This window comes from Cyprinus carpio, chromosome A13, assembly GCF_018340385.1.
Source record: "Cyprinus carpio isolate SPL01 chromosome A13, ASM1834038v1, whole genome shotgun sequence".
Classification (NCBI taxonomy): Eukaryota; Metazoa; Chordata; class Actinopteri; order Cypriniformes; family Cyprinidae; genus Cyprinus; species Cyprinus carpio.
The window spans coordinates 22,468,995-22,757,352 of record NC_056584.1 but is presented as its reverse complement, the minus strand read 5'-3'; the positions used below and the strand labels follow the sequence as shown (position 1 = coordinate 22,757,352).

The window sequence follows — 288,358 nt, the reverse complement described above, 5'->3', positions numbered from 1 at the left end:
AAGGAGTGGAATAAGAGGTTTTGACCTGAAATTTGAATATTCACTGAGAGATGAGGATTGATAGGTGAGTCATTTTAATGACACAGAGCTCACCAGTGCCATTAAATACTCTCATTATTTGACCTTACATCCTCACCTCTGCCTATTCTATTATTATTTTGTTAGTGAACGTTATAAATGAAAGTTCACATCTGAACCAATGGGTTGAGGTTTGCCTGGTTAGCATGAACCAGCTAACCCCTGCTGGTAGATGCCGTAAATACAGCTTTCCATTGCCAAAAAACATCTTTAGCCATTGAAGCGCTTTTAAAAGTAGCTGTGTTTTGACAGAAATAATTATATATATATAATATATATATATATTATATATATATATTATATATATATATATATATATATATTAGCAAGCAACAGTGTTGTCATTGTTGAATAAAAGCTATTAAAAATATTTTGAAATAAAAAAAATAATAAAATAAGATGATAATTTAAAAGTTCAAAATTAGAAATCTTGCTTTGGTAAATAACTGAAACAAGTTTAATATTTTAAGTAGTAAAATGACTAAAACTAATGGAAATATAAATTAATTAAGATTAAAGAGGTCATATGATGTGATTTATTTTTTTCCATTCTCTTTGGAGTGTTACAAGCTCTTGGTGCATGAAGGGGCATTACATTTCCGACGAGTGCTTGTGGTGTTCGACTAATCACAATGCACTGGGTCAGTTGGCCAATCAGAGCAGACTGCACTTGTCAGAAGAAGGGACTTTGTAGAAAACGAAGCGTTTGAGAGAGGCGGGGCATAGAGGACCTACAATAATGTACAGTATTTGAAAAATAAACATTAAAGCCTGACAACATATTCTGTTACACCAAATACACAAAATAATGATCTTTAAAAAAGCATCATATGACCCCTTTAAATAAAAATACTAAAAAACAAAAAATAAATACAAATGAAAAAATTTTAATCAACATAAAAAAAATCAACATAAACACTGAATATGTCATTATATTATAGTAGACATAATGTAACAGAGACTAACATTATAATATGTACATGTATGTCAGAAACTGAGCTGTATCCACTCAATCCACTTTGCGGTTGATGTTTCATGGTTGCTGTTTAAACAGTACAAATCTGATGGTGTCTATATTAGACATATTAAACATAAATGTAATTAATAATAAGAGCCAAACCAATTTCTGTGTTATTGTTATGAGGCTGTGAATCATGTTTTATTACAAAGGCGGACCACAGCCACTGCAAGATTATTAACAAATCCACAAAAAATGGAAAACAACAACCTTTCACCCCTAAACACAGGGAGCTGTGAGTCTCCATCACTCACTCCCCAGTGATAAATGTCATATTCTAATGAGGTGAAGAGATGTGATGTGGACCTTTATGTCTGTGAATGAGAGACTGACTGATGACTAAGCTATTCACAATGTCTGCAGCTCATCTTCTCATGCTATTCTTGGATAAAATCATTGATTTTTTTCTTTTGATGCTTTGTGCAAAGTGGACCTTATATGTTGACTGAGAACCGGTTATTCTCCATCTTATACAGAGAGAGAGTATAAACAACTCTGATTCATTCCACTACAACTTACTGAACCACATGCATTCAAGACAAGAAAGTCTAAAAATGCTCCCTAAATTATTGATGGCATGAATGAGGAGCTTTTATAACTTGAGCTGTGAGTCTTTCTTGCTGATAAACAATCCTTGATGGAATCTGCTGATTTTATTCACTTTTCCTGGCTTAAAAGTGAATAAATCAACATATTTCAGCATAAATGCATTTACATTTTCTTCACTTGTGTATTCTTAAAGTGTTAAAATACTTTGTTCCTTGTTGTGTGCAAAGACTAACTCTGGTACTTTTTGTAAAACATCTTCTGAACTTCTTGCTCAACCAATGGTGGGTTCGATTGACATCAGAGTTAGGTACATTTGGCTAGTGTGAAAGCTGTCATGTGAACGCGGTGTGCGTACCGGGGTACCAAACCTAAGACTACCTGCAGGGGGTGCCGGGAGCAAGGGTTCGAAACACAGCAAACAAGCCCAGTGTGAAAGCCACCTATAACCAAAACTATTAAAATATGTTTTTAGCAATTGAAATAAAGCTGAAATAAAACAAAATATAAATATTAAAACGTCACTAACATGAAAATTAAAATTAAAAATATAAAAAAAGCATTTCATTAAAGTGCCCTTATTATGCCATTTTGAATATTGCCTTTCATGCAGTGTGTAATATAGCTGTATGTGAATGTAAACAATCTGCAAAGTTGTAAAGCCGAAAGTGCACAATAAATAAAGATTAGGTCAAGAAGACACTGTGTCCTATGCTGTGAAAGTAAATTCATTTTATTGTCACATTTGAAAGATGACACTGCAAAGAATCAGAAGATAAAATTATTTTTTCCCCACTGTACTACAGCAGTACAACCACAATCTTTTTTTTGTGTTCCCGTCATTTTACTGATGACTGCTTCTCCAATCTCAGGGAGTTCAACACTGGATTCACAAAACGCTTGTTCTTGAAAGATGGCTCAGTATCCTGTTTATTTGAACCAGCTGGCTCTACTGAATCACAACCTGTATGTATGATAAATAATAGATGTTTATATTTTCTATCAAAATACGGAACTATGGGAATGGGCGTATCGATTCCAACACACGGTAGACCAATCACAACAGACTGGGCCATCTGACCAATAAGAGCAGAGTAGGCTCACGGAAAGGAAGGGTTTAGAGAGACTGAATCTTAGAACTGCTTCAAACTAAACATTTGAGAATTGTTGGAAAATGAGGTGATATTAAATGCATATTTTGAAAAAAATGAAAGTGATTTTTTAACTTGCATGCATGTAAACCTATAAAATATTAGGAACCTTAAAAATGGCATAATAGGGGCACTTTAATACTATAACAGGATATAAATAATACTGGAATTACACTGGCAAGCAACAATAAAATATTTCATTATATTATAGTAGATGTTTTACCAATGACTAACTTTTCACTGTCTGTTGCATCCTAAGAGGAACATTTTTTATAGAAAGGAAATTACTTAGGAAATTATTACTTCTTAACAAAGCAACTTGCGAAGAAACTATACTTGTCACGGTAGGAAATCCATTGTTTCCTCCGTGTCATGTTTTGTGTTTGTTGTTGTACTCACGTAGTCTCCATGTGCTCGTTTGGTTGATTGTTGTCACCTGTGTGTTGATTGTCTCGCTCCAGCTGTTCCTCATCTCCACTCAGCTACATATACTCACCCATCTCTCTGTCTGTTGTCAGATCCTCATTCATGTTTCCACTGCTTAGTTGGTTTTACCGTCTTCCGTGTTCGTGTGCTGGATTATATTCGTGTTGTCGTCTTCGTGTCAGTGTTCCGGTCTGTTCCTGGTTTCATCCATTGACCGTCTTCACCTTCACCTGCGACTTCACCATCCAGCTCTTCTCACGCCACCGTAGACCTTCGTTTCCATTGCCTACATTCTGGACTCTGATATCAATAAACTTCTTCTGATTGCCTGCAATTGCTTCCTCCTCTTTTACCAGCCGTCACAGTAGGATCTGACCATCATGGAAGCAGCAGGCGATCGCTCCCCATCTCATCTAGAGGAGTTTTTGCAGAGAGCCGTTGATCGCATGGATCGCCAAGACAAGGCGATAGATGAGATGGGTCGAGCTTTCCAAGCAATGGTGACGAAGGTGTCCGAGCTCGCTCTCCAGGCTCAACGACAACAAACAACCGCCACCCGCTGCGCCTCCCACGCCACCCACACCGCCGATCGTCTCCGGAGGGATTTCCCAGTCCGAACCACGCCTCCCCATCCCTGAGAAATATGCGGGTGAGCCAAAGTTTTGTCGATCTTTTCTGTCTCATTGTTCTCTGCACTTCGCCCTGCAGCCCCGCACGTTTCACACCGAGGAAATGAAGGTGGCATTCGTCTTGTCACTACTGACGGGGAGGGCTGCCCTCTGGGGGACGGCGGTGTGGGAGAACCAAGACAGCTGCTGTGCCTCGTTCCACGCCCTTTCGGAGGAGATGAGACGGGTCTTCGACCGCTCCGTCGCCGGGAGGGAGGCGGCTAGACTTCTCACGGACCTACGTCAGGAAGACAGGTCCGTAGCCGACTATTCTATTGAGTTCCGCACCCTGGCGGCGGAGTGTAAGTGGAATGAAGAGGCGCAGTGGGATCACTTCCTGCATGGGTTGGCTGACCGCATCCAACAGGAGATCCGCGCCGTCGAGCTCCCCACTTCTCTCAATGGCCTGATCGACCTCACCATCAGAGTAGACAACCGACTCGACCAAGCCGCCAGACGGAGGGGGAGAGCAGTTCTCGCGACCAGACCGGAGGCTCAGCGTCAGCGCTCAGAGGTTGCGGTCAGCCCACCGGGAGATCTTGAACCCATGCAGGTGGGGCGAGCTCGGCTCTCCCGGGAGGAGAGGATCAGGCGGAGATCCCTGGGACTATGTTTATACTGCGGCAGCCAAGAACATCACATCCAGCGCTGTCCGGTAAAAGACCAAGCCCGATAGTAAAACGGAGGCTACTATCGGGTGGGATCTCTGCCAGGAAGACCTCATCTACATCGACACTCCTTCCGGTGAGTCTACGGTGGTCCACCCACGCACTCGATCATCACGCTTTGTTGGATTCTGGGGCAGAGGGTAGTTTCATGGACTGTAAGTTGGCTACTAAACTCAACATTCCTCTCACCTCCCTCAAACACCCCATTGCACCTTTTGCACTCAACGGACACAGACTGCCAGTCATCACACAGACCACTGTACCGGTTTCTCTCATCACATCTGGCAACCATACGGAGGAGATTTCATTTTACATCACGGACTCACCTCAATCCCCCATTGTTCTAGGTCACACCTGGCTCCAGAAACACAACCCCAGGATCAATTGGCGCCTCGGATCTGTGGTTAGCTGGAGCGAGGAGTGTCATTTGTCTTGTCTTTTGTCTGCTGGTGTTAATGTTTCTGAGTCTGTTTTTCAGGGGGAAGCAGTGGATTTGGCTAACGTGCCCGCGGAGTACCACGACCTGAAGGAGGTGTTCAGTAAGTCTCGGGCTGATTCTCTTCCTCCTCATCGTCCCTATGACTGTGCGATAGAGTTATTGCCAGGAACTTCTCCGCCTAAGGGCAAGTTATGTTCTTTGTCTATTCCAGAGACGGCGGCCATGGAGAAATATATATCCAGTTCTCTAGCAACGGGGTTCATCCGCCCTTCTTCTTCTCCAGCGGGGGCGGGGTTCTTTTTTGTGGGAAAGAAGGACGGATCCTTGCGACCTTGCATTGACTACCGAGGGCTGAACAACATAACGGTAAAGAATACCTATCCTTTGCCGCTTATGTCTTCAGCTTTTGAGAGGTTGCAGGGAGCGTCCGTTTTCACTAAATTGGACTTACGTAATGCTTATCATTTGGTCCGCATCAGGGAGGGGGATGAGTGGAAGACTGCCTTTAACACCCTAGAGGCCATTTTGAGTACTGCGTGATGCCTTTCGGGCTAACGAACTCGCCGGCAGTCTTCCAAGCACTCGTTAATGACGTGTTGCGAGACATGGTCGATCTGTTCATATATGTTTACCTGGATGACATATTGATTTTTTCTTCGTCTCTCCAGGAACACGTGCAACACGTACGACGAGTGCTTCTGCGGTTGCTAGAGAATGGATTGTTTGTCAAGGCGGAGAAATGCGTTTTTCATGCACAGTCTGTTTCTTTTCTAGGACACATCATTTCGACTGAGGGTGTTCGCATGGATCCTGAGAAGGTTAAGGCTGTGGTAAATTGGCCATCCCCAGAGTCTCGCACGGCCCTGCAGAGATTTCTGGGGTTCGCCAATTTTTACCGGCGTTTCATTCGCAATTTCAGCCAACTAGCCGCGCTCCTCTGACCGCCTTGACCTCCCCTAGTTTGACGTTCAGGTGGTCAAACGCAGCCGAGGCTGCGTTTGCCAAACTGAAAAGCTGCTTTGTTTCAGCTCCCATTCTCGTCACCCCTGATCGCTCACGTCAATTCATAGTGGAGGTCGACGCGTCAGAGGTGGGAGTAGGAGCAGTGTTGTCCCAACGCGCATCCTCAGACGGAAAGGTGCATCCGTGCGCGTATTATTCTCACCGTTTATCTCCTGCAGAGGTTAATTATGACATTGGCAATCGAGAGTTGTTGGCAGTCAAACTTGCACTGGAAGAATGGCGTCACTGGCTTGAAGGGTCGGGTGTACCTTTCATTGTATGGACGGACCATAAGAATCTCGAATACATTAGAACCGCCAAAAGACTTAACTCCAGGCAGGCTCGGTGGGCATTGTTTTTCGGTCGTTTCGATTTTACACTTTCTTACTGGCCGGGTTCCAAAAACATCAAACCCGATGCTTTATCCCGTCTTTTTGAGCGTTCCGATCGTACTGCTACTCCCGAGCCCATTTTACCGGGGACCATCATTATCTCCGCGCTCAGATGGGAGGTCGAATCGAAGGTGTTGACTGCCTTAGAAGGGGTAACGCCCCCGGCTCGTTGCCCACCGAACCGATTGTTTGTGCCGGAGGGGTTACGGTCAGACGTTCTCCAGTGGGGTCATTGTTCCAGTGTTGCTTGTCACCCAGGGGTTAGTAGAACTAGGTTTCTAGTCAAGCAACGATTTTGGTGGCCTGGTATGGCTCGTGACGTCCACGACTTCGTCTTGGCTTGTTCAGTTTGCGCTATTGGTAAGACTTCCAATCGACCTCCAGATGGGTTACTCTTACCGCTGTCTGTCCCTTCGAGACCCTGGTGTCAGCAACTCTCAATTGTGGAGTACGCACACAATTCTTTACCAGTGTCATCTACGGGCATGTCTCCATTTAAGTGTAGTTTAGGGTACCAACCACCTAATTTTGTCAGTACGGAATCCGAGGTTTCGGTCCCCTCCGCACACGCACTAGTCCAGAGGTGTCACGGCACCTGGACCAGAGCTCGCAGAGCTCTGCTCCAGGCTAGGTCGCGCACCAAGGCTAAGGCCGATCGCCACCGGCTCGAAGCCTCCCCGTTACGTCGTCGGTCAAAGAGTGTGGCTTTCAACCCAGAATATTCAGATGCGTTCCGTTTCGAATAAGCTTGCTCCCAAATTTATTGGCCCGTTTTCTGTTACCAAAATCATTAATCCGGTAACAGTGCGTCTTAGCCTTCCTCCGGCGTACAGGAGGGTTCATCCCGTGTTCCATGTGTCCAAAATTAAACCGGTGATTTTTTTTCCCGTCTTAACCCGCCTGCCCCGGTTCCCCCCCCGCCTCGTATCGTTAATGGGGGGAAACCACATATTTGGTTAATCGTATTCTGGACTCTAGACGGAGGGGACGCGGATTTCAGTACTTGGTGGATTGGGAAGGTTACGGTCCGGAGGAGAGAAGGTGGGTTCCTGCTCGGGACATACTGGATCACCGCCTTATTGATGATTACAATCTACAGGTAAAGCAGGCTGGGAACGTCAGGTGACGTCCTAGGGGAGGGGGTACTGTCACGGTAGGAAATCCATTGTTTCCTCCGTGTCATGTTTTGTGTTTGTTGTTGTACTCACGTAGTCTCCATGTGCTCGTTTGGTTGATTGTTGTCACCTGTGTGTTGATTGTCTCGCTCCAGCTGTTCCTCATCTCCACTCAGCTACATATACTCACCCATCTCTCTGTCTGTTGTCAGATCCTCATTCATGTTTCCACTGCTTAGTTTGGTTTACCGTCTTCCGTGTTCGTGTGCTGGATTATATTCGTGTTGTCGTCTTCGTGTCAGTGTTCCGGTCTGTTCCTGGTTTCATCCATTGACCGTCTTCACCTTCACCTGCGACTTCACCATCCAGCTCTTCTCACGCCACCGTAGACCTTCGTTTCCATTGCCTACATTCTGGACTCTGATATCAATAAACTTCTTCTGATTGCCTGCAATTGCTTCCTCCTCTTTTACCAGCCGTCACAGTTTGTGTAGAAATTAGTTTACTTTGGATATTTTTTGTTCTTTGCAAAGCAACTTGCGAAGAAACTGGTGTCCAAAAGATCATACTTAAAATATAGCAGATGCTACATTTTGTTCATTCGAATGAATGAAACGAAAAGGTTTGTAAATCAAAGTCAATCTTAAGTTTCAAATCTTTAAATATATATATATATATATATATATATATATATATATATATATATTGTGACGTGTGTCCCCGAGCGCTCGTCAGCGTCGCCCTGGCAACACAGTGGAATCACCGGCACTAGCTCGTCACGGGCTGAGCGGCCGCACCTGCAGCTCGTTAAGCGGCGTCTACTTAAGCCGGGAAGGAAAGCAGTATGGTGAGCAATGTCTCCCGACGCAGACACTAACTCTTTCCACCTCTGTTGTAGAGAGCAGCGTGTGACCGTCAGCCCCAACCAGGAGAGCACAGCACGGGATCCACCACTCAAGGCACAGAGAGCACGAGGGAGTTGGAGCACAACGTTTTCAATAAATCCACCCTTCAGGGATTTTCTCTGTCTATCGGTTGTCGTGTAGTTCCTCACCTCGCCACAATATATATATAATTTTTAGTTTTTTTACATTGAGGTTATCTAAATAAAATGACAGGCAAATAAACCACAGCTAGTGGTGCTTGTAAAGTTTGAATGTGGAGCGATCAGTGCACAGAGATGTAATTGCTTAGATTTAATTACAGTTGTGTTTGCTTAAGGATCAGGAAGATTTCCATACCTCCTCAAGGACATCAGCCAGCTTGCTCAGTATTTCCTCTGGAAGACCTCGGAATGTCAGGACACTGTCAATCAGAGACAACTTTTGAGACAACAATTTTTTGGTGTTTGTTAATGTTATGTAACTTTAGTGTTTAATCCTTCAAACTAAGAATTTCATTATTATCCTCAGAAACTTTCAACACTATTTAATTTCATTTCCCAAACTTCATGTAATTCAGTACTTATTCTCACTGTACATTGGTTGAATTTTTAGTCTGACCATATGGTTGAAACAGCTGGTCACCATCACACATTGCAATAAACTCAGAGTTGCTCTCTGCCACGGAAACAACAATAATATCCGTCAATCACCATAATACAACATTTCAAAACATATCTGGTCATGTGTTGTGTAATGGAGTAAAAGGTTTGCATGGAGGAAAAGGTTTGGAGAAAAAGGTTTGCATCTGGCTAATATGTATACGCTGAGATAATTTGCCACAAAGCCAAGGCATTATCTACATTACGTAATAAAAGCTGTAATTTATCTAAATCTAAATAAATCATGTTTAGGATGAAATGGCAGGAGAGGCTGACTGATCCGCTGTCCTGAGGGACCGTAGATTGTCCCTGATGAGATCTGGCCATCTTTGTCTGTTGCATTAGCAAACGCACACACATTTAAAGAGAAGGGATGAGTTCATCTCTCACTGTCACGTGTCAATGATCATACATCAATAACTACTCCTGCATAAATATTTCACATCCTATCAAAAATTCAAGAGTCCATTAAAGTCTCCTATTACAGTTTAGTGTAAGACTGCAGCAGAGAAACCTAAAGGTGCTATGGATACATACAAGCAATTCTGGGCTAATCTTTGGTCTGAAAATGACAGGATTTTATTTTCTTAATCATTTAGTTTGAAAAGGCTGCTGATGAACTTTTAAGAAAGCATATTTTCCCCCGAGATTAAAAATACCGTGCCTGTAACCATCGTAGACATTGGGGGACCACTATAGGGACCAGTATTTAACAACTGTAAATAAGCCTTGCAAAGTACCATCAGATATTCAATTTTACATATACTTTTTACTTTATATATGTTATGTACTGTAATATGAATAGATTCTGATAGTATTCATCCAGTAATAAAATCACACATTTGTATTTTTTAAAATATATTATTAATAACCCAAAACTTTTCTCTTTCAGTCATATTAGATTTGTGCCAATCAAGTTACATTTAAAATGTTAAGGGGTTGAATGTTAGTTCAAAAATGGATAATAACAGCTTTTGCAGGAAAGCATCATCATTATTGTTAAGCTTTGTACCAAGAACAAATTTTCAGTAAAAAAAAATACCGATCACTATGATTTAGATTTTTCACCAAAGAAACATCAAAAATATTATAAAATGTTATATATAAATATTAAATATATTATTTACACAGCCAATGTTTTTATTATTATTATTTATTATATTTTTCATTCAGAAATAAACAGATAAATAGTGCCTATATCAGCAGAATATCATGGGATCACAAACACACATTGTTATATAATAATTCTCTCAGATTCTGGATTAGCTCAGAACTAAATATGAAACCTACATTTCATATTGGTCTATAAACCAGATCAGTAAAATGCACAAGTTCAACTCAGCGTCTAATGCATTCGCTTGCACTCCGCTTTTGTTTGTTAACGGCTGTTAGTTCAAAGCATAATTGACAAAATTAGGTATAATTATTCAGATAATAAATATAGCAGCAGGGATGGGGTAATATCATTAACATTAGATGAAACCACATTAGATGATTCATTAAAAACCATCACATTACTATTCATTCTTCTCGTGTTAATACATAAAACGCAGAGACTAAGAGAGAGAGAGAGAGAGAGATCATGAAAGGAGGAGAGGAAGGAGATCGGGTGCTATAGAGAGTTTCTGTGGTAATGAATTTCAGAATCTTCCAAGAAACTCATCTGTTCTGCCTCAGTGTCTTTAAAGTCTTTGATGAAGACTTCTTTCATCCAGTTCGGCTCAGTAGCCCAACAATGCAGAATTCTGTCTTTTTATTGTGTAAAATATACCCCATGCTCTCCTCCCTGGTTGCCATTATGCAAATTAACATGTCAGATGATAAAGTAAGAGATGCACTTCCATAACAAGACAGTTGCTCACCTTTTCAATAACTCCATATTTTCTGCATGTTTGATGAGTCCCGTCCTCATCATGATGGTCTGGAAGCACTGTCTGTCAATGGCCCATAACTTCACACTGGTCACAGCTGAAACACACATCAGAAAACATGCCATCAATATGAGCTGATCATGAAATGTTTTGTCAAATAATTGTGAATAACAATGTAATCATCTCCTTTATTCATGTCACCTACAGTGTAAGCCTAATAATAACCTAATAACTTTCTTAACTTTTAATATTGTAAAGGCTTTGTAAATAACAAATGTACAAGGATAGAATTAGAATGATTTTTTTGGGGGGGGTCCACTTAAAATTCATAACACACACGAATGCATGCATACACACACACACATACATACATACATATATACATACATACATACACAAACACACACACACACACACACACACACACACAATTTTGGGAACCCCTTGCTGAATCTGAGAAAATGTGAATAATTTAAAATAAGAGAGATCATACAAAATGAATGTTATTTTTTATTTAGTACTGTCCTGAGTAAGATATTGTACATAAAAGATGTTTACATTTAGTCCACAAGACAAAAAATAAATAAATAAATAAATAAATAAATAAATAAATAATATCTGAAGGCCTCACAGGGCCTCACACCCTCTTGTGACAGCCTTGTACAGACCCACCGTTATGAAGAAGAAGTGGAGGAGATTTCTGAAGAACTTGCTAGAATACATGTGTACACTCCATACAAGGTCAAACAGTGATGTCTTCTAAACTATTATGTACAATTGACAATGTTTGCCAGCATGGGTTGACAATATCCATACACAGTCTGGGGTTGTGTACTCTATTGGTTAAAAAACATATGACTGGAAACAATTCATGAAAAGTAAATTAATAACATCTGGTTTTGAGGACATTAAACTATTTCCTCTTGCTTTGTGTATTTAAAAGTTCTGATGTTACTTTGGTTCTGTAAATTAAATGCATTCCTGTAGCTCAAACAAAAGTGCATGGCTCTAGCAATGCCAAGGTTATGAGTTCAGTTCCCAGGGAAAGCTATGTAACAGTAAATTAATGTAATGGTGTAATGAATTTAAATGGTGCCTTAGTGCCTTCAAGAAATAGTCCATGTAGTCCTCTATCTATAATGTGAAAAAGTCATCTCGTTAGAATCAGGAGCAAAATATGCACAGATCAACCACAGTTTACAAGCAAAAACAGTCCAAAATCTTAACAAATATGTTGGTGGATTTTGATGTGAGAGAACAGGGCATGGACTTTTTCACTGAAGAAAACATTATTTTGGATTATGGACTGGTATTTCAGCCAAAAAATGTCTTAATAGATTTGTTTCTTATAAACAGGCAGCTTTTCACTTTACAAGACTTCAATTGATGACAGATTAATTGAGTCGTGTGGATTACTTGTGGACTATTGTTCTGTTTTTATCAGCCATTTGGACTCTCATTCTGACGGCACCCATTGACTGCAGCGGATCCATTGGTGAGCAAATGATATAATATTACATTTCTCCAAATCTGTTCCAAGGAAGAACAAACTCTACATCTTGGATGGCCTGACAGTGAGTTCATTTTCAGCAAATTTTCATTTTTGTAGAGAACTATTTCAAGGAAATATTTCAAATACATTTGTGATGACGTGTTTGAATCACATAAACAACATTCGAAGGTAATCAGAAATGCATGTGACCCCATCACATTTGTTTTGTAAACACAAATAACCATCCAGTTGAAAGATTTGCCCATGCATACAGCTTTAGTTTATTGAGCATGTCTGATATCAGCAGTGCTTGACAAAAATAACAGCAAGCATGTTTGTGCTAAGAATACAATTCAGGTATATTTAGAAACTAAGGTGTGCATACTTTTGTGTTTTTTTTTTTTGTTTTTTTGTTTAATTGAAGTGTAGTTTATATGGTATGTGTATTTAGTGACAAAGTCATAGACTTTCTTCTCGACAAAATGCCCCAGCAGCTGTGACAAAAGTAAGCTCAGGTCATTCATTACACATCACTAACAACACTTTTTACAGCTCTGTTTATCTTTTATTGATATAAGACGCTCTCAGTCATATTTTCAAATCTCAACAGGATCAATAGTTTTACTGAATGTTTTCGTAGTTAACTGCCCAAGGAAACCATATTGTTCTGAAAAGTGGAAAAAAGAGATAGCTGCCCAACAGAGCCAAAAGGATTGTTGTGTGTTCCTGCAGGTTTTTAGACATTGCCACAGCAGACTGGATAGGGAGGAAAAGAACTGCTGAACAGTTATTATTTTTGTTTTCTTTGCGTATAAAAAGCATTCTTGTAGCTTCGTAAAATTACAGTTGAACTACTGATGTCACATGGACTATTTTACTGATGTCCTTACTACGTTTCTGGACCTTGATCGTGGTAGTACCTTTGCTGCCTATGGGAGGGTCAAAAATTTCTCAGAATGCATCAAAAATATCTTAATTTGTGTTCCAAAGATGAACGAAGGTCTTACGGGTTTGGAACGACTTGAGGGTGAGTAATTAATGACAGAATTTTCATTTTTGGGTGAACTATCTCTTTAAACTCATACATCTCATTTTGCTTTCCATTTATAGTCTAGCATGTTTTGATTGATTTTCTTAATTACAGATATGTCTACAAATTTACAGATGTGCTAGACTGATGTTGATCCAGGTTCATCAGACTGATAACTGACAATGGATAAACATACAGTAATTCTCTCCAATACATCTATCACAACAGGTTGAATTCAAGACTGAATTCAGATTTGTGCCTGAGTCTGACTGACTTCATCGGGTCTAAGCTAAATACTTTAGACTTTCATCTGACACCTGTAGTTTTTTTCTGCCTGGAGGGAGAGAAAGAGAATAAGAGCAAATAACAAAAAGAGCAGTATAAGGCACACAATGGAGAGACAGACAGTCCTGGCAGATTTATTATGTAGTGAAAAACAGCCGTTATGCAGGCGTTGACTTTACTGTTTAAAACAAACCCACTCTCTGCTGTGTATTAAAGAGAGAGAGAGTAAAATCAGCTCCTGTTTGGATCTGTAATGACATTCAGCCCCGTGGCAGATCAGAATTCATCAGATACACACAACAACTTAACAGCATCCACCTACACAACTGCCAAACATATGTTCATGAAGACAAACATTACTTTGCTGCATTTCAAATTTACTCCATATTTACCTGAATCTAAATCCCTCATTCAAACCAGATCAAATGGGTTCAACGCTAAGGATTTGTTCTACTGGCCTGATTGGGCCAGTGGTTCGAATTATTACTTGCCTTGCCAACATTTTCACTGGTCCTGCCACAAAAAGTAAAATGGTTGCCTTTATCAATGTTTTTGATCTATGTTATCTTGTATTCTAATAAATAAGCTTATGAGCCCAGTATTATGGATACCAATGAAATTTTACAATTCTGGATTTCAATTTCGATACAACAGCAAAAACTACTAGCCTGACAAATATAAAGTTCAATCATTATTAAAGACAAGTCTACAGTCAGAAAATAAGAACAAAGGAACAAATTACAAGCAATTACACCACTGAATATATAGAAAAAAGACACAAATGAATAATGCTTTAGGATTTTATGTTTGTAGATGTTCAGGTACAGAAATTGAATAAATCACATTTAATAACATTTCCATATTCTTCACTGTGTTTCAGAGCCATTAGTTGTAACCACTGTTAGTTGTATGTATTGATAAACACACACACACACACACACACACACACACACACACACACAGCATGTGCAATGTTGGATTTGAATTAGACTGTATAATTTAACAATTTGAAGCAAAAACAGAATGGTCTTACTTTAGCTTTGTGAAATGTATGATTTATGTTGTATTTTTTTTAGATTTTATGATTAAAGAGTTTTGAGCACTGTGTAGGGACCATGTCAATGGTAACACAGTTCATGCACGGAGCACACTTCTAACGAGCTGATTATCTGAATCAGGTGTGTTAAGAGAGAAATGCAAAATATGCAGAGCTGGGGGGCGCGAGGACTGGAATTGAGAACCGCTTGTTGTTTGTCGTTTCTCCGATCACAAATGCAGACATGGTGTTATGTTTACGTGGCGCGATGCAACACAACGCGTAAAAACACAGTATAAGTCATTATAATATGTCCCCACTGGATGCAACAAATGGCTCATTTGTAATGGGTTTTATTGTTTTTGTCTTGTCACGCTGGTGTTCTGAAGGGGTGTAACATTTCCGTCACACGCTTGAGGAATTATTGTTTAGAAATAATATAATATATTATCTGTTTCTTAGTTGAGAATGAATAACTGTTAATCTAAAGAATCTCCAATACATATGTAAATATATGATATTATTTTTTTAGATATATCACCCAACCATATGTATGTTTCCTTGCAGGCCATCAACACCCAGAGATGCATCCCATCTCTGGCAAAATTATGTTCTCAATTAACATAAAGATAGAAGCTGTGTGGTCAGAGGCAACACATGTCCCAGCATGCTTTCTGATAGCACAAGTTAATATTATTCATGTGGGAGAGGAAACGTATCACTACCAAACTTGCCCTGACATGACCCTTTCTCTTCCAACCCTATACTGACAGATTCATCTCCCCCATAAAACCAGATTCACTCTCATGATACAGGCAGATTTCTAAAGGTGACAAACACTGTCCCCCACACAGTCTTTTTCATTTAAAGAGAAAACAAGAACAATCAGACAGCACTTCTTGAAGAAGATACCTGCATTTGCAAGGTAGAAGTTAAAGAGAGTTAAAGTTTTACATTAAATGATAGATTCTGAGAAACTTTGATACTGTTAACTTCATGGTGTTAATTGCCTCTCTTCACTCCCACTTTTTCATACTTTAATAGAGTTTGTGAGATTAATTAATTTTAGATAATGAAGAAGAAATAAAAAGACATTTCCAGAACACTATGTCTTATGGTCCAGAATAGACCTTTGTTCATTCAGGACTGCATGATGGAGCCACACAGGTTTCATGCTTTTAGCAGCATGTCTTCTTAAAGTGCTGTCTGTCTCAGTGAATCATTCCAGAGAAATGACAGACAGCAGAAACCTCAGGGGGAGTGAACTATTACGACTGCAAGGTAGTCTCAAAACATGGATGCACTGCAACTAGCATAAACAGTAGTATCCAATAAACAGAGCAGAGATTTCCATTTCTGCTCTTTCTCCAAAGAAATTGTGCCATCACTTCAAATTTTACAACATTTTCTCAAGGACAATTCATTTTCAATTCAACAGTAAGAAGAAAAGCAAAAAATATGCAGTCAGAGTCTGGAAATGAAAGGAGGTCGACAAACACAGGAATTTGAAAAAGATTCCAAAAAATAGCCTTGACTGTCTCTTTTTTAGAAGACGTGGCAGATGGCAGGTGAACACACACTAAAGGCTGTTTTGTTATTTTGTGGCCTATTCGAAAAACAAAAAGGATCCAATATAGCTGCAAGCAGAAATGAACCAGTCAACAATGGCACAATGTAAGACTATGCAGATATGTTTCAGTAGATTTGTTCAACACCACCGGTGGCAAATGTATGAAAAGTACTGAAGTTCAAAAGCTATGAGTGCACTCATCATTATTTAAAAACTTTTTAGAACTTCATGACCAAAAGTTATTTGCAAGCAAAACGTACCTACTTTCAGGAAATTGTGGCAATTACACATACAGAGTTTCATGCCAATATGAGCAATTTCCAAATTTGACTTCTACTTTTCTATTTTGTGTCTTTAACAGCAAAATCTTTTATGTTTTTTTTCTTCCAAAACTGTTGAACACCAAATATCCAAAGGATCCAGGCGTTTGCATAAATGATTTGAGTCCATTTTTAATTCCAAAAACATTGTATGAAGAAATAACAAAAACATAAATAAACAGGTTCATACAATAAGTATGAAGGTGTATGATTTACAACATTTAAAAAATTTTAAGTATTTATGAAGGTGTTTTGTTTACAACATTTAAAAAAATAGTGGGTAATGTTTTTTGTATTTTGTAATTGTAGTTGTGGTATAAATTTGGTTGTAATGAAATAAGTGTGATGACCCAAGATATAATGGGAAAAAATAATTTTGTTTCTATGACATTATGCAAAATGCCGATTTTAGACAGGAAGCAGCCTTCTAATCCATATTTACATTATGTTGAACAGTTGGAAAATGCAGGGGAAAAAAAGCATTTATACTTTTTTACTTGCTGTGTGTCTCAAACAAAACTCATGGATATTGCAAATGTTTGCAAATCCACTAATTATTTATTCTTTAGAAGAGCTTGTGTAGCAACCTTATAAATCTGATTCCACTAAACTGCAAGAAGCCAGCCAGTCAGATTACAACTTGTGATTTTAGTCAGTCTGTGCCATTAGTGTGTGCAGTATGCATTAGATGGTGAATTGAAATGGCACTAGGGCTGCTGGCTCATTAATATTTTTGTGAAAAACTATGAAAATATTTTAGAAAAATAAAAGTCGCGATCTTTTTCTTCAGGATGAACAGAAAGTTAAAAAGAATGGCATCTGAAATGGAAATATTCTATAACAATGCAAAAGTCTTACCTGTCACTTATATACTGAACTGATACAGCTGATCAGTTTCCTTTTCATCTAAACATGTTATAATTTGAAGGCTTACTCAGCAAATACAGATATGTGATTTATTGTGATTAATTTGAAGAACAGCATTTAATGATAATTTTGTACTGGCTTAATCAACAACTTACTTAGTTACAGTAAAGATACTGAACATCTGTGTTTTGATCTCATTCTTTTACGCCACGAACATGGATGTGTTTGCTTTAATAATGTTCTTGGACTTCCCACAGGCTTATAATGTGCTTGTTAGGGTATGTCAGTGTTTCTCTCATAATATCTGTTGAGCATCCACTTGGGTTCAATATTTACATTAGAGTATTGTGATAAAGAGCCTTCATCTAGCCTGTCCTGTAAAGTAGTGGATCTGTTCTCTGTTGCTCTGCTCTGTTGTTTATAGCTGTGAAAGGACAGGGCAGCTGTAGGGTGGGTAAGATCAGAGCAGGTCAAAACCACTTCAAGCGCTGACATATCTGTGCTGTTTTTCCCCTGTGCATTCTAATACTCTAAGCCACAGCTTCTCCAGAAGACTTATTTAAATGCAGACACCACTAGAATCCAACTACAACAAAAGGTGTGTGTTTGAAAGAAAGAGACAGGGAGAAAGACATGAATAACCACACATGCAGCTATGCAAACACTTGGATGGCAATACAAAAAGTTTTTCTGAGGAAAAGCGTTGTCTTGCCACAACTAAATTTGTAGTTCGCAAAAGATTTGAAAATTGTTTTGATTGCTTAGAAATGAAATGCAGTTATATTCAACGAGCCCCACAGTTTGCGATGTCATTCATGTCTCTAGCACAAACAACTACAGCTACATGTAAAAAGGGCTTATCCCTTTCTGGTAAGCTTGTGCATATTGTGTGAAAAATTACTAGGCTTACATGTTCATTACATTAATTAAAATATACAAAATAAGGATTGTGAAAAATGCACCATATTTTCAAAAAGAAAAAAGAAAACTGTCATAATTGCACATTGCATATCTGCAGTGCTAAACAATTTCCCACTAGGCCTCCATAAAACTGCATTACAGGAATTGAGGGACAAATTGGAATAATTGTCTATTGTAATCAACAACATGCAACAGATGATTAAAATGTGGAAAATTCCTTTACATTTACATGAATAGAACTGAAGTGAAAACTGTAATGAATATTATCCAGACTCTATTCTGAGTGAAATTAGAGATGTATTGCATTTGGCCGTGCATGGAGAGATCAGACGCATGCATGTCCCTTAATCCCAGTCCAGCTCACTTCCTGTCCCAGATGCTATCCAGACAGACAGAGAGCAGAAGAGTGCAGGAACACCATTAACACAGCCGGAGGAGGAGAGATAGAGTGGAGGGGAAAGAGGAAGGAGAAAAAGAGCCAAGCAGAGGCAAGAAGAGAATATGCATGAAGAAGATCAATGGTACAGAGGAAAAAGAAACAAAGAAAAGAATGGAAATAAATGAGAGAAGCTTGCAAATAATTCAGAAACCATACAGCACACAGCCTGTGCATATGAGGTGATCTGGTTAAAATCTGGTTAAGTTTGTTTTTTTCCCCTCACAATTCTGAGTTTACATTTCTTTTGACGTTCTTTCTCAGTATTACAAAATAAAATCTCGCAATTCTGAGTTAATATCTTGCAATTCTGACTTTTTTCCTAAGTTTGCATTTCACAATTGTGACTATTTATCTCACAATTCGGACTTACTTTCTTGCAATTGTGAGTTTATACCTCACAATTCAGACTTTCCTTTTCAGAATTGTGAGTTATAAACATATCTTGCAGTTATATCTCACTAGCAGGTTATATCTCACAATTCTGTTTATGTCACAATTCTGCATTTGTCTCAAATTGTTCTGCATTTATACATCTGAGTTTAAAAAACAGTCTTTATTGTGAGATATAAACTCAGAATTGCTATGGAAAAAGTTAGAATTGTGAGATAAAAAGTCGCAATTACCTTTTTATGATTTTATCTGGTGGCAGAAAAAGCTTACACGGTCAACATTAATTATGGATTATAAACTATGGCTATTACAGAATCAGATCTGTATTTTGGGGGCAACTTGGGACTTTTTTCTAAATGTGTAAAAGCCTAATTAAAATGTGAAATTGTTGAAAAGAGTTGTCAAGGTTTAATACCCAGGGTTAGGGGGATGTTTAAATCACAAAAAAAGCCAACAACATCCTAGAATATCCAAGCACAATTTTCCACTTATTTGTTGTCTCCTAATATTAATTCAATCTTTATATCTCTCTCAATCTGGCCTCCTGTCTATCAGTGAAATCACAGATTATCATCACAGATGGAGCAGCCGATCTCTTCCGTCATACTGAGAATGATAATCCTCAAGCTGTGCTAATCTATGTATGTAGTTGGAAAAAAAAAATCCAAAATGTCCCCTGCTTGAGAATCAAAATCAGGATCATTTTATTTATCACTGTGCTGCGCGTGTACTCACTTCTTACAGTGGCCGTCCTGGTGCAGTTATAAAGAATGGCAAGCTCTCCAAACACCTTTACTGGTCCCATAGTGCACAGCTTCAGTCCTTCTTTAGTCACTTCAACTCTTCCCTCTGAAAATAACACACCACAACTGTAAACATCACAGTAAACACTTCTAAACAATATTTATACATACTGAGATAGAGACACATTTAAAACCAGACCATAACAGTCTGAATAATGGTGAATTTCAAGACACCTGGGAAGAATATGTCACCCGTCATTTTAATCTCAAAATATATTATTATTTTTAAAAATATAAGGAAAGTGTTTTGCTATAAAAAAACAAGCGTAATAATATTTAACTGGAAATTTTGCTTTATTTAAAAAAAAAAAATGTGCAAAATCACAATGCAGAAAATTTTAAAACAGGCTTAATGCCCATGCATGTAAATAATAATATATTATTAACAATTTTTTTTTTTTTTGTTTTTTGAAAAAAAATATTGAACAAAATTACTAATAAATTATTATATGTGTGTGTGTGTGTGTGTGTGTATGTGTGTGTGTGTGTATATATATATATATATATTATAAATAAATTCATAAAAAAGTTAAAGTTAAAAGTTTAGAATGTCACCCTTAGAGATGAACAAATTTTAAAGTTCATATTAAACACATATTAAGTTTCATATCAAGCATTCTCTTAAAGAACAGTAAGTCGTCTTTAGTGTAACTGCACATTAAAATACACCTGTCTCTCTCTCTCTCTCAGAGGTGTCAACTGTAGATGGCCTGATATGATACATTGTGAGCAGAATAACAGAAAGTCAAGCAGCTTTTCTTACTTTTCAGCAGCTGATCACACAGACAGGTGATGACACAGGTGAACGACCATGTGAGATGAGAGAAAGCAGTGCAGACAAAGATATTGAAAAGGTGTGAAGGGCATATCAAAGTTGTAGAGATGAGAGATAGTGAGATATGAGAATGCAAGAGAATGAGAGAAAAGTAAAAGAGAGCTGATGACCCTTCCCTTATTATGGACTATTTAATTTATCATTAATATTCAGCTCTGGCAGAACAGGATTATGACTTTCATATGGCCCTTGACCTAATCAAACCTTTCTCTGCATTCATTATTATCATGGTCCAAAATTAACTTTTTGTCACACTTGCCAACGGTGAATGAATTAAGAAAATTTACAGGCCATAAAAATTGTATTTAACATCTGTGGATAATGGAATTATTTCAATGTTTTAACTTTGCATGCTTATGACAAGCAGCACAGCTCATTGTGTGACTCGCAGCATCACATTTCAGGATGAACCAGTCTCCATCTGTCTGCGATATTTCTGTTTTTAGTGGCTTAATGCGAGAAATATTCCATATATGTCACCACATGGAGTTCTTCAGAAAATGAAATTAGGCATTCTAGATGAACTGATAACACCATTTCCTCTGAGCTAAACGACACAACAGATGTTTTCCTGAGTAGACGCTTTATGTCTTTGATTTGAAAAACGCACATCACTTACATCAGAGAAAGTCTGTCTATCATTTTTACAGTTTGGCATAAAGCATGTAATGTTGCAGTTCCTAAAAAAGTTACTAGCCAGCTGGCAAGTCATTCTGTTTTATTTACCTCACCAAAGCCAAATTTTACTCATTTATACATTCTGCACTTTTAATTTTATTCCCTCATTATGACATCTCTAATGATTAATCAAATGAGAACAAGTACCACCTACAAATTTGTCCTTAATTTTTTTTTTTTTTCAGTCAAAGTGACACACTGGTGCCACCATGTAAGTTTCACCTCCTACCAGATGAATGCAAGAGGAAGGCTGAAACATAATGCTGCATTGCTGTTATATATAACAAAGTTTCCGTGTGCTTCACTGACTACAACTGGAGTGGTATTGATCTAGTGCACTAGCGATGCAGCTGTGGTCGTTTTGACGGGTTGAAAAGTGAAACTTAAATGACCAGATGGCATGAGGTGAAGCTGATTTTGATGTAACTTTTCAATAATTAATATAACAAAATTGTCATTTAATGAACTGGAACAGCTTACTAATAGCAGTTTTTTCTGCCCACAGAATCCCATTAACTGCTCCTGTCATTTTACGATTGTAAAAGACTGACTTGCCATTGATAAACATATTGACATATTGAACTAATGCAGTGGTTCCCAATCCTGGTCCTGGAGAACTCCCAACACTGCACATTTTTTAGATGTCTCCCTATTTAAACACACCTGATTCAACTCATCAGCTCATCAGTGAAGACTCCAAGACCTCAAATGTCTGTGTCAGATAAGAGAGATACCAAAAGCGTGCAGTGTTGGGGGTTCTCCAGGACCAGGACTGGGAACTGCTGAACTAATGTATGGATATATGAACAATAAAAATATTGACATGAACTAATGTATGGATACATGAACTAATCCTGTCTTATATATAACAGAGATTTTAGACTGCATTTTTATTATTTAAAATTAAAAAACCTTCAATATCAGGTTGACTGACCCTGCACTATGTCAAAAAACAACCAAGCAAATGGTTTCATGTATAAAAGCCAAACATATGTTCTGTTCCAATATTTACTTGGGGAAATAACCCAGAAATGGGTTGTTTTTAACCCAGCATTTTTTTAGTGTATGCCGTTCAAATGTTTGGGATTTATTTATATTTATTTATACTTTCATTCAGCAAGGACATTGCTAATAATAAGATTTATATATCAAAAAAATATATCAAAAATATATCAAAAACTACTATTTTTGGCTTATTTTAAATTGTAATAATATTATTTACAGTTTTTGCTCTGTTTTGATCAAATAAATGCAGCCTTGGTGAGCATAAGAGACTGAAAAAACACAAAAAAAATCTTAGCAACACCAAACTATAAGTACTAGTGTAAGCAAGAATACAGCAGAGAAATATGATCATTATACCAAATTCTTTAAGATCATATTAAAATAAGAGGTTAGAATATGCAAATAACTTCTCAGGTAATGTTAGGGTGTAAGATAATATTCAAAACAGGCTAAGAATTGATTAAAAAGTGACCCACAACGGGCCATAAAAAGTCTGACATAAAACTAGACTGATAATGTGAGCCATTAAAGAATTAAATATGAACACAGCTTATTACCACTGCAGGACACACTCAAACAGGACATTCATAAAGTCATAAAAGTATTTAAGCCTATAAATCTACAGCATGTACATTCATTACAAATACAGTGAAGACTGTGAGCATGAACAGGGGTCAAAGTTGTGAAGTTCAGCTCAGAGTTTGATCACACTGAAAAGCTGTTGTCGTTTTAAGTGCCTCAAATATTTTCCCCAAAGCTAAATAACCCACCACACAAGAGGAAGTAATAATGTCTGGTAGCGTGACCTCCAGTTCCTCCTCGGACAGACACAGGAAGCTATGACCCAAAGGGTCAAGCACATTGCTGTGAACAACTGATTACTTTTCGCAACATGCAATAATGTGCTTCTCTGTCAAAGAATGGAAAATTACTTGCAATGCCACACAATGCACGTACACACACTGACTGACATGTTAAGAGCCAGCAGTGTAAGGCAGGTCTCTGAACCTTCTGAGTTGCTCATATTGTTTTGCTCATTCATTTGGTTATTAAGCACTATTGTTCAGAGCAGCTCCTATTAATGCCCTACAGCCAATAATATTTTACCCATGATTCACAGAGATAAAAAGAAAAGGTAGAGTGGGAGACTGAGAGGTTTCCTTGACATGGGCTCTACTAAACAAACCATTAATATCTCAGAGACAGATGCTGAGTGATCAAACAGGCAGGGATGAAATAATGCATGAAATGAAATAAAGAGACCGGACTGCAGATAAGACCACTGAAGACAGATATTACACGTTGAGAGATTGTCTTGTGTTTACTCTGCAGGAAGAAATAGACTCTGCATGCTGTACATCTGAGTAAAACAAAACACTAAGCAGCAAATAATGCAGGGCGGGACTTGATTTTATCCACTGGGATTTAATTGGACTGAGAGAAAAGATAGTATGCTGTGCTATTATATATTGGTTTTATTATTATTTTTCCCTGCTGCTCATGGCTTTGGTTACATCAGAAAAAAAAAAAAATAGGAAAAGATTGTTGTTGTTTTTTTATATGCATTCAATTGATCAAAAGTGACAGTAGCTGCTGTCAAGACAATGGCTGCTGAAAATTCAGCTTTGCCATCACAGGAATAAATTACCTTATGTACCAAACTGTACACATAAAAATACTTATTAAAAAAATATATATATATTTATTTAGTTTATTTATTGAGTACGTGTCTCAAAAAATAGGGGGGTATCTGTTCTACTGGGATTCATCTTTTAGATAAATTCCCACACTAAAAGTTGGTAAAAGGGATTAAAAGTGAATCGTTAAAAAAAGTTTGAAAAAAAAGAAGCAAGTGAAAAAACAAGACAACTGGAGACAGAGACGTGAGGGAAGATAAACAAGTGCACACCTGTAGACCAGTGGAATAATTCATGGGACAATGTTCATTAAACTGAACCAAATTGCAAGACAGCTTCAGTTGCTCTGTCATATTGAGTGATCAGAATAAAAAGTAGCCATAACCTTCACATAGCACACGAAGTCCTATAAAAAGCAAGAGAAGTTCTACTGATATCAATGTCACATAAAAGTTCCAAGTGCTACAATATTTATTGACAGATAAACAAAAGATGACAGTAAATTTACAACCCAGTCCATCAAAGTGACAGATAATGATTATCTGTAGTATCTCTGCACACACTCTCTCTGCCAAACTTTCATGCTGGTTAACCACAGTTCTGATGTTATAAGTGATCGAAAATGTACCAACATTTTTGAGAACAGAAGAGTCACCCATCAGTGACATTCATTTTTGTTTCTTTAAAAACCTGAATAAATCGATTCATCAGTATTAAGTGATGAAGGGTGTTTGAAATGAGTCATCGCGACCCCCTGCTCCTGCACATTTTGTATGTATCTCTTATCACTTCAGACGTTTTGTTCTATTCGAACGTAAGTGCCCTGCGAAGTGAACATCACAGGATATTCCGCCATGATTCCAGTTTCGAAGCGAACATATATGATCATTCAAAGTGCATTGAAGTGTGAGCGAGACGTGAAATTTAAATTGTATTTATTTACCTTAGTATATGAGGTCACACTGTCTTGTGTGTGAAGACGTTGCGCAGCGCAAGCCTTGAATGAATCTTCCGAGTGAGGTAAAACTTCAACAGATTTTCCCCTGCTCAGGGAGTAGGGGCAATGAACACTGTGTAGAGACCAGTCAAAGGGAACACAGTTCATGCACAGAGCTCACTTCTGAACAAGCTGATTATCTGAATCAGGTGTGTTAACAAAGAGAGACATAACAAATGTGCAGAGCAGGGGGTCGCAAGGACTGGAATTAAGAACCGCTGCCTTAGAGGACTATGGGTCCTGTGGTCAATCATTCCTGTTCATTTGTCATCATTAAAGTCAGCATGAAATCAAATTTCACATCCCTAGTCATATTGCAACTTGATTCATCAGTGTATAACATTTTGAATAAATAAAGTGACTTGACCCTGCCCTTTCAACCTCCTACTGTAGTCCCTATTCTGCTATGTAATTTTACTTTTTTTTTCCAAATCTAAATCCCACCCTACATTTTTTTCTTATTGAATATCCAGGTCAGATTTCAGAATGTAAATATACTGGCATATATCTGCCATTTTCAACATATCGGCACTGGCTATTGGCTATATGGGTCAACCACTATTACAGAGGTATAAAATAATTACATTTTGATAATAAATAAAATAAGAAATAAATTCATCTTAAGGATAATGTGCCCTTGCATGTCATTCATGATGCCAGTTTTGATTTCATGACTGAACACTTTCCATATGGAGGGTTTTCCTCCAAATGGGGGGGGGGGTTACGGGTAAATGACTTTTGGGTAGTATGAAATCATGCATCAGACACACAAGCTGCAATTTTAAGTTAAATGGTAATTTTAAGTTTTTTAAGTTTTAAGTTAAAGCTTAAATTTTTTAAATTAAAGCTACAGTTAAATGTTGCCCCCACTTATGCAAAAAAAAAATGTGCAATATCCTTATATTTATTTGTTTACCACCTCCATCCTGATACATCCCTGCATCTCACTCTATTCTATTCAATTTATCTTCTATAGCACAATTGGTCATACAATTTATTTATTTTTTCGATTTTATTTTGCAAATATATATATTATATATTTATATATTTATATATATATATATATATATATATATATATATATATATATATATATATATATATATATATATAAAATTTTTTTTTTTTTTCTGAGTGTGGTTGTTGTCTCTGTGTACTGGAAGCTTATGTCACTAAAACAAATTCCTTGTATGCGCAAGCATACTTGGTAATAAAGATCTTTCTGATTCTGATTCTGATTCTTAGAGATGACATTTATCTATAGTCATTAAGCGTGTGTTTATTTATTCAGATTGGGGCTAATTAGCATGGCGACTGGGGGGGCGGGTTCAGAACACAGGCTAATATAACATTCAAGCACAGGCACAATAATAGCATGGCATCATTTCCCATCTAGGCTCTCCTATCATAAGGCCGAACTACTTATCTCAGCTGAATTGTCCCTCTTGTGTGACTGAAAGCTTAAATACTTTGTCCACCCATGCTGTATCTCATCAACAAAAGCTTCTTTTGTCTCCCATAAAAATACAGGACTTACTTAATGTGATTTTGTGTTTCAAATGGGAAATGCTGGTCAGTTTAACTCGGATCACTATTATTGATCCTCCGACATCCATCACTGCATTTTTCTCTGTAAATGGAGACCTCGATTTTGATGAAAGGATGATCTGAAATAGTGGATTCCTCCAGCATTAAAGTCATTCTGTATCTCACAAGCTCTTCACTTCTCTGTCCTTTTGCAATCTATATCATTTATTTTCATCTAGTCTCACATGTTCATAGGACCTGGGAAGAAAGTTTTCTTCTAATATAAAAACTCCCAAAGAATAGTCCTTGTTCTCCCACTCGTGCCCATCTCCATGAATCCTCTCTTGGAATCCTTTGCTCTTGCTGATCAACTGCAGTTATTTCTATGCAAACAACTGAATGCGGTCAGAGATAATGCTGAGAGAAAAAGATTTAAAATGATTAAATATATATATATATATATATATGATATATATATATATAGATATATATCCCGCGATCTAATCCCTCGAAATCCCCCCATGACTAACGAAAAAAATTCAAACCAAGTGTTCCACCAATCCCTCAGGAACATAAAGAGGAAAGAGGAAGAAAATCCTCTGACCCTAAGAAAACCACCAACAGCTCTTTTCTCTCATTAAACGCACAGAAACTGACAGATGTATTGACAAATGTAATTACTTCAGATACAGGTGGCCGACACAATCCTAACCTGGGCTTCTGCAGGTGTCACCAAAACAAGATCAATATATTTAAAGAATATTCCAAATGAGTATCCTACAATGACGCTTAAACAAATATCTAAATACTAGTGATAGGACCACGTTCCACAATGATTAAAAAAATATATCACATGGACAGAAAGTATGCTTTGTAGGTATTTTGACTTACGGACATACTCTAATTCATGACAATGCACTAACAAGTCATGTCATTGCACATTCTCAGAAATTTTATATAAACATATAATGATTCAGGGGATTCATCCCCAGTTTCCTATTTAAAAAAAAAAAACAACTACCACAAATGTTAAAAATATTATGTTAATGTCTTCAAATTTGAAATGCCTATTAATTACTGCAGTAAGAAGTCTGGGGCACTTCTCAAACTTTCATTTGCCTAATTTAGAAAGTTGAAGGGTCTGTTTAATACTAATTAATGTGTGTATATATAGGCATTATAACTCAGCCATGTTTGTTCTACTTATTGGCGTCAGTTTATCAACTGTATTAAAGCCCATACCAATTAAACTTTTAAAATTAAGGGTAGTGTTAACAATGATCTGTAGTCGAACGGCTCTCAGCGGCTCCTCTGATTGGATCAATTTAACAAGCATCTGCATCCATATAATCTAATCACAGGGTCAATGATTCTGGATCCAAATTCTGATCTACAGCGGAAAACCCAAATGTGGTTTTTTGTCGCCCTGCCTGGGACTAGCGGCACACTAAATAAGCCACACTAATGCCTTCATCGTGCTATCGGGAATTATCGTAAATAAGATTTTCCTAATCGGAAATTAGACATGAACATCATATTTTAAGTCATTATTTATCTAATGGGGACAATTCCTGAAAATAATTTTGAACCAGAGTTTTTCCGATTGGCTTGGTCATAATCCTTTAAAACATGGGTGGGAGGGGACATGCCATGCGCTGTTGTCAGTGCTGAATAGTCTCATAACACAGGTACATCCCTGTAATTGGCTCGTCGCTAAGAGTAGTGTATTTATAGGGCTAGATGTTTGAACGATCATTCGAGGCATATTGTATGTTTTATAAGCTAGTGAAATCAGCATGTATTTGGGCCGAAATTCCAGAAAACTGTTCAGCAAACTGCATGTGTAGAGTGGTTGAAGTTTATGATAGTCAAAACCAATGGAATGCTACACAATTCTTTCCGACATGTATTCCGATAGCATGTGAAGGTAACATAGGTGGCTTTAGTTCACAGAAATTTTTAAGTTTTGATTCACTTTTGGTCTGTTCCTATCAAAAACATATCGTTATGGCTTTAGAAGCCTTTGGGAGACAGTACATTAGGTAGTACAGAAAAACTGTTTTGATAGTTTTATAGGACTTTTTGGCAGCCTGATTATTGCAATCAAAAAAGCTACTCATGTGGTTTCAAAGAAATTATGGTTAATAAATGACAGAACTTTCATTTTGGGTGAATTATGCTTTGCTAAACATTTTAAGCAGCAAACTCTTTCAAAAGGAACTTTTCTGTTCCTGTTTCTCACCTTCCATGACATAGACAGGGAGTGGAGCCACATCCCCTTCTTAATAATACAAGGCTGTTTTTGCCATAGTCCACTGGATACGATACAGTCCACTATTTCCTGATCGCTGAGACATCTCCAGGTTCTTCATGAAGTCATTTGTCCAGAATAGCTGACTTGATCAGTTCCTTTCCTTTGACACTGTAGGCAAATTGCAGAAAAACATTGTTAAATTAAGTTCATGTAATTTATTTAACATAGTAAAGACAATGACTATGCCTGACTAATGCATTATGCAACTATAAACAGTGTCATGCTACAATATGACCTTATGAACTCATTATGATTATGTGCAAATTTAATTACATGAATGGTGTCCTACTTATCATGTTTAATATCTTAACTTTTGGCATTCAATCAAATCAGTATGAGTAGAAATTTTTTTTTTTAAAACAGTTGATACTATTAATATTATTAAGCATGGCTGGCAGTTTCATTTCATCACCTGAAATTGGAAGGTAATGCAAACACATTGCAATAGGGGAAATAGCATCCATGCAATGTACTCTGTTGTACACCATTTTGGCCAAATGTAGTGTCATCCAGGTAATAAAATTTGCACATTACTTATGCATATTATATACAGTATAATATGTAGTCGGTAAGAGATGAATGATAGTATGGTAATACAAACCTAGCGCATATGTGAATCCAATGATCCACAAGGAATGTGGGTTTAGAAAACAAAGAGATGAAAGGAAGAGGATACTTCAAGAGCTGAAAGTAAATACACAAAATCTGCTGGACGGCACAGCTAACAAAAATCGCGGAAAATTAGGTTTGGCCCTCACAGACATACACTAAGCAGCTCCTCTGCTGTTGTTGTCCTTGGACTTAAGCCAGCCTTCTGATTAACTCACAAACCGCTCACCTATGAACCTACACAGTGTGTTACATGTCACAGACATGCTCCGCCATGAGCAAAAAAACAGGCCTTATTTGTTTTAAGATGTCTGCAGTATCTTATGAAGAGCTTTTTTGATTTGACATCAAAACACAACGACAGACCCACAGTCAGTCTGAGGACAAATTGTATTGACTTTAAGATATAAAAATAGAAAGAAATGAGGACAAACTGTTGACATAGCATTATAACAAAATTAAAGACCAATAAAATAAAAGTAAAATAGCATTGCTCAGTTGATTTGGTGTTACAGGAATCTGATGATAAATATTAAGATCATATTGAGATTAGTAGGGTCCTTGAGGATAAATATTTAAGAAGCCAGACATATCAGCAAAACATCTTCATTTGTTTTCAATATAAGTCAAGCCAAGTCTGCTTTTATTGTCAATTCTTCCACATGTTACATAGTACCATACATTCAGAGAATCGAAAATTCGGTTACTCTCAGACCCCCGGTGCATACAGATAACACTAACAGTAGAGCCTAAAAAATCTAGATCAAATATAAAAATATAAGATATAACTATATACAAAAGGGAATGTAAAAAAAAGTACATATAATAATAAAAATAAAGTTAAAATAAAAGGGAACACAGCGCAAGGCACTGGCAGAGAAAGAGTTGTTTAAGGAGTCAGAAGGAGTTTAAGGAGTGGTTACTCAAACCCAGGCCATCCAAGATGCATATGAGTTTGTTTTCTTCATTGGAAACAGATTTGGGAGAAATTACTTTCTCACCATCGGATGCCTCTGCACGTGAATGGGTGCCCTTCAGAATGAGCAGTTGCAAAACAGCTGATAAAAACATCACAATAAGGACAAACAACCTACAAAACCATGCCCACAAACTCCAGTGCCATCAGTTAACGTTTTGTGAAGCGAAACAGCTGATTGTTTGTTAGAAAATAAATCACTTATTAAGCCCATTGAAACTTTAAATGGTTGCTTTTCTTGCCAAAACTACCTAGTTTTCTAGGCAGTATTCTATAATAATTAAATTCAATATCATTCAATTCAATATAATAATACTTTATCGCAGTAAAATAAAAATTTATCGTCATTATCTCATAATCAAAAATCCACAACATATTTGGGTTAAACTGTTTTAAGGGACTGTTTTCAATCATTAAATGGTGCGTGATCTGTGCATATTTCTCCGCCTGATTGAGGACAATACAACATTTTCACTGCAGAAAAAGCAATAATATGGAGAAAGGACTACTATTTTTTAAGGCAAGAGCAGAAAACACAACCAAATTTTGAGTTAGAAGAAACCTTAATGTTTATTTGTTTCTCACGAACATGCTAGGCTTTTTCTCTTCAACAAGATTGTTAATTGATGGACTGCGAGTCATGTGGATTACTTGTGGATTATGTGATGTTTTATCAGCTCTCATTCTGACGGCACCCATTTCCTGCAGAGGATCCATTCGGTGAGCAAGTGATATAATGCAAAACTTTCTCCAAAATCTATTCAGATGACATAAACAAGCTCATCAACATCTTGGATGGGCGTAAGGGTGAAGTTAAATTTTCATTTTTGGGTGAACTATTCCTTTAATCCCAATTTATATTTAAAAAAAAATAAAAAAAAAAAAAAAAAAAGGACAAACAATAAAAAAAAAATCTCAAGCTAACACCAGCATGTTCAGTCTTGCACAGCCTTACAGTTGTTATAAGTGCATACTCAAATCCAGCTGCACACAGAATAGGAATTTGCATTGACAGAGACATTTAATTTTTTTTTTTATTTTTTGGATGTCAAACATAAACTACAACATGCAAACAAGACACAATAAATAATCCACCAGATAGGTCCGTAAAGTTGTTTATCACATGCAGAACAATATCTGAGTTATCCCTCTAGTAGACTTGTGAGAGTATTTTTGTAAGGGCAGTCTGTGTTCTAGGGGACACACTCTCTTTCTGGAGGAACAGTCAGGAGAAGATGTTTTTTACATCCAGTCAAAAGCACAGAGATATCACCTGGCCTCATTTTACAGCGACGAACTCCGGATGCATTCCTGTAAACCTTCCCAAACTCTGTTTGGACTTAGAATGTTTAACTGAACTCACTGGCTTTTTCAGGACAGGACATATCACATCACTATCAGGTCGACAGACTGTCTGCCCCTTAAAAGGAGCAAAGTATGCTAGAGGATTTAAAGCAGAGTAAATTTGAGAAAGCTGTGGGACATGGAGCTACAATGGCTGTAACCTCTGTATAAGAACAGTTTCTTGATTAGTAGAGGCAGGCCTTTTGTTTTGTCTTCTAACATTTTTTGTCAAAATTAATATTATTTAAAAAATACTTGAAAACTGGAGAATGAATTTTTACAACATCAACACTGTTACTGAACACGAAATGAAATCAACACTGAAAATCCGACTCGAGCTGAATAAAGTGACAGTTTTCTCTGTAGATCTGCTTGTTGCTGAATCTGAACTCGTTTCATCAAAATTGATGAAGTTAACAGTTATTGAACTGAACAACACTAAACACGTCCGAGATGAATGATGAAACTATTGTCTTGTTAGAGCAGCTTTACAGGCAGAACTTTGAATTTGTCTCATATTTGATGAAGTTTTCGGGCTTAAATGATTTATGTTATTTTCCTGGGCTGTGTTTCCCGAAAACTACTTAACAACTTATGGTTCGTGTCTTAAGTTGTACCTTAAAAACTGTACCTCTCTATCGTTAATCACATGTTTTCCTGAAACACTGAGTATACCTTCTGTAAGTTATATTTTTATCTAAGGGTTGTCTGGACCACTCTTAGCTATAACTTATCACTGTTGACAGATCCACAGTTCTTTACATCTTATTCTATATGAGTATAATAGTTGTCCAAATCAAATCTGGCGCGCTGTCCGCACAGTGAGCTTTCATATACAGTAGTGTACTAAAACTTTAGAAAAAAATATATACATATATATTTAAAAAAAAAAATAACACACACAAATGTGCGGCCGGCATAGGCAGCTAAATTCAGCAGCTTTTAGATCTTTGTTGGTCCGATTTGTGCGAGACAAATTCAGCTGCTCAAATTCAATGTTTCTCCTGTTGAGTTTTTATTGAGTAGGGCATCCAATAACAGAAATTAGTGATTTCCACCAATATGTGATTCTGCTGCTGGGCAATCAACCCTGGTTGTGGAGTAAATGAAGAATTATATTATAATAATATAAATGACCCATTCAAAGGCCAGTGGAGGTATACAGCCAGTTAGTGATTTAGGCTACGTGTTGGGCATGAGGTTGGTGGGTTCACGTACACATTTAAAAATTATATAAATATCCACAGGGTTGGATCTAAGTTTGCAATTTGGGATTATTTTTTCCTATGAAATCCTATGAGTCCTGATAAATGCGGCAATTTAAACTATTTCTTTCTAAGTGCTTCTTATTGGAAAACACTCTTTTCCACAATGCTTTTTTCTGTTGGACTTTTGTAGGCATCAAGGTGTTTTTTTTTATTTTATTTTATTTGATTTGTTTTTTCTCTCTCTCTCTGTTCTGTTAAAAAGCTGTTAAATTATTAAGCAGTGTCTGTGCAGTTTTTTATCCTTGTATATTATGTGGCGACCACTGGGAGGTGCTCTGGGCATATATCGTTTTCTTTCGCTGCAAGTTCGTTGCATTCTAACAGAAAGAGTTCCGTTGTGTCTTTAGTTTCAATCAACACTTTCTCACATAATGCAGTGAAGCAGCCTGTGCATAGAAATGAATAATCGAGGTTCTCGAGCCACTGATATCAACCAATTCAGCACCACCACCGCCATGGACAGCACCTGATAACATCGCACGTAACAAGGTTATCTTAAGCAACCTCCTAAGGTATAGTTCGGGGGAACACACTTGAAATGGTACACCCTTGTTTTAAGGCAGTACCTTTTAGAGTCTTCGTAGCACATTAAGAGACAGCGTTATCAGGAAACACAGCCCTGTTTTATGGTCGCTGTGAAGCTGCCATGAAACATATTTTATAAAGTCGTCTATATAAATAAGGATGACTTGACTTGAAATTACATTCTGTTACTGTGTGGGAATAACTGTCCCCAAGGATCTGTATTAATTCACATACAGTACTCTGGCCTCACTGCACAGCTGCACTCTGCGCCTCAGTTCATTAGTAAAGCCATCGTAGGTCTGTGGTCGTCTGTATAGATGTGTGTGGCTAATAAATTAATGGCCAGAACAAATCTTCCTCTGTTTGTTCTGGTCATTGTATGGGCAGAATTGCTATTAAAACAGGAAGCAAAGTCTGACTGGCAGATAACAGCTGACTTCACACTGCACATGACAGTGCATAATAACCTGGGAACAAATTACATGACAAAGTTGATTTACTTTCTAGGCTGCAGAATGAAAGCCACAAATAATCTGTCCAAATATTTTTTTGCATGAAAACTGCATGCAGATATAAAAATGTTGATGCCCTGTTGAAAAAACAAAAAAAAAGCATATGGCTGTTTTTACTAAAATTAAAATGATTTATTTAGCACATGAAGCATGGCAGCTGGTTTGAGATAGTAGCTCCTGCTCAGGAACCATCTTACACCAGCTCATGGACCAACTAAGGACCAGCTCAAACCAGCTGCCCATGCTTCAAAACATACCTAACCAGCATATTCTTCAACAGGGTTGCTTATGCCTGTAAATGCAAAATGTTTTGTTGTGGCTGCTTTTAGCCATATTCTGACTCAGTGGACATTAGAAACAGAATCTTTATTTATATCCGAAAACAACTGAAAAAAAAATATTTTTTGCCACTTTTGACAAAGTCACGAGTAGAACAGCCTTGAACAATCAACCCTGAATCAGTCTGGTTAAGTTCTAAGGTCCCCAATTAGTCCACTCTGCAGCCATATTGGTATTTTTCTCATTCCGGTAATAGTTATACAAATACTAAAACTAGAACTAAATTCTATAAAAGAGTGGTTTTGGTTATTGCGAATAAAGCCAAAGTAAACCATTTCTAACCATTCATGTATTACAGGCTCATGGTTCACTTCTTCTGTCGATCCCGACCTGGCAAACCTCGTTAGCTTTAAAACCACTAACACTAAGAAACAAGTTTTTCAGAAGCGTGTGATGAATTGTTCCATATCCCAACGAAAGGACAAAGGGTCCAGTGCAGGCATTCCTACTTTCAGAGCAGAACTTCTGATCTCTGATATTGATCAAAAGGACCTCAGGACTACCCTCAGCATTGGTTCCAAGGATGAGTTCGCAAGAGACATTTCCAATCAAGAAACTTCAAAAAAAAAAAAAAATGCTGGGTCTTTTCATCACATTTTAAAGTTGTATCAAGTGCCACTACACAAGTTAAACGCAAAAAAGAATGCAGAAACAGGAAGAAACAAGATGCAATTATGTAGACAGAGAACACTGTAAGGTAGACATTCAAATGGGCAAAAATACTCCTACTGAAAACGAAAAAGACAGGGTAATGGTCAATCACTATTATGAATGTTGGCAACAGGCGCATTTGCCTTACTTAGACGAAAAAAAGAACGCAACAGGGCAGTGGATAATTACTGCATAAGCAAAAAAGGACAAACAAAAAAAGGATAAATGGATTGTCATCCAAAAAATATCCATATCCCTGACCACACACAAAGATATAGAATTCCTTTCCAAAAACATAGAGCTTTCGAAGAATAAAGCAATATTGATGCCAGTTTGTCCCATCCGGCAGCCCAACACATGCTGTATGAAAGCTTTTTTTCGTTTGAAACTTCATAAAGTGCTATCAGCACAAGATGCAAGCCGAATAGAAGAAAAGACCCTGCTGTGATAGGGTTCAAAGGGTTTTTCTGTACAAAACAAGGTTACGTTGTAAATTAGTACAGTGTTGAGCTGTCAAATGTCAGATGCATAGCAGATGGGGGAGGCCATGCAGGTCAGAAACGGAAAGAATCATGTTCCTCTGCTGCCAAACCACTAGATGCAAATTAATTTAGGAGTCTGTGTGTGTTCATGACAGCAGGCTGAAATGCAAAAATCCTTCACTTCCAGGGGAACTGTTTAGTCTGATTAGGTCCTCTGGTCTTGACAGTCTATTTCAATTAAAACACAACACGACACACTTTGTGTGCCTAATAACAGCTGGGCATGTAAATAGTGTTCGTGATCCACCTGCTGCATGATATCACGCTGCTTTGATAAGCAAATTACCTGTCTGTTAAACAAAGCAGTTATTATAGTCTTTGGGTATTTCCCACATCATGTTCCTAACTGCTCAGTACAGACATGTTTATTCCTGGTTCAGATGTTTCCTTGTGGAAAATCAAACTTTCTTGGAGCGTCATCAAAGAGACGCTTCTGCAAATGTCAATGAATGGCATTTTGAACAGAATATAATGAATTTGCCTCTGTGAATTTTCAGATTTACAACAGACATCATAATGATTTCAATTGTGCAACCTGCGCAGTCCCTTGTATTGCTGTCCTTTTCAAGAAAGTTACCATGGTAACCATTGCCAAAAACACCATAGTTACTCCAGTTAGTGTTGCTACAGTAAAACTTGATTTGATTTACTTGATAAAATACATGGATCAAAAAAAATAAATAAAAACTGTTTTAAAAAAAACATATTTACTAGTTACAATTTAAGCAAAACCCATGGTTATTTTTATGGATGATGCTCTGAAGAACAACTGGTGAGTTCATTAAAGTATACAGCATGCATTCTTTTCTTGTCTATAATATCTATGCAAAAAGCAGTATGTCAGATCAGTATACAGTGTCCAAATACACAGTATGACACACTATGCAAATATTTGGGGCATCTTCTGAAGTGAAGCTTCTTGTCTCCTTGTAGGGATCCATACATGTTACAGGGTTTAAGCTAACCTTGGGTTCTGTGGGAATGGATCTTGTCAGATTTGAAAGTTGAAAAATAAAAAACACGTAAAAAAAAAAAAAAAAGAGCACTGTGAGCTGGGTGGCTTTTATTTAATTCCAAGAAAGTTGTTCCTCACTGTTACACTGCTGTTGTTTCCTAGTGTTATGTGTAAGCTACTTCAAAGGTAATTTTAGATGATGTATTTATAGAGCTTATGAGATGTTTAATGACTTTAACTTTAATTCAACATTCAATTAACATTAAACTTTTTTAAAGAAAGCATAATGTGGTATGTGATGACTCTATGTATTAAAGTTTAAAGTGGTATTTAAATTGATTGGTTTAGGTGGTAGGACTGTTGCTTTTATTGGCGTATTCGATGGTTTATTTTTTCGAGTTAACCTACTTGGCACTCTTGGGGGACGTTGGGCAGGGTCACGTGACTCAGCTGCTGGACGTTGGCTGGTTCGGCGCTGATCGCTTGGCGTTTGGTGCGCTGATGCTCCTGCAGCTCCGTGCGGTTCTGGACCTGTTGGGTAGCCGGGCGGATCACGGAGCGGTACTTATCCAGTTCGTTTTGCAGTTTCTGAATGAGTTCGTCTTTCTGATCCAGTTCTAGCTCCAGTTCGTCAATGAGCGCGTCTCTCTGTCTCAGCTCTTCAATTTTCTCCTGAAGCGCGTACTGGAGGTCGCGTAAAGTCCCCATCATCATCCCTTCTGAACCGAATAAAACCTCCCAGAACTGCACTTTTACTAACTTTACTGAGAGGAAAGCAATACTGTGCACTAAACCAGCTTCTATTCTACTCTAAAATGACCTACAAAACTACAAAAACGAGAAGAACCTTTGGGTGAAAAGGTCTCTCAGTGTATCCGTTTAAAAAAAAAAGGAAAAGGAAAGAATCAGCGTTCCGTCCCACTGAGCCGCAGAAATCCTCACAGCTCTGACAGGAGCGTATCCGTGTGAGGCTGAGCGCGCGTCGCTCGTGGGCAGAGACGTGATGAGTGGAGCTCGAGACTCGCACGGAACGCTCGCGCGCGTCACAGAAGAGCGCGGGATTCCTGGACAGTCAGTAAGCGCATCTTCAGCTCTGTACAGGTGGTAACCGTTCAACTTTTTAGACAAAACCTTTACAATAGTGTAGAACTATATAAAATATCCACAATTTCTCTCTCTCTCTCTCTCTCTCTCTCTCTCTCTCTTTTAGAAGTGTTTCTTCCAATTGGTTTTAAACATTAAGAGCTCAATTAAATTAGAATCCCTAAAACCTGGAGATATGAGGTAAAAGTCCATAAAAATTACAAAACTTTAAACACAAAAACTCAGCTATAATGAAGACTTTTCTGGGTTTTAAGAGCAAGGTCGGCAAGCGGTCAAATAGGCATGTTGTATATCGTTGGCTTCTAATAGAATGTATAAAATACCATTGTCTGTCGTGGCCAAAGAATGGGTTTTTTTTTTTGAAAAGAATGTTTGATATTTCTTCTGTTACCAGAACACCCCCACAGACCACCTCGTGTGAGACCCCTAATTTTACTGTTTCAAAAAGCCTATAGGGTATTTGGTGAGGCAGGTTTATATTGTGACAACTAAAAATATAGGTCTTCGCATGGCAATACATCGTGTGTCCAAAAGATTTCTTCCTGGCATCGCTGTGGGACACCCACTTTTGTAACCTTTATTTAAGAGGTTGTTCTTCATTCTGTGCGGCAGTACAGTGAGCATGGAAGTTCATCTTAAGGCGCATAACTTGACTGTAGTGTATGTCTACACAGATATTTGCGCTTTAATCAAGCGTATGAAGAGCCTACCTGGAGAATGAATTCATGTCATTGGAATACACTGGTTGTAGCCTCTAGTCACCTCTAATAAATCTGCTTGAGGACACGTTTATGCTCGCAGCTCGAGGAGAGCTTAGCTGGTAGAAGGATTGCATCATGCTTGCTTTTGTATTATATATGAAGGACATGACGGTGCAGCCCTCTTGTAGGTGGACAGTACTATGAAAGACACACAAGAACAGTTTGAAAATATCCAGAGGGGGGCTAAGTAGTTTTTTTATAAAATAATACATAATAAAACCTTATTTATATAGCACCTTTCACAACATAAAATGCGACTAATTATAGAGACAATCAGGACAAACAGAGGTGTTTAACTGCACAGCCCTGCCTAAGAACAATGATATCTGTGATATGGACGCTGACTAGGGCCATCTATTCGTAAAGCTGCAGTCTGTAAGTTTTGCCTCTTTTGTCGCCATCTCTGTTTGAAAAACCTGCAATTGCAGTCGGTTTGCGGAATTATCCTTCCTTGCGTGGGTTTGAGTGCTCCTGCAGGAGCTCCAGCTGCGGATTAATCTAATGGTTCCTGAGAGTGGAGTATGTGGTGGTAGATAGCACACAGCAACGGTCTTCTGTGGATATTTTACTGTACCTTGCAATCATAGATTCTAGTCTACCTTACTTGAATATATGACCGCAAATAATAATTTGTCACCGGGATATTGTCATCCTGAACAAAGCTAAGAACACTCTGCCACGTTGTTCTTACCACCTGAGGAACAAACTGTGCAATAAACCACACTATCCGCATAGTGATTTAATCTAAATTAGCTCTCATATGCACAATCCAAACCGTATAACATTAGTATTATTGTTATACTTTAAGTCTCAAAATATTTAATGTTAACAATATCAGCATTGCGATGAACACATGTGAAATATAGTGTGTATTAGTGTTGCTATTTCAAAGGAAATTTATGGTAACCCAAGAAACAAATTATGCTCCCTTTCCGAACGTGGTTGGTTTTAAAATACAAATCTTGTGTAATCCCAGGCTATCTGTAATCAGATACACATTTAAAACTGGGATATAATTGATTTCATTCGCATGTGTTTCAAAAACACATAATCCTTTCTGGATTACAATCCACCATCAAAATGATAAAATTTAATTATTCTAGCTGCATGTGAGAAAAGGCTATAAACGATCCACCACCTGCAGTATCCTGCTACATGCGATAGCCTAGTAGCCAGGACAACTTTATTCGTTTACAGAACGTGATGTGATGTGAAAAATATTCTCAACGCAAAAAACCCGCAGAAGTTTCCCGCAAAAACCTACCATTACCGCTCAAATTAGGAAAACATTTATTGTAAGTCTAACCGTTGTGAATCAGGCTAAAGTAAGGCGATAGTTGTTGAAACACACGGCTGGTTATTGAATTTTCGGATATTTTTTTATAAACCAAAAAAGTAACGGGACTGCAGATCTTAATATATGAAATTAGGGTGGATGATGATATAATACTCTCTGAAGCAACGAGCAAGACAGCTGACTGGCCAATGGTCCAAGCACCTGTGTGCATCGATCTGGATGCCTTTTTTTGGGCCTGCACTGCAGTGTTCTCTTTGCAAGCTTTAGCTGATTAATAAACTAAAAAGCTGGGTTGAGGACAGAGCTTAAAGAGACACAGAGACACGTAAGAGCAGGCGAGCAATGAGTGAAACAAAAACCTCATCTTTGCTATCTGAAACCGCTTGTGAAAAATTCCCAAAGGGCCCACAACAGGCACCACAGATGGTTCTTACCATTCTTTGGATAGGTACAGAAGTCCAAAAATAACAACGCAAGAACAATTCATCTAAACACATGCCTGAAAATAACAAACGAGGAATGCAAGATTCATTCGTTCTGCTGCTTGTTTCCATTTCTTTTTCCACTTGTCACTGTCCTTGAAATGGACTCTCTCTCAGAAAACAGGCTTTATATTTTCACCTCTATAAACTCTTCCTGCAAGGCGTTCTTCCTCTGTCGATCGATGGAAAGAGGAGCTGTTTGTAACATGACTAGTTACAACAGACCCTTTTCCGCCCCACGAGACTCACATCTGCCGCCATTTTGTCTCTTTGGGACCCGTACAAGTGCACCAGATCTCTTTTTTAGATGACACCAAGATCTCGCTTCAATCATCGAGAAACAAGTCGCCACTATTCCTAATAAATAACACCGTTCATGGGAATTCTCCTCTGGAAATACGTTTACGCTTAATTTCAATTAAAGAAGTGTCATATTATTTGTATTGTGGATTATAAATTGTGATACAGCATTTCGCCATCACTAACAAGGTGCTAAAAGTAGGAGTTCTCATTGCAATTAGCTGTCATTGTGGAAAAACTCTAGATGATGCATCGTAAGGCAAAAGTGTTTTCATCAGCATATGGTCCTCTCAGCACTCATTAAGCTGCCCACCACTTTTATTCCCTCTGCTTCTTCCATAATTAATCATTAAGGTAGGAGTCATTATGAAGGCCAGCAGATCTGGTCTCTTCATACTACCTTCACACTACGCACAGTTACATAATTGCACATAACTATGCTCACGTGTGAGCATTTCCTACAAAATGCAGTTATGAAGACTATGTAGGTTCTTTTGGTTATGTAGTGATGTGAAGGCCTTTACAGTGATGGACGAAAACAACAACAGCAGAGCTTCTGCCCTCTTGTGGGCATTGCTCCATGCAAATCAATTCTGAGGGTGATCCTGATATGTTTTCCACAGGATCTTTTGAAATTCAGCCCAAACACAATTTGTAACTTGGAAAGCAAGAATTATAGACTGGAGCCTGTGGTGGCATTTTAACTCATGCCAAATACATTGAGTACTAAGCTGTATACAGAAATACAGATGCATTTTATATATGTGTGTGTGTGTGTGTGTGTGGGTGTGTGTGTGTGTGTGTGTTGTGTGTGGTGTGTGTGTGTGTGTGCTTGCATGCTTGTGTATTAGTTGTAGTAGAACAATTTTGCCAAAAGCATAAGCAAAGTTCCTAAACTTCTTATAATTTGCAACCCTTCGAAAGTTTCAGTCAGACCCTCTACAAAAGCTGCTCAGAGAATCGGATGTATAGGGCTGATTGGAAGGGGAGCATTATGGTCAAACACGCACTCGTCTAATGGCGTATTAAATATCCTGAGACAGGCTCTTGGGCGCTACACGTGCAAACCCTAAAAGCCTATAATGCATGAAGCTTCCTGTATTTTAGAGCCCTCTGGGAGCGGATGTATTGAGGTTTGTGATCAATGATACACTCTATATCCCTCACCTCTTCCTCTCTCTGAAGTTTCAGAAAGATGCTCTGTCATCATGAGTTTCTTCATTCATGTCCTGAATCCTCAAACTCAAGTACACTTAATCATCTACAAGTAATTTCACGAAGTGCCAAACTGTTAAATCATGACTCAAGACTTGTGCAAAGCCATGAAGCATTAGTTGCAAATGTTAAATACTTGCGAAATCTCACCTGTCAGATTTGACAACTCTCCTAAAGATTTGGTTTGATAAATCCTGGTGCGTTTGCGGTTCGGCTGATATTCCCTGCGCGCGGTGTGTCCGTGGTCCGATCTGCGCGCTCGGTAAAACGGACTGACATTTGTGCAGCTTTCTCTTCAGCTCGTTAATTTCATCTTCTCGCTCCAGCAAACGTCTTTCCAGATCTCGTATCCTCTCCTCCTTCAGCATTAAAATCTTGGCAAAGTCCTTCCTCTAGGTCACTCATTCTGAGGTAGTAAAACAACTTTAATCCCTTTAAAATCAACCAGGCGCGCTCTCAAACTGTATCACGCGCCCAGACAAGCTCTGGCTGTGAAGCTCCAGTGTAAAACAGCTGATCTATCCACGTGTTTACAGTTGGAAACGGGAGTCGGCGTCGGTCCCCGCTATCGGTCACTTCTGTCCCAAACATCCCCGTGCAAAAGCACACACACCATACCCTGTACAGACTGTCTCCTCATACCACGGGATCTTCAGAATAGGCGGAGTTTCACTTTTTTGGTTGGGGGGGTGGGGGGTAAAGTGGGGGGATAAAAAGCCGCATCGGAAACTGTATATTCTACCACTAGGTGCATTTACACTGACATTTTAAAGCGACGAGGCGGTATAAATGCACTTACACTGGAATGGCAATGGTGGAAACAATGTGAACTGTATCGTCAGAAGCGCACTGATTGATGTGACAACTTGCTGCGTCTGATACATGATACAGAAAAGAATCATTCTTCGAAAGAATCAGATTCACTCTAATGAATCGTATCCTTTCAATGAATCGGTTGCACATTCTTTTCCATTTTAATTTACCCTGCGTTCCATTCAGGCTCATCCCTATGCCCTAACCCTGGACCTAAATTATGTACTTGAAGTACCCCCTGAGATTTTACGTAAATATGTCAATTATTTAATGTGTAATAATTTTTGATACAGGGTTTCCCCCAAAAGAGAATTATTTTTATACATTTAAGATTTATATATTTTACATCACATTTGTATAAAACCTGTAACATTTCTTTGCAAAATTATTAATTATTATTATTTTTTAATTCATTCGTTAATGGTATTAACTCAAAGACATACCTTGTGTACCAACCATAGACTGTATAAAAACATGGACGTAGTGTCCGTGACTTCACCCATAGACTCCCGAAGAGCGGTTTTGAAGCTCAAAAAGTTTGCAGAGCGGGCCATCGCCATCTTGGCAGCGCATCACCGCGCGACTCTCTCTGGATAATCGAAAATGGGCAAAAAGGCGGGAGTTGGTTGCTGAAGACACGCCCACCTAGCTCGACGGCATTCTCAACAGCGCAATCCACCTGTCACTCAAGTGGCAACGCCCTTAATTATGCAGAACTTTAAGGCTTAATATAATTTAAACGGATGAGTTATAAAAAAAAATTCACCCCCTCACAGTTGTCATGAAGGGCAAAAAAATAACTATATAACGTCCCGCTCTCTCTCGTGAAGCCAACAAGGAAGTGACTAAAATTGTAATTTATCGACTGGCCGCTTGAAGCTGCAAAAAGGGGAGTCAATCCCATAGATTCCCCATGTTAAAATGCCCAACTTTACAGCAGAAAAAAAAACATGTTTACAGCCTGGTTCAAAAATGTTTTTTGTCTATATAGCCAATTTTGCCCTTCATGACAACTGTGAGGAGGGTGAATTTTTTTATAACTCATCCGTTTAAATTATATTAAGACTTAAAGTTCTGCATAATTAAGGGCGTGGCCACTTGAGTGACAGGTGGATTGCCGCTGCTTACTGCCATCGAGCTAGGTGGGGTGTGGCTTCAGCAACCAGCTCCCGCCTTTTGGCCCATTTTCGATTATCTGGGAGAGTCGCGCCGCTGCCAAGATGGCAATGGTTCGCTCTGCACACTGCATGCTCTTCAGGAGTCTACGGGTGATGTCACGGACACTACGTCCATGTTTTTATACAGTCTATGTTATTTTGTTGTGTAGTTATTTACGTCCATGTTTTTATAGGTTATATGGTTTGGAACATTTTATAATTAGTGGTGTTTACAAAATCAATCATATTTCCTTTTTGAGTGGTTTGAAATGAATCTGTTGTGTTTGATTAAGGAGACATGCAAAATGTGCAGTGATGGGGGTCCTCCAGGAATGTGGTTGAGAACCAATGGTCTATGGTACCAACTCACAAACCCCCTGCAATTCTCTTATGAACCACCAGGGGTTTGCCAAAACCCCACTTTGGGAAACCATGCCCTAATCCCTTCAAAGGGTTTACTCTCCATAGTGAGAGCTTTGAAGGGTAGAAGAGTGTAGGGGACCAAACAACTGTTTCTTGAAGTGCCTTTCTGCGTAATCATCACATGCCCACACGGAGGTGCCGTCCTCATGCAAAGAATCTGCGCAAAGGATCATGGAGCCCGAAGTGTCCATCAGTTGTACCCTTCGAAATAGTTTTCATTCCGAAGAGCCCTTTGAAGTGGCCAGTTTTGAGCACTTCGGTTTGGAACGACCCTTCAATATGGCGTCCATGATTGTTTTCAACTCACTGAACTGAGAACCCGTTTTTTTTTTTTTTTTTTTTTTGAACAATCTCGATTGGTAACAGCCTATAGATCCAGATGAGTGAGCTGATTTAGACTGAACCAGGGATTTGACAGAGGGCGGAGCGAAAAGTTAGTAAGGCCTATACTTAACAGAAATGTTGGTAGAGTGAGCACACATGCAAAAACAGAGTTGCTTTTAAATTGCATTTTAAGTGCAAACCCTTTTAGCTTAGAGAATAATTTTATTATTGTTTAAATTTAGGCTATGTAAATGCACATGTAATTTATATATTTTTTATGAAGTGATTCATGGCTGCAACAAAATGAACTAGAACAAGTTAAACCATTACAGTAAAATTACAAAATCACAGTGAAATCTTTGTAAAAAAAAAAAAAAAAAAAAAAAAAGTCCTAGGCATATCATAAACAACATGTGGCTTTGTTTTTTGAGTATGCCTTGTCAAAGAGAAGAAGGATGGATTGTGGCGACACGAGTCTGCGGCTCTGCCCCCTTTAAGAGTCCCAAAATCAATGTGGTTCTTCATCCCAGTCGTGTGATGAATGGTTGATGTAATTTCGTGCAACCTGACACGTGAATCATATCCTGTAATACTTAGTCATCTTAGATAGATTGTTCAATCTAAAAGAAAAAACAGTTTTTCACATTATTTTACATTGTGAGTTGAATAATGTTTTTTGGTGTTATGGCAATAGCAGCCTTATTTCTTTCCATGAGTACTCTGAGAGACATACAGTAGACTATATAGTGCATTCATGACCATCCAGCCATGATATGAAAGCATCATCCCTCTTCATGTTCAATAGAAAGGGGCTGTCATTTACTGTAGATGCAGGTATAGAAAGAGAAAAGGGTGACTAACAATCTATTGTTTTTCTTTGAAAGGCACCCAGTGCGCAGAAAACTTATTTTAATCTAAAAAAAGAAGCTGTAACCATTCTATTATAAAACAAATAGTTCAAAGCCAAGCCATTACAAATACAGAGAAATGCACACCCGTGAATATGCCTTCAATATTAATGCTATATTCTAAAGTCATATAAAACAATACACCACTCAAAGCTGCATGCTAACAGTGCTTTACCTTGGTTAAGGTACCATGGTAAAAAATTAAAAACACTGTAAAACAAAACCTAAAGTGGCTAAAGCCTGTTAGACTTGTGCATAACAAGAAACAGTAAGAATTTATGGCTGTGCAATTATCTTATTTTTGATCTAATCACTTATTATTTTTTTTATTGTTTTATGTTATCATTATCAGTTTAAGCAGGATTCAAAATCTGTTGTCTTTGGTGTGATCACAGAGATATGATAAGGGCTCATTCTCTGGCTCTCCATGCTGTGCGAATGATGACACAGTGATTAGCAGAGGACTGCTGTGCACCTGAGGGAGTGATTGGATTACAGGCTGGGTGGGGTGGGGCTGGTGGGTGGTGCTGGTGCAGACATTACTCATCCTATTCCTGTTAGACAGTCTCTCTCTCTCCCTCTCTCTCAGAGAAACCCAATCGGATGTCTCTGAGCTCCAGGACCAGAGGACATTCTGTCAATCATTGATCATTTCTGCCGCTATGCTCTGGATACAGTCAGTAAGAAGATACGGTCAATATGGCAGACTTGATCAAGAGTTCAGTCATCATTTATTATTGCTGGTGCTTGCTAAGGCATTCAGTACTATTATTATTGCTCATACATAAATGCTACAGACAAAGATGATACCTCAATTCATCTAGCTCAGTGAGGAGACATGTGCTTCTACTTATCTAAGTGACCAGACTTGAGTTTTTCAAAAAATATGTGCAAAGAAATTGCCATAGACTTACATTATAGTAAGTCCCTGCAATATCAGAATATCATATAAGTTCATACAGTAGTGCAGAAATGTTGTTTAATTAAATTTAAAATTTAATTTAATTGTGCTGTATGAACAGAACTGCAGCTGGCAATAAGTTGCCTGTCACATTATTGCCATACAAATGGCATGAGGCATTGTGAATTATTCTATGCTATTCATCACTAACATGATGAATAGCCATAAACTTCTCTCAGGTTGTGAAAATGACTAAATAAGGGTATTATGCAGACTCCAGTTGAGAGCAAGACACAATTCCTGTTATGTGAAAGAAAAAAAAACTGAACTGGATAGATTTTGGATGAATACTTGAGAGGATGAAAGCAGCAGGAGTTACCCAAAATAGTTTAGAATAAAAATTAAATCCCTAGACCTAAAGACCTTAAAGGCTTTATATTTACTATTGCCATCAGTTGCTATGGTTACAGGCACGACTCAAGGCTATAAAAGCGGATTGACTTCTGTTATCTGTCCATATACAGACCAATCAAATCTTGTACGTACAAGACAACTGTTAGTAAATACAGCTGTACAGAACACCTTGGCAATGGATTAGCAAACAGTCCAGCATCAAGAAGACAAATAAGGGCCACTCATATTTTTCTCCAGAGAAGTAAAAGTAGTTTGACTATGACCGCCATGTCATAAGCTTCCTGTGCTGATTATTATGCAAACATTTTTGTTTCTAAATGGTGGAGTAAACTGGGATGGTTGGGATGCGCTTCTCAGCAGCTTCCAGATGCATCCTTAAAAAACAAAGCTTGAGAAATGTCACAGCATAGCAGTCTGCACAGAGCCTGTGTGACAGAGTCAAACTCACGCTAATTACCATCTCTCTGTCTGCTTATATTTTATAGACTGTCACTTCAAACAGTCTGCGCTCACATTCTCTAAATGAGGAGATCCAGGTTGATATGCTTTCATTTCTCTTAGTGTGTGTTGTTCTCTCTGTTTTCACACTGTTGTCTCCCCTATGGTTAGGCGTTATATTTTTAGAGAAATGTTTTTACACACCGTTCTCAAAGGGGGGATTATTTTCACTTACTCAGGGATCTTGTAGAGGCATCTTATTAGACCTCATACTTTGTGGAAAATAGTGATCGGAATAAATCCAGTTGAAATACAGTAGTCTCCAAATTCAAAAAGGCTGATTATCTCTTCTCTCTCTTAGAAGTGTAATGTTTTCATTTCATGTATTTCAATTTAAAAGGACTGTCTTTTAGTACCAAGCTGTTCCCCCACACTTTTTTAGCCTTTTAGGAAAATAATTTACACTGTATTTAGTGTGAACAACCAGATCTTTGACTAATATCTGACCCTTTCGTTTACTCTCAGTGCTGTCATTACCATTAACATTTAGGAACAAAGCCAAAAGATCTTCTGCTATGTGAGACCGTCAGATTTCCTCTCTCAAACTGCCCACATATGGTGGAATTTATGGGACTCAGCTTTGGAGTCCTTTCCCTGTCTCAGATATGTCCTTTGCTTTTTGACCCGTTGCTCAAGAGTCCAACAAAAAGCTTCTATGATGGTAGCCAGACGGACTATGCTGTTGCTCCTTTTTTATCTCAGGTCAAGCCCAGTTAAATCCAAATGTCTTCTCACTAGACTGGGTAGCTAAGTTGGATCTTTTAAAACGGACGGTAAGAATGGAGACCAAAGTAGATAGATAGATAGATAGATAGATAGATAGATAGATAGATAGATAGATAGATAGATAGATAGATAGATAGATAGATAGATAGATAGATAGATAGATAGATAGATAGACTTTGTCAATTTAAGGCTAGGCTATGCTGTATGTGGTGCAAAGTGACGCTGTGTGCTTACATGTGTGTGAGGTATCAGACCTTACATGGTGCGGCTGTGTTCTATAACTCCGGGGCAGGACACTCTTCCTGGCAGGAACCTAAAGACAGCAAACAGAGTCCCCTACTTCAGCGACAGAGCGGCATAGACAACAGTCACAATCCTTCCTCAGATAACCTGATCTAATTGTAGCTGCAGTGGAAAAATAGAATATCAGTCTACATCGCTAACCCTTCCTGTGTGTGGGCGCTCCAGTGTTTAGGGTGAATGTGTGTGTGTACGTGCGTGTCTATCACTCAAGTGGGAAAGTAATCGTTGAAGAAAGGTCAGCAGGCAGATGTCTATAAGCAGACAGAGGCGGGACGGCTGTCAGAGAACATAAGTTGCTTGTGTATTTTTTTAGGGGTGGAAAAACATGTGGAAGTTAAAGAAGGCTCGATCCTTACTGAGGACATCCTGCACAGGCACTGGAATGGAAAAGGCCTGTTTTATCACAAACTCTATTCCTTTTTGTGTAGACTAAAGGAAGCACTTTCATGCATCCATGAGGGTTAAGATGCAAACATTTTTAGCTTATATTGTTGTTAAAGTGCTTATATTAAAGGAATAGTTCATTCAAGAATGAAAATTAGCTGAAACTCTCAGGCCATCCAAAATGTAGATGAGATTTTTTTTCATTGGAACAAATTTGGAGAAATTTAGCACTACATCCCTTACTCACCAATAGATCCTCTGCAGTGAATAGGTGTCGTCAGAATGAGTTTTCAAACAGTTGATAAAAACATCAGAATAATCTACAAGTAATTCACAGGACTGTGAAGTGAAAAGCTGTGTTTTGCAGGAAACAAATCCAACATTAAGGCATTTTATCTTTAAACCATCACTTCTGACCAGAATACAAGTCCATAATCCATAATAACGGTTCCTCCAGTGAAAACTGTTGTCCATCAGAATCCACAGACATTTCTTAGAATTCTTTAAAAAGGTTTCTTCCTGAAAACAGTGTACATATTTCTCGCCAAACTCATCTAGATTTAAATTAAATTTTCAGCAAATTTTTATTTTGGGGGGAACTATTCAGTACATCATGTCTCATTGTAGCATTCAACATTTAGTGCAATTACCCCGTAATTTACTAAATTTACCAAATTACTTTCTCTGTCGATAGAGCATATCTTTTTATTGAACTAGGAGCATTCTTTTAATATCACAAATAAATTAATGTATACGGTAGTAGTAGTTTCTTTAAGAATTATATGGGATAAGGACAATGTATAATTGTTAGTTTCCAAACAAGAAATGGTTTGAGATTTTTTTTAAGTCTGTTTGATATACCATACTGTACATTTCATTCAAGTCATTAAACAAAAACAGTGAAAGAACATTTTTGTTTTGTAAGGGAATATAACATTTGCTGATTCTCCATTATTTTTGTGGTATTATCATCTGCAGTAAATCAACGTAAAGGCTGAGCAGTGTTTGAAACTTTTGTTTAAAAATAAACACATTCAGATGGAATTTGGGCAAACCGGTCCAAAGCAGACTTTTTGAATCATATATTCCTAGAGGAGCAAGTTCAAGTTTAGGAATCACATGTTATTTTCTTAAGAGTTTATGTTCTGAACAATGGTCTCTTCACAGTGTGAGTCCTCAAACTGATTGGGCTCTTGGGTGTATTTCAGCTGGACTTGACCTGTATACCAAGTTGTTCTGAAGATGGTTACATTTTATGGGAGGAGGGTTAGCAGTCAGTGGTATGCATTTGTTAAAATAGCTCAGAAAATGTGTGTGAATGTGTGTGTGTGTGTGTGTGTGTGTGTGTGTGTGTAGACCTCAGGCAGGTATGTTAGGCACGACACTTTGGCATTATGGAGAGTCAGCTTGTGAGCAGTAGGTCAGCTGTGGTCAGCTGTCCTACAAAAAATACTTATTCCCTCTAACAAAATCGTCCTCGTAAATGTCTAGCTTTCTAAAGAACCTTTTCTGAAACTCAAGCCCACATGGTCTAGACTCTCTTAATAAAAAACCCTAAACACAATAAACCTACCAACATGCTCAGTATAGCTTTGTTATGTCATGTCAGTCTGCGCTGTTGTTCACTGCAATGCTGACCCTGAGTAAACATGCTCTGGTCCACATCTCTAAAAGAAGAGCTGTGCCTCAGGAGTTTTAGTGCAAAGAAAGGCCCTCTGACCTCTGACCAGTGGTGAGTTTGATCTAGTACAGCCTCAAGATCTACTGCCGCTTCCGGTCACACATTCCAGACGGTTAACACCTGTTGAAAATACTGAGAGAAACAGAGAGAAAACAAACAGATGTCTAGGGGGTGAAATTATAGAGAAACTGGGGAGAAAAGAAACCCATGAAAGAAGGACATGTGGAGTACTGAATTTGGCTAGGTGAAAGTAAATGAGAAGGAAAGTCATTTCAAAGGTAAAGCAAGTTACTATATTTAAACGAAACGGATAAAACAAACACTTATTTTCTATGGAATGATGCAGTGATGCATTGATAAATTGCATGCCACACTGCACTAAAACAAAATCCAAACAATTCATTCAATGGAGACTGGCAGAACTTTGCAATAACATCCAATGCATCCAATAACATTGAGGGCAGAAGGATTATGCTCATAATAATAATAATAATAAGAATAAAAATCAAGAAAAGACTGAATGTTAAACTGCTGCAAATTAAAACATACAACATGAAGAACAATGTATTAAGGCCTTTTGTGGTTCTCTGGAGTGTAATACACAATGAGTTCTATGAAAAACATGTCATTCTTAGTGTACTTCTTTAGATAATGAAACGTGTTGCCTGAGAGACCGCTCTATCAATCAAATAAACACAGATAAAACCATTTCCAAAACATTTCCATAAACCTGTCCTTTCTTACATTATGTCTTTCTAAGGAATACAGTGTTACTGAAACCCAGTCATAACTAGTACTAGACACAGACACTGTAAAAAAAAAAAAAACACAAACAAAAAAAAATAACTCCTAAATACAACAAATATTATTGGACAACATTTAAAAAAAGAAAAAAAAAAATTTAGTCTTTATACTTCAAAATTTCATGTTTAATTCTACGTGTTACTGTTTTCTCTGTATTTTTTTTCAGTGTACAGTAATTTCTCCCATATTACAAACATAAATTCAAAATTGCAACTTGCCGTTAACTCTTCTAAATGATCAGACTAACAATATTTGCCTTATAGCTATTAAATGGCCATTAAAAAAAATCTCATATACTTGCATTGAAGAAGTCATGTTTTTTAGAGATCAAAATCTCATAGACTTGTAAAATGTAACCTAGCAATGTGCAAGGACCAGTTATATTTTCTATGAAAAGCAATAAATGTACCTTTTTCCTATTATTATAAAAGAAAGACTGAATATTAATCAGTGGAAAGAGGTGAACATCATACACATCTGTATTCAAACGTGCAGTTCTTATCCCTTCCGTACTCTCTCAGCTGCCACATCAAGCAGTGTCATGTTTCGTAACAAGACATGGGCACAATCAAGCGATCTGACTCTCAGTGTGATTCCCAACAGTCAGAGATTTTCAATCAGGGTTCATTTGGAGAAGCACATCAGCACATAACAGCAAGTGCCTCCTTGGAGTGCATGAGGAAGAATAATTAACCTACAAAGGTATCTTGCACAGGATCAGTTAATCTACAAAGTAAATTTAGAGAAGGCAATTCATGAGATATCAAGACAAGAGGCCTCATCACTGTGAGAGTTTCTTTTATCGTAGGTTCAAAATCAGCAGCCTTTATGTGGTATGCTCACTGACAGCGAATAATTGCATTTTTATGATGCATCTTAGCCTGCAACACAGACTGCTCCTACAACAGGCGTCTAATAATCTGCCATTTTTTTTCTCACAGGAATCACGTTTTTTAAGCCAACAACCTGAACACTTTGTATAACAGTATATTATTTAGCCTTCCTTTTACATTATGATCAAGCAAATCAAATTTACTGTACCTCAAGTTAGCTTTGAAGAACGAGCAGTCCACGACCTCTTTTGCCCAGCCATTATAGAATTTAGAAGGATCTGAATTGTTGGCTGGAATATAGTAGTTCACCCAAAAATGAAAATTTGCTTGAAAAAAAAAAGATAAAAAAAGAAAAAGGATGTAGAGATCCGACATCCAAGAGATCCAAGATGTAAATGAGTTTGTTTCTTCATCTGAACAGATTTTGCTGAATCTAGCATTACATCATTTACTCACCACTGGATCCTCTGCAGTGAATGGGTGCCATCAGAATGAGAGTCCAAACAGCTGATAAAAGACATCACAATAATCCACACGACTCCAGTCCATCAGTTATTGTCTTGTGAAGCAAAAAGCTGCAAGTTTGTAAATAAACATCTATTGTTATGACCTTTTTAATTTCATACTGTTTCTTTCGGCTAAAATACGAGTCCTCAATTTATAAAATTGCTTTCTCATCATAACGTCCTACTCAGGAGAGAAATACACACGGATTTTATCAACTGTTTGGACTCTCATTCTGACGGCACCCATTCTCTGCAGAGGTTCATTGGTGAGCGAGTGATATAATGCTAAATTTAACCCAATCTGTCACGACAAACAAAAACAAACAAACTCATCTTGGATGGCTTGAGGGTGAGTAAATTTCCAGCAATTTTACATTTTTACTATTCCTTTAAGATGTCAGAACAGTATTAACTAAAATGAATAATTTCACATTCTGACAAAAGACAGTTAGCACAGTCTTGGCTTTTACCCAAGATGCCACTGCAGTCACATCATACAATCTGAGAAAGCAAAAATTCACAGAACGGAAAGCACAGAAAGAAAGAAAAAACACCCTGCTTGAGTTATTGTTGAGGTGAGTAAAAACAGAATGAAAAGGAAGACAAAAGCTAAAATCAGAAGAACAACACATATAGGGAAGCTTTCATATTTTGTGTTTAATGGTCCTCTTACTGTTCCCCACTGTGGCAGAGTGTGAAGTCATTAGCAATGAGAGCTCACACAAACAAGAACATTAGATGTGCGAGTCAGACACGAGAGTAAACATTGCCCTAGGAAAGAAGACCAAAATAAAAGCATGATTTAATGTACGAAGATCTCTTCAGATGTCACAAAATGCGCCAAACACCTCCTGAGGGTCTGCGTCTCATCTTGGCCTGCACATGTTTGTGTAAGAGCCTCTATGTGAAGTGTTTAAAGGGGTCTACAAATGGAATGTACTACACATTCAGAACTCACATTTTAGGAAAATAACAATCAAAAGGCATTGCTTCAGCTTTTTCTGCATGACTGCACTGCCCCACATTAGGCCACATGTATCCCAGCATTCCATGAAACACAATGGGAGAGGAACAGGGTGAGAGAAGCCCTTGGCATACACTCATGAGCTATTCCTTTACCAAAATACTTCACTGATTTCTCAGCTGCCTCAAAATAGAGAACACTGTAAATCTCCAACCCCACCATCTCTCTCACATCTCTCATTAACAGTATCCACAATATGTTCTCTCACAAACACTCTCGAGCTAAAGAATAGACTGTTTCTTAAAAGCGAAGGGTGTAATTTCCGCACCACTACCTTTACTAAACAGAAATGGAAAAATAATGACTTTTCAAACAGTGTTGAGCACTTCCCCCTTTAATTTTAGCACTCAATTAAAGGGGTAGTGCACCCAAAAATTAAAATGCGTGTGTATTCCACTGCTTGTAAACAAGACGCAACACATCCAGGTTCTACGTCAGAACGCCAGCTCCTGTGTCGTGGTACAATCTAGAAAATGTTTGAATAAAGTCATTCTTTTTGTTTTCTTTGCGCACAAAAAGTATTCCCGTAGCTTCATAAAATTAAGGTTAAACCACTGATGTCACATGGACAACTTAACAATGTCCTTACTACCTTTCTGGGCCTTGAATGTGTCATTTGCATTGCTGTATGCAGGGTCAGAAAGCTCTCGGATTTCATCAAAAATATCTTAATTTGTGTTCCAAAGATGAAAAAAGGCCTTACAGGTTTGGAACGACATGAGGGTGAGTAATTAATGCCAGAATTTTCATTTTTGGGTGAACTATCCCTTTAATATACCTGGAGAGGGAAATCCATTAGGATCTTGATTCACCTCAGTGGAGTTCAGCTGAATCTTTCTAAAAAGAATGTAGAAGTGACAAGCCATGTGACTGATTAGATTGACTAGCAAATGACACGACACACACAAAAGAAGGTATTGATGAAACATAATTTATGTTTTCACTATAACTGATTTATTATAGTAAATACATTAAATTGTTTTTTTATCAAATTCCTTTTTTCATTGATGGGTATTCAAAATATGAAAATGAAAACTTATATTCACTTATTTATTTACTTAAAAACAGGAATTGATAGAACAATTTTGCTTTTACTACTATAATATAATATATATAATTGGTATGTTCTTTATTTTTAAGTTTAAATGTATATCAATGGAGAAGAAAAAAAAGCTTTATCTGCATAATAGCGTCACAAGCTTTACCAGCAGGAGCTGACTGATAAAGTTGATAGAACTATATATTAAAATTTGTATAATAAGAAGGTTTAGTTGAATATCTCACCACTGTTATGGGAACCTCAAAACTTCACAATTTTGTCTTAACTTCAAAAGAAGAACAGTCCCAACAAATCAACCAAATACTGTCCACCATGTGTCCACAAACACTGTTTGAAAACATCTTTAAGCTATGCACCAAGTAATTCTAAAAGAATGTAAAAGAACTGAAGTGATGGACTATCATGTGAAATCCGCAGGAGGTGAGGATCGACAGGGTTCCAGATTGGAGAACAGCTGATGAAATAAGAGCCAGGACAATACAGAATGTCACTCAGCCAGAGAAAACACACAGGCATAAGGGCTGGATTAAACTCCTACTTCACTCCCACACACACACACACACACACAACCCACATGATATCACAGTCACTAAAGAACTAAACAAAACAAAAAATCTTGAACTTGGAAAACAAGTTGTAGTGTGTGCCGGAATAAGTTCCAAACGATAAGAGAATGTCAGATCATCTCTGCTGAGAAAACGCATGATCTGAAGGTTGAAACTGAAGGATTCTGAAATATTCAAAGACTAGTTTGGTGCAGAACTTACACTAATAGCCCTCCAATTAATTTATGTAAATTAAGGGTGTGTTTAATTTGAATCTGTTAGAACAATACCTCTAACCAGTCGTTAAAAAAAAATCAAATCTAAACTGACATTCCGAGAACAAACAAATTAAATAAATTCAGCACAGTCCTGAATCCAATTCATTCAAAATCAAACTAATGACATCTGAGTTCACACTGTCATCTAATGGTCATATTGTGTTATAGCTCTGCTTAAGTAATGTACTAGATGCCTGCGGGGCCATTCAGATCAATATTTCCCAGGCCCTCTTGATCTCAGACACTTTAAAGCTGTTATTCCTGCTGCTCCATTGATCTAGACAGAAAACTGCAAACAGTGCACAATATACACACTATTCAACTTCAACACAAATACTGCGGCAACATTAGTAGCCTATTAATATGCTATTCTGAACAGAGCAGTCTGAAAGTCAGTATGCCTGGTTTGCATACTGAAAATTGCATACTTAGAAAATGTATATAGTTAGAAATGTATATGCATACTTAGAAAATGATTAATCCCGACTAATCGCATATTTAAAAAAGGTTTGTTTACGTGTGTGTGTACTGTGCAATATATATATATATATATATATATATATATATATATATATATATATATATATATATAGGTCTATATACATGTATGTGTGTGTTTATTTATATGTAAACACAAACTTTTGTTTTGGATGCTATTAATCGCAATAAATCGATTTGACAGCTTTAATTTGATAGGATTTCAATGTCACCATAGTCTCTCTATTTCTTCTACAAGTTTTCACGTGACGCCATCTAGTGTTTATGAAGAGAATAGACGATAACCTATCTGGTTGTGATGTAAAATAAATAATCTACTATTACAGAGATTCAGAGTGATCGATATACTGTTGCCCTTTGTCTATATCCGTCTGATACAAAAAAGAAATGACCTTCATTCAGATTTCATTGTTAATGATGACCTCATTAGCATGTTTCTACATAATGTAAAGAACATCAATGTCTTTAATTTCAAGTTACTTAAAGAATTTGATGCTAGTAATCCACAGTAATGTATCAAACTGTTGACACGAACAATATATACAAAAGAAAGATAAATATATACAATCCAGCTCTAAGATTTACAGTGGTTGCCAGGGTGGGCCGGCCCATGATTTGATTCTCAGATCATACATTCTTTCAGTTGCATTTGTGTGAGCAGATCTTTCAGATTTTCATTCTTGATGCCTAGAGATGGATCCATCTTAACTGTGTTTCTGCTCACAGCTATCAGTGAAAACAGTTATAAATCATTTTTAGGCCTAATCAATTATTACATCAAGTCAATGCCAATCCCATCCTGCTGATGATCACTGTAATCCACTTTATAAATTCACATTTACACATAGTCTACGATCATTCCTGCTTCCAGACTTCATAAGTGTGGGGGGAAGTATGCTGCCTGGAGAAAACCATCGGGCAACAAAGGATGCAAAAGCCCACCAGAAGATGCCAGGTGCACTGGACCAGAATGAAAGATGACATTTCCGGTGCTGAATGGAGGGTGGGGGGCAGATGTGGACTCACAGATCGGGCTGATGTTATGCAGAGAGTTCGTACCGGGTTGCAGGGAACTCTCAGCACCAGGGTTCTGCTTTTTCCACTTGGTCCTTCGGTTCTGGAACCAAATCTTGACTTGGGTTTCGGTCAGGCTCAGAGACAGCGCGAGATTTAGTCGCTCGCATACGGATAAATAACGCGTAGCGCGGAATTTGTTCTCCAGAGCCACCAGCTGTTCGTATGTGAACGCGGTTCTGGCGCGCCGCGGCTTCGCGCAGCTGTGATCTGACCGCCGCCGCCGCTGACGCGACAGATCATCCGCCGCTGGAGCGATTCTGTCTTGTTCTTCACAAGAAGAAAAGCCCGATCTTAAATTTCTGAGCGAGGTTGTTGAGTCCAAGTCAACATCAGGATCAGGAGGATGGAGTCTGACGCAACTTTGATGGTCATCAGCTGATTGATCACCTGTCAAAAAATAAATAAATGAATAAATAAACATTTCATATGTCATGTAGCCTATCTAATTTCTCACGATACAACCGAAGAATAACCCAGACGAGAGTGGACATTTTATTTATTTATTTAGCCTACTGAACACGTTTTGACCTTAAAGTTTAAATTGGAATTTTGTTAAGTTTGTTGTGAAATTGAAAGGTTACAGGCCTTAAAACGTATATAGACAGCGTTGCTAGAGTGTTCTGGCAATTAGACGTTGCAGGGCGTTCTGATTGGTGCTTTGGCTGGTACTAATTGTTAGGCTGTTTCAGAGTAAAATTGGCCTAAATCCGATGTCTTCTACGAGTTTTTATTATTTCAATTCTTCTGAATTAGCCTAATAATAGTTAGGCTGCAGTTTTTTTATTAGTGCAGTTTATATTAGGCCCTAGTAAAAAAAAATATATATATATATTTACTATAACCAATAAGACATTTGCAATCAAAATAAAACTTATCTAGGGATCAGCTGAAGAAAAGTATCTGGCAGCTACAAATGTGCTAACAATTAAACTAATGAATGTGAGGAGCACTGTAAAAGTCCTGTTCAGGAATGGGGGAGGTTCTTACTGTGTGTGGATTTTTAAGAAAAGAATGACGTGGAATAATCCCGCAACAATTTCAAATCACAAATCGCCTCAAATGTCATGTTGTGGAAAGAAACCCTAGTTAAAATCCAGCTTTGCCATCCAGCCATGACGCGCTAATGGAGTTTCATAAATATATTTGTCGGCAGATCGATAAATGTCATCTATTTAAAGGGAAGTTTTAATCGAACGATATTTGGGATCAGACATGGCAGGGGTTTGAAGTTTGGAGCCGCAAGCTGCTGGAGGGAGATATGCAGCATCCAGTAATGGGATATCGATCAAAGTGAGCGCAGGCATCCTCAATGGGACGATTTAAACAATTATCTGCCCTGACTGTCCCAATGGCAATCACTTACTCAGCTGCGGCTGCTTAAAGAAAACGCAGTCTTGGAAATGAGGGGAAGGTCAAATTCTACCATCTAATGACACAAAAGATCTGTTTGGAGGATATCTACAGTTGAAATTAGGCTATGTTTAACCATATTGTCTCTTTTCTATAGCCTAGCCTATGTGAAAATTCATCCAAACGCATAGGCTATTTTATAATAGCATATACCAAGAATTTATTTAATTTTTTAATTTTAATTTTATTTATTTATTTATTTCTCAGAATTGTAGAGGACATGGCTCCTCTAAAAGGTGTATCCCCAAAAGACAAAGGTTGCGGAGGTCTCAAAAATATGCATAATTTGAACATACAAGTATATATATGCAACGTTTCAACAGCATTTTACAACAATGTTTCAGTAACCTCAAAAGTTGGATTACAAGTCGCGAACAGAAGTCGCGATCGTCAGGTGGTACGTAACCATAGTAACAGCTGCTAGATCGCTGCCTGTATCGGACAGGGTATCGACAAAACATGCAGTATTATTTGTCACATCATCATAGTTACACATCAGAAATATATTAGTGTTTTGTTTAAAATGCGAGAAAAAAGTTTAACTGAATGTCAAAAAATAGAGAAACTATTTTAAAAGTTGACTCCTCTTGAAAGTCACCAAACAGGGAATTATTAGCTACACTGTTTTGGTTACAATTATTAATCATATTTCCTCACCTATATTTTTGCAGATGGAAAGCGACTTCTTCGTGTCCAGTACTTTCTTTCCCGTTGCGCTTTTCCTCCAAACTTCCAAATTCGGTGTTACCTGAAGATGACGTCCGTTCTTTCTCCGACACGGCATGTGATTTTTTACTTGCGAACTTTTTAGGATCCAGTATGTCAATAATCGAAAAGGATATCAGATGACCTGATGTTGCTTTCACTCCGGACTCCTGATATTCAAGCATTTTCCAATTTCCAGTAGTATTTCTGATATCTTTTTTCTGTATTCTCTTACAAAGCAGACACAGAAAGTGATTGCAGCTTCTGGTCGGCTCTGAGGCGCTGCGGTCAGATATCAGTGGATGAAGGTGTGCTTGAGCTCTTTAACAGGTCTATTAGAGGAGACGCGTGACCACGAGCGTTTAACGGGATCCCTTTCGATTGGCTGAGAACATTTGGTACTTAAACCTGCGCTCATTTCAATCAATACAATACGGACAAGTTCCCAGACTGACAAGTGTCATGACTCAAGCAACTGCTGCATCTAATCCTTAGCCTACACTCTTCAGTGTTCGTATGCACAGTATGTTTAGCAAAAAACACTTGCAAGAATTTTTTTTTACACTGTAAAGGGTTCTTGAGTGAGCTAGGCTATATAATACTTAAATGTACTTATCAAAGATTTGCATTGATTTCTGACGGTAAATAACAGTAATTAAAAAAATATATCTATTTTCTCCAATCCTTGTTATTCCTGACAATAAAATCAGCCTTTTCGGTAACAAATGAGAAATAATATAATTGCATACCCCTCGATAACTCTGCCAATTTTTGCTGTCAAATATATTTTTTTTTCTGGCAAATAATTTATATGGCTTCAGTAGAGTGTGTTTGGCTTATTTCATAGTCAATAGCTTAAGCCAGTATCTTCACTTTCACTACGTGGCATCAATCTGCCAAAGCTTGGGATGAATCAATAAACGTGTGTCCGGCACTGATAAATGTTTTAAATTTTTAAAATGCCTTAGTACTTTAGTTCATACAATGAAGTCAATGGTGTCCAATCATGTTTGGACCAAAAAAAAAAAAAAAGAAAAGAAAGAAAGAAAAAAAGGGTCCGTGTACTTTTGCGTCCATTCGTTTTTCGTTTTTTAACCCAGAAATGAAATACGGAAAATGCGGTTTCTTCTTTAATGGTTCAAACTATGATGAATAGAATAAGCAGACACAAACTAATTTTCATTATTCACAATTCGTATTTCATAAAAAATCGTAAAAATGATATATAAAGCTTGTTTTTTCAATGTATATAAATGCTAAATTTAATTTCTAACTTCAACCATTTTTACTGTCTTTATACAAACGCTAGCGCCCTCTTGCTCTACTGACGTAGCTACCAGAACTGTTTTATAAAAACTTTTAGCGTCAATATTTTTATGATCTTAAACATACTGTACACATACTGGTAAAAATAAATAAATAAATTAATTAATTAATAAAAAATGAAAACCGTCGCTTTGGATAAAATCGTATGCTAAATGCATAAATGTAAATGTAAATGATCTTAAAGTGCCCCTATTATGCCATTTCTAAGGTTCCTAGTGTTGTTTTGGGAGTCTTCTACAATAGGTTTAACATGCATGCAAGGTCAAACAACCCTTTCGTTTTTCTCAGAATATGCATTTAATATCACCTCATTTTCAAAAACGATTCTCAAACGATTTGTTCGAAGCAGTTCTAAGATTCAGTCTCTCTAAACCCATAGCTCCTATGGTCAAGCCTCATTGATTATAACTGATTTTTGAGATCGGGATAAACTGAAATGAATGACAGCTTTATAATTATTATAGGGAGCGCAGAGCGCGCTTTCTTGGCCAATTTATTCAGAATTTCAATAAATTTAGTTTTTCATGATGCTGTTTGGACTAGTGACAGCTGCACGCTGCAAACATCTGCATATAGACTGCAACCAAAATGGTCGCATTTTTCACAATTTTTTGAGAATGTGCGAGTTTAGATTGGACGTGGTCGCATTTGTGCTAGTGCATGGTCTGCCCCTGCTCCCAAAGCATCTGCTCTCATACTGTAGCAGGAGTCAGATTTCACTGATCACATGAAGAGAGGCGCTTTCAGTGACTGGTATGGTTTATACTTGCAGCATCAGCACGAGCGCGAAGGTGCGAGCAACGCTCGGCAAAAATGACGCAAATATTAAGGAAATGATGGAAGACGGCGGATTTGGATTTCACACTAAAATTAAAATAAAAGACTGCTTCATAAACCAGAGAGGTGAAACAGTTGGTATTCTTGTGGAAACAACAACAACAACAACAAAACATGCAAGTCCTGTCAGCGACAGCCAGTTTAGTTTCACTTTCTTTTTGTTTTCAAAAGCTTGTTATCTTTGCTGTTTACCTCACGTTACGCCATGGAGGCTTTCTTTATTATATTTGTTGTTGTTGTTGTTTGTTTTTTATTTATTTGATTCCTCGCTGTTTGCTAAACATTCTGTAATTTATTAGTCTGTGTATATAAAAAGCATGTGGAGCCATGCCTCATCTTACTAGTTTTTTGTTAATAAACGTTAGGCTATCTCGTTTGTCATTATAGCTTATATATATATTATAGTTTTATTGTTGTTGTGCTTTTTAATTAAGTATAACAATTAATCAAACTTTTGTTTTAGTCTTAAAAAATGAAAAGTGTATAGATATAGCCTAAGCAAAACAGACAATTATCTTTTCTTGTAAACCGTGACACAAAGATCGCTAATTCGAAGTGAAAGCGTCCAAAGTCTGACTTATAACACAGCAAAAGAGGAATTCCCATTCACAAAATTTAAATCACAAATGATACTGATGAAAAAGAACGGGTTGAATGTTGAACACTCGTTACCATAAACTATAAACTATGATAAAAGTTAATCAGCATGCATTGATTAATGCCATGCTGTAGCAAAAAACAAAACAAAAAAAAAACCTGCGACCAAATGATGTGCTCCTGCGACCAACTGAGAAAGTCGAAAAAACAGAGACTAGTGGGAAGAATGAGTCTAGAGCCCTGTGGCCTAAAACACGGCATATGCGAATGCCACTATCAGTGAACAGGGCAAAAATATGTCAAAATGTATAAGGTATGTGTAGCCTACACATTGGTAGCCTACTGTACGTGCATTGAGCGACCATGCATGGGTCCTCTCCAATAACCCATACAGCACACAAAGTTATGACAAAATTATATCCCAATATATATTTTATGATGATAGATTTCCCAGGATTCCTGCAATGTCTATTTTAAAAATAATATCTGTATCAAGTCTTTGCATTGTTCCAAAGACGGCTCTAGTTCTCAACTGAATGTGCGGGGAGAGAAGCATCACTAAATTTGGCCAAAGACTACACATTGTAGCCTACATTTTTCTATATTAATTTGTGCATTTTTCAAATGTTCATTAAAAGTGCAAAAAAATCATTAACAAAATCTGAAAAGAAGTCAATATTTTTACGTTTTCGGGCAGCATTTTGTGTGTACGGTTCTAATTTCAATTTTGGTTTTCAGCATAGTATTTAAAAATACAATAACCGTTCATTTTTCGTTTTTTCCGTCATGGTTAAAAAACGAAAAACGAATGGACGCAAAAGTACACGGACCAAAAAGGATAATAAATGATGAATTTTCAATTTTGGTTGAAATAACATTTCAAAATGTATGAATGGCATTGCATTAGATAAAATATAGGAACATTTTAAAGGAAAATATTTCAAAATGAAATATAAAGATTAACTACACCTGTGTGAACTTCAACTAACTTCATACATCTACTAAAAATGAACTGCAAAAAGAATAGAAACATTAGTTTTGAGAAAAGCATAATATTTCTGCAAATCTCCACTTAATTATTTTTCTACTGCAACAAAATTCAGATATGTTTAAGTGGCTTTAAGTGAGCAAATACTCAGTGTAAATCAAGATGACAAGTGCATTGTTATAATACCACACATGCACAAACGCCGCATCAATCCTTTGTCCACTTCTCAGATGACAGATGTTGATTCCTCTCCTCTTCTTTATGAAACAGAGTGACTTAACCTCCCCTGCATAGCCATTCAATTGTATTTCTACTTGTTTGCTGGCAGCCTGCAGAGTATATTTTGTGGTTGCAACATGGTCAGACTTCAGACGCTCACTGTCTGAACAGATACTGTTTGCTTGCATTAGCATATCTAAACCCAGCAGCCTGCACTGAGTGAGCTCCATAAGAATGGGGGCTGAAGTCTTTCCTGCAAGTTTACAACTTCCTCTCTGCAGGCCTGACACTATGCACATCTGTTTTACACAAGACCAGAGCACAAAGGTGTGGCCCAGGGGGCACAACGTAGTCTCAGGTACTGGAGATAAAGAACATACAAAAGGTAAGGTGGAGAATCTGAGGACAGCAGCTGCTGCAGCCAAGAGGAACACTTTGTGTGCAATGCCTGGGGAGAGGGGCACACTTACGGACAAACCTCCCCACTGTTCCAGCATCCCCACCTCCTGACCTATAAACCCATCAGAGCACCAGGACGATCTGCTAAATATTGGATCATTCATGTAGTCTCGTCTTGAGGTGGAGCTCTGTTTACGGATGGGCGTTTACTCTTTGTTTGGCTTTGTCCCTTGATTCCTATCCAGAGTGCAGATGGACAATAGAATGGGAAACTGCTGAAATGTCACTCTTTTGAAGATGCAACTTCAGAGCACTAAAAGTCTCATGGATTCCTCTCTTAAAATGGGGAAAGGAGACTTTAAAAATCTTATGAGGGGTGTAAAGAGTTTAACTTATCTGTCTCTAAAGTGAGACAGCCTCGAAAAGTCTCGAAAGTCTCTCAGTGAAACAGCATTGCTTTGAGATTCCTCAATCTTTTTGTATTGTTTTATAGATCATTTAAGCCTTAAATGTGCCATTTCGGTTTTGTAAACTTTATTATTCTTGATCAATTTAAGATTAAAGTTATTCAGCAAGAAAAAAAAAAAAAGTATTTACACTGGTGGCATCATAATTTTTGCATACACATTTGCTATTGGTCTACTTTTGTACACCTATTTGCATACAGAATTTGGATTAGTCTTATCATCATTGCATTTACTTAACTATTTACAGCTGCCTTTACACTGTAATTAGTCAAGTATGATTGTTGTGTGTAGTTGTATTTAATTTGCATTGAACCCAAGCCTAAAACTTGAACTTCCTTAAACCGACACTATTCTTTTCTGCCTTCCTAGAAAAAACAAATATCATATATCGTTGCAAAAATTAAATTTACGGAATTGTTCAGATTTATCTTAAAAAAAAATTCCAGTACTTGTCTACAGTGGTCACAACTTAGAAAAGCCTCTGAATCCTATAAAATACATGAACACAAAAGAACTGGAAACCAATTGACCCTTCGCCGGGAGTTTGATTGACAGGTGATCTGATCAATCATAACGCTAAATCTGCCATTTTGTCTGACAAACAAACCAGACGGGAGAGTAGATTTACATGAACTTGAAAAATGGTGTGTACTGATGTCTTTTTCGCGGTAAAAACAAGATATCTTCTGATGTTCATTCATGTTTATTTCATGCTGTAACTAACTAGTAAAAGAGGAAGAGGTGATCGGCAGCAATCTGTCACGACACAATAAAGAGAGTAATGGTATTAAATGTTTGAACTTCTTAAAAATGACAACATTTGAAAGCTGAGACTTTGTTTCATTCCAAAAGTAACCTGCTCTGTCTTGTCTGTCATCACGTTGCCAGTTTCCTCTGTGCTACGCAATGTATTTTTCACTGTTGTGAGAACACGATGTGTGGCGTGTGAGCCCCATGGCTTGTCAGACGTAGGAACAGTAACTAAAGGAGGCGGGTCTTTGCGAAGGGTCAACTGCTGTACTCATAGAGTGTAAGCACCAAAAAACACACTGGACAGAAAACATTACACCAAAACTTTTGGGAATTATATGAGAGTGATGTTTTAGGACGTCTAGGCGAACACAAGGTCGGCAGCATTGTTTGGTAACGGTTCTACCTGTTCAGCAGCAGGCGTAATGAAGGTTTGCTGGCAGCGTCCGGGACGGGTGAGCGCGTCTGGCAGATGCTGACATGCAGCAGATGTGGAAAGTGGCTGGGTGATTTGTTCAGGGCCTGGATCAAAGCAAAATAGGGCAATTACACCAGGGGACACTGTCACACATTGGCCTCCTTTTCACAAACACACACTCTTTTCCTGAGGTAAAGGTCAGTTCACTCTACAGACTTTATACATGATTAAATGACAGCTATCACTACAGACAAAGCATGTAAATGACAGAATAAACAACTTCAGAGAATCCAACCATAATATATTTGCTGAAATAAAGCTTCACATAGTTATAGAATAGAATAGAATAAATTTCCAAACTGGGGCTGATATGGCTATTTTTTTTCCTAAATAAGATTCCTTAAATAAATAAAAACAAATAAAATACATTTACACTTAATAGAAGCTAAATGTAGTAATTATTTTTTTTTTTTGTGGGAGGAAACAAAAATAAATAATTTATTTATGTCTATAAATACACAAAAGTGGTGAATGAAAAAAGAATTGACACTGACCTTAAAAAAAGAATAGAACAGAACAGAATATAATAGAATAGAATTGGATAAAATTGAATTGAATTGATTTGATTTATTTTCAAGATGGGGCAGGTGGAAAATTACTTTATGGTTACAATTTCTCATAAATAAAATTCCTTAAATAAATCAAAACAAATAAAAAATTATACACTTCTCTACTTGTGAAAGAAACAAACAGAGAAAAAAAATCTTTAAATCATCAATAAAAATACAAAGTGGTGAATGGAAACACAAAGTGATGAATGGAAAAAGATTTGACAATGCCCTCAATAGAATAGAATTCATGTCCATGCAATGGAATTGAGACTAAGGAAAATTACATAAAATGAGTTGGTCATCAAGCAAAATGATCTTCCTTAAAATCTAACCTAACTATGTGACATTGGGTGAAGGGAAATCTCATCTGAGAACTTGTATTTACTACTGCCTTTTGCCATGTCTGCTGTGGTCTTTCACTGTCAGTAGAAATGACAGGACTCTGTGAGCAGTGTAAATTTCTATTGGCATCTGTCACAATGGAAACGCACACACATCTATGTTTTGTGTCAGGTGTTTAGAGATGCACATACTAAATGTATGCAGAGGTGCCAGACTTCATGGCTGAGATCAAGTGCAACCCCAGATGCTATACAGAGAGATAGGATGCCTTTAGGACTGCAGCATAATCACAGTCTTCTGTGAATGGACACCCGGGTTAGTGCACTGCTAATGTAGAGTGTAAAAGAAAGAATTACACATGGTCTTGAGGTTAAGGGCTGCAGTCAATGTGATGTTCTATCACTCAGCACTTCCATTGATTGCTCATTGTTCGCAGAAGGTCGCATCATAATTCATTAAATCTTAACGAGTCCCCCTGGAACCACCTGCATGCCTTTCCTCAATTGCCCCTTTAAATTACGAGTGACTCTCACGCTCTGCAAGCTCAAAAATGAAGATATATTCTCCATGTAAAGAAGAGAGCTATTAGTAACATTATTTAAACAGCCCTCTTTAAAGCCAGGGGGAGGCTGACTTTATGAAGGGCAATTAGGTACTCACTATAATTGATAATTCATACTCAATTAGGCAGTATAAATAGGGTGTCTGGGATTAATGGTTATGGCTGTTCAGAGAGAGAGACACTGGGTAGAACTGGTCAGGCATGGCTGATGGAGTGGAAGGAGGCAGATCTGAATTCATCTCTGTTTGTGGAGGAAACAGATTGTGTTTGTCCCTTCAACACACACCCGAATTATCCAACGGTTCCCTCACTTCAGATTGTTCTGTTGGTGATGCTTTTCCAAAACTTTGTAAAATGTGCAAAACTTAAAATTGGCATGTACTTATATTCTTGAGACATGTGACAAAATGTGTCCCAAAATTTTATCTGCAATTATGTTACAATAAAGGCAACATTTACATTTTGAAATTAATCACTAGAAATGTTCTAAGCTCAAATGTATCATTTAATTTTATTAAAATTATATTTTTATCACTCATTATGATTACTTACTACACCTAAAACTGGCTGTCCTTGGAAACATAGCGCTCAATACTGTAGCTCAACTCAATAGCTAACTTAATATAGATTAAAATATATACAACCTATTAAAAAAAAGAAAAAAAGTGTATATCTATATATATATATATATATATATGTGTGGTGTGTGTGTGTGTGTGTGTGTGTGTGTGTGTGTGTGTGTGTGTGTGTGTGTGTGTGTGCATCTTTAAATTAAACATTTCTACTATATCTACATTGCTGCTTCTGTGATACTTTACTGTATTTTATTATGAATTTGTTTACCTTTGTTTGATTTATTTATTTATTTATGTTCTTGGCCAGGTCATTCTTGTAAAGCGATTTTTATCCTGATTAAAAAAAAGGTTACTTACTATGTCTTACAGAACCTCTTTTATAAGATTTTGCAGCTGTCCCTACCTTTTCAAAATATTTGTGAAAATATTTATACAAATCTGGTTAAACCGTATTCGTCCAGAAAGTCCAGATATGAGTTAAATTAGATAAGGAATTTGAACCAAACGTAAAGGATTAAGCTTAAGAGATTAATTCAAAATAATGTTTTAATACTTAACCTTCTGTTAATCAGTTCTGTAGCATGGTTTAATCCAGGACTCAAGAATAAATATATTTTTATATTTTATATTTTTATTTGTCATGAAATGCCCATCAGCAGTTTCATGGACAATGGATGTACTCTACGTATGATCATATGCTGTGGAAGGCAGAGGTGAAGGTCTTTCGTAGCTTTGCTCTCTGTTGACACCAGCATAATTGCTATACTGAGCGCTGGATCAGCCAATCCTTACTAATCAATAAAGTCTTCACCAGCCATTTCCCCCAGTGATTCTGCCCTCATTTCTCCACTAATTGTTCTTTTTCACCCAGGAAGGTCTACAGCTATGCCATGAGCAAAAAGTGTGTGTGTGTATGTGTGCATGTTTCGATACTGTAAAATGTAATCTTAAAACAACACAGCAGAATAGAACGTAACATCACCAGTGTTGGGGGTAACGCATTACAAGTAACTCGAGTTACGTAATCAGATTACTTTTTTCAAGTAACTAGTAAAGTAACGCATTACTTTTTAATTTACAAGGAAATATCTGAGTTACTTTTTCAAAAAAGTAATCCTAGTTTCTTTGTTTTTCCATTTATTGACTGACAAATGTCCTGTCCCAATATTGGGAGAAATCAGAAGTACAGAAGCGTTGTGTGCGCTGTGTGAACATGATGTAGTTCTAGACTAAATGTGAATGTGCATTAAGTCATCCTACTCACAAAAAAATTTAGAGTTAGTATTCATCAAAATTAATTAAAACAGTGAAATGCAAACTTAGAATATGACACAAACCTGCAATAATTAAATGTTAAATAACACAAATGTATCTAATCCCATTTTAAATAACTAGTGTCTTTGCTGCTGATCTTTGATGATCCAGTTCAACCATACTAATAAGCAAAAATTACTTTAGATAAACTAACAGTTGTGCTTTCATTGCACATTGTTTTTTTATTGCTGAAGAGTGTTGAACCTTCTTCTCCTGTGTGCTACTGTACAGACGTGAATTTACTTTTCCTTCAGCCTGAGGTTTATTCATTACACTTTTTGGTGTGAAAAGGCTTTAACATTTGATATAAATAGAAACTTCTTAATTAAAAACAATCAAGCCCTGCTCATTTAAAAAGTAACACTAAAGTAATGCATTACTTTCCATAAAAAGTAACTAAGTAACGTAATTAGTTACTTTTTTTAGGGAGTAACGCAATATTGTAATGCATTACTTTTAAAAGTAACTTTCCCCAATACTGAACATCACACACACTTTTTTTTATCCTCCAGACCCAAACTTGACCTTTCGTTACCTGTGTAGTTCAAACATTTTATATTTTTGCTTTATGTACATCTAAAAAGCACAAAGTAATGCTAATTTTTGTCTACATTTTGTCATTTTAAATACAAATTCCTAGGATAAACACTGAAATAAATTATGATGAAACATAACTCTGATAAAATGTCCCAGTGATGTTTAATTCAACCAAGACATAAATATAAATAAATGATTCTATATAAAATTGACTAAGAACATCCACTAAGGTAAAATATCACTTAGTGTAAACCAATTTATGATGTTAAGGTATTCTAATTTCTATACTGCCTAATTGTTGAGAAAAAAAGCTATACATAAATAATGGCACTTGAGTGAAAATAAAGTACATGATTATTTCTGGCCTTGACAGATGAAACTATGTCATTTAATAATCCTATCTTTTTTATCACAAAGAGGGACAGATTCATGGATAATGCAATTGCTTATGAAATAAAAGCCTCTCTCCACTCAGGGACCAGAGATTTAGAACCGGAGGGCGATAGCATGACTTCTCTAACCTTGATGTTGGATGCACTGATCACGTACGACAAACTTTCCTTATGGCTTGCAGAGAATTATAGGTCAATTTAGGCTCGGTCAGTGAGACGACCCTCATCAACAACCTCTGTTCAACCATCCTTCCTGCTTTAGAAGTTGACCTTTGCGATTTTTCTTGCAAGGAGAGCAGACTCTATATTGCAATGATGTGTGCTTGTAGTGTGGTCAGTCCTCATGTTGTGCTGGTTGGCCACTCATGTGTACTGATGCTTGTGGGGCCCATACTGTGACTCTGCTTTGTGCGGACTCTGCTGCCCATTTTCTCTGGGGCATTATTGCCATGCTGATTTACTACCAGTGAAGGACCAATCATCAGAGACCAAATTATAGCCCAATCACAGTGGTGTGAGTGTTTGTTCATGGTCGTTAGGTTAAAGCAATGAAGGGCGAAAACCTCTATAGACAATCAGTTACCTTACAGTTTGTATGGTTTTAGCTACCATTCCTAATTTTAGAAGGTTGATTTAAAATACACACATACAAACACAAATAAATTGGTAAATGAGTGCATGCATGGTTATATTTGCCCTTGTTGCACTGACAGCTTTTGACATATTGCACCATATTTAAGAAACGGGATTCTCGTTGTTTGGAAGTGAGAACCACTTATCTTTAACATTAAAGTTAATAGATCTCCAGGGTGAGATTTTTATTGACATTTCTCATTACCAACCTATTGGTGTTTATAGCGATGGTCATAAATGGCTCCATGTGGTGCTGTGTTTTATGAAGAGATCAGCTGTCAGGGCATATGCGTTTGAATCTCTGCAGGATGCAATGACACCGGTCCAGTTTAAAGACTTGAGAGAGGAAAAGAGAGAGAGTGCTTCACTGTATGGGAAACTGGTATAGACTAAAGAAGTCAAAATAAAGTAAAGACACAGTCTAAAAAATAAATAAATAAATTGAAAAAATGTAAAATAGGTAATTTTAAATAATGTATTAATAGGGAAGTAATTTTACTTATTTATTTTTAAGGCATTTTCCATATAGATCTTTAAAGGTGTTTTATCTGAATTTTTTATATTTCACTGCTTTGCATTGTGTTTTTTGAGTAACAGAATGGATAGCCTAATGTCCTGGCAGAAAATGACCAGTACATTTCCCATTTTATTATTATTATTATTATTATTATTAATTTTTTATATTTTTTACAGTGTGACAACTTACCCCATATAGTCTGAATACATGCCCTGCTATAAGGTAGATTTCTATATAGTGTGGTAAATAAACTGTATCCTTTTTGGGCAATAGCATCTTATAGTGTACAAGACTACATTGTGAGGATAAAGTTCTTCAGACACAGCAAAGAAATTAAACGAGCTAAAGCTATTAAATACAAATACCTACCAACAGTATGTTTATACAGTATACAACCTATACAATCAATTAAAATAATAATAATAATAATAATAATAATAATAATAATAATAATAATAATAATAATAGTAAGACTTTCAGAAAGTCACTCAATTTGGACCTAACCCCTTGGGCATATTTAAGTTTATTTATATCAAATATAATCTCAAAACTTTATTTTTTTTATTTATTTTTTTTTTTACCGTTAGCAGTACATTCGCATAAAATAATAATAATAAAACAATATAAACAAAATTTTTAACAATGCCTGTCAGCGTCTTGGCGACAGGCTGTTGCTAAGCAGTTGCTAAGGGTGTTCTGGGTGGTTATTTACTGCCTCGAGTCAAAAAAAGAAGTCCTGAGTATGAGCCCAAAGCTAAAGAGTGCGCAGCAGTGAGATACTTCATACTTGCCTTAGCAAACAGCACTAACGAGTCCGTATCACATTCCTAGAGAAGGACAGACATTGATCAGCCAATCAGCGCTCAGTACACATCCACCAGCTGAGAGAAACAACGCGAGATCTCCGAGAGAGAGATTCAGCGAGAGGAACCGTAAAACACCGGCGAGCCAGAACCCGATTCTCCCTCTGCGGATCTGCTGGATTAAAACGAAGGGTTTTTCATGCTCTTGAGACTGCACAGAAACAGTACAGGTAAATTAATTCTTCATCGACTGCCTTGAAATAGCGTCAAAAAGGGGATTACACGGGCTGTGAATAAGAGGCGGGATGACGTCACCGCTGCCGCTGCTTTCTTTCAGTCCGTAAATGTTGTAACGTGGTTTCAGTGTAAAAGACCCGTTACCCTATTAATTATAACGTTACAGTGATGGGTGCAAGTCAGCTACACTGGGTCCCACTTTATTTGACTGAGCACTATACAGCACACAATAAGGTTTTGTGTGTGGTGCACTGGTGATGTTCTGTTAAGTGTTTTATTATGCATAAATATATGAAATAATTGATTCGGTCTCCCTCTGTTTTTAGTCATTTGATTCTGTTATGTTAATTCTGACACCTTAATATGCATTGTTTTGTCTGTAGTTTGGTGGAGGTATGACATTAACCAGGGGCTCCTTCACTTATTCCAGCGGAGAAGAATATACTGGAGAATGGAAGGAAGGCAAGATTGATTTGAATTCTAAGGACATTTTTCATAAATGAGCCAGGTTGTCACATGTGTTTTAAATGCTGTATCTTTATTGGTTATTTAAATTTCTATTTGCCAAAACAATTACATTTTTGAATGCCATAATATCCATTTAAAAGTTTATATATTATTGAATAATTTTAGATTAATCAACACTGTAAGATATAAAAACCAACTATTTCTATACATTCTATGCTGTACTAAACAATAATGTCAAACTCTTTCATTACTAACTACCAATAGGACTGAATTTATAGAAATGATCTTTTTTATAAGTTGGGTGTTGGATTTTGAGTGGTACAAGAAATATAAGCACAATTGTTTTCAGTTGTACTGTATATCTGAAAATGTTGACAAGGGACACAGATGTGAAACCTTGTAAAAGAGCTTTATATCTGTCAGAACATATTTTTTTTTCTTATATATTAATCTATAATTTATTTATTTATGATCTGAGGAAAGGAGTCCCACTATACAGTATATTAACATCCTTAAACACGTTCATAACACTTGTGTCTTTCTGATTGCTGTGGGAATTGTAGCGCACTGCTTAATGATCCAAACGGCTTATGTAATATATGCATGACATTCTAATTATAGTACTAATTATCAGAGCCATTAACACAAAAGAGCGCAGTCTATAGCATTAGTATGCTGGATAAAAACTTAGTGTTCATTTAAGAAGCATGTGTTTTTGCTGTGCAGGTCGGAGGCACGGTAAAGGTGAGCTGAAGTTTGCTGATGGCACCTGTTATAAAGGTCACTTTGAGAATGGCCTGTTCCACGGATCAGGGGTGTTAGTCTTTCCCGATGGATCCAGGTGAGTGAACATGTGATCAGATTCAAAATACTTACCTACTTAAACTGAGATGAACATGTTGGCAGTGACACTGTGAGACTAGTCATGTCGAAAACAGCACCATTTCTGCTCAACAGGTACGAGGGTGAATTTGCCCAGGGAAAATTCCAAGGGGTCGGAATCTTCAGCAGGTTTGACGGGATGAAATTTGAAGGGGAATTCAAAAGTGGCCGTGTGGAAGGATATGGTAAATATTCCACCATAATCTGACAAATAGCTACATTTACATGCACCCAAATGATAATGATACCCACAATGATGACCCAAATAGTGTTCCTGTAGCTCAAGTGGTAGAGCATTGCGTTAACAAGCGCAAGGTTTGGGGTTCGATCCCCGGGAACACATGATAGGTAAAAATTGATAGCCTGAATGCACTGTAACTCGCTTTGGATAAAAGCGTCTGCTAAATGCATAAATTTAATTTAATTTAATTTAAATGATCTGGGTATAATAGGGATAATGGCTCAATTGGACTGAAAAGCCTTAATGTAAACACCTCAGTTGATCTGGGGTGCGTTTTCCATTCAACAACCTCAACTGTCCATACAGTCATACTAACAAGAAACTTTTAACTTCTAACAATGCTTTTAACCACAGGTCGTAAGTTTGCGATGCTGTTTGCGAATGTTTGTTTGAATTATGGTTTCGGGAAAAACTGACCTATATCGGCAACAACGAAACATACAACCATAATTACAACTTACAGCTAACATTTCTTTTGGAAATGCACACACGAGTGAGCCTTGTCCGAATAAAAAAAGCAATTGAATCGGAAATTGTACATTTCGTAAAGTTGAATCGTAAATGCTTGAATTGGACTATTTTCTAAATCATATAACATATATGAGCAGTGCTATGAATTTTAAGTTTACACATTTTACCTCTTACAAATTTGCATATATTTATTTATGTCTCACATCTTAAGAACTTGTCCGTGGGTAAAAATTTACTAAAAAAGCTTTTCTGATATAAATGGCAGCTTTCTTTTAAGATACGTCAGCAAGGCAGAAACGACATTTCTTATTCATTCTGACTGATGAAAATATGTACATGTAAAAATACAGTCAGAATCAGAATTGTTTTGAAATGTGGAAGTAAGCTATTTTCTATGAATGTGTGAGACTGCAGGTAAATAACTAGAAGAATAACAAAGTACAGCACATTTGCGCTACAAACTAGTGTGTTTATGATCATGATAATAAAATAATCTAAGAAATACAGTACTATTTTGCAATATCAATCAGCATAACCACTGTTTTTATAGAGCTAAAATAACTAGAAGCAGAGGACACCAGAAGCCTCACACATTCAAGTCACAAATTTGTATACGTTAAAAATAAAGTGGATAATTAAAGGTATTTATTTTAATTACTGTTCATATATGTGGCATTTGGTTTAGGATGTGTGAAGATTTTTAGCATGAATAAATGTGGGGTTTTTTCATAGGGCTGCTGACATTTCCAGATGGTTCCCATGGTGCTCCGCGGAATGAGGGAGTGTTTGAGAACAACAAGCTTCTGAAACGTGAAAAGTGTCAGGCTGTGGTGCAGAGAGCCAAGAACTCCGCATCCACTGCCCGCGGCTTCTCTGTATGACAAACTGACCTCAGTGAAAGCACCCCTAACTGCAGCTTTCAGATCAGGCCCCCAAATACGTTACGGATTGCAGTGTCACAAATGAAGTCTAAGCTGACTCTGGATCTGCGCTCAGGGGTTGATCTCTGCCTTCACCAAACACCGGAGCTCAAGAACATGTGAGATCCATCAGACCCTCAGGGATGGATGAAAGTGTTTCCATTCCACACATCTCTGTTTCTCTCACATTGTTGCTTTGTCTTGGTTTGTTTTGTGTGTGGATTAAATAAATAACAAAATTCTGTACTTTTTTTGTGGGGGTGTGTATAATCTAGTGTCAATATGAGGGGTTTCAGGTAAAGAAGTGTGGTCAAATGAAGATGTTTTTGGTAAATGAATGGAATTTGCCTTCATGAGTCTGCGATTTGACTGTATCGTTGCTATTGTAAGTGTTTGATTGTGTCTTTATTGCACATTTGCCTTAGTTCTTGCATTAAAAGTCAATATTGCTGGATTAAAATTTTGTTACCGATATACAACGACAGTGAGGGAATGTTTTCAGCAAGCGGTCTTATTTATTTATTTATTTTGTTTAATTACATTCATTTAAAATTAGTATGATTTACTAATACATTATAGGATACTGTTACATTCTTTTTAGTTGTATTGTTTCTGGTACATTACAGAAAACTATTTGAAATTATTTTAAAAAGTATTGGGTTGTTAGGCAGATATACATTCACTTCAGATGTTTGATGACTGATTTAAGTGTGTGTTTGCTTTATTTTCTAAACAGACTGCTAATTCACTACTGTTCCATCATCCACAGTGTCAGACAGAAGCCTTAGTCACTATCATCTAAAAGCATTTTGCACTATTTATTTGAGCAGAGAATCAAAAGACTGACATGAAAAATGAAAAAGTAAAATAAAAGTCAGAAAACACCACTTGATCTTTTTTTTGTTTTTTTTTTTTTTTTTTTTGGACATTGGTAACATTACAATCTCACTGACCCCAGAGATTCATCCCAGTGAATTACTTAATACATACGCATTTATATTTTAACATACGTAGCCTGTCATTCCTCTCTCAAAAATCAGTTAACAGAATATTAACAGGGCAGAGAATGGCACAGAGCATTTATCCAGTGCACCAGCCACTAAATGAAACCATACTGTGTGTGACTAAAAAAGCTTTCTAATCAATAGAACTGCTGAGAGTGTTAAGTGATTCACAGGCACACTGTGAGTTTTCCTATCAGCAAGACTGCCAGTGACACACATGAGTAAACCTGTCATGACACCAGTGCCAAGAGATCAATTTGGAAAAACTGGATAAACCAGGCCATGGATTACAATCTCGTAATACAGCAGCAAAAACACACTACAAAGGGAAGAGCTGGCATGTAACCCCATATATTGGGGTAAAATTTTGCTTTCCAGGCTGCCGGATTGTCAGTATATAATAAGCACAGATGAACGTAGGTCTCACCAAGGCTTGCTGCATTTATTTAATCAAAATACAGTAAAAAAACGAAAAATGTGGATATTTTTTACAATTAAAAAATACAGTTTTCTATATAAATATATAAGTTTAAATTGTAATTTATTTCCTTTGATGTGAAGCTGAATTTTCAGCAGCCATTACTTTAGGACTTCCAATATCACATGATCCTTCAGATTATTCTAATATGTTTTGAAAAAAAAAAAACAAAAACATGTGTATTATTAAAGTTTTATCACAATACGGTGAAAAAAAGTTTTTGCTTAAGGTTTTTGTGGGACAACACGATGACGCACAGTGAGATACCTACAGAAGGTTCACTCATAAAGTAAGTAAATGCTTGAAAAAGAAAAGAAAGTCAATAGAAAGAAAGCATTACCATCAAGGACACTAATTAATCAAAAGTGATAGTAAAGCATGCAGCCTTGTAAGCATAAGAGACTTTTAAAAACAGGAAAAAAAATTAATAAGTCATTAATATGTCCACCCTTTTATATATAGATATATTAGATATATAATATACCACATACATACATATACGTTTGTGTGTGTGTGTACATCTGTTCCAAATATATATGCCTCATGTTTATATAGATTAATAAAACCTCATTGATATACTGATGAACTGGTGAGGACAGGCACCTGTCATCACCAATTAACACAGAAAGTAAATAGTTACTCAGACAGATGTGGGGGGTTTTTCTCCAGCTGTGCACCTGTTTCACAAGAGGCTCTAATGAATCCAATGCATCTCCACGTGTCTGTCAGGCCAAACCAACCTCTCTCATCTGTTCCAGTTTCTCCAGTGTCTCCTTAGTGTTAAACTTCACTTGCTTGCCTTCCTGAAACAAGCAAATTAAGTGTTTTATATCCAGTGTTCTGATGGTTGTTTTTTTTTTTTTTTATCATATCATATATTTCCTCACCCAGCATGATTTTGTAGTACTTACAGCATTTTCTTGATCGGCATATCTGGCTCCTGTCAGTATAAAGGAGTTTGATGATTTGATATTGATTTAATTTGACACAGCATCATGGCAGAGCTGGTGTCTCCTTCCTTTAAAAGGCCCCCGGGCACGAAACCTGGGTTTAAAATATTTTAATTGAATTATAATCTGCAGCTGTTCAGTAAATGTTTCCTCATGAGCATTATGGAGCTGTTACCCAGCGTCTTTGGCATGAATATTGATTCCACTGGCTAGTAAAAGATGTCTGGACCATGTCGCTGTGAACTGTCCTAAGTGGCCCCATGTAAAGGTGAGCGAACAGCAGCTGTAGGAAAGAGAATAGAACGATTTTATAATAATACACATGCTCAAGGCAGCTTATTTTACTTTTCAGTATTTTGCATTAATTTGTCTCTGTCATTGATCTCAGCTCCTCTCTCCTGAAGAATTGTCAGAGCTGAGAGACTTCCACCTCCTGGGTTTTGGATCTCTTTCATCTCCCAGAAATTTTTACTTCCATTTTTTTTTTGCTAAGCTGCTCCTTTTAAAAAAGTCTCTGCACACAAATCAGAGATCATTTTTGCATGCTTAAAACACTCTAAAAAAAGCAAAAATACTTATTATATAATAATATATGCAATATTCAAAGTCACATAACAAGCAATAAAGATAAGAAAGGCAGATGGTTTCCCTCACCACCAGAACATCCAGTAGGTCTTTTGAAGCTGCAATCTCATTCTAGATCTTCTTCTTCGTACACAGCTTGATAATATTCTCTGCCCCTCCCAGATCAACGATCTCACGCCTCAGATCAGAGGGAGATCCTCTTCACTCGTTCTTCTGCCTGCATGAAGATTTCCCTTCTCTTTATCCACTGACTGTGTCTTCCTGCATACAGTACATGAAGTCTTCCTACAGGATAAAACTGGTTCACACCAATTTTACACAGCAACACTTAAAGATATAGCAACACTACAAAATAAAGGTTCTTCATTGGCATGTATAGTTCCCTGAATAACTTTTTAACATCCAAGAAACCTTTCCATTCCAAAAAGTTATTCAAACATATAAAAAGGTTCTTCACACTAATAAAAAGTGCTACTAAATTGGTGTCTTTGGGGAACCAAAAACGGTTGTTCTATGGCATCACTAAATCATAGTTATGCATTTTCTTCAGTTTCTGAATTTTTTTCTGATCTTCTTTTGTCTCATTTGTTTCAACACCCCTTAGGAAAATGTTCAGAGGTAGCTCCTATAGCCCTCTGTTATGCTTTGAGTATCAAGTTTATCTCATACTGGTCAAATGTTCATCTTTTCATTAAAAGTCCATATTTTGATCTCTCTTCAGATTGTTTACTCATCTCAACCAAAATCCCCAACCTTTGTGCCAGAGCTTGACGCTTCAATAAAATAAAAGACAAATAAGCTTTCTCCAGACTTTAATGGCATAAAATACACATGAAAAATGACCAAAATAGGAATAAAGACTTCTAAAAATCCTATACCTCCTCCCGTTTATCAAGTGCTGCTGTTCTATCAACCACAGCTGTTCATCCACAGTAAGTTCTCATCCATTATGGCAAACCCAAAATATTATTTTGGAGATATTTGAAATTAAAAGGTTTGCTAAATAGATAACGTTGCTTCTAAAACCTATACATGCACTACCATTAAAAAGGTTTGGGGTCAGATGATCCTCTTATGTGCACCAAGTTATAAACTGAAATATAATTACAATTTTTAATAACCTGTTTTCTATTATAACATATTGTTCAAATATAATTTATTCCTGTAATGCAAAGCTGAACTTTCCACAGTCATTACTCAAATCATGATCCTTCAGAAATCATTCGAATATGCTGATTTGCTGCTCAAGAAACATTATTATTATCAATGTTGAAAACAGCGGTGTATTTTTGCAGAAACTGTGATCCCTTTTTTCAGGATTCTTTGCTGAATAGAAAGCATTTATTTGAAATAGAAATGTTTACTTTACGGTCTTTACTTTTGATCACTGTCTCCTTGTAGAATAAGACTTCTTCTAAATGTTCTGCTGCTAGCATCGTTCATTTAATTCAGTTTTATATTTTGTTTGTTAGACGGTGCTGATGTGGTTCTGGTCCTGCAGGTGTGTGATGAGGTGAGTTTAGCTGGTCTTGGATATGACATGCAGCACCCTGGAGCTCTGCTGCATTACGGGTCTCTCTGCATGGACGCCATGGACACACAGGTGGTTCACGATGTCAGTGCTGAGACCATCTTACTGTGGGAGCTGGTCAAATCTGGAGCCATGCGAGACGTCACAGGTCTTAAAAACGCCAAAGCGCAGTGCCCTTAATGCACACTAAATCCACACTTAATCCCAACTAAATCCACTCCGGAGCAGTATTCAAGGCTTATTGTATCCCATCATACAGCATGTTCTGGAAATAAATCGTGAGACTTTTTGCTGAGATCTCACAAGAGGTCACGGAAACCTTTCCAATGTGTGTTAATAATTAGATTAATATAATTTGGTAGTAGAACAAAGAGTTGTGCATTTTATTGGTGCAAATTAGTAGTGGTGATATTTATTTTGTACAACATTTGCAACTGCTTTTTATCACTTAATAAGAAGCACCACTACTGAACAGACATTTAGAAGTTGATTTTTAAAATGCAAAGTATTGAGAATAAAAATAAAGCTCTGTAAATACTTGCATTTTTACAACACTATAAGTGTGTCCTATCATATAATGAAAAGTTCTACACACACTTGTGGTCTTCATGGTCACTTGAAATATGTCATAGAAGTAAATCAAGTGGTTGAGTGCAAAGACCGCAAGTGCGGGAATTTTGGACAAAGGCATTTTTTTTTTTTCCAATATATAGTGCATGACAAGCTATAAGCACAAAAAACACCTTGCCCTTTATGAAGTCAGCTAGAGGCCCCTTTCCAAGCTCGGAGACAGTGCGATCAGTCACATTTAGGGAAGGTGCAATCATTCGACCATCTGAACGATCCACATAGATAAAGTGGATAAGACCGGGAAACTCTTCCAGGTATGTGAGATCATAGTTAAAGTCTATCACAATGTCACATGACAACAGAAGAATGATTCATGAAGTGTGAATGCAACACATCTAAACAGAATAAAGGGAGGAAAGGTAAACAAAATACTAAAGTTAGAAAAAAATGATATGACACCATTGTGATATTCCTTTTGCTTTTCACCAGCAGAAAATCCTTCCAGTGCATCAACTTCTCTCTGCAACAAATGGAAGAAAACAGTGATTTCACATTAGGGCACATCAAATCTGAGATTACTTCAAAGTTCTCTGTAGCACTTCCTACAGATGTTGTCACTTACTTCTGATGTCGTGGTCAAAACATCTTGATCTCAATCAGCATTTGCTGTACCTGGAGTACAGCAAATTTTGGTTTGCACCAGTATGAAAGCGTGTATCACCTCCTCGCCCGCTCTGTCCATGTTGCTGTTGATCTGCTGCACGAGTCGACGCTCCAGAAACTCGATGCACTGCTCACAGAGGGTCGGGTAGATTAACCTTTCCACTGCCTTCTGAACAGAGGCAGAGAACTCTTCATGTGTGATCGAAAGCTAAAACTAGCATGCAACTAATAAAAAACAGCACTTTCACACACCTCCATTAAAAAGCTTTGGTCGTTCTCTCGTAAGCGGCTGTTTGTTTCCAAGAGGTTCCTTTGCTCTGTATCTTGAGGGCGCAATCTGACAGATAAAAGGACCAGGTTTCAGTTCAAAGGCTATTACAACAGTCTTTGGTTGAAAAAAAAATAAAAAAAAAAAATAAATAAATAAATATAATATATATATATATATATGAACTGAAATGCAATGATACTAGTTGTACTAATCTACAGTATGTCTTAAAATCTGTTGTTGTACTGAAAGTGCAGTTCTCACTCTTTCCTCAAGAGGGCACCGCTGAGAGTCACCATGCCAAATATGATTTCTGTGAGTTTCTTCATCACATACATCTTTCTTTTTAAATCCTCCTCGGTCTTATCTCCGTCTCCATTCACAGCAATGTAGAGACATTCCTCAAACCGCATGACAGAGAGCAGCAGCCATCAGCAATTTTGGTGGCAGAATGAATTGAATGATTTGAAAAGTTGAGGAGATATATAATATATAAGTCCTGGAAAAGAACATAGAACATCTTTAAAAGTTGAAAAGGGGGGATCTGTAAAATATAAATAATTTATATTGGTAAATTTCATTAAATAATGTATATATTAGGTGTATATAAACCTAAATATAATTTTTTAAAAAAAAAAGAAAAAAAGAAAAAGAAAATGGAAAAAAAAATATATATATCTATATATATAAACATAAACATATATATATATATATATATTATATATATAATATATATATAATAATTTGATTATAACTTCTTATAATGTTTAGGTACTGTATTTTATATAGTGTAAAACATATGTATATACAACACACAAACTATATCAAAATATAGTTTCTAAAATATTAATTATATAGTTTAATATTTCCTAAGTATTGTACAATTAATTCATTGAATGAGTGCTGTCTAATGCTGATCTAGTGTTAGAGCAGATGACTCTTTCATATTGCTGTGGATTACCTGATGCAGAACATAGATATGATTGTTTTATGTGCTGAAGGAGGTGTAATTGTCCATGAGTCTGTCCACCATGGTGCTACGGGAGATGACGATGGGTGCAAAGAGAGTGTTAATGCTGTCTTCAAAAGCAGGTAGCTGAGAACACATATAAAAATAATATTAATAACCATTCAATATTCTACACTTATATCCATGTATGTCAAATGTAGGCATAATACAATTTTATTTGACATGAAATAATAATTATACTAATTATCTATATTTAAATATCTCTGTTTCATGTTTCTTTAAGTCAAACAGCATTCAATTCATTTTTCTCACTTGTTCTCCTTCTTTCTGGGAAACTCCAATACTGCTCCTGAATCTGCTGCTCGAACTCAGTGTTAGTCCAGTAGAACAGAACCTCTCCGCTCTCACTGGCCATCAGAAGACACTTTATTTTCCTGAACACAAATGCAATTATTAGAACAATAGTAAAATCCCAGTAACACTGTTTCACTCACATTGCATAATTATAAAATGGCTTCATTTAAACATCAGTTTCTTAAAATTATCAATGAACCTAGTCAAAAAATCTATACTCGTAATTTACCAGTCCTAAACAATAGCCTAATAATTTGTATTGGATTACACACGAGAATATATATATATATTAGAAAAACAGTTAATAAAAGGGCCAGTATGACTCCTAATAGGGTAAACACTGTTGACACCAAAATGAATATAAAATTAATATTGATCAATATACTACTTCCATAATCTTTTATGTTTTTATTTTTGAAATACAATACAATAAAATATAATACAATGCAAACAAGTACACAATACCCAATAATAGGATGAACTGCAGCAGAAACCCAAACCCAAACTAAAGCTCGTCCAATCTGATGCTTAAAGGGATACTCCACCCCAAAATGAAAATTTTATCATTAATAACTTACACCCATGTCGGTCCAAACCCGTAAAAGCTCTGTTCGTCTTCGAAACACAGTTTAAGATAATTGGATGAAAACCGGGAGGCCTGTGACAAAATTTTCATTTTGGGGTGGAGTATCCCTTGAATTCACAGAAAGCCATAACGTTTAAGCGAGAACTTTTTTCACTAAATCTTCTAACCTACACGTTTTAATACAGTAAACTTAAAGTTTACATAGTTTGATGCTGTGATTAGTAAAATGGAAACCAATGATTTAACACTCTCTTTTTAAGTCTTTAAGTCTGTGATAATAATTTATAAAATAATGAAATTATCTTCCTGCTTTGGTGGACCCAAAACTACACTAAAAATAAATTTGGTGTAGAAACAATTTTCTATCAGCACTAGTAAATTTCACAATAATTATAAAGAAATGGCTAGTAACTGGCTAGCAATGGCTTGAAGGACTGAAATAGTAATTTACTGTAAAACGTACTTATAACATTTGTGTTATTCAACTTCAGCGTTATTTTTGTTTTTACTTAATTATTTATTGATTTTTGTTACTCAGATAGGCTAATATCAATCACACAGATACAAGGAAAGATGTATAAAAACAAAAATATGCTCCTATTGCATTTCTTTCTTTCTTTTTCTTTCTTTCTTTCTTTCTTTCTTTCTTTCTTTCTTTCTTTCTTTCTTTTTTCGCTTCTCCTTTCTTTCCTTTCTTTCTTTCTTTTTTTTCTAAAACTAATTCTATAAATAAATATTTTTAGATGTTTTTGACCTTTCCTTTGTTCAGTGTATTATACACCATGTAAGAATTTAACTTTGTATCAACTTTTAACCTTCTGTGTAATTGGCTCATGCATAGTATAAAACATCATGATATCCCACCATCTGGCTCAAGGGGGATGGGATCTGGCTACTTACTCAAATAAGGGTCAAAAGTATAAAACATTTTCATGCTGGGTTTGGTTACAGTGTGTGTATGGAAAAACTCTGGGAAGTCACGCCAAAGGTAGTTTTTAACTCTTTGCACGAACTCCGTTCACAGCATATACAGAGAAAGAACACGTCACACTTCATAATATGTCTGTATATGAATCCATGCTGCGGATTGTCAGCTTTGATCAGATGTGACAAAGACCTACCTGCTGCTTCACGAGGATCATGCTATTCATATTAAACCAAGGTTGCAGGTCAGTCAGGACGTTTTGCTTTGGCAAAACAAAAGTGCTCCAATAGATTTTATATATATATATATATATCTATATATATATATTATATATATATATATATCTATATATATATCTATATATATATATATATATATATACATACATGATGTTAATTTTATTTTTTTTTACATGTAAAATTCACTCTTTCATAGTCCAAATATATAAAAGTAATTCTAAATATTTATGTTAACAATTTTGCGTCTCAAATAATATCCAATTGGTTATAATTTTTTATTTGGTTTGATATGAAACAAAAGCAAAAATGCAAAGAAAATTTTTATTTTTATTTGATTTTATTGTAAGCTAGTGAATTTTAGTGCTTTGATGGTTCTTGTGGTCTAAAATTCAGTAAATATATAAAAGCCTGCTAGGTATCGTCAGACTTTGGGACTCTTGGCCAAGTGTGAATGAGTCTGGATTCTGTTTATGAGTGAACCATGTTGAGTATTTTAAGATAAACCACATGTGAACTGCCGAAATTTTTTTGTTTTAATAGCAATGATTAAAAACTTGAAATGTTTTGTTTTATAGCATGATTAAAAAATTTTTATTGATGGTGTTAAAGGGTAGTTTTTTTGGTTTGATGAAAATGTATAGTCTACATGTTTTTGTTTTTTGAAAATTCTTAATTTAAATGGCTTTTGATGAGAAGAGATCCAAATCCCCTTTATCTAAATCTCTCTTGTTCAGGTGCAAATGGTTCATTCATCACTTAGTACTGCACACGATTGTTCTGACACCCCACTATTCTAGCTCTCATTCTCAACAAAAAAGTCTTGTCCCATGCTGCTTGGAAAGGGCACATCATTGCTGATGTACACACTGCAAACGGGCTCCTTCCCTTTGAGAACCTACAGTGTGGGAATGGGGAAATGCCGTGGCCATTGAAAGGAATAGTGAGGACACTGACCTGATGGGACATAAAGCTTTCGGTCATGGGTTACCTGTTGCAGCATTTATCCTGCTATCTTGCACTCCTGAACATGTGCTGGAATACGTACCAATCCAGCCTCTACGGTCCAGTGGAGACCGTCTATTTAAATACACTGACAGTTACGGAATTTGACAGTTTAATAGTCAACCACCAATTTTACAGTTTAATCAAAATATATAATAGCTAAACACACTAACCGGTACTAATATATATCTCTTATAATCTATATATATATACTATAATATATATATATATATATCTATATACCACACTGCACACGAAAGCAAGTGTAAAACATGTTATGAAATCACTAAGGTATGACATTTGTTTTACATTACTTATCACTCATATCAACTCTAACAACAATTACTGTTTTAAACAGTTTTCAACTTATTTGTTAAGTGGCTACACAGGGCCCACCGCACACAAATCGTCAATTTTCAGCCAGTTTAATGTTATATTTAAGGTGAGATCTAAATGGACATAAACAGCTAAGTTTATTGTACTTAAAAAATTAAGGCAGCAACTTATTTTTTACAGTTGAATATTCAATACATTAACTATTGTAAATGACAAGTCATCAACAAAACAAGATCTTCAATAAACATTTTAACATATTTTATTTATATATTTTGACAAAAATAATATTCAGACAACCATTTTCATAACAATAACTAGAGGCTCACTTTAACTGAAAAACTCATGATACCAAACGTCAAGAACAGTTTGCAATAAGTAAACATCTCGAAAGGAGGAAATATAAGCTTGGCTAAAGGAAGTGTCATTTGGACAAAGCCGAGATCGTAAGACCCTACAATTTCATGTCTAAATCAGCACAACCAGTAATCTTTAGAATCTTAAAGACACTATTATGAGTTTGCCAGAATTATTGACCTCTGTTTAAAATCAGGCTTGTCATAACCATTACAAGAGCCCAACACCAAGGAGAAGCAAAAAAAACGAAAAGAAAAATATACCTTTTTTCAGGCATTCATATAAATCAGTTTTGATATGCTTGAAGTCATATTTTTGCATTGTGAATGAGTGACCAAAGCAATACCATGTAAAAAAAGAAAAACCTTTTTATGATTACACACGGTGTGCCATACGGTGAGCCAACTCAATACGTTTGAACTTCAAAGGAACAATTGTTACATCACTAAACGTTAATCCTCAAGTCTCTGCTGTTATGTTTTACCAAAAAGTATCAATATAATCATTCTTGCCAATGTGTAGACAGAAATAAACACACCCACTTCATAACCTAACATACTAGACCATTTATATAAATACTATTTATAGAAAGGCCGATTTGAAAGGCACACAATTTAAATCCGGCTAGTAAAAACCAATTTGTATGTACACAATTATCAGTTTATAGTCAAAAGGGGTTGTACTCACGGTGCAAACAAAATGTGTCACTCATCATGAGTAATATTATATTAAGACAGCCTGCAGCAACTAATGAAAATCGCGGGAAATGCCCGTCCTAAAAGTAGTTTGCAAGTCACTTTGGCAACACTTTCACAAAGTTTTCAAATAACATAATATTTATACAAACCACAAAGACAACAACAATATGCAAAGCCAACTGGCAGATGGGGTTTGTCAGGAAGATGTATGATAATGTGTCTTTGTCATATTACAAATTTCAGAGGTGTAGAAACTTGACCCGTTTAAACAATAAATGATGTTTGGCCAAAATTTTAAGAGTCTTGAGAAAATAAATAACCACTTGCACTGAAATGTTATTGATCTAACGTAATGATAGTTAGTGTGGCTTAATGTCTAGCACGTTCCGGGGACTCACGGTATCAACCCAGATAAGGCTGAGTGGTAATCTAGAAAAAGAGAAGTCTGGGGAGAACTAAAGGATGTATAATAAGGTAGTGTTGTTGTGTTAATATAGATATGGAGATCTGGGGATCTGGTTCTCAGGTTGTTATAGTGTTATAGTGAAATTATTGGATTAGTTGATTTGCTGATTTCCTGAGCTCTGCAACAAACTGTATCTTTTTATTCAGCATTACAAAGAGTCTGAGCTCTACTGGGACAGTCAGAACTTGTAAACATTTACAGTTATGAAAAGAGGTATATCTCAGAGAAAAGGATGAATCACATAAAGATTGTGTGTGTATTCTATGTGATTCCTTTCTAATTTTAGGCACTTGAATATATAGGACGATTAGCCAAGACCGCATGGTACCTCAATTTTGTCATACAGTTTAAAATTATAAAGCAGCAACCAAAACAAAAAATGGTTAAGAGAACCCAAGATGCAAGCTATTTTTCAGGTCATGGGTCAGTGTTATAAGTTCTTAAAGCTGGCTTTAAATAGAATATTATATTACTGTTCGTGATGAAAAAAAATAATAAGATGACAGATCAGGATTTGGTATTGTGCTTTTGGGTTGGCTGTAGCATACAGTTTCCAAAACACAGTACACAACGAGGACTTGTAAAGATTGAGATAAAAACTGTTATTTGTCGCGAATTGTGAGTTTAGCAGGATTAACCTCCTTTGTTCCAATTTACTAGCAAGCAATCCCTACGTTCTAAGACTTGGAACCCTAAGCATAAAACTACCCTTTAATAAATTCCAAGATCCAAGGGAAATGATTGGTTGAAAAGAACATTGTTCATTACATTCTAACCTTAGAATCTGATGGCTGTCAAGCGGAATTGTTGTTTAAGACCAACCAGAGATGTTGATCCAAGGAACACGTCTACTCTGCTGAATCCACATTAAAGTTAAGCTGACAGACAGGCCCACACAGAATCCACACCCACAGAACTACGGAGAACTGGAACAGCTGTCACTTACATCCTCCGCATTTTCATCATTAAAATATTTAGGCTAATCTGACAATGTTTCTAGCTACCAATGAGAATGTAGTGCTGTCATATCTGTTTATCAAATTTTACCATGTTTAAACCCATTGCACAGATTTTCCCACAAAATTGCCCACAAGATTGATCTGCTTCGTAATGATCGTACCCCATCTGAACCACACATTGGCACTGGGTTCATAGCTTACGCTTGTCTTCAATTTTTTAAACATATTGTTAAGATTAGCTCTTCTGTGGAGAATCTGTGAAGCGTGGTGATTCTTCATAATATTGCAACTGTATTGGAAATAAAAAAACACAAAAGGGCAACCAAAATACATTCACTTTCCACAAGTCAAGCTTTTCTTGTGGTAAAAAGAGGAGAAATGTTGTTGGAAGCATTCAGTGCAACCCTTGCTTGAACAAAGGGGTCTTTTCCACGTCTCTGTGGGCTTATAAAAACAGGAGAAGGCCACAGAGATCGTCTGAGGTCGGTCAGTGTGTGTTATCTGCGGCAGGCATAAGCGTTTATATTCTTGATGACGTAGAAGCCGATAGATACAGGTGGCATGGCTATTGTTCTTCCTGCCCTGAGCGTCCGTGGCTTCAGCTCAGGAAATGTCTCATTGTCCACCATACGCAAGGGCTCTCCGTTCAGCTGCACAGACCTGCAGAGCAAAGGGACGTGAGTTAGGATGCTGCAGGTGGGAGGACGGCAAGATGTTTTATATCAAATCAAATCACTCTTACTGTTACATCACCAACACACTATACAATTTTAAAAACCTACAGACAATATACAGATGACACCTAACAATATACAATTAGATATACACAATATACACAGTATACAATTAGACATACTCTACAGTTTACAATACACATTATACACTAAAATATACAATATATATATTTGAAAGTATATCAAATGTGAGAACTGCAGATTCTCAGTGAGGAGCCTTAATTCTCAGATGTTGTGAAAATATAATTCTAATGGGCTTATTATATAGGCTAATTTAGAAGATGGTGGAATTAATTAGGTGTATAAGAATAACTGGTTTTAGGACCCAGTTACATCAAGTGTAAAGGAAGTCTCCAATTTTAGTAAACTCTCTAATCGTGCACTAGAGAGCGCTATAGCTGCATTATCAATCTTACAGAAAACATTTGAGTGTGTTTGTGTTTGGATGATGCTGATTATTAATGTTACTGTAGATTGGGTTTGGATGTATGATTGTTTAAATGATTTTTGAAAGAAGTATTTTATGCTAACTAATGTTGTAATTAAAATACAGTAAAAATGGTGATATCTTGAAATATTAGTAACATTTAAAATAAGTTTTTTTTTTTATTATTAAAGTTGAAAAGAACAGCATTCATTTGAAACTAACTTTTTAACATGATAAAATTCTTTACTGCATCCTTGATGATTACAAATATTATATCTTACAAAAAAAAACCCAGACTGTTAAAATTTTTCACAGGGAATGGAAGGTCACGCTGCATTGTGGAATATAATATTCTGAACAATATGCAAATAAAGTAGGTAATTTTAATATAGTAGTGCACTTATTACTATAAAAATACTAAGAGTATAGTAGTGTGCTATTCTGAGCACAGCCAGGGATTCTGTCATTTGTAAAGAAAGGACCCCTCTAGTCCCTGAACATTTCCTGTAGTCATACTCTTCCAGCAGACGTCTGGATCATCCATCCCATCCCATCGCTTCATTTTATGATGCCACAGACTGAAATGATCAGGAAGATGAGTTTGCTTTGGGCCTGAAGCCCTTCTGAAGTGCAGTGTGACGGCCCGCATCAATCACAACAGTGAGGAGGGATTGTTGATCTTCCCAATCAACTTTCCCCCGGGGAGGATGTATGCTCAGGAGTTCAGAGCAGACAGAAGTATGTAAGAACACAGTCAGCGGTGTATCACTCGGGGCTTCTGCAGAGGAAGATCAGCATTTCCTTTGGATAGAATGCAAATTGAATTAAAGCCTCCAGATAGTTCTGGAGCTCTAACAACCTCTGGCTACAGATGTAGGTATATGTTTAAGAAATTAAAAGACCTGAAAAGACTAACACTTCAAGGCACAGAGAGATCAGCCGTGATCACACAGTAGCTCTGGTTTGAGAAACTCCAGGTCTGAAGTTATCAACACTGCTGTGTCTCAGACTCAAAAAATATTTTTCAGATCTGCTTTTACATTAAACAAATTTTAAGGCTTAAAAAAGAAAATCAGGTCCTGTAACTTAAAGAGCTGTTTCTACATTATGCACTGTTTTTTTTTTTTTTTTTTTTTGAAAGAGGATCCTTTAGAAAACTTTTAAGCATTTAAAAACTTGCACTCCTTTTCTAAACATTACAAAATAGAATAGTAGACCAAGTCCTAAAAATAATGATTTTCTAAATGTAAAAAGAAATGCTTAAAGAATTATAAAAATATATGTATTATATTATACAATTTATATATACACAATTTATAACATTTATAATAATAAATAACATTTATATTATCATATTATATTATTATTATAACTTAAAATAACCGTTTTCTATTTTAATATATTTTAAATTATTTTATTCATGTTAATGTGAAAGAATAAATAAAGTACTTGTTATTATTTTTTTTTTTTTAAAAATAAAATATGAATTGATAAAAATTTATATTACATTATATTATATATTATTAATATTAGAATTTAAAAGAACTCTTTTCTATTTTATATATTTTTACAAGAATTAATTCCTGTGACAGCAAAGATTAACAGAATTTCTTTGAAATACAGTACTTTTTTTTGTATCAGTGTAAAAGTCTTCACAGTCACTTTTAATCATTTAATGCATAGTATGCATTTCTTCAAAAAATATTATATGCATATATGTATTTAAACAGAAATGGCAATAGCAGAAATAATTTATATTTGAAATGAGAGTATAAAGGTAAGTCAGGTAAGTGTCCCCAGCTCTCTAAATACCCCTTTCTCTCTTTGTTTCCATTTTGAATTACAGAAATATGATTCCAAACAGACAAAGACAGATCAGCCGAAGACTGTAGGAAAAAACGTCTCCTTGAAAAGAGCAACTCTGTCTGAGAGTGTTTAAGTGTGACCCCACAAAATGAGCAGTTAATTTCCCTGCATATGCGTTACAGAGGAGTTAAGCAGTGGAATGTGTCATGAGTAACTTTATAGCCTGCCTGTATATGTTACTCACTGAATTTGCTCTGGAAAACACTGATTCAGCCCATATGGAGCTGTGGGCATTTCTGAAGACAGAAATATGCTGCATATTTCACTATTTCTGACTGCACGGACACAATATATGGTGGGAATACTAGAATAATTAACTTGATAACTGCATTTTATGAGAACGAAATGAATAAAAATGACAGACTTGATGGAAAAATGGCCACCGATTTGCAGGATTTCAAGTTTCTTTAGAATGAAAAAGAAGTCTTTTTACATTTCTACAAATATTATCGAGCATGGCAAGTGGATTGTTTATGATTATTGACCGTGGGAATGGGTCTATCAAAACACATATGATTATGGGTTTGTTTTCATACTGGTCTATGAGAGATTACTCTCTGTGATATAACTGGTAATTACTCTCTGCTTCTTCCGAATATTCCTTTCTATCCTTCATTTTACTTATTGAAAGAGGTTCTGTTTCTCTGATCAACACCATGATCGTGTTTTTAAAGTATCATGCTTAAATTCCAATTATTGGAGTTTAGGTTAGGAAGGGGTTGTCCTTTTGGACAATATTTCTTTAAAAAAAAAAAAAAAGAAGAAAAAAGCCGAGGAGAGCAAAAACTGGTTGAAATTCAAGCTGAAAGCTGCTGATGAAAAGATTGCCAACATCTGCCCCGAAGGAAACTGCATTTCCACTGTTACACTCAGTTTGAATGTGAGCGGTCAACTAAAACAAGGGACAATTGCTATTACGCTAATTCAATTGGATGTCCCATGTTTACTGGTAGTTTTGATGTTTTGTTTCTTGGCCTTCAAAAATTATTTTCTAGTGGAAAAACTTCAAAACAGAAACACTCTCTGGCCTGTTGAGTGAAAAAAATAATGTGTTTTCTAAAACAGACGAGTAAAGTAAAATACAGGACAAGACTGTGAATCATCGGTCAAAGGTGGACACAGCGAGGAGTTTGTTAAGGTCGAATCATACATTTGTGAAGTTTCTCATTCGACCAAGACTTCAAGTATTGTGGTTGAACAAGCTATTATCTGATATTAACCTGTCAAAGGACAACTAAATGTCATATTTTAAATACATTTGCTGAGCTAAAATACTTGTATCCACTGTATAAAGCATTTCTGTGATAGAAAACATTGAAAACATTAATTCAGTAGAGCTTCAACCAGAAGAATTCAAAAGAAAACATCCACAAGGGTCAAGATAGACGTTGAGGATGTAACCGTGTTTGTTATAGCTGTACTTTAGCTTTATCAAGTAAGCGAGCCAAACAAGATAATCCTCACATCCCATTTAAGAGTTTGAGAGGATGAACAGACTATGTTTTTATGACCCAGGTCTCTCTTTTGCCCTTTCCATGATTAGGTTTAGTGTTGGCGACAATGGTGATCCACATTTGTTTGAAGAGGTTAAATATGTAGTCAAGAAAAAACAGTTAGCACAGCTGTGTGTGTAGACCGTTATAGAGCACTAGATTTATCTGTTCCGTCTGAGTTAATATGTTTAGTAAAGCAACAACACTCTGTGTTGATTATTATAGTAAACCGAGAACAGAAGCATAAACCACATTCTTAAATAAGCCAAGGTCAGAGATCTGAGATAACTAATAATAATTTAGAAATTTTATATGAACACCAAAATATACTATAAATAACAATAATAATACTACATATATAGATTATATTGATATTATATTAGATATATTATATGATATATATATATATATTATATTATATTATATTATTCCCACTTAATTAAACCATAATAGTGTTAAGTAAAGTAAAATACTGAAGGACAACTGAGAACTTGAACTGGAACTAAACTAAAGAATTTTAGTTATTATATTTATTTTAATAAATTAATATAAATAATGCAACATAAAACCTTAAACCTAAAAAAAATATTTAACAAAATCAAAATGAATGAGTTCCGTCTGTCATTAAATCGCTGTCATGGATGATGACTTACATGGAGAGTGAAGGTCCATCTGTGCCGAAGGCTGTAACAGGTATTGGTGAACAGTTTTATTTCGTAAAGTTCCGGCCAGCTTGATTTTCTTCCGTGAGCGATGAAGGTTGATGATGTAGATGGTTATGGAGCCTCTGACATAATCATGACTGCAGGAGAGAGAGAGAGAGAGAGAGAGAGAGAGAGAGAGAGAGAGAGAGAGAGAGAGAGAGAGAGAGAGAGAGAAAAAATTTAAAAACATTACAATATAGCTGATATCTTGAAAGGACCATGTGACACTTTAAATGCTGCTGAAAACTTCAGACTTTTGTCATCACAGGAATACACTACACTTTAAAAAATATATATTCAAATAGAAAACAGTTATTTTACATAGTGATAATATTTTAAACTATTACGGTTTGTATTTTGAATGCAGCCTGGGTGAATATAACAGATTATGTAAGATAATGTAATACACTTGAATCGCAAAACAAATCTATACATTTGAAAGAATATGGGCAGACACTGCAGCTAAAATGTATCTAATTCTCCTAAATTACCATCTGAAATTCCACATAACATTGTTCACGGCACATTACTGCAATACTGACAAGAAACACATTGAGTCTGTGTTCCCAGAATTCCATTTACAAGAGACACTGTGTTATATTTATAAAGTTCCAAAACCCTCCTGTGATTTAATTTCAGTTACACAATAACCAAATATTAAAAAGTACTGTATATAAGCAAAGGAGGCCCCAGGACTACGGTCATGTAAAGGAGCTGATTGTTTTGAGATAACAACTGTAAATAGCATTAGCCGTCCCCTCCCAAATTCACTGGGAGGTGGGGTAGCAAAAGCTTTATATGTGTTGGACAATCGTGGTTAGTGAATCATGCTTGTCCTTGTTTTCAGAGTAATACTCCTGAAGAGTAAGCTTAAGGGAATATTAACTGAAGATAAAAGTATCTGGCAACATGATTAAGCAAACATGGATAAAATTCAATAAGGGATGCTAATGTAAAGGCAAGGGAAACAAACATAGCTGCAGGCACTGGAATACCACATGTTGGTAAAAGGCCCAACTCGCACCGGCAGAAGCTTGGCTTTGTCAGTGCAACAGCCTTTGGTTAGAATCTCACCAATCATGAGCAACCAGGGGCTATGTGCAATCTTTACACCGTGGCGCACAGTGCAAAGACGTTCAAGGGAAAAAAAATCAGGACGGAGACAAACCCGAGACTGTGTTAATGAAAACCATCTCTCATGTCATGTGATACATGTGTGGTGTCTCAGTTTTTAATAGACTTTAGGTAACTTGGGTAAGATATTTTCCAGAAGGCGTTGCATTTAGGGGAAATTCAGACGAACAGATCGAAAAATGATAAACATTTGTCCAAGACTTTGGAAACAATGTGCCTCTGCCATGCATTCGCATGGGTGAAACGTTAACATGGCAATCCTTTGTTTGACTGTCAGCGAATGCGATCCTGGGGAAATGTGGACTGGATGAAACCACTCAAAGCACCAAAAAGGGAGGCCTCGTTTTGTATAAGGGTGTTGTGATGCATTAGTGAAGATACTGAAAAGCATATCCATGATTTGTCTGATCCGGCCATTCCTTAACACAATAATAGAACGAAACAACTTGAAAGAGGCTGGAGGAATGGAGAACCCCAATGTCGTCCACAACTGCTCGCTGCTGCAAACAAAAAAAAATAAAAAAAAAGGTCTTTGAAACATGGTCACTTTCCAATGAAATAGAGGAAAATTCTGGGAATATAACTATTATCATTGTGGACATTTAAGAGTGTAATGTAATTCAATAAAAAAACATTTATTTAAATAAAATCGCCTGTCAATTATCAATACAACCAGTCAACCGAGCACGCTAACATCGGACCAGGCAACTCAGCAAAAAAGCAAGGCATTTAGTGAAAAGGTTTTAGTTGTAGGAACCAGATGTTTGGGTTTCCATAACCCATTTACAGACATTACTTGTTCAGTTTGCTGGATAAGACACAATGTGATGAGATTTTGAACGCAGCCCAAAACTCTGTCCTCTGTACACCAACCAGGATCAGAAATCGGCTGAGTTTTGTAAACAGATAACATCAGTCTACTTTCAAATATCTCCTGGTTGCTGACCTAAAAGCATGAAACTCTTTCAACTAAAGAATAAGATATTAAAAGATAGAAACAGTCAAATGCATTTTAAGAGGGGCTATTAATACATATCTTGATGGCAGACCTAATCATGCAATTCAAAGAAATCCCTTCAATTACAAACAAAAAAAAACACCCAATACATAATCTGCAGTGGTTTTGGGGAGCAATGCTCCTAAATAGCTAAATCAACTCACTGGCAAGCATAAATAAGCAATAAATTTTATAAATGTCACTCAATTAAGTGAGCTTTTGATTAGACTGAGTCATGTTTTTGTTGATGTCATTACTAGTGATTTAATCAATTCACTTTTTTTGTGTGTGATTCACGAAATTCACTCAAGCTTCTTATGTTGTCTTTTATTTAACAAACTATGCAAATGCTGCTGATAGGGTTGGACTCAATTAATAATACAAATTATGACATTTCTAGTTGTATCTACTTGTTTTTTAACAAATTTAGCTATTCAGTTTAATGTTGTCATCTAAATTTAGATCCTCAGGAGTTATTGCATTAACTACGCTCTCATTAGAAATGAAAAATGTATAATATATTTGTAAAAGTACATTGCATTCAAAAGTTTGGGGTGCGAGGAAAGATTTATGTTTTAAGGTTTAGTTCACCAGAGAACTGAAAATTACCCCATGATTTACTCACACTCAAGCCATCCTATGTGTATATGACATTCTTCTTTCACAGACGAATACAATCTGAGTTATATTAAAAAATGTCCAGGCGGACCCATGCTTTAATAATGGACGAGTGGATGTGAGCCCAAAATTGAAGTCCTAACAAATTGCATCCATCCATTATTAAAAGTAGTCTCACATGGCACGGGGGTCTAATAAATGCTTTCTGCAGTGAATGATTGGTTGTGTAAAAAAAAAAAAAAAAAATCCATATTTACAACTTTATAAACCTTAATCTCTAGCTTCCGCTGACTGTCGTACGCACGTTCACAAAAAAGTGGCGTTTTATATTATTACTTTTATTCAGCAAAGGTGCATTAAAACTGATGCAAAAATTTTCATGTTCTAGTTTCAAATAAATGCTGTTCTTTGAACTTTCTATCATCAAAAGATCCTGGGAAAAGAAGTATCGGCTTTCACCAAAAAAAAAAAAAAAAGTAATGCAACTGTTTTCAACATTGATAAAAACAAATATTTAAGTAATTACATAAATTGCATTTAAAAATAAATAAATAAATAAAAATAAAACAGTTAATTTAAATTGCAATAACATTCTTCAATACTGCTGTTTTACAGTTTTTTCCCCAAATAAATGCTGCCTTGGTGACCACAGGGAAAGAAACGTCTTTCAAAAACCATCTTTCTGATGCCAAACTTTTGAATGGTTGCATTTAAAAAAGATTATACTACCATTAATAAAGCTTTCATCTTTTTGTTGAGTGTAACTTCACATTACAAGTAGCTTCCCCACACTGTTTCTGTACATGTGGGCTTTCAGCAAAAGCGTCTCTACTGCATGGAATCCTGAAGCCCAGAGGCCTGTGGTAGCACTGACAAGAGCCCAACGGACCCCCCCCCCTGTAACTGAGCTGAGACACAGGGATATGTAGGACCGTAAACATACATGCTGCTGAAACGCTGACAGGTCTCCCGCTCACATCATCCTGGGGTAATAGCAAATCCATCAAAGGGACCACATGATGGCCGTCTTTTATATGGGCCTGGGGTACAGACCTTACTATTTGTCGCAAGCTCTACTATACTTCCGCACATGCGGCTGAGCCTCTGGGGTCGAGCAGCGCCTCTCACACTCCGAAAGAGGAACTCCACAAATGGACACTTGATACTTGTTCAATTTTATGGGCGCTAACTCTGAAAAGAGGCCTGTATGACTCTGTAATTTATGGGTTCGCAATTCGGAAGACCCGTGACAGCCTTAAAATCCTCCACTACAGCTACTGGACTCAGATGAAACCGGTGGTCTGTGTGGAGGATAACTGCTCCCGGTCAAACAAGAGGACAAGTTATTTGGTTATACTAATGTATTTGCTGTAAGATGCTGAAGTTCTATTCCAAACTCTCACACACGCACGCCTAACGACACAGCATTTAGGCGCAGAAGTGCGTTCCTGAACATAAATTCAACACAATCACCATTTCACTGAATATATGAGACACTGCCCCTTTTCCCTGTGGTGGTAATCAACTGGCAACCCCAAACCCAGCCCCAAAATTTTTGATTGTAGTGACCAAATTGAATTACAGTGGTTTCATGATCTCACTGAATCCATTATTCACCACTGGGGTGGGAACAAACCATGGTTTATTTCTATTTGAAGTGAAGCCGCATTAAATGTAGTCTGGGCCATATTTAAATTTGAGAGTCAATAAGATTATGTTACCAAAATAGTATGCAGCACGGCTGACGAACCGGTAATACTAAAATGTTCTTAAGCACCAAATCAGCATATTAGAATGATTTCTGAAGGATTCATGTTGACACTGAAGATGGGAGAAAATGGCTGCTGAAAAAATTTTTCAGCTTTGTCATCAAGGGAATAAATTATAGTTTTAAAAATAGAAAACAGTTATTTAAACTTGTATAATTAATATGTAACAATATTTGCTGTTTTGTATTTAGAATCAAATAAAATGTAGCCTAAGTGAACATTAAAGACTTTTTTTTCAAATCTGCTTTACAGCAGATTTTTATACTCCATACGAATACCCAGTTCATTTTAAAATCTAATTTAAAAATTTGTTTTTATGGATTTATTTTTGAAAAAAAAATTTTTTAAAACACATTTATGTATGTTTAAATATAGTGTTTAAATAGATATTTTTAATAAAACAATTGCAATTAATCTTATATAATCAGTTAATTTTGACAGCCCTAAAAATCTAATTTATTTTTTATTTTTATCTCTCAAGATATCAAGGCAGCTTACTAGATTTTTGAACAGATTTTCTTATATTGTATGAAGTGATCACTGAACTGCCTCCAGAAACTCTAATGAACGTACTTGTGAAAGCTGGTTGCCGTGTGCATAGATGCGGAGTGTTTTGTCCCGGATCACACGTCCAGGCGGTGGTTTCCTCTGGAGACCTGCACGTGCACCGCAAGCACCCTGGGGCCCACCAGGACGTTGGAAGAGCAGAGCTAACCAGTAATCCTACAATACAAACACACAAACAACACATGTTACAAAATAAAAAGCATCACTTGAGTCATTTTTACTGGAGCTGTGCCATGTCAACACGCATGTTAGGTCAAGCTATTCTGCCATGGAGTCGTGTTAGCGTGGTGCACCTCTGCACAAGAAACATGATTCATGGAAGATGATTCTGGATTAAATACACTGGACAGATGTGGCATTTCTCCGCCAGCAGAAATCCAATGAATTCCAGTTTTAATTTTTGGAATTGGGAAAGAGAAAGATGTAGAAAACTAAATTTGAAAAGCGTGTAGGTGTAATGTAAGTTTCTATATCTGCCTTCACTTTAGTAAGAATGACAAAGATATAAAAAAGAGATATAAAAAAATGCCACAAATGTGCTTCAGTCTTTTATTGAAAGTGACCATGGGTCTGAATGGAGAGATAGAAGCCATAATCTTTCTTTGTAAGCTTTTCTATTTAAAACAGAGAAATAACAAAGCAAAAAAGAATGAAATGGCTCATATAATTGAGAGATACAAATTATATTTTTTGCTTTCTGCCATCGGGGGGAACAAAGCAAATTTACTGTCATACTCTTACAGAAAAATCAAACTGAAAAAGATGCATTATGCTAAAGTGTACCTTTGAAAAATGTGGGTTCCTAGAGCAACGCCTTTAAATGTTGCATGAATTCTCTGTCAACCAGTACTTGTTGATATTATTAAAGGAACTATAGTGTGGGTTTGTGTACTGTGCATGAAAAATATTATCCTGCTACATTTTATGGTCCAAAAGTCATCCTATTAGCATTTAATGATCCAGTTATCACATTCATTGCACAAAGAAGTGTTTAAACTGGACATTAACTGTACATTAACTGGCCTAGTGCAACCAGGAGAAACTGTTTTCTACATTCATAACATACATTTTTATTGCATGGAAAAGAGCGATGGCTACCTGAATTTCACATGCATGACTGTAATAGATCTCTCCTAATATCCTCTCATCAGTTCCCAAATTCAATACCTAAATTGAACTGGTTCAAAGCAGCATGTGTGCATCAGGAAGTTTCCCATGGCAATCCCTGCATTATGGCAGCATTTAAAGGCTTCTTTTCCAGGGAAACTGTAACTATAATTTGCTCCGCAGTGTACATTGTGCAGCATCTGCTATAGGCAGTGGGGAAAAAGAGATTTGGGAATGGGTGGGTCTCTTTAAACTGCAATGTTACAAAAAAACAAAACAAAAACATTGTTTTAAAAACAACAAAATGCAAATTTCAAGAATTGCAATGTGGTATGATGCAGTGAAACTTTGGTATTGTCTATAAAATAATAAAATGTTCTGTTTAATAGCAATTCAATTTCAAAAGAAATATTTTAAATGCAAATGCCAGCATTTTAGGGCTATATAAAAAATAACTGCCCTTGCACAATCTAGAACAAGAGCCTAGATTAGAGGTTTCCATAATGGTTACCACTGATCTCCATAGGGGTTCCATGGAAAATGTTACACATATTTCTAGTCTATGAAAAGGTTATGCAGTGTGTACTAGGTGTGGTTAAATTAAAATTGAAATTGCAATAAAGCTCAAGAGTGCTAACCTCAGCAACTTTCAGGTCACTTCTTGAATGTGTACTGGCAGATAATACCAGTATTTGCTTAGAAAGCATTTCTCAGCACACCCGTAGTAAGTGCAGAAGCTATAATGACTGAATAAAATAGAAACCCACTTTAATAATGAAAAAATTAAAGTCAAACCACTAAAGACCTGAGCGATTAAAGGATATGACCAACTACTTGTCTATAATACCAACAGGATATAAGCAAATGCCATGTCCTGTAATGCCAGACAGACACATATTAACTTAACGTGAGAGTGTGCAACAAAACGAATCAATTTTGACCACATAATAAACAACTGGGAGCAATAAGAACCTATAATTTTAATAATATTTAAAGGTGAAGCGTGTAATTTTCGCAACACTAACCACATACACTAAATGGAATTGGCAAAAAGACTATACGGGTCGATTTTTCTTGAAAAAAAAAAAAATGTGAGTGGTTCTTGCCAGTTTAAAACTTTCTGCCAGGAAGCAGGATTTTGCCATGTCCCCAAATCAAGCCCACCAACATGCCTCTATGATATTGTGGTGTTGAGATATTGCAGGGCATGTTGCTGTTGGGCACAGCGGGTGTTCTAAGTGGTTGCTAGGGTGGTTGCTAGCCTATTAGCCCGATTCAAAACGCACTTCCAAGTTTCTCTGTTATTCTGATCTGAGATATGTTTAGGGCACTAGACTAACTTTAATAATCTAAACGATTTAAGAATAATTCATACTGATATTCATGATTAATAATAATATTATTAATATCAGGTGCACTACTGCTTTCAGCTAGCAGATGAAAAAAATACAAATAAAGAAATAAAATCAATGTAGAGATTATTGATTATATAATCAGTTAGGTTATTTTTGCTTTCACCCAGCAGGAAAATAAAAATAGAATATAAAAGAATAATATTGTTAATTTATATTAACATATAATAATAAATAATAAATAATAAATAAAATAATATTTTGCCAGATTATTAAATAAAGTTGTAGTGTTTTACACCTGCAGATGAAAAACTATAAATAAATATCTAAATAAATAATTGTAACATCGATATTAATTAATATTACTGTGCAGATTATTAAAGTCTGCTATTACATAACATACATAACATAAAACACAATAAACACATAAAATAAAAGGGTGAAAACACAAGAAACAGCAAGAGATAACGGGTAAAAAAAAAAAAGAAGCAAAGCAAGAAGAGGGGATGAGATCATCTGCTGAGGTGTGAAGGGAGGAGAAAACGGAGACATGACTCAGTAAGGGATTTTAAAGAGAAAAAAGTTTGGACCGTAAATTTTCCACGCAGGCCGACATGTTGCGGCTGTTGCGACTTGGGTCGAATTACTTCAGGCACTACTGTATGGGGCTTCCTACTCTGTGGATGGGCAGTTCCCATAAAGACACCAGCTATGTTTAAAGCATTGTGGTCCCAGCAGGGGGGCGATTGGTCTAGTTAATGCTTGGAATAACTAGAGATGTTGAACGAGAAGCATGGGGAAAAAGATGACCGTTTCAAAAGTTGTGAGTTTTTGGGGAGTGCTTGATGAAAACGCAGCTCAAGGGAGCATCTCTCATTACTTTTTTACTTGACTAAGATGCTCATTCTGGCTTGTGCTATGGAAGAACAGTGCTCCTGCTGAGATTCTGAGAAATCCAGAGTCATCACCTTTGATAGAGCGTTGCATAATCAAGAACTTTCTACCATTGCTGTATTTTTGCTTTTATGTCTTCCTTTGGTTTTATTACTTTCACAGGAACATACTGTATGTTATCCTGAGGATGCCAGTCAACAGGTCTGGATCTCCACTGCTGGTGGAGGGGCCACGAGCAGGTTTAAGATAATGTATCTAATTCAGATCACATCTGGAGTCAGTGAGTTTGGATGTGTGTGTTAGGAAGTATAAGTTTAAAGTAGATAAAAAGCTATGGTATTTATTTTTATAAATCCCTATGAAAATACCTGTAAAAGAAAGATCCTGGCGAGTTAAAAAAGTTAATACTTAGATTTAATTTTATAGTCACCAAATTTGATACATTTCCATTATTGTTCATGCTTGCTATTTAATGCTCTGTTGAGAACGGACTATTACACCTTCTTTATGTTTGTGGGGTGGTTCCCGTTGAAGAAAATAATATAGCAACCTTGGTTTATTTGAAATTAATTTATTAATTTAAATCTTTTAATATGCTCTTAGGCCAAACCAAAATATAATGTAAAAAAAAAACACAACATTTATGTTAATTTAATATTTAAAAAATGTATATTTTGCCCCTATTTAATAATTATAACAAAAAGGGGGGTAAAATGGTGTTGCAAAAACAAATATATTTGCCATTTACAATACATAAAGTATATTATTATTTTATAGTAAAATATATTGCCAAAAGAATTTTTAAAAATAAAATTATAAAAACCAAAAACACCGCTGGCAGAAGTACTATAAAAAATAGTTTGTAAAATAAAAAAAAAAAAAAAAATCTGCAAACCAATAAGACAAATGTTTGTACATGATACCAATAAAAATCATGATGTACCATGTGTCTGAGCTATGAAAACACCCAAAGAACATTTGGGTAAATGTTTCGTTTCGTCATGGCCTTCTATACGAGTTCTCAAAATCAAATGAAATTTAATTGAAGTCTTCTGTCCGTCCTGTCTCCAGGGGGCTGACCTGCAGACACTGTGAAAGAGTGAGGTTTACATAATTCAGGATGAAGCTGCCAGCGGTCTGGAGGAGGGGGGATACCTGTGGAGTGTCCTCGGGCTCAGGTTGCAGTGCTGTCAGCATCTGGCTGTTCCACACAGTGGGGGCAACAACCATGTAGAGGGGGTGGGGAGACAGGTGACATTGTCTCAGGCTTGATCCTTTCAGTGCATTTCGCCCCAGCTGCCCAGTATTCAACACCACTAAACACCTTTCATCTTGGCTAATAGGTCCCACGAGAAAAGCCATAAGGTGCTTGAGCCACATGCTAAAGACCAACTCTAAGACCATTTCCAAACACTTCATGTCGGAAAACCTATACCCAGGTAATTTTTACATATGTGTTATAGGTGGATTTACAATACAGTAACGAGCATACCACACAGATCACCGCGCATGGTGTTAATTTGCGTAACTTTTAGTGTGTGTGGTATATGACTTGAATCCATCTGCAGGTAAAGTCTGAGTGTTAAACAGCTTGGACTGCTTTTGATTTGGGTTCTGTTTACGTGCTTATACTTACAGGTAAAGGGTTTTGAAGTGCTGGTCGACGAGGTGGTTGTTATCCTAATCACAAAAAAAAGAATGTCGGAGTACAACATCAAATCCCATGAGCTGCAGCGATCCCAAGAGTGTTGAGCCACCTGAAGCCAGCCAAAAACATGTTGGAGAACATTAGGAATGCAACAGAAATTTAAACAATTTGTTCAGGGTTTTTGCATTTTTTCCACAGACAAATTTAATCAGTTATGTCACCTTTCAGCCATTTCTACTGGAAAAGAAAACACATTTGAAAAACACATCCTTGAGGTGTATAGTGGAAAAACAAGTGTAGAATACAGGTTGTTCAAGGCAAATGAGCACTTTGTATTAAACTATTTAAAATAAGGCCATTAAAACTATATATAAGTGGGTTAATACATTTTCACCATGTCACAACTTACATTCACTGTTATATTGTGATATTGCAAGTATTTGCTGTAAAAACAGCTCATCTTAACAGCAACTAAGCGATTAATGTTTTGCAGACTGTTACAGATCCATGCTTTTTTTTTTTGGACATAAACATTTAGGTTAGCTCAATCATAATTTGTTGAAATCCTGTATGTAATGAAGTGAGATTATGGCAAATTACTGAAGAATAATAAAAGAACATTAAATGAAGAAGTAATCTTATATACTGTACTGACACAGTGTAGATCACAATGATTAATCACAGAGATATCAAATTAGTTAATTGCAGGCCCCTATAAATATACTTCACTTACAGAAAAACCAGCAGCAAATGTGTCAGATAAAATTATTGGTTCCCCCTGCCCCAAGCCGGACCAACTCCACCCAGCCACACACGCTTCTCTGGGAGACACACAGATTTGAACAACATGAAAGAAAACAAAGAAAAAGCTTTATCAGATGAAACACACCATCAGTAATTAAGTGATGGACAGTTGTGCATGTTATATTCTTGCATATTCAAGACTTTTTATTAGTGTCCACTTCAACAAGATGAGACCATCTGACTGATTATACAGTGACCAACCTGTTTGTGTTTGTTCGTTTGTTTTAGGCTGGTGGATGTGAGAATCCTAAATAGAGTACTGTGTTTTTCGAAAGAAATTAATACTTTTATTCATCAAGGATTCCTTAAATTGATCAAAAGTGACAGCAAATACATTTATTATGCTACAAAAGATTTCTATCTCAAATAAATGCTGTTCTTTTCGAACTTTCAATTGATTGAAGAATCGTGAAAAACCTGTATCACAGTTTCCACAAAAATATTAAGCAGCTGTCATCTGCTAATAATAGGAAATGGTTCTTGAGCATCTTAGAATGATTTCATTGATGATCATGTGACATTGAACACTGGAGTAATGGCTGCTTTGCCATTACAGGAATTAATTTGATTTCAAATGATCTATTATTTTCAATTGTAATAACATTTCACAATATGACTGCTTTTAAAGTATTTCTGATCAAATAAATTCAGCCTTGGCCAGAATGAAAAGACCTCTTTCAAAAAATACCTACCCCAATGTTTTGAATGGTAGCGTAGCTAAAAAATAATGAACAAATAATTACATTTTTTTAAGAAAAATATATATACTATTGAAAATGAATAACAAACGTTTGTTCTCTTTTAAAAGCCAGGTACCAAAAACATATTTTTTCCCATGCAGCTGACTGATAAAAATCTGCATCCTGAATAATCCATGGGCATGATTTGAGATGAGATCCCAACTCTGCAGCACAATACACAAGGTCAGGGTCTGGTTATAATAGAACATATGTTGGGTATTAGGCATATTCCATAATAAGCCAAAGAAAGCCTCTCATACTCTCCACTTCTGATTCAGACACACTATGAACCTCAGGAGGACCTGCTGTATAGAATGACAGCCGGAGAATCAATGCTAAAGCATAAATCGCCTCTCAAAATAGATCTGTTAAACTATCAAAGACAGCGGGAAGGATACATGTGTCGCCAAACCATTGAAGAACACCTGCAGATTCACAACAGAAAAAAGTGAATTCAGTCTTTTATTACTGATTCTAGGTTAAATGATCTTTGGATTTGAAGTTAAGAAGTGGAGTAAGCACTTGTTCATCTGACATCACACATGTAATAGGCTCTAATCACCGTCCCACTGGGTTTGGGAGTGAACAAAACTTTTGGCATCTTTTGATTAATATTTGTGAGGAAGGCCAGTTTTCCCCCTCGTTCACTTTCGGGGAACACTGGACCAGATGTGTGAGTTTGAGATACATAAAACAGGAGAGCTGTGTATTTATAGTTTGGGCCTCCAGAGGGAAGTCTTAAATGTTGTGAAACCTGGTACTGCTTATAAGACCAAAAGGGGACTGTTCCCAGAGCAGCTGAGACATCATAAGGAATGAATGGGTGGGGGGACTTGTAAATTGTTAACCCAATCAAACGCTTTCCTCCTTTTACTGTGCCCTGACTAACGCTCCCTTAAAAGTAGAAACCAACCTATCAGACCAGCGACAGATTGTTTTGGATGGTGCAGCTGAGGACAAAACCGGGGCCCTTGAGATCACACAGTTAATGAGCACTGGAGGGACTTACTGTACACACTCTCACAACAACAACCTTAAACATATTAGAACAATCTCATTCAAAAACAAAAAGATATCTAGGCTGGGTGTCTTTAAAAAACACCTTACCTTTAACACCTTGGTAATCTGCTCAGACAGGGTGTCTAGAAGTCTTGTCTTCAAGAAAGTCTTCCACTTTGGGTCACCCCTTACCTGTCAATGTAGTAACTGCACACATGAGAGAACATCCTTGTAAGAGTTATGAAATATTATTTATCCAATTTAGTTTAAAATATATGTGTATTCATTTATACAACATTTCTTTCTGGTCCTCAAATCTAATAGGCTGAGAGCATTTTCCAGCGGTGCGATTATTCTAGTGATAACAGAACTCCATTTAAACCTTTGGTATCGACTCTGCCTGCAGCAATTTCTCACAGCGAGGGCTGTATTTATTTGATCAAAAAATAGTAAAAACAGACATTTTGTTCAATACTATTACATTTAAAGCAGTTTTTTTATTGTAAATATGATTTAATGAAATTCCGAAAAAGTATTAATTTCTTAAAAAAAACATATCAACCTACAGTCTTTCATAATGTTCTATAATATAGAAAATTTTGTTGTATTTATATAAAAAAACAGAGAACATTTCGTAAGCAGCTATTCGAAATTATATATATAAAGTTGATTCTATATGTTTTATATACAGGTGTGTTGTGTTTGTGTGTATGTGTGTGTGTGTATACTATAAAATATGTATATATATATATATATATATATATTATATATATATATATATATATATATATATATATATATATATTTGTGTGTGTGAACTATTACAGATTATACGTATGAATTGTTTTTCTTTTTATCATACTATACTAATCCAACAAAAACTGATTACTACAATAGCAAAATATCGTCCCTCAAAAAAAAAAAAAAAAAAAAAAAACAAGTTACTGGAATAAAAAATCAAAATAAAAACAAATGGCAAAAGTACAACGCTATCAATCTTAATGTTACCAGTACAATATGAAATAACACAACCTACATTTTCCCATTTCATTGAGCAAAGTTCAAAATATAAATTAAAGGCATTAAAAGGCCAGTCTGCAGGTTTATACACAAAATAACTAACAGATTGAGCCCATGAATTATATTAAAGACGTTAAAAAGCATACAGCGGTGGACAAGAGACAGAGCTCTTTCTGGTCAAAGAGCTGCTGCAGTGAGTGAGCGAGTGAAGGCGAATGAGAGAGAGAGATAGAGAGAGAGAGAGAGACCGAGAGAGAGAGGGGGGGGGGGGGGTTTGGAATGAAGTAGCTGGTTGGCTGGCCATCTGAGGAGGGGTGTGAAAAGAGGGCCTCAATGAACTGTGCCATTTTCAAGCAATATGTCTGAAGATCTTGACGTATCTGAAGAAAAATTGGTTCTCTGTGGGACACTGACCCTCAAAATTTATAGTCTCTGGTGGGAATTAAAGCTGCACAACTCTCGAGGCAACAAATCTTCAATATATTTGGACCTCAAAAAGCAATGAGCAACTCTCAACCTCCCTAGCATTCTAGTTTAGCTAATCGGTGTCTCCATGGTGTTTTAGATTTCTGCTTGTAACGGTACATTCTCAACAACTGACTTCTGAATTTAGCATTAAAAACAGAAGAAACATCTGTAGGAGGAGAGAAAGAAAAGCGCATCTGTTTCATGGAAGCAGAGAACCTTAATGTAAGAGATAAGAATAAATTAGATGAAGGGTTTTGTTACTTACAGGCTTTTCTTTATAGCACAGGACACTTCATTGAGGGGTTCTTATGTTATCCAATTAACTTTAAGACGTTTCCTCTAAAATTCCATTATTCTGTAATAGTATAAAGTATAAAAGTTATAACATTTTCAACACAGAGAATAATAAAAAGTGTTAATCAGATCCAGTATATATTAGACATGCTTTCCGGAGGATCATTTGACTCTGAAGACTAAAGCAATGACTGCTGAAAATTCAGCTTGGCCATCACATGAATAATTTAACATTTTAAGATAAAGAAAAAAAAAAAAATGATATATCAACTTAAAAACATTTTTATAAAATATTTTACAATACTAAATGGTGTAGAAAGAAACAATTACATTAATTGACACAATTAATTACATCACAAATTAACCTCAATTAATTACAAAGAAACAGCAGGTAACACATTAATCTAAAAGTGCAATTTTTAAGTGGAATGACCGCAGTGTGAAAAGAGCCACAGGCGGCAAACCTACTTAAATAACTGTGAGGGCTCTTATTCCTGGAATCCACATTTACTCTAAAATGATAATTGCGCATCAGAACGTGTGAGTGCATATGGCTTGAGTTTGACTGAGTAGGTGGTGCTTTTATAGAAAATCCTCCTCTCTGACACCTCTAGATTAATGAGTGTTTAGGCCACCCTCTCTCTGCAGATGCAGGGGGGCCTTCTAATTGAGGGAGAAAAATGCAAACTTGTTTATGCCCTTATAACTTTTAATGACCGCAGTTATTGCATGCATGCACTTGATAAAACACTTCTCATTACTGAATAATTCAAAGCCTCTCAGCATGGAACTAATTAAAGTCATTGAAAGCACATCCAGTCGCCATTGTGCTGGGAGATTAAAGGAAGCCGCTAATGAGCTCTTTTCTGATTATTCTGGTTCGCCATATTGCAACGCAGTGTTGATCAAGTCAAGCACTTTCTGAGTGAGAGGTTATAAAGCAACAGCCCATCTGAAAGAAAACTCAAACAAGAACGAGATATGTAAAAAAAATAGCCTTGCATATTTCGCTGAAGCTCTCTGAACACAGCATCTGTGAATTCTCATGATATCACACATGAAAAACTCTAGCTGACCTGGAACTGGCAGCAGTCGGCAGAGACTGCTCGGGTCAGACTTGGCACTGCGGTTATAAAGCACACAACAGACAAGTGTCCAGACAAGCTTTTTTAGGGCTTTTTTTTATCATTATTATTATTTTGATGGCCCAATCAGGCCATTAATTCAGATTTGGGTCCCAGCACAAAAAACGCCAAAAACAAACAAATAAATAAATACATAAAAGTTAAATTAAAATAATTTGTATTTACTTAAGTAATTTTCTTTACAAAACTGCACACAAAAGTGTATCATTTAATCATTCAGGCCCCACAAATTCCATTTTACAAAATATTATTAATAATAATGCAACAATCAGAGCTGTATCTGCCATAATCGTTGAAAATAAACTTGGGGAAGTTCCACAGAAGTACACACATAGTTCACTGTTAACCCGAAAACAACTTCCTTTCTAAAATTAATGATCTGGTATCTGGCAATTACCTCATTTTCTGGTCTAATGCGTCAAACTGGAAGTTAGAGCTAGACTAAGAGCTAAAAGTGTAATTTGTCCATGTTAAACACACATCTATATTTTAAGGATCTGGAAATCTTTTACATAGTTTTGAATATTGTTATTTTTACTCTTAGCTGGCTTTTATTTGAAGGTCTTGATTCATGTTCCCAATTTTTATTTTTATTTTTTTAATGCAGGTGAATGAATGATCATGGCACCACCCAAGAAGAACTACATAGTTAATGCTAAACATTATTTTTTATGCAAATACAATGCTAAATCAGACACTGCATCATTCGAAACCTGTTTGGTCCAAATCAGCCAAGTGCATCAAAAAATGGTGACTGATTATCAGTTATCATCATTTATCCTCCATAATGTGGTTGCCAGAAGACAACTGTGCTGACAATGAACACAATGAACACCTGCCAAGGTATCCAAGTGTTCACTTCCACTGTCAGTACTTATGTTGGGGGAAGTGAGATTTTTTTCAGCTCAGGTTTTGTCACAGGGTGAAGCGTGCATTAAAATAGTAATAAAAATGGTTGTCAATGAAGACATTCATAATGTTACAAAAAGATTTCTATTTCAGATAAACATAGTTCTTTTGATCTTTAATTCATCCAAGAATCCTGATCTTTAATTCATCCAAGAATCCTGATAAATAATGAATCACGGCTTCCACAAAAACATTAAAAAACAAAAACAGTTTTCAAGACCGATAATAATAATAACACAAATCAGCATATTAAAAATAATTTCTAAAGGATCATGTGACTGATGGCTGCTTGAAAATTCATTTTAAATTATATCAAAATAGAAAGAAGTTATTCTACATTGTAATAATATTTCACAATACTACTGTTTTACTGTATTTTAAATAAATTTTATTTTAAAAAATATCATTCAGATTATTTAGCTTTACTGTATTTTTAATTTATTTAGCAGCCATTTTGTAATTTTTTGTAGCTTTGGTGAGCACAAGAAACTAATTTCAAAAATATAAAAATAATAAAAATAATAAAAACAATCTTACTGACCCTAAACTTTTGAACGGTAGTTATTCTACATTGTAATAATATTTCACAATACTACTGTTTTACTGTATTTTAAATAAATTTATTTAAAAAAATATTTCAGATTATTTAGCTTTACTGTATTTTTAATTTATTTAGCAGCCATTTGTATTTTTTGTAGCTTTGGTGAGCACAAGAAACTAATTTCAAAAATATAAAAATAATAAAAATAATAAAAACAATCTTACTGACCCTAAACTTTTGAACGGTAGTTATTACATACACACACACACACACACACACACACACACACACACATATATATATATATATATATAGAGAGAGAAAAAGAGAGAGAGAGAGAAAGAGAGAGAGAGAAAGAGAGAGAGAGAGAGAGAGAGAGAGAGAGAGAGAGAGAGAGAGAGAGAGAGAGAGAGAGAGAGAGAGAGAGAGCACATTTTAATGTTTATATATACAAATGCACTACAGTGGTAAACAGAAATATGGTATGAATAGTTATAAAATAGAAATGTTTCGTTGAAAGTATGCAAGGAATGTTAATGTGTTTTGTTAGTTAGAAATATTACTGAACATACTAGCAACTGTTGGACATCTTTTACAACGCTTCTCAGTTATGGTACTTAACCAGATTAGGAAAAATGGCTCAAATTAGAGGCCTGCATGTTTTTGATGGGAGTGGTAAATTTACCTTCCAGCACATTATCCCACCTCAAAGGTGTTAGAAATTAAAGCAGAGGTGGGGAACAACAGACTCTATGGCTGATAAATAACAGAGCAGAATGACAGACTTTTTGTACTGCCATCAACAAAACAAAAATATCACAAAACTATTGTGCATAACAAATTATGAAATTAACACTATAAAAATTTCATCACCGATGATGGACCTAAACCTATAGAAGCCTGTTTTTGCCACTGAATAAAAATTGCGATTTTGCCTTTTTTTTCTCAGACCTGTCATATAAAGTCGCAAGTGCATGTTTTAAAAATAAGAACTGCGAGATATAAACTCACAATTCTGAGTTTATTTCTCAGAATTGTGAGTTTATATCTCGCAGTTCTTATTTTTAAAACATGCACTTGCGACTTTATATTACAGGTCTGAGAAAAAAAAGGCAAAATCGCAATTGTTGTAAGAAAAAAAGTTAGATGTGAGATATTTTTTTTTTTATTCAGTATATACATAATCTTGCAATTCAGACTTTTCTTTACATTTTATTCTTTTCTTTATTTTTTTTTGTTTTTTTATAAGAAATGAAATTTTTTGTAAGAAAAATAGTTTTTTTTTTTTTTCTTATTATAATTTGTGAATTTTATATACACAATTGCGAGTTTATATCTCAGCATTCTAAGAAAAGAAGTCAGAATTGGGAGAAAAAAAGCCAGAACTGCAAGAAATGAAATCAACACACTGCAGTACTAAAATAAATTATTGTACTTAAAATCAAACACTGAAATGTATTAATTTAACTATTAATGACCAATTATGAAAAACTATTTTGCTAAATCTAAAAACAGCATAGTAACTTTCTTATTTTAAAAGTGACTAGGCCTATTTATTTTCCTCTCCAGACCAAACACGAATATATGGCTTGTTGCATTTTTTAATATTTGAACTTTTGCATTGTTTTTCCCCTTATGTATCAGAACAGTCCTGTGACTTATTATGGGTTGTGACCCATCATTTGAGAACAACTGACACTTTTGTATTCACATTCTGTTTTGTTTCATACCACAGCAACGTTGTATTACGTCTTTAGAAGGATGTTCTCAAAGTTTCCATAAACATTATAGGGAATAATAAAATGTTATAATTTAAAAAAGGTAAAATACCTACTGTTGCCACGTTACTGCGTCAACCACAGAACCACCATTTTTCATAAACCTGTGAAAGAGAGAAAAAAATGAGCATCACTATTTATCAGTATGGTTGTTATTATAGCATTGGAAAAACAGTAATTTTATTCTGCGCCACCATCATAAATGACGCTTACACAGAAGAACTGATAGCCAAACACACACGGCTGCGTGGCTAACAGGAGGTGTCTGTTTATTTCACCGCTGACACTGATCTCTCATGCTGTGAGTAAATTTGTGCAGAGAGGAGTTTACCAGGGAGCTGAGTAATCTTAATCAAACGAGGGAACAAAACTCCTTATAGGGAGCTAAGTTTCTAAACAGTTATTCATGTGATGGCAGTTTCACACAGCAGAAACAACATGACGCTCCACCCTTTCTCTCCAAAACTCCATGCCGTCCTATAATTCCCCTCTCATCTCCCTCTTTCCTTTTGTCTGTCCACTGAGTTAAAACTGCATTTATCATTTCTGAACGAGACTGGTAGCAGCAAGGGGTGGCGTCTCGTTCTAAGGAAGACCTTTGACAAAGCAGTTGTGGTTGTAATACCAAGTTTCATTTCAGCCTGCCAAAGTTGCGACTGCACAAAAGCCCCCGCAGGAAAACACAAGGCAGCTTACGGCAGAAATTTAAGGGATGCACCCAAACTGCACAGTACAAATCACACAGAGCAAGATGGACAGACAGCTCAAATGCTGAGAATTTTCTGCATGCTTGTCGGCCCAGGATTTCCTTATTGAAATATAATTTGCTTGAAAAGCAACACTTCTAGTGACTGGTCATATGACCAAAATAGTATATCACAATATGAGTCATTTTATTTCACCATCACAATAAAGTTGTTATGACAGGTTGTTAAAATGTCAACATTTTTAAATGACATTGAAATTTTACAATTATGCTAGCTAATAATACAATTATACTAGCTAATACAAATAAAAAGTGCTCATGCTTACTGGGGACAAGTAAATAGTCAGCAAGCAAATTTTGTCATTTTTTCAAAGCCTAAATCTATAAAAAAAAAAAAAAAAAAAAAAACGAGAAATAAAATCTTAATTACCTTCCAGACTAATCAGACATTTTTCTTATTTTAAAAAGTAATAAAAGAAAATCAATGGTGAATTTGATATATATACATATATATCATCTGTGTATGGTTTAGAATGTAAAATAATATTATATTATTTTATATACATGTCAAGTGATTTCAATATAAGAGTATTATTAGTGTTATAATATTACTAATATATTTAAATACATTTAAACAGATTAAAAATTATATACAACTACTACTTCTACTGCTATAACTCCTACTAATTGCTTACTAAATAACAACAACAAAACAAAACAAAACATTACTATCCAAGATAAATGGCAAAAACAAAATTGTATCCTAAAAGTTTACTTGAGAGGTAAAATGATCTTGTTTCAAAAGTTTATCTTGTTTCATTTATATGTTTAAATAATGATTACAAAATAACTTTCTGCAATTAATTAATTAATTAATTCCTGTTATATTTTTTTCTGATTTTGGGATCTGTGTGTGTTTGTGCTCCCATCATTCTTGTTGTATGAAGAATTTATATGTGTGTGTGTGTGTGTGTGTGTGTGTGTGTGTGTGTGTGTGTGTGTGTGTGTGTGTGTGTGTGTGTGAAGGTTGTGTGTGTGTGTGTGTGTGTGTGTGTGTGTGTGTGTGTGTGTGTGTGTGTTCAGGCACTGACAGATTTATGTCTGGCTCTGTCACACTGGAATTACAACCAATTAGTATCCACTCACAAAAGCCATTATTCTACAAAACCAGTTTTCGAATAACAGCACAAAAGCACAAACAATGTTAAATGAACACTCACAAATGAATTCCAGAGGGTATTTATCTCAGACGTCATTACAAGACCAGAATTAGAAAAATGTGGTCTTAATACCAAAGCACAACAAAACTGGCACTGCTTTAATAAGCTCCTGTCATAAAAAATATATGTGTTTTAGAAGCATAAGGCTTGCGGTGTTGCTCAAACCTTCTTTTAAAACCACACACTGAATGATTGAGACAATAATTCTCCTTTTGAAAGGAAATTTAAAGGGACTTTGGTTGTAGGTTTTTGATCAGTCATTTGTTGTTAATTAGAAACAGCTGATGTTCATGATGTTCCTTTCTCTTAGCAGTTTTTGAACGTCCTTATCCTTTCACATTTTAATTCACAAACAAATGACTGCTATGAATCATTCAGAAAGACTCACTCACTGTGATTGTCACAATTGTCTTACTGGAAACAAAAACTGTTACTATTGTTGCACTTAATGCTAAAAAATTAAAAGCTGCATTACTGAAGCGTCTGTGCTCTTGCAGGACAGAGTGGGAGGAACGAGTAACATGCAGGTGGAACATTGCTCTGTCACGCCATTAATGGAGTGACACTTTATTTATCTGATGGTGTGTTTTAATGGTGCTACAGGCCTGGACTAACAATCCACATGGAGCAATGTAAACACAACTCAGCTATGTGCAGGCGGACAGTACTGCGCTTTCTTAAAAAAATGTGCTTCATAGAATCTCTTTTACGAGCATTTTAAAACGAGTCCAGAGTCAGATAAGCCTATCTGCAAACATCATGCCATAATCTGTCATGACACCTTTCCACACTGAAAGTGCAAAACGCCGCATGACATGACAACCACAGCCATTCAGAAACTTATTTGAGACTTCCATTAGTAGTCGTCCCATCAGACAACTGCTCACAGAGTTAAACTGCTTAAATTACCAACACGAATATCGCTCAACTGTGCCTTTTTTTTTTTTTTATATAAATAAATGAATAACCAACAGCCTTTAGTTAAATCACAGCCAAGAACCGTTATTCACTCCTTGCTGAGTAAAAATGATATAATCTACATTACCATTCAAAATTTGGGGGTCATTAAATTATTTATTTATTTATTTATTTTGAGATAAAAATCTCTGAAGTTCCCCAAGGCTGTTTATTTAATCAAAATCAAAAATAGAATATTGCATACTGAATAGAACATCACTGTAAAAACAGTAATATTATTAAAATTTAGTTACCATTTTTCTATTTTAATTTATTTTAAAATGAAATGTATTCCTGTCATGCAAAGCTGAATTTTCAACATCATTACTCCTGTCTTCATGTCACTTAATCTTTCAGAAATTATTGTAATATACTGATTTTCTGCTCAAGAAACATTTATTATCAATGCTGAAAAAAGTTGAATTGCATAATATTTTTGTGGAAGCTGATAATGTTTTAGGATTCTATGATGAACAAAGTTCAAAAGTACATAAATATTTGTAACAAAATAAATGTCTTTACTGCCACTTTTGAATAATTTAATGCATACTTGTATGAAAACATGAAAATAAATGTATTAAAAAATAAATAAAAATAGCTCTAAACCTTTAAACAGTAGTTTATATTCTTATCCATATTTCCAGACGAGAAAGTGTGTAAAACTAAATTCATATATGCTAAAGGTTTCAAAGCTAACAAAAATGGACTCACAATTTTTATATTCACAAATATATCAAATGTGTGTTAAAACACAGTTGACCGTACAAAATGTCTGGCAGCATTATCAAAAATATCCAGGAAATTTATTAAACCAACACACAAGCAGAAACCTGTGGAGTTTCTGCACAGTTTTGCAGAAACAGATTCGGTTTATAATTTATCACTCTCCAAATACTGTCACAACACACAAATATAATGCATACAGGAAGGCCCTAATCATTTTTGAACAAATAACAGAGACACTCACCCATCTAGTAACAGGTTTGCATTTTTATGAGGACGGCCGATATTGGGCCCGTAGAGGTTCGCTCGGCTGTAGAAACGCACCGACTGCAGTAACGTCCTCAGAAGAGAGTAATCCTGAGCCAGACGTGAGCTGTTAACTGATCGAGCAGCCATTGTGCGGTAACTGTTGGGCTCTGTGAGGGGAAATAAAGAAAAATAATGCATAATGAGACTCTGGTTAACTAATTAAGGATGACTGGTTCATTTAACAGAAAAGGTCTGGGGTAAGAATTCCGACTCTACATATAGCAATTGTGTTTTTCTTTTCTGCTGCAAAAAATAAATAAATGAATAATTAATAAATTAAGGTAATTGATTAACTCTGACTCTTGGTCCTCTTTTGTGAACTGCAAGAAAAAAAGTCAGAATTGTAATAAAAGTCGCAATTTAGATAAAAGTTGCAATTTAGCTTTTTTATTTTAAATTTTATATTTTTTATAGATTTTATAATGTTTTTATCCTGTGCCGAAAATAAGCTTCCATATATTTTTTAAGCAGTCGTGCGGCTTAACATTTTTGTGGAACCATGATACATTTTTTTCAGGATTCTTTGATCAATAGAAAGTTGAAAAGAACATTTTAATTAAATTAATTTGTAGAAATGTAAAATTACCATTTTACCATTTTAATCATTTTAATGCATCCTTGCTAAAATGAATGAAATATATATATAAAATATATATATAAAAGTAAATATGTTTACATTACTACAAAAAGGTTTGATCAAATAAATGATGTTCTTTTAAACTTCCTTATATATATATATATATATAATTTTATTGTATTTTATTTACCTTTTTTTTTTTTTTACTTAATGACCCCAAATTTTGAATGGTAATTTTTTTTTTTTTTTTTTTTTTAGCTTAACGATTGTGGTCAGTAGTATGGAAAACAGCTGTGTGAAGATCCTTCAAAAATTCTCCTCATCTGTTCCACAGTTTTATAATGACAAAAGTTGTATTTTCGGGTGAGTTATTCCTTTAAGACTTCTAAGGCAACCTAACAGCCAATCACAAGTGAATATGCAAACTGCCTTTGAATTACGACCTATATTATGGTCTGCACTTTCTATATTTTAAACAAGGCAACACTTTGGTAGGAGCACACTTGAAATCACAGCAAGGACGTTACAGAAGTCAAGTGGCAAACTTATAAAAACATCACAGCCTGTGTGAGTGTGTGTTTGTGTCTGGGATAGAAACAATGAGATGCTGAGCTGTAGTGTCCAATACAGTCCCGGGCCAGGCAGAGGCCAGTGGAAAATATGACGCATTATTATCCATTAAAATATTCTCCAGATCCTATCATTTAGAAAAAAGCACAAAATAACACATAATCATGAAATAAATCATCACAGTGCCCGTGCATCACTCGGTGTCACTCTGGCACGACCGACTCGATAAACATCCACCCACAGCTGATAATATTTCTCTTTGTTTCATTTGGACTCTGTGTTTATTTTTGAATTAACAGCTCCGCAATATTTGATTTGATTCTTCAGACATGGTTATTGTTACAGTTGAAGTCAGAAAGACAAACATTCAATGGCTGTTCCAGCAATAACATGCTTTTTTAATAGAGTTAGTAAAAATAAAGAGATTCTGCCATTTAAAAATGGTATTATGTAACGGATATTAGATTATAATATTATTAAATAATTTTTCATATGATTTACATCTTACATTCAATACGAGCAGATTGTGCTGCTTCCTTTCCTCATATGACTGTCTCAGAACAAAAGCAGCGATCTGCATGTCTGCAGTTTTTCTATGCAAACATCTAGTGAAGTTTTGACACATGCAAAATGTAGCCAATAAACAAACGATTAAGACAATATATGGTCTGTGTACATTCTTAAATTGGTCTCTGGCATTTTTATAAGGTTTAGTGTTTAGTATGGAAAGTGTGTGATACTTCAGACTACACATGCTGTCAATAACATAGCTTATATTCTGTCTAATTTTATGAAAGGAACCAATGTCATCATAAGATCATAATTATTCAAGTCAAAGGTTTTACACTCTGTGCTGTTTTTGTGTTTATCGAGAGACATTTGATACAAGAGCAACATGAATGGGGCAATTTGCAGCATGTCTGGCACAGGACAATAGATGAATGAGTGCTTAGAGCAGATTACAAAGTCACCAGGTGTCCTTTTGGATTCGGTTTGTGAATTTGTTTCCTGACAAAAAGCCCTATTTGGTGTGGGGGGTAATGTAATAATGATCAGAGCTTCTCTGTGATTTTTAAACTCATCTGAATTGCCCAAGTCGGTCATGTTTCATGTTTACTGCGCCGGTAAAACTGTTTCTATAAAAAAAGTTTAACATAATTCTCTATTTTCAGCTTTTGTACATCAGCACTACAAGTGTCTCAAGTGGACGATGGTCAATGAGAAGACACCAGAAAACAAATATAGTTGCTGCTGAGTGTGGATTTATGGGCTTTCTCTCAAATGCCCATAAATCCCCCTTCAAAAGCCCATATCCGCCGGCCTCCCCCCCCCACCCCCCCCACCCTAAACTCTGAGAGCATTTCTTTCTGGAACATGAATACATACATGCATGCATAAAAAAAAATAAAAAATGAATAAAGATACATAAAACAGAGAGAGAGGGACCAAGGACAGTGACAAATAAACTTGTTTCAATATTTCCTATTAATTCCATCATGTTTAATATTTCCTAAATCCTCTGCAGTGAATGGGTGCCGTCAGAATAAGAGTCCAAACAGCTGATAAAAACATCACAATAATCCACAAGTAATCCACACCACTCCAGACCATCAATTAACATCTTGTAAAGTGAAAAGGTGTCTGCTTCTAAGAAACAAATCTATAATTTCTACATATTTCTATCTAGTCCATAATCCATAATAAAGCTTCCTTCAGTGATGAAAAATTACATCCCCTGTTTTTCTCTCATATAAATATACAAAAATATTTTTTTTTAGATGTTTTTTTTTTGTTGTTGTTTTTTATGTGTGTATTTCTCTCCTGATTCAGACATCAAAATTACATGTTTTTCACTGGAGAAAGCAATATTAAGGATAAAGGACTGGAAGCAAAGATTTGAAGTTAAAAATGTCTGATGGATTTTGTTCCTTATAAAACACACATCTTGTGGATTAATTACATTACTTGTGGATTATTGTTATGCTTTTTGATGTTTCAAATTTGAACTTAATGGAGTGAGTGTGAAGTGTGAATGTTTGAACCTGTAAACTTTTAGTTACACAACTGCACACAAGTTAAAGATGGGAAGGATACTTAATTTTTTCTTTCATACATGCATTGAAGTTGTAGAACATTCCATATCACAGAACCGATATCATGTCAAGAGATAATGTAAAAGATCTTTAAAGAGAAAAAATGTAAAAGATTTTTTAATCTGCAACATTGAGGACTCACCATTGCCGAGCTCCCAGGAGATGTTGTATTTTTGCCGGCGCTGTATTTGAGCAGACTCAGAGCACTGGAGGTGTTCCATGAGTTGTCAGGGTTTCTGTGAAGGGCATTCAGCCCAAAGATCAGGTGCAGTCCCGCACAGTCGGCAAAGTTGTAAAGTTTGTCTAAAGACCTGGCTGGGAAAAAGCCCAGACACAGCTGTAACATTGATACATTCTTTTTTCTTTCTTTTTTTTTTTCATAATAACCATTTCCATATTTTAGTTTGGACTTTGGACTATTGTTGATTATATAAAAATAATAATAACAATAATATATATATATATTATATATATATACTATATATATATATATATATATATATATATATATATATATATATATGATATATCCTATATAATATATATCATATATATATATATATATTATATATATATATAATATATATATATATATATATATATATATATATAGTTGTAGTAGTAGTAGTAATGAATATCTATCAATAATAATAATATTATTTTAATAATAATAATGAATTATTATTATTGTCAATTTTATAATAATAATACTAATAATAATACTAATAATAATAATAATAATATAATAATAATACTAATAATAATACTAATAATAATAATAATAATATAATTTTATACTTTTAAATATTTGAAAACAAGAACACTCAAGACTGGATGAATTTGGGAAAACTTTTTCTCTTTTGATGCATGGCTAAAATCAAACATACAAACAGGGGAGATTAAAGGAAATAAAAAAAACAAAAAAATGCATCAAAGAAAGTTTGCAAATTTTTTAAATCTGCCAGACAGACAGACATGATAATTTTGATTTTGCTAATTGACAGCCGTTGGTAGATGTTTGGAAATTCTATCTGTTAAGAGCAGCAAAAATAAACACAAATATTTCACTACCCTTTGACTTCATTTCCTGTGTTTAAAGGGAAGCAGATGAAACCAGATGCACAAGGAGCCCCATCTTGTCAGCGATGAGAGATTCTGAGCTAAAGGTCATTTATAAAAAATGGATACCCCATCATTTTAAGTTGGCACCCTCAGGTTGATTTTAAAAGTTTAATCTACTATTTTAAGAAGCATGTATAACAATTTCAAAGTCCCATCTTCCACAAAGTTCCCACACTCCTTCTGTCTTTGTTTATTTAAAAATGTTGGCTAATTTGATTTATACTTGCAGTTACCAATAAGAATGTAGTACAGCTTCAGGAAACACATTTTAGTGTGTTTAAACCCACAATTTTTTCACCAAAATCAGCACAGACAATGTGAAAAAGGTTTGTAGATCCTGTCTGGTATGGATTCAAGCAGCTAACATCATAGGCTAGTCTTGGCATTTTTTGTACCGAAAAAAACCCCAGTTGCTATCTGTTCAGATATTAAATTCAATCGATAAATATTTTTGACTGATGCATGGGCAGAAGTTCTATTTCTCTCATGAAGATTTATGTGTAACATGAAACCTTAAAAATAAAAATAAAAAAAAAAATCACAAGAACACAAGCAACAGGCAGATAACCAGCCAGCACAGTGTTAATTTAAGACAGAAATGACCATTGGCGTGACTGCTAAAAACCTTAGTTTATTTGTGTTAGTCATCTTTATAGCTTTCATCACAATTTGAAACATGACTAACAGTAAAGTTTCATTTCTTAAATAGCCTGCGTAAATACTCTAATCACAATGTTCAGACATACAAAGTCTCGTAAAAAGATCCAACACCCAGCTTTCCCTGGGTACCAAACTATAAAAGCTGGTCTTTTAAATCAGCAGGGAAATGTTCCAATTACAGACTCGTTACAATATTGAGGTCAAGATTATGTTTAATTTAAACAAGCAGTCAAACACCAATGACAGACCTTTTATCACTCTTTCTTAAGAGGCTTTCAAACACCAAACAAATGCAGTTTATATGGACTTGTTTACTAGAGTTAAAAGGCTTTTATACAGTAAACATGCCATTACACGCACGCACACACACACACACACACACACACACACACTCACACACACACTCTCACACACACATAAACACACACACACACACACACACTCACACACACATAACTACATGAGGTGATGGGTATCTTAATCAGCTTGATTGTGGTAATCATATATATATATATATATAATATATATATGTATATGTATATCTATATATATGTATATGTATATGTATATATAGATATATATATATATATATATATATACTTATATATGTATATATATATATATATATTATATATATATATATATATATATAATATATGTATATGTAAGATTTCAAAAGTGTCTATATATATATATATGTATATATATATGTATATATATATATATATATATATATATATGTATATTTATATTATATATAGATATATATATATATATTAGGGCTATTTTTTTTTATCTAATTAATTACACAATGTGGCAATTAATTAATCTAATTATTCAAATATTAATCACACATCAAATTTGGCTGAGAATTTACCCAAAAAAATATAGTTTAAAGCAAATTGTATACATGAGAAAAGCATGACAGATAGCTATTACAAAAAAAAGTAGCTTTAGAAAGATCTTTTTTATTTTATTTTTTATTTGGATATGAATATGGATTTTAGTTGTTGTTTTTTTATTAATATGTAAATATGAAATTATTTTCTAATTAAATGATACTCTTAATAAGAAACCAAACCTGCCTGTAGGTGGAAGTAAATGTCTTAAGTCATTAGCTACGTTTCCATTACCCTGTTTTTTTTTTTTTTCATATTTTGAAGTACAATCGGAAACGGGTGATCAAAATGCCACTTTTGAAGAAAAAAAGTTCCTTAATTCGCAAAAAAAAAAAAAAAAATGTTTTTACGCTCGCTTGAGGCGAATAACGGGAGATGGAAATGAATTTTGCGAATTAATTCCTGAGTGTGCATTAAAAAGTCATGTAACTTTGCACAGCATAACCTGACTAACCAGTGGACCAATCTTTTTGCATCTCAGCATCTCAAATGTTGTTTCGGGGTCCAATTCTTAATTTGCCATTCTTAATGGCCCAGTAATATCATCACTCCTGAAAAACTCCCACTCTCAGGAGTAGTTTGGGGGAGTTTTCGGTGTCGAAGTGCTGCAAAGTGCTCTTCCACCATACATTATAGTCATCATTTTTATCCGCTTTGGAAATCGCCACTGTTTATTTTGTGTCACCATATTTACTCGTGTAACTACTCATGTAACCGTCTTTAAATAGGGAAAACATGAAAGTGTTTTCATACCTGTTAGGATTCTAAGGAATGAATGGTGCTAAGCTAATCGCTAGCATAGTGGCGCCGCACGCTACAGTGATTAAGTGCACGCACTGAGACGGGAGAGGTACGTATCAACTTGTCTAAGTTGAGGGAAGAACATAGTGGAATATGGAAAAAGGGTGGCGTTTTCCTTTAAGTGAAATATTTCTGCCACCTGGTAGAAAAACAAATACTATTAAAATGAATGCCATGATATTCCCACTATGATCACTAGGTGTTGGGTCTACCTGAATCACACAAATGGCCTATTTTAAATTCAAAATGGCAGTTTTCGGCGAAAGCTAACTTGTTTGCATCATGTTAACAATCTCTGTTTGTTCACTTGGACATTGCTGTCCTTATTTTAATGCATTGTTTTTCTTTTCCCCATTTTCTTTTATATTCTGCGCCCTCCTCTAGGTTAAGCGTTGATTATTAGTAACTCAATCCCCTTTATCTAAATCTCTCTACTTAACTGTAGGTTGTGCACATCAAACCATGTTTCGTAGGTTTTTTTAACATTTTTTTTTTTTTGTGTGTGTGTGTGTGTGTTTGTAGTTCTGAACCGAAGCACAATGGATTGCGGGCAATATTAGCCATTAAAGTGTATAGATCCACACTTCAAAAAGCTACCCAAAATAGAAGACCCTCCAGGGAGTTTTGGCATACTCTTTTCAACATACTATGCTTTGGGACATACACTGTAATCTGACATACTATTAAGGATGGATAGTATGAACATTGAGACACAGGGAATGGCTCTCTTTATGAATGTGTCAAATTATTGGTTCACCAGATTCCTTCAAAACAGGGTTATATATCTGCATTCTATAGGCTACATCACACAGTGAGTTGTTGCCCTGCATCAAGTTCGTCACAAATCAGCTGTGAGTTCGAATTGAAGTGGCGCTGTGCAGACAGATCGATCGGTGGGTGTGTCTTTTATTTAATTGAACTAATTCATTTACTTTTTTGCACAACATGTTGGACTGCCTTGCCATATCTATGGAGTATTGTGGAAGTTCTGCTTGTTGTGCAGCCTTTAGTACTGTGAGGTGATTCAAATGGTGCAGTATATCAAAGACAGGTAGATGGAAAGCAGGACTGTGTTGTCAGGGCAGAGGAGGAAACAGATCCAGATGTGGGTTCGTTCCTCAGGTAACCGTAATATCCCTCTTCCTCGTACTCTGGATCAGGTAGAGTACCAGCATGGGAACCAAGCTTTGTAAAAGCACGGCTAGTTGTGAATTTTTGAAATATTAAGTAATATCACACGAGCAGGACTTTTGTTCTGAATATCAGCATGACTATTATTAAGTCATGTAAGCACAAGGCTGTGGTGCAGTTTTGTAAACAAGAAGTAAATAAGTTAATAAGCAGTAACTTTCTTTCTAGACAATTTGACTAGTCTTCTCCACCAACAAAACTAGTTATGAAAGAAACACTTCAAACACTTAGAAATCAAACTCTGCCCTCCAATTTGATTCTTCAGAGAACGACAGATAGAACAAAAGATAGACAGACAAAGAATGACAGATAGAATGATAGAACAATAGAACGATAGATAGATAGATGGCTGTGCAGTAGTGTGCTTTTTTTCTTTAAGGAGTAAATCTCATTGATAGAACAGCTAGTTTTCCTAAAAGCAGCTCATTTGATCAGTTCCATATTGCTGAGCTACAGTAATAAGGTAATTAGTGTGTAAGCAGCATCCTGAGCCAAACGCTCCCTAGAGCTCTGGACGGACGAGGAACAACAACACAGAGAACTCAAGTGTTTCCAGAGACATCAGCTCTTTTGCTCTTTCTTTCTTTATTTATCCCACACTTTCTCTGGCTCTCTCGTCCTCTCTGTTTTTCTCTCTTTCTTGACTGTTTTACTGCTTATCAGTGGAAGGATTAGAAAATAATGCTGTTGATTTTGGACAACCTTAAAGCTTTTCTCACAGGTTAGCCTGCCACCTGCAATTCATTCTTTATCAGTAAATTAAGAATACATCAGTAATATAGAATAACATGCTTACATGTTTTTATTACTATTTTACTCACACAATGAGCCAAACTCCCAGGATCACATCAGATAGAGACATCATGTTTTGAATTAGATTTTAGTTGAGTAAAATGTAAAGCATTTCAACTCCAATTCTGTGTCACACAACACACACACACAGTTTGTAAGTGAAAAAACAGCAGACTCACGCTGATGTGTTTCCACTGCATAACAGAACCGGGACTCCGATTAGAAATCAAAGTGATTTCTGCAATACTACATTAAAGAAACATTTCACCCACAAATGAAAATTCTGTCATGTACTCAAGTTGCTCCAAACCTGAGTTTCTTCCTACTGTTGAGCAAAAGAAGATATTTTAAAGAATGTTGACAGTAGCCATTGACTTCCATAGTATTTTTCCACACAATAGAAGTCAGCATATCTATCAACAGACAAAAGAAACTCAGACAGGTTTGGAAAAACTTAAATGTAAATAAATGATGACAGATTTTTCATTTTTGGGTGAACTATCCCTTTAAAGGATTACTCACCCTCATGTAGTTTCAAACCCGCAAGACTTTCGTTCATATTCAGAACACAAATTAAGATGTTTTTGGTGGAATCTGAGAGCTGTCTGACCCTGCATAGACAAGAACGCAACTGAAATGTTCCCAAGTCCAGAAACATAGCAAGGAGATCTGTAAAATAATCCATGTGACATCAGTGGTTCATCCGCAGTTATACGAAACTACAAGAATACTTTTTGTGCGCAAAAGAAAAAAAAAAAACCTTTATTCAACAATTTGTCTCATCCTCATCACCCTGGTGCCATTTTGGAGAATATCTGCTGGACCTATTGCTGTTCTGTGTCACGTGACGCAACTGACACATATATTTCTGAATGCTTTATGAATGCGGCACAATAGTGCACGTCATCGGCAGCAAAAATTTACTTGCACCTCTGCTACACAGCACTGCACAGCTAAGCCAGTGTGAATACCACCGTTTGTTAATATGGGTGCCAAAATAAATATGCAGCACATTCACTGCTTTCGTGTACTGTGTGAAATAGGCCTAAGTTTCAAAATGCTGCCAAGCAGCTCCTCAATAACTTAGGCTAACGTATAGTGCAACTATGAGTATGAACGCATGGATGTATTTAAAAAATTGGTGCCTTTGAACTCTTGTGGAGTCGACTGAGTGAACTTTTGTAGCAAGTTCAGCAACTGCTAAACCCAATGAGTAGAACTAAAGCGCCGGATCCCCCCTCTCCCATATGTAATGGAAACAGAAAGGGGTCTGGATATTGTCAGGGCAGCTATCTGATCACAGACATAAGACTCCCATAACAAGCTGGACTGCTCCAGAGCGCTACGGCTCATTTCTGAGCCAGCTTATTTCCATTTATGACACGTGATTACCTACAGCAACTATCAGGACAAGTACACCCAAATTCCAAAAGAAGCACTTCCATACCCGGAAAACATCTCTAAATCCATGTCTATAGGGCTCTTACCACAGAAGTTGTTTTCAAGACGAGGGAACAACTAAGAGAAGCAAACTGCGTGTATTGGAAAGCTATACAGTAGAGTTTTAAAAAAATGCATCTTTTTTTTTATATTTCCCTCTTTTAAATTATATTTTGATTTCGTAATGTAGCATCAGATGTTTGGACCCCTCTATATGTTTAAAAGAAAACTATATGTGTCCCATTTCTTAAAATAAATTTAAAAAAGGCCAGATTGCTTTTATAATCATTCTCCACATGTACATGCTGTTCACATTCCTCACCATGTAATCAATTCTAATTGCACGCAAGCCCCTCTCACAGAATCCCATTACACGGGATGCAATTACATTAATTACATGGGATGCATTCTTCAGCGTTCATGTATAAAGGACAGTGGAGAAGTCATGTGGGCTCATGTTACACCTAAACAAAGGAAATGTACTCTTGTACACTACTGAACACTTCAGAGCAAATGATGAAGCTGCTTTTAAGTGAGACGTGCCATAAGAGTGATGCAAACAAATTTAGCTAAGTGGATTTTGATTATACAGTAAAGATAACCGGATAAATGACAGTACAACTTAAAAAAAGAAAAAAAGTGTGCTTTACACTAAAAATTAATTGTTTGCTTTAACATAATTAACATATTAATGTAGCAAGTATATTTTCAATAAAAGTTAGTTACATCTATCGGAAATCTGAAACACATGAAAAATTACTAACTTGTATTAACACAATGATAATGTACATAGTGACAGTGTTAACGACAGCAATAATTCTTAAAATAAAATAATGACAAAAGAGTATTATCCAACATTATTAGAGCCGTACAATCTTAAAAATAAAGGCTATATTTGGAAAGGCAGAACCTTTAATGTCTACAGAAACTTTCCATTGCACAAAAGGTTCTTTATAGTGAAAAACCAAAACAACCCAAATCAGCTGATTTACAAGTACTTTGAAAAAGTTGAACAGGGAGTTGAACTGATGATCATTCAGTACGTTCACTTATCTATACATGAACTTTCCAAACAGCCCAATTAACTTGAATGAATCTGACTTTCTAAAGTGATTTGGATTCATCCAAATGACCCAAATCTTTTGAATCAGTTCACATTTCAAAATTTGTTCCGATTAGTTTATCATTTTGTTCAGTGATTTTCATAAGTTACATCAGCAACAAGCAAGTGTATTATATTGTGTTATGAGCTCATTAAAACAATCAACTGGAAAAAAATCTATCTTTTTTTTGTTTTTTCAAATTAAAAATGTACATCTACAATCTAGAGACTCCAAAATGTATTTGCATACAGAAAAGCAAATCAAAAATAACCTAAATAAAACTATTTAACAAAATCCTTATCACCTTTTAGTTGCATAAGGTCATGTACTCAAAAAGCAATTCAGAAAGTGATTTTGGTTAACAAAATATTAATCAGTGCATGGAAGTGAATGAGAACGATTCATTCACCTAAGATCCATAAACCACTGATTTCTTCACAAGTAAAACGAAAGACCATTTGAGCGTGAGCTATTGCTCCCTAGGCATAATTTAGCCGATGTAGCCAAAGACCACTTACATTTCTTCATACGGAGTAAAAAATTTGTTATCATTGGTTTCACGTGACATGTTAAGCTCTCTGTGTTGCTTGCTAAACTGTGAGAGAGCTTTCCAGTCATTGGAAGTTAAAGCTATTATTCAGCTTATTTGAATTCCCAGCTCTCTTTAAAGCAATTTCAAGTTTAATTGTTCAATTGCAGTGGAAAAATAACTACGGCTAATTATGACTAATGACTACGGATGCCGGACAAATCCTCGGTTTCTGAAGAGGACGGATACTATCCTGACCCTCCATCAATGCTCATTTTGAGCAAAAGAAAACACCACATCACTATGTGCATTACTTAAAGCTCATTTTTTATAAGTGCGCACTTTAAAACCATTACAACAGTGACCTTCTAAGTAACTAAAATGTTAAACATCAAGTGATATCCTGTTAAATAGTAATGAATGGTTTCTGATCTCACTTTTCATTCAATTTTTCAACCACACAAGCTTGCTGTTATTCCAACACTTAGGAGCAAGACTCAATCCCACCGCACATCAGTTTTAGGAGGGATTTGTTTGAGGCATTTCAGAGACCCCCATAAAAAGTGTGATGTACGACAGGCTTCCCTTCAAAATAAGTACTAGGAAAAGGGTGAAAATATGGTTTCAATAGTTGGGCTATGCCTGTGGTAGTCTGTAGCACACACATCCAAGTGCACTCGTGTTTATAAATACAGAAACACCGAGACACTGCATTGATAGGGCTCGATAGACACTCATAACCGCTCAGGTCAAACCACTTTTGTGTTTGGGAAGAATGCAAACTATGAAGACACCTGTTTTTAATTCAATATGGCAAGCTTGGACTGCGTTTGTAGTTATCTATGTGCTTTACATCTTTATTTTCAGGCAATCCGTTCTTATTATGCATCAATACATATGTAACTTGCGCACAGAAGGCCACTTTATTTCGTGTGGCTCTGTTTGTGTGCATACGCATACATACATGCGTGAGTATATACATGTCTGTGCGTGTGTGTGTACATGTGTCTGGCCATGTGGTTGGCAGTGAAGGAGAGCAAGAGCTGACTGATATGTTAACATCTCAGAACACACTCTGGTGTATAAACATCCACACACGTTTGTGTACACTAATTAATCTTCCCCGGGAGGCTGCCTCATGCACAAGCACATGGTTCGGGCAGTGCAGGACTGCCGCGCTGGACTTTGATTTCCTGCTAGTGTCAACAGTCCTGGGCGCAGGACTGATTGGAGCTGCATTTGATGAATTCAAAGACGAGCGTGTGTGCCAAATTACATCAACCGCTTTAAAATGTCTTATATAAGATCCAATTTCAAACCAAAAACACTTGTGGGGGCAAAGTTGACCAAGAGACTGTACCAAGAGTTTCTAAACATGTCCTTCAAGTATTAGTGTTGAAATGCATTATTGTGACATGAAATCAGACCTGCGATAGCAATCATAAGCCAAAACCTAAACATGTAAATATCTTGTCTTCCAATTTGAATCTTTCATAGTGTTTTTTTTTTTTTTTTTTTTTTTTTTTTTTCTCAGATGTGAAATACTTTTACTGCCTTCAAGACCTTCTGGAAACTTTGCACTTATGAACTTGAAAGTCATGTATACTGCATACTTGGTGAGATTTGAAAACATAAAAAAAAAAAAAAAAAAAACTCACCAATACTGCATTTGTTTGCTCAAAAACACAGTAAAAACAGTAATATTGTAAAACATTATTAACATATTATAAAATTTTTAAATGTACTTTATTCCTTTGATAGTAAAGCTGAATTTTCAGCAGTCATAATTGCAGTCTTCAGTGTTGATGATTCTTCAGAAATCATTCTAATATGTTGATTTTGTGCTCAATAATTATTTCTGATCATTATCAGTGTTGAAAACAGTTGTGCTGCTTAATAATTTTTGTGGAAATTGTGATACATTGTTTTTTGATGAGAAAAGAACAGAATTTATTTGAAATAGAATTATTTTATAACATTATAAATTTTAACTGTCACTTTTGATTAATAAAAGTTTTACGTACACACACACACACACACACACACACATACATACATACATACATACATACATACATACATATATACACACACACACATACACAGTGGGTATAGAAAAGAAACATCAATTTGAATTATTTGGCCTCAACCCCAAATGATATGTCCAAATAGCACCATTCCTCCAGTAAATCATGGAGGTGGTGATATCTTGTTATGGGGGTGTTTCTCTACAGCAGGGACTGGAGCACTTGTTAGGATAGAAGGAAAAATGGATGGGGCGAAATACCGTCAAATTCTTGATGAAAATCTGCTGCCCTCTGCCAGAAAGTTGTCAATTGGAAGAATGTTTACCTTGTTTACCAACATGACAATGACCCAGAGCACACATCAAAACTGAGCACACAGTGGTTGAAGGAGATAAAGGTGAATGTCCTTGCTTGATCTAGCCCAGAATTAAACCCCACTGAAAATCTGTGGAATGACTTAAAGACTGCAGTCCACAAACAGTCACCATCAAATTTAAATAAATTTGAGCAGTTCTGCAAAGAAGAGTGGGCAAATATTCCAAAGTCTACATGTGCAAAGCTACAAGAGACAGAGACAAATCCCAACAGACTAAAGGCTGTAATTAAAGCAAAAGGTGCTCCAAATACTGATACAAGGGGTGATCCTTTCTCCAATTTTTCTTTCACTTGGATGTTATAAGTTGCACAGCTAGATTAAGTACTGCTGGATAAAAAACAAACAAACAAAAAAATGTGTCCGTCTTCATTTCAGGCTGCAAAGCAACAAAATGTGATTATTTTAAAGGGGACAATTCTTTCCTATAGCCACAGTATATATATTTGTCTGTGTGTGTGCGTGTGTGTGTGTGTGTATATATATATATATATATATATATATATATATATATATATATATATATATATATATATATATAAAACAGTACAAGTATACACATGATTATCCTAACATGACTTAAAGGTAGCATATTTCATAATAACAGATCTTCAGCAAAGAGAGAGTTCATCATCAGTCAGAAAAATTATTGTCATCACTTGAAAGGTTTGAAGACTTTTGCATTTGTTTGAGGTGTCAGGGAGACACGATAAGTATAGGGACATATGAAGATCTGTCAAACAGTTTTACTTTAATTTCTGCACAGAAATGAAGAGGTGAGCATTGAAGAGCCACTGGCTACCACTATAATTACTGCAAGTAACTGCTAAAATAATGCAAAAGCGTGTTGTCTTCAGCAGCTTTTCAACATAATAATGACATAATCTGATAACCATAATCTGATGCTTGACAAAGGAAACAATTCCAGCATGGCACTACATGGGTTTGATTCCTAGGGAATTAACTAAAAAAAATAACTAAAATGAACATTTTAAATGCAGTGTGTGTAATAGCTTCAAATGCCGCTCATCCAGACAGAGTCATAACCAAACACAGTAGTTTTTACAGAAGCAACTCCAATACCATCACACCAAAAGGAAAAAGCACAATATTTTTATCTGACCAACCGTGTACTAAATAATTTTTTACTGGACATTCTCATCTCAGGACTTAGTAGCTCCTTCACATACCTGCTGAAATGATCCTATTTACTTACTAATGCTGTAATTACACTGTAACGATCACTTAAAGAGACAGTGCAGATAAGAAGGGTGAGGCACCCTTGAGCTGTTTTACAGCACCTCTTCAAAGGATTTCCTTCCTCAGACAACAGAATCAGTGCAGCCCATCCTTCACAGAAAACATACAGATCACAAAATACACACCAGCCTTCGTCTTTCAGATCTATCAGAACTACGGGAACACGTACTTCATTTACACGCAAGTCACTCTTACAAAAAAGGAACCCCTGTGACATGTTTGTTTGTGTTTTTCAGCTCTAAGTGACAGGATGTTTCATGAATCGTCTTTTGGCAGTAAATCATCGTCTTGGAACGTAAGCGCTTGTAATAATGTGGAGTGTATAGATTTGAGGGGGAAAAAAACATCTGTCCAGTTAGCCTGACTGGTCCTCTTCAAATAAAACCATCTGATGCTGAAAGAAGATGAGCAGACGGCACTAACCCGAGACATGAAGCGTGAAGAATACAACATACTATGCAAAATTCCCTAAATGGCAAGAAATAATTTAAAACAGCTCTCTGGTCTCAGAACAAATACTCTTTGTGATTAAATACTGAACCGTTCAAGAACATATAATTTCAATCCAATCTTCAATGCCAAAAAAGATGGGAAAGATTGTTTGCATAGTATATGAAGATGTGCTTGCTTTCCCTCACAGACATGGAGAGCCAAAGGTTAGTTTTATGTTGCCAGACGTTTCACTGTCAGCGTAAGGTCAAATTCAGTTTCTAGTCTAGATAGATAAATGAAAAGTGACAGTATGTTTTGTTATGTGCCATCTGAAATCAAAAAGGTTAGTAAAATGCAGTAGTTAAAATGCAGTAGTAAAAATGGTGATATAGTGAATTTAATTTATGTAATTCATTTTAGTGAACAAGATCAAAAAAGAAAAACTTTTATTTAGCATGCATGCATGAAATTGATTGAAAGTGACAGTAATGACATCAACATTATAAAAAATAAATAAATAAAATAAAAGAATAAGTAAAAATAAAAAAAGTCAAAACACCAAATTCACCATCGAGCAAAACAGACAAACCACCTGCACCATTTACCAAATATGGAACTCGTTTTCCTGGATTATTCCTCCACATATGTGGGACATGTTAAAATGATGAGTTACCATAGTGACTCATCTCATGAGATAAGGCCCCTCAGTGCATAGTTCAGTCGCTGGCCTAAACACTGCATCAGAGGTGCAGACGTAAAGAGCGGTTAGGTCTCTGTAGTAACCGTGTCTGACAGCGCTGGAATAGACTTTAGTACTGCATCGCATGTTTCCACCAGATGCCCTCTGAAAAGAACAGAGCATTTTGCCAAGCATTTTACCTCAATAAATACCTTCCAAAGATACAAGCCATCAAAACATTAGTCTTGGGTTCCCATTGTAAATTCTCAAGTAGACCGATCACGCTTACCCTAGTCAAACATGTCAGCCGCCTGAAACAGACATCAGCTCGCCTGACCTTACTGCACAAGTGTAAAACATCTGCTGAAGCTTCAAAAACAACCTAGTTTTATTTACAATTATCTTTGTATCCAATTGTATTCACAACATACATATACACATTCGGACAGATACCATGTCAACCAGATCTCATCAAAAAAACGTGACTGTTTTATGCGGTGGCGATTTTGTATGAATTCATACAATGTGATTTTTAGAAAAATAGCATTAAGATCCACCCCTAATTCCACCTCTAAACCTAACTGTCAGTGGGTCATAAGCAGATTGTACGGAACCTTCCCAATGAGACTTTACAAATGTATAAAAAAATAAGATAACAGCAAACTCATGGGTTCAAATCCCAAGGAAAGCTTGGAATGTAAATGTGTACCTTGAATGCTAAGTAAGCCACTTTAGATAAAAGCATCTGCCAATTGTATAAAATTAAAATCTTTTTAAATATAAAATCCTGTGCATTCAATAATCTACAAACCTGAAATAATTAACAAACATTTGTCAATCTCTGCAAGCTCCTAGTGTTTCCATTTTAAAAGCTGTCTATATGATAATATTGCACATAACACTGTCTATCCAAGAATTATTATTCTTATTTTTTTTAATCTAGAATCACACTTCATATATAGAGCAATGGGGTTACACTGGTGACACTGATGTTACCATTATTAAAATGTTTAGCACTCTAAGCGGCTATGGGGCACCAGCACAGTAGAGGTGCTCTGTTGGCCTTATGCCGTGCCCAGTCAGTGGTGCTCTCCATCTGCGTTTGCTTAGAGCCGTCAGGTCTTGTCACTCAAGTTTAAAGTGAACAAAATAAAGCAGAGGGGTTCTGGTTAGCCCCTCCTGACTGAAGGCTGTTTTAAAGCACTACAGTCTGCTTCAGAAAACTCAATTTTACTTTTCCTACCATGTTCCCTAGACCAGAGCAAATTTCATTACATGTTTATGGACTTATAAAATTCCTTGCAGAATATGGCTTTCTTCACACGCGGTTTCATCAAAACTCACTGCGGTCTTAGCACTGTTATTGCAGTGCTGACATTTATCCACATATTTTTGTTTCATCCGTTCAGTTGAATTCAATTCAAAGCTTGATAGATTTCAGCTTTCTAAAAGTGCACCGTGAGAGAAAACAGATAACAGACCAGCCAATCAAAACTCTGCAAATGTGGTGAAAGATCTGGGCCGCTTACCCAAAGGTTCTAGTTTCAGGCCGCAGAAGGGGTTTCATGGGCTACTTCGCTCCAGTATTTCAATGATTGTTCACACAAAAAAGTTTTGTAACTTACTCACCTTTGTGCTGTTCACAGGGGCGTTGCACAAGATCCCGAGTCCTATGCATAGGCAGTCCTGATGGGCCCCCATGCCCACCCCCCCCAACCCTCCCCCCCTTGAAAATATCCAGGTAAAATAAAATATATTCCAGAGTTTTCAAGGGCCCTCTCTTCCTTTGGGGCCCTGGTAATCAGTACTGGTTTTACCCCCAGTCCAACGCCCCTGGCTGTTCAAACCCTGTAGGACTTTCTTTATTCTGTGTAACAGGATTTCCAAGCTAAGTTTTCCATACAATGACAGTTGTGGTTGACAATTGACAGTTTACTTGGCTGGAACAGCAGCTACGCTAATTATGTCTCTATTTGTTTCTCTGTTTTGCCACGGGATTTACATCCCGTGGTAACTAGGATTTACACAAGCTCCAGTCTGGATCCAGAACACCTGAGAAGAGATGATGCCAACCCCTCAGAGGACCTCAGATGATGCTAACCCAGAGTCAACATACAGAACTACCACATTTTGCTATAAGTTTGATTGCATAATTGCTGTTAATATTGTTAATCGTCTGTTTGTTTTACGTCTTTTATTGATTTTTCTGAACATTTCTGCCATATGCACATAAACTGACAGTCACCACTGATAAGCTACTACTAAATATTGTAGAAACTTAATTTTCTGTAAAGTTGCTTTGCAATGATCTGTATCGTAAAAAGCGCTATACAAATAAACTTGAATTGAATTGAATTGAATTGTGGTCACCATTCACTTTCTTTTTATGGAAAAGAGTTGCCTGGGCATTCAGCTTAATAACACTGTTTTTGTGTTCCATTAAATAAATTAAGTCATAAAGCTTTGAAAAGTCATAAAGCATGAAGATGAGTAAATTATGACAGAATTGTCATTGTCTTAAAATTCACTGCACTAAACTGGGATGAAATGCCATAAAGTGTTTGGTTTTTTTTTTAGTAATTTGAATTTATGCTTTAGTCATAATATGATATAAAAATATTGTGCATGCTGTTCAGAAAGAGCGTTTATTCCAAATCTTTTGGAAACAACAAAAAACACTCTCCTTAACCCACACACACACAAATGCACAATTGTGTTTGTATGGTTAGTCTGAGCAGCAATAGTTCTGCATTCCACATGTCAATATTCAGGCTTCTGGCAAATTCTCTGGATTTACAAATAAACAAATAGCTGGGCAGGAATGGGAGAAATTGGAGACTGCAAATGAATTTAATTTCTTTCTTCTTTCTCTTTCAACTAAAAATAGAATCCACTTTTCTAAGTTGCATAAAATGTATACAACATTATTTGTCATCTAGATTTCCAAACATACACTTGGCATTACACTCTCTGAGAAACTATATAAAGCATCAAAGAGCAAAACTTTTTTGGAAAAGTTTTTTGGACGGATACCTTCCCATTATTCTTATCAATGGTAATATCAAGGAATTGTGCAATGACCTCATTTGGCCTTGGCACACTAGTGTTTAAGCGTGATCTCAGTCTTAGACACCGCACCTACAGTCCACTCACTAATCCATACGGCAAACAAAAATATGGCAAAAGCTAGTCGGGAAAAAAATATTCCAATGTGATGGCCAGACACAACTACCAAAAGTCACACAAACACATTGCACTTATTTGGTAAAGTGCTTTGTAAACACTATTTTTAAAAGGTGTTATATAAGCAAAGCTTTATGTAATTAGAGGCAGAATTAATCACTGGTTTTGCAGAAGATGACATCAAACCTGCTCTGAGTCGTGTTACTTAATAATGGCAAGCAGAAAAGAGTTGTCCTCTCACATCAAAATCCACTGAGATATTTGTTTATAAGTGTTTTGGACTTTTTTCGCTTGTAAAAAAAAGTGCTTGATCTGTGCATATTTCTCTCCTGATTCAGGCAAGAAAACTTCTTCACTAGAGAAAGCAATAAACAGAGGACTTGTATTCTTAGCAACGGTTTGGAGTTTTGCTCATGTTATGTGTGATGTACTGGCTGACAAACCATAGTTGTGGTTCTGGCCTTGGTATTGATCTTGGGACAAAAGATTACACGTGAGAATTATAATCAATATGACCTCAGCAAGAAGCATCCGAATGATTAATGATCCCTGACCGGTATTGCAGGAGCAGAACAACTACTGACAAAGAACATAAAAATGAATAATACCCTCTTCACAGGCGGTAACATCTAGATCTAGCCAGCTCCTCGCATAATTCACATATCTTTGGGCAGTTTTAATAAATTTCTGCAGCAGACCCACTGAGCTTGGGGTCTCTGTTCAGTCTGAACAGTCCAGGGATGAGTTCAGCAGCTGTGCTATTGAAAAAATACTCTAGAAGAAAAGAGTAACCTGATACACGTTGGAGTGAGAACACAAATCAGATGAGACGTTCATGAGCCACAAATCTCTCCTGCATCTGAAACATCACAGAACCACGTGTGACTGTGAGGAGGACAGAGCCAGCAGCCTGTGATCAGCCAGAATATGAAAATAGCATACTGTCATACATTTACTTTCCTGCACTATGACCTGTATTGGATCCAATCTTTAAGCAGAATACAATCCACTACCATCCTATCCTATTCTGAAATGCAATAGCAAAATTAAAGGAATGCAACAAATGAATAAACTCATTTACAGTGTGTAAAATATTAGGAATTCATATTTTCTCATTTAAGTGAGCTAAACAGCCTATACTTTTCAATCAGAATTCAGAGGTTACAAAATTTTGTCTCTCTTTCTATTCATGAATTGGAACTTGTTGCCAAACAGGAAGAAATTCAACAATTCGATACTCCATTTATAAAAGCATTTACAGTATGTTTTGCAACAAATCAATTCAACTGCTAATAAATCCTACATTTTGACTAATTATGCCAATAAATCAACATTTTTATTGTTTATGTAAAATACATTTTGTCTGATTAGAAATACATCTCTAATCTAAGTTCAATACTGAGTGTCAAAACATTAAAATGTTGCCATTCAGTGTCCAAAAATACACACCACATTATTTTCAGATTTCTTTATACTTAAGCAATATCACACAATCAAGAGTCTTGTTGTATTTAATACTTTTAATTTAACAGAAGTTTAACAGTTTTATTTATTTATTTATTTATTTTTTAAAAAGGTTAATGATGAATAACTTATGTTTTAAAAAATATGGTCTGATAGTTTGTATATTATATATATATATATATATATATATATATATATATATATATATATATATATATATATATATATATATATATATTTAATATTTGTCTATTTTTACATTTTTTTATTATGATTATTTTATATTAAATATTAAGGTGTTTAATAATATTACAATAGATGTTTGGCCTAAATAAAAAGCATAAATGTTGCGTTACTGTGCAAATATGTAAATACTCAATATGCTGTGTATATCGCAACTTGTTTAAAAAACAAACCTTTCTCCATTTTTCAATTCATATTACAATTCTTCAGTCTCAATAATTGAACTTAAATTTAAAATGCCCTGTCAGTGTCTTAATTCGGAATGGCACACAACACAACCCCGACTTCAATACATATGCAATTCTCCTAGAGAAAGTTCAGCATGCAGGGTGAACTTGTGATGCAGCCAGATGGTCCTTGGAACATTAAAACTAGTTAAATCAACGTCCAACCAGGCTGGGAGTACTGAAGCTGCCAGGTGAAATCACCGCAGCAATATATAACCAGATTTCACCTCACATAATTCCAAGCTGCCACAACAATCACTTCCTTCAGTCTTTGTGATGTCAGCTATTAACAAAATGTCCAACAATGCTAATTCCTTAAAAAACAGTGAATATAATCGTGCTCTGAGGCAATGCTCGTGAATATCCACTGACAGCCTAATTAGGGAAATGCTACAAGTCTGTAAGTAATGAAGGACGTATGCTTTGAACGTGGAATTGAAGGCGAACAGAAAATTGGTTGTTAAACAATTAAAGTACACACTAAAACGCCCTTATTTTTGGTTTTACACAGAGATTTATTTAATATTCAATTATATTTAACTCAAGTTCCAAATTATAAGTTCTGGATGTGTATAATTGGCAAAGATTAAATAATATTTGGAACTTGAAATGATAAAAAAAATAATATTACATACAGTAAATCTCTGTGTAAGAACAAAAATATGTGCATTTTACTGTGCAGTGAGAAATCCTTTTGGCCTCAGTCATGAAACACAAGCAGAACGAATCTTTATGCAAAACATTCATAAAGCCAACTGAATTAAATTCAGCAATTTGCATTGCAATGCAATGGTTTTGCAAGCGATTTGCACAGACATTTGCTCTGCTTGTGTTTCATGAATGAAGCCCATTGAGATTTTGCAATTGCTACAGAGATTTTGTTAAAGTATTTCATGCAATTACATTCTTTATTGATTTTTAATAAAGGTTTTAGTCATGTCAGTACTTGAAATGTACGTGGTAACAACGCAGATGTCTTCGGGAATCGCAGCGGTTTAATATTTGTTTATGAAGGGGTGGGATTAAACTACCTGCAGCTGCTGAAGTGCAGTTCTCATGCACAATGAGTGCATGACTGATGACTCATTTAAAACCCACTATCAAATGAATGAATCAAATGAAAAGGAAACTTCACAGACTAAAAGCTTATGGCTTATTAACAATCACAGGAAAGGGAACTCCTTGGTTGGGATTATCTTGGATTAATATTTGGTATTTTGTGTTGCATGGTAAGGCCAGGCAAATAACTCCAATATGTGTGACTTGGTAAACCACTAAAGAGACGAAGATTAATGTATCATGTCATCTTTAATTTCCTAGATTTTGATACTAAAGGGAACTGCTGGATGCAAAAGTGTAAAATGTGGCCTATCCAGTTCCCACAAAGTCCTGGCTCAGAATTTGGCTACAACTGTAGAAATATTATCTCCACATGAAAACTAAAACAAAATCTCTTGGCTGACCTTATATTTCAGAAAACAGACTTTGAATAAAATTATATACTCCAGCCATGTTGGTGATCACAGTAGCTACCGAGGTTATGCTTATTATGCTTCCAAAAGTAACGTGGCAACAGTAAAGCATCATACATGTGCATTATTTTATGTATGGTCAAATTAAATATCGGACTTTGATCACCAACATCTCAGCAATTCATCACCACAGTATTATAAAGATGATCTTATCTGACAAACAATAACAGAATTATTAGCATCACTTCTGTGATTCTAGTTTGTAAAATCTACAAAAAACATATTCAATCACTACAAAAACACTGTTTGGCTGCAATTAAATGACCCACACTGAACCATATGAAATTTTATGATAAGTTTAATTCATTTTCAAGGCATTTAAGATCTGAAACTCTATTTTAAACACATTTGATAATTTTGACGCTAGCATCATTATTAGACTGCGTTTGTGTACCCAGCAGGGAATTTTGACTCCTTCCAAGCATTGTAAACATCTGTTTTCTCTTAACATTTGGTCACAGTTTATTTTCATTATTTTGAAAATTGTAAATATGCTGCTATTATCTGTTTCTACTTGCAAATTCATTTAAAGGCTAGTTTATCACTTCATTTGGCAAATTGAACAGCAATATATAGCGCGGTCTGAGTCATGCAGGCTGAAAGTTTCTTGTTACATTTACGAGATGTCTAGAGCTCACTCTGTCTTAATAACCTTCTGTTGTGGCACATTTTATTTTTCCAGTTCAGTTGTTGTTTTATGGTCATTTAGAAGACCTTGAGTAATGGCCAATGTGGAAACATTCAGAAGAGTCTGTAATATGTATTAGTGTCTCATGTATTTACAGTTCTGTTCACTCATGCCACACACTGAGATTGTAAATGTTCATGTCATATTTGCCAATCTCTCTCTCTCTCTCTCTCTCTCTGGTTGTAAAAAATAATAAAACAATAATAATTATAATTTATTTTGTAGCAACTTTAATGCTTAAACAGACTTGAAGGCTGCTCCAAAAAGTAGTCAGCAATTCTTTGGGAGGAGAAAGAAATCCCATAAAACATAACAAGCTCAGTGAAACAAATCCAAGATGGAAACGATATGTTGCTTTACTTAAAAAGCAATGGCTGTGGACACTTAAGAGCAATGATGGAATTTTTGCTAATTAGCACATACACATGTGTGCTTGTGCTATTGCTAGTAACTGCAAGAGATTTTAGTTAATTTAAATAATCATATGGTTTATTAAATAATATATGGTTTTGTGGAATTTAATTAAAGGAATAGTTCACCCAAAAATTTATGAATTGCTGAAACTTTACTCACCCTCAGGCCATCCGAGATGAGTTTGTTTCTTCAGCAGAACAGATTTGTAGATATTTAGCATTACATCACTTACTCATAGATCCTCTGCAGTGAATGGGTGCCGTCAGAATGAGAGTCCAAACAGCTGATAAAAACATCAAAATAATCCACAAGTTATCCACACGACTCCAGTCTGTTAATTACCGTGAAGTGAAAAGCTGTGTGTTTGTAATAAACAAATCCATCAAGATGTTTTTAACTTCAAATCGTTGCTTCTAGCTAAAATACGAGTCCTCTATCCATAATTCTCCAGTGAAAAAGTAGTCTCGTCTGAATCAGGAGAGAAATATGTTCAGATTAAGCTCTGGTTATAAGCAAAACAGACCAAAACAGTTCTAAACAAATGTGTCAGTGGATTTTGATGTGAGAGGACAACAGGAGATGGACCTTTTCACTGGAGAAAGCATTATTATATATTATGAACTGTTAGAAGTTAAAATGCCTTAATTATGGATTTGTTTCTTACATACAGCTTTTCACATTTCACATGTTAATTGACTGATTTATGTCGCATGGATTACTTGTGGATAATTGTGATGTTTTTATCTGTTTGGATTCTCATTCTGACGGCACCCATTCACGGCAGAGGATCCAGTGGAGAGCAAGTGATGTAATTTCTCTAAATCCGTTCTGATGAAGAAACAAATTCATCTATCTAATTGTGAATCAAGTATCTCTGTGCTTCACGAGTGCTATTTGTATGGCCTACAGATATATCCAGCTCTTAACTCTCCTGGAGAATATTGAGCATGTGTGTGAGTATCTGCTTAATGTCTCAGATATAGAAAAAAAAATCATGTTTTCCTTCACAGGCAGAAACATCTGTCAGAGACTCAGATCTATCATTAGCACACTATTCTACGTGCACTCACTGTGTTTGTGTTGAGTGCACACATGTGTGTTTTCACTGCTGCTGGGGGAGGAGGAAAAACTCTTTGTGTCACTTTAAGCACAAGAAGAGCGAAGAAGACAGGAAGACTATTCGATGACTGGCAAATGAAATTCTGCCATGCGGTATTCATCAAAATACTCCAGCAATCGTTTTACTGAAATAAACGCCCAACTATGGAGCAAACATTTTCAACTGGACAAAACTTGGTCTCAATGAGCCAAAAAGCAATTCTGAGTAACATGGGCATGTTACCCAAACTTGTGGAGGGAAAAAACAAATGACGCAATGTTGTGAAATGGCACCATCTCACTTCAGACTGCATCTGGTCAAAGCCACTCCTCATTTTTGTTCAAATCTAAGCGTTTATTTTAAGCGGAACGATTACGGGAGTTTTCCCCACCTCTAGCCCATATCACGACATTTCCTTACTTTTAATGACTATTTGAGGACTGCTGTCAACGAAAATGAGAGGCTAAAGGCTAACCGTCAGCTAGCTAATACTCCAACTGCCCTCGCTGGACAACTTCCTGTCATTTGTCTTTGAGCAAACGGGCAGGAAATAGCTTTGGATATATTTATGCTGCAAACATGCTAGCATCGCCCAGACAGACTCCCTAATGTCTGTAAGTGGACGTTGGAGAAATGTTTTGAGCAGAAAACATAAGCGAGAACATTCATGCGATTTAAAAGGGACAGTTATTTATGATGAATGCTGCTCTCCTGAGAGTCTGGCAGACCAGTTCACAGATCTAAAGTGTACCAGACCTCAGACACGCTAAGAATCGCACGATGACAACTATAAAGCCCTCTACAGCTGAGCTCTGAGCACACAATGGAATTTACCTTTACCGCATTTAGCTACATATCAGTTGACACTTTACTCAATGCATGTGGAAGAGAGTAGTATTCAGGAACGGGATACGAACAAAGCGAGCATAAGTCATTTAGAGAGGTGTACTGTGGATATTTATCATTCTTAATATGTCTGCTTGTACTGAATTATATATTCATCTATAGTGGGGTTATGAATGCTGTGATATTCACAAATCTTCAACTCCATCAGCACTGGAAACTAACACGCTGATGAAATGTATGGTTACAATGTCCAAATAAGCACATGCAATTCAGTCTTTAAAGGTGACTGTTTCACTGGCCATTACTTGTCAATTCAATAATGCATGCAATTGATATTTCATAAACATTCTGGTTTGGGTTTGTTTTACATACCCAACCCTAAGTATTCAATTTCTGCAAACAATTTAGCCTGTACGTATATGCTATCTTGTATATGCTGTAGGTTATTTCAACCTTGAAAGCTGTGATATTCAATGTTATTGTTTTCTTTATGTTTTTGTTAACAATAAAAACTCTCATTATGTAGATTATATAATTTTCACCATTTAAAATGTAATCAGAAATGATGGCATCATCCTAATGTAACCACCTAATATTTGCAAAATGAATAATTTTGTAGATTTCTACTAAATTAATAAAATGTCATTTTGAATACTTAATTTAATCTTTTATATCTATGTGCATAATGAAATGCAACTGGTCTTTTCTTTTCTGCATATATTTAGAAAATTATTCACTTGCTTAGTGTCATGAAATCAGCAAAACTGCTATAATGAACCATTTTGTTTACCTAGAGCAAAACTTTAAAACCTAAAACATTAAAAGTAGTTTCTGTTTGCACTGGAAGATATGCTACTTGATATCATGCAAAAGTAACCTTTTTTTTTTTTTTTTTTTGCTGAAAATAACAAATGCTGCATCTGCAGTGAGCCATGATAAAGCAAATAGTATTTGCTTATTCAAATGATCTCAGAATGGCAGCCCATCAGTGATCAGTTAACCATGTAAAACCTGACATATTAAATGATAATCAGAAAAAATTTACAATTTAACACATAATGCAGTGCATTATAATAATGACTGAGTTGTAGAAATAAATGTCCCCCCCAAAAAAACTATGTTTTATATTTGATACATTTTAACATGTTTTTTCGAAAAAAAGATTTATGGATAACAATATAAAAGTTATTCTTATCTGTAAAGATTTTACATCAAAAAGACTGCAACCTGACGTTGGACAGTTTTACAATTATACTAAAAGCCATGTTACTTGCTAAAGAGCAAAGTCTTGATCATGATGATAATTTAGAGCCCTTAGAAATTTGTGCATCAATTATGATATAGTTGTAATATGCAGTAGGCTTTGTATGGTTAAAGAAACTTTATTAGACACTTTTTCATTGTTATTTTTTTTTTTCAGGGTTTTAAAAAATGTGCCTTACAAACATAAATACAGGAAATGCAAATCTTTTATAAAGCAATATTCAATAACTGAATTCTGAAAACACAGTGAATAAGGAGCTAAAACGACAACCAACATCATGGAACATAAAAACAGCATGGAACTGTAGCAATTTGAGAGCTTTGAGTGGCCTGACCTCGACCTGTCTCAGATGGTTTGCTTTAACTAAACTGGACTAAACTGTAGCGAGTGTAGAGGTGAAAGCTAGTATGACCTTGGGCTTGTATCACCATGGTTTGTTTTAACTGGCAGGGGGCTTTCGCACCTATTACTGAAAGCTCTAATGAGAAAAGGTCAGAAAAGCCAACCTGTGCTGAGTGGAAATGGATGGGGCAGGGCTATCTCACTGCAATTCCCCTGCCACCTGCCAGTGACTGCACAGGGGGCGTCCTGATTGCTAACAGACCCGTCTGTGCCGTGCACCCAGGTGTCTTCATTCTCACCAATCAGTCATGCACACGACACATGCTTTTTGCTACAGCACACATGCTGAGATCCACGGAGAGAGAGATTCCTTTGCTAAGTGTGTTTAGTCCTAATTCCTCTTACAGCCGCCCTGTCAAACGCAGATGTGTGTAAAAAGATGTTTGGAAAATAAGGGTGAAGGTTAGAAGAGTGTTTTTTGCTGAATTTGGCATGATAACGGTTTAGATATGAACGAAAAACATTCGGCCTGTTTGATGCCAAGTGCAGTTTGGAAATTCTCATCTGAGCTTATATATCAATATTAATAAGAAATTGTGCGGCCTGACCCGCGCTGGAACTCACACAGTGCCTGACATAAAACTTAGTACAATCTTTCCACACTAAATCTGCTTTAAACAAATAATCTCTCTCCGGTTGACTGTACCTGATAGTGATTTGAGTTTACATTGAGATTACTGCAATGAATATAACAACAAAACAATGGCGTTTACGCAAAAAAAAAAAAAAAAAAAAGCTGGTCTGTCAAAGAAAACCCAAAAAATATACCTTAATTCCCTTCACAGAGTGTTGAATCAGAGTTCAATCGACAACAGTGTCTTTGCAACAAAAATCACTGCATGATCCAAACAAAATATCACACCTGATCCAACCAAAACACATTTTTAATACACGCAGAAAAGATACTACTGACCTGATTCCAATTGCATGCAAAAACCTCCCTGCTATCCTTCTCAGATCTATAGCAAGTGCTTTTACAAAGTGTCATTTCTGAAATCATTGTCAGCTGTTGTTTCTACTAGCCTGTTGTATATGTCATCATTCAGCTTCATTCAATCCTTGATCTGACATTTTCGGTATTACAAAGGTCTCTGACAAGTCCTCAGAGATTTCTGCCTTTCAAACATTTATTCCCCCATAAAATGATCTGAACATTTGGGACAATGTCTGTGTGTGTGACTATGAAATCTGAAATTGGACACTGGATTTACAAACAGGGAAAGCACAGCTGTTGAAAGTGATCAATAAAACCATATGCTTGGCTGATTGTTTGCCGGACCATCCTGTCTCTCAGCATTTGAAACCTATGCGTTTCTGGAACACGCAGCAATGATTACATCACTGCATTTGTTGGCGTACCTATGAATCCTGGACATCAATGAGACAAAACATCTCAATATAGTTCTTAAACAACATAAAACCAAATTATAAATACAGAAAGCACCCAAAAGAACAGTCATAAACACACCATGTACAAGACTAAAGCTCCCTACTGACTTTAATAGTTTGTTAAAAAACCTACAATCTCAGAAAAAAGGTACAAAACTGTCACTGGGGTTATACACTTTCAAAAGGTACTTATATGTACTTTAAGAAATACTAATATGTACCTTTAAGGTACTAATGTGTACCATTTAGGTATAACTAATGTACAAAAAGATGTACCTTTTAGTTTTTGTGCCTTAGGGTAGGCCTACCACCCCAGTCACAGCTTTGTATCTTTTTTTCTGAGCGTGTATATGTTATAACCTATTTGATGAAATTCTAAGGCAAAAAAAAAAGCCTAACCATGCTATACACTGTATTAGCTCAGTATCTGCATGTTGCTGTAATTTCTTACCTGTTAATGTGACGTCGCTGTAGATGTTGGAGAGCTGTTCTTTCAATAAGACCTGTTGCATCTGAGCCGCTTTCTCCCGCTGCAGTTCCAGCATCATGTCTGGGTGGCTGGCCAGCTTGCAACCCTTTTGTTTGTCCAGAGCGAAGTCACTGCGCACTATGTCTGCATGGAAACCGCAAGAATGCTTTTGGAGTTCTTTGTGCGTATCTGCCCATCAAGAGGACAAACTAACCACTAAAAGCGCAATGTAACCATGCATGTGGTTTGCATTGTGGACATGTTTACTAGATACTCAAAATGTATTTCTTTCTCTTCCATGTTTATTGAAAAAAAGTCTGGGTAATTAAAAAGCCATTTCTTTTCAACAGGCATGCACTAAACAAATGAAATGCATCAATATTTATTCAGATATATTTTTGGTTTATACATGCACATTTTTGTTTCACATAGTATGACACCGCTTTAATATCTTGATTCCAAACAGTATTTCTAGAATATAGTTAAACTTTCCATCAAGGTTTCCGATCTCAAGTCATGGAGTGCACAAACTTCTCAGTCAATCCTAACAATTTACGCAAAATACCTAATTGAAAACGAGCAAATCAGACCTCACCATCTTCATAGTTTTTGAGGTAATAGTCTGGTCCAGGCCCTCTAAACTTTGCAAGATTCTTCAGGTTATGAAACTGGAGAAAGTCAGTCCGTTTGCCCCCAAACCTCAAATAAGCTGGAGAGAGTCCCCGTGCCAGAGTGACTAAACCGCTTGGAGCTGTGGATACAGAAAGATGTAGATCACAGATCCAAAGGCTCAGAGAAACCCAAGGGCAACAACAAATGCTGCACTGGAAAAAGTCAAAATTACCAGTCCTAATTTAATTTGTCCAATCTAAATTAGTCATTTTGATTCGGTTATATTAAATAATCTAGTCAAGTTAATTTAATCATATTTTTAAATGAATAAAACATGTCAGTTTAAATGTGACCATATGAAGTTAGTTATTTAGATTACCTGATAGGACACTTTAAAGTGCATCAAATCAGAAAGAGAGGTTTTCTTTATGATTTTACACTATTAGAGTGAGGATGGACAATTAACTGTATAAATTGACTAATTTCTTTAAGGCTTGTTGTATAGGATCTATATCCTTTCAAATTATATATTACACAACATATAACCAGTGTTGGGCTCGTTACTCCAAAAATGTAATTTATTTCTTGTTACATGTTACTCCTTTCAAAAGTAATATTATTACTTTACTTATTACTTTCTGGCAACAGTAATTAGTTAAACTACTAGTTACCTTACTTTTCCTTCACACCCCACAGAAGTTGGAATTGTGTATCTTCCCCATAAAATTCTTCTAAAATGTTCGTACTTTATATTTCTGCCTCATCATCTGACCAAAATCTACATTGGATAGAAGTCAGAAGTTTTTATTGTGTATCTTTTTTGTTTGATTGTTATTTTTTTGTAAAAGTGTTGTATTAATTGTCATGTGGAGCTATAATTTCTCTGTTACCCAATTATGATTATATTTCATGAAGTATTTTATCAAAAGAAATCACATAAGTTCATAAGATTTTTAATTATAGTAATATAATTTATATTAGAATCAGAGGAATGTGGGTGGGCAAGCCATGTAATGCCAGAGTAAAGTAGTGCCACAACATACACATCTGTGTTTCTCCTGACTAAATCAGTGTAATGGCAATATTTCCATCCGCTGAATGTAAGCTTATCCCTATTCCAAGCGTTCCTGATGCACTGGTGACTTCATGTGCCTAGTGAAATTTCTGAAAATAAATCTAGGAATTATTGGATTGTTGGATTTCAGATCAGTAGGGGTTGAGGCATCAAAAGTAATTAAAAGTAACTAGCTATTTTATGGATGGTAATTTTACTGAAATCTTATTAATTAGTTACACTGCTAGTTACTGCAAAAAGTAATATTATTACAGTAACTAGTTACTGGCCAACACTGCATATAGCCTAACATACAGTATATATATATATATATAGTAGCCTATATGTACACACTGCGTCTTATTTTACCAGACGATGAAAAGTCTGTAATGCCGACACGAGAAAACGTAACAAGGCAATAATATCTCAAAGCTCATCAATAATTATAAACTCCTATTTTATTTTTGGGATATTTTCTCCAGTCTTTTTTATTTGTCTGGAGCGACCTGGTTTTCAGCATTAGATTGTGGCATAACTTTCTTATGGAAAGTCACAGAGTGACGTGCATCAGATTTAGTGTGATGTACGATTGGTTTTAGGCCGCAGTCAGTGGTGAAATCAACAGCAGATTATTTCACACAGAGCTGCAGCCTGTGGTGTTACACGCTCGTTTCTTTCTAAAAAAAAATTAAAAATACCAGCTTCGTTTTTAGTGCTTTCCTAAATAATGAGACATGATACGGTACCAGTCGTAAAAGAGAAGCTGTAAAAGGTGCACATAAAACTAGGCCCACTGCGCAAATATTCTGCCCTCGAGCGTAGACAACTTAAAAAACAACACATAAAATCAAAGAAGAATAAAATCAAATTAAATTAAAAATGAGTGAAACAAAATAAAATTAATATACTATGTGAATTGTTTAACATTATTTTGTGAAAAGCAAAACAAGCTTAATTACCACAAACTTTAATCGGCTAAGCCTGTGTTTGGCCGGTGGGCCGAAACTGGTTTTTAGAAAATACATTTTGGAGAAAGAGAAAACTGAAGCAAGTATAGCGGCACACAAACTTACATTTCGCTCATCTGGTGTCACGTCCAATAATGTGAATAATTACATTTAATCAGACAAGGCATGAAGCATAACTAGCATGTTATTTTGGGATAATTACAACGACTAGAATCTAACATTTTAAAAGAATGTTTATATATATATATATATATATATATATATATATATATATATATATATATATATATATATATATATATTTGTGCAGCTTAGGACAGATTAATAGCGATAATGATTGCAAAATATTAACATACAAATACTTTAACATAATGGTAGCCTATTATTGTTACAATCAGCATTAACATTATGTGAACCTTATTTTGAACGCATGCATGCGCATATCATTAGCTAAACATTATTAAATATCACATCAAATCTGTTGAACGGCTGTTCACAAACCATATAAGATTGTAAAAATAGCATGAAATCGAATGTTGTGGATATAAATGTTCAAGTGGTCATGTCAAATTCCGCTTTTATTCAGTCCTGGTTTCTTTCCATAGGCTATATAGAAAGAAACGACGTAGCCTTAACGCAACTTAAATGTAAAACCCAAACAAGCCCCGTTGACTGCTCTGCAATAACTTGCACTGAACACGACAGAAAACTAACAATAAATGCCACGAAAGCAGACTGGGGTTCGGATTTATGTGGGTCGCTTCTTAAATTCTTTTTTTTTTTTCTCCAACACCTCACCCTTACTATAAGAATAATTATTTGGTAATATATCGATAGTAAACACTACATTGATACTGAAACCTGTTCGGGGCTATGAAAGACACTTACATTTCGGTTCTCCGTTTGGTTTTGTGTCTTTTCTCCTTTGGGGGCTGGAACACTCATATTCACTTCCAGGTCAAGCCCTGGTGTGCAAATTAACACAACCATTCAAATCTGCGTGTATATTCAGGTTTCGCGCTCTAATATATAAATTCATATTCGTATGTGGAGTGGAGAGATGGGCTCACGGGCGAAGCTCATCCCACAACACCATTTCACTGGGATTCAACAGATGGTTTTTTTGTTGTTGTTGTTGTTGTTTACATTGCGCGTAAACATGCTGAATTCTACTTTACGCGTAAAATGAATGTTCGAACGTTCGTATATAGATATGATAGGCTGCACTGGTATTTTACAAGATAAAAGTATAAGCTGCATAGATAATCTGTCTCTTTCCTATTCCCAAAAAGTGCAAACCAAACATGAAGTTTATCTGTGAAAAATAAACGTCTAATAAGAGCAAATGGGTTTGGTATTAGCCCATCTTTAGAAAAATATGGTACTGTGTAAAAAATGTGTATTCAGGACGTTGGTCGATAGATTCAAACATGGTAAAATAGCAGTATTAGGTGTTTGGGCAGTTATATGTTATTGGAAAGATTCACTGATAATGTCTAGTAGCGTTCCTGTTGGAAAATCCAGCTGAAGCCTGGTAGCTGTGTTTGAAACATGGACGATGGTTTCTAGCTGGTCATCCAGATGACCACTTTAAGATAGTATGTTGCTAATCCAACATGGTTAACCAGTTTGGACCAGCTTTAAACCAGCTACCTTGTTCTAAAACACACCTATTGGACTGCTTCTCCAGCAGGATCTTCCTAAATCAACACAAACACATCAGCATCATCAAAGCATCATCATCAGGCGTAGGGTGTAATTGCAAAACTGCAATACCTTAAGAAGTCCAGCCAGCCATCCTTTATGATAGAGGGATCCAACTGCAAGGAGAGGAAGTTGTCATTCAAAACTTTCACCGGGCTTCGCGTATTCACGTCCAGTAAAATCAAGGTTCTCTCCAGAAAGCTCTGTCTCTTCCCTCCGGACACTGGTCTCCTGTAGGTAACGGCGGAGGAAATGAGAGACTGGAGTATCAGTGCCAACCACAGTGACGAGCCGAACACTGGGCAGAGGAACTGCCTGGGCATCTTCTGTCCTCAAGCACCGAGCGGAGCGCAGTGAGGGAGATCCAGCAGAGATCTCCTTATAAAACCCGATCAAAAAGCACCTGAAGTGTTTTTATGCCCCTCCTTGAGCGAGGATCACTGGTGTCTCTTTCAGCCCCCCCGTCTTCAGCTGTTTTGGAGTTAGCTGGAGTAAACTCACGCCCCAGGGCCAGCCTCCATCACACTGCTGCCCCTGCACCGCCCTCTGTAGTAACGCAACAGCTCTTAAAGGTAAGATGACTCTCTTCTCCGAGTGTGGGATGTCTGAACCGTAAGTGCTGTCTGCACCAAAAAAAAATAAAAAATATATATAAAAATAATTGCGACCAGAAATGTCGTGGTTCTTTATTGTTCTTTGGTTGGTGGTTAGCAGTTCTTTGTAATTCAGCAAAGAATCCTTTTTTTATCCAAAGTCAGCAGGATTTCTTTCTTTATTTTAAAAATGTTCTCCAATGGAGTCAATCTATAAAGTCAATTGGAACTTTTATTTTTAAAGGCTTGTTTTCTGCTATTATATTTTGTTTGTTTGCCCCCCACATTAGTTTTCAAGATGAATTACTAAAAATACAGTACGTAATTTTGATTTAATCGTCTAAAAAGAAGAGTGACGGTCATATGATCACATGTAGATTAATCAGCTGTTCACCTTATTTTAAAACTTAGTCCTGTTATCGTTATCCTCGAGCAACTGACTTTTTTGAGCCAGAATGACTACAAATAGTGAATGAATCCGCTTATTTTTAACACGTTTACGTAAAGAGAGTTAAAAGTTGAGCTCTCTGCCTGTTTTTTTTTTTACAGATGAACTTTGCATAGATTTGCAACTGAATGGGGTTATAAAAATATAAAAAATATATAAAAAGGTTTTGTGTTTTTCGTCTCCGCCGTGCCATTTACAATTTGATATATTGATCTATTGATTTTCATTTACACGTTATTTTATATGAGGTGTAAATATGAGGTTTTCTTCAAAAGGACTGGATTTTTTTAGACAGTTTATACAGATAAAAGCTTATAAAAATCATGTGATGGAAAATAATAAATAGGCTAACTAAACAATGCTGAAGTTTAAAATACAATGTGTATGTAGGCTATAGCCTACAATAATAATCGTTACGTATTCATAGGAGAAAAATATATTATTTTCCCCGAGAAAGAAAAACAAACACCTGACAAAATATCAGTAACTTGCTGACATAAAAGCCTCTCTCTTTTTTAATGAAACTGTGTTTATTGTAATTATCCACATCGGGACAGGAAGCAAACAATTTAGCATTGAGATCACGAAACTCTAAATAATAATAATAATAATTAAGTCATCTCGTGTTCCCCTATCGGGTCCTTGTGTCTAATAAAAATTCTTGATTTATCTTTGTGAAATATTCGTTTACAATTACACCAGCGCGAACTAGTTTTCCATCTTTTCGATAAAATAATTGTAGGCTATAGTGCATTTTTAAAATATAGAATTCCAGAGCAACACAGATCTGACGCTGTACTTTGTCTTAAATTGCTTTATGCACTGCATAGCTTTGCTATTAAATGTGAATATAAAATGCTGAACATATGGTTTAGCCTATAACAATTCGGTTTTATGAGTAGGATGCATCTTTTGACGTGACACACCAGCCGTGCTGTCATTTCAACTGGTGAATGGCATAAGTCATGCTATTATTAAACCTGAGACGTGCACAGTTCAATGTAGACAATAAAATAATGCTCTCTCACCTCACTCAGGACACTGTTCTCTAATAACGGGAAGCATAGGATTTTTCCTCCTGTGACTGACACTTTGGCCTAACATCCCGCGCGTCCTGCGACAGTCCACAGTTTGCAGAATAAATGAGAATAGAACAAAACAGAAAGAAAATAAAACTCTGTGCTGTTTTTACAGTATGTTTCTTGGCAGCAAACCAGACAGGGCGCCTCTCTTTAACCTCAGATTTATGGCAAGATTTATCAAGTTTTTATACGAGAAATCTTTTGAAGTTCATTTTTTAGCTTTCTAAAACTGGAACTCGCCGTTTCAGAGATTAGTGGGAGTAAATATATCAAAATAGGGGTTAACATTCAGTTTTGTAGTTTAATGTGAAACAAAACAATATAGGCTATAACGTAGTTCAGACTTTGAATCTGTTGCTCCCATTCTGATAAAAGTGTGAGGTTAAACTTTTATAACACATTTTTAGCTATAAATACAACATTGATAAATTTCCAAAATAATCTAAATAAAACATTCAAAGTATAGTTCTTTCTTCAGAATAATTATTTATTTATTTATTTATTTATTTATTTTAGAATGCATTTAATAAAACAAACACTTTTCAACTTCACTTAAAAAAACAAAACACAAAAAAAAAAACATTTAATTTCTGTATAAAAGTTTTAGGTTATGACAATAATTACGCACATTATTAATTATTAAAATGATGACAATAAGATTATGTTGATTAGATACGAAGAGAAATTTCTCAAACTAAAGCTCAAAATTCTTTACATTTCACTGCTTTATATTAGCCATATAAAACACTATTACAATTATGTATGCATATAGGATAGTATATTTCGTTTGGGTCATTTGTTAAAGTTCCCAGGCGAAGAAAAAAAACGAGTCAACAAATAACTGAACCTTTTTAGTTATTAATAGAATAAAATGGAAATGTCCACTCACCTGGTTTAAAGCACATGTACACTATTAAGGATCTCATCCTGTCGGAACATGAAATGTTTATTTTGAGCAGAATTTAAACAGGATTATATGAAAGTATAAAGTAATTCCCTGTAATCATAAACTGCATTAGACTAAACAACTAAATAATATGCACAAATGTTTGCATACATTTAATTTTCTTTATTCTTTTCATTTATGAATTGGTATATTATTTGTGTTGTGATTCTCCCTTTCCCTCTCACACAACAATAGAAAAATTGTTGAGTATTTTAGAGACTTTTAGTGAAACCATCCGAGCACGGCACTCTTACTGTTTCAAACAAGCTCACAAGGACATGCAACATTTCAACCAAGTGGACCATCAGTAATTTATTAGTAATTTAAAAGTTTCCTGAGCCTGCTAACTGTCCTGTGAGCCCTCACTGCAGACCGTCGACAAGGTCAAGGCTTTACATACGAGTCCCTCTGAATATCTACGAGCCGTGAACAATAAGAGAGAAAGAAAAAAAATCCACATATTTGTCTCTGATTTACGAGGTGGAAGCGAGTGGCGCTGAGCAGACGAAAGTGGTTAGCATACACAGCCAAACATCTCCAAATTCTTCTTTTTCTTAGTTTTATCTCACCCATAAACCGCTCAGAATGGTGTTCTCTATCATCTGTGCCATTGGCTGTCTGCTTGAGGCCTAGCTCCAAACACCTAGGGCATAAAAGTAAGCGTTTATGAGACCACAACTTATTGGCTTCACCCCGCTGTTGGCGAACGGAGTTTATTTATTTATTTATTTATTTATTTATTTATTTATTTATTTATTTATTTATTTATTTTGTATGATTTAACAAAAAACCCACAGAACGAGATTCTTGCTTTTGGGACCCAAAACGGCTAGACATGCAAATAGGTGAAGTTTGTGTTATAAAATGTGATTTAACTAAAAATTGTCTTATAGATGTTTAATATCTATAAACTTAACTGATACGCAAGGTCTTCCTATTCGGTTTTATGTGTTCAGAGCCATCATTTCATATGTAGAGCCACCATTCAAGCATTCTCAAGAGAAGAAGAAAAACTAGGCTACCAGGAGACATTTGTACATATCTTATACATATATGTAGTAAATATAAATAGTAATATAAATATAATAGTGAATATGCCAGTATTTATGAAGGTGTTTTGCGTGATTGCAATTTTACATTTTATTTCATTAGTCAAATAGAACAAATCGCTTGTCTAAAATTCTCCATCATTTACTTACCAGTCAAGGCAAATTGTTATGTAGTGCCACCTTGTGGTGATAATTCGTTATGACTCAACTCGTTAGCTTTTATTCCACATAAAAGGATTCAAGGATTCAAAGAGTTTATCGTCATGTGCACAGTGAGGAAAACAAGTTTCCCTGTACAATGAAATTCTTAATTTGCTGTCCACATTGAATGCCAAGACAAGTGCAAACTATGTAGAAAAAGATAAAAAACAGACATACATACAAACAAACGTAATAAAGTATAGCTATGTTGCAGAAGTAGAAATATAGAAAAGTTGAGTTTGCATTGAGTTTGAATAGAACATCTATTGCCTTTTTGTACGGTAAGTAACTTAAGGATACATTACTTTAAATTGCCTTTATTTACCCCACCATAAGGACAAATATTCCCGTGGCATTCACTAAGAATATACAGATTAATACTACTACTACCACTAATATAAAATGTACTTTTATTACATGAAAATTTGTGTTTCAATAAAACTCAGACATCTGATATTTTGGACCTCGTGTTGCTGGTTTGATTAAAACAATTGATTTCAGTCTTCATATGCAGGCCCAGAGGACCACCAGCCAACCCCCCACCACCCCCCCCCACCCCCAACCAGCCAATTCAGAGCCTGTCAATATAAAACGACAAAGACTACTTTAAAAATTATTACTTTAGAGTAATACTTTGATTACCAAACAATTTTACATTATATTAAACCTTAATTATTACATTTAATATTAAATTAAGAAATGCCCTTTTTAAGAAAGTTCTTTATGTTTAAATATCTGTCCACCGACTTCTTAGGTTTTTACGATGGTAAAATAAACAGAAATCGTATCACATCATCTCTGGCTGGGGGTTTTGGCCGGTTTTTCTGGACAGTATAGTCTATACATTTCCTGCTTGCTTCTTACAGTATTGCAGCCCTGCAAAGCGTCATGACGTCACTGCGGTGTCATTTTATTTACATGAGACTCCAGCTGTTACACTGACTCGGCAAACAGAGTCGATGTGTGTGTCCGTGGGTGTGTGTCATCGCCACGTGATCCAGCTCGCCAATGTCCTTCTACAACCCACTCAGCATCATGGCTGCGGATGCTGCGGATGCTCTCCTCCCGCACCGCATCCCCGGACCATGCATCCTGCCCCTGCTCCTCCTGATCGCGTCCGTTATCACCACACCTATCCACGGGCTGCTGGGCTTCCGACCGGAGGACACGGGAGGAGATCTATCCGTGCAGGACGGGCTGCTGAAGGCCACAGAAGGGACGCGGTTCATGTTACGCGTTGTGTACTATGCAGCATCTCCGCAGAGGCTCAACCGGACCGTCAGCAGCGCCAGCGGCACAGCCGCACCGTGGATCGCTTTCATAGAAGAAGACCGGAGCCGGGCAGAGAGGGGCAGGTGCATCCCAAACGCAACTTGTGCGTGGAGGAGAGCGCCAGGTAGCTCTGATATAGAGCCCCTCGGGTCTTTTAAGTCAGCCTCCAGCCAGAACTCCATCCTGGTAGAGCTGCTCGCCAAAGACCTGCGGAGAGAAGAGAGAACATAAAGTACTATTCCATGTGCGCCTTTGACGGGATCAAATGGGAGCACTACCGGACGCGCGACTTCTGGCTGGCGGTGGTGGAGCGGCCGCCGCATACGGACGGGTGGCTGCAGGCGGGACTGTCGGTGCTGCTTCTGGCGCTTTTCCGCGCTCTTCAGCGGGCTGGTGATCAGCATGCTCGCGCTGGACCCGGTGGAGCTCAAAGTGTTGCAGAACAGCGGCACGGGCAAGGAGCAAAAGTACGCGCACAAGATCGAGTCGGTGCGCAAACACGGCAACTACGTCCTGTGCACTTTGGTGCTGTGCAACGTGCTTACCAACACTTTCCTGGTGGTCTGGATGTGCCAGATCCTCGGAGCAACGCCCATCTCCACTGCGCGTGCACTTTTCTCATCTTCTTCATCGGAGAGATCCTGCCTCACTCCGTTGCGTCCAGGCACGGGCTGGCTATCGCGTCCAAGACCGCATGGTTAACCAAGATGCTGATGCTGCTGACTTTCCCCATCACATATCCCATCAGCAAACTCCTAGACAATATGCTGCACCAGGAAATCAGCAACTTCTACACCCGTGAGAAGTTACTGGCTATGCTGAGAGTTACCGACCCATATCATGACCTGGTGAAAGAGGAGCTGAACATCATCCAGGGAGCTCTGGAACTAAGGAGCAAAACGGTGGAAGATGTGCTGACCCCTCTCAATGACTGCTTCATGCTGGCCTCGGATGCCATTCTGGACTTCTACACCAATGTCAGATGTGATGCAGAGCGGATACACTCGCATTCCTGTGTTTGAGAACGAACGGTCTAATATTGTCGATATACTTTTCGTCAAAGATCTGGCCTTTGTTGATCCAGATGACTGCACGCCGTTAAAAACCATCACACAGTTCTACAAGCACCCGCTGCACTGTGTCTTTAACGACACCAAACTGGATGCAATGCTGGAGCAATTCAAGAAAGGTAAGATGTTTGTAGGACAGTTGTGCAAAGTTACAACAAATGATAGCGAATGAGAGGAAATCAGTGCGAAAGGATCACACAAAAATCATTTCTCACCCTCATTTCGTTCCAAGCCTGTATGCATTTCTTTCTTCATTTCTAATATCATGTTAATAAAACCTTGGACTTCATTAACTTTAATTTGTATGGATAAAAAAAAAAAAAAACTACAGAGACGTTTCAAAATATGTATATGTGCATGGAAAACATGAAGGCGAGTATATGATGAAAGTTTTCATTTGTGGGTGAACTGTCGCTTTAAGAATATAGTTCGGTGACTTCAGTGTATGGGAGAACATACTGTGCTTTAAAAATATGGAATTCTGAATGAAAATCTACTGGTTAAATCTTAGATGTTTAAAGTGATGCATTGCCCTCTGGCTATGTTAACTATAAGTATAGGCTAATAATACAAAAAAATGTAGTATATTTATATATTTTTATTATTATTATTATTTTTTTTTATTTATTTTTTTTGACATCATACATTGCACATTTAGTGTCAGCCTCATCTTTACTTTAGCTGACATCTGCAGAGAGACTAGAAGCTGGATGACTTGAATAATTTAAATTTTGTTCCCATGGCAACAATTTTCATTCTGTCATCATTACTTACTGTTCACCACAAGAGTTGTATTAGTCATATTTTGACACGCCTTTAACTGAAAATCCATAAATTACTCATGTCAAGTACTGACCTGTGTGGAATGCAGGGATGAATACCATTATTCTTGATCCTGCCCTGCACAAAGTCTAGACAGTGATGTGATGTGTTCTGATGCCTGGTATGTGATCATACTTGGCCTTTACTGCCATCACAGTGGCAATTATGTAATAATATCTTCTTGAGATTGACTGTGTTTTCCGCAAAGGCACAGAGTCAAAGCTACAGAGCAGCAGCAGGGTGCCGAGTGCCATAATTCAGCCGTAATGCAGTAACCTGTCAGATGTACCGCTCTCACAGGGTACAAGATTTACCAGATTTACCTTCCCCACAGGGCACAATGTTCGTACGCAATAGATTTAGTAAAGGGATCATGAACAGTATCAGTTCCATAACCGCCATAGGAATCCAGGGCAGTTTAAGCAATACCAGACCAAAAATAGGATGTTCAGCACAGACTAACACAGGCACACAGGCAACCCTGTATTGAGTTTAATCTTTGTGCAGAACTTGAATTTATTTTCCACCACACAGCAGAACTGTCGGAGAGAAACTTAGAACTGAGGTCAAAGTTTTACCTACTGGATTGCTTTCAATTTTCAGAAATCGCTCCATTCAAATGGAACTTTAAAGTATATATGTTAAATACATGTACATCCCTTTTCTCACCAATGCATCCTCTGCAGTGAATGGGTGCCATCAGAATGAGAATCCAAACAGCTGATGAATGACCTGATGCTGAGTACATTTTCAGCAAATTTTTCATTCTTAAGTGAGCTCCAAAATTGACTAAAACAGCCAACATGACACCATTTTGGAGTTTAGCTGTGTAAAGACATCAGGTTTGGAATGAGATAAGATGAGTTATTGAAGTAGTCGATTTTGGGGTGAACTATCCCTTTAAATCCAAGTGCTTGTCTGTATAGAAACATCAGGGCAGATTAGCTGCAGCAGTGACCTTTTGGTCCAATCAGTGTCTCAGCTTGGGACCATATGGACAAAAAGAGCAGAGTGAGAGAAAAGAGGATCTGCTTCCTCACACTGTGAGCACCCAGCCTTTCACTCTTTGAAGCTTCTGCCTCCAGTGAACAAATTACAGCAGGAAATATGAAATATGTAGGCTCAACCTTTCCCTCTCCACTCAGTGAAGTAAGACAGGTGCTGAACTGCAGGTAAAGGTGAAACTGAATAAAATTACCTTTTTTATTCCCTGAAGAAGTTAAAGCTGGAAGTTACTGAAGTTGTAAAACTGTCAACATGTATCTGTTCTTTTCAGTGCATAACAACAAACAAAACAAACAAAAAAAAAAAATCATAAATTAAAACACACTGGTTGTTCGCAATCTGCCACTTCACCCAGTTCACTCCAAAAAGAAAATTCTCCAAAACTGTATTTCTTTATTTGTTCTCTAGACCAAAAATGACATTTTAAGAATGTTTTTGACATCACTGACTTTCATTGTATGGGCGAGGGAAAAATACAGACATTTTTCAACAAAAATATGTTCTTTTGTGATTTTTTTTTATATTTGGGTAAACTATTAAATTATTCAAACTTAGGGCAGAGTGTAAAACAATAAATCGCACAGGATCTGACCTGATCATGATTTGGTTGGCAGCCTCCAATACTTTTCTCTATTGTTTCCTCTTCTAACTCTGCTGGAAAGTTAAATTAAAGAGGTTGCCATAGACTAAATAAAAAAAAACTAAAAATAAAAAAAAAAATAGGCTGCCTACACACCATTAGTGCTTGGCCCTTAAAGTGTACGGGCCCTCAAATTATTGGATCAATCGCTACATAATTCCTATTCCTCAATCTGTTTTCATGCATGGATAATCAGACTTTACATTTTCAAAACACCTCAAACAAAGCAAATAACTAAAGGGATAGTCCATCCAACAAAATGAAAATTCTGTCATCATATACTCTCCTTCAAGTTGTACCAAACCTGTATGACTTTCTTTTTTCTGTGGAACATAAATGATTATATTTTAAAGAATGTTGGTAATTAAACAGTTGATGGTTTCCATTGACTTCCATATGGTAATAAAATAGTATGGAAATCAGTTAGTTGAGACCATAAACTGAAATTCTTCAAAATATCTTTTTTTTTTTGCGTTCAGTAGAGGAAAAGAAAGTGATTCATGCAGGTTTGGAACAACATGAGGGTGAGTAAATGATGGCAGATTTTTGGGTGAACTATCCCTTTAAGCTCAAATGCAGGTCAAATGCAACAACACAAGCATCAAAATGACAAAAAAAATTACAAAAATAAAAGCAATTAACATAGACAATCATACATTTATTTGCATATGCATTTTTAGGACAAACTGTGCTATTTGGATTCTATTTAGATATCAGTCAGGCATTTCCTTCAACAGTTCTTCTGTGTTTTTTCTTTTCATTTTCAGCCACACACTGTGCTTTATTTAGCACTTCCCACCATACTGCTCTGCCATGCATCACATGAGTAGAGTATAGTGCCAGCTTTAACGAGTTCATTTGCTGGCACAGCAGCTGAGGGAATCGCACGGGACATCGCGTGGGCTCAGACCCCCTGGCTCGCATGCATGTGTGTGTGTTACATAATAGCGCAGTGATGTAATGCAGTTCCCTGAACATCAGCTTTGAGGTGTATCGTGCCGAGTGCTGCATTGCCCTTGCTCTCCACCTGACTCCTGCAGAATTCTTCACTTCACTCAGCGTGCGCCGCTACCATGGAGACCACAGCGTGACAGACACTTCTGTCCTTTTAGGTTCTCTCTACCAAAGGTTGAGGATTATATATTTAATCCTCTCTGCCTGAATTGATATTCCAAATCTGGCTGACTGATGATTAACAGAAAGAGCTTCTGTCTGGGAATTCAGTGAACAATATTGTATAAGCAACACTAATCATGCTTCATATTATGAGCTTTTTAAAAAGGGTCATATACAATTTTTTTTTCTACATATATTTTAAACTAATTTAGATTTTATGACTTTTTTCCCTGTTTTCCTTTTTTTTTTTTTTTTGCTGCTGCTGTTCCTTTAAGACTTCCAATGTAACTGCCTCTCTTGCATGTGAAATGAGATAAAGCTTTGCAGCAGCACAAGCTGCTGGTTTGCTGTTGGTGCCAATATAGATTTAGCAGCCCATATTTCAATAACAGACCTTTTGGCAAAGCTGCATTACATTATGAGAGATTTGTAAAACAATCTGTTGAAATGACCGGATGACCGGGCTTCATCTGTTAGTTTCTAATGTTGGGATTCCTCAGAAGGGTTCCGGGAAATATTAAATAGCCATTGTTAATATTGTAAAAGCATCTGAAATCACAACATTGTGGGATATATGCACATGTATGCACACACATATTTATAAATACAATATAAAAATACAGTAAAAACCTTAATATTGTGAAATATTATAACAATTCACAATATTTGTTTTCTATTTTAATAGATTTTACAATAGAATAATTTCTGTGATGGTAAAGCTGAATTTCAGCATCATTACTCCAGTCTTCAGTGTCTCATGATCCTTCAGAAATCATTCTAATATGCTAATTTGCTGCTCAAGAAGCATTTCTTATTATTATCAATGCTGAAAACAGTTGTGCTGCTTAATATTTTTTTAGGAACCATTATACCTTTTTTCAGAATGCACTGACTAATAAAAGGTTCAAAATAACAGAATTTGATGTATATAAATCTGTTATCTGCCACTTTTGATCAGTTTAATGCATCCTTTCTAAAGAAAAGTGCTAATTTCCGAAAAAAATCTTATACTGACACTAAAGTTTTGAATGTTAGTGTATATATATATACTGAATATTTGATTCTTCATAATATTAAACACGTTTCAGTATCATAATTATTTAGTAAAAAAAGAGGGAACGTGAACCACTGACAGAAAAAGCTTAATGCCTGAGGAGCTTTTTTTTTCTTTGTGTGAAAGACTCAGAAATAGCAAATTTCAACAGATTCCAGGTTTTTAGCATCATGCTCAGCTTCATCGTCAGAGCCACAGGGCTTCCCAAACCCCATTGCATAATCACTCAGCGCTCTTTACATAACGGCATGTCTGAATCTTCAGAACTGTCAGAGTTAATCTCTTCATGAGCCTTCATTCCAAGCACTCTTTATGTGTCAAATCAGTTCAACAATGCAAAAGACTCTCCCCTGCCACAGAAATCACATACAAAGGTGTCAGAGGAGTAAAATAAATGGACAGGGATTCATTTACTAAAGTTGTGTGACTATTGATTTTGCACACTTTGACTAATAACTTCATGGATCGATTTAATAGCATGCACTGCAGTTTTGTGAAGTTGGCTTTAATATACTTTACACAAATGAGGATACAGATTATAAGTATTGCATATCCTGCAGTGATGATCCTATGTCTTTCTCTGGCACTGTAAAGGAAAATCTCATTTGGCTATCGTACAGAGGGTCAATAACGAAGGAGAAGGAGATCCTTTCTATGAAGTCATGGGCATTGTCACTCTGGAAGATGTCATTGAGGAAATCATCAAGTCTGAGATTGTGGATGAAACGGACCTCTACAGTAGGTGTTTAATATTTCTGTTCTTTAAATCTGGTGCCCTCATGTTAATCTTAGGCCTCATTTGCTTTTTTATCTTCTCATCTTTCAATAATTAAGTTTCAGATGAACATTCAAACACCTAAAAGTTATAAAATCAGTCCAGTGGTGCATTATTAGTGGAATATTTCCTCCACACAGCCATAACAGAGTGTTTGTCTGAGGGAAAACCTGCCCTGATTCCTACTGCTTCCTCATGCATAGTCGATATCACTGTGACCCTGTTGCAAATAATTATCTAACTAATTGGATTCCAGAACTCTCTGTGTTATTGTCTTATGGCAAAGCCGGTTCTCTGCAATTATCAATTCATTTTTAACCATGATTTGTGCTAACATATTGGAGGAGACTGGGGTTAGTTGTCACACGTTTTACTGTGAATATTTTGTAAGTTATGTTGAAAAGTAAATTCACATTTACCTTAACGTCCCTTGCAAAAAAAAAAAAAAAAAAAAAAAAAAAAAATTGCACATTGTTTACATTTTCTGCCAAGGAAAGAGGTAATAGTAATGAATACCATCTTGACCTTTTGTGAAAACATATCCTGATTGCTCCAATTATAGTAACATATTCTACAGAAGCAGGAAGAAAAAAAAACAAAAAACAATTTGATCCAACTTGTATGTGATGCAATAACCATACTTTAAATGTGTTTTAGTTTAAATACTAAAAAAAAAAGAAAAAGAAAAACCTGTGTTATGTTTAAGTTAAAAGAACTGTATATTTTATGAAAATTAATTATGTGAATGAAAAATTATTTAATAATTGAATATTTGAAATGGCAATAATGCACACCTCGCAATATGACTTCTTGAATTATATTAAAACAAACAAACAAACCTTAATTCTAAAAAAATTGTTGTGCAAGTCAGTCAAAGTGCATTTAAATCTTTTTGGCATATTTAGTGTTGGTATGTATGTATGTATGTATTACATATGATAAATCATTTTATTATAATAATAAAACAAGTATAATGTATAATATGATACAAAATAAAGGGTATTATATTCCATGGAATCATCTCGAGTAATATACTGTATAAATTGCCTGGAGTTAAATATTGCAGTTTTCTTTTAACCTTTTATTGCCTGTATTTTGTATTTTAAGCATATTTTCTATACTCTCATTCACTTGTTATTGGTTTGAGGTAAAGCTTATCCAGTATAATGTATTGCTGTTTTGTTGTGGCAGCTGATAACCGTACAAAGAGACGAGTATCTCACCATGAGAGGAAACAGCAAGACTTCTCCATATTTAAACTGTCAGAGAGTGAAATGAAGGTCAAAGTTTTTCACCACAGCTTCTGCTTGCAACACACTCGCTTTCTAGCAACAGGTAATCTCAATTCACAATTGTGTTGAGAGAATCTCAAAATACATATATCAGTCCTTGTAATGATCAATTCAGACAGTTTTTGGAACAATAGAATTTGAAGATTTAAGAAAAACTGATAATTGTTTTAGGTTTAAAGCACGTACAATTCAAGACCAAAATGATGTGTTCACATTCATTTGACAATCTAATGTATCTACTCACTTGGTGCAGCATTGCAAAATCATCGTTTCAAATGATGAAGGATCAGGATGCTGTGTCATTGTCAATATATTAATGTGTTTTCTTTTCTCTCACCGTCCCCCCTTTCTGTCTGTAGAAGTAGAGCCTTTAAGTCGACGCATCTCTCAGAGAAGATCCTCCTGCGATTGATAAAGCACCCAAGCGTGGTGCAGGAACTCAAGTTTAATGAGAAAAACAAGCGATCACCAAAGCACTACCTCTTCCAGCGCAACAAGCCTGTGGATTATTTCATCCTCATACTGCAGTAAAGTACTACACGTTTAAAAGACATTCTGATATTCATTATAAATAAATAATAAAAATATATTCTGAAAATTCATTATAAATAAATAGAAATATATTCTGAAATTTTACACATATATAAATTGTTTTTTTATTATTACGTTTTTGTTATAAATTGTTCAAACTGTTATGCAGATAAATTAATTTATGGACATATGGCATTACTGCAGAATTTAAAAATAAAAGCTTTTCACTATTAGACTCCATATATATTCAGCTATATTCAGTTTTCATAACTGTGAGCAAAATAAATGATTTTATTAAATACTAGAAACATTAATATTTAAAAATATATTTGATCAAACTGTTATGCTAATCCATTAATTTATGACAAAATAATTAAATTTATGACAAAATTATAATACATTCATGAAATACAAAAATAAAGCGGTTTTCTGGAACCATTGTACGAACAGAAAGTAATTTTCTTAATTGAAAACTCGATTTAAAAGCTCTCAACAATAAAACTGTCTAAACCATCTCTCTCTGGCTGCAGGGTCGAGTGGAGGTAGAGATCGGTAAAGAAGGACTTAAGTTTGAAAACGGGCCGTTCACATACTACGGCTTACCTGCTATTATGACCATCCTACCCACAGGTTTGTTTGCTGCTTTAATTTCGTCAGAATTCATCACTGGAGGTGAACAGAAGCCTTATTAAAAAAATCAACTTTCCAGAATATCTCAGTTTTACTGCAGTAAAAAAATATTAATGAGCAATTAAAAACTCTGAGAGGCGTTGAGCGTGGAGCCATACATGAACCCTCTAGCAATGCTCTCCAGAGATAATTAGGCAGCCAATTTAAATAGAGCGGCTATGTAAATCTTAGGAGAGTAGAGTCGGGGAAATTACAGTGGGAGAGAAACTATCGTCTGCCCACTCAGGCAAAATGGCATGCTATTATATAAGGATGAAAATCTCATAAGCTTAGCTTCACGAAAATGCAAAAATAACTTAAAGGATGGAGTCTTTAGCCCTAGTTGAAGAGATTAATTCAGAATGAATGTGTTAAATGTAAGCCAAGTGTCTGTGTCATAGTCTGTCTCTCTAGTGAGGGTTTTCTCTGTATCTCGCTGTGATATAAAGACATAAGAAAAGCTAAACCACAGATGCAAACAGGTATACCAACATACTCCCTCCAAGACCTCAGCATCTACTAATGAGATATGACATCTACATGGACACAGAGAGATTCTGTGTATAGCATATGGTTTTTTGCTCTCATAATCAGTCATAACACACAACGCCACTAAAAGGTTTTTCCACTCTTCAGCACTGCATGTCCTATTTTTAACATGTATTTTTGCCAAATTTTACCAATTAAAATACCTAAAAATCCACTGAAAAAAAATGCATTTAATTTGAGAAGCAATATATTATATAGATGTAGATAATATAGGCTTCTTTCCAGAGAATGTATCTTTAATAGGAGAACATTTCGGTCTTTAATGTTTTCAAATATTTTAAGCACAAAACATTTAAAAAACAAATGATAAAAATAAGCAAAAAATCAGCCAAACATACAGTACAAAAGACTAAAATAAACCTAAACTCAGGATACAATGTAAGAAAACAAATCTTTTGCAGTGAATAAACAAGTCCAATCAAGTTGTGTACATATGGCTGAATTTTTTAATAAGTAGTCTATCTCAACATATCAGTATATATACAGTACATAGACTCTCAATAGCCTGAGAAAAGAAAAAGTAAATATGTGTGGCAATAATTAAAGCAATATCATCTGAATGACTTCTATGGGTCTGATCCAGTCCACAGATCACCGTCCAGGAGCAGCGGTCTCAATCATTCGGGATACTACAATCCACGGAGGCAGTCTGGGTCAAACTGAGCATCAGCGGAGGACCATATTTACGGACTATTCAGTTCGCCAGCTCACAGACCTACAGATCATTAAGGTAAATTTGACTATTCTGAGAGAGAGAGAGAGAAACACTGTTTTTCAGACAGCTGGAGGAGGGGAAAAATTCAAGAAAATTCTGGTTCATATTGTGGTTCACATATCCCAATATCAAAATAAATTAATAGTATCAAAATTTTTATTTTATTTTTAAGATCATTAAAGTTTTTTCACTAAATTCTCTATACTGTAATGCTATAAAAATATATATTTTTTCTCATTACAGTAATGTAAAATAATCCTGTCTATATTAAATATTTTTTTCAATGATTTTCATCAATGAAATACACAATTTATGTTTTTAAATGAATCCATTTTGATTTTATTAAACAAATATTTATCTGCATTAAAATTCAGTCAGATATGACCATGATGTACACTTACAATTATACAATCCATTTAAATAATATTTATAACAGTGTGCACATTGTGCATATTATTTTATACAGGTCCTTCTCAAAAAATTAGCATATTGTGAAAAAGTTCATTATTTTCCATAATGTAATGATAAAAATTAAACTTTCATATATTTTAGATTCATTGCACACCAACTGAAATATTTCAGGTCTTTTATTGTTTTAATACTGATGATTTTGGCATACAGCTCATGAAAACCCAAAATTCCTATCTCAAAAATTAGCATATTTAATCCCGACCAATAAAAGAAAAGTGTTTTTAATACAAAAAGAGTCAGCCTTCAAATAATTATGTTCAGTTATGCACTCAATACTTGGTCGGGAATCCTTTTGCAGAAATGGACTGCTTCAATGCGGGCGTGGCATGGAGGCAATCAGCCTGTGGCACTGCTGAGGTGTTATGGAGGCCCAGGATGCTTCGATAGCGGCCTTAAGCTCATCCAGAGTGTTGGGTCTTGATCTCTCAACTTTCTCTTCACAATATCCCACAGATTCTCTATGGGGTCAGGTCAGGAGAGTTGGCAGGCCAATTGAGCACAGTAATACCATGGCAGTAAACCATTTACCAGTGGTTTTGGCACTGTGAGCAGGTGCCAGGTCGTGCTGAAAAACGAAATCTTCATCTCCATTAAAGCTTTTCAGCAGATGGAAGCATGAAGTGCTCCAAATCTCCTCATAGCTAGCGCATTGACCCTGCCCTTGATAAAACACAGTGGACCAACACCAGCAGCTGACATGGCACCCCAGACCATCACTGACTGTGGGTTCTTGACACGGACTTCAGGCATTTTGGCATTTCCTTCTCCCCAGTCTTCCTCCAGACTTGGCACCTTGATTTCCGAATGGACATGCGAAAATTTTCTTTTCATCCGAAAAAAATAAAAAGCTACTTTGGACCACTGAGCAACAGTCCAGTGTGCTGCTTCTCTGTAGCCCAGGTCAGGCGCTTCTGATGCTGTTTCTGGTTCAAAAGCACACGCCTGTGCACGGTGGCTTCTGGATGTTTTCTACTCCAGACTCAGTCCACTGCTTCCACAGGTAACCCCAAGGTCTGGAATCGGTCCTTCTCCACAAATCTTCCTCAGGGTCCGGTCACCTCTTTCTCGTTGTGCAGCGTTTTTTTTTTTGCCACAGTTTTTTTCCTGCCCACAGACTTCCCACTGAGGTGCCTTGATACAGCACTCTGGGGAACAGCCTATTCGTTCAGAAATTTCTTTCTGTGTCTTACCCTCTCGCTTGAGGGAGTCCTGTAATTAATATTTTTTGTTTAACATTTTTTGTTTTATTTTTGCACTAAAAATATTTTTTTAAAAACAATATAAGTGAATGTGATTTAAAAATCTTTTTTTTCAAAAAATCATAAATTGTTATTTAAATATATTACGTTTTAATTTTAATATAGTTACACATAAAGCAACATTTATTTATTTTAGGCCTTTCTTATTAAGTAGTTTGGGCACCTCTGATAAATATTAATTTCAAACAAACATTTATTTATCTATTTATTTGTTTGTTTATTTATTTTTTATTTATAATTATTTTTGAAGTGGAATATGACCCAGGTGCAGTTTTTGTGAGGTGATCCAAAAAACTCTGGTGAGGTTTTTATTTCGCGTGTTCTCTAGTTTGCTTCAAAATGCTAAAGCAAATACTTTTTAAATAATGCTTATGTAAATAATAACATAAATATTCTAATGCTATATGTTTGAAATTATATAGAATTATGAGCTGCGTACTGTAATGTGTCATACTTTCCAGGATCACTCGTAACCATTATCAGAATGCCCCCTGACAGCTACCGCATGGACAGCTCTACACAAACCCCCGACGCAGACAGTCAAGTGCCCGGGGAGGACTGGAATGACAATCCCTGAGACGCGTTGGCACAACAGCATCGCCCTTCCTCTGACAGAACACGGCCCTGTCTGACCCGATTCCACCCAGCACAGCCACCTCTACAGACAGCCAGGACAGCACCAGCGCCCTTAAGAGAGGGAACCGCATCGTCCGTAGAGTGCATTTGCTTCTCATTTATAGCATCTTTCGCGGGTTCCCTCTTAGTCATTTTTCAGGCAGCAGGTAAATATTTTAAACAATTTAAAATGAAAACACTGACTGAAGTAGAATTTCCTCAGGAGTTAGAAAACCGTCGGGGAAAAGCTATTATATGACAGAGACCATTTGAGCTCATCTCTCAAAGGCTTCTGATCTTTTTCTGATGAGATGAGCGATTGCAAAACAGCGGTGTCAAGCCACTGATTGAGGAACACCAAAAGAGTTGTTTTTATAGAGTCTGATATGCCTAAATATAACTATAACAGATAAGTGTCAGTCATTTTAATCTTTGTGGAAACCGAGGATGCAGATAAGCAGGTTGGTGATACATGTGATGGAATTAGGACGTTTCTCACAGCGTCCAAAGTGCAAGGACAAGCGATGGCAGAACTCTAATCCTCTTACTTAACTAATCAAAACTTTGTGTGGAAAGGTTTAATCTGATTCTTAATTTATAAATCACTTATAAATGTCAAAACACAACAAAGTAGAGTTTCCTTTAATTAGTGAGGCCTGTCCCAAAGTATACACAGGATCAAATGCAGGTTAATCAAATTACACTGTCGAACACTATCATATCCATGTTTTCACTGATATCAAATGCTACTGTAAATATTTTAATACACTTTGCATGCAGTACAGACTGAAACTTGAGATATGACAGCAGTTCCACAATCAGAGTTTTAAACTAAAATCTCCACAAAATCTTAATGGTTTGGCTTTTTGTCCAAGTTTGCTAGTTTAAGTTATCTGAGGTCAAGTGTATTCTTAAAAAAAACAGTCAACAAACATTTCAAAATTTTCCTGGACGAAAAAACGGACCAAAACTATTGCATAATTTTAATGTAATTGAATGTATGTTTAAATTTAATTTACATGCTAATTATATAAGATATTCATAATATATGTCATATGTATACACACACACACACACACACACACACACACATAACTACACACACACACACACCCCCACACCACACACACACACACACACACACACAGACACACACACAAACACACACACCACACATATATATATATATATATATTATATTATATATATAGATATAAGATGAAATTTTAAAATAAGTGAAATTTGGGGTGTTCTCCGCTAGTTTTGCTCTATTTTTGTCACATAAATATGAAAATATCTCTTCAGTCTGAATTATACACAAACCAATAAGCAAAGATTTTTGACATCTTATCGGCTACAGATGACCGAGGGCCTGTTCATCTTCAGAATCTTCTCCCTAAAGTAGGGTGTGACGAGTGGGGCGGGGCCGAGAGCCGTGAGGAACGGAGCGAGGCCGGTGAGTGATACTGGGAAATGAGCGACACCTGCTCCACTCACCGAGTCCTCGAGTTCCCGCCCCACTTCGTCACATAGGGCTATAGTCGTATTCCCAAAACAAATGCAGAATCATTCATATCTTCTTCATCGGGTAGTTTGTGAGAAATAGTCCCACAAATCATTATAAGAGTCTTTGTTGCTTTTCATCCTCAGTAAGACTGTGGTAATCTCAGGTTGTGATGACTATTAAAGGCTACTGGGCTGTTTTTTAAAAAAGGTCTTTTCAATACATTCTCACCCCAGCTTCCTGTTTCAATAAAATTTGGCTGAATTGAAATTGGATACTAGCGTTATATGGCAGAAAATAGTAAAAGGATAGTGTGAGTAGTAAGCTGTTTCAATGTCAACACAAGTCATGGAAAAATGGTGTTTGCAAAATCAATTTCATTTCATGTCAAAAGAACATGGACTCACAGTTTTTAAATGTATTTGATTACTCATAGTTTTGTTGTAATCAGATACTCCTGCAGAGGAATCCAAATGCAGGGTTGCCAGTGTGCTCAGCTTGACGATGGGTCGCTGGCTCCCCCTGTAGGAGAGGAAAGTCAGATGGACCAGAAGAGCCCCAGTGACTCTGTGTTGCCTTCGTATGGAGGAGCCCCCATATATAGAGACAATCGTTTGTGTGAAGAGACACGAAAGGAAAAAAATGTGGGGGTTGAAAGTGAATTTTGAAGGCTTTTCTTTGAAGCCGAACTCATTGATATAAGTCCTTATGCATGCAATACACAGTGTACTCATGTTGTGTGGTGGTCACACCACCACACCACATGTAATTTAAAAGCGCCTCCCTAAGTCCAAATCAAAACGCAAGCCCCCCCGCAACTGTGCATTAGGCAAACCATAAGTAAGGCACTGCAGAAGCTCTTTTTGAAATGATACAAAGTTAGCCTAAGTTCAACAAAAATAAAAAATGAATTTATAATTAAATCTGTACATTGTAAATGTATCTATGATTTCACACCTCATGGCATTTCAAACATGGATGCGGTTCCATACGGTAATTTTATCGAAGAAGCGTTCTTTTTCTCTTTTTCCGTGCACTACAACTGCTCATAGGTGGACTCATAGTTATATTTATTTTCAAACTAACTACAAATGCTTATCGATTTGACTGTATAGGAGCTCAGAAAATTTTTAATACTATATTCGTGTGGACTTCTTATATAGCTTTCATGCAATATAGAAAGATTCCCATAAAAAATTCTCAAAAATATCAGTGTCTGTATCTATGTTTGGAAAATTAACCACAGGTAAGACACACACCATTGACTTTCCCCCCCCCCTCTGAGGTGTGAGGTAAATATATGACAACTAGTGTTACATGTTTGGGAGTCAGGAACTATCCCTTTAAGAAGAAGGAGTGGTATGGGTCTGTTCTTAACTAAATTGCACCCATCAGGCTTTTCAAACACTGGATGCAGTTGACTGTTTGTAAGCCCGACGAACGGGAATGAATGGCGAAAAGAGGGGGGGGGGGGAGGGGAGAGGAGAAAGGAGGGGGAAGGAGAAAAGGAAAGGAGGCGGAGAAAAAAGAGGGGAGAGGAGAAGAGAACGAGACTAGGCTAAGAAGGAAGAGAAGAGCGGCGAGATGAAGGAGAATGAGAAGGCGGACACGGATAAATGAAGAGAAGAGAATGAGAATGGAGAGAGAGAAGGATGTAATGAGAGCAAGGAGAGAATAGCGAAGTAGAGGAGGAAGAGAGACAATTCTACGAAAATAAAAATGTATGACCTTTTCAGCTAAGTTTTTGTCATGTGATCGAAAGGCCCATTGTCATAGTTGTGGTCCAATCTATTTCAGCGAGCAGAGGAAGTGCAACAACCGTAGTACCCATGGGATACGGACACTGTCTACATCCCAGCATCCACCAGCGTCTCACTCTCTGCGTAGGCACACGTGCTCGGATGAGCAACCTGGGGAAAATAACTGCTCCGAAGCTCGAAAGCGGGGTTTAGGCATCCGGCGGAAGCACCTTACAGAAGCGCTCCAGGAAATTTGAAGAATCTGTATCAGCTAATGACACAACACCTGACTGTTTCACAAATTTGTGAAAACCTCACACACACCAGACACACACAGCGTGGGCTGTGTTATTAGCTTCTGCAAAAACACACTCTGACTCTGTTTCCTAGAAACCGCACAGGCCAAAATGCAGCCCACACGCTTTCTGGATTTAATAATCTCTGAATGCAAGGTCACTCAGAACCACTGTGACGCAAGTAGGACATATTTCTGGGTCTGCAGCCTTTGTTGCCCCTGGGACCGGAAAAACATTTTATCGAAGAAATCATTCATGCTGTTAAAAAACAAAATGTGTGGGAGAGGCTGAGTGCCCCGGCACTCCAGTTCTCTGGACTAGCTAAACCCCAACATAGACTTTGATTCAGTAATGTTCCCCTACTACATTTATGCAGAGTTGTTAGTACACTTTAATACAGCAATTTCAAATTAAATTTGAAAGTACATACCTCAGAATGGCGGAAATCAAAAACTTATTAAGTTAAATTTTAATGTGTGATAAAAGCTAACTGTTTGTACCATGTTTAAATGTTAAGTGCTGTTTTCAATAATACCTGTTAACTTTCCTTTATATGTCTTATTAAAACATTGGGAACAAAAAAAAGGGAAGAAAAAAAAAAAAAAGTAATATATATAATATATATAGATATATATCTATATATATATATAGTAATATATATATATATATAGTAATTATTATTATTGTTTTTTTATTTATTTTACACATATGTTCTTTATTTATTGCGTCTTGTGAACGTCTAAAAAAGACCATTTACTTTATTACCTCATAGACTTATTCGTCAATTTGACAGCTTTTTATTTAAAATATTCAGGTCAGTTCAAAACATTTTCAGGTCAGATTTTACATTTCACTTTCTACTCTCCAGGCAACACAAAAAAGAAAGAAGTCTCGTGATGGGACGATAAACCTTTGGAAGACAATCCTGAACATCACAGGTGAAGACCTAGCATTCATTTAATGGTTTTTTTGCTCTCTCACCTGCTTCTCCCACAAATGTGAAATCTTCTCCAGCCCTTCCTCTGGATCATGAGTTGAGAGCAAAGACCAACCCAGTGTACAATGACCATCACAACAGATGTAGCATCAGAAAACCTTGCCTTCAGCATTGCAACTGGCTGGACGTCCTGAGAAATATAACAAACCTGGACAATTTCCACATGCAGCAAGACACTGGTTTTTTTTTTTTTGTTTTTTTTTTTTTAATTGACGAGATTCTACATAACCATTGATTTACTACAGTTTTGATGACGTCATCTCCAGTCACTGTGGCAATGACATTCTGACCTCTGACCCCGGGCAAAGCCAGCAAGCACACAGCCTGGAGACCGTGAAGCCAACCATTTGATCAATGTGGGCCAGATGGCAGAACCTTTAGTATGTCAAAATATGGTCATCTTTCAGTAGAATCATCCTGAAACAAAGTGTTTATTGTGTGATTTTATATCATATTAAGTGAGACACTATTTGTCAGGCTGTGCCTGAAGCTCAATCAAGATATCAGAGCACTTTGAGAAAGACCAGACCCATATATTACATATTCTGTTGAATAGCTGAGATGTTGACAGGGGAAAAAATACCTACATTAGGTAAGTGGTGGTCAGAATCTTTTTTTCTTTCTATTTTCAAAAGCATTAATATTTTATGTTGTTATTTCTTATCATTTTGCTTTGTTAATTTTTGCATCTTCCGTTCAGGGAGCTGGCTGAGAGCACAGGGTACAAAGAGATAAGGCTTATTTTTTTTCTTTTTAGCTATTTTAGGCCATATTTGAATAGTTTTAAATAGTCTGAGATGGCCATTGCTAATGGTCCAAAGCACACATGTATTTGACAATAGATTTATTTGTTTATAAATAATAGGTGTATAATATATCGGCATGCTTTTCTCAAAGCTAAGTGGTATTATTGTTGTTATTAGAACGCATTGTGCTTTACTGTATAAAATAAAATAGTTAGGATATGCGCAAGCCATAACTTAAAAAAAAACTTGAAGCACTGATACTAAAAGTCACCTCAGATATAGATATAGATATAGATATTTGTGTGTGTGTGTGTGTGTCTAAAATCATAAGCAATATCCAAAACATGCAAGAAGCCTATAGTATTTTGTTTTTGAGCCCTTTTAGTAATTTACTGCAGCAAGCTGAAAATCTCACTCATGTTTCCATTACTGGTTCACTGCCATGACTTTCCCAGCATGCCATGATCATGAAAAACTAACCAATCAGCTCATCCCTGCCAACAACAGGTCACATGATTACATTATGCCAGGGGATTATACCTAGGATGCGTTTTGCATGAAAGGCTGTTTTAACTGAGTATGTCAAGTGAATACCTCTCTCCTGCATGCATGCAGCAGACACTGGTGATACAGAGACTGTTGGCCACAAGCGAGACTCTTTTTGCCTCTATGCTAACAGTGACCTACAACACCACCAGTCGAACACAGAAAGCACAACGACTCATGCTGGAAACCACTGGATGTCTGTTTCTTTCCCCTTGATATTTATTCCTAATATTTAATAGCAATAACCAAGCTATCCCTTTTATAAAGTTGCTTTGCATCTTGATGGTCTGGAGTGAACTGAATGTGTTCCTGCTTGCTTTCAGGCCACATGGACACTTTGTGTTGTGCAATACTGTGTGCTAAAGGCCCTGTACGGAGAGCACATGCTGACAGAGAGAAAGAAAGAAAGAAAGAAAGAAAGAAAGAAAGAAAGAAAGAAAGAAAGAAAGAAAGAAAGAAAGAAAAGAAGAAAACGAAAAGAAAGAAAGAAAGAAAGAAAGAAAGAAAGAAAGAAAGGGGGGCAGCACTTTTTAACGTCAGTGAACTGAGTGATGCATGCTGATGATTGACTCAGCTGCTTTTGATGAGAAATCCACTGTATATTTAAGCACGTGTATATTAAGCCTTTAAACTGAGGATATTTGCTAAAGACATTTAGAAAAATCCTCTCCAGCTCTCGCTCTCTGTACAGTGAGTCGGCCGAAGGATATATGTTTCTACAGAGTTTACAAAGACTTCTATTTGAAAAACACCCGAGGAATTGTGTATGACTTTACAAAAAATGTTGCTTTGATTATATAAGAATAATATTTATATAATATATAAAGAGAATATCAAATGTTCTATTAGGTTTTGATGTGGTATATTTAGAATGAAAAGTACCACTGGCATCCCAATAAATTAAGATTGATTCAAATTTGTCTTGGAAAACATCATTTTTGTTCAATTACAGTAAACAAACACTGTTAAGCAATATAAGAAGTCAAAGGTTTATTATGGTACACTTGAGCTCTCAGTCCTGTTATGGAAGAGAATGTTTTAGAATCATATCAAGAAATTTCACTTCAGTTACATGAGTAAAATAAAGTTCGCTGATGTTTAAACAACTGCTGGACTATTTCAGGATGATAACCTTTGCTGGGTGTTATTTTGGAGGCAGAACACATTCTTTGAATATGCTTTATCATAAATTGTGTTTAGATAATGCCACTCAGTCACTCAGATTGATTCGGCCCATTGTCAGAGATGCAATTTTGCCTGTTAAATGGCAGATTCTTAAATCTTTGCTTCCTAAACTTAAAACATATGTTTTGCAGCTTGCATGGAGTAAAAGTTACTTAAAAGTTGCCTTAAAGGCAACAGTTCACCCAAAAAATGAACATTTGCCAAAAACTGCACTAGACACAACAAACTACACAAACTTACTTTCTTTATCAGATTTGGAGAAAATTTAGCATTATATCACTTGCTCACCAATAAATCCTCTGCAGTGAATGGGTTGCCGTCAAAATGAGAGTCTAAACAGCTGATAAAAACAACACAGGACAGTTCTAAACAAATAGGGAAGGTGGATTTTGATGTGACAGAAAAACAGGTACTGCTTTGCTTCTCACAAAGAAAACATGCAACTTCACGAGATGTTAAATGATGAGTTTTGTGGGTTACTTGTGGATTTTTGTGATGTTTTTATCAGCTGTTTGCACTCTCATTCTGACGGCACCATTCACTGCAGAGGATCAATTGGTAAACAAGTGGTGTAATGCTAGATTTCTCCAAATCTGTTCTGATGAAGAAGGAAACAAAACCTTCTCACAGTAAGTTTAAAATTGACAAGCATATAATATGAATAGATAACAGAGTAAATTCTAGCAGTGCCAGTCCATCTCTGTGTGCAGTTTTTTTTTTTTTTGCCAACCCTGCTATATTCAAAACTTTACAGCCTTTGAAAAGAACCAAAGGTGCAAAAATAGCCTTAACTAATTTCATCTCATTACTCAGTTTTGTGCCAGAAAATCTGCAATAAAAAATGCTCACTGTAATTTCACTTTTGAAATCAAGTTAATGCATCCACACTGAAAACAAGTATTACTTTCTTAATAATACCCCAATCTTCTAAATGATACTGTTAATATAGTCACTGGGACAAAAACACAACAGAAAACATGCTAGTTTACTTCATTTATTTCAATGCACTCTGATTAATATATTTGTGCTCAAAGAGTTTTTTTTATACCTGGAGGATTGATCTTTTGCAACTAAGCTAGGTGGGAGAGTAGTATACTTGAACTAATGTCTGCACATTCATTACACATTCCTGCAGTGGAACAAATGAGCCTGAACATACAAAAACACAGCAGTAGAAAGTAATGGACCGGAATAAAAAGTCCCAGAAAATAAAGTGCAAAACAATGCCTGGGCTCTTCACAACCCAGAATTTCCAGAACATCAAACACGAAAAGCTTAAAAATAATATTCAACCCCCCAAATCAATTTTCTATATAATTCACTCTCCTTCAGCTGTCAGACATCCAATATCCCAAAATGCACCTCTTCACAAACCACAATACCAGGTTTCTTCGTCCATTGTTTTAACTAGTCACAATAAGTTTTCAAGGTAAAATGTTTCTTCAAGCCATTTAATTTGAGGTAAGAGCGCAATCAGGAATTGACAATGAAACACAATCTAATGCCCCCCATTCATTCAGTTCTAGAGTTGTCTCTCGTGTGCATGTTTTAAGAATACAGACACATTTATCATGAAAACATGCACGCTGTCCTTCAGTTCAGCACTCAATACAATGAAATTTTCAGACACACGGTGATAAATTCGACGAGTTAATTTAATAAAGGCTAGTTTCCACCCATTTCACCCCACTAACTCAAATGTTGACTATAACTCTTGATTCATTCACACTAACCTGTTTGAATTTAATCTTAGACCACGAAAGATCATGAAATCAGTCAAGCTGAACCTTCAGGTTAATGAAATCCAGACAGTTGTTTGGTTGACTGTAAATTCCACCACATCTTCTGAGACTGTTTGATTGCTTTATAATTACAAGTTAAAACAGAATGTTGAAACGCTGATGACTAAATTAGACCAGGAAAGCTGGTGAGTGAAGGGGTGTATCAGTGTGTGTGTCTCTGCATGTTTGATGTTCCTTGTGGACACACACACAAACAGGAAGTGTGGTAAAGGTGCTTATTGGACTGTAGTGACAGCCTCATGAATGGACTCGGGCCACATAGTCGATGTTCTTGGTGGTGAGGCCACACATGTTTGATGCGCCCGCTCGCCATTAGATAAACGTGCTTCTCTTTCACAGGTACTCCACCTGCTTAGCTGTAAAACAGAGAAAACAACATTTTTGAAATGGTTGAGTGCCATTTTATGTGAATTCAAACACATACACTGTATTAATTAACAAATATCAAACTATCAATTAACAAAATATCAAATATCAAAGTGGCAACTGCAAACAAATTATGATTTTTCCTAGTATAAGCTTTTAACCATATCCACAGTACTAGCTTCTAACAATTTTCTCAGTACTAACTTTTACCTAATTTCTCAGTACTAGCTTTTAATTATTTTCTCAGATCTAACTTCTATTTTCACTTTTGTCACTTCTAGCTATCTTCTCAGTACTAACTTTGAACTATTTTCTAAGTACTAGCATTAACTATTACTCTCCATTTAAAGCCTATAAAGTAATGTGTAAGGAACAGTAGCTAAAGCATGAGTGACTGCCGTGTTAGAACAGATGTTTCCAGTGGTGAGACGCTTGGATGAACGAAGTGTGAAAGCGCTAGAAGGAGATTGCTTACGGTTGAGTCCGGTGAAGCTGAACATGCCGATCTGTTCAGTGATGTGCTCCCAGGTTCATGGAGTTCCTAGTGCTTTGAGTTTTTCCTTCAGCTGAGCACGCATGAGCAGGACTCTCTCTGCCATGGTCTTCACATTGTCCTTCCTGTAGAATGATGGAAAAATGGCAGACTATAAATAACCCTTAAACAAAATATATACATATACACTGGTGAATCTCAGAAAATATGTCAAGAACACATCCAGGTCACTTTTTTCTTTTGCACAGTTTTTTTTTTTTTTTTTTTCACAAAACAAGATAATTAGATTATTAGATAATGTGATTATTTTTAACTGCATTTACCATTCAGCAAAGAGTTCAGGGGTGTTGAGTGTGATGGCAACCAGACGTGCACCCTGGGATGGAGGGTTGGACCAGGTGATTCGAACGATCTTCTCCATTTGAGACAGTGCACGATTCAAATTGTCTTGGTCTTTGGCTACAACAGTCAGGTTCCCAACTCTCTCATCTGTGGATTCAGATTATTCTTTACAATCAGATGGTTCTGAACAAGGACATAATACAAGGCATTGAAATGTAATCTCTAACAACTAACATAAACTCTGGAACCACTTACTGTACAGACCGAAGTTCTTAGAGAATGACTGGGCACAGAACAATTCAAAACCCTGTGACACAAAGTAGCGGACAGCCCAGGCGTCCTTATCTAAATTTCCTGAGGCGAAACCCTGATAGGCTGAATCAAAGAAGGCAAACAGACTCTTTCGCTGAAGAGAGAGTTGAGAGAAGAAAAAAGCCAGATAACAACATCTCTGCCATACAAAAATGCACTTACAGCTCCACTGATGAACTTTTCAGTAACATTCTGTGCCCTGTATAACTCCTAACTACATTTTTGATATTATGCAATAGTTAACTCGCTATTTATAAAACTGCAAAGAGTTTAAATTTAGACAACAGTAGGTTGTAATTGCACATTGTGCTTAAATGTCTTATTACATGCAATTAGGATCCATTTTTGTATCAAGGGCTTCAATGTTCTAATCTTAGTCAGATGATGTGGGGTTGTTGTGATGGTCTCACCTTCATGACATCAGCAATCTTCTTCCACTGGTCCTGGGTGGGATCTGTGCCGGTGGGGTTGTGAGCGCAGGCATGCAGCACAAAGATGGAGTGATCAGGTGCACTCTGACAGGAAAGACATAGTATCAAATGGACTGTATATAGCAGAGGTGTTCAAACATTTAATACGAAGGGCCAAAAATCAAACTAGATTTTTTTTTATGGCTCGACTGAGCCCAGCAGAAAAAGAAAAAAAATCTGTCAAGCCTCAACACTTCTTTATGCACACAATCAAAGGTTTTTAGATAACATTTATCAATTACTGATAAATAAGTAACCACGAAGAGCTCGTTTTCGTTAAAGACCATGGAATTTTCAAAAAATCGCTACTAACCTCCAGGTCACCCAGAAAACCTTCCAGATCGAGTCCACGCTTCCCTGCATCCCAATATTTGTATGGACGGATGTCCTCAAATCCAGCATTAGAGAAAACAGCATTGTGGTTCTCTAGAATGTAAGACCACAAACTGAACTGAAAATATTTTATACTATAGTCAATTAAATTTTAGAATTACATTTTTTACAGTATTTTCCTTGTGTAATTAGATCTTATGCTCACCCCATGTTGGCGCAGATACATAAACTGGAGTTTTTGTGTGTTGTCGGTTCCATTGTACCACCGGCGAAGAAACTCGGCTCCGATCTTCAGAGCACCAGTGCCACCTAAACACTGCACAGCTCCTACCTGCAATACAAAAACACAACAACAAAAACCTCTACATTAGAATGATAGCCTACCAGTTCAAAATGTGCAACAAGGTGTAAAATAAACATTTTGCTAAATCTGAAAATGGAATGATTTCTGAAGGATCATGTGACACTGAAGACTGGAGTAATGATGCTGAAAATTCAGCTTTGCGTCACAGGAATAAATTATCAATAACAGTTTATTTGTTATTTTTTAATCAATAAAAAATAAATAAATAACTGTTATTGATATAGATGATCAAAACAGGATTTTAAGCATCTCATCTGACCCGATTGTCCTTGATGGCAGGACTGTCTTCACCCAGAGCGATCTTAGATGCACTGGAGCGAACCTCTGGCAGGCCTAGAATGGGCAGGTACTCGTGGTTCAAACTATGGTCATCAGCGATCATCTTCTCCACTTTTCTCCACCACGGGGAGAACCCAGGGCTGACATTCATCTGTCCTGTAGGCTTAAGAAGAGGAAGAGGATGAACATTTTAAACCAGAATACTTCAAAATACAAAGGCAAAATTCAGATTTTTACAGCAATTTTTTTTTTTTAAAGAAATCAATATTTTTTTATTTCAAATAAATGTTGTTTTGAATTTTCTATTCATCAAAAAAATTGCCCCAAAACATCATGTGACACTGAAGACTGAAGTAATGGCTGCTGAAAATTTATCTTTGCCCGTTACGGAATGAAATGGCATTTTTAACATATACATATACACACACACATATATGTTTATAAGTATAAATGTCATAAGTTATTTCAAATTGCAATGTCTCACAAACTTGTTTTTACTATATCTTTTAATTAAAATAAATGCAGCTTTGAACATGACAGACTTCTTCCCAAAAACAAACAAAGAAAAATCACCTTTATTTGTATAGCGCTTTATACAATACTGGTTGTGTCAAAGCAGCTTTACAGTGTTTGTCAGCTTTACAGTTTGTCAGTAATGCAGAAAGACAATAACAGAGTCACACCCCAAACTTTTGAATAGTGTAAATTACAGCATCCTGAATTCCTATCTACTCAGTATCTGTTATGTGTAATTGTTCCTTTTTATCAGGGCTGTCTATGATCAGGATTTATCTGTGAAGTTTATCCCAAGAGCAAAATTAGCTTATTCGACACTAACGTGTACTGCTCCTGTCCTGATGCAATACTTGAATGAAAATTCTAACAAATACAGAACAAAATGTATCCAAATAAATTCTGTTCTGTACATAAACTGGTAAAGTTGTGGAATCAAAAGATTGTGAAGCAGAGCAATGATTTTAATAAATCTGCATGTCTGAATCAATCAAATATTAGATCAATGAGCAATTTATGGGGCAACATATCTAGTTTAGTATAATTATGAGCCTTTAAAAAAAAAAAAAAATAATAATAATAATAATAATTATAGTGAAGTAAAAATATATACAATAATATAATTATTATTATTATTATTATTATATTTTATATATATATATTAATATATATATATATATATATATATATTAGAAAAGAAGCATATTCTAAAGAATATTGTTGTCACTTTCTGCAGAAGTATGACAAGCTGTAGTTAGAGACGGTAAATGTCTATAGAAAGCATATGAAATCAGTGTTCTGGGTTGTTCAAGAGGGATAATCGTTTCAGTCTGAAGAAGAGACCACAGGCCAGGGGGAGGTGTTCAAAAACAGTCCACACCAATCATGACTCAGGGAAATTTAGAGATGTGACTTTCAGTTTTCACTCGTGTCTCAGAACCTCAGGAGTCATGGCATCAGCAGGGTTTCAGGTAAAATCGGAAGATAAAGATAGTCCTCCCTGAATCCTCCGAAGGTCAAGCTCTCTAAGGAATCAGGAATAACTACACAGCAGATGACACGTGACGACTGCTTCTGCACAATAATACTGTTGACAAAACACAATCTACTCATCCCTAGCTAACAGCACTGCACAGGGGCCTGGTCTCCAGTATAAACGACCAACGCTGGAAGAGTAACTTTATCCTTCAATATATTTAGAAACCCTAGAATGCCTCTGGAGCTAAATGCGATGACTTTAGTTTAAAGTCAGATAACTCTACAGTTTAATGTGATACAACACAAGTTAAACATTTGAACACATAAGTTAATTCTTTTATTATACATTTACTATATTTTAGATTTATTAAGAAGCATAGATGTGAACTCTTTAAACACTGCTTAAAAGCATCCCAGGATGTAGCGCAAAAGTGTACAGAACTACTCTGAAAATGGTCAGATATGATATGATTTGTTAACATTTAACAGTCCAATGCATAATTACAATTTTCTATTAATATTTTTAATGACTTGATTCTATCAGACCAAACTGAATTTGTGAATTAAATTACAAAAACCAATGTAAAAATTTTTAGCATTGTTCTCTAAGCTGAAAAGATTCTAAGAAAACACAAATTAAGTGTGTCCAAATATATATACACATACATATACACATACATATATACATATATACATATACATATACATATACATATATATATATATACACACACTCACACATATACAGGTCTTATTTGACTCTAATTTATAAAATAGACATGTTTAAATGCAATGAGCTGCAGTAAAGCAGAGCAGATATAACGTTACGTGTTCAATTCTTATTATTGATAAGAGGCCTACTGTTGTCATAGAAAAGAGAATAACGTTAACTTGTGGGTGTGCATGGCCAAAGCATTGCATAAACTGACAAACACTGACTTTCATATTTTTATACTCTGATATGGAAACGCGTGTGTTGAAATAAAGCGCATCTCTCACCTCCGACTCCCAGATTCACCTTGCTGGGATTCTGATCTTCACGGAAATCTGCTGTCAGTTTAAACACTGCGACAGGAGCAGCCTGCGGGACTTCACCAAATATCGACATGATATTGTGTTAATATTTCTACAAATTCTGAGCAAGAAGAGGGAGAGTGCCGCTGGACTGAAGCGCGGTGTGATGGGAGACAGACACACTTTAACCTTCAGATGTGAGATTTTTGAGCAATGGAGGACAGGCGTGTCTAAACTAACCAATAGAAACCCAGAAGTATATGTTCGACTCGAAGATTACCCAATCATCTTTTAGAACAAAAAGGTCAAGCCGCTGCGTCATCAAAGAACGCGCTCGACAGCACTGCGGGGACAAATGGGAACGCGAACGTGTAAGAGCGACGTGCCTTCTGACCAATGAGAAAGTAGAGAGGGCGGGCCAAGTTTGCTTCAATGGGCAGCGTTGTTTTCATTCACACCCACAAAGTTTATCTGAGTTCCATACACAGTAAACTGGATCATATTTAAGTTGTGTAATTTATTTAAAAAATTTCATAATATCCTGCTTAGTTCAATTTAATGATGATAGTAGTACTCTGTACTTTCACCTTCCACCAGACACCAACCAAAAACACTACTGAATTTGATATCAGTAAAAGATCACTCATAGCAAATTTAGTCGAGGAAATAGAGCACTTGATTTGGATAGACTTCACAAAACTAAATAAATAAATAAATAAATGAGTGAATAATAAAACTATAACACACACACACACAGTTTTATTATTATAGTTGTAGTATTTTATATATATATATATATATATATATATATATATATATATATATATATATATATATATATATATATAGTATACGTTATGTAAAATGTCCAGAGAACGAGAACATCATAAAATACAGTCTATTTGTTACAAAACTAATACCTTTAGCAATAGCTAAACCTTAATTTTTTGAACAAGAAAAAAAAAAAAAAAAAGAAAACTCATATGTTTCTTATGTCATATCCCTGTGAGGCCACAAGGGTGGCGGTCTAAGCTTTTGATACTGTCCCACACCTAAACACTTGTGATCTGTTTTAAGGTTTCTAATGGAATCATAATTCAAGGCCCAAGAGGGAAAAGGGAAATATGAGCTGTTCTGTTAGTGGTTATTTATATCATGAAGGTCTCTGAAAACTGTATGTTCAGACAACATGTGATCTCCTGTTCATTATCTTACTACTATTCCATTGTCTCTTTCAATAATAATACTGAAGTTAGCTAAAATTTGATAATAAACTTTACATTTCAAACTTCAAACCATAAATAAATAAATAATAATAATAAATAAATAAAAAAAAAAAACAGTTAAAGAAAGTTTATCTTTTTGTGCTGTTAAAGGATATATTTTAATTGTCAGGATATGTTGTAAAGCCACTCTAGGTCTATATAGTGCATCCTAAAAAAATTAGATTTTTGTCAGCTTAAGAGATTATGATTTTAATTCTCTTGACCTGGCTATTAGTGAAAGATATGAACCTGAAAAAGATACGAAACTGCCAGCTCCCACTCAGAGAGAGTGGCAGCACCATCAGATAGCTTATCAACCTCAAATCACCTGCACAGACCAGACCTGTATTTCAAGTAGGCTACTGTGATTGCTTTGTGTGAGAAAGTGAGCAAATTATTTAATAACCTGCAAAATTAAAGATTTGAATTAATAATTCATGTGGAAAGTTTTGTTCTGCTTCTCAACACTCTTAAAAATAAAGGTCCCAAAAGGGGGGTTTCACAATAATACCATAGAATATCTTATCTTTTTTTTTTTTTGGTTCCCAAAAACATTAAGTAAACAGTTCTTAAAATAACCACTATGGGCATTCTAGTTTAGAGAACATTTTTAGTAATCTAAAGTACCCTCCACTCTTAAAAATAAAGGCTCTTTACTGGCATCGATGGTTCCATGAAAAACTTTAACATCCATGGAAACTTTCCACTGGACAAAAGGTTCTTCATAGTGGAAAAGGTGGTTTTGAAAATGAATAAAATATTCTTCACACAAAGACATAAGAAAAAAAAAAAGGTCTTTTAAGAACTGTTAACTGAATGGTTCTTTTGGGACCGGGAACCAAAAAATGTTCTTCTATGGACCGCTCTACCAAACTTACCTCTCAGTTTTTGTGTTGGGATGATCATATGCCCTCACAACCCCCAGGAGATATGGAGAAGTAACTTCTACACCAGCCTGCAGCATGGGCCTCCATCTCCATCTCTCAATTCCCATACAGAGGATGTTTGCATTCTTTGCCCGTCAGTAAGGGTAGCTTACCTGTGTGTTAACTGTCAGCTTTGTAATTATGGGATTTGAAGCTTCCAGCACAAGGGTTGTTGGCCTGGGGACAGACAGAGAGAGGCTGAGAGAAGAGTTGGCCTGGGGGGCTGAGAGAAGAGTGGAGACCACAGAAGGCACATGACACCAAGTGCCTCCTGGGGAATCGTTTTTGAGCAGCTTCTGTCAGCTAATACCATATCAAAGAGCATTCATTAGAGACCCACCTCAACAAATATGCTGAAAAAAACACTGGAACATTATAAAGTTTGCAATAACATCAACAAACATCTGAAATGCACATTCAACACCTGCATAATGATCATGAGCTTCATCATTCTGATGAACTCTACAGATATACACCAGTGTTCAAAAGGTAGAATTTGAGCAGTCTTCCTGACTTTCAAAAAACATGCATGGACCATGACGGAAAAGTCGGCAACTCATACCCAAACATGTACACAGAACGACATTCCAGTGCAGGACCTTCTCGTGTTGTTCACGTGTTACATTAGCCTCCCTGCTAAGGGTCAGCGCACTTCGCTGAGTGAGGGCTATTTCTAAACTCCATGTTGGTTATTTTGTTTTCTGTTGCCAGTTTCATCAATTCTGTTTGATGGACTTGACTAAAAGACCACCATGTTTTCCCTTCACTGCATTCTGAGTTTGCGGACCCGAGACGTTCAAAAGAGAGCAGCTATAGGTGGAGCTCAGTAAGTAGGTTAAATATCATGAATCATTCTTTAAGAGAGAAGAAAGAAACAGGGGAGAAAAAAAATGTAGTAGGAGACAACTCTGAAAGATTCAGAGTGGGCATGTTTTATGAGGGACATGTTTGGTAAGAGATGTGCTGTAGTTGGAGAAATGGGCTAAAATGTCCAACAACACATACATTTATTTGACAGCTCTGTAACTCATTGTATCTCAGCAAGAATGTGAACACATATTCAGGATTGGGGCAACAAACGTAATAGTTTCTTTGAGCACATTTGTCCCTATTGCTGTTTTAACATGTTATTTTATTATCAGATACTACGTATTATTTTATTACTATTATTATTTTAATTACATTTTTAAGTGTTAAATATCAATATATTTTAACATCAATTTAAAAGCTTAAAAGTTTATTTCATTTAATGTTTATTTTATTTCAAGTAAGGAAAATATAAATCACTCTAGTTTAAATTGTTTGCTAATAAAATAACGAAACATTTCCATCATATTTCCTTTTTTTTAATAGCAGGTTTTTAACAGGTGAAGTGACATTTTAAACATTTTAGAAATAAACTTTGTAACTCATTATTTTGGTAATTTCATAGCTAACTATCATGTATTCTAAACAGATGATGGTTTATGCAGAATAGCATTTTCATATGTGAGAAATTTACCTTGATTTTTCACCACTGTAGTTTTCAGATTTCACAACCACAGAGAATATTATTTGGTAACCAACTACATTAACTTCTGAAAAAAATTTATTGGGACAAAATTGTTGGTTGTTTGAATAGCACAACTGTGAGGGACATTTGTCAAAATTTGTGCAAATATTTGAACACTATAATAATCATATAATCGTTTTTTATAGTTTAAAGATGAAACGTTTGGGTTTGTGATGAGTGAAAAATCACTTAAACTCCACATAAAGGACATTTGAATGTCTAAGACATTTCATAGATGTTGTAAATGTGATCTTCATTAAACAAAAAGTTTCAAAAACGGAACCCTTGGGACATAAACGGTGAAGAAATAACCATCAACTTAAGAATCAACCAATCTGAACTAATCTGAACGCCTGAGAAGAATAGTCTATGGTGGTTACGGGCCCTGTATGTCAATATGAATGAAAGTATGATGCATAAGTGCTGTATAAGCGTGATTAAAGTGTCATGTACTCATTGAAAGACTAATCCATTAATGGTTTTTGTACAAACAGAACCAGTCACACTCCTATTTATTGTAGGGCCGAAAAAATCCAGTATACTTGTATGACTTTTCATTCAAATAGCAAAACACAGATATGTGTACGCCAGTCTACAAATTGAACAGATGTTCCCTGTTCTTCCAATTTTTTGACCTCGACTACTTTTCGATCTGACCGGTTTTAAACAATGGGAGGTACAGTGCAACCTCATGTCTACAAGTCTGGCTGCCACCAATTGGTTTTACGGTCTTATTGAAAAGAAACAAATAAACATACACAATAGAAACCCCTCAAGAAAAGGACCGTACAAACATCGTGTCTTTAATTTCATACCTCAGGCCACAAACAATGTCATAATGGCAGCAGAAACATAGCTGATACATGCAGACTGTCCGCACATTAGCCTGTATTTCACTTCATCACCAGATTCAGAGCCTTTGTATGAATGGCTGGGATTGTCACTCATAAAAAAATATATATATGGAACACAACAAACTCAAATCTCTTTGCCATGATTTTCAGAGGTTGTGAAACCACACAATTATGCCTTGTTTGAATTAGCAGTTTCTGACAAATGTGTTATCGCACAAATATTGGGGCACAAGCAGATTTGACAAAGAAAACAAAAGCATCTAATATGGTCTCTCGAGATTATAAATGGTAGCACACTTAATTACTTCTGATTATTAAGCCAATAATAGTAAAGTCACGGCAATGAAAGAAAATCCATCGCCAATCACAGCGCCTGACAACTGGGAAGATTACAAGTTTCCTACATGTCTGCTGTGAATACTTCTGAGAATTTCTCTTTTCGTCCTACACTGTCATACTGCCATTTTTTTCCCTTAAGAAGCGCAAGGGTCAAATAAAAGCCATTAACAGTAATAAATCAGGATCTCAACAAGTCTTTTTGACTTTAATGCATGTTAAGAAAAACAAGTATACATAATTCATTATCATCAATTCGAGTTTCAGAAATAGCTGAATAATAAAAAGGTATTTTAATTTAATGTGTCTTTCTAACATGTTTTGTTCCAGAACATTTTCATCTCAGAGTTAATTTTTTTTTTCTTTTTGACAAACTTCTGCGGTGGAAAATGACATTTGAACCATGTTTTGGAATAAAAAAACTGCAAAAAAAGTAAAATAATAATCAATAATAAGACAGTTTCTAACATATTGTGGCTTCCAAAAGAATGAACACAAAAAGATCATATTTTACTTTGTATGTGCATGTTCTGACCAAAAATATAATCTCATTTTGGTAACCAAGTACACTAAGATTAAAAAAAAAGAAATAAAAAATAAAAAACTTCATTTGGGGCAAAATTGTCGTGAGTTGTGGTGGAAATGACACTACAAACTGGTTTATCACAATCTCAACTGATCAACTACACCCTGCTTGCATAACAAACTCAAGGGATTCCCAGGACTGCAATCTCTCAGGGCTGCACACAACTGTCTAATTTCCCCAACAGTTAAACGAGCTGTTCCAAACCCAAGGTAAAATGTATGAAGCAGAAACGAGCTTCCTTTTTATTTACAGCTGCGACGGCGAATGAATGGGATGCTCGTGCTCGAATAGAAACAAATTGTCAGTTGTGATGGGAGACGCCACACTGGCTGCTCTGAGTAACACAGGCTCGCTCCCCGCTCGCAACATGTTTATTTATCCAGTTGAAGGTCATGTGGTGTGCATCCCCAAAATGAACAACATATAAATCTGAAATAAAATTAATTGTATTATTGCTTTTGAATGTACAATCTTTGTAAACTTGGTGCAAGGCATGAACCAGTGGTCAGATGAACTTGAAGCATACCTTTCCCTTTTATTTTTTTTGCCTTCTCTGGCCTGGCCCAGGGAATGTTTAGGTTACAAAAAAAAGAGGAAATCTAGCCGGTTCACATCCCACTCGAAGTACTTTGTTTGACTTACGCTCTATACTCTACGTCTTTAATCCACTTCTCCTGCGAATATTAATAGGTTTCGCGCGTGCCTTCCGTCTCTTTCACCTTATCGCTTACACCACTTACGCGGAGGTCAGGCACCCATTAGCCGTGCTAAAGAATCGCTCGGTAATCCGTTTTAAGACTTGCAGTGTGCACCTGTTTATACAGAACACGACCTCCCTGTCAATGGTTAGTAGGCCATGAGTAGAAACATATCCACGCTGTCTATATATTTTATTCAGTCCGGCTAGGAGGGGCTGTGTAGGTCATTCTCCTGTGCTCTGACTTCTCTCGTCCGTCGCGGCTTTATCCCATTTATCGGCAGCACCGCTTCCTAACGTCAAGATGCTCCTGGTGTGGACAGTCGTGAATGGCTGGTGTTCTGACTGTGCCATACGCCTCCGCCTGCTTTCCCTCCCCGCTCTGCTGGCAGAAACGCGAAAGGCGATCAGTCATACAGCTGGTTGTCAGATGCACAATGGGTTTTCCCCCGGCCAGAGGTTTCACAAGGCCTGGCGCAGCACACTGGCCTGAAACGCGAGAGCAGCTAGATAAGACTCCTCTTCCGGGACTGCATAACATGAGTTGCAACCTTTTATCTTTCAGATACGGCGTGTCCCTGTGTCTAGCGAACGTTTCTTTCATGGGCTCTGTCTGAGAAACGCGTGTGAATAAAATGTCCTACTGTTTGGCCCACTGCAAAGCCAAGATCGTTACCCTGTGTAGCAAACCGCCTTAAAAATAACTAGTTTGCTTCTTTATTGGAATACCCTTTAGTTGCATTCATGAAGAATGTTGTCAGGCAAGCAAGCACAACCCACCAAGGAAACTTTTCAACTCTACAGAATTCTTCGTCATAGAAGAAAAAAGTTATTTAGACTATTCAAATATTTTTCATGCATTAAGAAATACTGGTTCTTTTAAGAACTGCTCATTGAACAGGTTCTTTGGGGAACCAAAAAGAAAACAGTTTTGAACAATGATAATTTTTTGTTAAAATATAACACATGAAACGCGTTACATCTTAGTTCTGAACTCATTCTGGCTGGTACCTGCTAAGACTTCGAATTAGGAATACTGTCTTGTGTTTCTTTGCCAAAGCGTTTCCGGCACGCTGTACAACCTAGGGTTCCCTATAAGAAACGGGTAGGGCATTTGTAAGGGACGCGTCCTTTGCCAGAGATTTCTATATTGCCTAAAATCATCCAGGTTTTGCTGTTTGCACTGTGCACGATCGATCATGGACAGTCTCACGAGAGCTATAGAGACAGAGCAGCCGGGCTCCTTATGGTTTCGAATCGCTCTCACGGTACTTTGATGTTATTCAGTGATCGATGCGCAGTCGAATGAACTAACGAACAAACACGTGCGCATGTTTGCATCGCTTTGATCGTTCTCTGGAGAGCTCACGTTCTCACGCGCCACGATCGGTCGATTATATACAATACCTGCATGGTATTGGTCAAACTACTTTGTATGTTTAAGGCAATATAAAAATCCTGTCCAAGACGTGTCCCGTATGAACGACACATATGGCCACCCTACCTCAAACGCCTATATTTTGGGAGTTTGGATTGCTTTACTGCACCAAAAAATAGGCTACTTCGTTCTCATGTTCTAACTCGCACTGGATTTGCTCTACTATAAAGTAGGCGAAAAACAGCACCCTATGTGAACACAGTAGTATGGGGTCCGAATTCACAATATTCATCAAAAACAGGTAGGGCAAAAAGTCTGACCTATTATTTCCGGCGAGATTCTGAAGTGGGCATCTGATGTACACCTTACTATCCCATGAGGCCACGGGAGAGGATTTGTGAATGGGAGTGAGGCAACCGGATTACATTCATAGGCCTACTAGTAGTAGCTACTTTTTAACAGTCGCTAAGTAATTACTTATTTTCCGAAGAGTGTGCGATTTTTTGGATCGGCTAGCCACTCTAATTACCACAGTGATATTTTTACGACAGTGAAATTCCTCTCTGCACTTATCTGTAGGGGTTCCAAAGTCCGAAAAGCTACAAAACTACATGCAGTTGCTTTAAAATGCTGCAGATATTCATCTTAACATATTCTCCAACTCATAAACATGAATTTACATTCTGGATTTGAGCCTTGATGTTCCAGCCCGATCTCACGGCAGTTTCGTATATATTTGACAAGGTGGCTATATTCAAAAAGGGTACGAATTCGTACGACCACACTCGTATAAATTCGAGTTTGTACAGAATGCTGTGATGTCAATGTGCAGTTGATGGTCCGAAAAGATGCAGGCCCTTGACCCACTTCTGGTACTTCTGCATAACCTAAGTCAGTGCCCATGATGAAGATGATCTATTGGCCCTCGTACCTCTCCCTCCCCTCTGCTGGACCCGCTCCTCTGTCATTGTACTCTGGGTTTTGTTAGGTCCAGGAAACAGGCTCTTCCTTCACATAACATAGGCTTAATATTTTTTTTTTTTTTTTTTGAAGCACTGGCATCAGCACGCAATCGTTTTGGTAACTCCAATGTGTTTTGGATGCTTCAAGACAGTATGTTTCTTTTTCTGAGTCTTTTTAATACTTGAAAATTAAAACAAACTGGATTATTATGGTATATGGTATATTTATGGTATATAGCCTATTAGTTTGTATAAATTAAGTAAACAATTGAAAGGACAATTATAATTAACATAAAAGCTAAAGTATTACGGAGAAGCAGTACTGGACAGTCGTAACTGTCAATAACACCACAGTCTGGACAATAAGCCGTTTACTACTAGGAAATGTGTTTCCTACTGACAATGAAATCATGGCATTTAATTTACATATCTAAACATCTTAAAATCTAAAATTACAATATATCCAGCGAAACAAGTAAATAACAAAATTAATAGTCTCAACATGAAATAGGGCTATGAAATGTGACCTTAATATAATGAGATGCTCTAAAACAAATCCTTACATTTATGAATAAATAAATACGTTTCATATGCATATAAAATATTAAACATCCTATATTTTATATTAAATTAAAAAAGTTTTTAATTATTTAGACTTTTAAGATTTTCCCCCAACATCATCATGCGATCTGATAAAAATAGCCTTAATTGTAAAAAGTGAAAACGTTGCAGTTTGTTCTGATTTTGACCATTAAAATTTGGCTAATTATCATTTACATTGTTGATACGGAATAAAACCATTAATTTGTTTGGGTTTTTTGTACAAAACATTTGAGCATAATTTAGATATTAGATAAATAGAACTTTTTAGATATTCCAAATGGATACAGAAAAATCTTTCATTCGTACGCAATGAGGGTTCGTAAAATCACGTAATGTGGTGTTTAATGTGGTCTAATTTATTTTCGACTTTACTCGGTTTTAGGCTAATGCAGTATTAATGCTATTAACAGTGACTTCATCCACATAAGAAAGTCGTGCAAACCGAACGGAAGCGTTTGAATTATTGTTACATATTCTGGTGTTGCTATCATCAATAGGCTATGTCCATCCATCAGGACACTGGAGACTCCAGAGGAGAGTCCTGTGTAGACATGGCGCTCATTCACGGTCATCTTTGTCTTCATGCTTGACTAAGACTCTCTCCTTAATGGTACTATTAACCAGACAAAACACTCACTCCAACACTTTAGTCGTGTGTTGGGGCAACGTTTCACTATCAGATAAACACGCGACAACGTCCGAATCCTGTGATCGGACACTCTCCAAAGCTCTGCTCATGGACCTGTAAGGACCACATGCATTATATAGTTATTTTATATATTGTTTTTAATTTAATCAGCGTTTTGTCAACTAAACATGACCCAAAAGGTTCTATTGTGTTTGTCATCTTGTCAGTACGAAAGTTATAATGGAGTTATCATGATGTGTGTCAGATAAGTGGTGCTGGTTAAAAACAAAAAAAAAAAAAAAAAAAAAACTGCAATAAATCAAAAACCTAAAAACAAATGTTAGGCCCTCTGCCTATGAGTACACCAATATTATATTACGACTGCATGTGTCCTATACGGCCAACATGCTGTTCAACAACAAAGATCCAATCCTTAATAGGGGCCCCCAATCAGAGGCAATGATTATTTGAGTGAATTACAGCAAATATCATGAAATTAATGTACCTTTGTGCTTTTCGGTTCTTTAAGAGAAAAAGCTAGAAAGCTCTCCACTCCGACTTTCCTCCTGAGCCATTAGTCTTGGACTGGATGAGACAAAGCTGATCTCAGCAACACACTGTGTTGATAGCTAACGGATGAGATAATCTCGTCTATCTCTCCTTTTCTTTTCTCTTCTTCTTAGTCTCTGGTAGGCTTTTGTCTCTGGCGCCGAAGCAGGAGCTCAGAGAGACACCGATGCGCATCATTGCGCCCTCAAACAGGTTTCCCGCGCACCCTCCTGACAATAAGTGATCGATTCCTAGGACTGGACACAGGATGGAAAAAAATCATATAAAACCTAATATTTCTGCTTCTTCTGGTGCTGTTCTACGACATAAATGAAGCACTTCACGGGGTCTCCAAAATGGCTTTGGATAACTTTTGACACTTTGAATTAAAGGTTTAGTCAGTCATAGGCACTAAAACAGATTAAACAACATGAAAATAATAATAATATAATAATGTTATGTGTAATATTCCTTTTGTGCAAAATTAAGATAATCGATGCAACAAAGTCACTTAATTTTCCAGACAATTTGTATTATTGTTATTTCTACCCAATTGTGCGTAAAGTGATCAAAACGCAAAGATGAATATTACATTAGCAAATCATTTATCATGTTTACAACTTTTGGAGAGGTGAAGAGAGAATTATGTTCAACAAACAAAAGACGAAATTTAAACGTGAAATAATAATAATAAAACAAACAAACAAATAAACATGAATTAATTAAAGATGACGACGAAGATCTGGAATCAAGATTAGATTAAAATTCTCGATTAAACCCGAATCGAGATCTTAAAACTTTTTTTCCAGATATAAAGCTGTTGCGTCTCCATAGAAAAGACATTACAGTAAGTCTGACCACTAAAGGAAATCTGCCCTTCTTAAAATTGTTTTTTTTTTTTTTAAGAAAACTAGAACTACTTAAGGCCATGCTCTCTAATACAGACGCACACACACATGCAGACACCATTTGTCTCTCACGCTCAAACAAAGTTATGTTTAAATCCGCTTGCTGCTTCATTGTCAAAAGTCTGCAGCTGTTTTTGCTCCAGCTTGACTGTCTAATGGCACACAAGTGTGATGCAGGTCAGATCTAAATGGGATAATAGCAGCAGCAGGGTTAAGCGTCTTTTGCTTCAGTGTATTGGAAAGGAAACATACTTCAGTCTTATCATGGTCAAAGATGTTTCGAAATATATTTAAATATATATAAGACATTTTTAATTGTGCAGAACAGATGGATTTGCATTGAGCAGATGAGCATGAGTCATTTTGCATGATTTTTATTTTCATAAGGACCTTGTGGGAGAATTTATTCTTGAGCTATATACCAATCCTACTCTTTACTAACTCTGCAGGATTTTTTCGGAACACACCATTTAAAAAATCAAAGTGAAAGATTCCGAGTATAAACTAAAATGATTCGATAGGACGTAAAGAACTTTTTCTGGTTTAGAAAATCATCTAAATCAATACTGATCTGGACCTATAATGTAACATTCATGTTAACATTAACAGACTTGAAAATTGTGTGCAGTAAAACAATGTTCTTGATGAGATGATGTTTCTCTGTTGAATTGAGGAATACTTGAAGAACTTTTATTTTTCAAGCACGCATAAATGATTACGTTGGTTTGGAATAGCTATCGAAAATGTATCGTGTGATATTAGAGGCTGTTTTTCTCCTGCTATGAAACTGTATATGCGTTTCCTCTGTGGATTGTAGGAAGGATCATTACATCCCGCCCCGGTAACGTGACATCACCGGGCAGAAGAACTGCCTTTTGCTGCCGGACTCCAAGAAAAACACACAACCGTTTTACACCGACGAGTGGCGGTCCTCACCTCTCTTCATGCAAATCAAGCAGCCATGACAAAATGGGAGATTAATCGACACATTTAGGTATGTTTACTTGAAATTGTTGGTTATCTAAACAATTGTTCAACAGGGCTTAGTGCTCGAAGCTTCCAGTTGAATCTGGAATAACATTTTAGATGTAATCCAACAGCGCCTGATGATGCTTCCGAGCCCGGTTACATCCACGCCGTTTTCTGTGAAGGATATACTGAAACTGGAGCAGCAATCTCGCCACCTTCAATCTCTGCATCCCGCGCAACACCACGCACAACTGCATCCGGAACTGCACGAGAGATTTCAGGCACCATCATCCTGTTTTCTCGGAGGTGGAGACAGCCCCGGCTTCTCAGACAACGACGAGAAGATGTCTTTCCTGAACTCTCTCTCCATGCAGGATAGTTTAGTGGAGAGCAGCCTTTCCCCTCCGATGTTCGTCCATCCGGCCCTGGGACACGTCGACACTAAACTTGAAGATGAACTTGAGGACCACGAAACGAGTGGGTGATTTGTGTTTTACAACTGACGTGAATGACCGAGGAGATTGAATTGCTCGTCTCTAAATAAAATGACACAGAGGCATTCAGATTAAAAACGAGATTAATTCAAAGCGTCATTGTATTTTTGATGATATTTTTGAATAGTACAATGTATATTTGTTTTTTTTTTTTGTTTTTTTTTTTGTTACAAAAGTTCAATATTGGATGAATCATACCGCTTTAACTATCTTCAATAAGGGCTTTTATATCGACTAGACTTGAAACTGCATAAATCAGGCCTATCAAATTCTTTTTTTAGAAATGTGACCATTTAAACCGTAGCTTTTGAAAACAAAATAAAAAAAATCATTTCTGTGTTTTTGATCTGCATAAAAGAGCAGCTTTGAAAGATCCAATTGTGCAGGTAGGCCTATTTTTTATGCGTTTTCAATGCAAGGTAGGCGAATACAAATAACCTCGTTGAAGTATGTAATTATGATAAAGCTGTTTTATTTATATAGGCCAGAGTTAAATGTCAATATTGCATGTTATGGCATTTATAATTAATTCTAATTCTGAGTTCTAAATTCTAGTTCTAATTCTCTCTTATTTTCTGTCGGCCTAACCCTACAGAGACATCGGCTACATACATAAACATAAATATATCTATAAAATATATACATACTATATAAATTACATTGACTGACCACTTGTTTAACTGTTTATGTATTGCACTACTTAATTTTATGACTCATCTGCTGACTGCTGCACAATTTGCACAAACTCTTATATGTTCTCGCGTTTATTTAACGTTATCGTGTGATAAAGTTTTTACAATACTATGCACTGTAACTACATTTTACATATATTGCTAACAATTAAAATGTTTATTTTATTTTACATTATATCTGGGGGAAAAAGAAACATGGGCGATTTTCTATTTGCAAGGTTGTGTAAGTGACTTAGAAATGTGGATAAAGGCCTATATCCAGACTCACGCAAAAGTTTTTTTGTTTTGCTTTGTTTTTTGTTTATGCAAGGAAATGCTTCTGTGAATTACGTGAAGTGAGAGTTAACCGAGTTAGCTCTGTGTATTTTGTGTCTCCTGTTTTTCTAGAGAGCTGCGGTGCCATCATCAGATCCCCGGAGTGTGAGGGTGAGCTGCACTCGGACACGGAGCGCGCGCAGCGGCAGAGGACGCGCAGGAAGCCGCGGGTTCTCTTCAGCCAGGCGCAGGTCTTCGAGCTCGAGCGGCGCTTCAAACAGCAGCGCTATTTATCGGCTCCTGAGAGAGAACATTTGGCTAGTACCCTGAAACTGACATCGACGCAGGTCAAAATCTGGTTCCAGAACCGCAGATACAAATGCAAGCGACAGCGTCAAGACAAAACACTGGAAATGGCAGGACACCATCACCCGCCGCCGCCCAGGAGAGTGGCGGTGCCGGTCCTAGTCCGGGATGGCAAACCGTGTTTAACGGGATCACAGAGTTACAACGCAACGTACGCGGTAAACCCAGGCCCGTACACATATAACGGCTATTCATCGTACAATAACGCCGCTTACACAAACCCTTACAGCTGTACATATCCCAGCCTTCCTCCTCTCCCAGCAAACACATCTACTAATGCGCTGATGAGCATGAGTCTGAACAACCTCGGAACATATTCCCAACCTCAGACATCACAAGGGACACCCGTGTCCGCGTGCCAAGGGACTCTGCAGGGCATTCGGGCATGGTAGTGTCATTGCAACCCAGCCGTCTGTGTATAAATATCAACATTACAATATTAGCACACAGTTAGTCATGTTTTATAGGCCTAGGGTCCTGTATAGTCTACCTTTTCAGTATAAACTTGAGTGAATTTCTTCTAGCAACCCTTCCATGATGGCTGAACAAATGCACATGAATATTCGTAGCAATTTTGACCACCTATTTGGACAACATACTCCTTGAACATTTGCGGGTCTAACTTTAGACTGGCACCATGGTATCAGAGACAGCTGTTTTCTCATTCATTGCACTTATCGATTAAAAAGTTGTTAGCTAAGAAATGTTACGAATATTGACAATGGTGTGTGTCATTTTGTGCAAACATACAATGTAAAAATAAAAACAGTAAACTTTATTTTTAAAAGGTGATGCTAAAATATTTACTATTTTATACACGGGACATACATTTTAAGAAACGTTCAAGTGAAAGAGAGTAACTAATATAAATCGAAGACGTACGATTCAAGAAGCAAAAAGGTTTTAATAAGAGGTGCAACATTGCAGAGAGAAAAAAATCTACAATATAAGCAATATAAGTGCATTTCGTTTAATAAACAGTTCTAAAACAGTCAACTTATGTTTGAAATAAATTAGCTTTATTTTACTATATAGGCCACATTTAACATCCATGATTATTAATATTCACACGAGTAATTCGAATTTCCCAAATCTCCCAAGCACATCGTTATTTAAATAGCATTTAAAAATGTTATTATTATTATTATAAACGATAGATTCGGACGTCTCATAAATTAATTACGTACATAAACTGATCTTGCGCTTTTGTTTCCCAGTTTTTCAATCAAAAAATTGGCACAAAAACGACAACTGACTTTTTTGGAAAGCAAATACATACTATAGCAGAGAATTAAACGTTCTGGTAAAAATTGCTTCAAATCGATACTTTAATCCACGCGATACCCTGACTTTATGTCAGAGAAGAAGTTAAAATTTTGTACAGGCCTATTTTGATAAGCATGACTGATTGCGTTTGAAGTATGAATTATTTAACAACAATTTCACAAGAAACACCTGCAATGGGTTTAAAATACATTCATAAATAAACAATGCTAGCAAGAGAGACACGTATTTATCCCACTCTCCCCACTCCTCCTATTTCTTCTTCCTCCAATGGCAGGCTTCAATCTTCTCTAGTAGCCTATAGTCATAGCGTGTTGTTATACGACGTAACTGCGGAGCCTATACTGACAAACATCGTATTTAATCATATTACAAGGGTTTAAGGTGTGAAAAATTTTTAAATTTATGGATTAGCTATATTAATTAAAATAATTAATTATTAATTTTATTTACCTAACAAAATATTTTGTGCAATTTTCTCGTTGTAAAAACAAACTCCTTGGAGATTTCTGGCCTAAATCCAACATCTTTGGACCTATAATGACAATATAAACAATATAAAATTGTATAAAAAAAAACAACAACACCAACAACACATTATTACAATTAAAAAAAAAAAAGAAAAGAAATGGCGTGCTTCACTTGAGTTACTGAATTTCAGTTCCTGACTATAATTCATCATTTTGATTTCGCAATAACAAACACAAAGCTTTGAAGGAAACAAGTATATGTTCGACCATTACGCACGGCGTAACTCGTTTATCCTTCAGCCCATTCACGGGTTCACCAGAGCCCCTACTCTAATAATGAAGATTAATAGAAAAGTAAACAGAATCATCGGCGAGTTAAGCAAGGAAGAACAGCTCCCCTCGCTACTGCAAGGCCATTGGACATACCTGCTGTCAGGGTAAGTGGCCCAGACACTTCAGTGTAAATACTCATGGCGACAGAGCGGCGATGCCTCAGGATGAGCCGCTATAGAGAGTGCTGGACAAGAGATATGAATCTATAGAGAGGATTTCTGGTCAAATATCAGGACAGGGTGTGGTTAGCTCCCCTAAACAGTGTGTCATAGGCCAAATATTAGTAGTTGGATGGCCAGATTTCTGATAAACACAGACTAAAACTGTTGGCTTGACCACATTTGGTTAAAATATTATAAACGCATTGTAATCGTTTTAGAATTCTACAATTAATCACTGTCATATAACTAAGTATCAGTAGTCCTAAATCAAAGGAGATACAAAGGAGGGAAATATCTATGTGGACTGGTTATGTATAAAGATCAAAAGAAAGGGGAAAAAAAGATGATTCAGAACACAAGAATTATTTTAAGAGAACATGAGGTCAAAGCTATAAGGCCACTGAAATTATCTTCTAATCTGTAAAGCAGGCAAACAACAAGAAAATGAAGTAAATAAGCTGACTGAATTTTAAAGTGATGTTAATTATTGAAACCAATGGTAATAAAAATAAAAGAGGGAATGAGAGAATGTGTGATGAATACAGCTGCATAAGCATAAATCACAGCATCTAAGTGTTTTGCTTTCATAACCCTATGTTGATCTCAGACATCAGGACCTGTATGATGTTACCATAAACAACACATTTACTATAGGATGAAAGTTATTTGCAGATAAAGAATTATTAACAGGCCTTAAATTTGTCACAAACCTCAGTGTTATAAATGGCATATCTTAAGAGAAATCCACAAAGGTTGAGTACTACAGCTTTGGGTGTTATCCTAAATGTAATTTATACTGTCAGCACCTCTACACTGGGAGCTAAGGATAGAAAGCGCCCCCTGCTGGTCCCGTAACATCCGTCATTAAAACGCATGTTCTTTTATACAAAACTAAGAAAGTTTTAATACATGAAGACGAGGTACCTGAAAAGATTGTCATTTTTTCAAGGACCTGAGAATATGATACAAAATGCAAAATAAAATACATTTAAATATAATATAAATTACTATATGTTTTAGACTAGAAACCTCTCTGACATCTGAACAGAAAAGAAATAAACTTGGCCACTGAAGCTGATGTGTAACTGCCCAGATGATTTTTTTTTTCCTATGGCATCTGACTTGATGAATTAGAATGTTTCTTTAGAGTGAAAAACATTTACAACATTTCAGACCTCCCAATATGGCTAACTCAACATAAACAACAGCAGAGTAATATTTATTTGGTTGACTGTGGTGGAAGTGCAAACAAAGGAAAAGCATCCTGCTAAAAGTTGTTTTAAAAAAGTTTTAAACATGAGCCACTTTACAAGATCTGGCCCAGTTTGGTTTGTAAGCACTTATATGTGAAACATTACACCAAATATATACAAGTGCAGCAAGTTTTTGTCATATTTTTGCCTTAAAGAATGAACTTTTAACTTTTAAGTATGTGCACGCATTTTATACAAAGATCTTGGAAACGGGATATACACCAATTGTCCTTGTTGAGCATCAGAGTCTGTCATTTGGAACAGGGTGAGTGAAAAACACTCAGTATACCAAATTAAAGGCATAATTAGCACAATCTGTCACTGTAGGTATAAAATATTTACATCCTTAAGAAAACAGAAAATCAAGCCTTGCATGGCACTTGTCCATCTCTGTTTCATTCCTAACAGTATCATAATAAAATTGCTGTCTTTATTAGACTGTATACCATGAAATTATTTTGTCACGTATAATTATTTAAATAAAAAAAAAGTTGACTTTTTACGAAAGCTGGAAAATCCATTGCTGTTTCCAGCTGGTTCAAGCCATTAGCTGCTCAAACACACGGACATAGGCTGGCCACATGGAGGTGCTACAACCGTATTTCTTGAAAACACAAACGAAGAACAATGGCTTTTAGAATCATTTACAACAAACTGAGATTTATTTCATAATGTCATAGAGTCGAAATACTCACATTCACTGGAGCTTCGCTGTATGCAGTTAGTGTGCTATTCTGAATAAATTATTAGAAAACCTGCCTGGAACCGAGAGAGATTTCACAAAACATCAGTATGGGTTATCGATATTAAAGGCAGGGGAAAGAGCGTTTACGCAAAATACATTTGAACTGACGTTATAAGTGCTTTACAAATAAGCATATACAAAAAGACAAAAAAAAAAAAAAAAAAAAGAGAGAAAAAAATCCTACATTATTGAATTCAAGATACAAAAGTAAAATCCCATTGCTTAAAAAAAAAAAAAAAAAATCCAGCTTGCTTCATCAGAGTTAGCAGACAACGTTTAAATTGGACAAAAGAGCATTTCGAGGGAAAAGAAAGGCTGGAGAATAAACGTTTCAGTTCTCCAGACGAAAAAAAAAAATATTTTGTGTTTCAAAGAATTAATGCGTTTTAGAATTTAAATTATTAACAACATACATATCTAACACATTACATATAGTTAATATAATTAGCCTATAAATAAAAAAAAATTAGGCTACTGCGTGAAACGGTATTGCATATTTTTATTATTTTATTTTTTTAGACGCAAGAGTTTTAGTCAGCTTTGAAATTATGACCCCACCAATGTAGGTATTTATATATTTATTTATTGTTTGTCCGTCCGGATATAAAGTTCAGGACACATCAAATAGCCTATGCAAAGCAAAAAAAAAAAAAAAAAAATACAAAAAAAAAAAAAAAAAAAAAAAAAACCCTACATGACCTGTCCACACATAAAAAGAGAATTTCATCTCTTCCCGTGAATAAAAGACAAAAGAAATGGTGGCGTAAGTTGTTTGACATAATTTTTCAAAATTTTGTCAGCCGAGACGTAACCAACATGCGGGAAGCCATTTTGCTGTCCTTTGACAAAATAATTATAATATAGACAGGGTTTCACTTAAACCTTCATGACTCTGTACCAACCCTTACGAAAATTAACCATGATTTTATTAGACTAACCATAGTTTGACAATGGTAGGCTATTTGTATAGTAAAACTATAAAACTACAAAATGGTAATCAATACGTCATGGTTACTACACTAAAACCATGGTTAATTGTCGTAAGGGAATGTCATTAGTTTTTTTTTTTTTTTTTTTTTTTTTTTTTTAATTGTCAGATATGTTGACCATATTTGTTAAAAGACGCGTTTTCGTGTCGACTGGAGTTAACTAAAGATTTGTCCATATTGAGCAGCAGGCAATGTTTGAAAACGTTTTTAAAAAATAATGATTACGTGTACACTTGCGTGTATGAAAGGAGCAAATGCTTTAGTATTAACCACTTTACCGTTTTTTTGTTGTTGTTGTTGTTGTTTTTTTAGAAAATGCTATGAGCGTTTTTTTTATTTTTTTATGAAAGTATGAAATACAAAGAGCACATATACATATATATATATAATGTGTTTAAAACTAAATCTAAAAAAAAAAAAAATGAAAAATACAAATCCTTATTATCGTCTCGGACATCCTTGTTTGTCATCGAAAAATGTCTTCAAACCCAACAAAGCCAGTAAAAGCATGTGGTAGTAAACAGATTTCGATGGGTGTTCAATTCCACACGTCTATTTTAGAGGGAGGAGCGAAATGCTCCAGAAAGCCCATTGGCACAGTGTCTGGAAAGGGAAGAGAGGAAACTGATGCACACATGGCATTTTCTGACACTTTACTCGTTGATTGGGTCAGAAGACGTTTCGCCGCAATTAAATGACACGCAAAGAGGAAAGCAATTATACTGTGGACTAATTCACCGCCATGAAAGCGCAGGAGCTTCCCATATAAAAGCGCAAAACTGCAGGCCATCGAGCAGGTTACGTTTTAAATGGCGAATAACCGCACCTCCTTTTCCATTCACAACATATTAAACCGAGGACTCGATTGCGAGAAAATTAGCGGTATTGATGAGGAATACGCAGATGAGCAGGTTCACGGAGAGAGAGAGGCGCGGGATTGTTCAAGCTCATCTCTGCCGGTGAACGCTGGAGCTGAGAGCGCGCAGAGGCGCATCTCTTCCTGTGTGCTCGTGCTGGACTCCTCATCCTCTGACCAGCATTCATGTGAGGAAGAATCTACAGGAGGAGAAGACAATTCAATCGAAATACGTCAAGGTGAGACATAAAGACAACTTCAATATAGCCTAGATGGGAGATTGGGTAGTGTTGTAAAACATTTAGTTATTACCATGTTTTTGCACTGTACGTGTTTCAAACTTCCCATATTTGTCTGCTACAGATGAATACACTGTGTAAATTAACGTAAATAATAAGAGTGCTGCTGTCAGTACCTGACATTTTAGACATTTGTGGTAAACCATTTTTTTGCATCACTGAATTTTAGCTTAAACATTATAATTAAAAACGGCACACATATATGAAGCATTTTAATTAAATGCAACTAGAAACAATTATATAAGTAAAACAGAGACTAATCTTAAACATAGCAAATGTGACAAATATAGCTTATATATATATATATATATATATATATATATATATATATATAAGTATATATATATATATATATATATATATGTATACAAAGTATATATATTTAACAGAAAATGCTAATTCACATCATACAAATCTTCACATCATTTTGTCTTGTAAAAACATGTAAATATTTTTACACAGAGAAACATTAGATTTATAGACTTATATAGAAATTAGATTTATAATCATGTTAGGGAAAATTAAATGACCTGGTATCTTCAACATTTTAATAATAGTTTTTAATAATATTTGATCAAATAACATTCACACAAGCCTTATGCTAACACCTTTTTATGCATTTTAATTGTTAGTCTATGTTTAATGTATTTCTATATTTGCTTCCAATTTTATTTTCTGTTTAAAGTAAAAAAAAAAAAAGAATTAAAATATTTAAAATTAAATAGGAATGGCATAATTGTTGTGAAGAAGTATTTGATTACAACAATTAATTAATTTACAACATTAAAAAAATTAATGTTTTAAATTATAGCTCTGCACTTGACACTAATTTACACAGTTTATATATCAAAGCAATACATCAAAATTTAAGACACAGTACAAAAAACCCGAGATAAAGAAGCTGAAGTCACTCCTCAATATTGTACGACTATTTTAATTTTCATATGGACTACTGTATGTAACACAAAGGCCTGTGATTTTCCAAACAAAGCATAAACCTCTTTTTGTCTATCTATACAGATCATGACATGGACCAACAGAAATCACAGAGCTGCAACTTTGAAGATAACAACCCCAAATCGAGCAAAAAAAGGACACGGGCAGCGTTTTCTCACGCACAAGTATACGAGCTGGAGCGGCGCTTTAACCTGCAGCGGTACCTGTCCGGCCCAGAGCGGGCCGACCTGGCAGGAGCGCTCAAACTGACCGAGACACAGGTAAAGATCTGGTTCCAGAACAGGAGATACAAAACTAAGCGCCGACAAATGGCAGCCGAGCTTGCGACAACTCCTACAACAACACTGGCAAAGAGAGTTGCAGTGAAAGTCCTGGTGAGAAACGACCAGAGGCAATACAACACAGAGGAGCTGCCCAGTCCATCTGTTCCTCCATTATACCAGTCATTCCCTTACTATCCTTACATGTTCTGCTTCAAGCCGTGGAACTCAGGAAGCACTTTAAGTAGTGGTCTGTACTGATTTACTGGAGTTATAGCATCACGTGGAAAGTGATTGTGGAGAGACAAACATACAGCCAAAGTTCATTTATGCAGAAGAGAACAGAGTAAACAAAACTATTATTCCTCCATGGATTAAAAAACTATAGAATGACCATAAAGCCAGAAAAGGAATATGATGTACTGATGTTCACTATCTATTATTTCAAAAACGATCATTAAGCCAAAGCATAGACAATTTATTCAAAAGACATTCTCTCATTCGTAGTCATATCTGTCCTTTTTTAATGTTGTACGTATGTATTTATGTATTTGGACAAGTAATGCACACTTAAAATCTATGAATTTTCTTGCTTTAGATAACAAAATATTAAACCAAAAAGTGGTAAAATAAAATGATGCTCATCCTCAAAGTTATTTTTTAGTAGATGTAGATGTTTCACTAACATTTGAAAAAAGTCAGAAAGTGTTTTTATTGTATAATTTAAAATAATTTAAGTTTGTAAAATGTTTTGCATGACAGTGCTATTAAACCATTCAGTTTAATATTTGTTATCTAGTGCAAAGGCATTCATGCATTTTTAAGTGTGGCTTAAGTGTGTTCAAATACATTTTACTGTAGGTCCACTGTAAGTGCTTTGATGTGGAGTGTGTTTAGCTAGTTTGAGGAGTTTTTCTGTTAGCATTTGTCACTGATTAAAGTTCTTGTTTATTTCCATCACCATGGAAAATACACTCTATAGTGCATTATATCTTAAAACATGTAATTCAATGCCTAAATCCAGCCTCAAAGTCACTGCCTTGAACAGAAAATATAGGTTGAATAAAGATAAAGCAGGGTTTAGAAAAAAAAAGGAAACAAGCTATCATGTGTCTCGAGACAAACTAACCGCAAAGCATAAAGCTTGAAGTGGGTTTGTCAACACAACTTACCTTAAAGGCAGTAATTTAAGAGGAAGAACTGATCAAAAGATTCTTTTTAAATAATGACTTGACAGGTGACAGACAAACATACAGATAAAAGCCAATGAAAACACCATCATAATATTAAAGTAATTATTCAATACAATTTTAGATCAACCAACACCACAATCTCTTATTGAAAACACAATGAATACATAGTTATGTTTATGTTAAATTAAGTATACTCAAAGTGAGCCAATCTGGGATTAGAAATATCACATTATCTTTAATCTGCCCCGTCTCTGACCTCGCATGCAAGACTGTGCCGTACATTTTCATAAAGAACAACAGAGACGGACAGACTGTTTTGAAAAGTCTGCAGACCTGTGTTTGAGAAGGACAGTATCACTGTGAGGTCAAACATGTTTACAAATAAAGTGCTGTTTACGTGCCAAAAAACATGGTTTTTAAAAGGGTATGAGATTATTCAACGACAAATGATAAAGATATGGACATCTATGTGTCTTTTTTTCTTTCTCCAATATCAATTGTTTATATATTGAATATCTAAAATACTGAAACTGGAAAACAAAGCTGAATGAAGGGTACATTACAATGCATGATTAAAAAAAAAAAAAAAAAATTAAAAAAAAAAAATTAAAATTTAAATTATATAGTATGTCTTCTTTTTACTTTTTATGTAATAATGATAGATATTTTTATTTTTATTTTTGTTGTTTGAGTTTTTTAATTTTTATTTTTATTTATTACCATTCTTTGTGGTTAATTTTGTAATGTATTGGCAATTTGAATGAAAATTGTTTCTACACCAATTTTTTCATTCAGATCATTTCGCAATAAATCACAAATTCTCAATAAATTAACAAATGAATTAAACTTTAGCCAGTTCATTTAGCCTCTTCATTAACTGTAATGAAAATCTGAAGTGTTTCAGGTAAGGGTGTTGAAATGTGTGTTATTCCACGTGACTGAGACTGTGCTGCTTTTCACACACATTCAAAGATTAGTCAGCTGTTTATTGCATTAAAAAATGATGGGGGCGAGAAATATAATTCTGTTTAAACCATCACAATATAAAGCAGTTCACATGAGTTTAAGCAGCCCTTTCGTGATATCTGCATGATTCAGATACTGTCAATAAACCGTGTCTATGTTGCACAACAGAGTCTGGCCAAAGCCCAGAGCACATTAATCAAGAGCACTTGAGGAGACAACACCCTCATAAAGGCAAGAGAAGGAGGTACAGTATCACCAAAATACAGCATTTATCTGCAGTCACACCCTTTGAGACCTGCATCCACAGCAGCAATGTTTTACACACAGGCAATCCAGATTCATGGATGAAATCATAGCAACATTTTGTGAGAGCCATTTGAGGGCAAAACACAGATTTCAGTTTACAATTCACCAACAAAGTGAGGAAAGAAAATAACTAAACTGTACTAAAATATACTTTTATGCCACCTGTATACCATCAGTACAGAGTCAATCCCCTGTGCTTGAATGAAAACATTTACTATAATGAAATGCAAAAATGCTAGTAAATATGCTTTAACAATACTTGCAAAAATATAAGCCTGTAGAATCTATATTAACTAGTCAAAATATATTATTTAGCATCACTGAATCAATCTAAATGCATTCATTTATAGCAACAAAACTAATTTTAATGAGTTAAATCATGTAAAAAATATATCTCTAAGGTAACAATTTTACCATATTTGACAGTGTATGAATATTAGGAAGAATAAATGAACCATGGTGTTTCTTCTAACCCAATTAATGTCTACAATATCAGTTTCTTTTCTAGTAGCTGTTTTTTAGGTTATTGAATAATTAAATGTCTCCCAAGTTTCTGTATCTTCGTTTTTAGTTCTAAACCTTTTTTATAATTAAAATAGTTTAATGATGATGGCCTTTATAAGCCTTTATTAGCACCTAAATTAATCTAGACCTCTCTACAAACATGTCAATAGATCAGCTTCTGAAGAGGAATTAGGGCACAGTTGAGAACCATATGGATGTCTCTGTTCATACAAAAACAAAATGTATCGTGAAAAAGTATGTAAACACAGTTTTTGAGTAGAGCAGACGATTTGTGCAGACAAGAGTGAGCAGGCTTATAAACCCTCACAAAGACAACAAAAGCAATTGGGAGAGTTCGCCCACTGCATACTCATTATTACCTGCTACGACAAAATCCCTCAGCAATTAAGCCTCACAATGACGGGGAAAAAAACCCCCTCAAATTGTTATTTTGCCATGTTTCATTCCGACATTCATCTGTGAGGAAATTAAAATAGGTGAAACAAAGTATTGATTCAAAACACATCAACCATGAGTCAGACCCTCCCAGATCAACTATAACAAAGTGTCTGTCTCCAGCCAGGAGACTGATTGAGGGATTTCGCACAAAGAACTGTAAGTACTTCCAGAATGTCACACAATTTCCTTTATGAGCAATTAAAAATCAGAGCTTCATTATTTCAAGGGTGTTTTTTTGTTTGTTTCTGGAACGGGATAAAAATAAAGGTAATTGCAATGTTTTATCTCACAATTCTGACTTTTTCTCACAATTCTTAGAGAGAAAAAAAAAGAAATAGAATTGTGAATTGCAAGATATAAACTTGAAATTCTGAGAAGAAAAGTTGGAATTGTAAGATATGTACTTCCAATTACTTTTTTTTAAAATGCATTTAGCAGACACTTTTATCCAAAGTGACTTACAGTGCATTCAGGCTAACATTTTTTTTTACCTAACATGTGTTCCCTGGGAATCAAACCCACAAACTTTTGCACCGCTAACGCAATGCTCTACCACTGAGCCACAGAAACATGTGGCTCAGTGACTCAATTATGAGAAAAAAAAGTCAGAATTGTGAGATAAAAAGTTTCACTAACCTTTTTTATTTTTTATTTCATGGTGATAATGGTGAAAATTGTGAGGTGTTGTAGTGATGTTTATTAAGAATTCTGTGAGAATTGTTGGTTATAAAATAAGAATTGTTAGATGTAACCTCAGAATTGTGAGAAAAAAGTTAGAATTCTCCCTCGTAATTCCGATTTTTTTCCCCCTCAAAATTGTGAGTTTGTCTTGCAATTCTGACTTCTTTTCTTATAATTGTGAAAGAAATGCTAAATTATGAGATATAAACTCAGAACTGTGAGAGAAAAAGTTGCAATTGCTTTTTTTATTCCATTTTTTTATTTGGTGTTATAAATGGGATTTTATTTATTTCAGTATCAGAGAAAAGACAAAAAGCAGGTTCAATGTCTATCTTAAAAGGAATCATTTAAATTTTGCGCAATTAGTGTCACTGAAAAGAACTGCAAAACGGTTTTCAAACAGGTTATTCCAACAATCCCCTATAACACATAGTCCCGCCCTAACCTCACACCATTGGTTGAATCAATTTTGCAACAGATCAACAATTTTAAATCTTTTTAGGTAAACAACCTACCTAAAGTTGTCTCTGCATAAGCTGAGACATGAGGTAGTATTTTAAATTGGGGGGCAAAAATTACACATACCACCTTCAAAATAAAAGGCATGGAGTCCATGACAAAGTTGTCTCTGCATAAGCTGAGACATGAGGTAGTATTTTAAATTGGGTTGCAGGTTCGAGTCTCGGTGCTGGCAGGAGTTGTAGGTGACGGGGAGTGAATGAACAGCACTCTCTTCCTCCCTCAATACCCATGGCTGAAGTGCCCTTGAGCAAGGCACTGAACCCCAAGTTGCTACCCGGGCGCTGGATATATAGCTGCCCACTGCTCCGGGTGTGTATTCACGGTGTATGTTCACTTCCTCACTGCTGTGTGTGTGCACTTGGATGGGTTAAATGCAGAGCACCAATTTCGAGTATGGGTTACCAAACTTGACAAATGTCACGACTTTCAAAATTCTTTCACTTTTTCACTTTGACATGCATTAAGGCCTCTCTATGATACTTGAACAGATGATCAAGCTTCAAGGTGGGAGAAAGAAACATGAAGCTAAATTTTCCCATGCGCGCAGTGGAAAGAGACGTTAATGCATTCATCCCGGCTATAGAAAGGGCACGAAAGAGGAAAGAAATGGCACAAAGTTAATACCTATGTTTGGAGAGAGCAGAGCTTCACATTGACCTTGTCTCCTCAGGCGAATCATCCCCCCAACACCACCAATAATCCAACCCACAGGACTCCACAGTCTGTTCCAGAAATGATTAGCTGATAACATCACGGCATGCTGGAATGTAAACATTTACAGTAAAACCATAAGAGATGAACTCTCCTCCAGTGGGATGCATTTATCAGCCATCAACTCTGCTTCTCTTCTGTGAAAACACACACTTTCTAACTACATAAACGGCTTTGTAATTCCACAGATTTAAATGTATAGGGTTTTATGAGTGTGTGTGGTTAAGAAAATTAATGTAAAAAATAATCAATGCATAAATGATTTCTTGTAGGGATGAGATTGTTTTAGATGTTGTGATGTAGCGATTGTGGTTTTTCTGACATTTGGTGAATTAAACACATTTCACTTTTTGATACTCTAGATATTATAAGAGAAACAGTGTAAAGCAGGAATTGATTTATCAAGAGTTAATTAGACTGATTAGCCTACATACCAGAACTGTGCCAGTGCTGGTGGCCGGAAAGTAAGGATTTTGTGATGTCAGTTGCAAAGGAAAGTTGTTTCAGATCACGTTACATTTTGAGAAAAAAATCCCCCTTTTAAATAAGGTAAAAAAAGAAGGGAAAAAAAGAATGACAATAGGATATGGTTGGTTTTAAGATAACTTTAAATTTGGATTCGCTAAATGAAGTTTGAGATAATCCACTTTACATGCCCAATGGATAACTACAGATTCACAATTATATTTACAAAAAAACATTTTCATACATAAAGATACACTTTTCGCATCCAAACCATAGACTGTATAAAAACTAGAAAAATTAGATACACAAATCGGATGAAACAAGGCGCAGTCAGTGCTAAGATGCTAAAGTTTTTCTCACGGTTTCTCAATAGCAATCGAAACTGCTAAATAACAGATTTGTCATGTTTTTTAATAAACATTAAAAACTAAGATTAAATTTTCATTTGCTATGGTTAATATTCTGTGATACCTTTCAAAGTTTTTCGAATTTTGTCGCAGTTTTTCACTATGCTAATGTTAATTTGCCACTAGGTTCGTCATGCTAGCATATGTGGAAACGTTTAAACCATGTGTTCCCTTTCACTTTAATGGTGCGGTGACATCACCGCATGGGAACACCCTTTGGTGTGACGAATGTCTGAAGCCCTGTATCATCCCACCAATCCTATTGGCCAAATAGCGCTTGGCACTGCCTTATGCATGCGTAAGCATAGTATACCTGCGTGCCGCGCTCTATTTCGCTTAAACTTCATTTCCTTCAGGAAAGTGAAAGTGAATTTTCTGTGCCCTAGAAAAGCATCTCGCGTTCTCAGCAACAACTTCTTCTTCCTATTCGCAGCCGCTATGAGTCATTGGAAATGTAAAGAACCGTGTAGCAGGTTTATCACAGCGGGGGACACTCATGAAAGGTGAGTTGTGTGCCTAGGTGCCGACATGTCCCCACTGTGACAGCCTGCGGCTGAAAATTCTGCAGTCGAGGGTAGAAGTTTTCTCTAAGGTCGCCCCCGTGTCTGTGAGGACAGTGCTGCACTGGAGTTTTTCCATTTCGCTCGCTCTCCCTCACTCGAGTGCAAGAAGTTGGCAGAAACTTTGTGGAGCCCGTTGCTTTCGCTGACAAGGATCTACGGCCCACCCCAGAGGCCTGCAGTGCAATTTCCTCTGGCTGTGGGATGTATGACGAGGACGTTTTGTCCACCGTGGCTTCAGACTCTGAGGATTTACTGGCCGACACATGCGGAACTCTTCCTCCTGGTGGACAGGAGAGACGCATCTCCCCTTCCTACAGTGAGCTGTTGGATGTGGTCACCCGCGCGATGGATAAGCTGGGGCTGGATTGGGAAGCGGACATGGCCCAGGAATCTCAATCTAAGCTGGATGAACGTTTCCTAACTGGTCGTGCACCTGCTCAGCCCCGTAAGCCGCTCCCCTTCTTCCCGGACCTCCACCAGGAGGATTTGAGGTCCTGGAAGCAGCCGTATTCAGCACGCATCACAAACGCCATGGCTGTGGATTTCGCCACTATCGCTGACATGGCGGGCAGCGGTTATGCAACGATGCTGCCGGTGGAAGAGACTTTACTTGCACATCTCGTGCCGTATTCGGCCGCGGCTTGGAAGTCTCGCCCCCTCCTCCCGTTGAAGCCATGTCGAGTCATGTCGAGCCTCATCGGAAAGTCATACTCGGCTTCAGGTCAGGTGGCGGCCACGCTCCACTCGATAGCGCTGCTCAGGCCTACCAGGCGGAGCTATTGAAAGAGCTCGATGAGTGGGAAGGCATCACCCTGGAGGCTGTGAAGGAACTGTGGTGGGCAACCGACTTGGCGCTACGTGCCACCAAGCACACTGCCATTCGATGGTGGGGATGGTGATGGTTGAGCACCACCTTTGGCTAAACCTCACCGATATAAAGGAAAAGACTGGACCTGAGCTCGAAGGTGAAAACCTTTCGTCCTCAGGCTCCTAACAGCAGTTCCTATCCTTCTGTTGTTCGTCGGGGACTGTGCCCTCTACTAGAGAGCACTGTTGGACCGCTAATGCACATCCAAACTTCTCACTGCAGTGAGAAGGTTGGATGTGCATTAGCGTTCCAACAGTACGTGAGTTCAAAAGAAACCACAGTGCTGCTACAAGAGGTGTCATCTCTGCTGAGAAAAGGGGCTATAGAAGAAGTACACCCCTCTCAGACCGAGTAAAGTTTTTACAGCCGATATTTTGTTGTGCCCCCCGCCCCAAAAAAAAGAAAGATGGCAGTTTACGCCAATATTGGATTTACGCCATTTGAATCTTAGCAAATTCAGAACGAGCTAATTCAAGATGTTGACAGTGAAATCTAATTGGTCTCAGATTCAGCCAAATGACTGGTTTGTCACGATCGATCTGAAGGATGCATACTTTGATATTCAGATCATCAAGAGACATAGGAATTCCTCAGATTCACTTTAGAGAGCAAAGCATATCAATATCGTGTTCTTCCTTTCGGATTAGACCTGCCTCCATGAACCTAATCCCGAAATGCATGAACGCAGTTCTGCCCTGCGTGAGTTCCATCATGGGATCTGTCCATTGTATTACAGGGGCTGTCAGGATATCAGAACTTTAGAAACAGTCCTACTGTTAGCTTTATCCTCCCTCAAGAGAGTTGGGGATTTACAAGCTCTTTCTAACTCACCTTCGTGCATGGATTTCGCACCAGGATTGGTGAAGGTTTTGATGCGACCAAGGCCTGATTATGTTCCTAAAGTCGCTTCGAATCCTTTTTGCTTCCAGCAGGGGGTCTTGGAAGCTTTCTCTCTCATGAAGGCGGGGTCAGAAGATCTACGCCTTTGTCCTGTGAGGGTGCGGAAGATCTATGTTGATCGTACAGCCCAGTGGCTTGAGTCTGACCAGCTGGTCATCTGTTTTGGGAGTAAAAATAAAGGTTGTGCTGTCACAAAGCAACGCATGTCCCTTTGGCTGGTGGTGGCTATATCCTTAGCCTATGTGGCACACGGGCTCGCATCGCCTTTAGGAATCCAAGCTCATTCCACGAGGGCAGTGGCTTCGTCGCAAGCCTTCTTTTTTAATGGATCTCCTATGGATGATATGTGCTGCGGCAGGATGGTCCTCACCGAGCACTTTCATCAAATTCTACAGTCTGGATGTGAGGACGGCCCCTGGCTCCCGGGTTCTTTCCACTTGAGCAGATGAAAGTGAAAGTGACGTGACATTCAGCCAAGTATGGTGACCCATACTCAGAATTCGTGCTCTGCGTTTAACCCATCCGAAGTGCACACACACAGAGCAGTGAACACACACACACACTGTGAACACACACACCGGAGCAGTGGGGCAGCCATTTTATGCTGCGGCGCCCGGGGAGCAGTTGGGGGTTCGATGCCTTGCTCAAGGGTACCTAAGTCATGGTATTGATGGTGGAGAGAGAACTGTACATGCACTCCCCCCACCTACAATTCCTGCCGGCCCGAGACTCGAACTCACAACCCTTCGATTGGGAGTCCGACTCTCTAACCATTAAGTCACGACTTCCCCTTGGAGTCGTGGCCTAATGCTTTCCTCAGATCCCAGCTATCTCAAGTACATCAGGCGTGATGGTATAGCATTTCCATACAGTGACATCATCGCAGCATTGAAGTGACCTATGAAAGGAAACATCTCGGTTATATATCATGCCTGACATAGTGTTCCTGTTGCTCAGTGGTAGAGCATTGCATTAGCAGCGCAAAAGGTTGTGGGTTTGATTCCCAGGAAACACGTTAGGTAAAAAAAAAAATCTTAGCCTGAATGTGCACTGTAAGTCGCTTTGGATAAAAGCGTCTGCTAAATGCATAAATGTAAATGTAATCACGGTTCCCTGAATGGGGAATGAGATGCTGAGGTTCTGGCTGTTCCGTATCTTTAATAGCATTTCCTTAGTCCATGAAATCTCAGCGAAATAGCATGTGGCATGCAGGTATACTATGCTTACACATGCGTAAAGCAGAGCCAAGTGCTATTTGGCCAATAGGATTGGCGGGATGGTACAGGGCTTCAGACAATTGTCACACCAAAGGGTGTTCCCATACAGTGATGTCACCGCAGCATCTCATTCCCCATTCAGGGAACCGTGGTTACATACATAACCGAGATGTTTTACAACTAGCCCTGCTCTCTTCTACACATTATTCTGCAGTGGTTTACAAATGCTAAACTCAAAGCAAATGAATGATATTACATGCCGAGTTCAAAATATGCACATGAAGTTGTTGTTTACCATAAAAAGATGGATAAAAGTGCTTTTCCTTTTTGGGCTGAAAGATGGGTTTGTGAGTGAGTGTGGGAACATGGTGTTTTCTGGCACCAGTGTGTGAATATTTTTACACTCCTCTGGCCATAGATGGCTAGCTAAGGGCTCTGATATGCTCCAACCTGTTACATTTCCACAAGATGCTTCCCAACAGGTCTGACTCTCACTCCCTGGACTCTGTGAAAGGAATTTCAATGTTTTAATTATCGCAGATAAGGAAAAAACAAGGAGTGCATTGAAAAACACTGACACAAGGCAACTTCACTTATCAGAGCAGAGATAGGACCTCCACTTAGAACCTCTTAAGGCTGCTCACCAACTCTGATTTGGCACACATCCGCTCCTCCACTGTCTGGAATGGTGTCCTGTTGTTCTTGCTTTGCCCAAATAATGTGTTTAATTGTCTGGCAGGTAAAATGCAAATATTCAAGGCCTTCATGACTGCTAGCTTAGAGCGAAGACTACCTGACCTTGATCTGACGCTACCATGATCAAGTATTCCCGAGAAAAGGCTTGACTTTTCGTTTGTATTTTTAAATGATCTGTTTTATGACTAAAAGGACACATAGTGAGTATAACTGTTTTACTGTGAACTAAAGCAAGGCTATATGCACTATATCAAGTGGCTTCTATTGTGGCAACAGTAATATGATAAATGAAACAAATTAAACATATTAATAGCAATGATTACAATAAAGAAAATTAGTCAGGCAAATATAATGTAATATAATATAATATCAGTTGCCATGTAACAAAGCAACTTCATTGAGGCTTTACTGATCCATATGATCTTTACAGTGATAACATGGGGAAACTCTAAACAGATGTTAGAACTTTGTTTTTACCAAAAAACACTCAAATTAATTGTCAGAGAAAAATGTATGCAATGATTAGAAAATAAAATATATGCTTTAAATTTGCTATAACTATGCTTTGAGTCAGTGTTTCCCAAGCATTTCCCACACCACTGTATTTTGGATGTTTCCCTTATTTTACACACCCAGTTTCAGCCATGGAGCCTCTGCTAATGAGCTGAATCAGGTGTTAAATAAAGAAGACATCCAAAATGTGCAGTCTGGAATGTTTCTGGAACAAGGTTGGCATCCACTGCTTTGAGCTATCTCAACAAATTGGACCATGACTGGCCATGAAATTTACAGCATCTCACTAAACAGGTCATGGAATGACCAGTTGAGGCAAGCAAAGAAATTTCTCAATGACAGACAGCTTTTTGTTTGTTGCTCAAGGTCAACATAGAGCAGACAGCTCCGTCCGGTGCGCTTTTGTTCTGTCCAACCGGCTGAGATCCCTCCTCTCCACTCAGCCCTGTTCACACCTGTGGAAGAGAAGTCACCTGACAACTGGCTGGCTGTGCAGTGAGAGCAGACACACTTCCCTTTGAGGCTCTTGTCAGGATATTTTATGTTTTTGTTTACTTTCCAAGAGCAATTTGTCAAGAAGGCAGAAAAAAAATGTGCTGGAGGGGTGTCAGGCTAAAGAGAGAAACTTTTGGACACCTGAACACAAAATCAGCTTACTATCAGACCCTGTGTGGCCTTAAAGGGGTCATATGATGCAATTTCAAGTTTTCCTTTCTCTTTGGAGTGTTACAAGCTGTTCTTGCATAGATTAGATTAGATTAGATTCAACTTTATTGTCATTATGCAGAGTACAAGTACAGAGCTAATGAAATGCAGTTAGCATCTAACCAGAAGTGCAAGAATATAGTGTGTTTTATATACATAAAAAGTGCAAAATAAGTGAAGCTATGATTTACAGAATGTACAGTGGGGTTGCTATATACAGTATTGAGCAGAGTATATACAGAATATAAATAGGAATGCATTGTAGGATTGCATGTACATTATGAACAGAGCAATATAGGATTATATATACACATTATGAACAGCAGCAACGTGAGAACAGTGGTAATAAATACAGTTGGATGAGTGTGCAAAAGTATTGTTAAAATGAATTCTATGCAAAAACAGTAGTGCAATTATATTTTTATAGAATAGTTTACTGTGCTTTGTACAGTAACAACTAGTTTACAGTGCGATAACTAGAACAGTGTGCAGTATGTGCAAAATATGAGTAGTGCAAATACATGTATGTAAAGTACTTTGAAGATGTCGCATAGATAAGACCCCTAAATTTGCAAAGCCTAAAGTCTCAAACCCAAAGAGATATTCTTCATAAAAGTTAAGACTCATCCTAGCCCTCCTAAAACGCCTCATTTAAGCACGCCCCCTTATGTCTATGTCACTGTGTGGGAAGATTTGCATAACACCGCCCAAATGTTCTTGCAAAGAAAGAAGGCGTAACATTGATTCTTGCTGTAGTATTGTTGCTGCTGCCGCCACTATGTCGTTGTGAAAGCGAAACTACTTTGTTTGGCCTTCCAAAAGAGGACACATCTAGAAATCAGTGGTTAAGTTGTATTTACAACACTGTTCCAGAACAATTTAACCCAAATATTCAGATGTGTGTAGCGCATTTTACAGAGGAATGTTTCCTGAACCTAGGAGAGTAGCCTACAATGTCGTCTGTGCACAAAGGCTGTTTCTATAAAGTGGGGCAGTTCCAACTTTGCAAGGACAGTCTGGCACTTCTGACTCACAGGCTGTAAGTATGTTTTCATATTTAAAGAATTTGCCACTGATGATTCAAACACGAGTTTTGAACAGTGTAGAGTAGCACTTGTTTTTTGTCATTTCTCCGATCACAAATGCAGACATGGTTTTATGTTTACGTGGCGTGATATGCAACGCAACTCGCAAAAAGACAGTATAAGTCATTATAATGCGTAATTATGTCCCCACTGGATGCAACAAATGCTTAGTTTGTAATGGGTTTTATTGGTTTTGTCTCGTCACGCCGGGACATGGCATCACAAGGGACATAACATTTCGGTCACACACTTGAGGTATTCAGCCAATCACAATGCACTGGATAGCTGTCCAATCAGCGAACACCTTGCCTTTCAGAACAATGAGCTTTGTAAAAATCGACACATTTCAGAAAGTTGGGCATAGAGGAGCAACAATAATGTATATTATGTGGAAAATAATGTGTTTTTGAACCTTAAACCGCAAAAACACATTGCATTCTATCAAATACATAAAATAATGTTCTTTTTAGCAATTTCATATGACCCCTTTAAAAGGTATAGTGAAAAATTAACATCCTGTCATCATTTCCAAACCCGAAAGAAACACAAAAAGAGACATTTAGCAGAATGTTCAAGTTGCTCTCTTCATATATTTAAAGTGAATGTGTACTTGCTTTAAAAAGCAATAAGAACGAATTCCATACAATTTGTGCACTATATCTCAAGACTTATGAATACCATTTGCATGGAAGATTCAATTTAAAACTACACTACGTAACCTCTGGCCCTCTAGTAAATGAAACATAAAACTGCAAGTTACTTGCGGAGGACATGTTTTGGTAATTACGTGGGTCTGAATTACGTGAATCTAATGGTTTGACATTGTTTTTGGTAATTACATGAGTCTGAATTACGTGACTGATGGCTTGAGGTGCACCATTGTATCAATGTGAATATCAGTAACGAAAGAGTAACGGACATCCAAAAAAATAGGCCTTATGGGCAGGTGGCTTAAATGCCCCTTTAAATGCATTGTTACAAAAGTTTAGCAGTGTTGATATTGGACATAACGATTGCTATTCATATCAGATAAGGTAATTTGGTGGTAACTATTAACTTGCCTATAGGCTATTTATAGGCAAATAAACCAAAGCAGTGGAATAGAGATTGGCATTGAAACCAACAAAAACATTGTTTTGTGAAAACCTAGTCAATGCCCAGCTCATTTTATGTTTTGAGAAATATTTTGTGTACTGTTTTATTGATGGTATTGTAGTTTTTTTTTTTTTTGCTTTGTTGTGGGTTTTATTTTTGTGGCTTTTTTGTTTTGGCTTCAGGCTACTTAAACTGCTTACAGCCTAGTAGTAGTCTGTCCTTTTCTTTATTAACCCTTTACACCCTGAAGGCATTTTTAATGATTTCATGCCTACACTTAAAAGTAACGGCTTATAACTTTACATAACTTTTAAAAAATAAAATAACAACAAGGTAGCATCAAGTTCATGGTCTCATTTAATAGAACACATCTTTAAATTTGATAAAAATATATTTTGATCATCATGTTTGGAGACAAAATGTCACAACACTTCTGAGAAAACCCAAGAAAAAGTAATGCAATTCGTTTGTTTATTTATTTGGTAATTATTCAAGCTTGACATAGAAAACATATGTGACCAGTCATAAAATTAATTTTGGGCTGGTTCACAATCATGTCAACTGTACCTGCACCTAATTTTGTGTCGATATCTGAAAACAATGAAAAGTTATGGCATTTTGAACCAAGGTAGCCTTTTTATCAAAAGTCCAAAAACCTCTCCAAATCTGAGCGTTTTACTGAAAATAAGTATTTACATGTGTAAATGCCACAATAAAACTTAAAAATACTTAACCAATAAGATCCTGATGATCTTCCAGTGTGCTCTCAGTGAGCACTCCTATTCTATGGCACATGGTAAAGTAAGAGCAGTCAATCTGAGCGATCAGCCCAATCCAACCACGCTCCCGCTGTAAAACAGTGACCGATTGTTCTCTACACACCATACCCAATCACCATATCCAAGACTAAGATTAGATTGCTTGAACTTTCAAATGATTTTGGAGAACACTCAGATCCAGGAAGTCCAATATCTTTAGCTAAGCAGCATATAATATAATTCCGTGGGGATTTTCTCATGAATTAGGTATTGTGTTATTGCGTGTGGGCTCATTTGAGTCAAGACCATCTGCTCTAAATAAAGATATGCGATCTACTGTAGTTTACTAAGTTATGAGCCAAAGCACGACGAATTTCGGCACATTTTTATATACAAAACTTTGATCTCTAGTTGCAACAGATATGCTTTTTGTATTCTTGTAGTTGAGACCTTTTCGACAATATATGTATGATGCTTTTACAGACCACATTTTCAAGTAGAGTCATTTTTCTTTATGCTATGAAAATGGAGCACCTCTAATATTTCAGCAATTTAAAAAGCACTTGTTAAGAGTTGGTCATATTCCTTATCTTCACTGTAAAGACAATCGTCTAAGCTTTAAATTGACACATGTTTTGTCCTGGTCAAGCAAGTGGTTTAGAAGTAATATGACGATAACTTTGCAGCGCCCCCTGTCGGCTCAGTACCAGGCGGCTTCGGGTTAAAGGGGTTTAACACTAATACACATAGAAGATTGATATAAGTATGAAAATCCAAACAGTCAGCTCTAAAATATAATGTTATAGTCTTATAATTGTGATTTAAGGTAAGGTAGTAAATGGTTTTGGAAGATGGTTGTATGATGTACTCTCTCATGATTTCAGTTTCAAACAAAATTAAGTTACATAATGTAGCACTAACTTGAAATTTATTGGAAATCTTGCCTGACAGATTTGGTCTCTATTTACTTTCACTACATAGGAAAGAGCAATTTTCTTTCAGCTATAAATAACACCTTCATGCAGGTTTTGAAAGATGTTAGGGTGAGTAAATGATAAGAAGATTTCAGGATGAACTATTCTGTGAACTCCATTCTTTATTTATTCATTTATTTGACATTTCAAATTAATTTGTCAAAAATCACCATGCAAGCAGAATATTTACATTAAAATCATAGCTTCAAACATGTCGTGCCTTTTCCATTTATTTTCTTCTGTTGGATTAACTGTATGTGATCTCGAATAAATAAGACCAGCCCATCCTCTCCAATCCCTTCTTTCATTTTCACAACTGTCTTCATGCGTAAATGCCAACACTCTGTGTGGTATTAATATATCACTTTTGCGAGTGCAAGATGGTACACTGTGCTCTCAAGACTAGAGGCCATTAAGAGTGTCTCAGAACTATAAACAGCTGGATTTATTAGGGGAAGCTTTCTGTTCACAGCAAGCCTTGCATGAGATTCTTTTATTTCGTGGAAGGTGTGAAATATCCTGTTCCACAAGCCTAAACTAGTGACGCAAAACAACACAGGCCTTCACACACTTTACACGAAAAAACTAAATCCAAACACACGTTGGATGTAGATTTAGGCACACAGATGAAGAACATGCAGTTTAGTTTCACTGGCAGCAGAGAGAAACACCATGAACCCCGTATCATTCAGGCTTAACTGATGCGGGTGATCTTTACAGTGATGACATGACAATGATTTCTAATTCCATCAGACTAAAAAAGTTACAGTGACCCGGAAAATTATTTAAAAGCTTAAATCACACTTAACATATGATGCAAAATACAACAAAATGTCAAACCAAGTGGAAACATGATGCAGGTTTTCTCTCAGAACTCTTCTTTCTGTCCATCTTTTGCAATGACTTCCAACTAACTGAACCCCTTTTGCAAGATATTAACATGTTTATCAAGAATGCATTAAATTGATCAAAAGTGACAGTTAAGACATTTTCATTGTTAAAAAAAGAAAATCTTTATATTTCAAGAAATGATGTTGTTGCAGTTTATATTCATCAATAAAATAAAATAAATCCTGAATAATATGTGTCATGGTTTCCACAAAAATATTAAGCAGCACAACCGTTTCAATGTTGATAATTTTAAGAAATATTCCTTGAGCAGCAAATCAGCATATTAGAATGATTTCTGAAGGATTGTGTGACACTGAAGACTAAAGTAATGGCTGCTGAAAATTCTCAAACTGAAGAGAAACCAGAGACAAATGGACATATAGCAGCTTTCAGTACAGGCAGAGGGAAGGACAAGGGGGGAAGTCAGGGCAGGTGTGTTTTCAAACAGCTTTCAGGGTTTCTGCCTGACTCACAGAGCCACAAAGCTTCAGGTAATCTGTCAGAATGAAGACTTGTCATGTGCCCATCTCACCCGGTAAGTATCGTGCGAGTGTAACAGTGCGACTTATAAACAAATTTGTCAAGTTTAAGCTTAATATTCACCAAAATGATTCACGGTCTCCTGATTGTCAACAGTATAATAGAAAAAATGTTTGACTACTGGTGTGTAAACAAACTGCAGAACTGCAGTTTGGATAAAGTCTCATGCCTTCAGGCCAATAGACATGAGACCAGACAAGCTGTCTGTCAACACAGATTCTATAAAGCAAAGCAACAGTATCAGCAGAGGATTCTAGGATATTGCTGCTTTCTCTTTTTTAGGTGTGTTGCATGTTGTCAAGGGGTTTTAACTCTACCTGGGCTGTTCCACAGGTGCACACGCTGAGGGGCTCTGACCTATAGATTATGTTTCCAAAACATCGGCTTAGGCACACAACAGAAGGGAGACAGATTCAGAGAGTGTGTGTGCTTGTGTGGCTTGTATAATGTAACAGATTTACTGGTAAATGCTTGCTTGGTAATTGAGCAAGTAGAATGGGCAAAAAAGTATTTCAACAATTAATCCACACTTAAGAAAATTCATTGAATTAGATGACAAAATATCAGGCGTCTGCAAACAAATAATTCTAGTTTTGACAATAAAAAAAAGTCTCAGAATCGCTTTGTCTTCATTTTGAATATAGCATATATATATATATATATATATATACTGTATATATATATATATAGTGTTACAATTTCAAAGCTATCCAACTTTAAACAAGAAATTACAATTAAAAAGTTTTAAAATAAAAATAATTCAAAAATATTTTTAGCAAGTTGCCAAGGCATTTTCATTCAGCTTTATTTGATGTATTAAATTACCAAAACTAAAATAAAAATGAAAAAGAACTATATATACATATTTAGAAAAATAAAAACATAGCAAAATTAGTAAAACTTTAACTAAAATTAAAATGAAAAAAGAAAATAACAAAAAATCTAATTCAAAATATTTATAAAACTAATATAGTGTATCAGTGATAAAATAACACTGATATATTAACAAATAAAGTCACAACTGTGAGAAATAAAGTCAAATTAAAATATAAAAACAATTATGAGAAATTGTTGGGAAATTATGGGACACTTGTGAGATATAAATCCCAAAAAGTCACAATTAACTTTGTATTTTATTACTCTGATGCAGAACATATTGATATTTTGTTATCTAATGCAGTGAAGATGGGCTCAAGTAAGATTATAAGAGAAATAAATTTTATTCAGCAAAGATGCTTTAAAATTAATCAGAAGTGACTGTGAAGACATTTATAATGTTATTTCAAATAAATGCTGCTTGAGCATTAAATCAGCATATTAGAATGATTACCGAAGGATCAAGTGACACTGAAGACTGAAGTAATGATGCTGAAAATTCAGCTTTGCATCACAAATTACTATATATATTTTTTTAAATTGTAATATAATTTTTTTCAATATTACACTTTTTATTGTACTTTTGATCAAATAAATGCAGCTTATTTTAAAAAAAATCTTATTGACCTCAAACTTTTGAACGGTAGTGTATAAATCATACTGGATTATCAAAGTGCTGAAGGAGGTCGTGCCAGTTTTTGGAGAGAGTGGGAGTGTTTCAGTGAACCATGACATTACAGATTAGACTGTGTGACAGAGAGACGGCACTGGTTTGTGTTGAGAGTGCGTCTGCCAGAGATAAGTGAGTCAGAGAGGCTATTGCGGGAGGGAGTCCACTCTGTCATGACTTATTTAGACAAGCCAAGTCCTGGGAACCACTCTCTACTCACGGGAAGCCAGACAATGGGATTCTTCAGCAGAGCAGCTCTGAGAATTCAGATCCAGCATAGGTCTCCCCTCTCAGCTGAGAGCTTCACGTCTGTCCGTAATGTACACAGAAGCAACTGGGCGCCATACTGTCTATCCAAAATACGCTCTCTGTGAGAGAAGAAAGATATGATCAAAAACCTTGCCAAAGGAAAGACTGCCTCTCACCCATCACATTTAACATGAGCACTAAGCATTAACCAGGAACTACTCTAAAAAATCATATTAGACCACTTCAGCCGCAGACACTGCCAGTGGCAAATGAATATGGACTATTTTTGAACTATTAGCCTCATCCTATATATGGTTACCAGTTACTGCTTTGCATAGTACTAATAGTTATTTTTCATTACGAAATTTAACCCTAAAGCACTGCATTATTTCAACCTGGTAAGTGTGGAATTAAGATATTTAATAATAAAAAAAGTAATTTCTGTGTTTTTTTGTTTGTTTGTTTTTGTGTGTGTTGGTTTTCCTTTGTAATAAATTATAATACAAACGAGATAAATAAATATAACATGCCAATAAATAAGTAAACAAATACATAAATATAGAAATTACCCTAAATTGTTTTAATAATTTAAATGAATTGAATTAAGTGATTTCAGTATTGGGTTTTCCCTGTTATAAAATATAATATAAATTTCATTGGAGCACTTAATTCAGAGTCAATAACTTGTACTTTTTTTTTTTTTTTTTTACTTCAGTTGAAATAAAATAATAATAACTGCAATTTTAGAGTTGAAATATTGAAACCATAGCCTATTTATCTGTTTCAGCACGTGACTTTTTTCACTCATCCACCATATTTATGACAATCAGCAGGGCAAAGTAAATGGTGGTGGATACAAAAACATGGACAGAGATACCAAGAAAAACATAAGATACTTGGAATTGTTTCATACCAGGTCCCATAAATAATTTAGCCCAGAAGCTACCAATTATATTTAATCCACAATCCATCTCTGTATATAACACTGGTGAACTGAAAGTGCCGGTATAAAGAAATGGCTTCTATATTAAATATACATAAATGTCCGTGAATGTTAGATTTGGTAACTTTAGATCTTTTCTAACTTGAGATCTGTAAATACAGTCCATTTTTCCCAGTATGGATCATATCCAATGATCAGTCTTTTGTCTTCTTGTCACATAACACAGTTGAACAAAGTCAAAATTTATTCGGAACTATTTTTTAATCTATGTAACTCGTTAACTCAACAGTGATTTCCAAGGCCACTGTATTAATCTGACTTTGTTTGGTCCACTATACAGAACAGAAGCAGATTTTTCACATCACACACAAAGGGAACAAACCTGATCAATCAAAGGTACCACAGGTCTTTTAGCTGTGTAAGAAGTTTCCAGGCCCTATGACACAAGTCAGTCAAGGAATGAACACTTTTATGACTCCTGCAAAAGTGAAAGAAAAGAGCTCCTATGTGTTCATCAGAAAATAGAGATGGACTGGAGAGGTGAGGTGTCAGCTGTAGGGAATGAAAACAAATGGAGTTGAGTGTGGGTCTGAAAGCAGATCTGTGATGGAAAACTGGATAAACACAAGAGTTTCCTCAAAGCCTGCAGGCCTGCCAGTTACTGCTGTCAAAACTAAGAGTGCGTCTATCTGATTAATCATACGCCTATGACTGCTAAGTGGTGCCATAACTAAAAACAAGATCAGAGGCTTTTGAGGTCGGTTAATGCCAAAAAAAGTAAAAGCACATTTACCTATAGCTGAGTGTTTTTTTAAAATATGAATATTTTAAACACACTTATTATTTAAAATAATCTTCAGTTATTTAAAACGTCTTCAGTGTCACATGATCCTGCAGAAATAATTCTGATATGCTGATGTGTGGGTCAAAATATATTATTATCAATCTTGAAAATTGTTGTGTTGTTTAAAATTTCTGTAGAAACCGATTCAGCATTCTTTGATGAATAGAAAGTTCAAAAGATCAGCATTTATTTGAAATACGATGAAGATATAATATATAATGAATCTTTTGTAATTATGTTATAATTGTGTTATAAATGTCTTTATTGTAACTTTTGATCAATTTAATGTGTCCTTGCTGAATAAAAGTATTAATTTCTTAAAAAAAAAAACTATACTGACCCCAAACTTAGGAATGGTATTATAAATTAATAAATTAAATTGATAGCCCTAGTATTATCTTGAATAAAATATCTCTAGCCTCCAGAAAACAGTCATTATTTGTATTATAGCACTGATCCTGAGAGGAATTTACAGCCAGACTAAATAGTTTAGATTAGGGAAGACTGTGTGCTTTTACAAAGGTGGAGGACCTCTTTAAAAGGCCACAAGAAGATGACCACCACGTCAAAGTTCACAGTCAAGTGGTCTCGCAGTCACACTCAGGCCTCTGGGGTCAACCAACACACAAACATATCTGTAATGGCAAAGCACAAGACCAATTAGTATAAATCACAGCTGGAAAAGCTGTTCTGTGCAATAAGTGGCTGTTGTGGATCATTTAAATGGCACAGAAGGTTCTGGTTAATGTTAGGAGGTAAAACAAGCAGTTGTCAGTTCACATGATATGACAATGTGTCAAATACAGTTAGAAAGTCAGCCTCAGGGAGAGTGAGCTTCATATCACACCTGCTGAGGTGTCATCTCAGGTGAACAGCTCCCATCTCAAACGATCATTAGCCTGCTTTGCAGCACGTTTTTTACTGTTAATGCATTTTCGAGTATCTGTACTTTATCAGAGTATATTTTACTACATTCCATTGCAACTTAGCCTACTAGCTGAAAAAACCGAGACAAGATACGTAAATGAATCATTGTTTTCAGACGATTTTTTTTCAAGGACTCAGTTGAAAACGGCTCAAAAGTTGACAGTGATTAACAGCTCACTGATTCAATAATTTAAAGTTTTCCTTCACTACATTCCAAAATGCAATATCTTACCTTTTGTACTGCATTGGGCCAGAAAAACATGCAGTTCTTCATCATTTAGAACTGAATCGAGAGACCTCCATTACACGAACACGATACGTGAACGAATCATTATTTGATTATTTGACTCTTTTCAATGATTCAATTGAAATGATTCATTTGTGAATTCGACTCATTCGACTGCAGTGGTTAACAACTAACCGATTAAATGAATCGGTCGTAGCCACCTCAAGTTTTACTTCAGTAGCCAACATTCCAAAGCATATCTTCCTTTTTTCTTTTTTTTTTTTTTACTCCACTACATTTAAGAAAAACATACCGTCTTTTGTTATTTAGAACTGGAAAAATGAGAACTGCTCCAATACATGAACAAAACATATTTTTGAGCCGACTATTAAGTTGAATCGGTTCAAATGCAACATTAAATTATTAATTTGTGAATTCTATTCATTCCATTGGAGTGGTTAAAAAATAACTGATTCAATGATCTGGATTACTAAATTCCAAAGCATAATATCTTGCCTTTTTCAGATCAAAAAACAGATCAGATCAGAAAAACATAGTATTTTTTTTTTCCATACTATAGAAGTCAATGCCTACCAAGAACTGTTGGTTACCAACATTCCTCAAAATATATGTGTTTACCATTAAAAATAAACTCTTACAGGTCTGTACCAACATAAAGGTGAGTGAATGATGATGTAATTTTTGGGTGAACTATCCCTTTAAATATTCAAAAATATGAACTTTTGTACTTTTATTTAAGCAGAAATACAAAAGGAGTATGTCTATTTTTAATAGGGTAATATTACAGGTAATGGTACTTTAAGTCAGGTAAATTACTTCTGCATTTCATCCACCACTGAACAACTAGAGAAGAATACAAACATCACTGCTCAGGACAATCCAGTGACTTGTGTACAGAACCAGGGTTATGTACAATCTTGGACCAGGTTCCCGTGGCTCATCTGGTATAGGATTGAATTGCACAAGGTCATGGGTTTGATTTAGTGGTAAAACCTATGCAAAAATGCTGAACATCAAATGCAATAAATGTTCTTCAGCATGTGTGTGTGTGTGGCAAAGCAATAGAGAAAAACCCAATCAAACAAGTGTCTCATGAGACACATCCTCTACCAGACCAGCTCTTTATTAGCATTAGAAGAAAAAAGCAAACACTCCACTGTCTGTCAGCAGTCCAGCAACTAAAGCAACACACACTTTCTCACTTTTTTCCACTTAGGAAACTACTCCAAGTCCCTCTCTGACTCAGCTGATCAAACATCAGCCCAGGCACATGTTCTAAAACAACAATAACATCACCTAATTCCCTACAAATACCTCATTTACCATCTCTGACTCCTTAAAGAACTGCACAGGGCCGATCACTGGATGGATCAGGAACCATAAACACCTCCTCATAATCCCCTACAGACTCTACTGAGGAGGCTCATCAGCACCATTGTGGGCAAGCTCATGCGGGCCTCCCGTGACACGGATGGGAGGAGAGACATAAACGAATGCTAGGGTGGGGTGAAACACACCATCACACACTCTCAGACATTCAAAGAGTGTTCACACTCCCTGTTTGAACAGATGTCTACCTGACAAGAGTATATGTCTGGAAGAGCATATAAAGACTGCATTAAAAAATCGTCTTGCACCTGCAAACGAAACTAGTAGCAAAACCACCCAGATTTTGTATTTTGTCTCCCATTTAGTACATTTACAATGATACCCAATGTTCTCACGGATTCTAAGCTTGCAAGGAGCGTTAAATCCTGCATTACTTTAAAGGCGATACAGATCATTTCTAAAAGCAAATGACTCAATGTCCTCCAATGTGTTTTTTTTTTTGCAAACAGGATAATAGAAAGTCAGTTGAAGGACATGAAGCCATAAGGTAGGACTGACGTTAGACTGTGTATCCACTGAGCCATCTAAGGTTAGAAAGGTTTACTCCAGACCTGATTTCCATGTCAGGTTTGTATTCAAATCGAATAAGTGCTTAGAAATGACAAAAAAAAGAAAAAAAAAAGAAAAAGAAAAGCAAAAAAAAAAAAAAGACATCACCACCTTGACATTCTAAGGTTAGGTTAATCCAAAAATAAAATAAAAATCAGTTGATCAGTTATCGACCTACAAGTATAAAATTGCATTGAGAATATTTAACTTTTTCCCCTTGTCTTGGGCATTTGAATCAGGTTTGACTTGCAGCGATGTTCATGAGCGGCTCCATTACAGTCCACCTGGCAGATTGACTGTCAAGTTCACATTCAGCTGGCTGAGCCTGCGGCTCTCAGGAGTGAGGCTGATGATGGTTCTTCATCTGTCATCTGCTCTCTCTCATACCTTGAGAGAAAAAGGAATTTCTGAACCCTATCATCAGCAGCATGCTGTTACTTACCGGTTACATCATTAGGACATAATTGTGACAGCTAGGTTTTTACAAAAACAAATATAATAAAATAAAATAAAAATAAAAAACACCTCAAACACATAGGACATGCAACCCTAAAAAGTATTTGGACATTTAAGATATACTTAAAAAATGTATGAATTTTATTGCATTAATGTAAAATCTTAAACCGACACATTTTTTTTCCCCCAACAGTTTCAATAAAAACAAGATAATAAAATGCTTAAAAAATAAAATAATAAAAATAAAATGTTTAGATTATGAAGCTATAAACAACAACCAAAGCAATATAATATATTTAGAAAAAAAAATCACAAAGAAACAGGAAGAAAGGCACTAAAAACGTGAAATTCTGAGGTAGGAAAACTGAAATTGTATTGTCTTATTTACAACTCTGAAAAAAAATTTTTACCGTACACTTCTGGTCAAAAGTTTGAAAAAATATTTTGTTTATTGCTTTTGAAACAGGTCTCACATTCACCAAGGCTGAATTTATTTGATCAGAAATACAATAAAAACTGTTAATATTGTGGAAAATATGATTACAATTTAAAATAGCTGTTTTCTGTTTTAATATATTTTAAAATGTAATTTATTCCTGTGATACAAAGATGAATTTTCAACTGCCATTAGTATCACATGACCCTTCAGAAATCATTCTAATATGCTGATATGGTGCACAATTATTATTGGTGCTCTGTTGTTAAAAATGGTTCTTATTACGCAGCAAAAGTTGTCTTCAATATTAATAATATGTTGGTAGAAACAGTTATACATTTTCAAGTTTCTTTGATGAATAGAAAGTTCAATCAACTGCATTCATTTAAAAAAGAAATCTTATATATATATATATATATATATATATATATATATATATATATATATATATATATATATATATCTATATATATATATATATACACATACATACATACATACACACACACACTCCTGGCAATTGCTGTAAAACTTGAAGTCAAAGGTCACATGTGCACCTGTGTCTTAGACCAAACACTGAACTTGCCACCAACAGAGATCTTTCAACTCTTATGGCTTAGAGGTGCTGCTCCTTCATTCCCGAGGGCAGCGGCAGAGGAATTCCAGTCCACACAGGGGAATGACTTGAAGTCATGTACATTGGGAAACATCTGATGTAGGATTTAATTTGAAACAATTTTCACTCAGAAATTGCCAGGAAATTTCTCAAATAATTACAAAGAAACATTAAGTGACACACTGAATTAAATACAAAATTCTGAAGTAGAAAGACTAATAATATTTTCTTGTAAAATGTACTCCAATAATCACTGATTTTTTACAGTTAAAAATAAATCAGTCTATGTACTAGATATTGAGATCTTTTCAGATATTGAGTATTGATTACTCATCCAAGGAGGTACTTAACAAGTAACAAGAACTTAGCTATGTTCAGTAATGCACTTTAAATGGAAGTCTATGATGCAAGTAATTTCAGCATAAATGTAATGCGTAAATGTACACTGTTAAAGCAGTTATATCAATTATACAATAATGACTTACATCTATTGTTTATATATTATATTAGTTATTACAAAACAATACACTGACAGGTTTCTTGAGTACCGAATCAGCATATTAAAATGATTTTTGAAAGATCATGTGAGTCTGAAGACTGGATTAATGATGCTGGAAATCCTGTTTTGCCACCAAATAAATAAATTACATTTTAAAACATATTCAAATTGAAAGCAGTTATTTTAACTTGTAATAATATTTCACAATATTACTGCTTTACTGTATTTTTGATCAAATAAATGAAGCCTTTTCATTTAGAAGAGGCTGCTTCTTCTTCTTCAAAAGACTTCTACAGCTAGTGCATTACTGCAGCCTTTTTTTTTTTCTTTCCAAAATTAAATAATGTCAACCCAGAACATACCTTTAACTCCAAACTTGAATTAGACAATATGAATAAATAATTGAACTCACACTGACATCAGCTTATGCAAGCCAGGGAAATCCCCGCACTGCTGATTTATTGAAAGCTGAGGAACAAAAAGGAATGGGGCAGACTTCTGTCTATAAAATTCCTTACATGTTCAACTGCCAAGTGCATTTCAGCTGAAACTCTCAAACACAAGAGCTCAAATTCAGTTAAGAGCAAACCAAAATACATTCCAGTGTCCGTCAAAACAATTACTCCAAATAACCAATTCATAGTCATTGAATTACTCAGAAGGACCTCAACAGATTAAATCTGAATCTACATTTTTAATGACACTCAGGTCATGTGATCTGCATGTCTAAGGCAATGTTGACAGAATAATACTAATGTTGTCCAGAAATGACTGCGTCTTCTTAAAGCTGTTATACAGATTTATATGCGGCGTCCCCTAGAGACCGCAAAACTATTTCTAGAAGTTATGAAGGGGCAACGATCTCAGAACTTTGGATCAACTGCAGGAATATTTCCCACAACTGCTGAGGAAAAGCCACTGCCAAATACTACAAAAATACCTCTAACATAGATATCTTTTATTATCTTTGAGTGCTATTCAGCCAGTGAAGGCAATAAATTACTTTACAGGTCTACATTTTGCTGTAACGAATGATTTTAATGATGTTCAAAATCCCAAATTGAATGTACAGATGCGTCTTTAATTGTGCGTATTGGTTTTGGCTGGAAAATTATTAAAATGTAAGGGTCAGGTTTGCTGTTCCAAGTATTGTTTAGAAGAAAGAAGGATTTAGAGAAGTATAGAAGCTCTAAACCCCTCCCACAAACTTAAAGACCGCCCACTCATTAGCATATACCGTCTAAAGAGGCTCCTGACGCCCTCTTGTGGGAGGTGTAATTTGGGTTAAGTGTTAAGTAGGATGTCTTGAATAAAAACTTGAGCCTTCACAGTGAGAACTTAGGTCATGATTATTAGTTGATTATACAGGAAAGTTTCAGTATTAAATGCCAACTGAAAGGAAGTAAACAGACATGAGTGTTTGGACTCTATATGTGCGTATCGTTTATTAAATCAGTCCTTTTGCAGCTCGAGTACTTATCTGGTTGGTTATGCAAGAGAAAACCAAGGTCAGGCCAGCTGTGAGCGCTTATTTCTCTCCGTCCCTCTGGATCCTGCGCTTCTCGTGCTGGTGTTTGGTGATAACATACTTGAAGAACTCGTAGACAGACCAGCTGATGGCAGTCGAGGGCATCTGGTATATGACCCTGGCCTGAACGCCTTTGAAGTAAGCGGGAAGGCCGCCAAGCCTGTAGACAGTCCGGAAGGCATGGCCGAGGCCTGTGATGTGTCTTCCGCTCCGGCTGATGGAACTGAGTGTCAGAGACTCCTGCGTGTTCAGCAGCGTCTTGCAAACGTCCAGTGGCGTGGTGGCGGCGGCGGCGATGGCGCCTGCCAGGGCGCCCGACACCATGTGGGAGGAGGGGTTGTAATGTCTTTGGGGGTTCAGCAGCTCTTGCAGGTACTCGTAGGTCATGAAGTGCAATGCCTGGAACGGGATGTTCATGGTGAGCTGTGTGGTGTAGCTGCGATAAAAGGCCAACGCCCCCTCCTGTTGCCACACGCAGCGTATACAGTCCAGAACGCCACGGTATGGCGAGTTATACATCTGCATCCTCTGCTTCACCACTGAACAGCCAGTCAGACAGGAAACAAAAGAGGACAGGAAGGGGAACATTAGGCAAGTGCAAGAAGTCAGGTCATGACTGAAATACAGTAGGCCCATCAAAGCAGAAATGTCCGGACATGAGTGGATCAAACGCGTCTCCTGTCTGACCTACAGTCAAGCGGTCTGCAGGGAACAGACGGGGTGAATGAGAGCAGGTGTCTATGCAAGGTCTCAGTCTGGCACCTGCGCTGATTAACCTTGAGCCTCAAGAGTGCAGAAACAGACACTGCTGTCAGACTGAGATTTGGCCCACTGGGGAATTTCAGCTAATGCTACTGTTTCAACATTGCACAGCTGTTAATTAGAGCAAGGCCAATCTGCTCCCACAAGGCTGGCTTTTGGAAATTTTTTTTTTTTTTTTTTTTTTTAGATGAAACTAGCCAGGAAATTAGATCTTTTCTGCCATCTCCTGGTTGGGAGCGCACAGTGAACTTCCAGACCAAAGGAGTCAAGGTTTGCTGGTTAGTAGGGCGGCAACAACTCCACTTGTGCATTTTTGGAAGAGTATATTGTGCAGGATTTGGAATAACAGGCTATTTTTCAATAAAACAGAGAAATTAAAGTTAAATAACAATGTAATTATTTAAATAAAATAAATGGAACAATCACTATTGGAGCCCTACTAATTAGCATTGGCGTAATAAACTTTTTTTTTTTCTTAAGTTGCTGTGTAATCTGAAAAAAATTTAGCAAACAACAAAAGTACTACAGTGGTACCACAGTAAAGTGATGGTATCTGATAGAACCACCATGGCACTTTGATAAATACCATGTTAAATCAAGATATTTCAAAGAGTACCATGGTAAAAGTGCCCAAAAATGTTATTGTCATGACATGAATTGTACAAAACAAATCCACCATATCCAAACTAAAACAAAATAAAAATAATTATACACCACTGGTCAAAGGTCTGGGGTCATTTTAAAAAGTCAACATTGTGAGATAAAAAGGTGTTTTTGCTGACCAAGATTATATATAAATACAGCAAATTAGTAATACTGTAAAATATATTTATAATTTAAAATAACTACTTTCTATTCTAATAGATTTTAAAGTCTAATTCATGCCTGTGATGTAAATCTGAATTTTCAGCATCATTGCTCCAGTCTTCAGTGTCACATGATCCTTCAGAAATCATTCTAACATGCTGATTATGTGCTCAAGAATTATTATTATTACGATCAATGTTGAAGTATTTCACCCCAAACTTTTGAATCATAGTGAATGGTATATTTAAAACTTATTATTATTATAATTTTTTTTTTAAGAAAGTGGAGATTGAAGCAAATATACCTTCAGATGGATTCATTGCAGCATCATGAAGCAATGTGGCAACACATCCAGCGGCCCCTGTAACACAAACGCTCAGACATTAGCACCAAAACTAGAGCATGCACAGAGTGGATAGTGACTGGACTCGAAATACAACAATCAGATATACAGACGGATCAGATGACAGTTAGACTAAAACTGTGTCCTCAACAGTCACCAAATACCCCCCCCCCCCCCAATGATTCAACAGAGAGATTAGGGGTTGACTGGATAAACTCGGGAATGTAAAGTCAGGAGAAAAAGAGTCTTTTATTCAGGATACTGGCATTTACTTCACTCATCGTGTCTATGTTTTATGGTAAGAAGCAAAAACTGCTGCAGCTTCAATAATCATTTTCATTCATTTTCAGGCAATTCTACTGGTAAACGGTAATATGGCAGCAGTTACTTACCACCTTTTCACTCTGACCTGGAGGAAAGAGAGAAAAAAGAGACACTACACAAAAAACAACAACAATGACTTTCACTATGAGCTCTGAAGCTGAGGATAAGCCTAAATACCCATTACAGCACAATCTGACAAATGCAATAATAAAATATATATCCATAACACATCAATAACTCAATTTTATATTACTCTACACAAGATGAAAAGGGTTTCTCTTTAGAAAAGCTTATATTACATTATATGGACGTACAGCAGGCCAGTATAGTTTGCATAGTGACATTACTGTGGGTTTAGCTTTTAAAGGGATACTGCACCCCAAAATGTAAATTTTGTCATTAATAACTTACACCCATGTCGTTCCAAACTCGTAAAAGCTCTGTTTCGTCTTCGGAACACAATTTAAGATATTTTTGGATGAAAACCGGGAGGCCTGTGACTGTCCCATAGACTGCCAAGTAAGTAACAGTGTCAAGGTCCATAAAAGATATGAAAGTCGTCATCAGAATACTCCATCTGCCATCAGACGTGCAATCTGGGTTATATGAAGCGACGGGAACACTTTTTGTAAGCGAAGAAAACAAAAATAAAAACTTTATTCATTAATTCCTTTGTCAGCGGTCTCCTCTGTGTCTCTCCATATCACTGTATGCTGTGTATGCTCTTCTGTATCATCCGCGCCACAAGGATGTGCTGTTTTATTTCAAATCAAAGGTAAAGACACGTAGAAATAGCGCATCCTTGTGGCGCGGATGATACAGAAGAGCATACGGACAGTAATATGGAGAGACACAGAGGAGACCTGTGACAAAGGAAGTATTGAATAAAGTCATTATTTTTGTTTTCTTAGCTTACAAAAAGTGTTCCCGTCACTTCATATAACCCAGATTGCACGTCTGATGGCAGATGACGTATTCTGATGACGACTTTCATACCTTTTATTGACCTTGACACTGTTATTTACTTGGCAGTCTATGGGGACCAGTCTCAAGCCTCCAGGTTTTCATACAAAATATCTTAAATTGTGTTCCGAAGACGAACGGAGCTTTTACGGGTTTGGAACGACATGGGGGTAAGCGATTAATGACAAAATTTTCATTTTGGGTCGGAGTAGCCCTTTAAGGTATTTTAACAAAGCTAGCAATGCTATTCAGTGCAGGTATTTTTGGCTATTTTAAGATTTGACCTCATACTAGAAGGTCATTTTTAAAGAGGTAGATTTTTTGGGTAATACATGATTCATACAAATACTGTAGTCACTGTCAAATAGCTAGTTCCAGAATGCTGATGGCTTTAAACCACTGCCGAAGTTCACTTAATTTTGATGCTGTCATTGCAACTAATAAATAAAGCTGAAAAGGCCTTCTGAAAAAGCAAAAATATTTTCAAGAACACATTTACTGATTGCACCATGTAGAAATGTGCTGGCGAAAGAATTAGCAATGCTGATGGGCGGGAAAACTGGTACCGTTCGCCAAATGACTGTTCGCTCCTGGATGGATGATATCACTGAGGACCTTTTTCAACCTTTCGTAACAGGCAAAGTAAAGTGCGTGGGCTGGCCCCGCCCCTACAGCTGTAACATTCAGACCCCTGATTGGCCTCCAGATTCCCTCCGTCCTCATGATTCGCCACAAAGCGTCCATCACGTTACGGTAGCGGGCAGCTGGCTCTGGCTGAAGGCTCTGCATGCGGGTCTGCAACAAAGAACAATTGATTAAACTTACAAGCCTTACTATGTAGATTAAAGTATAAGTATAAATACAGGTATTAAAAACAGGGATTTTCAGTTCAGATTTGTTCTTGGACTTAATGAGATAGATATATAAGTATAAAAAATTGCATGCAGTGAATTTCTTTTTTTATTTCAACCCATTCTGATGCTTTCAAAACTATTACAAGCCATTCAATTACAGCAAAACATTTTAGATAGCTAGAAAATACATTGTTGATATTTCAATCAGCGGGATTTGCAAAAAAAAAAATAAAAAAATGTTATGCTTCATTCTTCAGCATTTTTTCATAAAAAACTTTTATAATAAAATGTTAGAGAAGTTTACATTAGCAAAAATTAAAAATAATAAAATAAAAATATAATTAACAAACATTAGATAAAGTCAATGCTGCACTGGTCAACTGTCCCTCTAATTACTTATTTTTCATTATCTCAGGTTTTATTTTTTATACTACATTTTTTTTTGTATTTTTCACGAATACTTACATTTGCAATAAAAAAAAAAAACTAAAAAAAAAAAAAAAAAAATTTAAAAATAAGATAAAAACCATGACAAACAAAAGTAGGGTGACAATGCATCATTAGCCCAAAAGAGGAAGTTTCCTCCTATTTATTTCTTTTTCATTTATTTTGTCAAGCCTGCAACAAAATATATATCAAAGCAACACACACAAACACACAACATAGTGAACTGTTTTTTTTTTAAGTGTGAATATTTATGACTTTTACACTGAAAGTAATTCAACTTAAAACACATCATAAAAACAATACACCATTTAAAATACAAACTAACATGACAGAATAAAGCTTTGCAAACAATGCATCACATAGCCCAATCATTGGATCTGTAGATCAGAACTGAAGTTTGCAGCAATAAGGTCACACAGGGACATAATCTAACCACCTAATCCGCTTTTCCAGCAGATCTACAGTATCACCTGACATACATAACAATTGTGGATGCAATTCAGTACCTGTAACCAGTTTCTACAGACACACTAGCATTGACTGAACAGGGAAAAACAATTATGTACTTTATGTACTTAGTAATGTACTTGGTTGCAAAACACATTTTGTAGATTTACATTGTGGCCTTGAACCTATACCACAGAAGTCATGTTTGAACTGACATGGTCAGAGAGGCTGAAAAAGTTCAGAACAACAGCTGCAAGCCTGCAATGTGGTGAAATTTAAGACACCTGCTGTGGCTGCATGAGTAACAGTATTCCTGTAAGGAAACAATATTTCCATAAATGGCCCGGGAAATAATCATATTTGCCAATAAATCTACTGTAAATCACGTCTAAAGCCAGTTCCTCATGACAGGGGAGTGAGGAACTACAACCTCCAACAGAAAGTTTCAAGATTGCTCTCTGCAAAATGGGCCAGGGAACAGAAACAAACTGATCAGATGGAAGTGATCTTCTATTACAATGAGTTACTGAATTTCTACCAAGAAACAACCAACTGAGATTAAGGTCTCCAACGTCCACAAAAAAAAAAAAAAAAAAAAAAAAAAAAAAAAACCACCAAAAAAAAGTCATGCTTTGACCCTGTAGTACATTTACCACCTAGAAAACAATGTACAAGAACTGAGAGCAAAATGTGCTGGAAGCCTGGGACATGAACAAAACAAACACTACAAGTACAAAGAGTTCCTGTCCTTTTTGACCAATCAATTTCCATCCATAACTTATTTTTAGTCATTAGTGATTACTGGATAATTGTTTTTTAGAATTAATATCATATTTTTATAGTCAACCAAAAAAATAATAATAATAATTTTAGTGCAGAAATAAAGTGTCTAGAAAGTATTGTGGGAACTCTGAAGTAAGAAAGACAAAGGCAGCTCCCATAATTTTTCATTTAATTATTTTTTTACATTTAGATTCACAATTCTAAGTTGACAAAACTTTTTATACATGCAGCTAGGGCTGGGCGATATATCGCATGTGATTGTCACGCGCATTTCGTCAGTAAAGCCGGTTCCCTGATTACCGCTTAATCACCATCACCTGCTTTCAAATGGAGCGGCATTTAATAGACAGAGCCGTAGATCACTGACAAGCTACGCAATTAAATGCCGCTCCATTTGAAAGCAGGTGATGGCGATTTAGCGGTAATCAGGGAACCGGCTTTACTGACGAAATGCGCGTGACAATCACATGCGATATATCGCCCAGCCCTACATGCAGCATTTGTGCCACAGCTTAAACCCAAACAACAGAATCCACAATTAATCATATAGTCACTATATAAAGAGGCATTAACTATTAAGGATAACAAACCAAATCAAAGGCATCATTGCTATACTTTCAAAACACATTTTTTTAAGTTGTAACATTTTATCATATGCTAACCTAGTGTTAAAATGCTTGTATAATAAAGCCCCAAAGGTGATATCTAAATTTATAATTAGACAGGATGTTACCAAAAAAACAAGAAGCACAATAAACAGTAGGATTGAATGCAGAACATATCATGGGAAAATAAAATATAATATAATAAAATTCAAAATAATTAGGTGAAGGGCTGGTTTGAAAAAAGGCAGAACTGTACTCATTTTCAGTAATTTACCAATTACATCTGCACTTTCAATTTTAATCATATTTCGTATGTTTTCTTTTTCTTTTAGGGAAATCTAGGGATCAAAGATGTATCTTAGTCTGTGCTATAATCTATGCAGTGGGTATAGAAAAGAATCATCCCCCTTTAAAATAATCACATTTTGTTGCTTTGCAGGCTTTCAGTCGGATGATGGACACAATTTTTGTTTTATCCTGCTGTATTTCCTCAGTGCAACTTATATAAAACCAACATGTCAGAGAATAAAATAAAAAAATAAAAACAGAATCCCTGTGTTGGAAAAAGGATCACCAGCTCAACTGCTCAAGTTCAGTTAAATTTGACGCTGAGCGTTTGTGGACTGCAGTCTTCAAGTCATTCCACAGATTTTCAGTGGGGTTTAAGTCTGGGATTTGACTAGACATGCTCCTTTATCTCCTTCAACCACTGTGTGCTCAGATTTGCTGTGTGATTTGGGTCACTGTCATGTTGGAAGGTAAACCTTCTTCCCATTGACAACTTTCTGGCAGAGGGCAGCAGATTTGGGGGGGCTGAAATCATGTTTTTTCTTTTGTACTGTCTCTATACAAATAAATGAATTATGGACTGCACATGTGCTGTAGTTACTTTCTGATTCTCTTCTCTAAACAGGGGCAATGTGCAGTGTGCCACACGGTGTGTTCAGAGGTATTAACTTGACCTTTGTGTGCAAACAGAATAGGGCTGAAACGATTAGGCCTAGCTGACATCATCAACAACGTCAAAACAAATATTTTTCTTGTTGAATAGTCGTTTGATCTCATTTGATCTGATGTAAGGGCCTGCAGTAACGCAGTCTGACCAGTGTCGCTGCTGAGAGTGGGATTTGGAAGAATATGTAAATATGTGCTGCACATTTTTCTCTCAATAATGAAACACAACAAAAACTGACAGCGGTGAGAAAGCAGCAGTTAAGAAAGTATCTTATCATAATGATGTGGATAAGTTTGCACCAGCTTCGCAAATGCTTATTTATTTGGGCTGGGATGATAAATTGATGCAGAATCGATTCGGGGATTCGTTTCGTTCTAATCTAGTTTTTATCTGCACACTCAAATGCTCATTAAGAAGAATGCTAAAGTGCGTTCGGCTGAGTCATGTAATTTCACCACAGCTTAGAATGCTTTTATGATGCAAGATTAATGTAAACACAGACCAATGTGAACACCTTTGTAATTCGCTTCAACCTTTTCGAATTTTATGAATTATTATTTTAGGTTCAAGTGTGTGTAAGGATTTGGAAACAAGCAGAGTATGGCTGTTTCTAAAGCATGCAGTGCCACCTGATGTTCAAAACTAAGCTCAGAATCGATTCAAGAAATAATCGCGATGCATTCGAAAAATCTCAGAATTGATGTTGAATCATTTCTCGATTCGTGATGCATCGAGCATCCCAGCCCTATTACTTATATAGCGCTTTATACAACAGTTTGATTTAAAGTTGTAAAAACTGTAAAGTTTACAGTATTTATTTAACATTAAAAACAATTATTCAAAAACAAATGCCTTACCAACCTCTATTTTGTTCCATATCCATATGACAAAAGGAGATGTTAGGCAGAATGACGCATCAGTCAGCCAGTTACTTTTTCATTCAGTTAATTAAATGATGAATGAGAAGTCTCTAGAAGTCATCTCATTTTTGTGTGCAAAATATATTTTTGTTGTAAAAATAATTCAATAATAACTGTAACAGTACAATAGCAATATAATTGTTTGACATTTTCAAAAGTTTAAGATTAGCCTATCTTGTTTATTTATTAGTTAGTATATGTGTAACTCAATATTTTAACTAACTGTATAAGCTGAATAATAGAACAAAGCCTACTTGTTAATCTGTGAAATCATTTATGATTAGTCGATTAATCGTTGTAATAATTGTTAGATTAATCGATTAGCAAAATAATTGTTTGTCAGCTCCAAAACAATCTACTGTTAGCTTTACCTTTCCTCATCACACTGCTGTGAATCAACCTCAGCACAGAATTTACATACTTTGCAAAGAGACAGACTGCAAAAATCTAAAAGTCAACATTAAATACTTCAAACCAGTTTTATAACTAACATATTTCCAAATGAAACAAGATATTCAACATGAATAAATGTGGGCTGAACTTGATTTGATAAATTAAAAACAGACTAAAAAGTGGTTTTTCTTCATTGAGAAGAAGGTTGGATATAAGTCAGTAAAAAAAAAAATCATTTCAATGCATAAGCAAATAAATTTTTACATTTTTGACAAATGTATGGCACTCTAAAAATATGAAAAGCTGAGTGAAACAGCCTTATAGATATGCTAATCCTATTTTTTATAGTATATATTTAAGGTGTAATAAAAAAAAAATATTTTAAAATGAACAAAAGAGATCAGTGTGTTCTCGGATCACAGTCTGGACTAGCCCATTTGAGAGAGAACAGCTGTAAAAGACATAAAACAAGACTCTTTGTTTCTAAAGAACCCTTCACTTCATCCTGACAAGAGCAGCTGAGCACTCAAAGTAATACAGTACTTCCTTACAGTTTGCCAATGGCATCTTGATCAGTGCAACCACAGCAAACACTTCTAATGTAAAGCAGTTTCAATGACACATGAAGTGAAGTGTCCTGTTTAGGGAAACACTAATGACAAGTATGCAGTCTGAGTATCTGTCTAGTAGTTACACAACCGGTAGCATATTATTGATGGGTGTGCTATGGTGTATGTCAAAAAAAATAAAATAATACCCTTTCAGTTAGTGTACTGCCTCTATGGTAACAAACGACTTAAAAGACAAAACCTAATTCTCAGTAGACTGCATTTGAACTACAGACTCAATGCGCATGCGTCAACAAGGTCATGTGGTTTATTAGGAGCGCAGAAGCCACGTGTGACCTTCCTATCTCATGTACATGTTTCATAATGCCACCTCGCAGACAGACAGGTACTACAAAGCCAGAATACAATCATATTATAATCCACTAACCAAAAAAAATAAAAAAATACCAGCTGCTGCTGGTGGAATAACATGCTTGGGACTTACGTTAGTTATTACTAGATTAGTCAGACAGAATTAAACATTGGAGAGATTACATGACTACAAATGATTCTAAACATTACTACCTGCAATGAATATGAAGTGCAACAGTTAATTCTATATGTAAACAACTAAAATCTGAGAACGGAGCAGAGGGGACCTATATTGTCTGCAAAGTAGTATGCAGACTATAAAATATATACATTAGTATGGAAATCACACAGGAGAACTAACGTTAACTCGACCTTGCCAGCTTGTCGGATCTTTCAAGGGCCTGCTGGTCATTTTAACTCTGCTTGAATTTTTTATAAAACTCTTGATGTTTTGCAGCTGCGTTATTTACCTTCACACAATCAATAGGGAACATCAGGCAGTGCTCCATGATTCCTGCCACGGCTCCTGCCAACATATGCGTGCTGGTGGAGGCACCCTGGGGCAAACCCTCATAGTCCGGTTCCGACAAATCAGTGGCCTCCTGGGAACCATAGAAATGTCCAACATGAAGCTCCGTTTCCCCTGCTATCCGAGGTGTCAAAGTGCCGACGAGACTTTTGGAAACACCCCAGAACCTGCCGCCGAGCCAGTGTATCTCCGCTCCCGCGGAAGCTCCGGCCACCGCGGCATCGCCGCCCGATGTGTCCGCTGTCATCCGCCGCCTACGCACAAAACCATCCGCTTCCATTTGCAGCTCCCAGTCCTTTAAAATCATGTGTCCCACGCCCGATGTTTACGCGTTCAGCTCGGGCCTCTCCCGCCTACACACCGGGGAGAGGACGCGTCCCGTTCAACGAGAACCGCGCAGCAGGAGGTGACCGACAGAACAGGCCGCAAGGGGAAACGGAAACGCCCTCTCGCTCTGTCCTGCTCTTTGATTGGAGGAAGCCGTTGTCATTCAAATCAGAACGCGCGCAGTTGTTATTTAATGGATACGGTGACGTGAATAAGTAAATGAATATAGAGGGTGGGGAGAGGGAATCATTTTTGATTTTCGGTTTTTGTTTTGTGTCAAAGAATCGTTCCCAAATAATTCAGCGGGTCTTTCACCCCTTGAAGTACTTCATTATCACGTGGTCCTTGACCTCCTGGCTTGGCATATTTCTTCCTATACGGAACAAAATTTAGTGATTAATTTGTTAATTATGTATGGAAAGTAGGCTGCCATATAGCTACACAAAATGGAGATACGATGTATAAAATACCTGAAAACTTTTCTCTTGTTAATTCATTTAATTTAAGATAGTCCCTAAATGTAACTTGCATTTATAAACATCAACAAAATTATTATTATTATTTTTTTTCATGTTTTAATAAATATGTGACCCTGGACCACTTATCTGGTCTTAAGTGTCAATTTAATTTTTCAAAATTGAGATTTATACATAATTTATAAATAAATAAATAAGCTTATAATTACATAAGCTTTCCATTGATGTATGGTTTGTTATGATAGGACAATATTTGGCTGAAATACAACTATTTGAAAATCTGGAATCTGGGGGTGCAAAAAAAAATCAAAATATTGAGAAAATCGAAAAAGGTTGTACAAATTAAGTTCTTAGCAATGCATATCACTAATCAAAAATTAAGTTTTGATATATTTACATTTGGAAACTTCATGGAACATAATCTTTAGGTAATATCCTAATGACTTTTGGCAAAAAAGAAAAATCTATAAATTTGACCCATGTATTTTTGGCTATTGCTACAAGCCCAGCGACTAAAGACTGGTTTTGTGGTCCAGGGTCACATATCATCTGCATAAACATATTCATAAAACAAGTTTTTATTTTTTAGATCCTTAATCGGTCTTCTTTATAACCGCTCGCACTGATTCAGTCTGATTCATTGTTCAGACTGGCTGAATGAAAAGATTCGACTCACATTAGCTTCAACTAACATCAAAAACACGTGCCTCAGTCAGGTTATAAATTAAAACTGAGGCATATGGATAAAATACACTCTAAAAAAATGTTGCTAAATAGCACTGAAAATGGTCCATTGGCTCATAATCATTGAGGAACCACTTTATAGCACCTATCTTTAAAAGGTGTTTTGAATCACTTTCATGCTTCTCTGAGGTCAAAAAGTCTTGTGTGGGGGCCCTGGCATATTTCCTTATAGGGGGCCATGGGGTAAAAAGGCTGAGAACCACATTAGTTTCTGGAAATACACTGTATTTTAATGTTTGCTTTAGGATTGAAGGTCAAATTCTAATATCAACAGAAACCAGTCTAAGATGGTTCTGGTTTCATAGCTTCATCAGGCCGGTCTGTGTGATGGTTTGAACTGGCCAGCTATAGTTTTGCCAGGCTTGGAGACCAGCTTAAATCAACCCATGACAGCAAGCCAGCTCTCTGGAAGAAAATTAACTAGGCTTCTCAACAGTGGGCTAATTATACTTTAAAGCGGGACCATTTTCAGCTAATTTCATTTTGGCCATGAGTCCACGGTGTAGAATTTCTGCCGACAAAGGCAATGAAGTGTTAATTTTCGCTTACAAGAACAAAATTCCCTGGCCTTGATCAAATTAACGTTGACTGTGTGTTGTCCAGATGTGTTCCTTCAAGGAAAGCCAAGCTTGCGTGCCTGTAGAGTATCTCTTTCTTGACCATAATTCCCTGACAACATGCTCTGATAGAGGTGTCAGGAAACCCTAGATTGTCTAATAGCAGGCTACTTTATTTCTTTTCCTTCTGAGAACCTGAATCAATAGGAGTTGTTTTTCACAGCATAAGCAAAACAAATAAAAGTTAAAGGATATTGTATACTGTGTCACAGCAATTACACATCATATAGACTCAAATTGAGTTGCTAATTCATTTAAGGTCTAAGCTTTGGTTATCTTCGGTTACTTGAGTGAAATGCACAAAGCCACAAACCTCCTGCTTTTAAAATCTGTCTCTAAAAGCTGTCTGCAGTCCCATCAGCATGACGTTGATTATCTCTTATCATATTTAGCATAGAGAGAGTACCACTTATGATCTCTTCAGACAAGCTCTTCAGTCAAGATGATTTCTCTTAGCTGAAGAGAATATTTCTTAAGTATGGCAAGGCTTTGAAGCAACTTTATTTGAGTGTCTTATAATGGAAAGAGACAATATTCAAATAGCTTTGAATTAACTGACATTCCAATCTTGAATAGTCAATGATTCATGATTCAACGGGATATTAATTAATGTTAAAGGCTGATTCAGAAATAGTAAATCTCAGCTAATACCTTACAATATTGTCTCTATTGTCTTTGTTTGTTAATGCATTAGCTAACATTAGCAATATGTTTGCAGCATTTATTAATCTTTGGCAATCTATAAAAATATGATTGTTTGTGTTAGGTCACTGTGCAACTGTATTTTTTGGTAAATAAATATTGTATGACTAAATGCTGTAGATGTATTGCACATTGTTACTCAACTATTGACAAATTAAATTGTGAAGTGTTAATAAATCATGCATGAATTAAAGTACTAATACTTGTTTACATAAAACAAGGTTCAGATGATTATGCGTACCTGTAATAATAAATTATCTAAATTCTTATCAATTATTTTATATTTATGGCTGATAAGGGAATGAGCACTTCCTCTGGATGATAACCCAAAGTCTTTGCTGCCACCTACTGGAATAAAATGTGGCTTTGTTATCAACTCGGCACTTCTTTCTTTCTTTCTTTCTTTCTTTCTTTCTTTCTTTCTTTCTTTCTTTCTTTCTTTCTTTCTTTCTTTCTTTCTTTCTTTCTTTCTTTCTTTCTTTTTCATTTATTTATGAACGAATGGCTTTGAATTACATGCAAAAATAATTTTTCAAATTATGAATTATTTTCAGATTGTTAAATTTTTCATGTTAATTACATTATTTTTTACATTAATATTTACATTATTACAATGAAATTATTATTTACTTTAACTTTTAAAATGTATTTAACATAATATTAAATTAAATTCAAAATTAAATATTATATGAAATACTTTTAATTAATTATTTTAATGTAATACATTATTACAATTACATTATTATTTACTTTAACTTTTAAAATGTATTTAACATAATATTAAATTAAATTGAAAATTAAATATTATATGAAATACTTTTAATTAATGAAAAAACTGAATGCTACCACATTTTGAATGACTTATGACAATGAGAAATTTCTTTCTTCTTTTACAAATTCATACCTTGAAAATCAAAATCATTGCTATAATTCATTTTAATTTGATTTATAGCATGTGGCATATGGCAAGTGAATGAATCTTTTTTCATGTCATTTCACTTCTCATTTTTGTCTCATAAGTCAGAGAACTCAATATTTCTCACACTTCTCAGTGTAGGATACAGAAATGATGAAGATACAGTAAACAGCTTGTACTTCTAATTTTGACAAGTTTTATTTTGTTGATCACATGTTCACAAACCTTGAGATCACAGGCAAGCCACAAACAGGTGATATCAGTTCATCTTATACATAATCTTTCACACTCTTCTAAGTACAGCAGCTTTAAAAAGCAGCTTAATACAATGGAGCTACTGTTGTTCTGATGTGAGATCATTTGGCTCTGTCTTGTGATTTTTCCTTGTGTCTTGAGTAGCAGGGTATTAATAGACAAAGTTCTTTTAAATAACTTGTTTTGTCTTGATATGTGCTTTCACTGCACACTTTTAAAGAAGTGGAGCACTCTCACTCTGTTATACGAGGCCTATATCTTTAGTTGGCTATCCTACTATCAAGTACAGATTATAAAACAAGGTTAATGTCTTATGGGTTAATGTTAAGACTGGGTTTCTTTAAACAACACTTTGACCATAAATCTTTCTTTGGACCTTGGTCTAACACTCTCAAAATGCAAGATGTTGTCACTTTGAATAATTATCTAGACACACAAAACAACAGACAGTTAACCATGTATAAAGATTTACCAAGAGATTGTGGCTATTACAGTGACTCTAACTGAACTTTCTGCAGCTGCTTCTCTGTACTTACCTCAATACCAGTTATTAAGTGCATATAAAAAGGTTCTGTTCTGCAGATTTTTTAGACTGATGAATAAACTGTCACTGGAAAACAAAAATAAAACCAACAAAAGAAGTGCTTTCTAGCAGAATCAATGCAAAGACATAAAAAGACTGATTTTGCTTAAAAAAAATTATATTTATGTCTATAATAAAGTATTTTTTATATGAGTGGTGTCACGCCAATGTTTGTCCTGGTGCTGTGTATATAAATGACAGCCCTGGATCAAAAGACATGGTATTACTATAGTAAATGTCCAAAAATATGGTATGTTTTGTCAGCATACTCTGAAAACAAAAAAACAAAAAACAAAACACTGGGTTAAAAACAACCCAATTTGGGTTATTTTTAACCCAAGGCCGGCGTACATATAGGACAGAACACATTTTGGGTTAATTTTACCCAGCAAATTGGGTTGTTTATTTAACCCCTTAATGGGTTGATTAATTTTTACTATAGGCCTAATACAAGCTTATGTTTTTACTTCATACATGAATTAATGTTTACAGATTAACTTAAATTAAACTTTTGTAAAATACTCCACACAACCCCTGATTTGCATGATAACTTCCTTTATTTTACTTTTATTTCATTTTATTTCATGTTTCTATTACATTACATTATTATGTCTTTTTTCTAGTTAGTTAGTTGGTTAGTTAAATAGTTTATTGTATTATATATATATATATTTTTTTTTTTTTACTATTTTAACCCTGTTTTCCTCTTAAATTTTCCTCTCACCCCAGCATTCCTATGAGGGCCCCCTGTTCCCTGCTGGACCCCAGCTCCCACCCCCATTTTTTTTCTTTCTTTCTTTTTTACATGTGGGGGAGGAGTGTTCCAAGGAGAGAAAATGTACCTTGTACTTTAGTTTCCCCCCAGTACACTGTGAAGAGGGGGCTAAGTTGTGGAGTCTGAGCTTTGGGTTTGCGGGCTGTCAGGACTCGTCATGGCTGCGGCTGTCAGGGCAGGTTGCGCGCACAAGGGGTTTATTTCAGTGACACGGCGCGGCAGCCACAGCAGCACTGCCCTAAAACCTCAATATGATGCGATCGTTATTGGTGCAGGTAGGCTACACACAGTCATTCACGGCCTAAAGACACAGAAAAAAATGTAACATGGAGCGAAATTGAGTGCCTAAATGGGGCTTTTCTTCGATTATGTAAATAATAATTATTTTACGTGACCTTTTCAGTGTGTATTTTAACTTTATTTTTAATTACCATTTATCAGTGTCGTTGAATAGATATAAATTATTATTCAGACTTTTAAAGTAGCGCGCAGTCAACGTGGTCACATGGCACCTGTTGTTTTTCTCAACGCTGGCCAGGAAGGACCAGTCACGAAAAAGAATTTCACAAATTAATCAAGGCTATTCCCAGTGGCATAATAATCTTAACCAAAATCTCAGATGTAATAATAATTCAAACGTAAACATTTCACCAACTTTTTGTAAATGGTCTCTCCATTTTTGACAAACATATTAATAATAGTTTTGTAAGAAACTCCTTTAATGTCAGATCCTCCATGTAAATCCAAATGGCTTAAACCTCATTGAATATCTTGACACAGCATTTGGACATTACCATACAAATATTATATAATGTATGACTATTTATAATAAAGTAAAATAAATACTTTACAAAATTATTCAGAGGTGTTATCCTGTAAATGCAGCTGTTAGCAGATAATGTACCTTTTGTAACATATCAATTGAAGATATTGAAAAAAAAAATTATATTGCCCTTTATCTGTTTAATTTTCCTGAGATAAGGGATGAACGTTTACTCCTGTTTACTCTGATACTGAAGCCTGATTTGTTCATGTACCTGCACTTCAACTGGAGCTTCAACCCGGCAAAAGTCGAGGAGCCGACTACTATTGGCTAAATCGATTTTTAGCCCAAGCCGCTCCAGATGGCTGAGTGGCAGTGACCTGTGAGCGATAAGTTCCTGTTCTGACCAGACTAGCAAAAGCCAGTCGTCGATGTAATTCATGATCCGGAATCCCATCTGCCTCAGAGGGGAAAGAGTCCATGCACTGTGTGGGGCCAGAGACAGTCCGAATGGAAGAATTGCATAATGACATGCCACCTCCTCGAATCTTAAGAATGGTCTGTGATGAGGGGCTATCTGGATTTGAAAGTAAGCATCTTTCAGATCCACTGATAAAAACCAATCCCCGGGGCAAATCTGCATGAGAATCTGTTTCAAAGTTAGCATCTTGAACGCCCGTTTCATAAGCACACGGTTTAGATGCCTGAGATCAAGAATGGGCATGAGCCTGCCATCTCTCTTAGGAATGAGGAAGTAGCGTCTGTAAAAGCCTGACTCTCTGTTCGCTGGAAGAACCGTCTCTACGACTCCTTTTGCAAGCAAAGTTTGCACTTCGGCCCGGAGAACGTGATCATTGTTGTCCTGTACCGAAGTTTGAATAATACCTCTGAAGCAAGTTGGCCTGCAAGCAAACTGGAGCGAGTAACCTTGTTCTGTGGTTTTTACAACCCAGCTTGACACATCCGGGATGGCTTTCCAAGCCTGAAGACGGATGTCCAGCGTTTTTAGTTTTTTGACTGGCCGCATGAGGTAGTGATAGTGATAGTGAGAAGAGGATAAATGCTCTTTTGAGTATTTGGGTCCGCTATCACATCGGTAATTTTGATAACGAGTTCTATTTCATGTCTGCTTGAGCAAATACACACAAAATTATGTCAGAATGGCTGTCTTGTCCAGTGTCCAAGTAAACACAGTTGGTACCATCTTAAGTAAATGTAAGCAGTTAAGAAAATATCGGATGTATGTCAATATGCATTTTTTATGGTAATAATGTTAAACAAACACAAAAGATAATAGTGAAGGGTGGGTCCATTTTGAACAGAGCTTCCATTGCCCACAAGGCAGGGGAATGGAGAGCATATTCAAGCTTTCTTTGAGGGAAGTCCGGCCTCTGTGAGACCCTCTCTTCTTCCTCTCTGCATACTGATCACTACAGCTTCTGAGGCTCAGGATCCAGTGTCACATGTGGGCCATGTCCTTGGCACTTGGAAAACGAGTACTGGTTCACTGCCTGAAAGTGCTGTGCAAGCCCAGGCTCAGATCTTGGAGGAGGCTGGGTCGTTGAGGGCACGGATTTATAGTAAATGGAGCTGGAGGTGATTTGAAGCAGCCACCAATCTGAAACACTCCAGCTGGAAGTGTAGCATTGCCTGTTAAGACTTCTGAGCTTCTGTAACCTGTTCAGTCAATCCATCCATGGCTGGGCCGAAAAATCCTTTTGGAAAGACTGGGGAGTCAAGTTAGGTGACCCTCTCAGTGTCACTGATCTCCTTTAAGTTAAGCCAAAGGTGGCGCTCCAGCACCACCAAGATGGTCATGGCCTTGCCGATCTCCTGCACAGTGGCCTTCGTAGTGCACAGAGCCAGGTAAGTCGCTTTGTGCAGCTCTTTGAAGGGCTCGGGATTCAGTCCAGACTTTTCCATGCCGCGGAGGAGTTTGGCCTGAAACACCTGTAGCACTGCCATCGAACGAAGCGCCGAGCCAGCCTGGCCAGCTGTGAAAAAAGCTCTATTCGTTAGAGTGGGGCTTAGATGGATGCGCTGCATGGGCTTTATCCCCCAAAGTCGATGGAGGGCACAGATGAGCAGCAACCACCACTTCTAGAGGGGGGAGCTTGCCATATGCCCTTTCTTTAGCGCCATCAATAGAGGTGAGAGCAGCAGAAGTGGAAGAATTAACATGGTCCGAATAAACCCAGTAGTCTCCAAGCGACGCACTCACCCTGCACCTGGTCCGAGCTGCACTCACGGAGCGACATTTGCAATGTTGCAGAAATTTGCTTAGAAAATTTGCTCTTTTAATCTGCAAGATGGCCACAAGGGAAGACACTTGGTGATCTTCTGCTGCCAGGTGCTCTTCTACGGCTAGCAGCAGGCTGAGCTTCTTTGCTTCGGCTTCTTGCTTCAGAGTCCAGTGAGGAGATGTCTTCGTTGCTAAAGGAGCAAAAATCTGATGAATGGCGATTTGAGCCGACTTATATTGAAGTCGACTCCTCCTTTTTGGCGGGTTTGACAAATCAGTCTTCAGCATCAGAGTAAACAGGAGTTTCCCCATAAGCGTGTATACGCAACGGGAGAGACTGTTCGAAAGGGAAATCCTACATTTAGAACCTTATGAAGTTTTACTTAGTTTTCAATACCCATATTTTTCTGAAAACAAAATTTACGTTATTAATATTTTAATTATTTTAAAAAAGTTTTATATTCATAAGACAAAAATAACTCAAAAGAAAACACCATATATTACCTTTTGTAACACTAATCTTTTAATATATATGAAACCTTTTCTAATATGAGATCACAAAACAAGAAGCTTATAAAAACAATAAACATTCTAAAGCTTTTTAAATTTATGTAACTGCCCCAATATTATATAGCACTTTTTAAATCCTATTTATTTCTCTCTTTCCACCCCCTTTTTTAATAATATGTTTATGTTCATTTTATGTTTTTGTTGTTGTTGTTGTCTGTTTTACATGCTTTAAACTGTAGGACATGGCCTTATATCTACCTTGTTCTTTTTGCCTTGTATTTGTATGTGATGGAACTAAATAAAATAAAAAAATAAAAATAAAAAAGAGAGATGATGGACCATTCACAGTTGTGCTTGCATCGTTGTGAGTATTGTTTTTGTTAAAATAATTTAATTGAATCTGTAGAGAATTTATATTTGTGTACCAGATACTAATCATTGGAATTAATAGTTTTAAATTATTATGATTTTACATTTACAAATGTCCCAGTGAGATTTAATACAGCTCCACCAAAGACTAGATAAAGGCTCCTCAGAGAATTTGCCTTGCTGAGCCTCCATGCTTCCCCTGCAGGAGTAAAACATGCAGAGTGTTCTATTTGTGTCCTTTTCTTATTATATCTAAAAATGTTTTTGCACACTCCTGTATACTTTGAACCACAGTCATACTTTGTTTCATAACCTCCATGTTTCATGAAAAATTGCTACATTCATAGGCTGTTATTCAACATCTATAAATGATTGTAGAATTTTGACTCCTTTGAACAAACTAAAATCCTTTTCTTTATTTGTAGGTCACAACGGCCTTATTGCTGTAAGTACGCACCAAATGTGTTCTCATGTGTATGACCAGTTGCGCAACAGTTTCATCTCTAGAAACCACCTGTTGTGATTTGCCCAGTCAGCATATCTGCAGAAGGGAGGCCTGAAAACAGCAGTCCTGGAACGCAGACATGTGCTCGGAGGAGCAGCTGTATCTGAAGAGATTATTCCAGGTGTGAGTCTAACCCAGACCATGGTTCCCTGAATCCCTTACAGATTGGCCAAAGATCAGTTTCTCAGAGCACTCTGTTATCATCAATAATTAGAAATTCAGAACTGATATAGTACATAGTCTAAGTGTTTAAAGTCTAGATTGCTGATTGACCCTGAAGATATGTTAAAATTCAGCTGTGAATCAATGTAGTTTGCCTGTTGATTTCAGGGTTCCACTTTTCCAGGGCCTCCTATCTGCTCAGTTTACTGCGCCCACACATCTACCAGGACCTGGAGCTCAAGGTGATATTCTTATTGATGTTACATGCCTGATTCTCTCTTTCGTTCTTGTTTAAAAGCAATCGGCTCCCAATCTGACATTATTACATACTTTAAGTGTGTTAAGAAACATGGTAATTAAAGAGTACTCTCTTTCAGAGAGGTTTCGTTTTTATTTCATTATCTGCAATTACAATTTTTTAAATACACTTTCAAGATTTGAAGACACTACAAGTGCACATTCCGTACACTTCTTTTTCACAAGAAGAAGATACAAGTGGCAGATATTTTATTACTTTTTTCCTTTCAAGCTAAAATGACAGCAGTTCTCGACAGTGTGTCTTTCTGTGCAGAAACATGGCCTGAAGGTGTACATAAGGGACCCCTATTCATTTACCCCCATGTTGGAGGATGGTGTAAGAGGGCGGCCACCGCGGTCTTTAACGCTTGGAGCTGACCTGGAAAAAACCCAGCAAGAGATTGGCAAATTCTCAGAGAAAGATGCCAAGGTTCAATATCACTGACTAGAGGAATTAGATTTTTGCAAGAGCACTTTCATAAACTTGCATGGGACACTAGAAACAAAATACTGCGAAAACTGCCTACACACCTTTCTATAGATAATTATAACTAAATAATTATAATTTATATGATTTAATATGTTTTTTAATCTCTGTCCTATCACTTAAGTCTATCCTGATTTTTTATCTTATTTGGAAAGACTGGCCTGTGCTATCCACCCTCTTTTAGACGCTCCACCCGTTGACATACCGGGACTGACTCAGGGCTCTTTGAGAAAGAAAATAACTGCCCTGGGGAGCTTGAAACCTTTGGTGAAGTCTGGTAATGATACTTCATGGTTATATAACACATAATAAACCAGATTTTCCTTGGTTGTTCTGCAGCTGCTGACATAAGACAGAGAGTCTTATAAGAATAGGACTTCTAAAACTTTACATTAAAGAAAATCCATGTGCTTCTATGTTTAAAGGGTTGAAGTTGGGAAAGAATATACCAGATTTCTATGAACTTGTTACAGCTCCAGCTATAAAGGTGAGTTGTGCCTCATGCCCTTCACAGAAAAGAAATACATGGCATATTTGAATATATTTGACCGAATAAGTACCAGACCCCCCTGAAGAACAATCCAAGAACAATTTCTTGATCATCTTTGATCAAATTTGACAGCAAAGAAGCCAAACAAGAAGTAAAACTAATAGTGGCCTGAGGGTCTCTATGTAATTTTGTGAGTCTGCCCCCTATGGGTCAAGCATTGTAAATAATTTGCTCAGTATCCAGATAATACAATCAGTTCTTTAATCCTCTGATTTTTGGATTGTGTACAAGTTAAAACACATCTGCTGCTGTAGAGCTTGGCAACTTTATTGTTGCTTGCATCTACACTGAAAGTAAAAAGTTTAGAATAATTTAGATTTTTTCAAATGTTTTTAAAAAAAGTGTCTTATGCTCACCTAGACTGAAATGGCTACTGAAAGACAGCTGTGCCATCACAGGAATAAATTACATTTCATAATATATTACAATAGAAACAGTTATTCGGTTCAATTCACATTTATTTATATAGCACTTTTCACGATGCACATCGTTGCAAACCAGCTTTTACAGAAAAAGTTATTTTAAATTGTAATTATGTTTTACAATATAACTATTTCACTGTATTTTTGATCAAATAAATGCAGCCTTGATAAGCATAAGAAACGCCTTTTAAAAAATGCACATCAAAATATGAATCAATCATTTTCGGCTTTATGAGCATTGCTTAAGAAATGAATTATTTGTGAGTTTGAGAATGTGATTCATGGCATTAGAAGCCTTCTTATTTGAAATTTTAGTTTTAAAGTCTTTTGTTTTTCTGTAGGTGCTCAATCGCTGGTTTGAATCAGAGCCGTTGAGAGCCACATTAGCCACTGACTCTGTGATTGGTGCAAACACAAGCCCAAATAATCCTGGAAGTGGGTGAGGATAGTTTGACTTTTATGTGTTCGAACTGATTCGGAATATCTTGTGCTTGGTGTTGTGGAAACTGTATGCTTAATCTTGTAGATACGTCCTGCTGCACCATGTCATGGGTGAGCTGGAGAAAGAGAAAGGTGCCTGGGGTTACGTGGAGGGAGGAATGGGTGGAGTCTCTCAATCGATCGCCCGCTCCGCCCGCTCTCTCGGAGCAGATATTTTTACAAACAGGGTTAGTATTCAGGAAGAAGGTGTAACTGTTTTCTCAAGCCATTGTTTCTGTGCATGGCACATTCATTCAAAAGAACCAGTTGTCTCACGGATATTAATCTGTCGCCTTCCTGGGCACCTGCAGGATGTTAAACAGGTCCTTATTGGTCAGGATGGTTCTGCCAAGGGCATTATTCTGACAGACGGAACCGAAGTCCATAGTAAAGTGGTTCTGTCCAACGCCACTCCCTACATCACTTTCAAACAGCTCACACCAAAGGTACAGACCTGAAGTCCCGAGACCATGTCAGTTCAGCTCATTGTTAGATGTTTAAAAGTGATGAAGAGCATTTGCTTTTATGTATAGGACATTCATTCACAGTTCATGTCATCCTGTTCTGTTGTGGCCTTGAGCTAGAGTCATTTTCATCTGTGTTTACTGAAGGAGTGACCCCATTCTTTGACTGGCAACACTGTCCACTTGTGAATTAGTTCAGTTTAAAGTAGGTTTATATATCTATAAAGGCAAACAATAATTAAATTCCACTGAACCAAATTTTATTAATCCAATGTAAATAATAATAATAATAATAATAATAATAATGTGGAAAAATTAACAACCATTTGTTTAAATGTTAATGGCAATTCTGAATAATTGATGCCTGTGGTTGTCCCGGTATAGGATGCCCTGCCAGAGGCATTCATCACGGCTGTAGATCAGATTGACTACACCTCTCCTGTTACCAAGATAAATGGTAAGATTACACAGAATTTAACGCTTCATTTCATCAAACTAAATGTGCATTTCAACAGTCCTTGCAAAGTAGCAAAAGAAGAGTGTTATTATTTAAGGCTTTGGTTCTGTGTAAGGAACTTTTAGCGTTGTCTTGACACTTAATAAGCAAGCAAGATAAGACCGAAGATAATTCATTATGCTAATATGAGCATCAAAGTTTTTCTAGCTGGAATTCAGAGTCCAAAACTTTATGATGACATCATCACTGTCATTAATTTTAAGTGGTGGACATTCAGTAATTTAATGAATAATTTAGTAATTAAAATAATTATTGAAATAATTTTAAATAATGAACAAAACAACTTGGAAATGATCTACAAAACAAAGTTTGAATGGAGCCTGTATGTTAAGCATTTTGGTCTAAATTAGTTGCTGCACTGCAAAAAAATATTTTCTTCCTCAGAATTCTTGTTTTTCAGTACAAATATCGAAACATTCTTAAATTAAGATACAATTACATTAGCAAAATGTCACAAGATAAGTCTTTTGTTTTTATCTTAAAATGATCATAATTAAGTGACTTTACACATATAAAATATGTCTGCCAATGGGATAATAAACTAGTTTTCCCATTAAATTAAGCTTTTTTTTTTAGATATTTTTTCTTGTTTTAAGCATGAAATCACTTATTCTTGATTATTATTTTTATTGGCTTAATGTCTCAAGTAAATTTGGATCTTTAGTTATTTGTACTGGAGACAAAAAAAGTACTGAGGAATAAAATACTTTCTTTGCAGTGTAAAAGGTAACTTCTTTGCATTTTAAAAAAACTGGACATTTTGAATGTTCAAAGAACATTAAGAAATAACGTTTTCATAACTTAATAAAAACGTTAGCAAAACATTCTTAGAACATACTTTTGTTAGCTGGGTTTCTGCCTTGCAAGAAGTGTAATTAATGTTCAGTTAGTCTTTTTCCTGTAAATTTTTGGATTGTAATTATCTGTCTCTGTCCTTTGCAACTGAACAGTGGCTGTAGACAAGCTGCCTAATTTCTTGGCTGCTCCGAATAGTGCGGATGGAAAACCAGGTCCACATCATCAGTGTTCAATCCACCTGAACTGTGAGAGTATGGAGGTGCTGGAGGAGGCCTACAGGGAGGGCCAGCAGGGACGCCCATCCTCCAGGTTGGCAAAACCTGCAGTTGTGCTTATAATGAAACAAATAATAGTTGCACATTACACACATGAAGGCATCAGGACATCTGAATTTGCAAGTCATGACCAGGGTTTCACAGACACATCTGTTGCCCGTGGACAGGGTTTATGGTGATGGTTTTCCATTCAATGCACCAAACCACATTGATTTACATGAGATCCTGATTCATCTTCTGGTGGTTTTGTGTAGGCCTATGATAGAAATGACCATTCCCTCAGTGCTGGATCCGACTCTAGCGCCCCCCGGCTGTCATGTGGTGTCTCTTTTCATCCAGTTTACGCCATATTTGCTGGAGGGTCGCCGCGCTTGGACAGATGAGGACAGGGAGAGATTTGCTGACACAGGTACCTAGTGTCCTATTTGCATTTTTTGTGCTGTTTGTGCGCACCGGTTTTATAAGCCTTGTGTTTGTAAAAGGTGTTGGAGGTCTTTCAAAGTGTAATCCAAACAGGTTTGATGAGTTCAGCATGTGATAGACTAACAGTGTGTGAATTATACAGTGACTTATATATTAGTTACTGTATATCAGTCAGTCACACACACACACACACACACACACACACACACACACACACACACACACACACACACACACAAACACACACACACACACACACACACACACACGTATATTATAATTATAATATATAACCATTTTGAAAGAAGTCTTACACAAAGGCTGCTTTAATGAACAAAAATACAGTAAAACAGTAATAGTGCAAAATATTATTACAATAAAAAAATGTTTTATAATATACTTTAAAATGCAATTCATTCTTTTGGCAAAGTCGATTATGATTTTTTATTAAAGATACTCCAGTCTTCAGTACCATGTGATCTTTCAGAATTTATTAAAATATGCTAATTTGGTGATCAAGAAACATTTCTTATTATTATCAAAGTTTAAGACCCTTGATAAACTACCTTTCAAAAGTTGGGTAAGATTTTTTAAACTTTTATTCACCAAGGATGCATCAAGTTGACTAGAAGGTTATAAAGACACATTTAATGTTTCAAAAGACTTCCATTTCAAATAAATACTTTTCAACTTTCTGCTCAAATAAAACTGAAATAAAGCATCACAGTTTTCACAAAAATATTAACCATCAAAAACAGTTTTCAACATTTACAATAATAAAAACAATTATTTCACAATATTACTGTTTTTTAATCTAATAAATAGAAAATATTACATTTGTAATTCAAGAAAGACTTGTTTCATGAGCTGTTAAAATTCGCATGTGTATGCATTTCTTTATGACCCCCCAACATTAGGTGAGCCAAACCCTTCCACCCCCGTAAACCATCCAAGAATTCCCACTCTGATAGACGGCCAGGCCATGAACTAGTCACTTTTGAACACAGTGACACTGTTTGTGCTACCGCAGTGATATCAGATGCCTCAGAGTAATAAGATCTTTGTTGTTATTGGTGCTTTGTTTCCTGTTTCTCAGTATTCGACTGGGTTGAGCATTACGCACCTGGATTTAAAAACTCTATAGTTGGCAAAGACATCTTGACTCCTCCTGATCTCGAGAGGGTCTTTGGTCTCACTGGAGGGGTATGAATACTTCAATTTAATAAACATGAACCTGAACTTTTTGTACCCTCATAACTTTTTTTCACAGTCATACAGAATCTAATAAATTATTTTGACTTTTATTTGGAAGTTAAGTGTGGTATATTTGCATGTCGTATCATTCCAAACATTCATTACATGCATTTTTTATGCCGCAGAATATATTTCATGGCTCAATGTCTTTGGATCAGCTTTACCTGGCGAGACCTTTGCCCTCTGTCGCAGACTACCGCTCACCAGTCAAAGGACTGTACTTATGTGGCAGTGGCAGCCATCCAGGTCTGTGCCTGAATAAATAAAAGCTAAAACAGTACGTATTGTGTTTAGAAATGTCATCAGTGTGATATCATGTTTCATAAAACCAGGTCAGGTATATGTTGAGCTTGACGTGCATGACCTCCCCTGTGTTTTCCAGCATTTATGTGAGTTTGTCTCATTCAGGTGGAGGTGTTATGGGTGCAGCTGGCTGGAATTCAGCTCTCAAAGTCCTAGCAGATTTCAAGCGACTGTGATCTTGGCCTTCAGTGGGGAATATTATTTTCCAAAGTTAATGAAAAGAGAGATGAAGACAAATAATAAGTGTTGTTAACATTGTATGTGTTTTCTTCTAGATTTTAAACACTCACATAATCTGTTCCTAAAATATGACATGTATTTTTTCAGTGAAATTTTAATAAATATAAATTAATCCATAGACCTTAGTCAGTGTAGCGCTATATTTGCTTTTTGACAGGAATGAAAATGAGTTGCGAGGGACTGCAGTACAGTGCATTCAATGGATTCAGCTGTGGTATATAACAACATACCAATTGTTCAGCTGTCGAAATGAAAAAAAAAAAAGTAGGCAAAAACATCGGAGACAATTTTGTGAGTTGTAATAATTACATGATCTAGGACCATAATACAGTGTGTGCCATTGTAAAGACTGTAAATCTATCCCTCACAGACTCATTTTTTTATTTATTTTTATTTTTTTAAATCTGTGTTAAATTCATAGGAATAGGTTACTTTTGCAGGTTTTGTATAACTTGTGTTGTACCGTGTGACTAGAAACCACACTGAATGTTCTCACAAAAAGTTGTGACATTGTTTTGAGAATAAATAACTAATTTGGTGCTATAAGTTGGCTGGTGTTTTAAGTTTTATAGTTTTTTTTTTTTTTTTTCTAAGCACTTTTTAGCATTTCTCTGTGGTGATGCTAATTCAGAACTGCAGAATTCACCTTTAATAAATATATACATAAAGTAATATTAGAAGTATTTTTTATAATGCAAATAACTGATCGATTTTCACATAAATTTCAGCACTCAGTACTCACACACACGCTATAACTGTTCGTTATAGCATGCTAACCTATGTAAAACTCCTACTATTTCTGTAGTATGTATATACAGTAGTATGTAAACTGTGCACAGTATGCAAATTTCCTGCATTTATTGAAACCCGCGTGACCTACGACAGTACATATGCCAAATGTGCAGTATACAACAAAGCACTCTAATTTCCATTTCCAGTGTGATAAAAAAGTATACCCATGATTTTTAACAATTCTTGATTAACTCATTTCATTGAATTGCCGAAAGCTACAATATAGTGAACAAACAAAAATGCAAAATAGATTTTATTGATAGTAACTAGATTAAGAAACAACTTAAAGGAATAGTTCACCCAAAAATGAAAATTTGCTAAAAAGATATAGGCCATCCAAGATATAGATGAGTTTGTTTCTTCATTTGGAGAAATGAAGCATTACATCACTTGCTCACCAATGAATCCTCTGCAGTGAATAGGTGCCATCAGAACAGTTTAGAAAACATCACAGTAATCCACAAGTAATCAAACAACAACTCAAATCCATCAATTAATGTCACTGTGTCACTTCATTAAAATCTTTCATTAAGGCGTTTTATTGTTTCTGGTCAAACATAATCAATAATAATGCTTCTCACAGTGAAAAAGTCCATCTTCTGTCCTGCACATTAAAATCCACCTTCATTTAGTTGCAACATTTTTGGACTGTTGCTTGCAAATGGTGCTTGATCTGCACAATTCTCTCCTGATTTAGACCAGGCGACTTTTTCACTGGAGAGAATATTGTAAGACTCATTTGGAGAAAAAATAAATAAATAAAAATTAGTTTTCATTTGTATTTATTACAAATACCCAGCTTTTCGCTTCACAAGCATTATAATGTAATACACTTTATAATATATAATTTTATATTATAATATATAAATCTCTTAAATCGTAACATATATATTAAATGTGTTTTGTCAGAGTAGTGCCCCTGCGGCCCTTTAAGACGCTGGTTTTGGGAGGCGCTTGAGTTGAGTTCAACACACCCGCCGCCTGACGCTCCGCTCGACGCCCAGGAAGAGAAACCACATAACTATCACCGCAACTTTAAATATGACTATTCATTTGTTGTTTTGACGTGTATGTTGTCGTGTTTACGTCCCTGTAGCGGTATTGAGGGTAATAATGCTGGATGGTTGGACTAATGAAGTTCAGTTTGGATTTCTGCCGGTTACTGGGGCTCAGCGGTGAGTTTTACTGCATGAAAACTTTGTTTCTGACTGTCCGAGTTATAAAGTTAGTTCTCCATGAACCAGAGCTGTAAGACATACGTCACAATCGGCTTATCTCACCTTAACGCGCGTAAGTGACAGTGATATATGGTTTTAATATATCAGTCAGTTTTATATAGATATAAAAATGTATCAAAGATATCATGATATCAATTATGCAAATGTTTTTTAACTTAACATAACTGCGGTTGTCACCCGGATAGATGATAATTGTTTCAAAACCTTCAAAACTTAAAATCCGTCAAATACATATTTAATGTTCAATATAAATTTTTTACGAAAAATAAATGTAAGATTCTTTGTGATGCTTTTTGATTATACCGTTTGGTTTATTATTAGAAACTAATTCAGATACTGAAGAAATCACATGCAACAGGACTTTGAATCACAGAAACTCTAAATCTGATTTTAACAGCTGATCATTTCCTGTTTGAGTGTGTTTTTTGAACGTTTACAAACCAATTCGGATTGCATCCTTATATGTAGTGATAATTTGTAATAATTTCAGTAGGATTGCCTAAAGGTTAAGTCTAAAGGCAAACATGGCTTTTTTTTTTTTTTATAAACATAAAGGTTCTTCAGTGTTTCTTAACAATAAGCTACAAACTTTATCAAGAACCATTTAGGATTCTCAAGTTACTGCTATAGTTCTTTGGAAATTTAACAGAAGTTCTTAATCTTGAAAATACAAGTTTGTAGCTGTTATTTGGAACATGGTTATTGGTTTTTATCTAGTCTACACTGTTAAAAATAAAGGAGCTTCACGATGCCATAGAAGAACCTTTTTGTCTAAATGGTTCCATACAGAACCTTTAACATCTGAAGAACCTTTCTGTTGGGCAAAAGGTTTTTTGTGGTGAAAGAAGGTTCTTCAGATTATAAAAAGGTAGGAAAGAGATGGTTCTTTAAAGAACCTTTGACTGAAAGGTTCTTTGTGGAAACAAAAATGGTTCTTCTATGGCATCGCTGTGAAGAACCTTTTAATCACCTTTATTTTTAAGAGTGTAAGCTTTTATATCATTTTGCGTAAGGTGGGCAAGATGGTTTATGATACATCAGGGTTGTCAAACTCAATTCCTGGAGGGCCGGAGCCCTGCACAGTTTTATTCCAACCCTGCTCCAACTCACATACCATGTAGTTTTTTCAAATAAGCCTGAAGGACTTGATTAGTTGGATCAGGTTTGTTTAATAAGGGTCGAATCTAAAATCTGCAGGGCTCCGGCCCTCCTGGAATTGATTTTGATACCCCTGTAATACATGTAGCTGACTGACCAGCTAGTAGTCATATAGACACCTTAAAGGCTGATTTATACTTCTGCGTCGGACCTACGCCGTAGCCTACGCATAGACACACACCCTACGCCGTAGCCCATGCTGTGACCTGTCGTGCACCTCTCCAAAAATCTAACAGCGCGTCAATTCTACGCGGACCGCAAGCACTGTGATTGGTCTGCTAGAACCCCCGTCCTCTGTATGTACTTGAGTTTGGTGTGTGTTTATAATGTGCACTTTAATATATTTTTAATGTTACACCTTTCTTATATAAAATAAAACAAAGCAAAGAACAATTGTCTTTCTCATTTATTATACTACATAGCATTATACATCAGTATTTGTCCGCAACAATGTTGATCTGCCGTGGTACAAGTCCTTGTGGAGATTGAAAGAATGCCATCTTCTCTTGTTCCGTTGTTCTCTCCTTTTGTAGTTTTTTAAATACTGATTTAATATTTATTTGTCGCCGTCATGGCTATAATAATGCTTCTCCGCCGAGCCGCTTCTTCTTTCGGCTTTTGTCATGGTACTGCGGGTTACACCAGCAACATGCCCGTGGACACCGCCGACTAGCGGTTTGCATGTGTACTGCACGTCGACGCGGACAACGACGCAGAAGTATAAATTAAAACTGACGCATAGCCTACGGCGTAAAGGCTACGGCGTAGGTCCGACGCAGAAGTATAAATCAGCCTTAAGAAGTAGATTTGGATGTGTACTTTGGGATGACTGTCCTGCAGGAAAAGGGGTCATGAACCAAAAAATCTAAATTCCCTTGATCTTTTAACATGTAAGAGATCATTGCACTATAAAAACATCCTGTAAGTTTCAGAACTCAAAACGTTCTCGTTAGTCTAAAAGCAGCTTATATTGAAGCCAATCTGCCAAAACGACAGGTTGTGGAATGTGCCACTTTATGATGTAATAGTGTGGCTAAACCCCACCTCCGCAGAAGATCAATGCCTGCTTCTACAGTGCTGCCTGTTTAGCTCCGCCCACCGATTTGTGCATGTTGTAAGTAAATAACGAGAGAGGCAAACGCAGGTCTATGCAGAAATCAAACGATAAAGGGACTCAGAAGACATCAAGACTCTGTGCAGTGCCAAGCTGTGGAAAAACACAGAAATTGCATTGCCTTCTTTCTGATCCCAATATTAGGAAAGAGTGGGTGAACTTTATTTTTAATGAAGGTCCAGTAAGGATTTGGTCCTTTGTTCATTTCATTTTATCCCTGACTCATTTACAAACAAGGCACAATTCGACAGACACAGGATTTTCCAAAAGATAGAATCTAAATGACGATGCTGTGCAGACTATATTGGATCTGACCGTAATGTCGCACCACAAAAGTGTGAGTCGCTGTTTTTATTATGTGGTCACTATTGCTTTGTCTGTTATTACAGATAATTTGATATGTACTTGGTATTTCTGTGTTTATAACCTAAATCATAGCAGCCTCCATCTGTGTAGGATGAAGGCTGACAAACATTCACAACTGTTAGCCAATCAGCCCAGTGGGTGTTTACTTCAGAGTATACAATCTGCCACACCTATTCAAACGGAGCGTTCAGATGAGGGGGTCAAAACAGGGCAGAAATAGCCTGTTGTAAATTATAATGTTTTTTGATGTAAAAATGGACTGGAAGTCACAAGGACTGGAACTGAGAACCCCTGCATTAGAGCATGATCCCACAGTTGCATGGGGGGTTTTATAAAAAGCTAGAAAATGAAAATTCTTTGAGGAACTTAAAAAGGTTCTCTTATATGACATGAAGTACTGCTAGTCTTGTCTAATATTGGGCTGTATTTAAAGTTTGTAGTAGAAATGTAAATATGCATAAGAAGAACAAGATCCATTACCATAAAATGCTAAAGTGTACATAGTTGTTTTTTCTACAGGGCTGTTGCTGTACACTGCTATTTACTTGTCTGTTGCATTCTTGTAGTAATATATTCAGATGCTTTGTCACATGGTTTGAGTAGCTTTCAACCTCATTCCTGGTTTTGAAATGAATGTCTTTGTTACCATTGTAACACATTCTTACAGTCCTCACTTGTCTTTTCTGCTGTTGCGTGCATTACTTATTTGTAATATGAATCAAGATTATCAATTTTAATCAATGGATTCCGTATACTGACTCACAGCAGTGAAAACAGTATCAGTTGGGATCATTTGCATGGAACAGTTTGCATGATCCAAGGAAGATGTGACTAGCCGGGGGTCACATGGTTTCTTTAACTCACCAAGTTAAATCAGTTTTTTTGGACCGCCATTGTCAAGGCCGTCAAAGTGTGAGATGAGTCACTTTAAGGGAAGTGTGCTAGCCAATGCATCACGCCTCAGATCACGGTCTGCTTGGATCTGCATGTGTTTGAGATTTGTGGTGTTAGATTTGCTGTGTTTTGAAACCGAAGGCAAGCTGTATGCATCTCTTTTCTGCATGTGGGATATTAAGAGTGTGGTAATGGCTAATGGGAGTGATTGAGGATACGGAGCGTCTAATGTGTCTTTACTTCTCTTTAACAAGCATATAAAGACTTAAATCCACATCTCTTTCAGAACCAGGAATGCTGGTGTTTAGTTAACAACTGCGAAAAAAAAGTGGGATTCTGTGCTGTTTATGTCAAACAAAAATTGATATTTTGGAAATTCTGCAGATGGTTGCTTATTGTAATGTATCAAAGCTATGGGCTGAATCAAGAATAAAACTGTCACTGAATTGTTAAGAATCCCATAAAAGAAAACAACTGAAAAATTTGTCTGAAAACCATCTGCTTACATAAGCTGATGGCAAAATCCAAAACATGGCTGTTGGATGATCTTCAAAGAAAGCATCGTTTTACTAGGCAGTAGTGTAAATGGCTTTCTTGAAGGTCTAATCTTACCACTGCAAGGAAACCTTAGGCTAGCTAACAACTGAATTGCAGTCCTGTAAGGATTTTGGGTCCCATGTTTGTTGACTAATGAGTGAGTGCGTTTTTCTTGGCGATAACTCATTTTGCCCTGGATTTGGTTGGCTTGTCCGTAGCAAAGATGTGAAATTAAAAATGTTTACACAACTGGACCCTGCAAATTTTAAGCAAAACATCAGCAGTCAAGGTTGAAATTTTATAGCATAGATCTTGAATTTATGTATGGGAGAGTAAGTAATGCAGTTATAGAAGTAAAACCAAAACTTGACTGTGAGGGTTTTCGTGGGTTTTTAGCACTCTGATTGAAATGACTGTCTGGCAGTTTTGAAGTGGTCACAAATGTATGTTTTTTTTTTTTTTTTTTTTTTTTTTTTTTTTTTTGAGTTTCACATTTACACAACATTTACAGTAAGTAATGCACTATAGGAAATGGTAAATCTTGGGATTTGACTTCTAATTGTTCTGATTCAAAACAAGTGGCTTGTTTATTTTCATTTCTGCCTTATTAAACGTTTTAACTCTCACAAAGTGTGATGTTGGCTAATGCTTGACTGATTCTCTTGGCTTGAACTGGATTTTATTGATTGTTTTCTCTCTTGCATCTTTCCACAGGCTCAGGTGATGAGAGGCCAGAAGAGATGGACACGGGTGCCCTCCCCGAGCAGAATGACCACACACTCTCACAGGTACAAGGACAGTGGGCTTTTTCATGAATTAAGATGCAAGTTAAATCAATAATGAGAGCTGCATGTTTCCCTGTTGTTTTTGAACCAACTGCTTGCAGATGTTTTTTTGACTAATAGTTCAGTCAGAAATTAAATCAATAAATTAATTTTACCAAAAATTCTATTTCTACTACATGCTGTTCTTTTTATCCATGGAAAAGTCCTGAAAAAAAATGTATGACACCAAACTTTTGAACTTTAGTAAATTTCTTTTTTTTTTTTTTTTTATCATTTGCAAATTGAGGTAAACTCGCTTCATATATCTGCAAAAAAACACCAGTTGGTAAAAATCAATAGTACAAATGAGTAAAAACAAACAGTTCGGAGAAACTGAATCAGCTTTTCCAGATGCCAATTATTTTTGATTTCATTTCATTTTCTTTTCATTTATTTAATAAGGAACAACGCATATTAATAGTACATAAAATATGTAAAATGTGCCAGATTTAGCCAACACTGGCTAATTTTCATCCGCGGTCAGTCCCTTTTGGCAGGTTGATGTTAAGGACAGGAAGAAAATATAAACAAAGAATATTTATTCACCAAATTCAGAACAAGGAGAAAATATGAAGAACAGAAGGAAAAAGAAGAAAGGACGCACAAAATTACAGACTACCATACCATATCCATAAATCACTATAAGTGATCACAATTTTGATGTGTCAACCATATTTTCAGCTTTTTCGAGAAATCACAGTGTCCTGTTAATTTACTGGGAGTCTGTTCCACTCATGTGTTCCTCTAAACGCAAAAGATAATTGACCAAATGTAGTTCTTTTTAAAGGCACATTACAATCACCTCTTATACCGGCATGAGTATACCGTTCAATGTAATCCTTAAAAACAGGTGGAGCAAAACCATTTAAGATCTTAAAAATAAGTATCAGCAAATTGAATCAAATGTTCCAACTTAAAAACAAAAACTTTTAATATATTTAAATAGTTAATATGCTACAATAGTGAAAACCGTTTGTTTTTTTTATTCAAGACCTTCAAGTGGTTTAAGAATAGACCTACATGTCCAATATAACATTTGTCCAATACAATATGTGATATGAGGAATAATCATTGAATTCATAAATACAACTGCTGCTTCGTTGGTTGAGCTATTTCTGATAAATCTAAGATACGCTAAATTAAATTTCACTGTTTACCACTTTCTTCACATGTTTTTTAAAAGAAAGTCGTGAATCTAATAATAATCCTAAATCTTTTAATTCTTGTGCTACCTTAAGTTTTTGTTCCTGGACAATCTGCTTTCACATCATAATCCAGCCCTTTAGTAAACAGTTTTTCTGACATTGAGATGCAAACATGAGTTGATAAGCCATTGTGCAATCTGATTCATAGTGTCTGTCAATTTCTGTGCAGCCTGTTAATTAATATTTGTATGTAATGCAAAAGCACTGATACTTGTAAGTATGGCTGTTGGTGTCCATATATTTTTTTGGGCCATTGTAGGTATCTTGGCAAAACTTTGGGTCTTTGTTGTTTTTGTTAGTGCATGAACATTATCTTCTAGTCATGCCTCAACACATCAGTTGGGTTAAGGTCAGGTCAGTGTGCTCCAAACAGAGATACTCCCAGAATATACTATGCAGCTGCTTTGAGGCTCTTTTGTTCCAAGTAACACGGTGTATTATTTTGGTGAATGTTTCACATTCATGCTGAAATGTTCACATTTTGTCTTATCGGTCAATAATACCGTGCATTCTTTCAATGAATAACATTAGAGAGTGTAAGAGTTGTCATCCGCCACATAGCTTTTTCGCTGCGGTCGTCTTTAAGAATTTAAGCTTTGATTTGCATTTGAAATGGTTACCATTCATAGAAAGGGGAAAAACGGTTTTATTTAATTTTCATTCATTTGTATATTATGGATTTATGGAGTCCTCCACAGTGGTTTTGTAACCGTTTTTTTTTTTATTGTAGCAAATATAACTAAAGAAATCTATTTTGAATAAGGTACCATAGGATTACCTTCTTAAACCTCTTTAATGAAGGACATGCTCCACTGTTTGCTGCTATTTTGCATAATTTTACTCTTCTGAAAGCAGTACCTGCATGTATTGATAAAGTATTACATTTGTGTTCGTGTGTGTTTTACAGGATGTCTTAATTGGTGAGGAGGGTCTCAGTGAGGAAGAGAGGGCCAGACGGAAAGCAGAGAGGCGCAAAGCCAAGAGGAAGGTGAGAGGAGTGAACTTTAACATGCCAAGTACAAGAATAAATCCACTTTAACCTAGAGTTGATTGTTTGGGCAGATCTATTGAGCATTGTTTTGTTTTTTTCTTATTGTGAACAGAGCCCTAAATAGAGCACTAAGTAGACTTCATTACATGCATTGTGTTGCTGCCAAACATACATTTTAATTTGTCTTTTTTTCTTCTTTTTTTAGCGTCAACGTCAGCGGAAGAAACTAGATTTTGCGGGGTAAAAAGGATGAAAGTACTGAACAGGTAAATTGAAACTAGTTTAATTCTGAGGATGGTGTGAGAGGGCGTAAACGGATAACCAGAAGTGTCTATGATTAGAGAACTTTTTCTATATTTGTGTATTTCCCCGGTATGCAAATATATCTGCGTAACATAATACTACTTAAAAGTTATATACACATTTGAGTGATAAGGAAACATGCATAAATGAGAAAATAAAGAGTGTGACGCACTTGATAGTGTTATTAATTACAATAAGCAGTGATGAAACGAACTCAGTGTGGTGCTTTCTCTGACTGACACACACACACACACACACACACACACAAAGCACACACTCAGAAAGCGCCTCTCCCAGACAACATGCAGTCGCCAATTTGGGAAGTGCATGATGTTTAATAAAATGATTAAGCACAATAAGCAGTGAAAAAGAACTGAATCTGCTGCTCGCACTGACTGGCAAATTGCAAATCAGAATCTCTTTCGTCTTTCATTGCGGCTTGAATGGTCAGCATACGCACACAATTATGTCAAAAATGCTTGTTGGTGTGGAGTATTCACGTAAACACAGTCGGTTTTGTGTTAAATAAACGTAAATCAGTTGTGTGAAAAACCGGATTTTGTTTCAGTATATTGGACCAATTCAGGTTGTCTTAAAAGGACTAAAAATGTATAATGTCACCAAGGCAGCATTTATTTGATCAAAAATACAGTAAAATAGTAGCATTTTTGAATATTATTACCATTTAAAATAAAAAAAAAAACGTTTTTCTATTTTAATATCTTCAAAAATGTCATTTATTCCTGTGATGACAAAGCTGTGATGAATGTTCAGCTGCCATTTCTTCAAAGTCACATGATCCTTAAGAAATCATTCTAATTCAGCACCATTTGAAATATTTATTTGTAACAATGTAAAAGTCTTTACTCTCTTGTTGGTTGTAGAGTTGGTTGTTAGTTGTTGTTTCTTTATTACTATTGTATGTTAATACTATTTATTTCTTTTAAAGGGGTCCTGTTATGCTCTTTTACAAAGTCTTGATTTTGTTTTGGGGGTGTCCTAGAACAGGCTCTCATACTAGGTTGTTCAAAAAACACCTTATTTTTCACATATTTTACATTATTACAACACCTCTCTCTCCAGTCTGGCACAAACGGCTTGAATAGTTCCTGTATCAAATGAAGGCCCGCCTTCTGAAATACGAAATGTGTTGTGATTGGTTAGCTGGGCCAGTGTGTGTTTTGTGATTGACAGCACTCAGCGCCTGGTCGAGCTTCAGTTGTGTTTAAATATTTGCGTCAAAATCGAATCAGTTTGATCATGATTTAAACCCGGATGATTGTAACCACTCTAAGTTCGTCTGTCTTGGGAACACTAGCGTGTCTCTGACATGATAACACTCGTTGCCTTCTCTAGTGCAGCTCAACCAGGTCTCATCCCATTCGTCGATATTTGTAATATCACAAATTCCAGAAAATATGCGCTGTAGTCCAAACGAGTCGTTCGTTGTAGTTTTTGAAAAGTGATTTCTGTTAAATAAAATATCTCCTTTTTAATTGGACTTTGAACTTTGTAACTTTGCAGATGTTTTTTTTATGCTCAAACAGCAACATTACAACATTACAGACTAACTAAATTTTGAAACAAAAAAAGTGAAAAAAGCATAATAGCACCCCTTTAAAATACATTGATCTTTCCATGAAAAATAGCCATAGATGCTGGTATAGCAATAAAAACAAACTATTATTATTAAAATGTGATTTTATTTTATTTTTATTTATTTATTTTTTTTCAGGGGGAGGAGAATGGCGGAGCTGATTCGGAACTTGACGAGTCTGAGGAGTCAGAGCCAGAGGAGGTGGAAGGTATAGGCCTTTCAAAGGTGGAAGAGAAGCCAGTTGCTCCTTTAAGTAAAAGTTCTTCTGGACCTCCACTGGCATCAGGGAACAAAAGCAACCGGCAGCCGACGGCCCGGTCTAGTGAGGAGGTACGAAAACTGAGCAAACCATACTGTTCCCGCTGATGGACGTTGAGAGTTTGCTATTTGAATGTTTAATAGTTTAAATTACTTACTTTGACACCATCTCTTTTTTTTTTTTTAGGAGAGTGGGTTGTGTGTGGTGCTTTTGTTGCCAATGCCGTCAGTCATATTCGACCCAGAGCTAAAAGTAAAGGAGCTCACAAGTCGAAAGAGAACCAAGGAAAATGAGAGCAGAACAGGAGAAGTGATTTTATTTGTTTTTTTTTAGTGATTTAGTGATTTTAGCAATTGTTTATTTAGTTTACTGTGTTTTGTTGCCATCTGCCGGCTGCCCATACTCTTGTGTCGTAAAGGTGGAGCCCATAAATACTGAACCTGGGCGTTGGGATTCTTGGTTATTAACATAGTTCATAAATTTGTAGGTGCTGTCACTTTTAGGCTTGTATGACAGCTTTTATTGTTTCAGCTGATAGTACTGCCACTGTCCTGATAGATTGCATGTTTTACTGTACTATAGCTTTTGCCTTTATCCACCAAGCCCCAATTGTGTTGTGCTTTTAAAACATGTTTAGTCTTAAAAATCTTAAATTGTCTTTACAAATAGGCCATTTTTTTTTAAAATGTTTTGTTGATTTTGAATTACTGTATGTATTTTGCACATGCCTTGTTCCTGTAAATCCTACACAGCAGCTGTCATTTTATGTTGTAAAATATATATCTTTAATTAATGCTGTATGTCTTTATATTTTAGTTGGTTTGGTTCTTGGATATGTTTGGTGTACACTACCATTAAAAAATTTAGCTAGCAAGTAATGCATCAAGTATGCATTAAATTGATCAAAACTGACAGTAAAGACATTTATAATATTACACAAGATTTTTATTTCCTGAAAATATTATGGTTTCCACAAAAATATTTAGCAGCACGATTGTTCTGTTTCAACATTGATAATAAGAAGTGTTTTCTTGAGCAGCATATGATCAGCATATTAGAATGATTTCTGAAGGATCATGTGACACTGAAGACTGGAGTAATGATGCTGAAAATTCAGCTTTGATCACAGAAATAAAATTACATGTTAAAAAATAAAAAACAGGAAACAGTTGCTATAAATTGGAAAAATATTTAACAATAATAATGTGTTCCCAGTATCTTTGATCAAATACAGTAAATGCAGCCTTGGTGAGCATAAGAAACTTCTTTCAAAAGCAGTTTACTATGGTACTGTACTATGATTTGAGATGTGCTAATTATAATGTCAAATGCAGCATGCCTCAGAAATGATGCAAAGACATTATGGTGAAAAAAACCTGTAATATTCCTGTAAAATAAATTAATGTGCTTTTTTTTTAACAGGTCATTGGCTTATCAGATGCTAAAACTAAAAGAAGTGCCTTACTAGTAGGTGTGTAAAATGTCTTTCTTTCTGAAACATTTCTAGTCAAATTAGAGAATGGAGGTATGTCTAGTGTGTGTGTGTTTCATAGTTCACCCTAAAAATTAAAATGGGCATTGTTCCAAACTTCAATGATTTCTTTGGAAAATATCTTAAATTTCATAAATTGGCTTCAGAAAAGCAGTCCACATTCACATTCCGTGTTGGAATTATATTTCAGGATGTTCTTCAAAAAGAAATCAGTTTGGAAAGACTTGAAAGAGAGTTAATGACCTGATTTTCATTTTTAGGTGAACTGTTTTTTAACAATATTTCAAATGCTTCACAGTAAACCACATGCTTTCACATTTAAGTTTCACACAGTTTTTAAACAGAAATATTACAGTCAAATGTTTGTCATGTTATTCTTTACCTATACATTTATTGAAGAAAAAATATTGACCAAATGACTTAAAACCAAAAAGCATGTTAAATTGCTTTGACAATTGAATTGACTCTACTGCTATTCCTGCAGTTCCCGGATCTGCAATGCTGAATTTTATGCCGAATTTAAACCACTGAATTTGTGGAAGTGAATTTGGACAGAAGATTGCCTGTCGAATATAATATGACTCTATCGTATTTTTAAACAGATCGAATATTTCCTAAAATGAACTCTGGAAAGTGAATATGGATTATTGAATTGAAATATTCACAGCTTCAATATACGGAAACTATGTTGAATTTCAGCCCACTATAAATGCAAGTCCTGAAAATCCAAGGCATTAAAATGCAAGCACCGTTAATGCAATGCATTATTTTGTCAGTTAGTGCAATTCAACATGCTTTTTTTATTTCAGAGACATTTGTCATTATTTTTCTTCCATAATCTCTTCCATTTGTAAGTCCTTCTTTCTCTTCACTCCAGAAAAGGGATTCGATTTGTGCAGGAGGGTCAGTACACGCAAGCTCTTAGTCTGTTTACAGAAGCCATCAAATGTGACCCGAAAGACTACAGGTGATGCACCGATATGCATGAAATCCTATCCACATATACTATCTTTGTTTTTTTGTTATTTCATTAATTGACTTTGATTTTTGGAGAACAGGTTTTTTGGAAATCGCTCCTACTGCTACTGTTGTCTGGAGCAGTATCCTCTGGCCCTCGCAGATGCTGAGAAGTCCATCCAAATGGCTCCTGATTGGCCCAAAGGCTATTACCGTAGGGGAAAGTGCACTAATGGGACTTAAGGTATAGAGCAGTGGCATATTTATTGGTTTGTTTTTTCTTGCTGTATATGGAGGAAATCTGCTCTATACCTGTGTATCAGTGAATCTGTATTTGGGTTTGTTTGTAATAGAGGTACTGTGAAGCTGAGAAAGCTATGGAACAGGTGCTAAAACTGGACCAAGACTGCGAAGAAGCGGTCAATGACCTCTTGTACTGTAAGGTGCAACAACTTATGGTAAGAAAAGGATTTCTCATTGTAGTTAAATTAGTAGAGCATGGGCAAAGTTAGCAAAGACAAGGTTATGGGATCGAGTACCAGAGAACAAACTATAGAACATACTCATAAAATTTGTATGTTCAGGATGCCCAAAGTTGCTTCGTACAAAGTCTCTGCAAGGTGAGTACGTCATTGTCATGAGAAAGCAAAAACCCCAAGATAATTACTTATTAATCATTTTCTTTTTCTTTTTTATTTTGTTCCAAATCTTTGTTGTTTTCTTTTCAATGAAAGATCAGTGGAAAAAATGACACTCACTAATGACTCACCCAAATTTTTGGAGCTACAGAACCTTGGTTGGAATAAAAGCAGCTCAGACATGCCAAGCATCTCCTTTTTTGTTCCACAGAAGAAAGTCAAACAAGTTTCGAAAAAAACAATAGGATGAGAATAATTTTAATGTTTGAGTGAAGTGTTTCAGTTTAGAATGGGGTCAGCTTTAAAAATAATTCTTTGGAAGCACACATATTATAATCCATTAAAACGTATACACAGGAATATAATTTGAGGCCTGTAATTTACATTGTCATTTTGTAGACAATGCAAGCAATGCAAAAAATAAAAAAATGTGTTCTCATTGTTAGGATCTTGGATATGATGAGGAACAGAGTATTCAGTTGCTGGAAAAATACAACACCGTGCAGGCTGTTGTTGCAGCCAAGGGTAAGAGCTCTTTTTCATTTTGCCTAATTTTATATTGAGCCACATGAGGGTGCTATTGATACACTGATTTACATTAGAGACACTGAGAATTGGAAGTTTTTTGACTTTTGACCAATTTATTTTATAACACACAAAACTGATTTCTGATTTCTGATTTAATATATTTTAAAATGTTCCTCATTCCTGATGCAAAGCTGAATTTTTAGCACCATTACTCCAGTCTCCAGTGTCACATGATCTTTCTCTGCCAACATAAACATCTAAACTCTACTTCATTGTACATAATAACACTCTTTTGATAATTTGCCACACTCAATTAATTTCTCATGGCTAATTTGTGATGTTTATTTTAACAGCTTCAAAATCAGGACTGTGCTCTCCTCCAACGGGAGGGGTAAGTCATCGTTTAAACTGATTTCAGTTTAAATCTTTGCATTTATTTATTTTTAAAATGTTGCTCTCTCCCTTTAATTCTGTATATATTTACCTTTCTGTCTTATTCCTGCTCTCTTTCACAAGCCCTTGCAATTCCTTGTGGGTGGGAAATGTGACCTCAGAACTGACAGAGAAACATCTGCGGGACCTCTTCAAAATGTGAGATTTGATGCCACATTGACCTTTTACAAAATCGTAGTTCTAAAACAATTTTCAATGACTTGTGTTTCCATTTTTGTTGATGTTTGCCAGTTATGGAGAAATTGAGAGCATTCGGGTTCTGCACGAACGTTTCTGTGCATTTGTTAACTTTAAGAATGCCAACATGGCCTCACGTGCGATGGAGAAACTCCATGTGAGTGAAACCCTGATGAATTATTATTATTATTATTTATTTTTGATGTTGTTATCATTATTAATAGTCTTTTTTAGACTCGTTTTTTTAGTTTACAAAAATGTAATATGATTTGTATATATATATATATATATATATATATATCTCTTCTCAGGGACATTTTATTGAGAATACCCGACTAGTGGTTCGATATCCAGATCGACGGATTCAGAGAGTCCCTGCCAACACCTGCCATTCAACAACCTGCAGGGGCTGCTGGGTAATTCAGTCTCTTTGCCGTTAATGAGAAAAGTAATGGTGCTTGCCTTTGATGTTATTAACAGCAATTATTGTCTTCCATAAAAAAACAAAAAACAAATGTTCTTTAAAAGACACACAGATGTCCAAACAAATTCGTGATTATTGCAGGCCAAGACGCAGAGGTCCTGTCAATGGAGATGAGTGTTACTTCTGGAGGACCACCGGGTGTCATTTTGGAGATAGGTGTCGCTTTAAGCACATTCCTGATCATCGAGGCAAAGACTGGCAACCTTGAGTCAACACTAGCTGCTCTGGGAGATGACTGCATGGCTGTAGGGACTGTAAACTTCACTTTGATTATCTGTAGGTCAGGACCAGTGGATCAGAGTCTTACGACGGCTCTCTTGAGGTCAGAGTTCTTCACTGTCAGACTCCGAACCTCATGGGTTTTTAAAGTAGACAGGATTCTGGGGAAAAGTGTCTCTTTTGAGGTGAGGGGGGGTTTGGGTGGTGCAGAGTGCCGGAGCATCGCTTCGCCGCATCGCTGTCTGCTGAGGTTTACATGGCCTCTCATAATCGTATGCTCTCTTCTCTCTCCTGTGCCAACACCACCAACCAAAAGAAGAGCCGTAGATCTGATCTGACATTTGAGTTCATCCCAAGAGAATGACTTCAGTTCTGTATTTGAGGTCGCAAACCCTCAAAATGAGGATGGAAGAATTGTACCAAAGAATAATACTGTGCCATATGTGGATTTTACGTTGAGAAAGAGAAAAGGCATTTAGGGAAAATGAGCTTAATAGTTTTTTACTTGTGTGTTTTGCTTTGATTCCACCACCTCAGACACACTCCAGCTCTTCATTAATGCTTATTTTTAATTGGACTTTTCCAGCAAGTTCTCTCAAATGCCCCGAAATTTAAGACATTTGAGGGCATATCAGTATTGCAACGGGGTTTGCGCAATAATTTGAAGCGTTCAAAGAAATTAAGTCTCTTGATAAATTATTTTCAGTTCTTCTTTTTGGATTTTTCTTGCAGTCTTGCACTTTATAATATCAGATAGTGGATCTCTAGGCTGTTCCTCAAGCAAAAAACATGGTGGATGTTGTTTTTTCCCCTCACCTAAGAGGAGTGGATGTTTGGTTAGAATTGTGTCGCTAAAGGTATTGATGATCTGTGGTCATCAGTGTTTTTTTTTTTTTTTTTTTTTTTTTCATTGTATTTTCCAGTGGCATGTCATTGCCATTTAAATATTATTTACATTTGTCTATAAATATGAACATGGAATAATGGTTTGACATAAAGTGATCACAAACGCAATTTTCGGTCATAGATCATGTCATGCTGCTTCACAAAATTTAGAACAAATCTTGTGGTTTTCTAATGCAAAAGAGATCTGAGACACAGTGAACTGGGAACTCTTGCTTTGGCACTTTTTCATGCCGTCAAGCGCAAAGTTGATCGGGTGGTTTTATCATTTCCTCTTTTATTTAACGTTCTTGCTCTGGGTTTAGTGGATAAGAAGGAAGTTGGCTGTTTGAGACATGTCTTCCTCCTCATGACATCTTCTTGTAGAACAGCATGCACATTTTTTGTTTAAGTTATTATTGGTATGATAATGATTTCATCAAGTGATATTCTCATTTCAGTGCATCTGAAAATACTATTCTACAACACTTAACCAAAGAAAACACTAATGTTAACCTAGTGTACCACAGACAAACACATTGCTATTTTTGTACATTACACTATTTACGATTGTGTCAGTTAATGACTTTTCCTCAGTTTTTAGATATGAGTGCATGGGTTTTTTACACAGGCTGTAGACACTAGTGCTTTTAGTTTTGTTGGGCTTCCTTTGACTCTGTGACAGTCCAGAGTGCCTTGAAAATATTTGCTTTCTTATCAGATTAGTTATTTTAGCATTAATATTTAAGCTGAGTTCCCCCTTGGACAAAGAGGAAGTGACTTATTTTAGGCGAAATTTTCACTTCCTAAAGAGCCCTTAATAGTTCAGTCATTCATTAAAGGATATTTATCAATCAAATGGAGGATTTTCTGTCTCTCTTTGCAGTGATTCTCCACTTTCATTTGATTCTTTCTTCTGTAGCCTTTCACAATTTTATGTCACATTCATGCTCTTGTATTTTTCTTAAAAATTATTTTTACCTATATTTAGCACAGCTTTGGAAAAAAGTCATTGTAATAAATGTATAGAAATGTGATTTTCTTCATCTGCTTGTTTTTTTTTTTTTTTTTTTTTTTTTTTTTTTTTTGGTGCTATTCACTATAAGACAGAGTTTGTATTGGAATACTAGCTTACTGTCTAGTTTTCTTGAAAATGCAGATATTTAGTATTGATCTTTTTGCATTTTGAGGCCAAAACTGCCAAAATAAATGCCCTTAAAATATAAAATACCATTCAAAAGTTTGGGGTCAGTGAGATTTTATTTATTATTATTATTATTATTCTTTTTTTAAACAAATTAAGAATTTTAATTAGCAAGTATGCAATAAGTTGATCCAAAGTGACAGTAAAGACATTTATAATGTTACAAATATTTCGATCAAAAAAATGCTGTTTTGAACAAACTCCCCAAAATATTGATATGAATCAATATTTTAATATTGATAATATGAAAATAGTAAGCATCACTTACTGTTTTCAACATAAATGATAATAAATGTTTCTTGATCAGCAAATCAGCATATTAGAATGATTTCTGACAGGATCATGTGATACTGAAGACTGGAGTAATTTTGCTGAAAATTCAGCTTTACCATCACAGGAATAAATCTTTTTTTTAAAAAATTGTGATAATTTTCACAATGCAGCCAGAATCCTTTTCCGTTTTCCTGAATAAACTCTAAATTCAAATGTATATATCAGCTAACACTAGAGGGCATTCTTTCAGAGGATTCACAATAAATTCACAAGTATGCTTAATAAACTAAACTCCCATAATTTTCAGCATAAAACTTGCTTAATATAATGTGACAGAATATTACTGTTTCTATAATTTGTGCAAATATAGTATGTCTGGAGAGCATTCTGGATATAGACACCCAAAATAACTGAAGCATCCACAAAATTCTTCTCTTTCAATCGCCGTACTTGAAAGTGACCTGTGGTTAGTGTGAGCAGGGCATCCCATATGCACATGGCACAGGAGTATGAGAGTCAGGGAAAATACTGCTGGATATAAAGCAAGCCTTCACTCTATCAGGGAAGACTTATGCGACCCACAGCACATATGACTACCAGCCTGCTATTGTGGCCTGGAGCCAGTGGTTTGTGGCCTGTATGTATTGTTTAGAAAGCGTATATGATAACACACAGTGTTGTGACTCAGGTCAGTTCCTTTCCAGTAAGTGTGTACACTGAATTGACATTTTATTGAACATAAAGCATTTAAAGGAATAGTTCACTCACAAATGATAATTTGCTAAAAATGTTCTCACCCTCACCCATCCTAGATGTAGATTTGGAGAAGCTTAGCATTACATCACTTGCTCACAAATGGATCCTCTGCAGTGAATGGGTGCCATCAGAATGAGAATCCAACAACTGATTAAAACCACAGTACTCCACACAACCCCCAATCCATGAATTAACATCTAGTGAAGACAAAAGCTGTGCGTTCACAAGAAACAAATCTTTATACAGTTGCTTTCGCAAAAAAAAATTAAAAAATGTAATTCCTCTATCCATAATAATTGCTTTCTCCAGATTTAAAAAGTTGTCATGTCTGAATCAGGAAAGAAATATGCACAGAACAAGCACTGTTTACAAGTGAAAAACAATGTGAGAGAATGGGATGGGACATTTCACTGGGGGAAGCAACAGTTTAAAGTTAAAATGCCTTGATTATGGATTTGATTTGGAGTTACATGGATTAGGCTACTTGTGGATTATGGTTGTGGATCACTGTGAGGTTTTTATCAGCTGCTTGGACTCTCATTCTGACGGCAGCCATTCATTCACTACAGAGGATCCATTGGTGTGCAAGTGATGTAATGCTACATTTCCCCAAATCTGTTCTGATGAAGAAAGAAACTCATCTATGTCTTGGACGGCAAGAGGCTGATTACATTTTCAGCATTTTTTAAATAAACTATTCTTTTTGTTAAACTAGGCTTTTGCTGTTAAATATATTTTAAATAAATAAATGCATTAAATGTAAAATAAAGTCCTGCCACAATTTTTTCTGTTTAAACCTGGATTATGCAAGTAAAATGGCAAAATTATAATTCACTGCTTTAATCTGTTGTCTGGGCAGTACAAAAAACAACAAGCTCTTTATGCTGCATTTTGTGAAAAACCATGGCAGTATTTGCTCAGACTGTTGTGGTGCCCTTCATGGACGTGTGAGGCTGTTCTATAACGGCCTGAGTTATGAAACTTGCGACTCATGCAAAGAGAGCGAAAACAGGAGGTGACGGAGGGGGTAAACTGGAGGAGGTGCTATAATTTGAAAAGGCAGTTTTGTTTATTGTTTGAAGAGCATGTATTTATTCCATTGGCACCGCAAATTGTGGCTAAGGGCAGAGCGCGGTCTCGGTGGGTAATTACAGAGCTTGAGGCCGGGCAGTGGCCCCACCACATAAGGAGCCTGTGCCTTTCCTACACCTACACACACACACACACACACACACACACACACGCTCCGTCAGTGAGGACTTGCCATCTACATCCATTAGACACACTTGCTGAGGAACCATCATCGTGCTGAAGTTGTCACCTGTGTTTTTCAGCTAATGATGCTTCTGGGCTTTTGCACTGTATTATCTGTGTTATAGGTGGAATTAGCATAAGTGTGATACATTTGGATGTACTCATCTGAATTTGTTTCCAGTGTTCTTAGAAACATTTTGAACGAAAGGTTTAGATGCTTTACATACAAATATACACTACTGTTTGAAAGGCTTGGATTTGTAAAATATTTTATTTTATTTAAAGAAAAGAATGCTCACCAAGGCTGCCTGTATTTGATCAAAAATACAGTTAAAAAACAGTAGTTTTTGAAATATTTATGATTGAGAATAACAGTTTTTCTACTAATACATTTTTAAATATGATTTATTTATGTGATGCAAAGCTAAATTTTCAGCATCATTAATTGTTTTTTTTTTTTTTTGAAAATTATGGCATTTTTTTTTACTCTAATGAATAGAAAAATCTAAAAGATCAGCATTTTAATATAAATATTTTGTCACTTTTGATCAGTTTATTACATCCTTGCTGAGTAAAAAAATTATTTTCTCAAAAAATAATTAAATAAATACATAAAAAAAATAATAACAAAAATGAGTAAGCATACATACATACCTCATTGACCCCAAACTTGTAATGTGTAATTTCTTTAAAAGTGTATATCGCAGTTGTGTCTTTATTCTGTATAATTGTGACTTTATATCTCCAAATTTTAACTTTATATTTACTAATCTGTTTTTATATTTCACAATCACAGCTGCATCTCTATATCCCAAAATGTGACTTACATTGTAGGTATGACTTTATAATTCAATCTGACTCTCACTGTGACCGTCTTGTAATTTCTCATGAAACTGGTTAAGTGAATGCTGAGTGAGTAAAGCTGTAGAAGCTCTGATAAAGGGTGTGTTGACTTTGAGAAAGTTAAAATGTAGTTTTTTTTTAGTCATTACATAATTCAGTTAGCAGTTGTAGATGATTGCACCATAACAAAATTCAGACCTCTGAATCTCACATTTTTCTATTGACTGATCACATCTAAATTTTTCAGTTAGCCTAACTGAATTAGTGTGAATTTAATTTTATAAAATTTATAAAATTAAATTCACACTTAATTCAGTTAGGCCAATTGAAAAATTTAGATGTGATCAGTCACTAGAAAATTTTGAGTTGGAGAGAGTTTATTTTTTACAGTGTATTATAAAATGTGGAAAAACAGTAATAACAAGGAATGAAGGTGTGTCCAATTTATTTGGCTGGTACAGTATAGTGAATGAATGCCACCCATGAGTCACGTAATGTATATTGGTAGTAATAGCAGTCTTGTTGATTTGAGATGCTGTATGTATATTTTTGGCAGTTTTTCCTCTCTCTTTGAGTCATTTTGCAAGATTTCTCTTTGATTTGCTGGTCTAGCTGCTCTTGGTTTAACCAGTGGGAGGGACCTGCATTCAAGTACACAGTCACACCAACTTTGGCACAAAAACAACTTAATTGCTAGTTTTCAATTCACAGGGAATACGTGAACAGAGGTTAGGTAATTGAGGAAAACTGTTAAATATTTTCTCAAGATGGTAGGGCATTTCCCCCCCTAACGTTTTATCATTTTTCTAGTTTGTTTCTAAATCTGTACATGAAAGTTACGGTAATTGTTTTTGAGGTGCAGCACACAGTTATGGATGTGATTTTTTAGAAATATGCCTGTGAATCTAAAATAGTCCTTCTGAGGTTTGTTAATACACTATCAGTATAACATGCTAATTGGTCACAAACTTTACAAACATGCAAATATTTAAAGTATGTACAAATAAAAAAACAAGTAGCTATTTGTTTCATCTATAGAGTGAAGGACTATGGATGGAGTAGCGAATATGAGTCTCGGGATATTTAAGACATCCTTACTGTGGTTAAAAGAGAAGGATGTCTTGCTTTTTTGAGAGTGAGGTTTGTGGTCACCTCACTGAAGAAACATCTACTATGTGGTTACTGCAGCTTCTTTTAGTTACTTGGGAATTGTGACAAATGGAGTTATTCAGAACTCGAGATTTCCTGTGGCTTAGTGTTAACAAAGTTGGCCCATAAGAAGTTTAAAGGGATAGTTCACCCAAAAATGAAAAATTTACTCACCCTAATGTCATTCCAAACATGTATGAGTTGCTTTCTATACTTAAAAGAAGATATTTTGAAGATTGCCTGGTAATCAAACGGTTGGTGGGTTGCCATTGCCAGCCTTCAATAGTGGAAATAAAGAAAATACTATGGAAGTCAATGGCACCACCAACTGTTTGATTACTAGTAATCTTTCAAAATATCATTCTTTTATGTTCAACATAAGAAAAGCAACTCATACAGGTTTGGAATGACATGAGGGTGAGTAAATGATGACAGAATTTTCATTTTTGGGTGAACTATCCCTTTAAGTGTGTGAGCAGATCAAAATTTAAGATGCACTAAGATGCATCAAATTATAATAGCAACTTAATTTTAACGATACATTACTGACAAACCTCTGCTTAAATTCTGCAGTATATACAAATATCTAAACCACCACGTTAACAAAATGACATGATGAAAATTGTAGTAAACTTTTTAATGACTTTTAGATTATTTTAGATTACTTGAAGTAATTTATCACATGGACTTGAATGGGAATATTGTGCACCATAGTGATATATATATATAGATTATAGGCTCATATATATAGATATATATATATATATATATATATTATAGATATATATATAATATAAAATAAACAAATGAGGAAAGTGAAAGAAAATATTGATTTAAATGGAAAAAAAATACTAAACATTTAGTGAAAATGATGCTTATGTGGTTTTATACACACACTATATTCAGATGTGCAAAAACCTCTCACTCAATCAGATACTTTTTTCTTTTAAATGAGATTAAAATATAAAAAAAGTTATATAAACATTTATAAAAATTGCAAGTCTATACTGCATAACTTTTTTAAGTCTCAACATTTAGTGAAAATATACTAGAAAAACAAACAGCTAAAAAAAAAACATCACAGTTCTACTGGAAAGGCATTGAATGTGATACACGTTGAGATAAAGAGATGGAGACATCTGTGGGAGGGTCATGTTGAAGTGCTGGGGGAGGGAGAGGGAAGGAGAGGGACAGAAGTGTATGTTCAACTCTCTCCTTCATCATTTTTCTCCAGTCCGGGAACTGACGTGACTTAGTGTGGCGGCCAGGTGAGTGAAATTTGACTTCTAACTCTTTAGTGCATCTGATTGGGTTCCTAATGATGTTCTTAAATGCTGTCTTTATATCCTCTCTCCTTCTCTTGTAGTGCATGCTTTATTGGCATAATGGGTTTGTATGTATTGGTTTATGAATAATACTGGGATGAGGTGAATGAAATATGTCTATACATGATACTATTTGTATCTATAATTAGTGTTTCATATTAAATGGTGAAATAATAACCGTCTTATTCCTTTTTGTTGTTTGGATATTACAGTAGATAATCATGTTGCTATTCCGGCACAAAAAACAGTACACCCTAGTTGTTCCTAATCTTCCTTTTTGTCCTCTTATTCTGTTTCCTGTTATATAACTCTACTAAACTTTTAGTCCATACATCACATGCTGTAATGCACTAGGCACAAATCGGTTTTTGGTGACCCTCACAGAAAACCTGTTCGACCCATGTCTGAGTCAATATCAATTAAACACAGAAATTTTAATATCATTTCATTTTTATGTGTAGGTTACGTCTCAAAATGACAAAAATCCCAATGAGCTTCAAATAGACTTAATTTGTTATTATAATGTTGTTGCAATTATAAAGAAATATATGTATAATATTTGTTAAATTTTTTTTCTTTTTGGGGGGGAATTTTAAGTTTAAATGTGGCCTGGGACCCTGTTATGGAGCTATTTAATGTTCTGCTCATTATGTAATTTAATTTGTTTTACACATTTCTTTCAAGTATTTTGTACTAAATTTCGCAGAATAACGACGCCAGTCATTATCAGCCACTTATACTAGCTCCCTTTTTTAAAATGAGTTTTATTCACAAGTAGTGGGTCACCTCAGGGAGGCCGTCATTTTGCGATTCACATGACCAGCCAAATCGCACTCAGTTTTTCTTTGTAAACCCTCACAGTGCAACTTAAAAAATTACTGTTAATTTCATTTTGTAAGTTCATTTAGTAACAGGGCCCCCCGTTGTTTTGGTCTGTCAGAAAACCTCACCTGTGTTGCAGTACATGATTCGGGTCAGCTGTCCCATTTGTGGTATTCTCTTTGCAGCTCATCATTTGGTTGCATTATGCACGTCCCTACTCCGCAAGGCCCGATCCAAGGCGTGCTCCTGCTGCCACACAGTGCGCCTGGCGAGGTATATCAGCCACGAGAGAAAATGAGGGACGAGTTGAAGTCCATGACAACTGGACATGGGGAACCGTATTCGATGACGAGGTCGACATTAAACTCGCTACTGTGGTTTGCAGGGAACGTGTTTCCAAAAAGTTGCATAACATGGGCACACAGTGCCAAGGAGGGAGAAGGAGACGGTGAAGCGGGAATGTCTGTTAAAAATACAAAAAGTCGGTCATTATTTAATAAGTGTTGTTCAAAACCCGTGTAGGACTTACTTTCTTTGGTAGATGTTTAGCAGAACTTCTGGTGCTGCTCTTTCCCATAAATGACACTGAATGGAAACCAATGGACATCAAGCTCCAAAAAATGAGTGTTGTGAGTGAACTGTCCCTTTATGGATTTTAAAGAGTTGCTGTCTGAAATAGCCAAGTTTTACGGGTTTTAATATAATTTTCTCATTTAACTGTGGGATGATGATGAAAGACTTGAAGCACAATTGTGTATGAGGCTGTATTAAATGAGCTTGTTCTCACTAGTGCAAAGTGCAACAGAGCTACTGTTCGTTTACAGTAGCCTACAATCGCTCCCTGTCATTTCACTTTAAAGGCAGCTATAAATACAAAGCCACTACCCAAAGCATGTATACCACTTAGTTTTGGCAAGACAAACACTGTCATTAAAACTAAAAACAAACCCATGAAACAGCTTATACAAGAGCGTTTTTGTAATGCGTGTGATGGTGATGCTTCTTTCCCATATTAACTTATATGCAGCTTTATTTACATTTGCATTAGGGAGCATTCCTTAAAAATGGGCTTTTATTATGACAATTTATGGAGCCTTATTGTCAGTAATCCAAAAAAATGCTGTCAGTATTTGACTCATACTCATGTCCGTGTAGAACACAAAATAAGTTTTACAATACGATTGATTGTTTTTTTTTTTAATTAACTTACAGTGAGTTGAGACTGAATATTTAAACTTAAAAAAGTACCATAAAAATGTATTATAAAATTGATCAATGTAAAGTGTGCTGTATTCCAAGTCTTCCAAACCCTTTCAACTGTACCCTTTACTCTGGAAATGTGAGCAAATATGACCCCCCTAACTGTAACTCATTGAATAGTCCCTTCTCCTTTTTTTAAATTTAAAACTATAACTTTTTTAAAATGTGTGGTTTTTTTGTGTGTTGTGGGATTTTGTTGTGTTTTTTGTGGGTTTTTTGTGTTTTTTGGCAATGTGGTATTTTTTTTTTATTATTGGTGGGTTTTTTTTGGATTATGGGTGGTTATTTCAAGTGATATAATGCTATAATTTCTTAAAATATGTTCCACTGAATAAACAGACACCACCCGCATGGCCTGAGAGTGAATACATTTCAGCAAATTTAAAATTTTCCGGTGATCAGTTGTTACATACAACTCAAGAACCCGATCAGTCTGGAAAGTCACTGAAAAATTGGATGTAAATAATGAGAGAATTTGGCATTTTTGAAGTGAACTATCCCTTTAAGACAAGGTATAACTGATGTTTTTATTGTTCCACTGCTTTTGCAAACCATAAACATCTATCACAGCAGGCCCTATTTGGATGCATAATGTGAGGTGTGAAGGAACTGAGAAAACCCTGAAAAGACTGCAAGTCGAACTGGTGGGTGTTCATGACTGCAAACACTCTGAGGATCTCGTGGGTGGTTCCCAGTCCAGTGAGTATAGGCTGGCTAGACCAAGTGCATCCTGGAGTCACTCTCAGGAAGAGGGGCACACACCAATCAGTACCCCAGACCAAATGGAGTCCTGCCTGAACCGCTGGCAGGATGATGCACCTAATTCGCTGACACCTGCACAAGGTGCAATGGACATTCCCAGGATCATACTAGTTGGGATCAATTCCTCCAGACAGCAGTTTCATAACAATCCCGTAAACAGAGATTGCAGTAGATCTGAAAGTTCTTTTAACATATACCTGTACATAATATGAACTTCATCTACATTTTCTTTAAAGCCTCTAAATTTTATTAAAAAATTAATATAAAAATACTCCCATATATCTCTTCATAGTTGTTCTGCAAACTTGTATGACTTCTTTTTCACTGTGTGTATTACCAACGGTCGCATTTATTATTATTTTTTTTTTGGTGAGTATACCTTAACCACAGGTTATGCCTTCATGAGAAAGGTTTTCAAATCTTCCTCTAAGCCTGCCAGTAGGGTGAAGATCGAGGAAGTTCCGCCCCCTGCTTCGCATCCTGATGGGTCGTTAAAACAGCACGCTTTGTTATGGAGGGTGTGGTGGAAGCAAAGCATGCTGGAAGATGGAGACATGTGCATGATAAATGCTGGAGTCCTGGAACAGCAGCAGAGTTGTGTGTGGGATGCTCGCTTTTCCTGATGCAGAGCAGCCCAACATGAACATACTCTACATGTGAGCCCTGTGCTTCTAATGAAAAAAAATACAAAATATAGTACTGCCAGATTAGTTCTCTCAGGTTTTGGAGAGAATTAGTATTAAAACCCAACATTTTTGCACTAATTCACTGTTGGCCAGTCGATGTTGTTTTTTGAAAACTTAATTTCATTGTGTTAGCACAGGGCCTCCCCAGAGTTTAATCCAACAACATAAAAATCCAGTCCAGACTGCAGCTGATTCTTCTGGCCAAAAACTGCCCACTTCTGGACAGGAAACGCATCGTCTGGCTGAAATGTAGCAGAACAGTAGTGTTCCAGTCGGCAGTTTGGCTTTTTACACACTGTTTATATAAGGTTAAATACATGTTAAATGCTAGCAGTTCAAAAAATTAGGATTTTTAAGATTTCAAAAAATATTTTTGAAAGAAGAACATGCGTCAAAAAAAGTCTCTTTATACTTGCCTTTCAAAGCTATATATTTTATTTTGACTCTAAAATATAGTAAAAAACAGCAATACTGTGAAATATTATTTAAATTCTAAAAATAGCTGTTTTCTTATTTTTAATATTTTTAAATGTAATTTATTCCTCAGATGGCAAAGTTGGAATTTACCGCAGGGCATTTACTCTGGAGACTCTTTAAAGTGTCACATGATCCTTCTTCAAATCCCATGCTCCTGTATATTTTTTTTCTATTTTTATTTTGTTTGTTTTGGATTTGCCATGTTTGGTGGACTACACAGGGTGTAGTGATGATATTATTCTAGACAAAAGTTCATAAATGTTCACTTGAAGATGCTTCAGCCCCCTCATAGTGGAAAGTAAAAAGATTCAATAATTCTTTTGGTTGGAATAGCACATCTGTTTTCCTTATCTCCATGCAGGCACCTTTCACAAACCTAAAACACACTTCTTAACCAACAATGATTAAAAAGATCTTTCATACTGATGCTATCTGGACCCCCAGTGTTCCTGAAATGAACAGGCTGTTCAGAACCTTAGGTCTAAGTGAGAAGTCTAATATCCCCTGCTGAATGTTATTGAAAGAGCATCAGTTTAAAAAACCTTCAAGTGTCTGTTGTTGGAGAAAGAGTTTCAGGTTTGTTTATGATTTTATTGACCTTTACGCTTGACTTTCTCCTGCTATCTCACAGAATGTTTCCCGGAACAGTGTTTCAACCAGCCTGTGCCTGTCACAGTGTTGTCTCCACTTTGGTCAACTCTTTAGGGTAATGTAAAGAGCAATTTATTAAGTTAAGGAGTTTCTGGATTTTGGGGCTATTGTTATTGTGTTATTTAAAAGGCAGATCATGTTCTGTGCTTTCAGAGCTCTATTATCTTTTGTAATGGGTTTGTGAATAACACTTATGGTGGTGTGAATGCAAGCCTACTGGAGCTTGATGCCTACACATTCTTCTTGCTGTGTTCCATAGACAGGAAATGTGTATTTATAAATCAACCTATTCTAGAGCATAAATACAGGATCAGAGATGCTTAAGGTCCAGTCCTTCTCTTTTGAGCAATGTGCATTTCTTAGAGCTATTTTCTGCTTATGTTTGTCATCTTTACCTATGTGTATGCGTTGACCCATCTACCTACCTACCCTATTTCTTTTAACCCTACCTAATTATTCACCTATAGCAACACACCTACCTACATTCACCCATGTATTCAATATCTACCTACCGCCCTATTTTTTCTTCCCTGTCCTACCTATCCGCTATTCATTTTTATCTACCTAACTACTTATGCCCCATACACAGGTACCAACCCAGAATCTGCCTAGTTATTTTCTTCCCCTCATACATACCTATCTTTTTTTACAATCCCTATTTATCTACACACTAACCTACTTGAGTTAGCTTTACCTATCTGTCTATTTTTTTATTTTTTATGTTCCCACTCATTTACCTACCTACCTACCTTTTTTTTTTTTTTTTTTTTTTTTTTTTTTTTTTTTACATTTGCACCTTACCTGTACCTACCTATCTTTTTTTACCTACTTAACTAATCTAACAACCAGCCCCACCCTGATTGCCTGTTATTTAACTACAGGAATCTGCCTATCTTTGTGCCTAGCTGCCCATCTTTTTACCATTATGCTTTACTGTATGCTTTTCACCTACCTACTTGGTTTGCTACCTACCTGCTCTACCTGTGTTTTTTTTACCTTTTACCTACCTACTGACTTACTGCATATATGTCTTTAACTTTACCCCACCTACCAACCCTACCCACTTTTTGCCCTACCCTAGTGGCTTGCCTGTCTAATAATCTGCCCTGCCTTACCAGCCTATGTGCAAGAATCTGGGAGATACCACTTACTTATTTTCTTATACTACCACCACCCTGCATTTGTTACCCTGCTTACCTGCCTACCTACCTACTAGTTTGCTATCAATCTACCCATTTTACCTACCTACTTACACTTATGTTTGCTTATTTATCTGTCTGCCCTGCTAGCTAATTTTACCACCTTGCTACCAAACCAAGTATATATATCGTAACTATCTTTTTAATCACCTTGTCTGTTTTCCCTGCCCACACCTACCCCTCTGTTTGGCTTTCTACCTACCTACCTAACTACCACACAGTCTGTCTCTGCCTATCTCACCATGCCATCTGTAGCACATTTTATTTCATGAACATGGAAACAGCTATGGCCAGATTTCTCTTGGGTTTAGTTAATAATTTGGTTTTAATTAAGAAAAGACTTACTACCTGCTTTTCTCTTTCATTTGTTATTTCCTTTCATTGTTGCCCTCATTTTCAGGCTGTCTATATGAGGTCACAGGTTCAGAGGCATTTTTTGAGTAAACCACACTAACAGCACAAACCCACCATTCCCATTGTCTGAATGGGCTGGCCATGCTGGCATGCTGGACCCATGTGCTCAAGTATAAAAGCACCACCTTATTCTTATGGGCCCGCGGGTCCCCAGCTTTTTTAGTCAGAGGCTTGTGCTGGGAGCATTGTGCTGTACATGCTTTCTGCTGATGATTCCTCTGGTCTTGATGTCTGCTATAAGCAGGACATTCTCCTCCTGCTAAATGTTACACCCAGACCATTTTCACCTTTTTTTGTGCTGTTAAAAAGGTGCTTACTCGACAGATAAGACTGTTGACAGGTTAATGTTATCTTTTTAGGCTTTAGTGCCCCGTTTCCTTGAGAATCCTAATCTCGAGGTCACAGGAACACCTAAGTGAGCTTTTGTTTATGCATGACTCAAAGACATGCCCAAACAGCAGCAAATCCTTGGAGATGCTGTTTGAACTTAAATTAGAGCTTATAAAAGCTAGCTGTGGCTTTCATGGTTTTACATATAGGGAATCTCCAATTGGCTCCTTCTCTTGTGTGAGCATGCCCAGTACTTGACCTCACCATGTCGTACCACTGTGCATTTTGTTAAGTCTCCACAGAGCACAGAGACTTGGCACT

General features: G+C 36.2%; 6 protein-coding genes and 7 pseudogenes across 8 annotated transcripts; 7 read left to right on the top strand and 6 right to left on the bottom strand.

Moving 5' to 3' along the window:
* LOC109082768 overlaps window positions 1-37,957 on the bottom strand; it is a 62,257-nt pseudogene extending 24,300 nt beyond the window's left edge.
* An 18,528-nt stretch (window positions 37,958-56,485) lies between these two features.
* LOC122147343 (NK1 transcription factor-related protein 2-like) lies at window positions 56,486-59,537 on the bottom strand. The gene is made up of 2 exons (XM_042769639.1): window positions 59,194-59,537; window positions 56,486-57,494 (listed from the first exon to the last, which is right to left on the bottom strand). The coding sequence occupies exons 1-2, from the start codon at window positions 59,398-59,400 to the stop codon at window positions 56,898-56,900; spliced, it is 804 nt and encodes a 267-aa protein (XP_042625573.1). The 5' UTR covers window positions 59,401-59,537; the 3' UTR covers window positions 56,486-56,897.
* A 12,159-nt stretch (window positions 59,538-71,696) lies between these two features.
* Window positions 71,697-74,806, top strand: LOC122147342 (MORN repeat-containing protein 4-like). 2 transcript variants are annotated; one of them, XM_042769638.1, is made up of 5 exons: window positions 71,697-71,732; window positions 72,123-72,201; window positions 72,934-73,048; window positions 73,165-73,274; window positions 74,534-74,805. In XM_042769638.1, the coding sequence occupies exons 2-5, from the start codon at window positions 72,135-72,137 to the stop codon at window positions 74,680-74,682; spliced, it is 441 nt and encodes a 146-aa protein (XP_042625572.1). In that variant the 5' UTR covers window positions 71,697-71,732; window positions 72,123-72,134; the 3' UTR covers window positions 74,683-74,805. The 2 variants fall into 2 exon arrangements, with proteins under 2 accessions (XP_042625572.1, XP_042625571.1); XM_042769637.1 differs by lacking the exon at window positions 71,697-71,732 and adding an exon at window positions 71,955-71,973 and having other exon boundaries at window positions 74,534-74,806.
* Window positions 74,807-79,507: 4,701 nt separating this feature from the next.
* LOC122147311 lies at window positions 79,508-87,657 on the bottom strand (annotated as a pseudogene).
* A 308-nt stretch (window positions 87,658-87,965) lies between these two features.
* On the bottom strand, window positions 87,966-150,333 carry LOC109078990 (annotated as a pseudogene).
* A 4,476-nt stretch (window positions 150,334-154,809) lies between these two features.
* On the top strand, window positions 154,810-171,318 carry LOC122147310 (annotated as a pseudogene).
* Window positions 171,319-176,513: 5,195 nt separating this feature from the next.
* LOC109065117 lies at window positions 176,514-182,307 on the bottom strand (annotated as a pseudogene).
* Window positions 182,308-194,105: 11,798 nt separating this feature from the next.
* On the top strand, window positions 194,106-196,880 carry LOC109077418 (homeobox protein Nkx-2.3-like). Its single transcript, XM_042769379.1, has 3 exons — window positions 194,106-194,379; window positions 194,486-194,831; window positions 195,928-196,880. The coding sequence occupies exons 2-3, from the start codon at window positions 194,492-194,494 to the stop codon at window positions 196,551-196,553; spliced, it is 966 nt and encodes a 321-aa protein (XP_042625313.1). The 5' UTR covers window positions 194,106-194,379; window positions 194,486-194,491; the 3' UTR covers window positions 196,554-196,880.
* A 5,068-nt stretch (window positions 196,881-201,948) lies between these two features.
* Window positions 201,949-204,470, top strand: LOC109077410 (homeobox protein zampogna-like). The gene is made up of 2 exons (XM_019092991.2): window positions 201,949-202,491; window positions 203,572-204,470. Exons 1-2 carry the CDS (start codon window positions 202,206-202,208, stop codon window positions 204,027-204,029), a joined length of 744 nt encoding a protein of 247 aa, XP_018948536.1. The 5' UTR covers window positions 201,949-202,205; the 3' UTR covers window positions 204,030-204,470.
* A 25,437-nt stretch (window positions 204,471-229,907) lies between these two features.
* LOC109056193 (mitoferrin-2) lies at window positions 229,908-241,548 on the bottom strand. The gene is made up of 4 exons (XM_019073426.2): window positions 241,010-241,548; window positions 234,782-235,010; window positions 232,890-232,946; window positions 229,908-231,555 (listed from the first exon to the last, which is right to left on the bottom strand). The coding sequence occupies exons 1-4, from the start codon at window positions 241,373-241,375 to the stop codon at window positions 231,017-231,019; spliced, it is 1,191 nt and encodes a 396-aa protein (XP_018928971.2). The 5' UTR covers window positions 241,376-241,548; the 3' UTR covers window positions 229,908-231,016.
* A 4,949-nt stretch (window positions 241,549-246,497) lies between these two features.
* On the top strand, window positions 246,498-257,821 carry LOC109056240 (pyridine nucleotide-disulfide oxidoreductase domain-containing protein 2-like). Of its 2 annotated transcripts, none has more exons than XM_042769376.1 (16): window positions 246,498-246,738; window positions 250,773-250,792; window positions 250,880-250,973; window positions 251,183-251,256; window positions 251,559-251,742; window positions 251,923-252,075; window positions 252,224-252,285; window positions 253,112-253,209; window positions 253,297-253,438; window positions 253,562-253,696; window positions 254,099-254,171; window positions 255,182-255,338; window positions 255,559-255,713; window positions 256,824-256,930; window positions 257,107-257,227; window positions 257,390-257,821. In XM_042769376.1, exons 1-16 carry the CDS (start codon window positions 246,621-246,623, stop codon window positions 257,458-257,460), a joined length of 1,764 nt encoding a protein of 587 aa, XP_042625310.1. In that variant the 5' UTR covers window positions 246,498-246,620; the 3' UTR covers window positions 257,461-257,821. The 2 variants fall into 2 exon arrangements, with proteins under 2 accessions (XP_042625310.1, XP_042625311.1); XM_042769377.1 differs by having other exon boundaries at window positions 246,500-246,738; window positions 251,586-251,742.
* Window positions 257,822-259,239: 1,418 nt separating this feature from the next.
* Window positions 259,240-273,935, top strand: LOC109101243 (annotated as a pseudogene).
* Window positions 273,936-282,400: 8,465 nt separating this feature from the next.
* The window catches only part of LOC122147309, a 25,990-nt pseudogene continuing 20,032 nt past the window's right edge, over window positions 282,401-288,358 (top strand).

Coding starts and splice junctions, on each gene's coding strand:
- LOC122147342 (XM_042769637.1), top strand. CDS start 72,135: ATGACATTAACCAGGGGCTCCTTCACTTATTCCAGCGGAGAAGAATAT. Junction 72,202..72,933: donor TACTGGAGAATGGAAGGAAG/GCAAGATTGATT, acceptor TTTGCTGTGCAG/GTCGGAGGCACGGTAAAGGT. Junction 73,275..74,533: donor TGGCCGTGTGGAAGGATATG/GTAAATATTCCA, acceptor GTTTTTTCATAG/GGCTGCTGACATTTCCAGAT.
- LOC109056193 (XM_019073426.2), bottom strand. CDS start 241,375: ATGATTTTAAAGGACTGGGAGCTGCAAATGGAAGCGGATGGTTTTGTG. Junction 235,011..241,009: donor TCCCTATTGATTGTGTGAAG/GTAAATAACGCA, acceptor TCTTTGTTGCAG/ACCCGCATGCAGAGCCTTCA. Junction 231,556..232,889: donor TGCAATGAATCCATCTGAAG/GTATATTTGCTT, acceptor CTGGCTGTTCAG/TGGTGAAGCAGAGGATGCAG.
- LOC109077418 (XM_042769379.1), top strand. CDS start 194,492: ATGATGCTTCCGAGCCCGGTTACATCCACGCCGTTTTCTGTGAAGGAT. Junction 194,832..195,927: donor ACTTGAGGACCACGAAACGA/GTGGGTGATTTG, acceptor CTGTTTTTCTAG/AGAGCTGCGGTGCCATCATC.
- LOC109056240 (XM_042769376.1), top strand. CDS start 246,621: ATGGCTGCGGCTGTCAGGGCAGGTTGCGCGCACAAGGGGTTTATTTCA. Junction 251,743..251,922: donor CTCAGAGAAAGATGCCAAGG/TTCAATATCACT, acceptor CTATCACTTAAG/TCTATCCTGATTTTTTATCT. Junction 255,339..255,558: donor CAGGGACGCCCATCCTCCAG/GTTGGCAAAACC, acceptor GGTTTTGTGTAG/GCCTATGATAGAAATGACCA.
- LOC109077410 (XM_019092991.2), top strand. CDS start 202,206: ATGGCGAATAACCGCACCTCCTTTTCCATTCACAACATATTAAACCGA. Junction 202,492..203,571: donor TTCAATCGAAATACGTCAAG/GTGAGACATAAA, acceptor CTATCTATACAG/ATCATGACATGGACCAACAG.
- LOC122147343 (XM_042769639.1), bottom strand. CDS start 59,400: ATGCTTGAATATCAGGAGTCCGGAGTGAAAGCAACATCAGGTCATCTG. Junction 57,495..59,193: donor AAAGTACTGGACACGAAGAA/GTCGCTTTCCAT, acceptor TTTATTTATTTT/TTGACAGGTGATCAATCAGC.